This window comes from Salvelinus fontinalis, chromosome 8 (genome assembly GCF_029448725.1).
Source record: "Salvelinus fontinalis isolate EN_2023a chromosome 8, ASM2944872v1, whole genome shotgun sequence".
Taxonomy (NCBI): domain Eukaryota; kingdom Metazoa; phylum Chordata; class Actinopteri; order Salmoniformes; family Salmonidae; genus Salvelinus; species Salvelinus fontinalis.
In genome coordinates, this window is record NC_074672.1 from 37,302,579 (window position 1) to 37,589,722 (window position 287,144).

General features: G+C 43.3%; 12 protein-coding genes and 1 long non-coding RNA gene across 23 annotated transcripts; 6 read left to right on the plus strand and 7 right to left on the minus strand.

Annotated features, from left to right (window-relative positions):
• Positions 1-7,168: 7,168 nt before the first annotated feature.
• On the minus strand, positions 7,169-19,901 carry si:ch211-180f4.1 (uncharacterized protein LOC100144405 homolog). The gene is made up of 2 exons (XM_055932399.1): positions 19,641-19,901; positions 7,169-11,677 (listed from the first exon to the last, which is right to left on the minus strand). Exon 2 carries the CDS (start codon positions 11,587-11,589, stop codon positions 9,361-9,363), a length of 2,229 nt encoding a protein of 742 aa, XP_055788374.1. The 5' UTR covers positions 11,590-11,677; positions 19,641-19,901; the 3' UTR covers positions 7,169-9,360.
• Positions 19,902-31,571: 11,670 nt separating this feature from the next.
• Positions 31,572-56,275, minus strand: elk1 (ETS transcription factor ELK1). Of its 2 annotated transcripts, none has more exons than XM_055932404.1 (9): positions 55,500-56,275; positions 42,967-43,175; positions 42,231-42,644; positions 41,962-42,105; positions 41,471-41,740; positions 41,254-41,389; positions 40,739-40,974; positions 40,367-40,468; positions 31,572-36,838 (listed from the first exon to the last, which is right to left on the minus strand). In XM_055932404.1, the coding sequence occupies exons 1-9, from the start codon at positions 55,522-55,524 to the stop codon at positions 36,740-36,742; spliced, it is 1,635 nt and encodes a 544-aa protein (XP_055788379.1). In that variant the 5' UTR covers positions 55,525-56,275; the 3' UTR covers positions 31,572-36,739. The 2 variants fall into 2 exon arrangements, with proteins under 2 accessions (XP_055788379.1, XP_055788380.1); XM_055932405.1 differs by having other exon boundaries at positions 42,270-42,644; positions 55,500-56,274.
• Positions 56,276-57,856: 1,581 nt separating this feature from the next.
• Positions 57,857-59,783, minus strand: uxt (ubiquitously-expressed, prefoldin-like chaperone). Of its 2 annotated transcripts, XM_055932417.1 has the most exons (7): positions 59,681-59,783; positions 59,392-59,546; positions 59,204-59,285; positions 58,809-58,876; positions 58,611-58,718; positions 58,329-58,392; positions 57,857-58,156 (listed from the first exon to the last, which is right to left on the minus strand). In XM_055932417.1, exons 2-7 carry the CDS (start codon positions 59,475-59,477, stop codon positions 58,094-58,096), a joined length of 471 nt encoding a protein of 156 aa, XP_055788392.1. In that variant the 5' UTR covers positions 59,478-59,546; positions 59,681-59,783; the 3' UTR covers positions 57,857-58,093. The 2 variants fall into 2 exon arrangements, with proteins under 2 accessions (XP_055788392.1, XP_055788393.1); XM_055932418.1 differs by having other exon boundaries at positions 59,392-59,746.
• Positions 59,784-69,627: 9,844 nt separating this feature from the next.
• zgc:86609 (ER membrane protein complex subunit 3-like) lies at positions 69,628-74,939 on the plus strand. 3 transcript variants are annotated; one of them, XM_055932416.1, is made up of 9 exons: positions 69,628-69,825; positions 71,670-71,853; positions 71,980-72,037; positions 72,122-72,215; positions 72,394-72,498; positions 72,706-72,787; positions 73,324-73,403; positions 73,665-73,747; positions 74,012-74,939. In XM_055932416.1, exons 2-9 carry the CDS (start codon positions 71,705-71,707, stop codon positions 74,138-74,140), a joined length of 780 nt encoding a protein of 259 aa, XP_055788391.1. In that variant the 5' UTR covers positions 69,628-69,825; positions 71,670-71,704; the 3' UTR covers positions 74,141-74,939. The 3 variants fall into 3 exon arrangements, with proteins under 3 accessions (XP_055788391.1, XP_055788389.1, XP_055788390.1); XM_055932414.1 differs by lacking the exon at positions 69,628-69,825 and adding an exon at positions 71,196-71,305; XM_055932415.1 differs by lacking the exon at positions 69,628-69,825 and adding an exon at positions 71,312-71,552.
• Positions 74,940-75,092: 153 nt separating this feature from the next.
• On the minus strand, positions 75,093-88,419 carry usp11 (ubiquitin specific peptidase 11). Its single transcript, XM_055932400.1, has 21 exons — positions 88,209-88,419; positions 86,399-86,508; positions 86,182-86,312; positions 85,596-85,713; positions 85,303-85,448; positions 85,094-85,155; positions 84,763-84,862; positions 84,491-84,664; positions 84,208-84,366; positions 83,859-84,083; positions 83,685-83,768; positions 83,462-83,556; positions 83,147-83,353; positions 82,908-83,035; positions 82,295-82,789; positions 80,867-80,937; positions 80,640-80,752; positions 79,448-79,597; positions 78,379-78,494; positions 78,211-78,299; positions 75,093-78,112 (listed from the first exon to the last, which is right to left on the minus strand). Exons 1-21 carry the CDS (start codon positions 88,316-88,318, stop codon positions 77,942-77,944), a joined length of 3,054 nt encoding a protein of 1,017 aa, XP_055788375.1. The 5' UTR covers positions 88,319-88,419; the 3' UTR covers positions 75,093-77,941.
• A 3,487-nt stretch (positions 88,420-91,906) lies between these two features.
• Positions 91,907-137,976, minus strand: grm6a (glutamate receptor, metabotropic 6a). 2 transcript variants are annotated; one of them, XM_055932403.1, is made up of 12 exons: positions 137,491-137,976; positions 131,008-131,619; positions 113,343-113,559; positions 112,462-112,597; positions 107,421-107,575; positions 106,704-106,844; positions 106,376-106,576; positions 103,210-103,349; positions 102,012-102,635; positions 99,928-100,239; positions 97,878-98,119; positions 91,907-94,450 (listed from the first exon to the last, which is right to left on the minus strand). In XM_055932403.1, the coding sequence occupies exons 2-12, from the start codon at positions 131,569-131,571 to the stop codon at positions 94,447-94,449; spliced, it is 2,736 nt and encodes a 911-aa protein (XP_055788378.1). In that variant the 5' UTR covers positions 131,572-131,619; positions 137,491-137,976; the 3' UTR covers positions 91,907-94,446. The 2 variants fall into 2 exon arrangements, with proteins under 2 accessions (XP_055788378.1, XP_055788377.1); XM_055932402.1 differs by having other exon boundaries at positions 131,008-131,622.
• Positions 137,977-157,600: 19,624 nt separating this feature from the next.
• Positions 157,601-159,527, plus strand: abt1 (activator of basal transcription 1). The gene is made up of 4 exons (XM_055932412.1): positions 157,601-157,734; positions 158,003-158,327; positions 158,430-158,605; positions 158,808-159,527. Exons 2-4 carry the CDS (start codon positions 158,030-158,032, stop codon positions 159,186-159,188), a joined length of 855 nt encoding a protein of 284 aa, XP_055788387.1. The 5' UTR covers positions 157,601-157,734; positions 158,003-158,029; the 3' UTR covers positions 159,189-159,527.
• An 8,200-nt stretch (positions 159,528-167,727) lies between these two features.
• Positions 167,728-175,868, minus strand: comta (catechol-O-methyltransferase a). Its single transcript, XM_055932413.1, has 6 exons — positions 175,481-175,868; positions 171,526-171,697; positions 171,198-171,315; positions 170,601-170,794; positions 170,305-170,436; positions 167,728-170,193 (listed from the first exon to the last, which is right to left on the minus strand). Exons 2-6 carry the CDS (start codon positions 171,694-171,696, stop codon positions 170,014-170,016), a joined length of 795 nt encoding a protein of 264 aa, XP_055788388.1. The 5' UTR covers position 171,697; positions 175,481-175,868; the 3' UTR covers positions 167,728-170,013.
• A 5,279-nt stretch (positions 175,869-181,147) lies between these two features.
• On the plus strand, positions 181,148-208,348 carry cdk16 (cyclin dependent kinase 16). 5 transcript variants are annotated; one of them, XM_055932409.1, is made up of 17 exons: positions 181,148-181,626; positions 186,256-186,478; positions 188,810-188,986; positions 191,159-191,292; positions 191,426-191,551; positions 194,829-194,885; positions 195,081-195,195; positions 195,468-195,562; positions 195,731-195,793; positions 196,309-196,432; positions 196,718-196,838; positions 196,954-197,051; positions 197,228-197,333; positions 197,432-197,474; positions 197,616-197,706; positions 197,815-197,892; positions 201,328-208,348. In XM_055932409.1, exons 2-17 carry the CDS (start codon positions 186,358-186,360, stop codon positions 201,363-201,365), a joined length of 1,587 nt encoding a protein of 528 aa, XP_055788384.1. In that variant the 5' UTR covers positions 181,148-181,626; positions 186,256-186,357; the 3' UTR covers positions 201,366-208,348. The 5 variants fall into 5 exon arrangements, with proteins under 5 accessions (XP_055788384.1, XP_055788386.1, XP_055788382.1 ...); XM_055932411.1 differs by lacking the exon at positions 188,810-188,986 and having other exon boundaries at positions 181,150-181,626; XM_055932407.1 differs by lacking the exon at positions 181,148-181,626 and having other exon boundaries at positions 186,461-186,478; positions 187,764-188,986.
• Positions 208,349-211,710: 3,362 nt separating this feature from the next.
• Positions 211,711-213,312, plus strand: tsr2 (TSR2 ribosome maturation factor). The gene is made up of 5 exons (XM_055932420.1): positions 211,711-211,821; positions 212,132-212,222; positions 212,429-212,520; positions 212,660-212,815; positions 212,908-213,312. The coding sequence occupies exons 1-5, from the start codon at positions 211,744-211,746 to the stop codon at positions 213,022-213,024; spliced, it is 534 nt and encodes a 177-aa protein (XP_055788395.1). The 5' UTR covers positions 211,711-211,743; the 3' UTR covers positions 213,025-213,312.
• Positions 213,313-213,692: 380 nt separating this feature from the next.
• srpk3 (SRSF protein kinase 3) lies at positions 213,693-224,654 on the minus strand. 2 transcript variants are annotated; one of them, XM_055932422.1, is made up of 16 exons: positions 224,553-224,654; positions 223,751-223,859; positions 222,568-223,073; positions 222,184-222,292; positions 221,886-221,973; positions 221,517-221,604; positions 220,595-220,701; positions 220,100-220,265; positions 219,380-219,405; positions 217,473-217,671; positions 217,072-217,341; positions 216,815-216,912; positions 216,569-216,676; positions 216,352-216,421; positions 215,061-215,153; positions 213,693-214,463 (listed from the first exon to the last, which is right to left on the minus strand). In XM_055932422.1, exons 1-16 carry the CDS (start codon positions 224,566-224,568, stop codon positions 214,279-214,281), a joined length of 2,238 nt encoding a protein of 745 aa, XP_055788397.1. In that variant the 5' UTR covers positions 224,569-224,654; the 3' UTR covers positions 213,693-214,278. The 2 variants fall into 2 exon arrangements, with proteins under 2 accessions (XP_055788397.1, XP_055788396.1); XM_055932421.1 differs by having other exon boundaries at positions 223,751-223,862; positions 224,553-224,652.
• Positions 215,153-216,267, plus strand: LOC129861209 (uncharacterized). Its single transcript, XR_008760518.1, has 2 exons — positions 215,153-215,683; positions 215,818-216,267. It is a non-coding gene; the product is annotated as an uncharacterized LOC129861209 (long non-coding RNA).
• Positions 224,655-227,656: 3,002 nt separating the features above from the next.
• On the plus strand, positions 227,657-264,365 carry si:dkey-32e6.6 (extracellular matrix protein 2). The gene is made up of 10 exons (XM_055932423.1): positions 227,657-228,891; positions 229,084-229,298; positions 230,097-230,312; positions 230,418-230,610; positions 237,473-237,588; positions 242,716-242,848; positions 243,191-243,348; positions 243,498-243,637; positions 255,011-255,337; positions 263,754-264,365. Exons 1-10 carry the CDS (start codon positions 228,561-228,563, stop codon positions 263,926-263,928), a joined length of 2,004 nt encoding a protein of 667 aa, XP_055788398.1. The 5' UTR covers positions 227,657-228,560; the 3' UTR covers positions 263,929-264,365.
• The last annotated feature ends 22,779 nt before the right edge of the window (positions 264,366-287,144 follow it).

Below are 287,144 nucleotides of genomic sequence, written 5' to 3' on the forward strand. Positions count from 1 at the left end.
AATAGCAGGTCTAATAAAACAAATTAAATACTCACTTTTTGCCAAGATGTTTAGATATGCTCCAAGCCCCACTGCACAAATCTTACTGTATGTAGTATTGTTGATGTTGTGAATGTGCATAGTCTATATTTACTCTATTGGGCCTACAATACATGGTTGAGGTGGGTCATCACATCTCTGATCAACTGTATAGTATACTAAACAACAATATAAATGCAACATGCAACAATTTAAAAGATTTTACTGAGTTACAGTTCATATAAGGAAATCAGTCAAATTAAATAAATAAATTAGGCTCTAATCTATGGATTTCACATGACTGGGTAAGGGTGCAGCCATGTTTGGGCCTTGCAGTGGAGGTTCCTCATAGGAGGAAGGGGAGGACCATCTTCCTCAGTGAATTTCAGAAATACAAAAAATGAAACATTTAAAAAGTTACACGTTTTTGATAAAACTATACTAAAAACGTCACCAAATAATTTATTAAAACACACTGTTTTGCAATGGTCTAGGGTAGCCTTGACGGCACTCTGTAGGGTAGAACCATGGTGTCGCCGTTTGGACAGCTAGTTTCCGTCCTCTTCTGGGTACATTGACTTCAATACAACATTTAAGAGGCTCATGGTTCTCACCCCCTTCCATAGACTTACACAGTAATTATTACATCTTCCGGAGGACGTCCTCTATCAGAACTCTTGCAACATGAACTGACATGTTGTCCACCAATCAAAGGATCAGAGAATGAATCTAGTACTGAAAGCATAAGCTACAGCTAGCTAGCACTGCAGTGTGTAAAATGTGGTGAGTAATTGACTCAAAGAGAGCGAAAGACAGTAGTTTAACAATTTTGAACAAATTAATTTCTTCCAAAATGAAGGAGAAGCAAGAGAGAAGTAGAGAGAGAGAGATATCTTCTTTTTTTTCACTTTCAGTTTCACTTACTTAGCTATCAAATGCAGCGAGTTAGTTCAACCTACTGAAACACCCTGCTCAAACAGAAGGATGATATGTTAGTTAGCTGCCTATGGCTTTCCAACACAACACTGGAACTTTTCCAAGTCAAGGTAAGCTTTTGGTGTTACTAATTTATTGCCACCGGGAGCCAGTGTAACTGCTTACTGTAGCGTTATTATATGATTGTAGCGGGTTTACTAACGCGTTAATTATATTAGCTATGCTGACTATGGTGTTAATTTAGCTAACATGGTGACAACGATGTAGGCTGTGTGTAGCGGTTTGGCTTGGAAAGGTTTTTTCGCCTGGTCACATACAGCTGATGTGTTGTGCATTGAAGTCCACAAGTGAAAGGAAGAGGTGAGAGGAGGAGAGCACGTAGCTGCAAGAAGGAATACAATGTGGCTGCTATGAAAGTGAACTGTGTTTACGTGTGATCAGGGGTGTATTAATTCTGCCGATTCTGTTGAAAAACGTTTCTTAAACGGAAGCAAACGGAACAAAACAGGGAAAAACATACCTGAATTTGTCCAACAGAAACTCTTATTTGCAACTGTTGGACTAATGATTACACCCTTTTTCAGCTAGATGCAGGCAAGAGTGTGCAAGGCTGTATTGAATGTCATTGTCTGTCCACAATCTCATGATGGGTATAGGGCAAATTTGAGTATCATTTAGTAGCCTAAACACATTGCTGTTACATTGAACTGGGTGAATGGAAAATGAATGAGAGTCATCCAATATGCTGTAATAGAAATAAGGCCAACCCCACTTCTTGGAGGGCACAGGCCCACCCACTGGGGAGCCAGGCCCAGCCAATCAGAATTAGTTTTTCCCCACAAAAGGGGAAATATATGTCTGTATATACATATATATATATACAGACATATATACTCCTCAGGACCCCTCAGGATATTGACTATATACCACAAACCTCTGAGGTGCCTTATTGCTAGTATACACTGGTTATCAATGTAATTAGAGCAGTAAAAATAAATGTTTTGTCATACCCGTGGTATACGGTCTGATATACCACGGCTGTCAGCCAATCAGCATTCAGGGCTCGAACCACCCAGTTTATTATAGTAATTATAAACTGAATAGCAATTATAAACTGGGTGGTTCGAGCACTGAATGCTGATTGGCTGACAGCCGTGGCATATCAGACTGTATACCACGGGTATGACAAAACATTTATTTTTACTGTTCTAATTACGTTGGTAACCCGTTTATAATAGCAATAAGGCACCTCAGGGGTTTGTGGTATATGGCCAATATACCACGGCTAAGGGTTGTGTCTATTCACTCTGCGATGCGTCGTGCAAAAGAACAGCCCTTAGCTGTGGAATATTGGCCACATACCACACCTCCTCATGCTTTATTGCTTAATTATTATTTTTTATTTAACCTTTATTTAACTAAGCAAGTCAGTTAAGAACAAATTCTTATTTACAATGACAGCCAAACCTGGACGATGCTGGGCCAATTGTGCGCCTCCCTATGGGACTCCCATTCACGGCCGGATGTGATACACACTAAACTGGGTGGTTCGAACCCTGAATGCTGATTGGCTGACAGCCATGGTATATCAGACCATATACCAGGGTATGACAAAACATTTATTTTTACTGGTCTAATTCCATTGTTAACCAGTTTATATTAGTAATAAGGCACCTCTGGGGTTTGTGGTATATGGCCAAATTACCACGGCTAAGGGCTGTGTCTATTCACTCTGCGATGCGTCGTGCAAAAGAACAGCCCTTAGCTGTGGTATATTGGCCATATACCACACACCCTCGGGCCTTGTTGATTAATTATATCATATCCAAAATAATTAAATGGATTTCTTGGTCTTCATTCTTCCCTTCTCATCTCCACAGGTAGCCATATATACATCATTCTTGTGTTGCAGCCTAATATAAATTGTCACTTTAATAATGTTTACATACTTCTTTACTCATCTCATATGTATATACCGTATTCTATTCTAATGTATTTTAGTCAACGCCACTCTGTAACGATTGTTCTCCTCCTCGTCTGAGGAGGAGCAGGGATCGGACCAAAACGCAGCTTTTGTGGAATACATGAATTTATTGAAACAAGACGAACACGAAGCACACTTGATAAATTACAAAAACAACAAAACGACGTAGACCGACCTGAACATGAGAACTTACAAAAACACGAAGAACGCACGAATAGGAACAGACTAAACAAACGAAACAGTCCCGTGTGGTAACAACACAGACACAGAAGACAATCACCCACAAACAAACGGTGTGAACAGCCTACCTTAATATGGTTCTCAATCAGAGGAAACGTCAAACACCTGCCCCTGATTGAGAACCATATAAGGCTAATTAACAAATGAACCTAAACAAGAAACAAATAACATAGACTGCCCACCCAGCTCACGTCCTGACCAACTAAACAAAGCTAAACAAAGGAAAATAAGGTCAGGAACGTGACAGTACCCCCCCCCCCCCCCCAAGATGCGGAATCCGGCCGCAAAACTGAACCTATAGGGGAGGGTCTGGGTGGGCATCTGTCCACGGTGACGGCTCTGGCTCTGGACGTTGTCCCCACCCCACCATAGTCAATCCCCGCTTCCGTAGCCACCTCCCAATGGCCCCCCTCCAAATTAACCCACCTGGATTAAGGGGCAGCACCGGACTGAGGGGCAGCACTGGACTGAGGGGCAACACCGGACTGAGGGGCAACACCGGACTGAGGGGCAGCACCGGACTGAGGGGCAGCACCGGACTGAGTGGCAGCACCGGACTGAGGGGCAGCTCCGGACTGAGGGGCAGCTCCGGACTGTCTAACGACTCTGAGTGGTCATGGCTGGCTGACGGCTCCGGCTGGTCATGGCTGGCTGACGGCTCTGGCTGCTCCTGTCTGGCGGAAGGCTCTGGCTGCTCCTGTCTGGCGGAAGGCTCTGGCTGCTCCTGTCTGGCGGAAGGCTCTGGCTGCTCCTGTCTGGCGGACGGCTCTGGCTGCTCCTGTCTGGCGGACGGCTCTGGCTGTTCCTGTCTGGCGGAAGGCTCTGGCTGCTCCTGTCTGGCGGATGGCTCTGGTGGCTCCTGTCTGGTGGACGGCTCTGGCGGCTCCTGTCTGGCGGGCGGCTCCTGTCTGGCGGACGGCTCTGGCGGCTCCTGTCTGGCGGACGGCTCTGGCTGCTCCTGTCTGGCGGACGGCTCTGGCTGCTCCTGTCTGGCGGACGGCTCTGGCGGCTCCTGTCTGGCGGACGGCTCTGGCTGCTCCTGTCTGGCGGATGGCTCTGGTGGCTCCTGTCTGGTGGACGGCTCTGGCGGCTCCTGTCTGGCGGACGGCTCTGGCGGCTCCTGTCTGGCGGACGGCTCTAGCGGCTCAGGATAGACGGGCGGCTCTGAAGGCTCAGGACAGACGGGCGGCTCTGAAGGCTCAGGACAGACGGGCAGCGCAGGCAGCGCTCGGCAGACGGACAGCTCAGACGGCGTTGCGCAGACGGGCAGTTCAGGCTCCACTGGGCAGACGGCAGACTCTGGCCGGCTGAGGCGCACTGTAGGCCTGATGCGTAGTGCCGGAACTGGAGGTACCGGGCTAAGGACACGCACCTTAAGGCTAGTGCGGGGAGCAGCAACAGGACGCACAGGACTCTGGAGACGCACAGGAGGCTTGGTGCGTGGTGCCGGAACTGGTGGTACCGGGTTGGAGACACGCACCATAGGGCTAGTGCGTGGAGGAGGAACAGGGCTCTGGAGACGCACAGGAGGCTTGGTGCGTGGTGGCGGAACTGGTGGTACCGGGCTGGAGACACGCACCATAGGGCTAGTGCGTGGAGGAGGAACAGGGCTCTGGAGACGCACAGGAAGCCTGGTGCGTGGGGTAGGCACTGGTGGTACTGAGCTGGGGCGGGGAGGTGGTGCCGGATATACCAGACCGTGCAGGCGTACTGGCTCCCTTGAGCACCGAGCCTGCCCAACCTTACCTGTTTGTATGCTCCCCGTGGCCCGACCAGTGCGGGGAGGTGGAATAACCCGCACTGGGCTGTGTTGGCGAACCGGGGACACCATGCGTAAGGCTGGTGCCATGTATGCCGGCCCGAGGTGACGCACTGGAGACCAGACGCGTTGAGCCGGCTTCATGGCACCTGGCTCAATGCCCAATCTGGCCCTACCAGTTCGGGGAGGTGGAATAACCCGCACCGGGCTATGCACACGTACAGGAGACACCGTGCGCTTTACCGCATAACACGGTGTCGGCCCGTACTCTCGCTCTCCACGGTAAGATCGGGAAGTTGGCGCAGGTCTCCTACCTGACTTCGCCACACTACCTTTTAGCCTCCTCCCCCCCAAGAAATTTTTGGACTTGACTCACAGGCTTCCGTGCTAGCCGCGTACCTTCATAGCGCCGGTTCCTCTCTCCGGTTGCCTCTGCTCTCCTAAGTGCCTCCAGCTGTTCCCATGGGAGGCGATCTTTTCCAGACAGGATCTCCTCCCATGTGTAGCAACCCTTGCCGTCCAAAACGTCCTCCCATGTCCAGAAATCCTGCGATCGCTGCTGCTGCTTTTTCCCACGCTGCTTGGTCCTTTGGTGGTGGGTGATTCTGTAACGATTGTTCTCCTCCTCGTCTGAGGAGGAGCAGGAATCGGACCAAAACGCAGCTTTTGTGGAATACATGAATTTATTGAAACAAGACGAACCCGAAGCACACTTGATAAATTACAAAAACAACAAAACGACGTAGACCGACCTGAACATGAGAACTTACAAAAACACGAAGAACGCACGAACAGGAACAGACTAAACAAACGAAACAGTCCCGTGTGGTAACAACACAGACACGGAAGACAATCACCCACAAACAAACGGTGTGAACAGCCTACCTTAATATGGTTCTCAATCAGAGGAAACGTCAAACACCTGCCCCTGATTGAGAACCATATAAGGCTAATTAACAAGTGAACCTAAACAAGAAACAAATAACATAGACTGCCCACCCAGCTCACGTCCTGACCAACTAAACAAAGCTAAACAAAGGAAAATAAGGTCAGGAACGTGACAGTACCCCCCCCCCCCCCCCCCCCCCCCAGATGCGGAATCCGGCCGCAAAACTGAACCTATAGGGGAGGGTCTGGGTGGGCACATTGCTCGTCCTAATATTTATATATTTCTTAATTTCATTTGTTTACTTTTAGATTTTTTTATTTTTTATTTCACCTTTATTTAACCAGGTAGGCTAGTTGAGAACAAGTTCTCATTTGCAACTGCGACCTGGCCAAGATAAAGCAAAGCAGTTCGACACATACAACAACACAGAGTTACACATGGAATAAACAAACATACAGTCAATAATACAGTAGAGGGAAAAAAAGTATATATACAGTGAGTGCGAATGAGGTAGGATAAGGGAGGTAAGGCAAGAAATAGGCCATGGTGGCGAAGTAATTATAATATAGCAATTAAACACTGGAATGGTAGATGTGCAGAAGATGAATGTGCAAGTAGAGAGACTGGGGTGCAAAGGAGCAAGATAAATAAATACAGTATGGGGATGGGGTAGTTGGTTGGTCTATTTACAGATGGGCTATGTACAGGCGCAGTGATCTGTGAGCTGCTCTGACAGCTGGTGCTTAAAGCTAGTGAGGGAGATATGAGTCTCCAGCTTCCATGATTTTTGTGATTCAGTGAATCAGTGATTTGTGTGTATTGTGTATTGTTGTGAATTGTTAAGATACTACTGAACTGTTGGAGCTAGGAACACAAGCATTTCGCTACACCCGCAATAACATCTGCTAAATATGTGTATGTGACCAATAACATCTGCTAAATATGTGTATGTGACCAATAACATCTGCTAAATATGTGTATGTAAAATAACATTTGATTTGATTTATAGGATTTGCATTTACTAAAATTTGAGAAACAGGAAAGTCTGCACACTTCCATTCAGATTGTTGTTGCTGAGCTCGGTCATTTGACCATCATCAGAGCCTCTGATGAAGGTCAGCTGACCGAAAGCTAAGCCACAATTAAAGAAAATTGCATCTGACTAGAAGGGTGCAGAGACTTTTTCCTGTTTCTTCAGTTTGGCCTTCAACACCTTCACAAATCAGCTGTGGGTGTGCAGTAGATTCTGCCTATCATTTACTAAAATTTGAAATGTTTTCTCTTCCATATTACAAGAGAAGAATGTTCCCGTAACAAAACAAATGGAGACAGGAAATTCAAATAAATGGGATAATGATTTTATTCATGTCAAGAAATACATTTCTTCACAGTCATCTCCCGTTAACTACAGAAGCACAGACCGATACGTCTAAAGTGTTGAGGAATATTAATGGTTTAATTAAAATATAACAATATGCTTTATAATACAAAATACCCTGCATTTCACAGTAAAGTTTAATCAAATTCTAGACTACATCATTTGAAACGTTACACTGTACTTTGATTAATGACCTAATGCCACTAGAGGGCGTGCTTTAGTCAATGACGTTTCATTTTGAGAGTCAGCCTTTTGCTACAGCATTTTGATAGATCAAAAGATATTTTCAGCCTCTTTGTTATGGAACTATACACACAATAAATGTATTGTATCTGACATGGTATTCCTTGGCTTAATGTTTTTGAATAGCTCAATATATATATAAAAAACTGATTTGTGATTAATATGTGTCATATTCATAATCAATCAATCAATATATAAACAAATAAGCACATAAATAAAATGTTTTGATGTTTCATCAGGTTATAAAATTAAATTAAAAATAAGCAGTTTCCTACATGTAATGCAAAACCATGTAATGTGTCTAAATATTGTGTTTCATCTATGAGTTAAAAAGCAGTTATATCCTGGAGACATTTTCCAGATATGCTCAAGCTGTCGAATCTTGGTTGAAATATTTTGGTACAGGGGAGACATTTGGATGAGCATAGTCCAACAACTAAGTGCATTGTATTTTGAGTAAATATTCCATCTTAAATAGGTTCACTTGTACTGTATGGCATGGTTTAAAAAACAGTCAAAAACAGTCCACAAAATAGAGTGCAAACTCATGCAGTAACTGGCCGTTGTGTGCAACCTTAAATTGCTATATTCTAGAAATCAATTTTTAATAGAACATATATAAATCACGTGTATGTGGTAATTAACCACCATGATAGACAGTAGATAGCACTAAATGTTGCATTGTGTGTGAAGGGAAATGCATGGTGTTAATACCACTTAACTGTCCATGCAGTGAATCTTAATAAAGGTTAAACTCTGCATGACTTCATCATGATCTAGGTTTGGTAATGAACAAGGTAAAGAACATGAGAGTAGTGTTAATTTATCCTGCATAGGTTAACTATAATGCACATTTTTCGATTATAAAATGTGAGAAAATAAATATATATGAAACAAGTTAGCAAACAAATAAATAAACATACATTCAAATGCTGTTTTTTTTCTTCATGTGCAGGCTAACAGTAACAAATGGACAATAAATGCAATGCCAGACAAGAATGGCATTTATTTCCTTACTGTATGCTCATGAACTGTTAAAGGTAGACTCAGTGAAATTACGTTGCCACGAGCTGCACGGCAGATATGAGCAAGACTTCGCTCTCACACAGTCACACACAGTATCTGCGCATGTGCACGATTTCGTTTCACGGGGTTGGCGTAATAGCCAGGGCACCAAAAAAAGCGGAGAAATTGAACCTCGCGCTTCAACGCTCTTAGTTGTTGCGGAAAATGACCCACTATGCTGTTTACTTTCTCCATCTACGTCATATCGCTGAGTCCACCTTTAAATCTATGAAACAGGGTCCGTTTTGGTAGGAGTAATCATCTAAAGAGAAAAGAACAACAGGATACGACCCCCAAGTAGAATAAACATTTTAGTTGTCAGCTTTACACCTGTATATTTCAAAGGGAAAGGTGAGAAGGGGTACTTGACTAAATAGTCTGAGCACAGGAAAAACATGCAGGTAGACATGCAAGAAATCCTAAGCAGTGATTTGGAATTAGTAAGCAGCAGTGAACAGGTCTTGACCTAAGTGCTCTGGCAGAAATGTAGTATGGTTTCGTTTCATATTTAGTTAAATATAATCTAGAAAGTGAATTAAATAAACAATAAAATATCTTACATGCTTGATGTTACAGTGTACTTCTGTGGAGGTGTGTTTGGCCATGGACACTTCAAACCTGGCCCACTCACCTTATGTAACATAACTGCATTACAATAGGATCCTTATTCAACAGGACAACTAAGTGTGCTTGAGCTAGAGATCTGCAGTCTAAAAATACCTTATCTTTCACAATGACATCTTACTCTTAAATCTCAAGATTGAGCAGTAACTAAGATTACATACAGTACAGTACAGTACATAAACGTCTTTAAATGTCTCTTTTACATCTACGCACTTTGACCTTTATTACCACATGTATGTCTTTGAGGTGTCAATCTGAGAGTTCTGGGGATCCACTGGACCCTCTTTCTCCTTCTCAGTCTCATTCTCCCACAGGTTGATCAGGGGAGGGTAGAGCTCATTCAGGGGGATGGAGGTGGCATGCTGCACGTATTTCTTCAGGGAGTGATGGCAGGATTTCTGCTTCATACGCCGGCCCATGTAGAAGACAAGCAGGGCCATGATACAGATGGCAAACATGGAGCCCATGACAGCTGCAAGGGCCACATTGGTGGGCTGGGCCACCATCTCCACAGCAAAACTGGCCTCCTTGGTGGTGACGTTGATGCAGGAGTGTTGCGTCTGTTGTTCTGTAGCTGACATGGTCAGACACACTCTGTACTCTGTCGAGGGCAACAGGTGAGTCAGGTTGTATTCCTGCACATCAACCGGAACCTTGGCTGTATAGCTGATCTGAGGGTTGTCAATCTTCATGGTGGCGCTGGACCACTTGGGCTGAGATGCCTCATAGCTGTGGAAGTGAGGAGGGTAGAGTTTCCACTCCAGGACCACTGACTGGGAGTGGATGATCTTAGCCAGGACCACCAGGGCCATTATGGTGTTTACCGTGTGCCCCCCTACATTCAGCCTGCCACCGTGCCAGTCTCCTTTCTCCACGTACACTGACACACTACGCGTGTCCGCCCCCTCTGTGTTCCACGCCACGCACGTGTACAGGCCAGAATCAGCTGGCTCAACCTGGAGGATCTCCAGAGCCCCCTGTTCCTGCAGTCTGTGTTTCTTTGTGCTCCTGCCATCCACCATGACTGCAGAGACAGCCTCTGAGGTCACCTTGTCTCCTGTTGGCGTCACCCAGTAGAACTGAGGTGCAGGGTCAGCAACAGCCCAACAGTCCAGAGTCAGGGGTTGTCCAGCAGTGACATTGAGCAGAGGGGGGAACGTGTGCAAGGAGATGTGAGGGAGGCAGGTGTTGCTGACAACATTCCAGCTGGTGGTGACCACTTCCTGGAGGGCGTGGCCAACCAAATGGGGAGGGGAGGCACAGAGGGTGATTTGGGACTCCAGCAGCTTGAGGGTGGACTGGTTCCCCAGGACTGGGCCCCAGTTAGAGAGGCAGTCACACCTGAGAGGGTTACTGTGGAGACTCACTTCATCCAGGCTAGGGAAAGAGGACAAAACCTCGTGTGACAAGAGGCTGATGTCATTGTTGTGGACTAATAGAGTGCGCAGGCCGCCCATGTCAATGAAAGCAGCACGATCAATATAAGCTAAATGGGGGTTGTTATATATTTCCAGTTTTGCCATCTCTGGGAGGTTGGAGAACGCCCCCCTCTCAATGGCAACCAGTCCCTCCATGTTATTCAGACTCAGCTCCTCCAGATGGGGGAAATCATGGAAGTCTCCCTCCTGAACACGGCCAACAGGATTCTTGTTAAGGTCTAAGAACTTGAGATTTGGTAGGACCCGGAGGGCATCTTTGGGGACTGCTGTCAGCTTGTTGTCAAAGAAGGACAGACTCTCCAGGTATTCCAACCCCTGGAAAGCTCCCGACGGGACCTCCCTGAGGCCCATGCCAGCCAGCACCAGACTGTGCAGCTTTGACAAGGGGTGGAAGTTCATATCCTGTAACCCCAAGATGGGGTTCTCCCCTATCATGAGAATCTCCAGGTTAGGGAGAGACTCAAACCAGTGGCTGTCTATGGCCACCAGCTTGTTGGAGTTGAGATGGAGCCTCAGGAGGTTTCTGAGCCCAGAGAAGGCTTTAGGCCCAATGGAGGAGATTTGGTTGTGGTTGATGTAAAGCTCTTCCAAACTGGCAAGATCCTTCAGACAGAAATCTTGCAGTTCTTTTACTTGGTTTTCCTCAAGGTAGAGAGTGACAAGCTGGGTCAGGTTGTGCAGTCCAATGTCTTGGATCTGTGTGAAGTGGTTTTGGGAGAGGTCCAGCTCTGTGAGGTTGACTAGACTCTGGAGCTCCACAGACACAGAGGAGATGTTGTTACTCTGGAGGAGAAGCACCTGAGTGTCACTTGAAATATTCCACGGGACCCCACTAAGATGGAGCTCATTGCAGTCCACCGTCTTGGCCTGATGGTATACCGATTGAGGTGTGTACCATGGACGTGTTTCACATACACACTGCGCTGGGCAGAGAGAACTAGCTTCTGAACTTTGACATGAGATCACCATTAGAAAGACAATCATCAGCCGAGCACAGATCCCAGATCCTCCCATGTTGCAGTAGAATGAGGTAACCCTGTTAACCTTGGGGCAGGTTAAACTGTGACTTCTTCTGCTATGACGATGGAGCTTTGGTCTTATGCTGTAAGAAAAAATTATAAAACATATTGTAAAAAATATTGCATGACAATAATGTATTTCACATGGTAAATATGGTCAACAATCATTCATTTGTAAGTTATTATTTATTTAAGGTAAAGATACGTCTATCAGGTATTTGTTTATGTTTTACAACACACCTGCAAATAAATCAATAAAACAAATGTTTTTTAATGAGGCAGCCCACTTAAACAGGTGATGAATAGTTATCTCTTTTTAACATTCATGGTAATTGTAGAACACATCGTGGAAAACAAGGTTTCCTTAAAGCTGTGATGTTGTGTTACTCCAGGGGGCCACAACTATAAGAAATAAAAGTCTATGTGAAGACTGGGGCAGTATGAATGATTCAGAGCACCTGTTACTCTGTAAATCACCCTGACCCAGCAGGAAAAAATATTGTCAAGCCAAAGGCATTAAGGTGTCCATCAGCTTATGGAGCCCACGGTAAATTCATCCGAACCTCCACATGACACAGCAGACATTGGGCTGTTTTCTTTTCTTCTAACCCTGAGGAAACTAAATGAAGAAATCAATACTGTAGCCGTGTATATCCATTCTGAATGTAGCTTTTTAATAATGTAATGTGTTTGTGACGATCATTTACATGTTACAATAAATCTAGGATCAGTTTATGTGTGGCGTTGAGACGTGTGCCTCCATGTCTCTCTCCACTAGTTTCTGTGGGTTCTGTGGCAGGCAGTGAGAGGCTGGTGACAGGTAATAGGCATTGTTACACAATGAATCAGTGGGTCGAACAGCATTTACTGCTCAGGAAGCTAAATAATGTTATTCCCTGCTGCCTCCGCACTGGTCAGAAACAACACCAACATGAAAAGGAAACCTGAAACCAGACAAGGGTGAAATGTTGAAAACTGGCACCTAATTCTCTATTACAGACTTTGATTCCACTGCCTGTTTTTAAATACCTCAGTATCGTACTAATGGAACTAAAGCCTCCCCAGCATACCTGCCATATTGAAGTTCATATTGCTATCCAATAAAGCTTCTTTGAAAACTACCAGTCAGCTTCAATAGGGGAATGTCAACACACACTGATTTCTCCAAACATTAGAATGACTCTGTTTACCAATGACCTCACAGTAAAGAGGATTTTAACTTTGGCAGAGTGCGATTGGACAGCCTTAAGATGACAAGCATCAGGCCCCGTTGATGCAATGTCAGGAAATTGCTTCTTCTCCGCTCAACCATCTTGATGTTTCTTCTCCGCTCAACCATCTTGATGTTTCTTCTCCGCTCAACCATCTTGATGTTTCTTCTCCGCTCAACCATCTTGATGTTTCTTCTCCGCTCAACCATCTTGATGTTTCTTCTCCGCTCAACCATCTTGATGTTTCTTCTCCGCTCAACCATCTTGATGTTTCTTCTCTGCTACACCATCTTGATGTTTCTTCTCCGCTCAACCATCTGAATCTTGATGTTTTATGAGAGAAATAGCTCTAAAATGTGAGAGATGCACAGGTAGACTGGGGTATTTTTGGTATTTAGGTCAGACGCCTTTCCTCAAATGTAACTTATTCATCAGCACAAAACATTAGTATCTCATTCAACCCCAGTAACACGTGGACTACTGTAGCCCACATCCAATGTATTAACTATGATTTTTTAAATTATAGCTGTCAAGAGGTCGATTGTCAACCCACTCCAAATCTGTTGTGTTTCTCCACAAACCTCCATAGACACATACCTCATGCTGTCAGTGGCTTACACCAAAGAGACAGCAAACCCACAGTCTCATTCAATTATTCACTAAAGTACAATGTGGGGAGAAAAAGAAGTGGGTAACAAATCAAATCACAAAAACACAGTGTGAGTATTCTGTGGCACTCCCAAGATATATTCTCTTGCTCAGCCTTTGGAAACGTTGGCATGACAAAGCCTTGTTTGAAATCTTCTGAACAAAGCCGGTACATTGACACACTAGAGTTACACCAATAGCACCAGAATGAAAAGACACGAAAATGAAAACAAGATGGGAATAATTACCCAGCTCCTTTCAAGCGCTGCACACAAATTGACTCCCTGGAGAGTTGCATCAGAGAGAGCTAAGCCGCAGAGGGGCAGAGCTGAGCACGGTCAGTGGCTTTCAAATATATCTGATGGAGGAGGCTACAGTGGAGGCAAGCTCCAGTCCTAATATTACATTGGGAGATGTTTCAGAGTGGTATTCGCTGAGCTGGCAGCACTCAGCGATGGGCTGGGGCCCCTGTCTGGCTGGGAAGTGTGACAGTCTCCACCACGCCTGTCTGATCACATTAGAGAACAGGGGCACACTTAGGACGTAACCCCCACAGTTCCTCTAGGCGGCAGGAAATGGGGCCACCTTGCCTGATGCCATGGCAACCTGACAGGAAGTAGCAAAGGCACCAACCCTTGGGCTGCTCTTAATGGCTGGTGCTCCGGGGCTGTTCCTTATCTCTAAAACCTCAACGGGCTCTAACGGGTGGAACACTGGAACGTGCAAATGGAGGACAGGATAGACACAGAGCTGAAAGATCAGTGGGTGTAACTAAAATATAAAAATGTAGGCATATACAAAATAGTGTGCGTGAGAATGCTTTTACAGCAGGATGTACAGTAGGAGGGATGGATCAGTTGAGAGAACACAACAACCAGACCTCTATCTGGATCAGAGGCACATTCAGCAGCCAGTACTCTGACACCAGTATCACTGCACAGTTTCCTTCATTTCCATGTTGATATCACTACCCAGGCAAACATACCTCGCCCCATTATCAACCCCTCTAGCCATGTTTACAGAACCCAACTACAATGGATCCTTGGTCAACAGGATGCTCTGTCCCAATCATTCTCCAATCCTTTGTCAACAGGATGCTCTGTCCCGATCATTCTCCAATCCTTTGTCAACAGGATGCTCTGTCCCAATCATTCTCCAATCCTTTGTCAACAGGATGCTCTGTCCCGATCATTCTCCAATCCTTTGTCAACAGGATGCTCTGTCCCGATCATTCTCCAATCCTTTGTCAACAGGATGCTCTGTCCCGATCATTCTCCAATCCTTTGTCAACAGGATGCTCTGTCCCAATCATTCTCCAATCCTTTGTGAACAGGATGCTCGGTCCCCATCATTCTCCAATCCTTTGTCAACAGGATACTCGGTCCCCATCATTCTCCAATCCTTTGTCAACAGGATGCTCGGTCCCCATCATTCTCCAATCGTTTGTCAACAGAATACTCAGTCCCCATCATTATCCAATCCTTTGTCACTCAGACATGACTTCTTGCCTCCTCTCCTAACCGTGAGTGATGTGTCTGTCCAATCCAGACAGTATATTAATAAATTGTCTAAAGGTCTAGTGTTATTTTTAGGCTGTCAACTGTGCTCCTAGACCTAGGGCATCAGATGCTTGCAGCTGTCTCATTTTGATGGACGCGGGTCTTTGAAATGACAACCTCACAAAACAACAACAAATTAACCACTAATCACTATGTATTACCTCTCACTCCAATTTTTGCTTTACAAGTGTAATTTTATATTTTTAAAAAGCACCGGTAACCATGTAAGCTAATGACATAGGAAGACAACAAAACCCTGTTGTTAATAAATACCAGTCCTCCTCATGAATAAACAATTTGCACCAGACCTGACATTATGCATTTTAGGGAATGCTGGTAACTAAGGTCTGTTATTGTTTTTCTGAATGCGATGAACAACCTTGTTTAGGTGCTCGCATGTTGAAATGAGGGATAATAACTAAGTATCTGAAAAGCCCTTCCTGGCATTAGAAACACAACCCTTAGACAGATGTTAGACTCCATGCTTCCCCTTAATACAAAGTTGAGCCACTCAGGGCCATGACCAGGCAGGGTGCTTTGCATGGCTCACATTTTAATTTAAGAGAGATTACCGCGGCAGATGTTCACACTACCATTGTGAAGTTGAGCTACTACTTCATTACTTTCAGGCAGGGGAGAGTTGTTTTGTTCGTTAAATCAACCCAACATACACTAGTTCTGCTTTCAAGTGACAGTTATTGGCTGAACAGCCTGTGCTTTATGAAAGATCAATCGCAAAAAAATACAGTATACAAATGAACATAATATTGCTGTTGCCCACCACTAAATCACTATAAAATGTAAAATGGCTGTGGCAGTGCCAAGAAATGTGTGACAATGTATCATACAGTATTGGTCATCTACCTTGTCATTCAGAAGCCGCACATATGTGTGATGACTTTACAACCAGGGGCAGTTCTAATTATAACCTCTCTTGTGCTCGCTCCTTCTAAAACATGCTCTTTCCCCTAATCCTGAATGTTATACAACATCTCTGCACATTTGCAAATGTATTGGAGACGATAAAACATTTATGTCTGCTTTATGAATTATTGATAGGGCTGCAGGCATGTCTCTAATTTTCAGCCTTGCCTTTTTTGCACTGAGCAAAAAGGCAACAACGTTGATTCAACCAGTGTGTGCCCAGTGGGATGTCTCATTTAATGATAATGAAATTAATTGCACAGGTTTTTATACTAATTTCATCATAATTTTATTTCAGCTGAGCCAGACTGAATCAACACTAGTTCTGGTGGGAAAATAAATATGTTAATTTCTTACAATGCTTTCTGTGAAAATGACTTTCGCACTATGTAATTCAAAGCAGCGTGAAAATGATCTCTGCCCCTTTTCATATCTAACACATGGTCACTGCAGTTGGTGTTTGGAATATGTGCACATGCCAAAGGAAATGCATAAAATTAGTCTCTGAAAAGAACCACTGGTGTAAGCATTTTTCCAAAATGCTTGAAATTCTAATTCTTAACCGTTTCTTGCAGTCTTCATGCAAATGCACAGTAAATTACCTTACAGTTATTGAACAAACTAATGGATATTCAACCCCCTGGGGATAACTTGAATTTAAGTATTAAGGTTATGAACAATCAAAGAACTGTAACATCTTTAAAATGTGACTGCATTCATTATTCAAATTCACTGTCTTTTTAAATCCAAATTGATCCATTTAATCACTTAAAGATGCACCCCAGGATCTTAAGCACAACAAATTCATAACATATAGTACGAATTGAATTCGTAACATACGTAGTACACAATTTGATGATCTATTACACAAGCATAGCACTCCATTATTTCCAGAGATACCAGAAACAATTTCCTAATTATCCACTTTTTGATCCACTATTTTCCAGAGCACTTCAAGTACAGGAAGTTGTATTCCAGCATAATTAATATGTTATCATCAATTCATGCTATAGGCTTTATGCAAACAACACTCTTAATACCATACTGTACAGGGTTATACTAGTATGCAGCCTAAGATTTTAGTCTGATCCATTTTATTTGCTGCAATGACCTCTCTCTCTCTCTTTCTCCCTCCCTCTTTCTCTCTCTCTCACTCTCCCTGTTGTCTACTGTGAGAGTGTGAATCTGCTAAGACAGAGCTAGTGATACACATCAATAGACATATTACTCTGGCTCGATAGAATGAAAACGCATCCCTCAGGGGAGAAAAGGCTCGCTCAAGGACATGCCTTGGAGCGCTTTCATGTTCATTTGTTCTGGGACATAAAAGCTACCAACGCACTCTCCTCCCACAGTGCACTGTCGACTGTTAATGATTTAGTCTGTGAAGTTAATTTATTATCTCCTCAAAGTGATGCACAGAGCTTCTTCACTGTGTTTCACAGTATTATGTAAAGCTACAGCAACCAACCAACCAACCAACCAACCTGGCCTCACTCCTGTTGCAATGAAGTCTGGGTAAGTACATGAGGAGGCCTCAATCCCATTGAAACTGAGGGGGCATGTGTCTCCTGAATTTCATCCACTTGAAGGATGAAAATACATATTCAGGTAACTGCCAAAATAAAGGAAACACTTGAGTAAATGAGGGATACAAAGTATATTGAAAGCAGGTGCTTCCACAAACAGGTGTGGTTGCTGATTTTATGAAGCAATTAACATCCCATCATGCTTAGGGTCATGTATAAAATGATCTCAACCCAATTGAACACTTACTGTATGGGAGATTCTGGAGAGGAGCCTGAGACAGCGTTTTCCACCACCATCAACAAAACCCCAAATTATGGAATTTCTCATGGAAGAGTGGTGTCGCAGCCCTTCAATAGAGTTCCAGACACTTGTAGAATATATGCCAAGGTGCATTGAAGCTGTTTTGGCTCATGGTGGCCCAATGCCCTATTAAGACACTTTAGGTTGATGTTTCCTTTATTTTGGAAGTTACTTATATATGAGCGTGAATAACGTACTCAACTGTATTTCCAGCACGATGCCTGTAAGTACATGCATGGGTCTCTCACAGCATGCGATTCATTAGATATACTGTATGGGCCTAATTGCAAGATATCAAAGAGCAGTTGATTGCCCTTTCAGTATGTTCATCTCAGAGAAGCTAGCGTGAGCTGCATCAAAGATCTGATGGCATCTGTTCTCTTTGCAGCCCTAACACTGAAAAGTGATGCTGATGATGATAATTTACGTTTTTTTGCAAGATCCTTTATACTGTTCAATGCACATTCTCTGGGTCCAATATGTCTCTCAGCAAGGGTAAGTTAATCAGTCACTTTTAACTTCAGACCAAGTTTCCAAAAACTGAGGGATGGGGATGGGCTTCAATTTGGAAGTTTGTAAATATTTTTTTTTGCAAGGGCCAGATTACTGAACAGGCACGTTGGGGCGCCCAGATAGCATATGATAGCAAAATGTGTAGAATTGCAGGAAATTAGCTTTAAAACGGCAACAATTTCTCCCAGCCTCATGGCAAAATGTGTACAATAACAGGATGGGAAAAAAAGTTTAGAATTGCAAGAAATTAGCTTTAAATTGCAGTAAGTTAGCTGACCCCCCCCCCCCCCCCCCCCCCCCACACACACACACACACACCCATTTAAAAAAAAAATATAATAATAATCTGGTGGGGGACCCCCGGTGGTCGGTGCCCCGGGGCTCCAAATGCGATAGTCCGGCCCTGTTTTTTGCAGATCCTATATTTGTGGAGAACAATTTAGGTGGGGGACATTCAAGAAGTCAAGAAGCAGTAAAACTAATTGTGTTGCAAAAGGAGGTCAAGAGCATGAATTCTTCAAAATAACCATCCATTCCTTTGGGGAATAGCTCCCCCAGTTGAAGCTCTAAACTGTCAAATAAGATACAATTAGACGCTTAATGAGCCCTAGGTACAGACCCTCTGGACTTGTCAGCCAAAGCATATAATATATGTTCAGGTGATGAATATTACATGATCAAGTTGAAGTCTGAGAACACATATTGCCTTTTGAATCAAATGATCGGAAATAAAATAATATTTACATATCATGATACTGTATATCACTTGCAGCTGCCATATTGCCATATTCTTGTCAGTTTAACCTTACCGGAGGCTACTTATTTATGAGATACAGTAAGGGGGATACTTAGTCAGTTGCACAACTGAAAGCATTCATTCAAAATGTGTCTTCCGTATTTTTTTAAAATCTAGCCAGGTAGTTGCTGTTTATTATTTTGGGCACCTGCATAATCCAGAACATGTACAACATCATATCGGAACGATGAGCATGATCTATAAACCTGCAAAGAAAATACATAAATTCCATTATGAGAATATATTTAGGCTACTTTGTGTTGTCCTATAAACACGCATCCAAAGATTATGAATATGGATGATGGTTGATAATCTTAATAAAAAGCATTTCCAAGGTTAAAGACTGACTGTGAGGCAACATTATTGGTAAACTTGAGTATCACCGTAACCTAAACCACACAGTCACAGACAGAGAGGGATGTGATAGATACATAGGCTACTCAGACAAAATGTGATATTATAATCAAATAAAGCATTTTGAAACTTTTTCTAAATTGCCACACTGAGGAGAGGAACAGAGTAGGCTAGTCTACTGTAGTCTACTGTAACTGGATAACGCCCTTACCTCTGTACCAAATGCAGGCGGCTTCCAATTGAACGATGTCTTCCACTCCTTCGTTACAAGAATTTCGCTGTCACCTTGAAAATTAAATTACCAATATTGACATCTTCGGTCGTAATAACCTTGCAGATGTTCAATTTGAACCTTTCTCTCTATCTCGAAGCTCGCATTACAATAGAATAACCGACTTCTGTAAAATCATAACATCAGTGCATTATAACCTGGCCCTACGTTTCTCACTGTATTTGAAGCACTATGCGCGCTCCACAGAATACGTCGCTAAAGTCCGCCTGTTTTTCTATCATTAGCCAATAGAATTATTGGGCCACGAGTATCCTCCAATCACATGGAGGAGGCTATCGTGCTTTCTCTCAAACAATGATGTAATGCTTCAGTTTTCATCCTGCCCTAATGTTTACCGATGCGCCAGAAAGAACGAGACAGAATTGTAAGTCATGTTATGATTCGGTCATCGATTAGGTCATTCACTTTCTGTAAACGAGAAATAATAGTTTCAGTGAGGTCATGTTTTCCAGTATAAAGGTAATGTGCCAAACATGATACAGAGACACAATGTAATTTATTATGTACACAAGCACAGTGCATTTTTGATGGCAGCATTGTTATTGGTGGATTATGATATTGTTATTATATATTGTGTACTTTTCTTACATTATTGTATTTTTTTATTTCATTATTGTATCTAATTATGGATGTTCAAATGATATATCATAGAATGAAATATGAGTTGTAGTTTTGCGTTCTCATCATACTCTCCTCTTTACACAGTCTACATAGCAACCGCTAATCCTTTGTTGACATATAGCAGTGGTTCTTTAAAGGACGAACATGCACTGTCAAAGCGACCCATTTGTTTTCATTTCAGACTGTTTTTCCTCCACTAAGCCACTAAATGACAACCTGCATGTCAGTTTGTGTAGCTGTGGCAACTATCCAATCCCTTCATCACTGGTGATGAAGAACTCCAACTCACAGGCAAGAGAGATACCATGGACAGGCATTCTCCCAGGGGCTGCTATTTGTCTGTACAAAAACATGGCATCTTTACCTTACCTTTACATTTTTTATTAGTACCTACCTACTTAAAATTATAATATTGCTTACTTAGTATGTTTAATATGGGGCTATGTATTGTCATGCATTTAGGTTCCATGTGTTTCATACATCATGCAATAGCCGCAACAATTGATTTATTCACAATCTCTGTATTTCAACATTCCAAAGCAATTCAATTACTATCTGAGGCCAGTAAGTGATATGAAAACTAGACAATAGCAAAGTGGATTGAGAAGAATCCAAAAGGATTAGATATGACATGAAATTAGATATTTGATTCCCAACCCTGTTATCCCCAAAACCCATTTAATATCCCAGACACTCTTAACCTTTATTTAAACCAGGTAGTACCATCGAGGTTAAGGATCCAAGGATTGCATTTACAGAAGACTGTTTGTCATGTACACTACCGTTCAGAAGTTTGGGGTCACTTAGAAATGTACTTGTTTTTGAAAGAAAAGCACATTTTCTGTCCATTAAAATAACATCAAATTGATCAGAAATACAGTGTAGACATTGTTAATGTTGTAAATGACTATTGTAGCTGGAAACGGCAGATTTTTAATGGAATATCTACATAGGCATACAGAGGCCCATTATCAGAAACCATCACTCCTGTGTTCAAATTGCACATTGTGTTAGCTAATCCAAGTCCTCATAGCGCTTGATGGTTTTAGCAACTGCACTTGAAGAAACTTTAAATGTTCTTGACATTTTCCACATTGACTAACTTTGATGTCTTAAAGTAAGGATGTACTGTTTATTTGAGCTGTTCTTGCCATAATATGGACTTGGTTCTGACCTAGAATACGTGGACAACTACAAATACCTAGGTGTCTGGTTAGACTGTAAACTCTCCTTCCAGCATCACATTAAGCATCTCCAATCCAAAATTAAATCTAGAATCGGCTTCCTATTTCACAACAAAGCCTCCTTCACTCATGCCGCCAAACATACCCTCGTAAAACTGACTATCCTACCAATCCTTGACTTCGGCGATGTCATTTACAAAATAGCCCCCAACACTCTACTCAGCAAACTGGATGTAGCCCCATATACTACCCACCCCAGCGACCTGTATGCTCTCGTTGGCTGGCCCTCACTACATATCCGTCGTCAAACCCACTGGCTCAAGGTCATCTATAAGTCTTTTCTAGGTAAAGCCCCGCCTTATCTCAGCTCACTGGTCACCATAGCAACACCCACCCGTAGCACGCGCTCCAGCAGGTGTATTGCACTGGTCATTCCCAAAGCCAACACTTCCTTTGGCCGCCTTTCCTTCCAGTTCTCTGCTGCCAATGACTGGAACAAATTGCAAACATCTCTGAAGCTGGAGTCATATCTCACTCTCTAATGTTAAGCATTAGCTGTCAGAGCAGCTTACCAATCACTGTACCTGTACACAGCCAATCTGTAAATAGCACACCCAACTACCTCATCCCCATATTATTACTTACACTCTTGCTCTTTTGCACCCCAGTATCTCTACTTGCACATCATCATCTGCACATCTATCACTCTAGTATTAATGCTAAATTGCCTACCTCCCTACTCTTCTACATTTGCACACACTGTATATAGATTTTTCCATTTTTCTTTTCTTTTGTGTTATTGACTACGTTTGTTTATGTGTAACTCTGTGTTGCTGTTTTTGTCGCACTGCTTTGCTTTATCTTGGCCAGGTCGCAGTTGTAAATGAGAACTTGTTCTCAACTGGCCTACCTGGTTAAATAAAGGTGAAATTAAAAAAATGTTATTTTACCAAATAGGGCTATCTTCTGTATACCCCCTACCTTTTCACAACACAACTGATTGGCTCAAACGCATTAAGAAGGAAATAAATTACACAAATTAACTTTTAACAAGTTAATTGAAATGTATTCCAGGTGACTACCTCATGAAGCTGGTTGAGAGAATGCTAAGAGTGTGCAAAGCTGTCATCAAGGCAAAGGGTGGCTACTTTGAAGAATCTCATATATAAAATATATTTTGATTTGTTTAACACTTTTTTGGTTACTACATGATCACATATGTGTTATTTCAAAGTTCTGATGTCTTCACTATTATTCTACATTAAATAATCATTGAGATGACTGAACATATCAAATGTATGATAAGGTCATATGTTCAATATGTACATTTCTATCTCGGGTTGATATATCTTTGTTGCATTACCATGATGAAATTACAGACCTCTCTCTGATAATTCAACCTCAGTGTAAACAGTCCTGAGAGCAAATAAGTTGTTTGTGTTTATGGGGCTCCTTCACACACTCTGGTTAATGTGTGAGACCTCAGACCTGTGTGGCTGTCTTTCAGCTCCCCAGCGCTGAATGAAAAACAATCACATCCCTTGAAATCCGGGATTAAGTTGGATTAAGGAAGGCAAATATTAATTCCCCCGGGTCGGGACTTTATTGTGCTTGGTCGGCCTCGGTCTGTCACTCTGGGACAGTCACGTTGCAAGTGACACAGAAACATCCGAATGCCTTAGGACCTCAGAGGCTTTCTGATCCCGAGATGCTCAAAGTGAATTCCAGTATGTCATAGAGAAAGGTATTTAATGCTGTATGCATCTAGTGTTGTGTAGGATAATATCAGTTAGACAATGAAGTGATATCATTTCTGTTTTGAATGCTAGAGTAAACAAACTCACTGGATTTTAAATCAAATATTTTATATAAACAAGAAAATTAACTGAAGATGTTACATTCATGTCTTTTATCTGGATAAACATTTACTTGTAATAATTCAAAACTCATCTTGATAACATTTTTATGATTTCCCCTGTGATGTCATGTATATTTCTGCCTAGTTGACCTAGTTATTGTTGTATTATAATTGTTATTGTTTACTGTAGGTCAGGATATTGATCCAGCATTAGAGCATAGTGCTGACTCATGAAACAGACCAGGGAAAGGTTGACGTGTTTGAATTCTGCCCTCTCTCCTCTCCTCCACCACTGTCTGTTGTCCTCTGGCTTAACCAGGAAAGAAGTATGTAAATTACTATAGCTCTTAGCTTTTCTGTCTGTTTAGTAGTCTAGATTTCTATCATGTGGTCTTTGTCTATTCACCGCCTGAGGAGGACTGTGAGTCAAAACACATTCACTGATGCTGTACTGTAGTTCTGTAGTGGTGCCACAGCATGTTGTGAACTTCCTACTGCACTCACTCTGTGTTACTGTACGTATTCAGCATATCATGCTTAGGACTATGTCTTGACCCACAGCATTTAGTGGTCACCTTACTCATTGGTGAAGGACAAAGTGCTAAAAAATAGGCTAATACAATTCAATATGTTCAAGGAGACAAAATTGCTGAACTGGTTTGAAATACAGTCTGCTTCTGATGGATAAAGGGACTGTTAGGGTACAGAGAGGCTCATTACACTGAATTTTTATGGGACCATTTGAGATTTTAAATAGCCGCCCACCATTATATCTAGGTCAGAGTACGTTCTGTGTCATTTTAGAGGAATAGGTTTTAATGTTAGCAGTTGGCACCAGTCACTTACTAATGTACTGTAGCTTTGGCACAGACCCTCACTCTGCTTTTTAGTTGTGAAACCTATGTAGGTTGCACATTATTTTATGGGTCATATACACTACATTGCCAAAAGTATGTGGACACCTGCTCGTCGAACATCTCATTCCAAAATCATGGGCATTAATCTGGAGTTGGTCCCCCCTTTGCTGCTATGACAGCATCCACTCTTCTGGGAAGGCTTTTCACTAGATGTTGGAACATTGCTGCAGAGATTTGCTTCCATTCAGCCATAAGAGCATGAGCGAGGTCGGGCACTGATTTTGGCGATTAGGCCTGGCTCGTAGTTGGTGTTCCAATTCATCCCAAAGGTGTTTGATGGGGTTGAGGTCAAGGCTCTGTGCAGGCAAGTCAAGTTCTTCCACACCGATCTCAACAAACTATTTCTGTATGGACCTCTCTTTGTGCACGGGGGCATTGTCATGCTGAAACAGGAAAGGGCCTTCCCCAAACTGTTGCTACAAAGTTAGAAGCACAGAATCGTCTAGAATGTAATTGTATGCTGTAGAGTTAAAATCTCCCTTCACTGGAACTAATGGGCCAAGCCCGAACCATGAAAAACAACCCCAGACCATTATTCCTCCTCCACCAAACTTTACAGTTGGCACTATGCATTGGAGCTGGTAGTGTTCTCCTGTCATCCGCCAAACCCAGATTTGTCCGTCGCACTGCTAGATGGTGAAGAGTGATTCATCACTCCAGAGAACGCGTTCCCACTGTTCCAGAGTCTAATCGCGGAGACCTTTACACCCCTCCAGCCGACGCTTGGCATTGCGCATGGTGATGTTAGGCTTGTGTGCGACTGCTCGGCCATGGAAACCCATTTCATGAAGCTCCCAACGAACAGTTCTTGTGCTGAAGTTGCTTCAAGAGGCAGTTTGGAACTCAGTAGTTAGTGTTGCAACCGAGGAGAGACGATTTTTTCGCCGGCTACGCACTTCAGCACTCAGCGGTCCTATTCTGTCAGCTGGTGTGGCCTACGACTTCACTGCTGAGCCGATGTTGCTCCTAGACGTTTCCACTTCACAATAACAGCACTAACAGTTGACCGGGGCAGCTCTAGCAGGGCATACATTTGGCAAACTGACTTGTTGGAAAGGTGGCATCCAATGACTTTGAAATTGAATTCACAGGCCATTCTTCTGCCAATGTTTGTCTATGGAGATTGCATGTCTGTGTGCTCGATTTTATATATCTGTCAGCAATGGGTGTGGGTGAAATAGCCAAATCTGCTAATTTGAAGGTGGGTCCATATACTTTTGTCCATGTAGTGTATTACAAGGTACTGTGTGTACTGACATAAACTGAGTGTACAAAACATTAGGAACACCTGCTCTTTCCATGACATAGACTGATCAGATGAAAACTATGATCCCTTATTGATGTCACCTGTTAATCCACTTTAATCAGCGTAGCTGATGGGAGGAGACAGGTTAAATAATCATTTTTAAGCCTTGAGACATGGGTTGTTTATGTGTGCCATTCAGGGGTGAGTGGGCAAGACAAAATATTTAAGTGCTTTTGAATGGGGTATGGTAGTAGGTGCCAGGCACACCGGTTTGAGTGTGTCAAGAACTGCAATGCTGCTGGGTTTTTCACGCTCAACAGTTTCCTGTGTGTGATCCACCACCCAAAGGACATCCAGCCAACTTGACACAACTGTGGGATGCATTAGAGTCAACATGGGCCAGCATCCCTGTGAAACGCTTTCGAAACCTTGCAGAGTCCATGCCCTTACAAATTGAGGCTGTTCTGAGGGAAAAATGGGGGGGGGGGGGGTATATCTCAAAGTTAGGAAGGTGTTCCTAATATTTGGTATACTCGGTGTATATGGAGTTGTTTAGACCAGGGAGGTTTTCCAATGCCTTGTAAAGAAGGGCACCTATAGGTAGATGGGATTTTTTTTTAAAGCAGACATTGAATATCCCTTTGAGCATGGTGAAGTTATAAATTACACTTTGGATGGTGTATCAATACACCCAGTCACTACAAAGATACAGTCATCCTTCCTAACTCAGTTGCCGGAGGGGAAGGAAACCACTCAGGGATTTCACAATGAGGCCAATGGTGACATTAAAACAGTCACAGAGTTTAATGGCTGTGGTAAGAGGAAACTGAGGATGGATCAACAACATTGTAGTTACTCCTCAATACTAACCTAATTGACAGAGTGAAAAGAAGAAAGCCTGTATAGAATAAAAAATATTCCAAAACATACATCCTTTTTGTAACAAGGCAGTAAAGTCATACTGAAACAAAATTGGCAAAGCAATTCCCCTTTTCTCCTGAATGCAAAGTGTTATGTTTGGGGCAAATCCAATACAACACATTACTTAGTACCAGTCTCCATATTTTCAAGCATAGTGGTGGCTGCACCATGTTATGGGTATGTTTGTAATCGTTAAGGACTGAGGAGTTTTTCAGGATAAAAAATAAACGGAATGGAGCTAAGAACAGTCAAAATCCTAGTGGAAAATATGGTTCAGTCTGCTTTTCAACAGACACTGGGAGATGAATTCACCTTTCAACAGGACAATAACCTGAAACACAAGGCTAAATCTACACTGGAGTTACTTACCAAGAAGACAGTGAATGTTCCTGAGTGGCCGAGTTACAGTGTTGACCTAAATCTACTTGAAAATGTATGGCAAGACTTGAAAATGGTTGTCTAGAGATGATGATCATGAACAAATTTGACAGAGCTTGAAGAATAATGGGAAATGTTGCACAATCCAGGTCTGGAAAGCTCTTAGAAATGTACCCAGAAAGACAGCTGTAATCGCTGCCAAAAGTGCGTCTACAAAGTTTTGACTCAATGGTGTGAATACTTATGTAAATGGGTATTTCCGTATTTCGTTTTAAATACATTTGCTAAAATGTATAAAAACATGTTTTCTCTTTGTCATTATGGGGTACTGTGTGTAGTTGGGCGAGAAAAAGCAAACAATTTAATCCATTTTGAATTCAGGATGTAACACAACAAAATTAGGAATAAGTCAAGGGATGAATACTTTCTGAAGGCACTGTATGTATCTCTAGTGTAGTGTAGGATGATACAAGTTAGAGAGAAGTGATAGCATTGCTATGTTGAAGGCTAGAGGAATCAAACTCGTTGGATTTGAAATAAAATATATGTTATATAAACCAGAAAACTAACTTAAGATGTTACATTCATCTGTTTTTTTATAAACATTTACTTGTAAAAATTCAAAACTCATATTTTTTTTTTCTTCTTTTTATGATTTCATCTGTGATGTCATGTATATTTCTGCCTAGTTGAGCTAGTTATTGTTGTATTATAATTGTTATTGTTTACTGTAGGTCAGGATATTGATCCAGCATTAGAGCATAGTGCTGACTCATCCAACAGACGGTTGACGTATTTGAATTCTGCACTCTCCTCTCCTTTCATCCACCACTCTCTTTTGTCCTCTGGTTTAACATCATTTGAGGAGTCGCCTGAAGCATGAGAGGAATGCAAGATGGAGGCATACAGCAGTGCTGAGGTAGAGGGCTCGTAGTGAGGACGACTGGCTACTATTCTGAACTTTGTGTGGTGATCTTTCTGGCGCTCAGAGCTGCTGAGGCGTCACCTAAGTGGTGTTACACAGAGTGGAGGAGGAGACGTCCAGTGGCTATAAGAGTCAGGATGGTTCCCAGACTTGCCCTCCTACAAGATCATCAGCAGACCCCAACATCATCTACCATCCTCTGTCCAGATCCCTTCACTCAAGCCATGAACTGACCATTTACATTTACATTTAAGTCATTTAGCAGACGCTCTTATCCAGAGCGACTTACAAATTGGTGCATTCACCTTATGATATCCAGTGGAACAACCACTTTACAATAGTGCATCTAACTCTTTTAAGGGGGGGGGGGGGGGGTTAGAAGGATTACTTTATCCTATCCTAGGTATTCCTTAAAGAGGTGGGGTTTCAGGTGTCTCCGGAAGGTGGTGATTGACTCCGCTGACCTGGCGTCGTGAGGGAGTTTGTTCCACCATTGGGGTGCCAGAGCAGCGAACAGTTTTGACTGGGCTGAGCGGGAACTGTACTTCCTCAGAGGTAGGGAGGCGAGCAGGCCAGAGGTGGATGAACGCAGTGCCCTTGTTTGGGTGTAGGGCCTGATCAGAGCCTGAAGGTATGGAGGTGCCGTTCCCCTCACAGCTCCGTAGGCAAGCACCATGGTCTTGTAGCGGATGCGAGCTTCAACTGGAAGCCAGTGGAGAGAGCGGAGGAGCGGGTTGACGTGAGAGAACTTGGGAAAGTTGAACACCAGACGGGCTGCGGCGTTCTGGATGAGTTGTAGGGGTTTAATGGCACAGGCAGGGAGCCCAGCCAACAGCGAGTTGCAGTAATCCAGACGGGAGATGACAAGTGCCTGGATTAGGACCTGCGCCGCTTCCTGCGTGAGGCAGGGTCGTACTCTGCAAATGTTGTAGAGCATGAACCTACAGGAACGGGTCACCGCCTTGATGTTAGTTGAGAACGACAGGGTGTTGTCCAGGATCACGCCAAGGTTCTTAGCACTCTGGGAGGAGGACACAATGGAGTTGTCAACCGTGATGGCGAGATCATGGAACGGGCAGTCCTTCCCCAGGAGGAAGAGCAGCTCCGTCTTGCCGAGGTTCAGCTTGAGGTGGTGATCCGTCATCCACACTGATATGTCTGCCAGACATGCAGAGATGCGATTCACCACCTGGTTATCAGAGGGGGGAAAGGAGAAGATTAATTGTGTGTCGTCTGCATAGCAATGATAGGAGAGACCATGTGAGGATATGACAGAGCCAAGTGACTTGGTGTATAGCGAGAATAGGAGAGGGCCTAGAACAGAGCCCTGGGGGACACCAGTGGTGAGAGCACGTGGTGCGGAGACAGATTCTCGCCACGCCACCTGGTAGGAGCGACCTGTCAGGTAGGACGCAATCCAAGCGTGGGCCGCGCCGGAGATGCCCAGCTCGGAGAGGGTGGAGAGGAGGATCTGATGGTTCACAGTATCAAAGGCAGCCGATAGGTCTAGAAGGATGAGAGCAGAGGAGAGAGAGTTAGCTTTAGCAGTGCGGAGCGCCTCCGTGACACAGAGAAGAGCAGTCTCAGTTGAATGACTAGTCTTGACCCTCTCTATCTTCGGAGGATGCCGCTTTCAAAGACTTGGCCTCTATTGGTTGACCTGTCATGATATATTGGTTGCTTGTTTTTTGCTCTTGAAGCACTTTGAGATTCTATGAAAAGACATATAGAAACGTAATTCATTAATATGAATTATTATTCTCATTAACCAGGAAAGAAGCATGCAAATTACTATAGCTCTTAGCTTTTCTGTCTGTTTAGTAGTCTAGATTTCTATCATGTGGTCTTTGTCTATTCACCGCCTGAGGAGGACTGTGAGTCAAAACACATTCACTGATGCTGTACTGTAGTTCTGTAGTGGTGCCACAGCATGTTGTGAACTTCCTACTGCACTCACTCTGTGTTACTGTACGTATTCAGCATATCATGCTTAGGACTATGTCTTGACCCACAGCATTTAGTGGTCACCTTACTCATTGGTGAAGGACAAAGTGCTAAAAAATAGGCTAATACAATTCAATATGTTCAAGGAGACAGAATTGCTGAACTGGTTTGAAATACAGTCTGCTTCTGATGGATAAAGGGACTGTTAGGGTACAGAGAGGCTCATTTCACTGAATTTTTATGGGACCATTTGAGATTTTAAATAGCCGCCCACCATTATATCTAGGTCAGAGTACGTTCTGTGTCATTTTAGAGGAATAGGTTTTAATGTTAGCAGTTAGCACCAGTCACTTACTAATGTACTGTAGCTTTGGCACAGACCCTCACTGCTTTTCCTTTGTGAAACCTATGTAGGTTGCACATTACTTTATGGTTCACATATTACCAGGTATGTACTGACAAATAAGTCTTGGTAAAACTGTAATTCCACTGTAATGAAGTATGAGTTACTTGTTGGTTACTACCCTTATGAAGGTACAAGCAATATATTGTCATTCTTATGTTTGGAATCTGCAGATAAGTCTCTGGACTGAAGATAAGTCTCTGTATGGAGGATGGACTTTTGGATGAGATTACCCCAAAGGTTTTTTAAGACCCCTAGATCTCTTACAAGAAGAGGGGATGGTAATCTTTTAGTCTTGGCCGAGCTCCAACTACCAGCTCTCTATGGGTTTCCAACCATCAGCGTTTCTTCCCTCACATCTCACACACTTCTTATGCACGTTGATAAAATAATGCCTTTAATAGGTTGCACCTCACATGTCAATAGTCATTTAGTTTGATAATCATCTTGGTTAGGATACGCTTTGAAAAGCCACCTCGTCGAATAAAGGTGACTTTTCTCTCTTTGATCATTAGAGTAATTAAGAGTTAATGAGTGTTGATGACAAGCCAAAGTGTCATTACCAAGAGGTCAGAGGGCGTGTAGCAATAAACATTGAACAGCAGCAGAGCCCAGACAAGGCCATCAGTTTGGTGAAATGAAACGTTTAGCAGCTCTGTGATCCATGACAAGGATCAGCTATCTCACCATCTGCATCAGTCGTCTCTCAACCTGCCTGCAGACGGCCAGGGAGTCTGCCTAATTTTCTTCGCCTAATCAACTCCTCTGTAATAAAGCCTCTCCACCGCCCACCTCTATATAGAGCAGATAGTCGTCCATCATTCCCTCTCAACTTCCAGCCAAGTGTTATCAAAGAACATTTTCTGGGAGTGTTCTGGGGTTTGGTTAATCAGTACATTGTGTGGAAGTCCTGCTGTGCCTCTGCTTCCTTTCCTCTTTAATTAAGACCTAGCCTGGAACCCTGGAGGACCCGCTCTCCCCAGAGGGATGATGACACCAGCGACGGAAGCTCCTTCAGGGAGTGCTTTTGGAATATTTTGAGGGATATAGTAGTGTTTATTAAATCCCTCACAGGTTGCATGTGATGCTATCACAACCAAAAACAGGAAGGATGATTGTGGTTGGTTTTCTAAATTAAGAGGCTGCATTTTGATATTCAGAGAGGTTTATTCATTTTGTTGTAAAGTTTTGGAATCAAGAATATCTCCCGACTGGGACATTATTGGTTTCTGTCCTTTCAGAAAGAAGAAACCTACATGGTGCTGAAAATGATCATATGCTGTTTGGTTGAGGGTAGTTTCAGTGTTGGCATACTAGTATGACTGTCACTCCACACACCTTTCAGCATTGTGCATCATTTAAGATAAACCTTTTGAGATGTACTTCAAACTGCAATACACTTCAGAGAAACAGACAGCATCAACGTGATTTCAAAGAAAGGAAGAACAAAACCTTGTACAGAACAAAATAGGATTTTATTAACTCCTAATATTAGTTCTAGATCTGTTTTTAGAAAACAAGAATAATATCTATAACATTTACACAAACAAATTGAAGTGTGTAGATAAAAAATAGTTTGTCTCTCTCTTCCAGTAAATATAATATATTTGGATATTTCCAAAAAAATAAAAGCAAACCCTCCCCTCTGTAAATAAACCCCCAGAGACAATCACTCCCATGGGGAAGGGAAAAGGCTACACGCATCTGAAACCAAATGCGACAGAAACAAACAATAGCCAATACCTCAAAAGACATTGGTACTTATTTCAGCAAGAGATACAACAATTTTCACAAACATATATACAGTGTTTTAGGTTTCCCCAAACATTCTTGAATAGAAAACTGTACACAATGACAAAGCTCCCACACAATAGTACATGTCAAGGTTGTAGATCCATAATGTTTCAGAAACGTTCAAAAAGAGACAACAAAATGTAGCTCAAATCTCCAATCAGAGTTGAGAGCCACAGAACGTTTGAAAACACAACTGCATTTTTCATACAACCTTAAAAAACACAAAATGTACTGTATGTAGCATTTAAGTTACAATGAGATGATTGACAATGTGTGTCTGTGTGGCATTCAGACTATAGCACTCATGAGCAGAGTAAAATATCCCTCCTTTGAAAAAAGACAATCAATACATCTTTTGCTGGTGAAAGAAGTGGTGAACTCAAATACTGAAGTTTATCGAACTTCTAAGCAACTCAAGATGCTCATAATTTCTCCCACTTCTGGTGGGCGAAAATATGTTCCAATAAATGGCTTTTCTTCACAATATCCATCTCACCCGTTTCAAAAAAATCCCTCACTTGCATAAATGGATACTTAACACCCAAATGTTCCTCATCTCCATTTGTCCGAAAACTTAACTTTAAGGCTTTGGCTAATTCATTTCTTACATCATTTGCATGGTAGTCAAAAAAGAATGATCAAATTCATACATGCTGTATATTATCAACAGTATGAAGAGGGTTCAGAATGGCCTGGTGCATTTATATCCAATTTACATTAGATAGATATCATAGTTTATTAGTTCAGCTAAACTTGCTTTGCAGCATTAATAACTGATTTCTGAACAGTTTTCAGGAGAGTTGAGACAGCAAAATGCTAAAATGTGTAGACTATGGGACTGGGACAAAGCAGGCCAGTATGTTGAAGACAAGCACATGATGAACAACCTCCTCCTCACTGGGCAAAAACTGGTTAAATCAACATTGTTTCCACGTCATTGTGAGGACGTTGAATCAACGTGAAAAACTGATTGAATTTGAAAAAGGTCAAAGTGCATTTAAAAAATATATATCTTTTAACCAACAACATGGTGATTTTTTGTTGTTGTTGAATTCACATCAGTTGACAACTCAACCAAATGTAAATCAAAACTAGACGTTGAACTGACGTCTGTGCCCAGTGGGTCATGTGCCATCTGAAAATTGGGATGACGAAAGGATCAAGTGAGTATTTTCATGTTATCCATATCTGAAAAGAGCTTAAACATGGATGCCTTTAGAACATATTTACAGCACATTACAAGGCTTATGTCCATATATGCAGTAGAATAACCTCTAGCACAAAACAGTCAGATCCTCTTATCATAGAAACGTAGCAGAGCGCTGTATCTACGTGATAAAACTGCAATAACACATTTACAAAAGCAATACATTTCTGTATAGACAATTATTCATATGCAGACAAACATACTGTATTCTTAGGTATATCATTTAGGCTTGTATTTCCAAGAATAGTTTTCATTTGTGTCCAAAGCGGACAACTTCTTTATCAAAAGGCTTTTGCCCCAACACTGAGCAAACATAATCTTTCAGTAGCAGTCTCTCTCTTCTGTAAAATGCTGCCATTTATCCCTCACAAACCTATGACATCACTATCCCACCACTGTTGCTCCCGTCTGCTTTAAACTGTCAGCCCATGGGTCTGGGGAAATCCCCCAGCTGTCAAACTGAGAAATAGGCCAGGTATTTGAGCAATCCATCAACATTCATGTCATAAAAGTGACTGGTCAATAGTAAAACACATTTCATTTAATTGCCTACACAACACAAACATGCTAGGCTAGAGCAGGATGCATCACCAGTACTGTAGCAATACACAGGCAGAAGTATCAACAAGGTACTGGAGCTACACCACGGAGACATAATATTACACACAAACTATCAAAACTATAGTTGAATATAGTTTGAATTAGAAGGGGTTAGTACATTTTAAGTCCCAGGTAATACAATCGAATAATATTAGCACACGACTGTTAAAAGACAGCAATATCATGAACAGAACACAGCCTGAGATGTATAAAGCTACAGACTGGGGCGTAGGATGTTAAAATATACAGAGGCATTTATAACCTTCTTGTTTCCATGATGTTACAATTTTGTTATTAAATACACTCTGCACAAAAAGACAGTCTAGCCAACAAGGCATTGCTAAGCGCATTGTCATAGAATAGATTGCATGTATATTTAGAACTATTGTTTATAACCGTTCAGTTGCAATAGTGTGATCAGCGTTAGAAATGACTTTTGGACCCATGTCATGATGAATAATAAAAAGGCATATTCTTGTGGTAAGTGTACCACCATGACATCGGCGTTAGTGACTGATTACATGTATGAATGACTGATCACGTGTATGAATACCAAACAGTGAAGGGTAACTGATTTGATGAGAGTGGCACACACTGTTCCAATACTAGCTAATTGTTTTGCCAATTGTGACTAGGAATGAAGTAGAAAAAAAGTCAGTCCCTCAAAGAGGGTTTTGACATTGTGATGTTAAGTTCAAGGTAAAGTGCTATGCATGAAATCACTGGCCAACAGTCTTTACTTGACTAGAAGTAGGGTAAGAGAGTGAAGCAGGTACTTAGAATAGCCAAACATCCACTAGGATTATTTTTAAGTGCTTTTGAGTGGGCAGATGTGACATCATTTCTAAAGGTTGCTTAGTAATCGTATGAAGCCTATTTCCTCGGATCTGCTGGGCACCTGTAACTAAAACCAGAGGTTAGACAGGCTCACAGAGAAACATAGTCACAGAGCAGTGATTGAAGAGACACACATTACATTCTGGGAGAGGGTTCAACCAAAACACTAACTGGTTAACAGTTAGGTTCAATTCCATATTCTTGAGGCACTCCTATTTTCTTTTTTAAATTTGTTTTTAGATACACATTACAATTATGATTTAAAATATCCCAATGTAACAATACAAATGAAATACCAAATGCGACTAGTTGTGTTTTGATTGAATCACCTCATTAAATACAATTTCAGATATTGTCCGTAGACATAACACTAAAAAAATAAAAATAAAAGCCTAATTTGTCCTGAATAAGCCCCCGATTAGACAACAATTACAAGCTCTCAAACTACAAAAGATGATTAAATGAATTCAGATATTATTAATGAATTCAGATATACATTATAGACTCCAGTACAGTAACAAACCAAAAGAGCCCTGCCAATAACAAGTTACTGTAGTCTACTGACTCTAGAAGGACAACACTACTTCATTAGATGGTACAGTAAGTATATTTGGAAAGGGGATTTGGTGTGAAGCTGGACTGTTGTTAAGGATACTAATGCATCTCCTTTAACTAGGAGCAAGCTGAGCTAACAATGTCATGAGTCAGAACTTTATAAAATGCACTCTTAAGAGTATAATATGTACTCTTTTAATGTACAAAAATAATTGTTGGACACTAATTGCTAATCAACCAACAAAGCTTTTTAAGCTTTTTGCTATAAGCATTATTTGAATAAATTAAAATAATTGTGTCAACATTTCCAATTGTTTGCAAATGTAAAAATGTAAATGGCCAGTGGACAAATATCTCTATAAATCGACCAAGTTGTTTTCAGTAAAAACTAAATTAAATCAAAGCTGATCAAAAGCTTAACCATTTTATTTTCTATGATAACCTGATCTATTGTAAGTTATACTTGGTCTTCAACCATGTCGCATAATGAGATAGTATACAATTATGTTAGCAAACCTCGTCTTTTCTAAATCCATTTTGAAAGTAAACTGGGTATTCTGTGTGTGATTTTGGTAGCATTATAAGGTGTTATAGCCCTTGCATGAATGAAGGCTACCACTGCATCTCTAAAATTACATAGGATTTAATCAATGCAGCTGGTCTTTGGTGAAGTTTCACATGATACTCCAGAACCAATGTTCCATCTTGGCAACAAAATAATTAACTAGTAATTAAACCTAAAAAAAAACCTGGAATGGACAGTGAACATGACCGACTATCAAATTCACATAACAATAGAACGTGATCACACCTGATTCTCCATCAAAATAAACAATACATTTTAATGTTTTCATCTGAATCGTTAAAAGACATCCACTAGTTCTCTGGTTTTCATGTTAAAAATGTAAAAAGCTCGACTTTTCCAGAATAAAAGTTCCAATCCAGCCATGAGATTATCAATAGTAAGCGCCATTTCTTTACCATGATTATAAAATGTTTCAGATGACTTGGCTTCTTTAAAAAAAACAGCATCAAGCATCAACATGCCTTCCAAGTTCATCTCAAAGTAAAACACTCGGTATGGTACCACTACAGGTACCCATCTCTTCTTCATGTAACTGGTCATTTGAAAAGTACTAGAGAATAAGAAACCAATTACATGTAAAGCAATGGGCAAGCACTACCATAATGCTTTCATGGACAAAGTTTAATCTATAAAGTCAAGTGCCCTGTCATGGGGGAAATTATAAAACAGGAAAATATATCCATTTAAATTTGAGGCAAAAATATGAATCGACAAAGAAAGAGAGACGCACCAAAAATTCCTTATCTGTCAACAACAACAAAAAAAGAAAACAAAAGTAGCCCCTCTAAGTTTCAAAGTTGCCAACACCACCTCTTGGCCTTGATCCAGAACCGCTGGGCTAGCCCGTCATGAGGTTCTTTGAATGCAGATTCCAACTGCTAAAAAAATCATTCATTCAACAGCACTCCGGACAGTAGATCTCCACTCATGAGTGCACTCTGGCTTGGAGTACTTGATTTGGTCATGGAGTGTACCTTCTGTCCCATAGGCTGAACTGGGGAATCAATGTCCACAGGACTGTGGAAGGACTCCAGGACTCTCCTCATGGTTTCTGTGGGCCTGGCGACAGCACTACAGGAGTAGACAGGCCGTCCACACTCAAGGCAGGGATATGGATATGACTGCTTCCATTGGAGGGGAACTAAAACAATCAAGTACAGCTGATTAGTAACATCTAGAGTAGCTACATCCTGTTCCCCATTTGTTATGTGTTAAAAGGCTCAACTATGTAATAAATGAGAAGTTGTGGTCCAGCACTGGGACGGTGTAAGATGTTGTAGTATGATTGTTAACCAGTAGAGGGAGGTTAAAGTATTTTCTATTAACGCAGTAACCATAATGTACCTAAACCTACATACAGTATAGTACCAGTCAAAAGTTTGGACACACCTACTCATTCAAGGGTTTATCTTTGTTTTTTCTATTTTCTACATTGTAGAATAATAGTGAAGACATTAAAACTATGAAATAACATAGTAACCAAAGTAAGTGTTAAATCAAAATATACAGTGGGGCAAAAAAGTATTTAGTCAGCCACCAATTGTGCAAGTTCTCCCACTTAAAAAGATGAGAGAGGCCTGTAATTTTCATCATAGGTACACTTCAACTATGACAGACAAAATGAGAAAAAGAAATCCAGAAAATCACATTGTAGGATTTTTTATGAATTTATTTGCAAATTATGGTGGAAAATAAGTATTTGGTCACCTACAAACAAGCAAGATTTCTGGCTCTCACAGACCTGTAACTTCTTCTTTAAGAGGCTCCTCTGTCCTCCACTCATTGCCTATATTAATGGCACCTGTTTGAACTTGTTATCAGTATAAAAGACACCTGTCCACAACCTCAAACAGTCACACTCCAAACTCCACTATGGCCAAGACCAAAGAGCTGTCAAAGGACACCAGAAACAAAATTGTAGACCTGCACCAGGCTGGGAAGACTGAATCTGCAATAGAATTTGCAATAGAATCTGAATCTGTTTTTCAACAGGACAATGACCCAACACACCTCCAGGCTGTGTAAGGGCTATTTGACCAAGAAGGAGAGTGATGCATCAGATCACCTGGCCTCCACAATCACCCGACCTCAACCCAATTGAGATGGTTTGGGATGAGTTGGCCCACAAAGTGAAGGAAAACCAGCCAACAAGTGCTCAGCATGTGGGAACTCCTTCAAGACTGTTGGAAAAGCATTCCAGGTGAAGCTGGTTGAGAGAATTCCAAGAGTGTGCAAAGCTGTCATCAAGGCAAAGGGTGGCTACTTTGAAGAATCTCAAATATAAAATATATTTTGATTTTGATTTGTTTAACACTTTATTTGGCTACTACATGATTCCATGTGTGTTATTTTATAGTTTTGATGTCGTCACTATTATGCTACAATGTAGAAAATAGTAACAGTAAAGAAAAACCCTTGAATGAGTAGGTGTGTCCAAACTTTAGACTGGTGCTGTACATACGCAAGTAGTAGTGCTGAGCAATTAGTGATTTGTGGTCGGTTTTCGATTTCGACAATTTTCTTTAGGCATTAAAGGTGCAGTATGCAGAAATTGCTCCACCATTTCCTGGTTGCTAAAATGTTACTAGTTTGCTTAATTTCAGTTTGTGACAAAACAAGCGTGTGTAGATAATCATTGTACCTAAGTGTACATACCTCTAAACCGCTGTGAAATATCTTTTCCATGACACAAAATATTGTATTTCCAGCTGGTGTACAAAAACCGAAAGTAAAAGACGCAAAAACGAAACTTAAGAATGGGAAGCATTGAAATAATGCACATAGAACATATCTATCGCTTCTTAGACTTGCTTTCAATGAGAATGACTGATCTATAACTCACATTTCTATGGAAATTTGGTCAGCTCACCCCAAAAGTTTCATATTGCAGCTTTAAAAGCACTATGATTTATATTGAATGCTGTAACACCACAGAATAAAACAATTAATACAAGTCCCATGATGGTAGTGACTGCCCATTACTGCTATTCACTTATTAACCATCATTATTCACATTACTTTAAATCAAATATTTGTTGTATTTTACAACTTAAAAAAAAAAATCTGAGTCATCATCTCATATCTATAGAGCTGCAGCCTATTCGGTCTGACAAAAATCACAATTTGAATAGTTCTTCAAAGTAAATAAGGTATACTTTTATGACTGCTGAATACCAACAACTTAGATCAGAAGTCTCCAACAGGTAGATCCCGAGCTACCAGTAGCTCACCTATGAGTAGCTCACCTATGAGTAGCTCACCTATGAGTAGCTCACCTATCAATTCTGAAAGTACATGCATTTCTTCATTTGTTCCATCGCAAACTGTCAAAAACATAAATCTCCCGGCTACTATCCAATCAAAGCCACATTGACATTATCTCACCCCTGGTTAGCCACTACAAATGTAACAACCTCTGCCAATACATTTCCAGCACGTTTGCCTATGTCTGTCTATTAGGTGCACCGTTTGTTTATCACTTTATATGTAGCCATTGATTGATGCTAATGATAACCTCCATGTGAGTAGACAAAGAATTTCCCAAAAACCTTCTCAATTAAATGTTAACTGCAAATACTTAGGCCTACCTGACAGAACTGTATCATGATGATCTGTATCAATTGGGTGGCCATTGTTTTACAAACTGTGCCATGACGTGCTGGAGCAGTAGTCCTAACAGCAGAAACATCGCTAGACTGACAGATTCCTCTCTTTCTAGATGCGCAATTAAAAAGGGAATTACATATTATTATGTTCTTCTGATGTGATTTAAACATTGACATGAACTCCAAACCTAATTTTAGTTTTTTCCTCTATGAATAATTGTAATATTGAGAGTGAAAAACATTTAAAAAAAATACAAAATAAATCCAGGATCTTTTTTTTTTACAGAGAAAACAGAATTCAGGAAAATACTGTACAAAAGACAATTTTATTGGAGCCTGTCATGACAAATACTGTTTATTAACCATTATTTTACCAGGTATATTGACAGAAAACATGTCTTGCACACCAAGAACATTAGGAACAGTTGCAGGGTAGAGGAGAGGAGAAGAACGTGTCTATTTGAAAGCTATATAAAAAATAAAAATAAAAAAGTAGCTCGTGCTAGAAAAGATCAGAGGCTCTGGACTTAGATCATGTATTTTCAGGCTCGCGAAGCACTGCTTTCTATCCCTCTCGAACACAAGCTCTCTTCTCTCAGTCAGTCCTCCCTGTCTGCGCCACACAGACCGGACAAGTATGCGGATACGCAATGGATTATGGTCATTGTAGTTAATTTACATGTTTTCTGTGCTAAACTATATAGAATATAGGCCTTTTGGAAACTAAAACTCCCTACTATATCGCACAGTTCAGGCTAGATCTGATTTATCTCTACAGAAACTGCACATCGAGCTAACAGAAGAAAAACATTATATATATTTTTTTTAAATAATTTAACAGACGTGTCAATTAGTTGTTTAAAAAACTGAAAATGAACGACATATCGCTCAGCACTAATAAGTTGTGACCAACATAATATGGCATTAAGTAAATCTAAAAATATTTATAATCCAACCCATCTCTCTATACTTCTGTTAGTGATATAGATGAGATCAGGATGGCAGATGGCCTGCTCTAGTGCCCTCTGCCAGGCAGCAGCAGGGACAGGACAGGAAGGACATACCTGAAAGGAGAGCTTGGCCGGGCTCCGGGGAGCAATGGGACTGAGTGTGCTCCAGAAGTGGATGGTGGAGGGGAGAGGACTTGGTGTCAGTAATACCGGAGTCTAAGGGACAGAGCACAAAAATATAGAAAATGTATGATTATTAGCCAGTTTAACACAGAAACTATTTTAATCAATGCATTCATATCATATCAAACTAAATACATTATGGTCTTGATAAATCATGTATAATAATAATTTGGTGAGGTTAGAAAGGCGTTTGGAAAGTTGAAAACACACTAATACACCGACATTTGTTAAATGAGGCCCCAGGAAGTGTGACAGTTTAATTTATTTTTATGTGGCACTGACCAGGCCAGAGATGTCACTTACCAGAGAATGGGAGGTAAACACTGTAGGAGTCAGAGTGTTGGTGGCACTTCCAGGGGCCAGGAGGCTGTTGACGGCAGCATTGACCTGATCCAGTGACAGACCAGGGGGTAGGAGGGTTGAGGAGGAGGGCAGTTCTAGGACTTTGGGCTTCTTGGCTTTCGGGGGTTGTACTTCCTGAGGCGACCAGGCTGGATGAGTAGCCGCTTGAAGAGCAACTGCTGGAGTCATGGAATTTTCTGAGTGGGAGGAAAGACCAAGAATGAGGGAACAGTAGGCATACCTGTCTTTACAGGAATAAAAACCCAGTAATAAGAACAGTGTTGAAATGAGAAGCCAGTGTTTGGAGGATATATTGGCACGGGTGTAACTTCTGGAATAGACACCGGCTGGAATGCGGTTTTAACCAATCAGCACTGAGGATTAGACCTATCTGTTGTATAATACCACACATCTAAAGTATACAGTATAGCTACAAATATATGGACATCATATTGTGTGAGGTATGTATGACTTGCCTGGTAAATGGGCCTCATCTTTGCCTTGTTCCTCCCCTTCCCCAACAGGCTGGCCCACTGGTTCCACGCAGGGTGGGAGGACATCAATGGAGAGGGGGGTTTCAGGTTCCCTTGGTCCTGATGCAGATTCAGGAACCTAGAAGAGGAGAAAGGTCCAAATAAAACCATGGAACAATGGAACATGTCATTTGCTCTTGTGTGTTCTCTTCTTATTCACCTCTACAACATGTTTCTCCTCTAAGGTCATGATCTCAACCAGGTCCTCTTCAGACGTGAGGTTTTGCTCTTTTGAGTGCACCAAAGGTGAGGGCTTGATGACCACAAAGACAGGGTGGCCCTGAGGCTGGTTCACCACACACTCCCCCGGGGCCCCAGGTACAGCAACCGGGGTCAGGGTCAGAGGAGTGAGGGAGCCAGGGTCCGACACACTGGTCAGATAGATCTGAGGAGGGTCGCATAGGTTCTGGGTCTTCTGTGGCTGAGACTTCTGGACGTTCAAAACAGCATTTAAAGAGAAGCATTAGATTTGCACACCATAGCATCCAGAATCAGAATCCGTGAGCAACATTTGAGTCAACAGGGTACTATGGTTCAAACAGGGCATTTGGGTGCACTTTGTATAAAAGAGTTTTAAGCACAAATGTTAACACATGGATCGATAGAATCTTTGACAAAAGGAGGACATATTGTGACTTGCGAGTGTCTTACCGAGCTGCCTGTGGTTGACACTGACAAGGTCTGGGGGCTGAGGGCAGGCGTGGCGCAGGGCGAGGGATGAGTCAGTGTGACCTGCAGGCTACTCTCTACGCTGCCACAGCCCTGCATGGAGGAGCTCTGGCCATCCAGACACACCTGACAGACAGGTAACACTTGTAGTAGTCTGAACCGTTCAATAGTCACTTCAATCACACATTTGACATTTCATCAACACCAATAACATAAATTAAAAAAAAAAAAGGATATTTAGTAGTAATGACCATGGTTAAAATGGAGAGGTCCTCGTCATGGTCCCTCACCTCCCGCAGTGTCCGGTCAGCGCTGTGGGGTCTGGGGGAAGAGTCCTGATTCAGCAGCTCAGTCTTTATAGGCTGTGGAGAGGTCCTGCAGGGGGCTTGGAGGGACTGGATGGTGAAGGTGGAGTAGAGCCCTGACTTCATGTAGTCGTTGCGAGAGCTGCGCTGGACAGAGACTGGAGAGGACCGCTGCATCTGGAGGTTCTTGGAGGGGCAGTTAGAAGACCCCCCTCCTGGGGACTTGGTCTGGCCCGCTGCATCAAGATTCTCCTGTTGCTGAGAATCCTCACCGCCTCTGACACAGTCCACTGATGAAGGGTCAGGGTGGGCCACAAACTTGTAGACAAACTTCTGCCCACTCACCTTCTTGATGATATTCTATAAAGGATTACACTGAATTAACAGACAATTGCAATAAACCATACTGAAAAAACAAAAACAATTACCTCAACAAAATATATAGCTGAAAGAAGTAGGCTTACACCTACTGGGCTGCTACCAGCATACTGCTACACATAAATGATCTGTAACAGCCTTTTCTGCTTTGAGTCGTGAATTTACACCTGAACACAATGCTGAGCTCATTGTTTGTGGACAGAAAATCAACAAATATGATTAATGTTATAGCTTCACTCAGTGCATCAAACATCTCATAAATACTTGAAAAAGTCTCATACCAAACAATAAGCAGCAAGGATACCTTATCATAGTAGTATCGGAGCGCCCTGCTTAGTTTATCGTAGTTCATGTTGGTCTTGTTCTTGCGGAGCCCCCAGAGGCGTGCCACCTCCTCTGCGTCCAGCAGCTTAAACTCCCCGTCCCCAGAGGTCCAGGAGATGAGGTGCCTATGGCTGTCGTCCTCGAGGAGATGCAGCAGGAACTGCCACAACGTGATGGACGGGTCCATGGCTGCAGGGGGGAACAAATCAGAAACATGAGTGAGACTGCCTTGCAGCAACGATCCATAACTGACAACATCTGAATGAGCTCTCACGGCCTCATTTAGATACAGCAGCTAGTCTAGCCACTGAGTTAAGATTAGGGCCACCTCATTTGTGCCATGGCTAGCTACCGAATTTAGGTTGGGGCCTACTCATTTGTGCCAGTGTTTGGGAAACATTGCTAGAAAAGGAAAATATTTTGTCACACTGATTTGTTATTTTTCAGATCTGTGACTAGGGCTGCACATTTTGGGGAATATTCAGGTGGAAACTTTCCATGGGAATTAACGGGAATATATGGGAAATAACAAAAATATATGCAAAATTAATATTAATACCATTTCAAATGTAGATATTTTTTGCATTGGACATATTTACCATATCATATGGAGACAGAAACATAAACCTTTTACCTTATCATAAGTAGACATAATTACAATTGATTAAATCCTTCCAAGAAATAAAAAAAACTATTTAGTTACGAATTCAACTTTAAATGAGTTGATTCTTCACATTGGACAATTTCACTGAACAACAAAAGAAAGGGAATATTGAATGATCCCCAATGATCCATCGCATCTCCCAAAAAGGTTTTCAACATACATCTGTAAAGTTATAGTCTAGAAACTAAAGCTTTGGTTGTCTTCCTCTCAAGCTTCCATGTCTTCTTCCTGGACCTCCTCAATGTCCACCTCTTGAACGTCAGACTCTGAGGCCTCATCTTCACTGTCACTTTCCAACTTTGTTGAGGATGGCTCGTTGTCAGGCTCAAAATTCCTCAAATTTGCCCGGATGGCCACCAATTTTTCAACTCTTGTATTGGTCAGCCTGTTGCGTGCTTTGGTGTGTGTGCTCCCAAAACAAGGACCAGTTGCGCTCTGAGGCGGCTGATGGTGGGATTTGAAGGATGATGGAGGCAACAGGGGAAAGATCCACAAAGTCCCTTCCCCAAGGTATGCTGATGAGATATGTTGGCACGACTGCCATATTGCATCTCCATCCCAAAGTCCTTGCTTGGAAGTGTACTTCGCCAGACTGCCCTCATCCAGGCCAAGGTGGTGAGACACAGTAGTGATGACACCATAGGCCTTGCTGATCTCTGCACCAAACAGGATGCTCTTGCCAGCATACTTGGGGTCCAACATGTACACTGTGGCGTGTATGGGCTACAGGCAGAAGTCATCATGCTTTTTGATGTATTTCAGAACTGCAGTTTCCTCTGCTTGGAGCAACAGTGAAGTGGGCAGGGCAGTACAGATCTCTTCTCTTACATCTGCAAGCAGAGTCTGAACATCAGACAGGATGGCAGTGTCTCCCTCAATCCGTGCAATGGCTACTGCTACAGATTTCAGGAGTTTCAGGCTGCTTACCACTCTCTCCCAAAATACATCATCCAGGAGGATCCTGTTGATGGGGCTGTCCATATCGGCAGATTGTGATATGGCCATTTCTTGGAGAGACTACTTCCCCTCCAGAAGACTGTCAAACATGGTGACAACACCACCCCAACGGGCGTTGCTGGGCAGCTTCAATGTGGTGCTCTTATTCTTCTCACTTTGCTTGGTGAGGTAGATTACTGCTATCACTTGATGACCCTTCACACACCTAACCATTTCCTTGGCTCTCTTGTAGAGTGTATCCATGGTTTTCAGTGCCATGATGTCCTTGAGGAGCAGATTCAATGCATGAGCAGCACAGCCAATGGGTGTGATGTGAGGGCAGGACTCCTCCACTTTAGACCAAGCAGCCTTCATGTTCGCAGCATTGTCTGTCACCATTCCAAATACCTTCTGTGGTCCAAGGTCATTGATGACTGCCTTCAGCTCATCTGCAATGTAGAGACCGGTGTGTCTGTTGTCCCTTGTGTCTGTGCTCTTGTAGAATACTGGTTGAGGGGTGGAGATGATGTAGTTCATTATTCCTTGCCCACGAACATTCGACCACCCATCAGAGATGATTGCAATACAGTCTGCTTTCTCTATGATTTGCTTGACCTTCACTTGAACTCTGTTGAAATCTGCATACAGCAAATTAGTAGATAAAGCATGTCTGGTTGGAGGGGTGTATGCTGGGCGAAGAACATTCAGAAATCTCTTCCAATACACATTGCCTGTGAGCATCAGAGGTGAACCAGTTGCATACACAGCTCCAGCAAGACATTCATCAGCATTTCTCTGACTATGTTCCTCCATTGAGTCAAAAAACTTCTGATTCCAGGAGGACCATGAGCTGTTGCTATCGATAAGGTGTCTAATTCATCATCTTCACCTCGAATAGAAGTAGTGGGACTTGGCTTCCGGTGACGCAACTTAGGAAATGGCTGCCTAGTTTTTCGTACTGCACATCGGTTGGGAATTTCCCCCCCAAATTCAAGTATTTACTCTGAGCATTATAATAACTTATGCAAAATGGAAAAGGGGAAAACAGGAAAAGGTCGTGGAGCTACAACAACAGCCCGTAACAAGACAGCAGAATATATAATCGTCGAAGAACCCGAAATGGCTAATGCTAGCGCAAATAAGATAGCAGCAGCAAAAGAACCCTCATTTCGTGAGGTGATGAAGGAGGAATTGCGCGAGGCGCTCACAGGCTTATGAGAGGAACTTCGAGAAGATGTAAGAAAATAACAAAATGAGTTCAAGAAGGACATTAACCAGAAACTGGAAGAAAACAAATTAGAACTTCACAGCATATCTACAAGAATGGGGGACGCAGAACAGCGCATTGGGGAAACGGACACATGGAACTTCGCAGTCAAGGAAATACTTGAACAGTCACTGAAAAGCCAACATGCACTACAGGCAAAAGTGACAGAACTCGAAGGTTTCTCACGTCGAAACAACATTAGACTTTATAACGTAGTAGAGGGCGCAGAAAAAGACTCTATGCTCAACTTCGTGGAGGGTCTATTCAAGGACATACTTGACGACGACACTGACCTGGGAATCGAGAGAGCACACCGAGCTCTGGCCTCAAAACCCCCCAGCGGCGCCCCACCAAGATCCATAGTAATACGGTTCCTAAAATTCTCAGTCAAAGAGAAAGTTTTACATGCTACCTGGAAAAAACCTGTTAACTTCCAAGGCCAACGAGTGTTCTTTGATCATGACTACGCGGGAGAGATACTGAAAAGAAGGAAAGAATACACCCCCATTAAGAAAGCACTTAAAGAGAAGGGTATTCGCTTCCAAACACCATACCCGGCAAAAATGCGGGTATTTCTGAAAAATGGCCCGGTTACATACGAGCATGCAGACGAGGCGGCTGAGGACCTGAAGTCAAGGGGCTTCCCAGTGGAGTATACCGCCAGGAGAAAGGAGACATCACCAGCGGAAAGACTCGAGCAGGCTCTCCCATGGATCGTTGTCAACAAGCAAGGTCATGGAGAAAGAGGGAAACCATCTCGGCGAGAGGACGTTCACATCCGAGAGAGACTCAGGCATTTCCAATGGGAAGATGAAAGACACTGAATCGGATTTAACAGAATTAATAGTTACCGCTGCTGTTAAGACTTTGGGTTGTTACGGTTGACATTGCAATAGATAAAATATCTCCCCTATTTTCCCCCAATGCTGAACAAGGGGGAGTACCCAAAAGCATGTGTTCTTTATGAACACATTAAGTAGCGTCACGTTAATAACATATATATTAGCTAAGGATTAATGACACATTGACAACGGGGCGACAGAAGGGCATATCAAGGGGAGGATTCATGATATGCACGCATGACCGATATAGTTTTCACTTGTAAATAACCGATGTGTATAAGCGACGAAATAGGCGCCCTTATTATTTTCGCTTCCACCAGGTCTTGTTTGTGACTACGTCACGCATTTTCATATCTGAGCGAGGGGCCCATCCTGCGGACAGGCTCATCCCCTCAAACCCCAGAGGCAAGAGACAGTCCTCTGACATGGGAGTCCAAATACCAAAGTACTTTCCCACTTTGGTTTACTTTATTATCGTTCTTGAATTTTCGTTCATTTTTAGGTTCATGATAAGCAGGCAGATATGGTGCACAGCTTTTTTTATTTATATCGATGCATCATCGGGAATTTAAGGTCATAAGTCTCAACGTAAACGGACTGGGGAGTGCCATCAAGAGAAGTAAGGTAATAGCAAAGTTGAAACGGGAGAGAGTTGACATACTATTCTGGCAGGAAACTCACTTATCCACACCTGTACACAAGAAACTCAAGAAAATGGGATATAGGAACACTTTTTTCTCTTCTTACAAAATGGGTAGAAGGGGAGTTGCAATCTTGATCCCAAATTCAGTTAATTTTGAGTTTGTCAGAAATAAAAGAAAAGGAGGGTAGATTTATACTTGTTAAATGTAAACTGGATAACAAGGAAGTTACATTATTTAATGTATACGCACCCCCAGGGAGTGACATGGTCTTCTATAGGAAGGTGTTTGATTTAATTGTCACAGAAACCACTGGCACTCTTATCTGTGGAGGGGATTTTAACACAATTCTAAACTCAAAATTGGACAGCACAAATCAAAATAGGAAAATGAGCCTAGTTGCCAAAAACATCAATAGGATACTGCAGGATCTAGGACTGCTCAATGTATGGCGTGACACCCACAAGACCGATAAGGAATATACTTTTTACTCAGCCCGCCACACTGAATACTCCAGGTTAGACTACTTTTTTATGTACAGTGCAGATAGACACAGGCTTAAGGATTGTAGGATCCGGCAGAGCAACTTATCAAATCATAATGGAGTTTACCTCACTCTACACCTTGATAGCAAACCAAGAAATACTACATGGAGACTTAATACAAGCATGCTGAATGATCCAGCATTCAAGGAATCAATAAAGACAGAATTGAACATCTATCTGGAGAATAATGATAATGGGGAAGTATCTCCTGCTACATTGTGGGATGCAGCTAAGGCGGTTATTAGAGGAAAAATCATAGCCACATCGTCTCTCAAGAAAAAGATTAAAGCACAGAAACTGCTGAAATTACAGGAAACCCTAAGAAACTTAGAACGATCTCATAGTCAATACAAAGACGCTCTTATATTACGAGAGATTCAAAAGGTAAAACAGGAAATTGACCAGATTTATAGAGAAGTAGAGAAAAAGCTTAGGTTCCTGAAACAACGATATTATGAAGCAGGCTCAAAGGCAACCAAATTACTAGCATGGAGACTCAGGAAACAACAAGCACAGAATACCATTTTTAAAATAAAAGACCCCAAAACAAAAAAGATCACATGCAAATTAGATGAAATACAGAATGCATTTGAATCATATTACACAAATCTGTACAAGCAACCAGAGAAGGCAGATGCACAGACAATAGAGCACTTTTTGAACTCACTTGATCTCCCCTCAATTGGGACAGAGCAAAATGATAGACTAACTTTAGAAATATCCACCGAAGAAATTAATAAAGCAATATCTCAACAAAAAGTCAACAAGTCTCCAGGCACTGATGGCTTCCCTTCAGAATGGTTCAAGACCTTCAGAGAACAACTAACACCTCTACTTAAGGCCTGTTTTAACTGGACTGAGGGAGGGTGGTCTGAGGGAGGGTGGTCTCCCACCGTCATGGAGAGAGGCCATCATATCTGTAATCCCAAAAGAGGGTAAAGATAAGAAAGAATGCAGTTCATATAGACCTATCGCAATTCTTAACACAGATTATAAACTATATGCATCAATAATAGCCAAAGGAATGGAGAACATAATCCCAGAATTGATTGACGGAGAGATCAAACGGGTTTCATACAAAATAGGCAGACACAGGACAATATAAGGAGAACACAACATGTCATGGACCACATTACTCAGAATAAGACAAGTGCAATATTAAATCAGTCTAGATGCAGAAAAAGAAAAAAAAAAGCATTTGATTCAGTGGGATGGGATTACCTATTCCAAGTTATGGAAAGATTTGGTTTCAACAAAGAAGTGATACAGTGCATCAAAACACTGTATTCATGTCCGACCGCTAGAATAAAGATAAATGGACATTTGACACGAACGATAAAATTAGAGCGAGGGGCAAGACAAGGCTGTAATCTTTCACCCACGCTCTTCTCCTTGTACCTCGAACCATTAGCACAGGCAATAAGACAGGACCCAACCTTAGAGGGAATAACAATAAGAGACAGTGAACATTAGATATGCATGTATGCAGATGACGTTCTGTTATTCCTTAAAGACCCAGGCTCAAGCGTACCTAGATTGATGGATGTTCTACAAACATTTGGAACATGTTCAGGGTATGTGCTTAACGTACACAAGACCCAAGCCCTAGTATATAATTATGCCCCACAGCAAGAGCTGAAGAATAGGTAGAACTTCCACTGGACCTCTTCATCCATTAAATATCTTGGAGTATATCTACCAAAAGATACACCCAAACTTTATTGCATGAATTACGATCACATCAACAAGAAAATATATGATGACCTAGACAGGTAGAATTCACTTCCCTTAGATCTTAGTAGTAGAATTGAAACAATCAAAATGAACATCCTGCCGAGGTTATTGTATTTGTTCCAATCACTGCCCATAGAAATCCCACCTAAACAGTTTAGGGAATGGGATAAACGGATATCAAGGTTTATCTGGAACAGTAAGAGACCAAGAACTAGATATACAACATTACAATTACCAAAAAACTGTGGGGGTATGGCCTTGTCAAACCTAAAAGATTATTATGTGTCAGCCCAATTGAGACCGCTGGTTTGTTGGTGCAATTCAGAATACGAATCCAAATGGAAAGACATCGAGACTACTTTGACAGGGATACCCATACAGTCAGTTTTGGGAAATAAGGACATGGTAAAAGAAATATACAATAGACAAAACCAGTGGATTAATTTCTCTCTGAAGACATGGTTTAGGGTAGTTAAGCAAAAATAATTTAGACAGAGAGATCAAACTGCTGAGTTGGCCCGCATACGACCCCAGCTTCATCCCTGCAACTCAGGACAGCAGATTTAAACAATGGACGCAGAAAGGCATCACATCATTCAGTACAATTATAAGGAATGGGAACCTAGATAACTTCCAAGACTTAAGTAAAAAACATGGCTTGGATAAACAAGATTTTTACAGATACCTACAAGTCCGACACTATTTCTTAAGGGAGATAAAAGTGACTGACCCTCGAGCACCTCCAAAATTAATCCAAGTATTCACTAACACATACAACTTGGGGAGTAACAAAAAAACGATTTCAAATCTCTACTTGGGTATTCAATCCTCAAAGAAACATTCTACAAAATATTAAAAAGAAATGGGAGGAACTTAACATTGAAATAACTGATGAAACATGGTTGAACATATTAGAGACTCAACAAAGCTCCACCAACTCAAGGTCATGGAGAGAATTATGTTGGAAGAATGTTATACGTTTCTTCATAACACCTAAACTAAAATCAAAACAGACTGGCTCACCACACCCTTGTTGGAGAGAATGCGGTCTATTGAGGGCGGACCACTCTCATATCTTTTGGTCCTGCCCCGCAATCGAAACTTACTGGGGAGAAATAAGATCTAACATTCGAAAAATAATGGGATTTGACAAAGAACAAACATTCATTTCTTTGTACTTGGGTGAAATACCAGATAACTTACACAACAGAGAAAAGTACCTCTTGAAGGTCCTACTGGCAGCCAGTAAAAAGGCTATCACTAGGAAATGGCTACAAAAAGACCCTCCCACAGTGACACAATAAATAGACATTGTAGAAGAAATACACCACATGGAGCGTATGACCTTTGCTTTAAGAACTCAACAGGAGAGAGGTCAGGAATACTGGGAGAAATGGGTTTCATACTTGGAAAAGGTCTAATTCAAAGATGCTAATGTAACTAATATGGTGATGAAGGTATGAAGTGCACTGTAACTTCCAGATCATTTTTGTTCTTTTATTTTACTTTATTTGTACTTTCTTTGTGTTCCTACAATAAAAACAAAGTATATAAAAAAAAAGAAGTAGAGGGACTTTTGTCAGAGGTTGCTTGATGTGAGTGCTGAGGGAACTTTATGCACATGGCCAGATGATTCTGCACCTTTGTTGCATTCTTCACATATGATTTGGCACAGTATTTGCACATGTACACAGTTTTCCTTCTACATTAGCTGCAGTGAAATGTCTCCACATATCAGATAGTGCCCGTGGCATTTTCCTGTAAAAATGTGAAAAATAAATAGTAAAAAAGTTCAATACAATTCCATGTACAGATAAAAAGTTAAGCAGTTAGATTAAACAAGTCATTTTGTAAGATACGTGTTTTAAAATGAAACATTTTGAAACAGGTGAATTAACACTCCTCAGTTATCAGGCTCAAGCAAGCTAAAACCCAGATGGTAGCAAAAACTAACAAGCAGAAATGAGTTAGAAATGATTTAACACACTTTGCTGTAGGCTACTATTTACTAGTTAAAAAAAAAATATATGTCATATAAAACATATTCACCCCACCCAGTATTGTAATCAAAATTTACCAGAAAGCATGTAATCCTTGGCTCAGACAGTGTAGTAGTGTGGGCTCAATAGCATCTCATTAGTGTGCAGATCTTGAGAATCAGCTGTACATGTGATGGAAGAATGCACTGTGCATGCAGAGGGTTGCAATTCCATTGAATTGGGGATAGTTTAACCAAAATATGCCACAAGACCTAGAATTGCCTTATATATATCCCACAAAAAAGGTTCACTGTTATAAGCTAACTGTGATGAATTAAAGCAAAATTCCCAGGCTTAACTTCCCATGGAAATTTACTGGAAAGTTTCATAACCCTATCTTTGATCATGTACAAAACAGATAATTTTAATTATTGGGTTTAATGTTTCCTACCCATTCCCCTTCTTAGGGTTTAACAACATTCAGTATTTTAAGTTCAACCCCTACTAACATAAAAGAGCATCTTTATTTGGCCTTGCTCATTTCATTACAGTGAAGAGAGTAGTAGTGTAGTACTTCAATACAGTTGTTTCTGGGTAGTGTATTATTTCCATACAGTGGGTAGTGTAGTATGTCAATACAGTGGGTAGTATGTCAATACAGTGAGTAGTTTGTATGTCAATACAGTGAGTAGTGTAGTATGTCAATACAGTGGGTAGTGTAGTATGTCAATACAGTGGGTAGTGTAGTATGTCAATACAGTGAGTAGTGTAGTATGTCAATACAGTGGGTAGTGTAGTATGTCAATACAGTGAGTAGTGTAGTATGTCAATACAGTGAGTAGTGTAGTATGTCAATACAGTGGGTAGTGTAGTATGTCAATACAGTGAGTAGTGTAGTATTTCAATACAGTGGGTAGTGTAGTATGTCAATACAGTGGGTAGTGTAGTATGTCAATACAGTGAGTAGTGTAGTATGTCAATACAGTGGGTAGTGTAGTATGTCAATACAGTGAGTAGTGTAGTATGTCAATACAGTGGGTAGTGTAGTATGTCAATACAGTGAGTAGTGTAGTTGTGTAGCATTTCAATACAGTGGGTAGTGTAGTATGTCAATACAGTGAGTAGTGTAGTATGTCAATACAGTGGGTAGTGTAGTTGTGTAGCATTTCAATACAGTGGGTAGTGTAGTAGTTCAATACACTGGGTAGTGTAGTATTTCAATACACTGGGTAGTGTAGTATTTCAATCCCCACGGTAGTGTAGTATTTCAATCCCCACGGTAGTGTAGTATTTCAATACACTGGGTAGTGTAGTATTTCAATACACTGGGTAGTGTAGTATTTCAATACACTGGGTAGTGTAGTATTTCAATACACTGGGTAGTGTAGTATTTTAATACACTGGGTAGTGTAGTATTTCAATACACTGGGTAGTGTAGTATTTCAATACACTGAGTAGTGTAGTATTTCAATCCCCACGGTAGTGTAGTATTTCAATACACTGGGTAGTGTAGTATTTCAATCCCCACGGTAGTGTAGTATTTCAATACACTGGGTAGTGTAGTATGTCAATACAGTGGGTAGTGTAGTATGTCAATACAGTGGGTAGTGTAGTATTTCAATACACTGGGTAGTGTAGTGTTTCAATCCCCACGGTAGTGTAGTGTTTCAATCCCCATGGTAGTGTAGTATTTCAATCCCCACGGTAGTGTAGTATTTCAATACACTGGGTAGTGTAGTATGTCAATACAGTGGGTAGTGTAGTATGTCAATACAGTGGGTAGTGTAGTATTTCAATACACTGGGTAGTGTAGTGTTTCAATCCCCACGGTAGTGTAGTGTTTCAATCCCCATGGTAGTGTAGTATTCCAATACACTGGGTAGTGTAGTATTTCAATCCACACGGTAGTGTAGTATTTCAATACACTGGATAGTGTAGCATTTCAATACACTGGGTAGTGTAATAGTTGACAGATAGTAGCCAGGTCTAATTCCAGAATAAAAGACAGTAAACGAAGAGCTACTGGCGAACAACAGGCCACAGAAAGAAAGGAAGTGCATTAGTAGTTAAGGAAGGACATGTTGGGCATGCAAATTAACCATATTACCATTTTTTTTTCTTCAATTACATAACTCCTATCAAACACCTTGGAAACTATCACCATGGTAAAAAGCCTTTCATTAATGGTAACTAGGGGAGGGAAACAACAAAGTCTAACATGAACATATGTGAGTGTAGCCTAGTTAGGCAAGTACTAGAGTGTAAGGATGCATCATTACTGTCAACATGATTTTGAATAACAAAGTTACAAGTCCTTTAGCTCATGTGAAGGAGGGAAGAACATAGGCCTAGCTTCAAAGTAACTGTTTCCCAGCTTCCTTAAGGCTCACTCTGAACATGTCACTAGGTTTTTGGGTGAGAGCTGGGATAAAATAATTGAGTAATGTGCACATTTTGTAATGTTCAGCTAAACAGTGTACAAAGCATCATAAATTAAATGGCCAAATAAATATTAGCGGAACTGACAAAGAGTTGTTGTAAATCTGTTTTCACTTACAAACATTATTGCCTCAGAGGTAAACCTATGCATGGAGTGAGCCTCAGCTTCAATAGCCAATAATTATTCACGGACAAAAAGGTCTGAGATGATTTATAAACCTAAATGAATGAACTGCATTGACCTCATCAAGACAAAGCAGCAGCATTGTACATAGAGATTAGACTAAAATCTATCAATCTGAATCTCCATTCATTCAAAACTGACAGAAGAACAATTACCAATGCGATATTTTATAGGCTAACTTTGATATTTGGGGGCTTCATGCCACCCATATGACCATCCTTCAGGGGGACAATGCATCAAAGGGTGTCTCCATTTTGAAAAGTGGTATTAGCCATCTATCAAGGCTTTAGCTTCGGTACAAGCATGAGACGAATAATGCCATTGTAGTAAATTAATGTACTGAAAAACAAAGGCATAAATCACAACACTTAGTACTGAGGTATAATTGTGTAGTCCAGTAAGACACTGGTTTGGATGGTAAGATCTAATGAGAATATGACATTGAGTGTGAGGAGTCCTGGGAACCTGTGTGATGTTGCTTTTGTGGTTGTTAGCAGGTACAGACCTTCAATAAACTGGGGTGGAGGAGGCAGCGGCAATAATTCTGTGAAGTGCACCACAGAGAAACCGTATGGGTGACCTTTAGGCTGTGAGGTAAGGCAAGAGGGGGAGCATGTTTCATGTACTGTACACATACATTTTCTTGGTCAAGTTTACCCCTTCATTTTTGGAGATTACTTATGATTAGTTTAGTACCGCATAATGACCTATATACAAATTAGCCTACAGTTTCAACTCACAACAGTTAGGCCAACGGTATATAGAAATCAAGTTCTACTTGCATGCGAAAATACACCGTGAAATGCACCTTGGAATAATGCACCAATTCTTGCTTACATGATGGTCTACTCTTCATAGTAAACTAATCTTACAGAAAGTGTGGTTTTACATTCTTGTTCTTGGAATGGGGAGCAAGCTGTATCTATTGTGAGTAAATCATCTTTATACTAACGTTACTGCCTGTACTGTAGTTCATGAAGATTGAATAATTGCTTTCAAAATTACCAATGGCTGAACCTACAAATTATTGTGACTATAATAAAATGCTTTAAAACACCTGTTGCGACATTACATTTAGCCAGAGGCTAGTTCAATATCCACATGGCTAGTAGCAATCTAGTCACTGGCAACATCCTAGTCCGATTATCAATTGAAGGCCAAACCTTTCTATTTTTAGCTAGCACAAGATGAACATAAACAAATATACATGACAGTCGAGACTAGTACGGAAATGTTTTTCCCGACTACATTCAATTTACATAAATTCAGGGTAAACACTTACCACTTATTACGGGGTTAGACTCCATCGCGTCTTGAAATTCCTTTTATTTTTATCCGTCAATCAAATTACATCCATTATGTCAGCGCACTGAACGAAGGTGTCAAAAGTCGATTTGCGACACCGTAGAGATGGATGCGATTTACAGATACAACACCGATTTGTTATTATGCAACAGTGATCCGATGGTAACACTTGCATCTCTCCCTCCATGCTACAGTAGCTGGTTATTGACAGTGGTGAGCTAGCTATCTAGAAGCTAACGGGTAGGAATGTTTGTTTGAGGGAAAGTCATGTTGATTTAATTACAGCAAATATGAGAATGGAATTCGCAAAACATTGGCTCGCTCCTTTTAGCTAGATAATCAAAACTTTCAAAATGACGTATGTTATTTTTTAAACAAATGACAACAGATCATGTTGCTAGCAAGCTAACATAATCGCCAAGATTGCGTAGCTGCCCCTTATGAAACCCCCACCGTCTCTCATTTGTGCGTCAATTCGAACGACTCAACGCTCAATGTAGACTTGCTTCCGAGTTCACTGGAGAGCGCCAAAAGTCCTCCATAATGTAAAATGTGTTTGCGATTATAGTCCATGGTATAAAAACATTCAACAAGGTGTGTCTTCTGACGCCCGAACGGCCTGACTTAATCCTTTGCTTTTCCCTCGTTGCTTCCTGTTTCCACAAATGCCTCGACTACTTTCGTGTTTCACCATCACTCATTGCTGTCTGCTGGCTTTTTTCCTTGATCGGTTGCTGCCTGAAAGGCTTCAAACGTCACAAAATCGATGACGTTTCTTGCTCACCAAGGATTTAGACAAGGTGGTAAAGTGAGAATTTCAACTGTGTCCCCTTTCAGTCCAAGTTTTACCCATTATATTTGGAGCAGCAACATTTAGTGAATAATCTGAATCTGTATTAATCTTGAACAATCCACAGGTATACTTCCCCCGTACTTGCCATATTGTTTTATTTTTTCTTACATAGCATAACAAAACATGATGTATGCAATTAGGCATGGGCAGGCATATAACAAAGTACAGGCCTATTTGTGGTAGTAGTCAGTGCCTTACTTAGGCTGAAATAGGTGCCGGTACTGTTCATATTTAAGTGCAGGAGCTCCACAATACTTTTGAGCTAATATTCTATAAGAGAAAGAGGAGCACAAGCAGTAGAACATTTGAGGTGCTGGTACTCAGCTCCAGTGAGCTCCTGCCCAAGTCAAGCACTGGTAGTATAATTTTTAGCTTTATATAAACATTGTTCTCTACAACAAGACCATCATTTTAAGATTCAGAGGCCCAGTGATATTATTTATTGAATATTTAACTATTACATTCTATTACCTTACATCTTTTTAACCTAAGGTCACATTTTCTTCAATTGTAAATCTTTCAAATGTATTTAAAAAAGTGGGCTAAATATCTTAGCAGCATGAATCTTCCTTGTTCCACATCAAACTAACACCGTATCGGGCACATGATCATGCATGTGTCCCTTTTAAGCAATATGTACCCAGAAAAAATGCATCTATTTTGAGTCAGGTCTTAACATCCAGTTGCCATGGAAACTGTTTCTGGTGTGATGGGGTATCAGTCAAACAGAGATCCTATGAAATTACTTTAAAAAAAAATACAATTAATGAGTATTCCTAATTCTATGGTCACAAAAGCCTTACAGGTATATGATTGGAATAAAAAAAAAGACAGAACAATTTATTTCCCTTATAAAATTTATTAATGTGAGTACATGGTAACTTGTCCAAAGGGACAGAATTAAATGAGCGGTTTTGTAAAGTGATGGTGACTTTATGGCTTCAAAAGTCATAATTTAACAAGTGATAGTTTAAAAATACAGAATTACAAAAATAAATTAAGTGAAAAAGAGGATATGGTTCCTGTGGATTTGGTTCCTGTTGCCGTATAAGTTAAGAGTCCAATCTCTCTGATACTTGAAGTATTAACATTGAACAGGCAAATACAGTTTCTCAGCATGAGAAACTAATATAGAGTACTCTGAACGTTCCCTTCACAACAGCACTTCACCATGCTATTTGAAGATGAAAGTGCTGGTGGCTTTGAAGAGGTGACATTTATGTGAGATACCATACTAAGATCAGGCATGTTCATCCGCATTTGCAAGCTTTATTTTCTTCAATATTTAATTGCGTTATTGATGATGACTTCAGGCATTGAAAAGAGAGGTCAGGATACCAAAAATGTGAATTCATTTTTGGATATATTTGAGATATTATTGGAAAGAGTTGTAGGAATATAGTTTGTCAACATAAGGTTTGCTTGATCTAGTAATACAATGCAGAAAAATGCATCGAACATAAGCAAGCCACTGAAACTGGTTAACAGATTTTAAAACTTCTTTCCCACATTTTATTTTAGGCAGAATTACAGCTTTAAAGTAACTTCTAAACAGTACAACCTGTTCAGATGCCAAGTTTGTATCAAAGGTTTGTTTTACACACCATTTATATTACTTCAGATAAACCAAAGAGCAATGGAAATAATACAGCCTTGTCACTATTATGAATGTGATAGAAAACTGATAACGAAAGGTCAGAACAGAAGCACTACTGCAGCTAAAGAGCGTCTCTCGTCCTTTTCTCCGGAACATCCGTAAGATTTTGAAGCTCTCTTAATCCCTGTTAGTTAGAAAAACATTTACATCATTAAAAAAAAATCTGCCATTACATTTATTTGTGAAATATTTCCCACATTGTGTAATATTGTACCATGCTCATAATACCATCATAATAGTTTGCAAGTAGTAAATACTATTGTGCGGGCAGGAATACCATCTTTTCAATCACTCACCTCCAACACCATGCGAATGTTGGCTTTGATTTTAGCTGAGTCTTTGGTCAACACTTCAGTGTGTCTGGAAAAGGAAATATAATTTCTAAGGATTCACTAATTTCTAAGGTTTATCCAAGATTTGAGAGCTTGAAACATGGGCCTAAATACAATGCTGTATCACAGTAATGTAATAACAAAACACATGTGCCCTCTAGAGGCAATCATTTTGACAGATGTTTACAAAATACTGTACTAATGACCTCTGTGTGTGTTTTAATGGATATTGCTGGTGCTACTCACACTGTAAGCTGATTTGTCTTTTTCTCAATGAACTTCAGAGCTTCTGAGTGCGTTAACTCGACAAAAAAGCCATATCCAACAGCAACAAAGATTTTTGACGAGTCCTCCCTAAAACAAAACAACTCAGTCAAGGCCTCAATCAAATCACAATAAAAACTAAAGTAATATGGACAATTTTCAATAAGCCTAATCACTTACACATGTGCTTGGACATAGAAATTACAGCCAAGATCTATCTCTGTTTTGAGTCCCTTCGTCTCAGATTCCTACGAAGACAATTTGTTAGTACGAACAAATATAAAAATGTATGCACTCACTACTGTAAGTCGCTCTGGATAAGAGCATCTGCTTAAATGACCAAAATGTAAATGTTCTCAATAACTGAGGAAAAGCACAACAAAACAACACATTTATATTATACAACATTTCTGTTATACAACATGTATATGCCACAACATAGCTACATTAATATACATGTATAGAAAATGTAGAAATGTTGATGGCCCACTGTTTGATGGTCACATCTGTTCATCATGGTGTTTGTTGGCCCATAGATATCCAATGTAAGTGGGTACCATGGTGGTAACTTATACCTTCAGGCTTTCAATGGTATTTTTCAGTTGTAGATATTGTGCAATTTTTTCATACACTCCATCTCTTTGCTCCAATACCCTCCTGTCAGAACATAAATAAATTAAAATTGTGCACATGCGCGAAAATGTTGCGCACATTTGAGTTAGCGAATAAAATGACAGTGGTCTAAGGAAAATAGACGACTTACTCCAAATCTCGTTTCAACACATCGCTAATAAACGTTTCATACTGCAAGACCTTTTCGTCAATGCTGGGTTTTCCAGCATGTGCCATTATGAGTCGTGAAATCAATCAGTTGTTGATAGTCATTCGTGTTCGAAAACGAGGCAATGATTCTGAATCCTGAAAACAAAATGTTCCAAAGATATTAACCATATGATGTAGTTAACTCTGCATTCGCCTTATTATTGTTAGCTAGCTGACTATCTATGTTTAATAACAACATAGTCCACAATTTTGTTGTAGCTATGGCTTACCTATCTCAACAGCACAATAAAACTGCAGCTGTCTTATGTAACCACTGTCTAGCTAGCAGGCATGAATAACTAAGTACTTCCGGGGTTACGGATTTCTGGAATTCTTCAGAATAAGAGTTGTGTCTTGTATGCTTTGTAAATAAAAAATGAGGGTGAACATTGAACAATTATCGATATATTTTATGCTAGTTATCATACAAATAATAATTTTAAGTTTTTCTATTAGATATGATGTAATTTTTGGAGAAAAAGATTTAAGCCTAAATGGTCAACAATGTTTATTGTGTGTCTATTAATATAATTTATTGCGCCGTACACAATTTTCTGTACGTTGTGTCACAGTAACATGGGGTCAATTCTACTAAGGTGCACTTCTAGTTTCCAAATCCATAGAGTTTACATTAAGAAGAGATTCACTGCTCATTCTGCGGACCTTAAAGAGTCCAATCCAATATGGTTTTCATGTTGGACATACATATTGCACCGTACACAATTATTTTCAGAATTCTTCAAGCTCTGTCAAATTGGTTGTTGATCATTGCTGGACAACCATTTTCAGGTCTTGTCATAGATTTTCAGGCCGATTTAAGTCAGACTGTAACTCGGCCACTCAGGAACAGATTTGGCCTTGTGTTTTAGGTTATTGTCTTGCTGAAAGGTAAATTAATCTCCTAGTGTCTGGTAGAAAGCAGACTGAACCAGGTTTTCCTCTAGGATTTTGCCTGTGTTTAGCTCCATTATGTTTCTTTTTTATACTGAAAAATTCTCCAGTCCTTAATGATTACAAGCATATCTATAATATGATGCAGCCAACACTATAAATGAATATTTGGAGAGTGGTATTCAGTAATGTGTTTTATTGGATTTGCCCCAAACATAACACTTTGTATTCAGGACAAAAAGTTGCAGTCTTTTTTGTTGCAAATAGGATGCATGTGTTGGAATATTTTTTATTCTGCACATGCTCCCTTCTCTGTCAATTAGGTTAGTATTGTGGAGTAACCACTATGTTGTTGATCCATCCTCAGTTCTCCTTTCACAGCCATTAAACTCTAACTGTTTTAAAGTCCCCATTGGACTCATGGTGAAATCCCTGAGCAGTTTCCTTCCTCTCCGGCAACTGAGTTAGGAAGGACGCCTGTATCTTTGTAGTGACTGGGTGTATTGATACACCATCCAAAGTGTAATTCATAACTTCCCCATGCTCAAAGGGATATTCAATTTCTCCTTTTTGAAAACCTTGTGAAGACTTACAGAAAATGTTTAACCTCTGTCATTGCCAACAAAGGGTATATAACAAAGTATTGAGAAACTTTTGTTATTGACCAAATACTTATTTTCCACCATAATTTGCAAATAAATTCATTAAAAATCCTACAATGTGATTTTCTGGATTTTTCCCCCTCATTTTGTCTGTCATAGTTGAAGTGTACCTATGATGAAAATTACAGGCCTCTCTCATCTTTTTAAGTGGGAGAACTTGCACAATTAGTGGCTGACTAAATACTTTTTTGCCCCACTGTAATTGTATGTGTGGGGTACAGAGATGGGGTCGTCATTCAAAAATCATGTTAAACAATATTATTGTACAGATAGTGAGTCCAAGCAATGTATTATATGATTGTATTGCAAGCCTAAATAAGTTCATGAGTAAAAATTTGCTTAACAAGTCATATAATACCATTTTACTCCTGAACGTATTTAGGCTTGCCATAGCAAAGGGGTCGAATACATATTTACTCAAGACATTTCAGCTTTTCATTTTTTATTAATTTGTATACATTTCGAAAGGCATAATTCCACTTTGACTTTATGCGGTATTTTGTGTAGGTCAGTGACAAAACATCTCAATTGAATCTATTTTAAATTCAGGCTGTAACACACCAAAATGTGGAAAAAGTCAAGGGGTGTGAATACTTTCTGAAGGCACTGTATGCCAGTCAGTTAACACTCCATCTTCTGATCACATTATTTCCATTGTTTCTCTTAAGCAGTTAGCTTCTCACCCATTCACAAGCTAATAGTTGGAATTTGTCACCTCCATTAAAAGGCAAGCCAATAGTGAAAGTCTGTTATAGAATGGCATTTTATTTTACACTGGAAGCAAACAAGCTAAAATAGTTATTTTATTGTTTTGTAAATAAAATATTGTTCTAAATTAGTCAGTGGGCAGAGAGTTAACGCGACAGTACAAAGGTGCAGACTGGATCCAAAGCTGTGTTCGAATGCCCATACTAACATACTGTAGCATAACATACTGTAGCATAACATAGCATAATGAATGACTAGCTAGACATCTTACGACTTCAATAACAATGTCCATTTAGAACGCTCAACGACTATACCACATAGCTAAGCTAAGAATGACGTGAATAATAAAGTCAATAGGTTGCGTTCGTAAATTCACTCTGGCTATCTACTCCGATTTCAGCTTTTGGCATACTAACTATATCGATACAATGACCAATAAGCATACTACATACTCAATTTACGTCGCAAATAGTATGAGTATTCGAACACAGCTCTGGTTTTATGGACAAAAACAATCGATAGTTTTTCCTGTAAAGTGCAATATTTGTACCATATAGTGGCCCCATGCAAACCTATTTCACCACAGTAGAAGTCTAGCAATACTTCCTATGACCTAGCTTTTTGTTCAAACTCATCTATTTTATAATCTACGGACTCTAGTATGTAGACTGGACCCTGGTTTCATGGACACACAATCGATTGTTTTTCCTGTAAAGTGCTATATTTGTGTCCATACACCCCACATTAAGCTGTTTGACTACAGAAAAAGTCCAGCAACACTTCCAATGATCTATATTTTTGTCCAACTCATCTGTTTTGTACAGATAAAAACATACTCCATTTCAGCTGATGAGCAGAGGCGCTCCCCTGGGTGTAAACGCTGTGATTTTAGATACTTGAACTGCGTTCTAAACACTTAAAACACACACCCTATCCTCTCAGCCCTCAAAATAAGAGGGCACTTCTAATGACTTATCATGAAATCTAACGATTACACTTGCAGGGTAAGGGGTGAGGGAGGAAGGAATGATTTTTAAATGGACCGTCCTTGCCTGGAAATTCGTCACTCGTTCATCCCTTGATGATTGTGTTTTCAGCCACCGGTAGCTTGGGGGTGCTTTATATGCGCTACAGTCAATTATGATTGCATGTCTACTTATATTAACTATACAATTATTAATATACGCCTACTGTATGATAGCTAGCAACGTTAGCCTGACTTACTTACGTTAGCCTGACTAGTTGGAACTACCACTTTTGCAGCAATTACAGCTGCAAGACTCTTGAGGTATATCTCTACAAGTTTGGCACATCTAGCCACTGGGATTTTTGCCCATTCTTCAAGGCAAAACTGCTCCAGCTCTTTCAAGTTGGATGGGTTCCTCTGGTGTACAGCAATCTTTAAGTCATACCACAGATTCTCAATTGGATTGAGGTCTGGGCTTTGACTAGGTCATTCCAAGACATTTAAATGTTTCCCCTTAAAGTGTTGCTTCAAGTGTTGCTTTAGCAGTATGCTTAGAGTCATTGTCCTGCTGGAAGGTGAACCTCCGTCCCAGTCTCAAATTTCTGGAAGATTGAAACAGGTTTCCATTACATTACATTTACATTTAAGTCATTTAGCAGACGCTCTTATCCAGAGCGACTTACAAATTGGTGCATTCACCTAATGACATCCAGTGGAACAGCCACTTTACAATAGTGCATCTACATCTTTTAAGGGGGGGGGGGGGGGGCAGAAGGATTGCTTTATCCTATCCTAGGTATTCCTTGAAGAGGTGGGGTTTCAGGTGTCTCCGGAAGGTGGTGATTGACTCCGCTGTCCTGGCGTCGTGAGGGAGTTTGTTCCACCATTGGGGTGCCAGAGCAGCGAACAGTTTTGATTGGGCTGAGCGGGAACTGTACTTCCTCAGTGGTAGGGAGGCGAGCAGGCCAGAGGTGGATGAACGCAGTGCCCTTGTTTGGGTGTAGGGCCTGATCAGAGCCTGAAGGTACTGAGGTGCCGTTCCCCTCACAGCTCCGTAGGCAAGCACCATGGTCTTGTAGCGGATGCGAGCTTCAACTGGAAGCCAGTGGAGAGAGCGGAGGAGCGGGGTGACGTGAGAGAACTTGGGAAGGTTGAACACCAGACGGGCTGCGGCGTTCTGGATGAGTTGTAGGGGTTTGATGGCACAGGCAGGGAGCCCAGCCAACAGCGAGTTGCAGTAATCCAGACGGGAGATGACAAGTGCCTGGATTAGGACCTGCGCCGCTTCCTGTGTGAGGCAGGGTCGTACTCTGCGGATGTTGTAGAGCATGAACCTACAGGAACGGGCCACCGCCTTGATGTTAGTTGAGAACGACAGGGTGTTGTCCAGGATCACGCCAAGGTTCTTAGCGCTCTGGGAGGAGGACACAATGGAGTTGTCAACCGTGATGGCGAGATCATGGAACGGGCAGTCCTTCCCCGGGAGGAAGAGCAGCTCCGTCTTGCCGAGGTTCAGCTTGAGGTGGTGATCCGTCATCCACACTGATATGTCTGCCAGACATGCAGAGATGCGATTCGCCACCTGGTCATCAGAAGGGGGAAAGGAGAAGATTAGTTGTGTGTCGTCTGCATAGCAATGATAGGAGAGACCATGTGAGGTTATGACAGAGCCAAGTGACTTGGTGTATAGCGAGAATAGGAGAGGGCCTAGAACAGAGCCCTGGGGGACACCAGTGGTGAGAGCGCGTGGTGAGGAGACAGATTCTCGCCACGCCACCTGGTAGGAGCGACCTGTCAGGTAGGACGCAATCCAAGCGTGGGCCGCGCCGGAGATGCCCAACTCGGAGAGGGTGGAGAGGAGGATCTGATGGTTCACAGTATCGAAGGCAGCCGATAGGTCTAGAAGGATGAGAGCAGAGGAAAGAGAGTTAGCTTTAGCAGTGCGGAGCGCCTCCGTGATACAGAGAAGAGCAGTCTCAGTTGAGTGACTAGTCTTGAAACCTGACTGATTTGGATCAAGAAGGTCATTCTGAGAGAGATAGCAGGAGAGCTGGCCAAGGACGGCACGTTCAAGAGTTTTGGAGAGAAAAGAAAGAAGGGATACTGGTCTGTAGTTGTTGACATCGGAGGGATCGAGTGTAGGTTTTTTCAGAAGGGGTGCAACTCTCGCTCTCTTGAAGACGGAAGGGACGTAGCCAGCGGTCAGGGATGAGTTGATGAGCGAGGTGAGGTAAGGGAGAAGGTCTCCGGAAATGGTCTGGAGAAGAGAGGAGGGGATAGGGTCAAGCGGGCAGGTTGTTGGGCGGCCGGCCGTCACAAGACGCGAGATTTCATCTGGAGAGAGGGGAGAGAAAGAGGTCAAAGCACAGGGTAGGGCAGTGTGAGCAGAACCAGCGGTGTCGTTTGACTTAGCAAACGAGGATCGGATGTCGTCGACCTTCTTTTCAAAATGGTTGACGAAGTCGTCTGCAGAGAGGGAGGAGGGGGGGGGGAGGGGGAGGAGGATTCAGGAGGGAGGAGAAGGTGGCAAAGAGCTTCCTAGGGTTAGAGGCAGATGCTTGGAATTTAGAGTGGTAGAAAGTGGCTTTAGCAGCAGAGACAGAAGAGGAAAATGTAGAGAGGAGGGAGTGAAAGGATGCCAGGTCCGCAGGGAGGCGAGTTTTCCTCCATTTCCGCTCGGCTGCCCGGAGCCCTGTTCTGTGAGCTCGCAATGAGTCGTCGAGCCACGGAGCGGGAGGGGAGGACCGAGCCGGCCTGGAGGATAGGGGACATAGAGAGTCAAAGGATGCAGAAAGGGAGGAGAGGAGGGTTGAGGAGGCAGAATCAGGAGATAGGTTGGAGAAGGTTTGGGCAGAGGGAAGAGATGATAGGATGGAAGAGGAGAGAGTAGCGGGGGAGAGAGAGCGAAGGTTGGGACGGCGCGATACCATCCGAGTAGGGGCAGTGTGGGAAGTGTTGGACGAGAGCGAGAGGGAAAAGGATACAAGGTAGTGGTCGGAGACTTGGAGGGGAGTTGCAATGAGGTTAGTGGAAGAACAGCATCTAGTAAAGATGAGGTCAAGCGTATTGCCTGCCTTGTGAGTAGGGGGGGAAGGTGAGAGGGTGAGGTCAAAAGAGGAGAGGAGTGGAAAGAAGGAGGCAGAGAGGAATGAGTCAAAGGTAGACATGGGGAGGTTAAAGTCACCCAGAACTGTGAGAGGTGAGCCGTCCTCAGGAAAGGAGCTTATCAAGGCATCAAGCTCATTGATGAACTCTCCAAGGGAACCTGGAGGGCGATAAATGATAAGGATGTTAAGCTTGAAAGGGCTGGTAACTGTGACAGCATGGAATTCAAAGGAGGCGATAGACAGATGGGTAAGGGGAGAAAGAGAGAATGACCACTTGGGAGAGATGAGGATCCCGGTGCCACCACCCCGCTGACCAGAAGCTCTCGGGGTGTGCGAGAACACGTGGGCAGACGAAGAGAGAGCAGTAGGAGTAGCAGTGTTATCTGTGGTGAGCCATGTTTCCGTCAGTGCCAAGAAGTCGAGGGACTGGAGGGAGGCATAGGCTGAGATGAGCTCTGCCTTGTTGGCCGCGGATCGGCAGTTCCAGAGGCTACCGGAGACCTGGAACTCCACGTGGGTCGTGCGGGCTGGGACCACCAGGTTAGGGTGGGCGCGGCCACGCGGTGTGAGGCGTTTGTATGGTCTGTGCAGAGAGGAGAGAACAGGGATAGACAGACACATATTTGACAGGCTACAGAAGAGGCTACGCTAAAGCAAAGGAGATTAGAATGACAAGTGGGCTACACGTCTCGAATGTTCAGAAAGTTAAGCTTACGTAGCAAAAAATCAATAAAATTACAAATCTTATTGACTAAAATGATATAGTACTGCTGGCTGGTGAAGTAGCCTGGCTAGCAGTAGCTGCGTTGTTGAAAGTGAAGCTGGCTAGGTGACCTCGACAGTTTCTCTAAATTTCTCTAAACTACACAATTATCATGGATACAAGGACAGCAAAGACAACTAGCTAACACTACGCTAAGTTTCCCTCAAGAATTTCCCTGTATTTAGCGCCATCCATCATTCCGTCAATTCTGACCAGTTTCCCAGTCCGTGCCGATGAAAAACATCCCCACAGCATGATGCTGCCACCACCATACTTCACTGTGGGGATGGTGTTCTCTTGGTGATGAGAGGTGTTGGGTTTGCACCAGACATAGCGTTTTCCTTGATGGCCAAAATGCAACATTTTTGTCTCATCTGACCAGAGTACCTTCTTCCATATGTTTGAAAAGTCTCCCACATGCCTTTTGGCCAACACCAAACGTGTTTGCTCATTTTTTTCTGGCCACTCTTCCGTAAAGCTCAGCTCCGTGGAGTGTACGGCTTAAGGTGGTCCTATGGACAGATACTCCAATCTCTGCTGTGGAGCTTTGCAGCTCCTTCAGGGATATCTTTGGTCTCTTTGTTGCCTCTCTGATTAATGCCCTCCTTGCCTGATCTGTGAGTTTTGGTGGGCGGCCCTCTCTTGGCAGGTTTGTTGTGGTGCCATATTCTTTCCATTTTTTAATAATGGATTCAATGGTGCTCCATGGGATGTTCAAAGTATCAGATATTTTTTTATAACCCAACCCTGATTTGTACTTCTCCACAACTTTGTCTCTGACCTGTTTGGAGCGCTCCTTGGTCTTCATGGTGCCGCTTGCTTGGTGGTGTCCCTTGCTTAGTGGTGTTGCAGACTCTGGGGCCTTTCAGAACAGGTGTATATATACTGAGATCATATGACAGATCATGTGACACTTAGATTGCACACAGGAGACTTTATTTAACTAATTATTTTTATTTTTTATTTCACCTTTATTTAACCAGGTAGGCTAGTTGAGAACAAGTTCTCATTTACAACTGCGACCTGGCCAAGATAATGCAAAGCAGTTCGACACATACAACAACACAGAGTTACACATGAAATAAACAAACATACAGTCAATAATACAGTATAAAAAGTCTATATACAGTGTGTGCAAATGAGGTAGGATAAGGGAGGTAAGGCAAGAAATAGGCCATGGTGCCGAAGTAATTCCAATATAGCAATTAAACACTGGAATAGTAGATGTGCAGAAGATGAATGTGCAAGTAGAGATACTGAGGTGCAAAGGAGCAAGATAAATAAATAAATACAGTATGGGGATGAGGTAGTTGGATGGGCTATTTACAGATGGGCTATGTACAGGTGCAGTGATCTGTGAGCTGCTCTGACAGCTGGTGCTTAAAGCTAGTGAGGGAGATATGAGTCTCCAGCTTCAGTGATTTTTGCAGTTTGTTCCAGTCATTGGCAGCAGAGAACTGGAAGGAAAGGCGGCCAAAGGAAGAATTGGCTTTGGGGGTGACCAGTGAGATATACCTGCTGGAGCGCGTGCTACGGGTGGGTGCTGCTATGGTGACCAGTGAGCTGAAATAAGGCGGGGCTTTACCTAGCAGAGATTTGTAGATGACCTGGAGCCAGTGGGTTTGGCGACGAGTATGAAACGAGGGCCAACCAACGAGAGCGTACAGGTCGCAATGGTGGGTAGTGTATGGGGCTTTGGTGACAAAACGGATGGCACTGTGATAGACTGCATCCAATTTGTTGAGAAGAGTGTTGGAGGCTATTTTGTAAATGACATCACCGAAGTCAAGGATTGGTAGGATAGTCAGTTTTACGAGGGTATGTTTGGCAGCATGAGTGAGGGATGTTTTGTTGCGAAATAGGAAGCCGAGTCTAGATTTCATTTTGGATTGGAGATGCTTAATGTGAGTCTGGAAGGAGAGTTTACAGTCTAACCAGACACCTAGGTATTTGTAGTTGTCCACATATTCTAAGTTAGAACCGTCCAGAGTAGTGATGCTGGACGGGCGGGCAGGTGCAGGCAGCGATCGGTTGAAGAGCATGCATTTAGTTTTACTTGCACTTAAGAGCAGTTGGAGGCCACGGAAGGAGAGTTGTATGGCATTGAAGCTCGTCTGGAGGTTAGTTACCAGTGTCCAAAGAAGGGCCAGATGTATACAGAATGGTGTCGTCTGCGTAGAGGTGGATCAGAGAATCACCAGAAGCGAGAGCAAGAGCAAGTATGTGACTTCTGAAAGTAATTGGTTGCACCAAATCTTTTTTTTGGGGCTTCATAGCAAAGGGGGTGAATACATATGCACGCACCACTTTTCCGTTTACATTTCACTTCACCAATTTGGACTATTTTGTGTATGTTCATTACATTAAATAAAAATCAATTTAAATTACAGGTTGTAATGCAACAAAATAGGAGAAACGCCAAGGGGGTGAATACTTTTGCAAGTCACTGTCTGTCCAATATGAAAAAGCTATTACATTTAAGGTGATTGGCCACTCTTTAAGGAAAGTAAAATGTGCAGTGACACTTTTCTAGGTGTAAACTCTGTGGATTTGGAAACTAAAAGTGCTCTTGAGTAGAATGGACCCCCTTTTACTTCAACACTACTGTAGATTCAGGGAATTATGTATGGTGCAATATGTATGTCCAATATGAAAAACGTAACAAACATTGTGCAGTACGATGGGATAATTAGCAATGTTATTAATATTGTTACTTTAATTTATAATTAATAGTAGCATTATAAATAATGTGTTGTTATTTGTATTATCGTTGTTACTCTGATAACTATCATTACGTGTATTGCTGTTAACAATAATGTTAACGCTATAATATTATTTGTGTTATAAAGGTGATTCACTTTTTGTCATGTTTCATTAGGGAAAAACAATCTAAGTCTGCTAAGATTTCCTCATAAAATGTTACGAATTTCGACCATTTTATTTTTTACAATCTTCATTGTGGGACTTTTATCGCCGAGGTCATGTCCATATTCTTGCTAGGTCTTGCTGGCGGAACGGATTTTCACATGCCCATGCATGTACCGGAAACGGAAGTAGCTAGCTCTTCTGAACGTTTCAGTTTTTCGATGTTTTTTTTTTCGATGATCCGACTTCCTTGGGACGTACCTACCCTAAACCCTAACCATTACCATTTAAAATGTCAACTTCGAGAGAGAGAACAAATCCAATTTTGAAAAACTCCCATTGGGTGAAATACCACAGTGTGCAATCACAGCAGCAAGATTTGTGACCTGTTGCCACAAGAAAAGGGCAAACGGTAAAGAACAAACACCATTGTAAATAGAACCCATATTTATGTTGATTTATTTTCAATGTTTTATTTATTTAACTGTTTGCACATCGTTACAAAACTGTATATAGACATATGACATTTGACATGTCTCTATTATTTTGGAACTTGTGAGTGTAATATTTACTGTTAACTTTGTTGTTTATTTCACTTTTGTTTATCCATTTCACTTGCTTTGGCAATGTAAACACATGTTTCCCATGTCGATAAAGCCCTTTGAATTTAATTGAATTGAGAGCGAGAGGCCCAACTCAGCGGAAAACCTGTCTCCCTCCAGCAGGTGGAGTTTTTACGCACACAAAGCAGGGAGTTCAATGAGAGAGTGTTGAATTTGGTGAACAAAAACATTTATGGCTTATTTGCTATATGAGGTTTATTTAATCGAATAGACGTTTCGTAATGCTTAAGTTGTTACGAGTGTACTGAAATAAGTAGGACACGTGACATCCCGGCATCTTTGAGAAAAAACACTTTTTATCGGAGTGGTCTGGAGATGGATATGCATATTCATGGGATGAGGCTAGTAGCATAGCATCTCTCTCAATTTAATACACAAGGGATAATGAAAGTGGTGGAACTAACCTTCCACGGAGTTGTATTATTTTCCTGAGTATGCATAACACCGATTTGATTATCCATTTTATACCATGGCTATAATATAGCCACATTTGCTGAAAGAAATGTGTTCAACATCCACTGAAGTAGCTAGCATGTTTACTAGATAGCTACAGTTGTTGTCTTGGTAACGAAACAAATTTGCTAGTTTAGCTAACCAAAACATCACTCCTAGTTTGCTTTTATGAAAATCGAATTCAACAGTGCCAATAAGGTTTTCAATTTTACTTTTGCTTTCAAATGCAGTTCAAACAACATGTGGGAATGAACGATAGCCATTGAATTCTACTTTACTGATATAATATACGGAAATAATGCACGTTCTAGAATTCCCTTAAAGCCAATCAGAAACAAGTATTCAACAATGCCATGGTATAAAGGAAGTTGAGGTCAACAACCCTCATCATATATTTCAAAAAGGATTACAGTAATGAGATGTATCCACCAATCCAAAGAAAGCATAAACGGGAGCTAAAAAGCCCTACATACCGCTATGTGGACATCGACTCTCCCATTGCTAGGTCGGAGAGACATGTAATCTTGTCAGTATATCCATAATCTTTTAATACAATGGGGGATAGGGACGTTCCAAGGATCCATAATAGCACGCACCGTTTTTCGACAGCTGAAACTACATTAATTAATTGGTTGAACTAAAATTAATTATTGATGATTTAAATGTGGATGCTTTCTATTTTCAGAAAATACATCATATCATTCCGTATAATGACCGTATTTGATCATACGTCAGGGGTCAAAGCGTTATGGAGTTCAAAGGCCAGAAGAAAGAGCGCTCGGTTCTCTGATGGTCGGAGAATTGTACTTAAAAAAGGTATAAACGCGTTATTTGAGCTTATCATTCAATTAATATATTAACGTATGTGAAAAATACGGTTGTTGTTTGGATGGCTACACTCACTCCTTTCAATAATCTGTGGTTGGAGACGGTCTTGTCTTATTCAATTATTTAAGGAAACCTATTTGGGTAGCATGCTACATGCGAACTAGCAGCTAGCTAAATTAAGTTACAGGAAGCCCCCTAGGGCCGTCGTGTCAACTAAAGATCCGAGCCAAAGATAGTAAGCAACGCTTTCATAACAGCCTAGAACGAGGAAGTTATTTGTCTAGTGACTTGAGCAGCTCACAATCTATTAGGATAACGTTATTTGTTCAACTGTCTTTTTTTCCCTTCACAGAATAGTCCTGTAGGTAAACTAACCAGTTAAAAAACATGGCTGAGTTGCTTCTGGATTCAAGTATCCGAATATGGGTGGTTTTACCAATTGTATTGATTACATTTTGCGTTGGAATTATCCGTCACTATGTCACCCAACTCCTGCAAAGTGACAAAAAAGTTGATCTGGAACAGGTGTCAGACAGGTGAGTTAACTGACGGAAATACTGTTATCCCATGGTTTGAGAAACTTTAGGCAAACTGTTGTAATTATGATTACTAAATATGTTAGCTTATTGCTTACTATAACCTTAAATTGACTTTTTTTGCAGCCAAGTCCTTCTGCGTAGCCGCATATTAAGAGAAAATGGAAAATATATCCCTAAACAAGTAAGAGTTACATAATATTTTTTATATTCTGAAATGTTCTATTCCTAGTGTGTGTTTAGAGATTTATTTTTATTTTTTTTGTAGTCATTTAACATGCGAAAGCAATATTTCAATGATTCGGAAACTGGGTTCTTCAAGAAGGTCAAGCGAAAGGTGACTCCCAAAAACCCAATGACTGGTGAGTCAATCTATTTGTGTTCTTCCCACTTTGACAGTTGTTGCCTCTATTTTAGTTCCATTCTTATAAATGAGATTAGCAGTACATTTTCTCACTCTCAGAGATGCATTAAAATGTGGTAACAATTTTCTTTACTGCTGTGCTAGACACAATTATTCAACAACTCTAACTTTTTCAGATACCAGCATGCTGACTGACATGATGAAGGGAAATCTGACCAATGTGCTTCCCATGATTGTGATTGGAGGATGGATCAACTGGGCATTCTCTGGCTTTGTCATCAGTAAGTTCAGTTTGTTAGGGACATTGACTGCCCTGCATAACCTCATGTTAGATGTTGAACTTGCAAAATTGGTCCAATAATTAGATAGGAAATAATGCCTACATAATATACAGTATCCTGAATTGTTTGCAATATAATTACACCACAGCCACTTACTATTGTATTGAAGTGGTATTGAACACTGTTAATAGTTTTCCCCCCCCACAGCTAAGGTTCCCTTTCCTCTGACATTGAGATTCAAACCAATGCTACAGCGTGGAATTGAACTGCTGTCTCTTGATGCATCCTGGTACAGTATTCCATTCATTCAGTTGTCTGTTTTCAACCAGCCTTTTAATTACACCAGCAAAGCAAAAATAGAAACATACTTGGGTAATTCAAGGGTAATGGAATTACGCAGAAAATGTATACCTAACAAAAACCTTTGAAGTTTAACAAACCATAGAACGGAACTCTATGCACAACTTCTAACAATTTCCACTGAACATTTTACGAAAACACATTTACAGGAGAATTGTGCAGATACAAAGTTTGGCAACAGAATACAACTGAGGGAGATTTTACTGTAATTCTGGTACCAAACTTAGCATCAGCACAGGTAATTATTTTTACTGTGTAAATTGTTAAAATTAGTAATTTTACATAGAGTTGTATGGTAGGAATTATCCAATTGCATTCTTGTCAGGACAATCTTTAGGATGTGATTCAGTATATTCTTATGTTGAGGCTGTGATTCAGTATATTCTTATGTTGAGGCTGTGATTCAGTATATTATCTTGTTGAGGATGTGATTCAGTAGATTATTTTATTTGTAATTGTTTCTAGGGTGAGCTCAGCCTCTTGGTATTTCCTTAATGTTTTTGGACTGAGGAGCATGTACAGCCTGATTCTTGGACAGGACAATGGTAAGCTGATAATGCCAAGTCTTTGCCATTTTCATAGTGTATATGTTTAACAAGAATGCAGAAAGACTTGGTACCTTGGTGTTAATGTAGAAAACATGTTGGAACAACTCGTTTTAGAACTCTGTTAACAGAATACTGTATCTACCTCGTGAATGCATTTCAGAGTTGTTTACTGTACTTGTCCCAGTTGCAACCCAACTGAGGTACGATGTGGCGGGCACATTTTCGTATTACATGATGACTGTTGGTCTTCTGTTCCAGCTGCTGATCAGTCGAGGATCATGCAGGATCAGATGACTGGCGCTGCCATGGCCATGCCGCCTGATCCTAACAAGGCCTTCAAGGTGAGAAACAAGCAGCCTTGATGTCGGTCTCTCAGCATTAGCTAGCTGTACTTGGACGATCACCGTCAATCATTAAGCTTTAATGTCTAATCTGGCTAATATACTTTCATCTAAAGTCATGAGGATATGGTTTTGTTCTATCCTGGGGCAATTAGTTATTGTGTAATGATGTCTTTGATTTAAGTCCAACATGGGGGTTGTTGGAGCCAGTTTTTGTACTAGTAAGGGTTTTATTTTTTTCGCCTGTCTCCCGTGTTCTTTCAGAGTGAATGGGAGGCGTTGGAGATTGTGGAGCACAAATGGGCCCTGGAGAACGTTGAGGAGGAGCTGATGTCTCGAGACCTGAACTTTTGTGGAATCTTCAGTCAAGAGATAAAAGCCACAATGTTCTAATGAGGTTATTGACCTCGCTGTAGTGCCAGACAGTTTCTGTGATACAGTGTATCATCATGGTTCTGAGGCAGTTGTTTAAAAAAAAAAATGTCTTAAATATGATTGTGATACCTAAACAGTATATTTTTGGCTCAAGGCAATAAAAAAACAATAGAAAGGCAAACATATATTTAACCTCTGACATTAACTTAATGACAACTAATGCCTATTTTGTTTCGTTGTGTAAAAATACTGTAAGTTGAATGTAAATTATGCATGTTCTCAGCTTAGTTTTATTGTTGCCTTGCAATTTTTCACTATTACGCCTTACTGTTAACTGATTTCATTCTCCATTCATATATCAGCGCATCACACAGATGTATTATTTGTAGAAAATAGTTTGGTTGTGTTGATTAATTTCAGACATGCTTCTCCTCTGCACATTTCTGAATCGGCTTGTTCTCTTCATGTGTGTGTGAACCAAGGCCTCATCTCTGATATTGTCTGCATTGCTTGTTTATTTTTAAGTTGTTAGTAGTAGTAAAAAAAACACGTTTTTTTCTTCAGCTGTTCTGTGCCCTCGGAGTCTCTTTCAGGTGTTACCTGATTAGCTCCCAATACCATTTAAGCATTTTTAAACATACAAAATCATCCACTTTGGCTGTACTGTATAATTTAATGAGATGTAGCCTGTCCATTGGAGCTGATGTTTTTGTATCTGTGCCAGAAGAGGTGGTGATATGGGGAGACGAGGATGTATTGAATCTATACCATCTGCTTGGCTTTGGAGATTTAGAAATAAATTATCTGCAGATCTGAAGGCTTTTGTAAAAGTGTATGTTTCATCAATCACGTGGAATGCCTGATCTCCGTGTAGAAAAAGCAATGTGTAGCATGTACGGTACATCTGACTGCATAATTAAATGTTTAGCCATGTCATCCTGAGGCAGAAGTATTATACAAATACAATGTATAAGAATGAATCAGACATTTTATTTTACATACTCATCGCAAAGTAGCAACTTCACTGCATTGTGTCAAAGCAATGTTGGAACAGAAGGGAAGATGATGCAGGTGTGAAATGCCCATTTTCATTAATGTATGAATATGAAAACTTCACCTATAAGAAAGGGGGTACAGTATTCAGTGCACTGCAACATCCTAAATGTGGACATTCATGTATCGTACTGGACGTTAAGTAGTTCTGGAGGACCAAGGAATATGTTTGGGATGGCAGCTTGGCCTCTTCCAGATCGCTCAGAAAAGACTAAACTACCTTGGAGAGTGCCTCTGTTCCCACTAAAAGCCCAGACATTTACTGCAGCATCACCAATCGTGTGTTGATACAAGAATATAATCATTGCGGTCACTCCATTGTACAAAATGGCTTCTATGTTTTGAACAGCAATTTCAGACCAAACGGGTGTTGGTGAATAAGATAATTGTGTAGTCAGGCTGGCTGGCATTAACCTTGTGTGTGCTGACCTTTTGTACCAATGTGATTCTGACAAACAAAAATATGAAGATTGACCTTTTACAGGTTTTTAGGCAGTATAATGGCCTTCCGCTCCAGTTTCTATAAACTGCATATTGACAACTACATACTGCATATTGCTTTCTCAGGGAAATAATGAACATCCCAAACTAAGCAGGCCTTGCCATTCAGAGCATGGCCACAGCCCAATCTAAACTACATCTCTAAAGGGCTTGTGTTAACCAGCTCTCACAGCCACCTTAAATCGAATTATAAATCCTGATCATTTACTGGTAAAAAAGATAAGGAAAGCCAGGATGTCATGTAAAAGTGTAAAATCTACCTCATGCCTACTGGCTATAGTCATCATTTATTAATATCAAAAGATGACTATACAATAAAATATTTAATCTATTAACAAAGTAAATTAATTCACCCCGCCCCTGTCTCTGAATCAGATGACCAAAGACAATACATTTATTACAATAGAAAAATACTGTACAGATGCGCTTTAAAAAATCATTTAAGAGCTCTCTATCCATTGCTCGTCATTAAGAAATTGCACAGAATAAAATAAAACTAATATCTAATTTTAAAGATGTAGCCATTTATTTGCTTCTACTAAGAGAGTACAAATTATATTTGAATCCGAAAAATATGCATCTGTTTATGTCCTGCACAAGAGATTCTATCTCAAAATCACTGTTGATAGTGGAAAACTAATCCTAACTAGAAATGAAATATCTCCACGAGCACCAAGATGCCCAATTTATGTGTCTGATAATTCAATGAAAAACAAATAATGGATCGCAAGAGAAAATATACAACGCCACGGCGCCTCCAACTGTATTCAAAGTGTCTGCTTCTAATACTATGGGTTTTCTTTACCTTTATGTTCCATATAAATCACATTGCAGTGTTTTGGTTAATGCAGTTCTTGATATAAAGATAACAGAGAATGTAATCTGATTTTAAAATCAGGAGTTAACTGAAACCAGGTTATCCATGCTGTTAAAGTGTAAATCCACTCCAAAAAAATATATATATTTTGGTGTATTTTTCAATAGTACACTGTTGACACAGTCACAAAATGTTTTCCATGTCAGCAGTCAAGTTTTCAAGATATTGGACATTCAAGAAGCAAAGTGTCACTGACCACATCATCATGATGATGCATTTTGCTGTATCAACAGCGGACTAATGGAAAAATGCCAAAAGATAGCTTTTGAGTGGATTTTCCCTTCAATGCAGCTGTTATGATCTGAATATCAAATCATTTCTGTGTAACAGTTAAGTACCTTACTGTGATTTTCTTTTCTTTTTTTAAATGGAGGGGCGAGGTCAAATCATGATGTCAGTGATCAGACAGTCGGAGTTCTAGAAAGATGCCACAGGTTCCGATTTGGAATTCCGAGGTGGATGACCGTTCAAAACTATTTTTTTACCAGTCAGGGTTTTTCTTCTTCTCAGAGTTCTCAGTTGTCTTGAAGGCACTGAAGTCAGATATTTCCGAGTTGTATTGAACGCGCCATAATTGGAGGGATATGTATCCTGAAAACTAGCCATTATTGGTATGGAGGTTTGAAACTCTGTTATTGGTCTAACTTATAATGCCCGGTGATGTCACCAGGCATGCCAAAACTCCACCCATGCAAAACAAGCTGAAATTCAGGTCTTCTTTTCAAAACAGCTTACACCAAAAGGGCATAATTTTCACAGTATTATTCCAACCTCAATGAGGAAATATATAAAACCCAGGAAATCAAGTTTTTGACTGCACTGGGCCTTTAACCTCATACATTGTGATTTACCTTCTAGAGCAAAATGCATTCAATTCTATTCAAACAGCCTCAAGGAAATCTGCCTCGATTCGAGCTCAATTGAGAAGCACAGCAGTCGATCAAAGTTAGAGGTCATCTTTCCAACAGTGCAGCACAGTACAGATAGATAGTGGTGCACAGATATTCACAATTCATAGGTCTTGAATCACCTAAATTATGATTGACTATATCCAATCACTAAGAGGTCCATTTGGCATCAGCATAGACAAACACTGCATACCTTAGTCTGATTAAGCAATGACAGATTTCATCATTCAATGTTCTACTATATTGGTCTCCCCAGATTTACTCGATAATCTTTTCAAAAAAATTAAATTAAAAAAATAATAAATTGTATTCCTCACTCTTCTCCACCGGCCTGAGAATCTAGCCTCTCACTCCTTGTTCAATGCAGAACAGAGGAAGAAGGTTCAAGTTTTTTTGGAATAGAAAAGAAATAAAACAATACAAAATCAAAAAGCCCCATCAACTCAGGAAAAAGAGAAAAAAAACACTAACAAATCTGCTTCAGTCTGTTTCCATGTTGACACAGGGAGTGGCTCCCTCCATCCCATCGTGTTTAGGGGAAGTGACATCATCAGCAGGCTGGGTGGGAGAGGAGCTGTCCAAGGGTGCGGGTAAGGTGGGCTGGCGAATCTTATCTTGTCGGTGGTAGAACAGGAGGTAGGCAGCATTGGTCTAGAAGTGGAGGGTATAGGCAAAGGAGGGGAGATCATGACATTGCAAGACAACAAAAATTAATAAATAATTCTCAGCTGTCCTTTAGCTAAACTTACCACAATTTGTTCCTCCCTTGCATATGTCACCTTGCTGTCATCGAAGTAATACCATTGTCCGTTGTCTTTGTTCCGGGCATAACTGGTGTCTGTCGAGAGAGGAGAGAAAAGTTACACACTGCCTTGAAGGCATATATCAAAGTATGATATACAAAAGCAGCGTCTCACAATGTCCATCTCTGAGTCCGCCGTAGTGGTTGGATACTGCTATCAGATCATATCGGCTGGGCGGCTCTCCGTTTGTACCGGTCTTCTTCAGCAGACAACCTGAAAAGTCGAGGTGTCTGTAATAAAGAGCAATAGGGTTGGATTAGGATAGCTCCTCTCAACACTAATAACTCTGTAGTGACTTAGAGTTTACACTAGTCACACTGACATCCTCCCCACTTAAAACATGTGGACAGAATGTCTATTATTATACTGAACAAAACTATAAATACAACAATTTCAATGATTTTATTGAGTTAGTTAATATAAGGAAATCAGTCAATTGAAATAAATTCATTAGGCCCTAATCTATGGATTTCATGACATGGTAGGGGCACAGCCAGTGGGCCTGGGAGGGGGAGAGCATAGGCCCACCCACTGGGGAGCCAGGCCCAGCCAATCATAATTCGTTTTTCCCCACAAAAGGGCTTTATTATAGACAGAAATACTCCTCAGTTTCATCAGCTGTCTGGGTGGATGGTCTCAGACGATCCCGCAGGTGAAGAAGCCAGATGTGGAGGTCCTGGGCTGGTGTGGTTACACGTGGTCTGCGGTTGGGAGGTCGGTTGGACGTACTGCCAAATTCTCTAAACGATGTTGGAGGCGGCTTATGGTAGAGAAATTAACATAATTCTCTAGCAACAGCTCTGGTGGACATAACTGCAGTCAGCATGCCAATTGCATGCTCCCTCAAAACCTGAGACATCTGTGGCATTGTGTTGTGCGACAAAACTGCACATTTTAGAGTGGCCTTTTATTGTCACAATGTGCACCTGTGTAATGATCATGCTGTTTAATCAGCTTCTTGATATGCCAAACCTGTCAGGTGGATGGATTATCTTGGCTGGGGAGAAATGCTGATTAACGGGGGTGTAAACAAATTTGTACACAAAATTATAGAGAAATAAACTTACTGTGTGTGTATGAAAAAGTATATTTTATTTCAGCTCATGAAACATGGGACCAACACTTTACATGTTGCATTTACATTTTTGTTCAGTATAGAAGACACAGACAGGATGTAACTAACCTGAGAGGGAAGTCAACGATGATGTCCAGCTTCTCCCTGGAGTACTTGGTGTAAGAGAAGCGCTTCAGGTGGATGATGAGAACCTCCGGCAGTGACCACAGGTCAAGTTTCTTTGTGGCCAGTTGGTGTTTCTTACACATTGGGCAGTACCTGCAGCAAACACATGCAACACATCTTTAGAAGACCATTGCACACAAATGACAACAGTATTTAGCAGTAAGTTGTAATATGTTACTGATGTAAAAATATTAAGTCGACATCTTTTCCCGGGAAAACTGACATTTTAACTCTATTCAGCATCATTCTTGTTAAACAGAGATCGATAGATACTGTAGATGGATAGAGATACTGTAGATGGACAGATTATATTTATTTAACTTGGATCTCTACTGTAGGTAGATAGTATAATTCTATAGTGTCTATTGTAAGTTAAAGTTAAATAAAGGTTAAATAAAATCTACAGTATACAGTAAATACTGTAGATAGATACTGTACATAGATATACATACTGTACATAGATAAATACAGTAAATAGCTAGATAGATACTGTAGATAGATAGATACTGTAAAGCTCTAGGAAGAGTCTTGGTGGTTCCAAACTTCTTCCGTTTAAGAATAATGGAGGCCACTATGTTCTTGGGGACCTTCAATGCTGCAGAAATGTTTTGGTACCCTTCCCCAGATCTATGCCTCGACACAATCCTGTCTCGGATCTCTACGGACAATTCCTTCGACCTCATGGCTTGTTTTTTACTCTGACATGCACTGTCAACTGTGGGACCTTGTATAGACAGGTGTGTGCTTTTCCAAATCAGGTCCAATCAATTGAATATATCACAGGTGGACTCCAATCAAGTTGAAGAAACATCTCAAGGATGATCAAAGGAAACAGGATGCACCTGAGCTTAATTTTGAGTCTCATAGCAAAGGATCTGAAAACTTATGTAAATAAGGTATTTGTTTTTTATGTTTTATAAATTCACAAAAAATTCTAAAAACGAATTTTCACTTTGTCATTATGAGGTATTGTGTGTAGATTGCTGAGAATTTTATTTTGTATTTAATCAATGTTACAATAAGGCTGTAACGTAACAAAATGTGGAAAAAGTCAAGTGGCCTGAATAGTTTCCAATGGCACAGGAGGATACATAGGGTAGGATAGATAGAAATAACAGGTGTGGGGCAGTAGTACCAAGGGTTTTCTTCCTCCAGGGTCTCCACAGTGGTGAAGAGCTCTATGCACTCCTGCAGCTGCACTGTGGTCTGCTGGTGAGGGACCTCCATGCTTTGGTGTTTCACATACTTCTGTGGATGGAAGGAGTTCTGGAGTTAGCTAAATGACCAGCAAGCAGGCCCAAACACATTTAATAGCTTCACACTTTAATACCACATATACTGTAAAGCATTATTCACACATACCTCTGCCTCATTCTCGTTGTAGTATTTCTTCTTCATGTCAGGATCCCAGTCCATGGCTACATATGGTTGAGCTGTGAAAGAGATACAGTAATATTACATCAAATGTCCAGCTACTAAGCTCCAAAACAAAGGAAAAGTACACTACGTGGCCAAATGTATGTGGACACCTGCTTGTCGAACATCTCATTCCAAAATCATGGACATCAATATGGAGTTGGTACTCCCTTCGCTGCTGTAACAGCCTCCACTCTTCTGGGAAGGCTTTCCACTAGATGTTAGAACATTGCTGCGGGGGACTAATGCCACAGGAGCATTAGTGATGTTGGGCGATTAGGCCTGGCTCGCAGTATGTGTTCCAATTAATCCTAAAGGTGTTTGATGGGGTTGAGGTCAGGGCTCTGTGCAGCCAGTCAAGTTCTTCCACACCAATCTCAACAAACATTTCTGTATGGACCTGGCTTTGTGGGGCGGCAGGTAGCCTTGTGGTTAGAGCGTTGGGCCAGTTACCGAAAAGTTGCTGGATTGAATCCCCGAGCTGACAAGGTAAAAATCTGTTGTTCTGCCCCTGAACAAGACGGTTAACCCACTGTTCCACGGTAGGCCGTCAACTCATTTTGTTCTTAACTGAATTGCATAGTTAAATGTAAAAAATTGTCTCCAAAGCTGGAAGCATAGAATGGTCTAGAATGTCATTGTATGCTGTAGCATTAAGATTACCCTTCTCCTGGCATCCACCAAACCCAGATTCGTCCGCCGCACTGCTAGATGGTGAAGAGTGATTCATCACTCCAGACAACACGTTTCCACTGCTCCAGAGTCCAATGGTGGTGAGCATTACACCACTCCAGCCACCGCTTGGAATTGCACATCTTAGGCTTGTGTGTGGCTGTTCGGCCATGGAAACCCATTTCATGAAGCTCCTGACGAACAGTTGTGAGGACGTTGCTTCCAGAGACAGTTTGGAACTCGGTGGTGATGTTGCAACCGAGGACAGACAATTTTTTTACACGATATGCACTTCAGCGGTCCTGTTCTGTGAGCTTGTGTGGCCTACCACTTCGCGGCTGAGCCGTTGTGGCTCCTAGACATTTCCACTACAAAATAACAGCACTTACAGTTGACCGGGGCAGCTCAAGCAGGGCAGAAATTTGACAAACTGACTTGTTGGAAAGGTGGCATTCTATGGCGGTACCACGTTGAAAGTCACTGAGCTCTTCAGTGAGGCAATTCTACTGCTAATGTTTGTCTATGGAGATTGCATGTCCGTGTGCTCGATTTTATACACCCGTCAGCAACGGGTGTGGCTAACATAGCCGAATCCACTAATTTAACGGAGTGTCCACATACTGCTGTATACACAGTGTATATGAGCCTAGCTACAGGAGTGACAAAGCAGTTGACAGTGTGAAAGTGATGTCTGAGACTCACAGCTAAAAGAGAAGGCACTGCCGTCCTCTCCCATGCCTCTCTCTGTGGTGCCGTTGGAGTTGACCGCCTGGATGGAGAAGAGCAGCTTCCTCCGTCTGGCCTCGCAGCCCTTTCTCTTTGCCTGCCTCTCGTTGGCCTGTGGCAGGCAGGGGGGGCACTCACCCTTCTCCTCCTCCTCCTCACATGGCTGCTGCTGCTGGTGGCCTGCGCCCTGCTGGCTGTCTGTTGGGCCTGTAGCACTGGCATCAACACTAGTACCACCACTGGCTCCAGCACCACCACTGGCTCCAGCACTGCAGGATGCCGAGGCACTGTCCTCTGTGCTGCACCCTGCCCTGACCTCACTGCTGGCCCCCTCATCAGCTTGTGCCTCTCCTCCAGACTCCTGGGTCTGGTCTGGCTGAGTCTGGGTCACAGCAGGCCCTTGGCCGACACCATCACAACAGTGATCTCTCTTGGAGGGTTCTGGCCTCTCACAGTCATTCTCGCCGTCATCTGTGGAGACAGACAACATTGTGGAGTGGAGACACTAAGTAAAATCGTGAGTTTGTAGAAATCCATTCTGTCCAGCGTATCAATGATTTGCTAAGTGAGAATTTTAGAGCTCAGTTACCGTAGCTGACACCATTGGTCTGGGTCTTGTACAATTCTTCCTCCTCATCGTCATCATCATCATCTTCACCCTCCTCCTCATCCTCCTCCTCCACCTCCTCTGAGGGATCTGGTGGTCGGACATACCGCCTGTGGAAACATCACCGCACCATCTTTCAGACACAGTACAGTATCTTTACAACCAGTTATTCTAAAGCATTGCCTATTTTAGCTGATGTTTGGGCTGTGACAGTAACTCACGCTAGCCGCTGCAGGAAAAGGTGATAGAGGGCGTCGCGGCTGCACTGGCCTCGAGGCACGGTCATGAGCAGTGGGTGTCCGAAAAGGGACGTCCCGTAGCTGCTGCTCCCTGAGCCGTAGTCCCTGTAGTGGGAGCGCTCCCTCAGGTACAGAGCCAGCACCACCTCATCCCCCTCCTCCTCCACAGAGCCTCTGTTCAGCTCATACCTATCAGGAAAACACACAGACAGGTGTCAGGGGAGATGCTGAAGCTAACAGGAACAGACCCCAAAAGTATGTTTTTGGTGTGGAGGTAAATGCTGTTTTTTTACATACACAAATATGTCATCCCGGTCCAGGATGCAGCTTAGAGACTCATCAGCATGGTACAGCTTATAGAAGCGATGGTTGAACACGTCGGCCACAACCATCTAAAATAGGAAATAAGGAAATGAGAGCGGCACAGGTCAGTATCAACTCAACATTTCATGTGACGAATGACAAAAGAGTTACCAGAGGCTACTGTTTATTTCACAGTGACTTTAAAACTATGTCTTACTTGATTGGCTGGGATTTCGGTCATTTCCGAGAGAACGGAGCACAGGTCAAACACTTTGCCAGCTTTGGGTACAACCAAGCGATGCTGGTGGGATAGTAAACAAATAAATCAATACACATGATCACATATAAAAAGCATGATGTAGGGCCAACTACAGGAAGATGAATCTTGTACCTGAACAGGTTTGGCCACAGGATCCAGAGAGACGAAGAATACCTCCATTACCCGGTCTTTGCTAACAGGCAGGGGAACGCTCAGGTAGCAGAAGGGGTCAAAGGTGACAGACACTTTGCGGCACTCGGGGCAAACCAGGGTGGACTTGAACAAGCCGTGGAAGGTGTCAACAATCACGGAGTTGTTCCGTCTCCGGTGGTTACGCCATGCCTCCTCTGCCACTTCCTGAACGTTGAGGTCAAAGGGTGAGTGTGAAAATACCTTTTAGGTCTACTACAGCTTGCAGAGCCATGGTGGTACAGTATTTTACTATTATTCTCCCTGCCCTCTTTCCACTACAGGTTGTTACCTGGTCAGGCCTGCCAGCGGCATCCCTCAGCTCAATGTACTCCTTGTTCTTGACCCGATTGAGATCCTCATGAAGCCCGTCCAGCAGGAAGGAGAGCAGCTCCTGGGAGTCATGCTGCTGGTAGCCCAGAAACTGGGAGGCAAAGTGACCAACCTTGGTCTGGTATGAAAAACAACACACGAGGTTCTCAAGGTATGCATGGTAACACCTTAGCATGACAGACTGACAAGGTCTTTTAATTGATTATAAAATTGTGGGCAGAGTGTCACACACTGATAACTACCTTGAAGATCCTGGGAACCACAGAGTAGTGCCTCCCCGACCACATCTGTTTGATGACGTCAGCGTAGGCCTCTGCGATCTCCCCCTTCATGCCCAGGGGGTTGGTGAAGTTGAGCTCCTCCAGATAGGCATTCCTCAGGAAGTACTCCGTCAGTGGAGGAGTGTTACTGAGACACTGGACAGAGCAGGGAGAGGAACACAATCCATCCATCATAGACCAGGTCCCTGCATTTAGGTACAGCATTGACACATTATGTAGTAATGATGACTTACCTGCAGTGCAGAGTTCATGAAACATGTGTTTCCCAGATTGGTGAGGCCACAGACTCCTGGCTGGCCCCGGTAAGAGTCCTGCTCCTCCACAGAGTTCCTCCTACAAGACAGGGAAGGAGAAACTATCATCTACTAAATATCATCTACTGAATAATACAATAAGACAAAAGGTAGTGTAGACTCCTACAGATACAACACGTTTTCTTATCCGACATATGGGAATCACCATTACCACAAAACTGTGTTGCTACAATAGCAACGGTACATTCTCTAATGACACACTGATAATATTAGCAAAGAAAGAAAAATGGTTAAAAGAAAGAACCCCCACATGATCTGCGGTCTGGAGCTGGGCCAGGTACCATCTGCATTCCTCATCTCCATGATCACCGTCTGCAATGCAAGCAGGACATGTTACAACACAGTTGCCATTGAAACACACTACCACTGTATCTCAGCGCTGACAGTCAGGGGAGAAGGTAGGTGTGGGGTGATGTGGGATGAGGGGCGGAGCACTGACAGTCAGAGTAACAGACATACCATGCCAGAGCTGAGGCAGGAGTCGAGGACTCTGACGTGGACATTCCTCAGCCTCTCACAGCTGGTGTCTGAGCTCTTCATCCACAGCCGGGTCTCTGCCCCCTCCACCACATCAAACTGCTTCATCATCACCTTCTGAATCGTATCTGAAGGGGAAAACATGAACAAACACACATATATCTATACATATACATATACATATACACACACACACACACACACACACATACATATGAGGTGCACAACGACTCAGCATAGCTACTAACGCATATTTTAAATGCGTTTCTACTTACGGATGTGATCTGCACGGCTAAACTGTGCCGTCACAACATTTTCCATGTTGCTATGGAGGCACAAGAAGATTTCCACAGGGTAGACCTCAACCTTGACTAGGCTGGGCAGATCCACCACCTGAAACAGACCACGCATTAACAGGCAATGTATTGCCTAATACAAATGAAACACTTCAATGGAAGTTGTGTCTTTTCATAGCCACAACATGAGTCAGTACAACATGATATGATTTGACCATAGGTTCTGCAGGTTCTCTGTATCTCTGTGACCATTCTATTTTGGGGCAATTCCACAGTGACAGAGTGACATTTTACAAAAATGAATTTATTTGAAGAACAGTGCGGATGCGAAGTTTGGTAACAAAATGACAGCACACCGTCATTCTGTTACCAAACTTCGCATCTGCACTGTTCTTCAAATAAATGTGTTTTTATCAAATTGTCAGTGGACATTTTTAAAAGTAGTCCTTGTGCATAGAGTTGTATTGTTTGTTTAACTTCGCAATCATTGGTTTTTGTTTGACATACATTTCATAGTGAAAGATCTGAGTCTCAGTGTCACTGTTACTGTGGAATTGCCATTTACCTTCCGCTCCAGGGCAGGCTGGACCTCTACCATGCCATACCAGGCCAGAAGCTTATGCCATGCTTCAGCAGGGATCAACACAAAGTCCTCATTCTCCACCAGACGCTCCTTCAGATGGTAGGAATCCAGTTCTGTGGGTATCATAATCATCATGATTTGTCTCTGATTTAATACTGTCTTCTGTTGTTACAGGACCTATTTGTGATGTGACACTCACCCTCAAACAGCTCTGTGTTGTCAATCTGTCCAGGGAAAGAAGAGGAGTTCTGGTCTCCTGTTTCCACATACTCCTTCCACTGCTCATACCATCGCCTCTCCACCAGGTACCTACATGTGTTAGTTATAGGAACAGCTAAATTGGAGACTTATATTTTGCCTGCTGACATTAATTAACCAACAACTCCACATCACATCCCCCTAGACTAGTATTTTATCATTACAGCAATCTCTTTTCTGATTGGGGTGCATTTGGTTTATTTACTGATACAATTCTAGCTATAATCGAAAATTCCCAATTGCAGGAATGGATATTTCAAAATTAGGGCTGCTAACCTTTGGCAAATCATGGCTACCTAGCTAACGTTAGTTGTCTAATTCCCTTTTTTAAATTGAGTTTGTTAGGACAAAACAGCACTTGAATGGTGTTTCATTCTTTCACACAGATTTCCTGACCTTTATATAACCACAACGGTAGCAGCGATCATTCCTCATCTGGGTGTTATACTGATAAATCCAGTGGTGTAAAGTACTTAAGTAAAAAATACTTTAAGGTACTACTTAAGTAGTTTTGGGGGGTATCTGTACTTCACTACATTCCTAAAGAAAATGTACTTTTTAACTCCATACATTTTCCCTGACACCCAAAAGTACTTCTTACATTTCGAACAGGACAGGAAAATGGTCCGATTCACACACTTGTCAAGAGAACATCCCTGGTCATCCCTACTGCCTCTGATCTGGCAGACTCACTAAACACAAATGCTTTGTTTGTAAATTAGGTCTGAGTGTTGGAGCGTGCCCCTGGTAATCTGTAAATATATTTTTTTTTTTCTCAAGAAAATCGTGCCGTCTGGTTTGGTTAATATAAGGAAAGTGAAATTACTTATACTTTTACTTTTGACACTTAACAATTACATTTACTTTTGATACTTAAGTGCAATTTAAAACCAAATACTTTCACATTCACTCAAGTAGTATTTTACTGGAGGACTTTTACTTGAGTCATTTTCTATTAAGATGTCTTTACTTCAACTCAACTATGACAATTGCGTACTATTCCTACCACCGGATAAAACGAAACTTTGCTGGCAAAAACGAAAGTACCAGCCAGCTAGCTAGCTAGCTAAAGGGTATGAAGGAACGCAAGCGTAGCCAGGGTAGTTAGCTAATTTAGATAGCGCTCACTTGCTCAAAATAATAGGGACAACACAGAATAATCTGTAAACTTTAGAAAACAAACAGAATGCCAATAATTTGACATTAAACCGAAAGGATTGCAAATTGCTAGATAGCTGTCCCTCTCCTAGCTAGCGTAACAGCTAACAGGCGGGCTAGCCTGCTGGCAGTGTAGCTAGCTAATGTTACAGTAGTTAGTAAGCTTGCTCCCTACAGCCAAAACTTTGCCATGATATGTCCCAACAGGCTATGTCAACTGGGAGTCTGGGACGTGATGTTAATCGTAATAATAGCATCACAATCCAACTAACTAGTTGGTTAACCAAACAACTACCGTGAGCTGACATAACCTTAGCTAGCTAGTTTTCCGCATCATGCTCTCCCTAAAATGCTAACGCAGTGATCAAACGTCATTCCAAACACCAGCGCATATATTTCAGGCAAGAGTAATAACACACATTTGCCAATTAAAAAATGCCATTATCTAAAGATAATGCTAAATTATGCTGATTACGATATATGCCATCTAAGCAACAGCAAAGTCATCACTGTCATTATTTGTTGTCGGTACATCAGTGTAGGGTTTAAATTCAGAGCAGAGGGCGGGTTAGTTTAAGTATCTTTAGTCTTACCAAGTATCCCCTGCACGGAGTTCATGTTCCTGAAGTAAAGACTCGATTTCTTTGCGTTGAGTCTCTAATCCAGGAGGTTCTGTAACCGCAGCTGAAGTAGTAGTAGCCATGATAACTCATAAATATCAGAATCTGCAAGAAAAACACTGAAGTCAACCACCGCATAGATTATGTGGAGAAACCCTTGGTGAGATGATTCAGGAAGCAGGAAGTATTTTGATGGTGACAACATCCTTGAATGCAGAAGTTTTTTTTTTTTGACTTGTGAGTGTTTTCCTTCCAAGCAGGTGATATTGTATCCAGAGGTCACACGTTCAATATGTCAAGAATTATGAATCCAATCGTCTCTTCATTCTTTAATGTTAGTGTTTCCCATATCTCTCCTTGTGGACGACCAGAATGGTTTATGCTGATCAGTTGAATTAGTTTTATCAGTTTAGGGCAAGAACAAAAACGAGGACCACCTATTGGGCCCATGGGGTTGAGAAACTGTATACCTGTACTAGTGTATCACTGATGTGTATAAACCCCACACGTTTATATACATCATTGGTATTACCTGATAAGGGAACAGTTGTAATGCAGGGTGCCATGTGGCTCAGTTGGTTGAGCATGGCACTTGCAACGCCAGGGTTGTGTTCGATTCTCACGGGAGTCCAGTATGAAAATGAATGCACCAACTACTGTAAGTCGCTCTGTATAAGAGCGTTTGCGTAATGACTAAAATGCAAAATATAGTGCAGCTTGAACCAGTCACTCTGTGGTTATGGCGCTCCAGGCCTCTTGATTGTCCGTAATATGCGTTCCTACAGGGCGGCTATCATAAGCTGTTCTGGTGTAAGATACGTTTTTATAAATTACACATGATTTGTGAAGTGTGGTCAATGGATGATGATATTGGAGAGAATATCATGGAGGAATGCCATTTTCATAATAGGCACAAGATGGCACTATACACTCATTTGGTAAAAACATTTGTAAGTAAAAACATTACCTATTTCCTCTGTGGTTGAAATATAAGTAACAAGGCTGTTTTTGTATATTCCTAGCTTTCCTTCTTTTAGGGTTCATTCTATGGGCATGGTGAAGATATCCCTCTAGTGGTGCGGGGGCTGTGCTTTGGCAAAGTGGGTGGGGTTATATCCTTCCTGTTTGGCCCTGTCCGGGGGTGTCATCGGATGGGGCCACAGTGTCTCCTGACCCCTCCTGTCTCAGCCTCCAGTATTTATGCTGCAGTAGTTTGTGTCGGGGGGCTAGGGTCAGTTGGTTATATCTGGAGTACTTCTCCTGTCTTATCCAGTGTCCTGTGTGAATTTAAGTATGCTCTCTTTAATTCTCTCCTTCTCTCTTTCTTTCTCTCTCTCGGAGAACCTGAGCCCTAGGACCATACGTCAGGACTACCGGGCATGATGACTCCTTGCTGTCCCCAGTCCACCTGGCCTTGCTGCTGTTCCAGTTTCAACTGTTCTGTCTGCGGTTATGGAACCCCTACCTGTCCCAGACCTGCTGTTTTCAACTCTTAATGATCGGCTATGAAAAGCCAACTGACATTTATTCCTGATTATTATTTGACCATGCTTGTCATTTATGAACATTTTGAACATCTTGGCCATGTTCTGTTATAATCTCCACCCGGCACAGCCAGAAGAGGACTGGCCACCCCTCATAGCCTGGTTCCTCTCTAGGTTTCTTACTAGGTTCTGGCCTTTCTAGGGAGTTTTTCCTAGCCACCGTGCTTCTACACCTGCATTGCTTGCTGTTTGGGGTTTTAGGCTGGGTTTCTGTACAGCACTTCGAGATATTAGCTGATGTACGAAGGGCTATATAAAATAAACTTGATTTGATTTGATTTGTACTTATGATTGTAAGTTGTAAGTGTAAGTGCTGCTTCAGAGTCTGGTCAGACTTATCTAAAGGTGTTATTTGATTGCATTTGACACAATGAACCCAAACATATGACTATCGTAGTTACATTAATCTCTAATACCTGCATCCATAATTACACAGTTACCTAGTGAGGAATAAGTCTCAGTTTCCCCACTGTAGCACGCTGCAGAAATTGACTACCAATTGCAATCACAATGGATGTCCAAAGCCTCAGGTAGTATTGGGGCTGAGGGTGCTACAGCACCCCGTAAAAAAATCAGAATAAATTAAACATTTGAAAACGATGATTTTCTCAAAAGTGGGCCTTTACTAGTCCTGTATTAGCAGATCGATATAGCCACCTGTAGTGTGGGAATAATTTTTCAGCAATTTGGTCTCATGTCTGTCTGCCCTTATTTGTTAAATATGCAAACAAGCTTTGGTGTTGGTCTGAGAGTGTTAGGCTTGCAGAACCCCATGTGTATCTTTTGCAGTGTTAGAACCCTGGGGATATTAGAATTCACTGACACCTCATGGCCATGCTGCCTTTTTGTATCCATAAATAGTTCACATCCTCAAGAGAATCTGCACACGTTTATGGCAAATTGATATACTATCATTTCCTGTATGTCAATAGTCTTCATTGCAGAGGAAGGCATAACTAAGATGTTGGTCACACCTGCGTTTCCAGGTAAAGATGGTGGTCACACCTCTGTTTCCAGGTAAAGATGTTGGTCACCTGTTTCCAGGTAAAGATGTTGGTCACCTGTTTCCAGGTAAAGATGTTGGTCACCTGTTTCCAGGTAAAGATGTTGGTCACGCCCCTGTTTCCAGGTAAAGATGTTGGTCACACCTCTGTTTCCAGGTAAAGATGTTGGTCACCTGTTTCCAGGTAAAGATGTTGGTCACGCTCTGTTTCCAGGTGAAGATGTTGGTCACCTGTTTCCAGGTGAAGATGTTGGTCACACCTCTGTTTCCAGGTAAAGATGTTGGTCACCTGTTTCCAGGTAAAGATGTTGGTCACGCTCTGTTTCCAGGTGAAGATGTTGGTCACCTGTTTCCAGGTAAAGATGTTGGTCACGCCTCTGTTTCCAGGTAAAGATGTTGGTCACGCCCCTGTTTCCAGGTAAAGATGTTGGTCACGCCCCTGTTTCCAGGTAAAGATGTTGGTCACGCCCCTGTTTCCAGGTAAAGATGTTGGTCACCTGTTTCCAGGTAAAGATGGTGGTCACGCCCCTGTTTCCAGGTAAAGATGTTGGTCACCTGTTTCCAGGTAAAGATGTTGGTCACGCCCCTGTTTCCAGGTAAAGATGTTGGTCACGCCCCTGTTTCCAGGTAAAGATGTTGGTCACGCCCCTGTTTCCAGGTAAAGATGTTGGTCACGCCCCTGTTTCCAGGTAAAGATGTTGGTCACGCCCCTGTTTCCAGGTAAAGATGTTGGTCACCTGTTTCCAGGTGAAGATGTTGGTCACACCTCTGTTTCCAGGTAAAGATGTTGGTCACCTGTTTCCAGGTAAAGATGTTGGTCACGCTCCTGTTTCCAGGTAAAGATGTTGGTCACCTGTTTCCAGGTAAAGATGTTGGTCACCTGTTTCCAGGTAAAGATGTTGGTCACGCTCTGTTTCCAGGTGAAGATGTTGGTCACACCTGCGTTTCTTTTACTAGTAGACATTGGATGAATGTCATAAATATGAATCTGATGGAGCAGAACAGTTATTTATGCAGTTATGTTCCTTACCTTTCAGGGTAAAACATTGATTAACTGTACATCATTTAAAAGGCATACCGTACTGGTGTCTGCAATGTGCACAAATTAAATTCAAGCTGAATCATTTCATTGCAAAACATTTATTCCAACATGCATCATCATAGGCATTTTTTATTAGATTTTTTTATTTAACCTTTATTTAACTAGGCAAGTCATAGGCGTACATTGAACATAATACCTTTATGCCTAAATCTTGCATCTGTCCTAAGGAAACATCTTTCTTTACAAATAGGAACTATCCATACAGTGACATTTACAATGAGAGATTGTCCTTTATCCAAATGCAAAATAAAACACCTGAGTTTCGTGTAGAGGAGGACATTGCAGTCTTTGCATGTATAAACAACTAAGTGGTTCTTCCTAATGCCTTATTTAGAATCACTAATGGTATTGTAGCATATTTATAACCTAATTGAAACGTATTGATAAATAATAGGTGATAGCACCATACATAAAGCATGACATTAATAATGAAACTTGTCACAATCAAGATGGTTTCTACTTGTATTCTACTTTTATGCCATACTTGGCACTGTATGTAGAGAGCAGAACACCTTTTAATGTATAGAACATTTCCTTGTTGTTTGTTTTAATGCACTGATTGTATGAGCTATTAAAGGCTTAAACCAAAATATAATTGAAGCTGCTTCTCCACACATTATGAACCTGGTTTATTTTTTGTTATCGGTTTTTGTGCTTTAATTTAAGTTCCGTCTGTAGACCTTCTGCCAATCATAGAAGTAGCCGCCATGATAATGTATCAATGTCATGGAATGTCATCACCACATGGGTATAGTGAACTATTCTGTCGGGTAAAGTATTGTGAATATGCACCCAGATATTCAGTGTGCCTCATGTCTAAAGTGTATGTGCCAAAATTACATGTACAGTACTTTGTTCCTTTTGGTAATGGGAGAGAACCCTTTTTCTGAAAAGTAGATGTCCTGTCATCAACAATGCCCATTGCTTCCTTGTCAATTATGTTGAGATTAAATTGAGATGCCATTATTCAAGCAATACTTTTGTCATCTGTGATCACCATATATGCAAAGACACAATGTTCCAAAACAAATCATTTATGACAACTTTAACTGATAATGAAGCTGTGCTGTGCTCTATATCAGTGCTGATATGATTTGACAATACATGGGGACCCACCGGATATTAGGAATGGCTGCTCTTCCTTCATTCGCTTTCTGTGATGCGGATTTTGTAGGACTCTGAGTCTTTGTGCTTAAAGACATGAAGATCATATGCATGCGCTCATCTGCATCACACATACAGTACATTTAATTCAGACATAAGTCAGACATGTTTTTGCCATGACCTTTATACACACCCTATTTACATCATTATTTGAATCAAGTCTATAATGTGTATACTTTATCATATAAAAATTTCATATTTTCTTCTGTGCACATGCAAAAATGCCCAAGGAACCATGAGATGTGTACAAATGAAAAAGTAATTTTAGGATTTCCCTTTAAAAAATAACACTGTAGTTATGGTCTGGATGAGGTACAAAATGAAAATCCATTCTGTACTTTAAATTGAACAGTATGAATACAAATTGGTTACTCTGTAGATATGACCTTATAATAGATCATCCTGCGAACAACATTTGGGCCTTTTGTGAGAAAACATCAGTAAATCTTTGGATAAGGTGGTAAAAAGTGCAAACGTGAAGAAGAAAAGCATCTAAATTAAAGTAAATCCGGGGAAATAAGGATGAATAAAAATCAACACGGTTTATTGAATGAGTTGATAAATAACTATGTTGATCCAGGTACAGTCTACACTACAGCTTTGTACATTACTTCCACATACATAGAGTAAGGAGACAAAATAACAGGGGCAAAATATTGTTGGGGCATCTCAAACAACATATAACCTAAGTTAAGTTTGAAATTAAGCAAACAAAGCCAAATAGTATCACTGCATTTTGTTCACTACAAAAGAGTTCACTGTCATTTAGGTCAGTTTCTAACTGGGGCATCTGTGTCATTTATTGCAGTGTCTGAGCATCTCTGCAGAGCTCCACTGTAGATTCCTATGGACACAAATATTCACACAAAAACAACTCATGCTGATATGTTGATGAAATAAGCATACAAATGATCCAATGGAGACAACATGTCCTCTGGAGCAAGTTTGAATGTTAAGGTAATAGAACAGAGATCAAAGAGATTAAAACATCACAATATTTAGAAAAGTACATTATCAGTCTCACATTGTGGTGGCCTTGGTCCATCCCTCTTGCTGTGTCTCAGTATCCAGATGTGTTTCAATGTGATGATCTTTGTGATGCTGTAAATCTAACTGGTTGATAACGGATGGGTCCAGTTTGACTCCACCCCCCATTTTTAATGTGGGCTTTTGGAAGGCTTTAACATTTTGACACCAGTTTAAGTTCATTTTAGTTCTTGTTGAAGGGGTGTAACACTTCCTTGTTGCAGCTTCATTCCATTGACATCCAGTGGACCAGTGAGGTACCTAGTTACTGTTAAAGACAGGCCTCCTCTCCCTACTGCATGGCCTTCAATAACATCTCCTGCTCCTTAGTGAAATGTAGGTCCTCTGGATAAATTATTGGCCACACTTCAGTTACCTGTTATGATAAAAGGATAACGAGTAAGTCAGAATGATGCATAATCAAAACCTCATCATAAACAACGTCACATGCATGATTAACAAAATGCGTAGAATGTACATTAAAAACATACAGTATTTCAAAGTAACAGTCAAATAGTTCACTAGAGAAACAATGAAATAGCTCTGCTATTTCCACAGTCGTGATGACCATGTTGTTCTTAGTTAGTCCAACCACATGACACTTTTCACAATGAGTCTGGACAACAGAGTTAACGCAGCAGTGAATATGCTGTGTGACTGAATGAGGCTAAAACATGGTGTGTTCCTATAGTCCTCTCAGATGATGGGCTTGGGAGATAATATTCAGTGTTTGGTCTCTGGTCTCAGTCAAAGTAGATTTTCTTAAGTCTGTAGAGAGGGATGCAAATGAACTAAGACTGTCAAGAGGAAGGAAGAAACTGAATGAATTGCTGTTTCTAATTAGTGGAAAATAGATTACAAGACCTGTCAGACCTTAATGTTCAAGAGTCACTGGTACTCTACAGCTATCCTGTTTTGTTGGAACAGATATTTAATTAAGCTGGCCCATTATGTGCATGAAGGGCAATCCATTTTGGAATTTCCTGCCTTGACTAAATTCGATATGTGCGCCAACTTGTTTCATGGAACCGGCCCGTTGTTTCATGGAACCGGCCCGTTGTTTCATGGAACCGGCCCGTTGTTTCATGGAACCGGCCCGTTGTTTCATGGAACCGGCCCGTTGTTTCATGGAACCGGCCCGTTGTTTCATGGAAACGGCCCGTTGTTTCATGGAACCGGCCCGTTGTTTCATGGAACCGGCCCGTTGTTTCATGGAAACGGCACGTTGTTTCATGGAACCGGCCCGTTGTTTCATGGAACCGGCCCGTTGTTTCATGGAAACGGCACATTGTTTCATGGGCATAGCAATGTGTTTGACTGATTAATATGATCTGTTGTTGAAATAGTGAAATAATTACTGCAGTTCCAATGAACATGACCAAGAGCAGTTGAGCAAAAAAGGCCAATAGCTTTGATATACACTCATACTTGAAAAGATGAGTTAAAAATAGGCGATTCATATGCTATCCAGTATTTCAATATCCTGTTCCAAGATTAAAGTGATATGATTCATAATCTCAATAAAAGCTATACTGACTCATCATGCCAAAACTCCATGAAAGCAATTATAGTGTATGATAAGGATTATACTGGCTGAAAGATTCACCACCTAAATATGGACAGAAATGTAATTTCCTTTTTCTAAAATTCCATTCTTGATGGGACACTTGAAATGATTATTGACTATACAGTGTATGATAAACAAAAAGCAGAGAGCATTGGAGACTGGTCTGTGCAATATGTTTAAATCTGATTAAAATAACCATTGTTGGGGAAGCTACTCTGAAGACATAATTAGCTAAACTACAAGCTATTCCTCAATGGACTTGCTACTTCACAACAAATACTGTTAGAAACACCTTCATGAATCTATGTCATGCACCAATGTAGTGATTTTATTTTATTTTAACCTTTATTTAACTTGGCAAGTCAGTTAAGAACAAATTCTTATTTACAATGACGGCCTACACCAGCCAAACCCGGACGATGCTGGGCCAATTGTGCGCCGCTGTATGGGACTCCCAATCACGGCCGATTGTGATACAGCCTGGATTCAAACCAGGGTGTCTGTAGTGACACCTCTAGCACTGAGATGCAGTGCCTTAGACCTCTGCACCACTCGGCAGTGATGTGACTCTCAGAAGCACGTCAACCAAGAGCTAAAATACTCTGTTTTAAATACACATTGTTAATTTATAGAGAAATCATGACAATTGTCCCAACAGCAGTCTGGAATTTCAATAAAGTATTATATGTTTACTTAAGAGAGTTAATGAAATGAGATACCCCACTAAATGGTGATAAAATTAGTTAAATACTGAAGTAGCTAGGTTTAGCTGCAGTAATGCCAGTAAACTAGTAGTGAGCCTTGTACTCCCAGTTTCTGTGCATCCAAGAAATCAAGTCTTTGAGTAGGTTATACCTTGAACAGACTGAAATGTATGCAGCTCTATACAAAGATGTGATGTCAACTGAAAACTGGAGGGGAAGCTGAAATAAATATGAAGCTTCACTGGAGGAGAAACAAAAGTAACTCGATTCACGGAAAGGAGCATTATTAATTCGTAGTCTTTATAAAACATCAACCTACTCTCTGTATATACTATAGTATAGCCTCAATAACATCAAACATTTTTTGTAATGTAGGGGGAAAGATATATTCTTATTAATTAAGAAATTCAGAGGTGAAGGGAGGGATAGATTAATTGCTGAATCAGTTCTTAAATTTACCTCCAGGTATTTTTTTGTAATGTAGGGGGAAAGATATATTCTTATTAATTAAGAAATTCAAAGGTGAAGGGAGGGATAGATTAATCAGTTCTTAAATTTACCTCCATGTATTTTTCTTTCCTTTTCATAATTAGTCTTTAATAAAGTTTCTTGCATGTGCATCCAAATGTTCACTATGGGAATATCCATATCAATAATTATCATTTTGGAAATGTCATGCTAACTTAGCAATATTTTTGCTCCAAAGACCCGATAATAGGGTTGTAATGAGATGAACAGCCTGAAAATGCCTGACTTTTCCTTTGGTAATGGAAGGGAGTGTGTTCGGTGGAGATAGAGGACCGGTGGAAATAAACCCACAAGGCTTTACAGAGATTTAGGAAGGAGAGAAAGGACAGAAGGGAAAGAGAGAGAAAGAGAGAGAAGTGGAGTTGGATATTGCACAGATAAAGCTTCAGAGCAATGTGTGGATGAAAAGACTGGCAATGGGGCATTTATAACAGGCAACTTAAAAGAATTCAAGTCACATTCTAAATGTTGATTCTATACATACATTAGGATCAGCTCAAGAGGTCATCCTTTAGATTCGCTCTGCTATGAGGCAAAAGGATTCTGGCTTTTTATGGTACTACGGCGTGGTACTGGTAAGTCATGAATTCAATTAGCTCTGTTTGTTACTTTAGCTGTGATGGCCAATACATGAGAAATATATTGTATGTGGATGCTTAGCAAATGTACAGAGTTTAGTGTAGTTACAGAAGTGATGTCACAGTGCAGGAGACCAATGTGTGCCAATGAGAGACCTACTGTGTTCTGTCTGGCTCGTCAGCCAATGAAAGACCTACTGTGTTCTGTCTGGCTCGTCAGCCAATGAGAGACCTACTGTGTTCTGTCTGGCTCGTCAGCCAATGAGAGACCTACTGTGTTCTGTCTGGCTGAACTGCCAATGAGAGACCTACTGTGTTCTGTCTGGCTCGTCAGCCAATGAGAGACCTACTGTGTTCTGTCTGGCTCGTCAGCCAATGAGAGACCTACTGTGTTCTGTCTGGCTCGTCAGCCAATGAGAGACCTACTGTGTTCTGTCTGGCTCGATCTTGTTCTGCGTCTCTCCGTTCTGCTTGTCGTTGGACTTCTGGGAGAGCCGAGTAGACATGGTGGCCGCCTGCACCACGGCTTTGAAGCTGCGCTTTCTTTTCTGTACGTTCTGCTCTGGGTGGAAGATGATGACATAGACCTTGGGTATGTAGAGCATCCCCAGAGACACAGAGGCACTCAGGCTCATGGAGACTGTCAATGTGGTGGTTTGGATGAACATCTAGATACGAAGAGAAACACAGGGAAGGGTCAGAGACACAGATACAGAGACTCCATATTCATATGGTAACTCATTCAACCTGGACACATTGTAGACTAAGGACAAACGAGACCATGGAATGTGATCCTAGCTGTTCTATTTCAGGGAACCTGAGACCATGAAATGTGATCCTAGCTGTTCTATTTCAGGGAACCTGAGACCATGGAATGTGATCCTAGCTGTTCTATTTCAGGGAACCTGAGACCATGGAATGTGATCCTAGCTGTTCTATTTCAGGGAACCTGAGACCATGGAATATGATCCTAGCTGTTCTATTTCAGGGAACCTGAGACCATGGAATGTGATCCTAGCTGTTCTATTTCAGGGAACCTGAGACCATGGAATGTGATCCTAGCTGTTCTATTTCAGGGAACCTGAGACCATGAAATGTGATCCTAGCTGTTCTATTTCAGGGAACCTGAGACCATGGAATGTGATCCTAGCTGTTCTATTTCAGGGAACCTGAGACCATGGAATGTGATCCTAGCTGTTCTATTTCAGGGAACCTGAGACCATGGAATGTGATCCTAGCTGTTCTATTTCAGGGAACCTGAGACCATGGAATGTGATCCTAGCTGTTCTATTTCAGGGAACCTGAGACCATGGAATGTGATCCTAGCTGTTCTATTTCAGGGAACCTGAGACCATGGAATGTGATCCTAGCTGTTCTATTTCAGGGAACCTGAGACCATGGAATGTGATCCTAGCTGTTCTATTTCAGGGAACCTGAGACCATGGAATGTGATCCTAGCTGTTCTATTTCAGGGAACCTGAGACCATGGAATGTGATCCTAGCTGTTCTATTTCAGGGAACCTGAGACCATGGAATGTGATCCTAGCTGTTCTATTTCAGGGAACCTGAGACCATGGAATGTGATCCTAGCTGTTCTATTTCAGGGAACCTGAGACCATGGAATGTGATCCTAGCTGTTCTATTTCAGGGAACCTGAGACCATGGAATGTGATCCTAGCTGTTCTATTTCAGGGAACCTGAGACCATGGAATGTGATCCTAGCTGTTCTATTTCAGGGTAGGTTTTATGTACGGTATCTTCCCCAGGGGAATCATATATTTGTTTCTGAGTAATTCCTGATTTTCACACATTTACATTTACATTTAAGTCATTTAGCAGACGCTCTTATCCAGAGCGACACACATATGAACAAAATAATACTTCTCCCCTGCCCCTTTCTTGTAATCAATAGTCATTTGTGGGAGGGCACCTGGCCACTAGGTGGTAATACATGCTAATGCAATAATTCCATATTCCCATCACACAGATTTATTAAGAGGGTTAAAACATTGTTCCCCGGTCTCCCACACACTTCCCTTATCTTCCTGCTACCACAATAAAATTCCCCCAAAGCATGCGGTTGGTTAGAGCAGCCTTTGTCTGTGTGTCATGGTGTGTCGTCGTATGATAAAAAGGAACAAAGCATTCCTGGCGTTTCATCCCTCTCCGTGTCTCTCCTCATGCCCATATCAAAGGCTGGCTATAAAGAAATACTGTCTGCTTTGGAACTTCAAAATGTTATCAAGAGCCGGGCAGGTTGTTTCCCAATTTAATGCTCTCATTTAGACAATGGTTAATTTGCATAATTTCAGAGTAAAGAACAGGGTAAGAAAGTCAGCGTGAGCAAGTGAGCGTGGGAAATACTTCCTGCTAAATACTTTTTTTACAGAGCAACTTCTATCATATTAAATAATGCAAAACAGCCCATTTAAAAAAGTTACAGTTACATCAGTATCATGTCACGGTAGAATCTCACCTTCTCTGTGGACTGTGCCGTGCCAAAAAAGATGGGCACGAAAGCTAACCAGACAATGCATGTGGTGTACATGGTGAAGCCGATGGGCTTGGCCTCGTTAAAGGTCTCCGGCACCCCTCTGCTCTTGACTGCGTAGACAGTGCAGGTCACCATGAGGACAATGCTGTAGCTCAGGCAGCAGATTAGCGACAGGTCGGACATGTCACACTTGAGGACGCCCCGGGCCATCTCTGGGTTGGGAGGCCTCTGCTCCTCGTAGTCTATGATGGTATGGGGTGGTATCACAGCGAACCAGACAAACACCCCTAGCAGCTTCATAAACACACACACACATAAACACATAGAGACCCACACTATGAATCAGGCCTCTCAAATGAATATAAATTTTTTTTTAAAATGTTTATCTGTTCTGCATGTCTATAATTTTATGTATAATTTAATTGCAATTACACAAAACAATATACTTTTACATTCAAATCTCAACAACATATATTCTTCTTCTATAAAAGTTGTTTTGAGGTGTGAGTGGGGGACAGAGGAGATAGAGAGAGAGAGAGAGAGAGAGAGACAGAGACAGAGACAGAGACAGAGAGAGAGAGGGAGAGAGAGAGACAGCGAGAGAGAGAGAGAGAGAGAGACAGCGAGAGAGAGAGAGAGAGAGAGAGAGTGAGAAAGGGAGGGAGGGAGAGAGAGAGAGAGAGAGAGAGAGAGAGGGAGAGAGGGGGAGAGAGCAAGAGAGAGCAGATGTGACCTGTCAGACTGAGTGGTTAAGTGGCTACTCATTCATCTGTTATGTTACTCTGCTGAGAGAGAGAGACACCAAGGCCTTGCTGCTGAGAGTGAAAGAGAGAGAGAAGCCAAGGCATTGCTGCTGAGAGGGAGAGAAAAGCCAAGGCCTTGCTGCTGATAGAGAGAGAAGCCAAGGCCTTGCTGCTGAGAGAGAGATAGAGAGAACTTCTGTGAGTGTAATGTTTACTGTTCATTTTTATTGTTTGTTTCACTTTTGTATATTATCTACTTCACTTGCTTTGGCAATGTTAACATATGTTTCCCATGCCAATAAAGCCCCTTGAATTGAATTGAGAGAGAGAGAGAGAGAGAAGCCAAGGCCTTGCTGCTGAGAGAGAGAGAAGCCAAGGCCTTGCTGCTGAGAGAGAGAGAGAGAAGCCAAGGCCTTGCTGCTGAGAGAGAGAGAAGCCAAGGCCTATCTGCTGAGAGAGAGAGAGAAGCCAAGGCCTTTCTGCTGTCAATCCCAGGCAGGCAAGCAGACAACTTTCATAATCTGGCCTTGCTCAACCTGACGTTCCCACTGACTAATTCACTATATGTTGGCACTAAACTCAAACAACAAATTCTTTAGGAGGCTCCTCTATGCGATGAATAATATCAGACATGCTGAAGTGTGTAAAGCAGTGACCATAGATTATGTACTGTTTTCAATTAGATCAATTACATTTTACCTGCAGGCCACCTGCAGAACATCCATGCAGCAACCTGCTCTTCTTGGTACTATATTTATTTAGAGTCATTTTCTAAATACCCCTGGCCGACATCTATGATGAACAAGCTGAGTTGATAAGCACTCACATTGATGAGGTTTATCAGTTTGCATTCAAATCAATCACTATGTCGGCATAAAATCATAATCTTTTCACAGTATTGCCTTAAATCAAAAATACATGTATTTAATATATCTCACAGAGTTTATCTTGATGGACAAGATAATTACTGAACTTTTCAAGTTCTGGATATGACATTTTATTATGTTTTCTTCTTTATAATGAATTTACTACTACAGTTAACAAATAAATCAATATCTATCCTAAAGAGACCTTGATGTTGTAACTTAAAAAGCATTGGAGGATATACGTATGTAACATTACCATATACGAAACACACTACCACTACATACTAATCAACACCAGTAGATGAAAGACCTTGATGTTGAGGCTTGATGAGCACATAGAGCGAGGGCTAGCTACAGTGAGAGCAAGTAGACGCCCAACACATCAGACCTGATGCAAATCAATACACCAGGGGAACCAACTAGCGTTGCCTCACTCTGAGGGTGCCCTGAAACTCACCTGTACAGACATGAGGATGAACGTGATGGCCAGCTGAGAGGTGGGGCTGATGAACTTAGGTGGCGACACAGACTTCTTGCCCTGCTCAAAGATGCGGTAGATGCGGTTGGTCTTGGTGAGCATGGCGGAGTAGGTGATGGCCATGCCCAGGCCCAGCAGCAGCCGACGGAACGCACACACCACTGCGCCTGGCTCTGCGATCATGAGGAAAGTGATGAGGTAGATGAGAAAGATGCCCGTGAGGAGGACGTAGCTGAGCTCCCGGCCTGAGGCGCGGACGATGGGCGTGTCGTTGAAGCGGATGAAAGTGATGACCACAAAGGAGGTGGCCAGGATACCCAGGATGGCCAGGAACACAGGGATGATGGCCCAGGGGGAGTGCCACTCCAGCTTGATGATGGGCGTGGACCGGCAGCTCGTCCGGTTAGGCGTAGGGCGCATGTTGAAGGGGCAGGTCTCACAGTTCATCTCATTCAGCTGGTATTGGTAGCCGTCACACAACTCACAGTGCCAGCAGCAGGGCACACCCTTCACCATCTTCTTCCTCTCTCCAGGGTTACAGGGGAAACTGCACACTGAGTCAGGGATCTGACGGTCCCCACCTGACCACTGCATCTCCTCCATCTACAGTACAGAGAGAAAAATAGAGAGGGAGAGAGAGGGAGGGAGTGAGAGAGAAAGAGGGAGAGAGAGGGAGAGAGATTGAGAGAGAGAGAGATTGAGCGAGAGAGAGAGAGAAAGAAAGAGGGAGAGAGAGAGAGATTGAGAGAAAGAGTGAAAGAGAGAAAGAGGGAGAGAGAGGGAGAGAGAGAGATTGAGAGAGAGATTGAGAGAGAGAGAGAGAGAAAGAAAGAAAGAAAGAAAGAGAGAGAGGGAGAGAGAGAGATTGAGAGAGAGAGAGAGAGAGAGAGAGAAAGAAAGAGAGAGAGGGAGAGAGAGAGATTGAGAGAGAGAGAGAGAGAGATTGAGAGAGAGAGAGAGAGAGAGAGAGAGAAAGAAAGAGGGAGAGAGAGGGAGAGAGAGGGAGAGAAAGAGAGAAAGAGAGAGAGAAAGAGAGAAAGAGAGAGAGAAAGAGGGAGAGAGAGGACAGTATGAGTGCTGTAAATGTAGTTAAAAATATATCTTTCTTCTCACAAATCATCAACAATGTAGCAAAATGTTCAGACAGACAATGTAATTGTCCTTAAATATGAGTTACATTGAGTCGCAGATTGTTGGTCCATTGACCTATGACTCTGTATCCAGGAATGGTAGTGTTTGACATCTGATACTGGAAGATGTCATATCGTCCTGGTGCATCTCCATTCTCATTGAATAGAACTCCTGTCCCTGCACTGCCTGTATGAAAACACAAGAGAAGACTAGTGAGACAAACCAGCAACATCAATCATATTGAGGGAAATAGCAGATTTACTGTTAGTAATGCTGAAATCGCTTACGAGTAAGTAAGATAAATTCATTCTATGAAACATAAATGCATAATGCACGTGAAAATCGGTGTCAATGGGAAGATCCAGTATTATCTGATCACTGATACATGACAACATTGCCTCCAAACAAGTCCACCTGTCATAAATAGTAAGTAGGGAACACACTATCATCATCCTTTCAAGAAGATTGTATTGTCTTTTACTGTGAAACAGCTAAACACACCGTTTTGGTCCATAAAGAGATGACTGGAGAAGAGTCTTACAAAGAGATGACTGGAGAAGAGTCTTACAAAGAGATGACTGGAGAAGAGTCTTACAAAGAGATGACTGGAGAAGAGTCTTACAAAGAGATGACTGGAGAAGAGTCTTACAAAGAGATGACTGGAGAAGAGTCTTACAAAGAGATGACTGGAGAAGAGTCTTACAAAGAGATGACTGGAGAAGAGTCTTACAAAGAGATGACTGGAGAAGAGTCTTACAAAGAGATGACTGGAGAAGAGTCTTACAAAGAGATGACTGGAGAAGAGTCTTACAAAGAGATGACTGGAGAGGAGTCTTACAAAGAGATGACTGGAGAAGAGTCTTAAAAAGAGATGACTGAAGAAGAGTCGAGGGAATATAGTTCTTAGTGGATATACAGCAGGCGGGTATGATGTAAAAATGTGACTTGAGTGATTGTGAAGCATGCCAATTTGATTTTAATGCTTTAGTTAAACCAAGGTTTGAATGATTGGTCCTTTCAACGTATTGAGGATAGACCAAAACCAAAGTAGAAGACAGGCTTTATGCAACAGAACTCCTCAACCAAGGTAGAAGACAGGCTTTATGCAACAGAAATCGTAAATACTCCTAACCACTTTGTGCATATTCCTCTGAGCTTTTTACAGTCCTGTACTTCAACCCAACCAGCTGTTACATATGTATTATTCATTCACACACTTTCCTTCCCTCAAATACCACACAGAGACACATTTCCTTTCATTTTCTAAACAAGGACAAAATAAAAACAGATGGATTTTGAATTGCATAAAGGACAATCACTGATTTTTGTAAATCAAAGGACAGAAAATTAAAAAACGTGATTGGCAAATACAATTGTTGCATTAGGCAAGGTCTTTTATCTTCAATGGATGAGCAGCTGTTTCATTTGCATTAGTGAGCTGAACTGTATAGCACCCTCTGACCGTTAGTTAGCTGAACTGTATAGCACCCTCTGACTGTTAGTTAGCTGAACTGTACAGCGCCCTCTGACCGTTAGTTAGCTGAACTGTACAGCTCCCTCTGACCGTTAGTTATCTGAACTGTACAGCGCCCTCTGACCGTTAGTTAGCTGAACTATATAGCGCCCTCTGACAGTTAGTTAGTTGAACTGTATAGCACCCTCTGACCGTTAGTTAGCTGAACTGTACAGCGCCCTCTGACCGTTAGTGAGCTGAACTGTATAGCACCCTCTGACCGTTAGTTAGCTGAACTGTATAGCACCCTCTGACCGTTAGTTAGCTGAACTGTATAGCACCCTCTGACCGTTAGTTAGCTGAACTGTACAGCGCCCTCTGACCGTTAGTTAGCTGAACTGTATAGCACCCTCTGACCGTTAGTTAGCTGAACTGTACAGCGCCCTCTGACCGTTAGTTAGCTGAACTGTACAGCGCCCTCTGACCGTTAGTTAGCTGAACTGTACAGCGACCTCTGACCGTTAGTTAGCTGAACTGTACAGCGACCTCTGACCGTTAGTTAGCTGAACTGTACAGCGACCTCTGACCGTTAGTTAGCTGAACTGTACAGCGACCTCTGACCGTTAGTTAGCTGAACTGTACAGCAACCTCTGACCGTTAGTTAGCTGAACTGTACAGCAACCTCTGACCGTTAGTTAGCTGAACTGTACAGCTCCCTCTGACCGTTAGTTAGCTGAACTGTACAGCGCCCTCTGACCGTTAGTTAGCTGAACTGTACAGCGACCTCTGACCGTTAGTTAGCTGAACTGTACAGCTCCCTCTGACCGTTAGTTAGCTGAACTGTACAGCTCCCTCTGACCGTTAGTTATCTGAACTGTACAGCGCCCTCTGACCGTTAGTTAGCTGAACTGTACAGCGACCTCTGACCGTTAGTTAGCTGAACTGTACAGCTCCCTCTGACCGTTAGTTAGCTGAACTGTACAGCTCCCTCTGACCGTTAGTTATCTGAACTGTACAGCTCCCTCTGACCGTTAGTTAGCTGAACTGTACAGCTCCCTCTGACCGTTAGTTATCTGAACTGTACAGCGACCTCTGACCGTTAGTTATCTGAACTGTACAGCTCCCTCTGACCGTTAGTTAGCTGAACTGTACAGCGACCTCTGACCGTTAGTTAGCTGAACTGTACAGCTCCCTCTGACCATTAGTGAACCATTTTCAGTAAATACAGATGCGGTTCTCCTCCTCCTTAAAGATAAAGGAAGCCTCAATTGAAATGCCTGCATGGAAATAAGGACTTAGCAGGTTCTCTGCAGTAATGCATATAGCTTGTTCGGTAGGTCCCTTCAGGCATTCCCTTCAGAGTGTTTTCAGATGACAGAGACACTGGCACAGAGGGGCAGTCTAAATGGGAATGTTTTTCATAGAAAGATTTCGTCCCACCAAAGCAACACAGAACAGAAATGGTCTGTTATGAGATGAGAAGCCCAGGGAGGGACAGCGGGGAGGAGAAGGGGATTTTGTGCCTGGACAATGGTGGTGGGATTGGGGACTGACAGTGGCTTAAAGAGATGTATTCTCAGAACCACAGCACAGCACGCTAGCATGGAGGAGAAGGATGGCCACAGTGTATCACCATCAGACAACTCTACCAGCCAGCCAGCCAGCTCTTCCTGAGTAGATGCAGTAGTTAGGTGAGCTAAATCCCTCACAAGTTCAAAATAAACATCTGCTGTGTCAGTAAGGCACAATAATAACCCACCGTTAAAGTTCACAGAACGAATATAGTTGAGCAGCAACTGGCCCTCCACGGGATCCATCTTGTCACAGACGCCCATTGCGCCGGGGCACAGGTCCAGGTGCATGCTGTGTAAGGCATGGGCCATTGCGTAGACCGCATCGATTACAAACTGCACCTTCCCCTCCTGCTCATATGCAGTGTCACGATTTATCCTCTCCTCTCCTGTCACATGGAGAGAGAGAGGGGGGAGGGGTAGAGAGCAAGAGAAAGATACACTATTGCCAGTGTCCTCTTATCACTACAAAATTGAGTAACCAACTTTGATGTTTAATCAATGCTAGCTTCTGACCTGTACACTTTTTCTTTTCACTGTCTATTTTGATGCCTGGTCTTGTCAGTTTACACCTGAAATCGTCCTCCCAGAACTCAGCGAACCAAATGTTTCTACGGTTGTTCTCTAATGATCTGGAGGTGAAGTACTGGTCGAAGCCTGAGCCATGGAAACAAAACTTCCAGTCAGAGGATTAGTGAAGTGGCAAACAGTGGCATCTTATCCCAGTGATCAACCACCATGGCAATGATACATAGGCATTGTTGGTTTGGGATGTAGGGTTGTTGGATTGTGATGTATAGTTGTTGGTTTGGGATGTAGGGTTGTTGGTTTGGGATGTAGGGTTGTTGGATTGTAATGTAGGGTTGTTGAAGTGTGATGTATAGTTGTTGGTTTGGGATGTAGGTTTGTTGGCTTGGAATGTAGGATTGTTGAATTTGGTCGTAGGGTTGTTGGATTGGGATGTAGGTTTGTTGGCTTGGGATGTAGGATTGTTGAATTTGGTCGTAGGGTTGTTGGATTGGGATGTAGGTTTGTTGGCTTGGAATGTAGGATTGTTGAATTTGGTCGTAGGGTTGTTGGATTGGGATGTAGGTTTGTTGGATTGGGATGTAGGACTGTTGAATTTGGTCGTAGGGTTGTTGGATTGGGATGTTAGGTGGTTGAATTGGAATGTAGGGTTGTTGGATTGGGATGTAGGATTGTTGAATTTGGTCGTAGGGTTGTTGGGGATACCTTCAATAGAGGCTCTCTTGGGTAGAATGGTGACAGCTCCCTCAGCCACGTCCTCCTGGTCTAGAATAGGGGAGCTCTTGGCACCCCAGCTGTCAGAACCTACAAACAGGAAGTGACCCGTGAGGTTGGCCTTCTTCGCTGCCTCCAGAACCCGTCTACACACACACACAAGGGAGGAAATGGAGTGGATTAAACTCTAGTCTAGGGCACAGTGGCCTAGACTATAGCAATCAGAGACAGGCTTTCCTGTTTTTCACATTCAAATTTCATACAAGACATATGCCAAAGGTGCTTTGTGTGTTAGAATAATAAGCAACCAAGTCTCTGAGGTGAGAATAGAATCAACAGTAGGGGAGGCTTAATCTTATCGTACAGAAGGAAATTAAATATATTCACACAAATCTTTAGGCAATTTACATAATGCCACCTGACAACTCCATATTCCATATGGTGTTTTGATATACGTTTAACAACTGACAGGGAGACATGACTGCTTCCAGGCAAGTAGAGGGAATCAATCAGATGGATTGGCTGCCAACACATCATATAGAGATGTCAGACCACAACATATACTGTAGTACTGTAACAGTCCTGACCTATTTATGTTAGTTTTTATGTGTTTTTGGTCAGGGCATGTGTTATGGGTGGGCAGTCTATGTTATCTGTTTCTATGTTGGTTTCGGTTTGCCTGGTATGGCTCTTGATTAGAGGCAGGTGGTTTGCATTTTCCTCTAATCAAGAGTCATATTTAGGTAGGGCATTATCACTGTGTGTTTGTGGGTGATTGTCTCCTGTGATGTCTTTGTTATGTTAGATGTATTCACTTTTGGAGCTGTTTGGCTGTTCGTTCGTTTCGATGTCCGTTCCTGTTCGTGAGTTTACGTTTGTCCATGTAAGTTTATGTTCAGGTTGCGTGTACGTCGTTTTCTTATTTTGTAGTTTGTTGAAAGTGTTTTGTTTGTTTTCGTGTCATCAGTTATCGTTGTAAATAAATAAAGATGGCATATTTCCCTGACTCCGCATTTTGGTCAGAAGATCCTTCTCTCCTCACCTCATCCGAGGATGAGGAGAGCGACAGCTATTACAGAATCACCCACCAAAATACAGAGACCAAGCGGTATGGGAAAAATCGACGGAGCAATAAAGACTTTTGGACTTGGGAGGAGATCCTGTCTGGTAGAGGACCCTGGGCGCAAACTGGAGGAAATCGCTGCTCTCGTGAGAAGAGTGAGGCAGCCACAGCCCAGGAGCGCTGGTATGAGGAGGCAGCTAGGAGACGTGGATGGAAGCCGGAGATTCAAGCTCGTAACCGGAATTATGAGGGGACACGTCTTGCACGGAAGCCCGAAAAGCCCGTGAGTAACTCCCAAAAATTTCTTGGGGGGGGGCTAAGGGGTTGTGGGCCAAGGGCAGGTAGGAGACCTGCGCCCACTTCCCAGGCTAACCGTGGAGAGCGGGAGTACGGGCAGACACCGTGTTACGCAGTAGAGCGCACGGTGTCTCCTGTACGTGTGCATAGCCCAGTGCGGGTTATTCCACCTCCCCGCACTGGTAGGGCTAGATTGGGCATTGAGCCAGGTGTCATGAGGCCGGCTCAACGCGTCTGGTCTCCAGTGCGTCTCCTCGGGCCGGCATACATGGCACCTGCCTTACGCATGGTTTCCCCGGTTCGCCTGCATAGCCCAGTGCGGGCTATTCCACCTCGCCGCACTGGCAGGGCGACCGGGAGCATTCAACCAGGTAAGGTTGGGCAGGCTCAATGCTCAAGAGAGCCAGTACGCCTGCACGGTCCGGTATTTCCGGCGCCACCTCCCCGCCCCAGCCTAGTACCTACAGTGCCTATATTACGCACTAAGCTACCAGTGCGTCTCCAGAGCCCTGAACCCACTGTATCTTCTCCCCCTACTAATCCTGATGTGCTTGTCCTCAGCCCGGCGTCACCAGTGCCGGTACCACGCATCAGGGATAGAGTAGGCTTTGAGAATACAGTGTGCCCTGTCCCTGCTCCCCGCACTAGTAGGAAGGTGCTTGTCATTAGCACGGTGCCTCCAGTTCCGGCACCACGCACCAGGTCTACAGTGCGCCGTATCCGGCCAGAGCCATCCGTCTCCCCAGCGCCATCTGAGCCATCCGTCTCCCCAGCGCCATCTGAGCCATCCGTCTCCCCAGCGCCATCTGAGCCATCCGTCTCCCCAGCGCCATCCGTCTGCCAGGAGCCTGCAAAGCCGCCCGTCTGCCATGAGCCTGCAAAGCCGCCCGTCTGCCATGAGCCTACAGAGCCATCCGCCAGACAGGAGCCGCTAGAGCCGTCAGCCAGACAGGAGCCGCTAGAGCCGCCCGCCAGACAGGATCTGCCAGAGCCGCCAACCAGACAGGATCTGCCAGAGCCGCCAACCAGACAGGATCTGCCAGAGCCGCCAACCAGACAGGATCTGCCAGAGCCGCCAGCGAGCCATGAGCAGCCAGAGCCGTCAGAGAGCCATGAGCAGCCAGAGCCGTCAGAGAGCCATGAGCAGCCAGAGCCGTCAGAGAGCCATGAGCAGCCAGAGCCGTCAGAGAGCCATGAGCAGCCAGAGCCGTCAGAGAGCCATGAGCAGCCAGAGCCGTCAGAGAGCCATGAGCAGCCAGAGCAGTCAGTCTGCCATGAGCAGCGAGAGCCGTCAGTCTGCCATGAGCGTCGAGAGCCGTCAGCCTGCCATGAGCGTCGAGAGCCGTCAGCCTGCCATGAGCGTCGAGAGCCGTCAGCCTGCCATGAGCGTCGAGAGCCGTCAGCCTGCCATGAGCGTCGAGAGCCGTCAGCCTGCCATGAGCGTAGAGAGCCGTCAGCCTGCATGGACCTGCCAGAGCCGTCCAAACAGGACCTGCCAGAGTCCTTCAGCCGGGATCTGCCCCTTGTCCCGGTGCTGCCCCTTGTCCCGGTGCTGCCCCTTGTCCCGGTGCTGCCCCTTGTCCCGGTGCTGCCCCTTGTCCCGGTGCTGCCCCTTGTCCCGGTGCTGCCCCTTGTCCCGGTGCTGCCCCTTGTCCCGGTGCTGCCCCTTGTCCCGGTGCTGCCCCTTGTCCCGGTGCTGCCCCTTGTCCCGGTGCTGCCCCTTGTCCCGGTGCTGCCCCTTGTCCCGGTGCTGCCCCTTGTCCCGGTGCTGCCCCTTGTCCCGGTGCTGCCCCTTGTCCCGGTGCTGCCCCTTGTCCCGGTGCTGCCCCTTGTCCCGGTGCTGCCCCTTGTCCCGGTGCTGCCCCTTGTCCCGGTGCTGCCCCTTGTCCCGGTGCTGCCCCTTGTCCCGGTGCTGCCCCTTGTCCCGGTGCTGCCCCTTGTCCCGGTGCTGCCCCTTGTCCCGGTGCTGCCCCTTGTCCCGGTGCTGCCCCTTGTTTTTGTGCTGCCCCTTGTTTTTGTGCTGCCCCTTGTCCCGGTGCTACCCCTTGTCCCGGTGCTGCCCCTTGTTCCGGTGCTAGCTGATTATTTAGGGGAAGGTAATGTTTGGGTGGTCAGTGGTAGGGGTAGACAGAAGAGGGGAGTGACTATGGTGGTATGGGGACAGCGTCCGGAACCGGAACCACCACCGTGGTCAACTGCCCACCCGGACCCTCCCCTGGACTTTGTGCTGGTGCGCCCGGCGTTCGCACCTTGGGGGGGGGGGTACTGTAACAGTCCTGACCTATTTATGTTAGTTTTTATGTGTTTTTGGTCAGGGCATGTGTTATGGGTGGGCAGTCTATGTTATCTGTTTCTATGTTGGTTTCGGTTTGCCTGGTATGGCTCTTGATTAGAGGCAGGTGGTTTGCATTTTCCTCTAATCAAGAGTCATATTTAGGTAGGGCATTATCACTGTGTGTTTGTGGGTGATTGTCTCCTGTGATGTCTTTGTTATGTTAGATGTATTCACTTTTGGAGCTGTTTGGCTGTTCGTTCGTTTCGATGTCCGTTCCTGTTCGTGAGTTTACGTTTGTCCATGTAAGTTTATGTTCAGGTTGCGTGTACGTCGTTTTCTTATTTTGTAGTTTGTTGAAAGTGTTTTGTTTGTTTTCGTGTCATCAGTTATCGTTGTAAATAAATAAAGATGGCATATTTCCCTGACTCCGCATTTTGGTCAGAAGATCCTTCTCTCCTCACCTCATCCGAGGATGAGGAGAGCGACAGCTATTACAAGTACATGTCTTGTTTGTCCTTCCTGCAGCACACACGCACACGCACACGCACGCACACGCACACACACACACACGGCGCAATGAAATTAGATAAAACATGTGACCTACAGTATCGTGCAATCTGAATGAAATAGGCAGGTCTTGCGTTAAAAACGTTCCACATGGAAATCCTACAGAAACATGGTTGAAAAAGAGGCTAACATGAGTGCTTTCCAAGAGAGTCTAATTCTGTTATACTGTATGTGGCAAGAGCAGAGCAGCAGCAAAAAGACATGAGTCATTGAGTACATTAACTCATGCAATTGTGTCCTTGTAAAACCATGGTAATTTAAAAGAAAGCGACGACTGATCCTGTATGACATCTATTCCATCATTTTTGAATATCCTTTTTCTGGTTCAATGGTAACCTACATTTACCTTATATTTAAATCAGATAATACAATCTATGTTTCTATTTATGTGTCACGCGACAGGACAGTGGTCGTTTTTCATCCTTTAAGATGTATGGTTCAATTAGAACACACAAGGGTACTACACATATTTTTAAATTAAGTTCATCTCCCTTTCCACCCAAGCTTGAATCAACTGAACCCATAGTTCGGATCAGTCCAGGCATGAAACAGATATGTCTCTCACTCAATCAATACAGATTCCATTTGAGCTCCACAGACATTTAATCCTCAGGTACCACATAGATTCATTCACTTGGGGGCCAGTTGGGTTTTCCTTTTTGTTTTAACTCCCCTCCTTAAATACCTAATAGAACACTTCTAGACAGTATTCCATTCATACTTCTGAGCCTCATTAATATGGAGACCGCATTCTAATTACAGTGAACCATCACTGAAGAGAGGAGAATCTAACATGCAGTTCTCTACGGCGTAACTTATCTATCACTTACTTGATGTCATCCTCATTTGCAAAGATGATGACCCCCCGGGCATTGGACGTTTCCATCAGCCTTCTAATGATCTTGTCAAACTCTCCCGGCTTGGGCTCTCGTGGGATCTTAAGAGACTGTGCGATGCACAGACCTCCTTCAGAGAGAGAGAAGACATGGACATTGATGTTGATACGGAACAAATAAACAGAGAGAGAAGACATGGACATTGATGTTGATACGGAACAAATAAACAGAGAGAGAGGAGAGAAGACATGGACATTGATGTTGATACGGAACAAATAAACAGAGAGAGAGAAGACATGGACATTGATGTTGATACGGAACAAATAAACAGAGAGAGAGAGAAGACATGGACATTGATGTTGATACGGAACAAATAAACAGAGAGAGAGAGAAGACATGGACATTGATGTTGATACGGAACAAATAAACAGAGAGAGAGAGAAGACATGGACATTGATGTTGATACGGAACAAATAAACAGAGAGAGAGAGAAGACATGGACATTGATGTTGATACGGAACAAATAAACAGAGAGAGAGAAGACATGGACATTGATGTTGATACGGAACAAATAAACAGAGAGAGAGAAGACATGGACATTGATGTTGATACTGAACAAATAAAAATGAAATATGAATGAGAATAAAACATGACGGCTACCAGCAATAATCCATATTTGTGCTCTCAGAGATCTCATTATGAATTGATGATGGCCACAGGAAGAACGTGTTGACCACAGAGAGGAGACGATAGACTTCAGAATGGCTGTTTTCGGGCAACAGCAGCCAATACATGTATTATGATGGACAGCTGATTAACGTAACAGATTATATATATGGTACCAGGAAGAGAGGAGAGGAGCTTGTTGACTGTACCTGCCTCTCTCGAGATCTGCTGGAAGGAATCAACTCCGCTCTCCCCGTAGCTTCCCTCTGATGCCAGTGTAGACACATAGTTCCAGCCCATTGCCTTGACTATGTCCACCATAGCCTGGGCCTGGTACGAGTCAGGAGGGACCACACGCGAGAAGAAGTCGTAGCGATTATTGTCACTCAACTCTGGGGCTGTGGAGGCATAGCTGATCTGGGGAATCTGAACAGAGAACATGGTAAACCAGTAAACTTTCTCTTTATAATTCTTCTGTACAGCTGTTTATCTACACTGCCAATAAAAGCACATTTTATCTGCGTCAACTCTTTATGTGCCCTGAGGTTCATAAATGTCTAATTAGATATACTGTATATACTGCATACATGCATATCTGGAAGGCATTTCCCGGTTTTATTGCAAACATACGACATTCCCAAGCCAATGCTTTATATTAGGATATCAACCTGACAGAACGGTGGCTGTCAATGCATAAACTGACTCTGTGCTTATTTCCCAAGGCGCTCTGCTTGTATAAGGGTCTTAATGTCATGGCCACTTATTCCAGTGTTGTCTAGGCATTTTGAAATTTAATTTTTTTCAGAGTCAGGTTTAGACAGATACAGAGGGATGTAAATAGAAAAGGAGAGAAAACATTGGACAGATTATCTGGTTTGGATTAGAAGGTTTTTTAGTATAATTAAGTTAAGCACAGAGGGAGAGAGACAGAGATCAAGAGGCAGTGGTGTTGTTTCTCAGCTTTACACCACACAATACATTTAATACTGACCATGTGCCACTTAGCATTCAAAGTCTGACCATGTGCCGCTTAACCTGTATTCAAAGTCTGACCATGTGCCACTTAGCATTCAAAGTCTGACCATGTGCCACTTAGCATTCAAAGTCTGACCATGTGACGCTTAACCTGCATTCAAAGTCTGACCATGTGCCACTTAGCATTCAAAGTCTGACCATGTGCCACTTAGCATTCAAAGTCTGACCATGTGACGCTTAGCATTCAAAGTCTGACCATGTGACGCTTAACCTGCATTCAAAGTCTGACCATGTGTCGCTTGGCATTCAAAGTCTGACCATGTGCCACTTAGCATTCAAAGTCTGACCATGTGCCACTTAGCATTCAAAGTCTGACCATGTGACGCTTAACCTGCATTCAAAGTCTGACCATGTGCCACTTAGCATTCAAAGTCTGACCATGTGTCGCTTAGCATTCAAAGTCTGACCATGTGCTGCTTAACCTGCATTCGAAGTCTCAACTCATTCTACACATTTACACACAATATGTGTGTGTGTGTGTGTGTGTGTGCCATGTCCTATCTGAATCAAAGTAAATATATATTAGCACTAGGAGAAATGCAAGTGTATTTTGTTTAACAATTAATGGATATGTTGGTAAGAACCAATCATATTAATTAATTAATTCCTTAATGATTTCACATGGGATCAGCCCAGCCCATGGATGAAATACTGGCGGACTAACCAGACAGAGAATTTAATTCTCGTTTAGCTGAGGGGACCCCAATCCAAATCCAATATTTTAATCACCATAATGGTTTCTATCTCTTTCATACTGTTGTTGCTTCGTGACTGTGAAAGCAGACTATCTGTATCTATACTGAACAAAAATATAAACGCAACATGTAAAGTGTTGGTCCCATGTTTCATGAGCTGAAATAAATTATCTCCGAAATTGTCCATACACACAAAAAGCTTTTTTCTCTCAAATGTACATCCCTGTTAGTGAGCATTTCTCCATGTCACCCATTGAGCAGGTTTGGGATACTCTGGATCGACGTGTACGACAGCGTCTTCCAGTTCCCACCAATATCCAGCAACTTCACACAGCCATTGAAGAGGAGTGAGACAACATTCCACAGGCCACAATGAAAGGTGTCAATCAACTCAAATGAGATGTGTCACGCAGTATGAGGCAAATGGTGATCACACCGGATACTGACTGGTTTTCTGATCCATGCCCCTACATTTTTTAAAGGTTTCTGTGACCAACAGATGCATATCTGTATTTTTAGTCATGTGGAATCCATAGATTAGAGCCTAGTCATTTTTTTTCAATTGACTGATTTCCTTATATGAACTGTAACTCAGTAAAATATTAGAAACTGTTGCATATTGCATTTATATTTTGGCTCAGTATATATATCTACAGTACAATGTCTGTCTGTCTGTCTGTCTGTCTGTCTGTCTGTCTGTCTGTCTGTCTGTCTGTCTGTCTGTGTATAGTATCTATCTATCTCTCTCTCTGTCTGTCACCTGTCTGTCTGTCTGTCTGTTTGTCTCTCTATCTCTCTCTGTCTGTCTGTCCGTCCCTTGTCTGTCTGTCCCCCGTCTGTCTGTCTGTCCCCCGTCTGTCTGTCACCCGTCTGTTTGTCTGTCCGTCCCCCGTCTGTCTGTCTGTCTGTCTGTCTGTCTGTCTGTCTGTCTGTCTGTCTGTCTGTCAGTGAGACAGTTAAATGAACAAAACAAACATGTGTGCTTCCAACAAAGGTAATGTGGAGTTCAGGTGATGCTCCCAACCTAAAGTATTATCATGAGGAAAATAATGTTATGATAATCATTTACACTGAACAACCTATTACTGCTTCAGCAGACAACTCAAATAGTCCCCTATGTGCAGACTACAGACAATGGTTATGCTTATGATTCAATAGAAAGAACATAATTATTAAGTCATGATACGTTTTCTGAGGGAAGTATCACATTATTTAGCTTTTTACCATATCGTTCTGCAGAAAATATCAGGACTGAATAGAATAGACAGGACCTTAGCACAGAATGGGCTGGATTATGGTAATCAGTGTTCTAAAACAATGTTAGTGACCCTACATTATGAGGTAATTTCACAGTAGGGATGAACAGCTCCTACTGGGCACAGCTGGATCTCACTGTTCTGTCTGTATCTGGGTCTGTCTGGGGAAATGAGTCTATTCCCTTTTTACCTGCTGGCATCGGCTTTCACCTAGGGGCAGCGAAGCAGTAGACATGTCCACCCTGATGTCCACCCCTCTACACAACCCTCCCCTCCATCAACATTTGACATCTAGCTGGAATTAAATTGCTCTCTGGATATTAAATAGTTGGGGTTTTCTGAACTTACATTCCTATCTGAAGATAAAATCCAGCTGCTCATGATTTTTACATTGGAATAAAGCTCTATTTAAGGAAGAGGAACCGAGTCAGAAGTCATGTATGATTTAGTGTTTTTTCTCTGAGGAAGAGGTTGAGTGGCCCAAAGCGTGAGGAGTCACCACAGATGGGGGAAAGTCTACTGTAGACTACCTTTTAACTCAAACCACCACCCTGGAGACCGGCCAACTGGGCCAGGCCTGATAGACAACGACACTATTCCTAAACACACTGAACAGGTATGCATAAGAGCATCTGAACTCCCGAGACCGACTCCTGCATGGGTATTGCGTGACATTTGTTCATGGTTATGTGTGTGCTAGGCATACTGTGTGTGTGCTAGGCATGTCTGCTAGGCATACTGATCATCCTGAAGGAAATGCTAATGTTTATTGAAGAGAAGAGTGAGCCATTGTACAGTGAAGACAAAACACAACTTGATTGCAGCTAGGATTGCACATTTTGGGGAATATTCATAGGTGGAAACTTTTCGTGGGAATTAACGGGAATATATTGGAATTAACAGGAATATATGGGAATTAATGGACATATATGCAAATTAATATTAACACCATTTAAATGTAGATGTTTTTTGCAATGGGTATATTTACCAAATCATATGGAGACAGAAACATAAACCTTTTACCTTATCATAAGTAGACATAATTGCAAACGATTAAATCCTTCCAATAGAAATTTTAAAAAAACGATTTAGTTACGAATTGAACTTTAATTAAATGAGATGACTCTTCACATGGAATGATTTCACTGAACAACAAAATAAAGGGAATTGTCACACACTGATCTGTTTCACCTGTCCTTGTGATTGTATCCAGCCCCCTCCGGGTGTCGCTCATCTTCTCCATTATCCTGTGTATTTATACCTGTTCTCGGTTTGTCCATTGCCAGTACGTCTTGTTTGTCAAGTCAACCATAGTTTTTGTTCTCAGCTCCTGCTTTTCCAACTCTCCCATTTTTCTCGCCCTTCTGTTTTTGACCCTTGCCTGTCCTGACTCTGAGCCCGCCTGCCTGACTGCTCTGCCTGCCCCTGACCCTGTGCTTGTTTGCCGATCTGTACCTTTGCCCCACCTCTGGATTGTTGACCTCTGCCTACCCTGACCCTGCCTACCGTCCGATACCGTTGCCCCACCTCTGTCTTACTGACCCCTGCCCGCTTTAACCTGTCTATTGCCCGCTCCTGTTGGACTATTAAACCACTGTCAATTCGACATGTCTGCATCTGGGTCTTACCTTGATTCCTGATAGAAATATTGAATGATCCCAATGATCCATCGCATCTCCCAAAAACGTTTTCAACATACATCTGTAAAATGATAGTCTAGAAACTAAAGCTTTGGCTGTCTTCCGCTCAGGCTTCCATGTCTTCTCCCTGGACCTCCTCAATGTCCACCTCTTGAACATCAGACTCCGAGGCCTCATCTTAACTGTCACTTTCCAACCTTGTTGAGGATGGCTCGTTGACAGGCTCAAAAGACGAAAATATGCCCGGATGGCCACCAATTTTTCACTCCCTGTATTGGTCAGCTTGTTGCGTGCTTTGGTGTGTGTGTTCCCAAACAAGGACCAGCTGTGCTCCGAGGCAGCTGATATTGGTGGGATTTGAAGGATGATGGAGGCAACTGGGAAAAGAGCCTCAGATCCACAAAGTCCCTTCCACCAGGTGGCTGATGAGACATGTTGGCACAACTACCATATTGCATCTCCATCCCAAAGCCCTTGCTTGGAAGAGTACTTTGCCAGACTGCCAAGAACCTTGCCCTCATCCAGGCCAAGGTGGGGAGACATGGTAGTGATGATACCATAGGCCTTGTTGATCTCTGCACCAGACAGGATGCTCCTGCCAGCAAACTTGGGGTCCAACATGTATGCTGTGGCGTGTATGGGCTTCAGGCAGAAGTCTTTGCGCTTTTTGATGTATTTCAGAACTGCAGTTTCCTCTGCTTGGAGCAACAGTGAAGTGGGCAGGGCAGAACGGATTTCTTCTCTTACATCTGCAAGCAGAGTCTGAACATCAGACAGGATGGCATTGTCTCCCTCAATCCGTGCAATGGCTACTGCTATAGGTTTCAGGAGTTTCAGGCTTCTTACCACTCTCTCCCAAAATACATCATCCAGGAGGATCCTGTTGATGGGGCTGTCCATATTGGCAGACTGTGATATGGCCTTTTCTTGGAGAGACTCCTTCCCCTCCAGGAGACTGTCAAACATGATGACAACACCACCCCAACAGGTGTTGCTGGGCAGCTTCAATGTGGTACTGTTATTCTTCTCACTTTGCTTGGTGAGGTAGATTGCTGCTATCACTTGATGACCCTTCACATACCTAACTATTTACTTGGCTCTCTTGTAGAGTGTATCCATTGTTTTCAGTGCCATGATGTCCTTGATAAGCAGATTCAATGCATGAGCAGCATAGCCAATGGGTGTGATGTGAGGGTAGGACTCCTCCACTTTAGACCAAGCAGCCTTCATCTTGGCAGTATTGTCTATCACCAGTGCAAATAGCTTCTGAGGTCCAAGGTCATTGATGACTGCCCAGCTCATTTGCAGCTCATTTGCAATGTAGAGACCGGTGTGTCTGTTGTCCCTTGTGTCTGTGCTCTTATAGAATACTGGTTGAGGGGTGGAGATGATGTAGTTCATTATTCCTTGCCCACGAACATTCGACCACCCATCAGAGATGATTGCAATACAGTCTGCTTTCTCTATGATTTGCTTGACCTTCACTTAAACTCTGTTGAACTCGGCATCCAGCAAATTAGTAGATAAAGCATGTCTGGTTGGAGGGGTGTATGCTGGGCAAAGAACATTCAGAATTCAATACACATTGCCTGTGAACATCAGATGTGAACCAGTTGCATACACAGCTCGAGCAAAACATTCATCAGCATTTCTCTGACTACGTTCCTCCATTGAGTCAAAAAAAAACTTCTGATTCCAGGAGGACCATGAGCTGTTGCTATCGATAAGGTGTCTGATTTATAATTTTCACCTCGAATAGAAGTAGAGGGACTTTTGTCAGAGGTTGCTTGACGTGAGTGCTGAGGGAACTTTATGCACATGGCCAGATGATTCTGAATCCTTATTGCATTCTTCACATATGATTTGGCACAGTATTTGCAAATGTACACAGCTTTTCCTTCTACATTAGCTGCAGTGAAATGTCTCCACACATCAGATAGTGCCTGTGGCATTTTCCTGTAAAGATTAGAAATAAAATGAGTTAAAAAAACAACAAATACAATTCCATGTACAGATAAATAGTTAAGCAGTTAGATTAAACAACTCATTTTGTAAGGTAAATGTTTTAAAATGAAACATGTATGGAAACAGGTGAATGAACACTCCTCAGTTAGCAAGCTAAAACCCAGATGGTAGCAAAAACTAATTAGGAGAAATTGGTAACAAGTTATACATGATTTAAACACACTTTGCTGTAGGCTACTATTTACTAGTTAACCAAATATCATGTATGTCATATAAAATACACTGCTCAAAAAAATAAAGGGAACACTTAAACAACACAATGTAACTCCAAGTCAATCACACTTCTGTGAAATCAAACTGTCCACTTAGGAAGCAACACTGATTGACAATAAATTTCACATGCTGTTGTGCAAATGGAATAGACAACAGGTGGAAATTATAGGCAATTAGCAAGACACCCCCAATAAAGGAGTGGTTCTGCAGGTGGTGACCACAGACCACTTCTCAGTTCCTATGCTTCCTGGCTGATGTTTTGGTCATTTTTGATTCTGGCGGTGCTTTCACTCTAGTGGTAGCCTAAGACGGAGTCTACAACCCACACAAGTGGCTCAGGTAGTGCAGCTCATCCAGGATGGCACATCAATGCGAGCTGTAGCAAGAAGGTTTGTTGTGTCTGTCAGCGTTGTGTCCAGAGCATGGAGGCGCTACTAGGAGACAGGCCAGTACATCAGGAGACGTGGATGAGGCCGTAGGAGGGCAACAACCCAGCAGCAGGACCGCTACCTCCGCCTTTGTGCAAGGAGGAGCACTGCCAGAGCCTTGCAAAATGACCTCCAGCAGGCCACAAATGTGCATGTGTCTGCTCAAACGGTCAGAAACAGACTCCATGAGGGTGGTATGAGGGCCCGACGTCCACAGGTGGGGGTTGTGCTTACAGCCCAACACCGTGCAGGACGTTTGGCATTTGCCAGAGAACACGAAGATTGGCAAATTCGCCACTGGCGCCCTGTGCTCTTCACAGATGAAAGCAGGTTCACACGCACATGTGACAGACGTGACAGAGTCTGGAGACGCCGTGGAGAACGTTCTGCTGCCTGCAACATCCTCCAGCATGACCGGTTTGGCGGTGGGTCAGTCATGGTGTGGGGTGGCATTTCTTTGGGGGGCCGCACAGCCGTCCATGTGCTCGCCAGAGGTAGCCTGACTGCCATTAGGTACCTAGATGAGATCCTCAGACCCCTTGTGAGACCATATGCTGGTGTGGTTGGCCCTGGGTTCCTCCTAATGCAAGACAATTGTAGACCTCATGTGGCTGGAGTGTGTCAGCAGTTCCTGCAAGAGGAAGGCATTGATGCTATGGACTGGCCCGCCCGTTCCCCAGACCTGAATCCAATTGAGCACATCTGGGACATCATGTCTCGCTCCATCCACCAACGCCACGTTGCACCACAGACTGTCCAGGAGTTGGCGGATGCTTTAGTCCAGTTCTGGGAGGAGATCCCTCAGGAGACCATCCGCCACCTCATCAGGAGAATGCCCAGGCGTTGTAGGGAGGTCATACAGGCACGTGGAGGCCACACACACTACTGAGCCTCATTTTGACTTGTTTTAAGGACATTACATCAAAGTTGGATCAGCCTGTAGTGTGGTTTTCCACTTTAATTTTGAGTGTGACTCCAAATCCAGACCTCCATGGGTTGATAAATTTGATTTCCATTGATAATTTTTGTGTGATTTTGTTGTCAGCACATTCAACTATGTAAAGAAAAAAGTATTTAATAAGAATATTTCATTCATTCAGATCTAGGCTGTGTTATTTTAGTGTTCCCTTTATTTTTTTGAGCAGTGTATATTCACCCAACCCAGTATTGTAATCAAAACTTACCAGAAAGCATGTAGTCCTTGGCTCAGACAGTGTAGTAGTGTAGGCTCAATAGCATCTCATTAGTGTGCAACATCTTGAGAATCAGCTGTACATATGATGGAAGAATGCACTGTGCATGCAGAGTGTTGCAATTCCATTGAATTGGGGATAGTTTAACCAAAATATGCCATAAGACCTAGAATTGCCTTATGTGTATCCCACAAAAAAGGTTCACTGTTATAAGCTAACTTTTTTAATGAATTTAAGCAAAATTCCCCAAATTCCAGGGCTTAACTTCCCATGGAAAATTTCCGGGAAAATGCTGGAAATTTATCGGAAAGTTTCTGACCCTTTGCAACCGTAATTGCAGCACTCATAACCATAAATGAAGCTTATTTGCTGCAATTCGTTGGCATTCTGAATCTGTTTAACATGCTAAACTTTATCCCAAGTAGCGATGGCTTACTCTCCACAATATCTTCGCTCGTCACGGGCCTTTTATAGTTGAGTAAATTGCACAGTTAAAACGCTTCCCACAGTTCTTCCCAATTTGCTTAATTCCCTAAATGTATTTTCTATATCAAACATTTGCTATGGTTGGTTAGAGAAGTGTATCCTGGAGCTGAACGTTTTTCTTCTCATTTTTTGTCTCTTCTCTTCCCTGCTAATGCTCTATATATAGCCAGGGGTCTGAGCGGTGGCCAGGGGCTTATTGTCCCGGAAGGCTTGCCTAATTCTCTGGCTAACAGCTGCATTGTATGTTATCTGGTTCCTCAGCTACTGTTAAATGGCTTATTGTGAAGGAAGTGTCATTAAGAATGTGTGACAAGCAGTCAGTGAGGAGATGGCCAGGCACGGGAGTTCTGTTAACTCACGAGGAGTGGGTAATTAGAACTGGCAATTTACTGGAGGCAAATAAAGAAAGGATCAGATACTTAGAGGGGGATACTTTTCACTAAAAGATCCTGTGACAAGTTCTAGACAAAGACATTATGAACTGTATGTAGAGGCAGGCATACATACTGTCCAGTAGACGTCAGTGATGGATACATGTTCAGTCCAGGGAAGGAAACTGTAAATCATTATTTTATTTTAGAGTTGCTTCTATTTAATTGCAATATCTAATACATTCTGAGGCGAACTAACATATTTAGATTTTTTTTTTAAGAAGAAAAAAAATCAGTCTGAGGCAAAAAGCTGGGTCCAGAAGGACTATTAGCATGGCCATGCCACAGCGCTGAATGCTAAAAAATTGAGTACCTAAAGATGTTCCTTGAACCAAAATGCAATGTCTCTTCATTAAATAAACATACGCTTCAAAAGCACATCTCCACATCTCCAGAAGAGTCCACGGCGTAGCATTCTGCAATTATGCAGCTGGCAGGTCGCTGAAGTGCTGTAGCCGCTGTTTGAGTGGAATTGACAGCGCTGTTCGGTGCTTTTTTGTCACTTCATGACCTGTTTGTAATCAAAATAAGTGCGGATGACAGTGATTATGAGTGTGGCTGTCTACCTCTCTTTAGCTGGCTCTTTGATAGATTAGAGACAGGGGACTGAGACAGTGCATCTGTGGACCGTGGCCATACATTGCTGTAAATACAGTGTGTGAATGTGTCTCTTGTTTTGAGGGAGGAAGAACATTGGCAACTAAGGCTACTCAGACAGTCACTGAACTGACATAGGGCTGAGTGACAATAGCCTCACCAATCACAATATCCCATCCTGACATGTTTGATTGTTAAGAGGCTTTACTGGAGCAAAAAACTGCTGGAGGATAGACCGGCAGACAGGGCTAATGCTCAATTTACTGTGCTGGGCTGACAATTTGGACGTAACTTACCACCACTCAAATCTGACTTAAATCTTCCACAACTAATTTAAACTGGCCCTGTTTTTTAATCAAAAGTACCTCTATCTGAATATAAATAAGAATTACAACATTTTTTGCCTACCTTTTAACAGCAATTCAGACAAAGCTGCCACTGGGCAAAAACTGGTTGAATCAATAGTGTTTCCACTTCATTTCAACCCCCAAAATCTATGTGATGACAATGAATCAAGGTGGAAAACGCTTGGATTGGCAAAAAGTCATCAACATAAGGGCATTTCATATATTTTTCAACCAAATTTTTACCTAAGTCCAATGACTTGGTGACATTTGATGTTGTTTTCACGTTGAATTCACGTTAGTTGACAACAACCAAATGTAAATCCAAACTAGACACACAAAACTAGACACAACTGACATCTGTGTCCAGTACATTTAAAAAAATGGCTGTAACTTCAAATAAACTCAAAAACAATAGATCACAGTAAACCTTTGTTTGCCCTCCACTGAACAATGCTCAGGCCTAAATCATAACAAGTTGTGTGGTTCAATGGTTTTCATCTCTCCAATGCAAAATGTGCTTTTAATGAAGGTGCACCGGCTGCGTTGTACAGTGTTCCTCTTTGTCCTCGTATCGTCTGAATGTGGAAGGTTTAATTAGTGTTTTGTCTTCAGACAGCTGTCCCACTGCATGCCCATTGCCCAGTGCCTCTTTACAAATCTATTTTCTATTTGAAGGGATTGCTTCCTTTCATAACGAAAACAATCTACAGCGTATTTTGTCAGTTGAGTGTGAGTTGATATTTTGCACCATGTAGAAAACAGTTCTCGGCTGAATATATGGATTAGGCTAACAGAAGCCAGTGGCCTTTTAGAGCTTAAACAGCAATGTTGTTGTTTCACTGTACGTTTGTTTTTGCTTTGAAATTGATACCCAACAGAGAGCAAGTCAGGAAAAGCCACTGAGAGAATGGACACACAAAATGTACACCATTGACAAATAGCTTGTCTAACAAAACATTTGAAAAAAGAAATGGTCTTTGCCAACATATGATGGATGTACAGTTGAAGACGGAAGTTTACATACACCTTAGCCAAATACATTTAAACTCAGTTTTTCACAATTCCTGACATTTAATCAGAGTAAAAATTGCCTGTCTTAGGTCAGTTAGGATCACCACTTTATTTTAAGAATGTGAAACATCAGAATAATAGTAGAGAGTTTTATTTCTTTCATCACATTCCCAGTGGGTCAGAAGTTTATATACACTCAATTAGTATTTGGTAGCATTGCCTTTAAATTGTTTAACTTGGGTCAAACATTTCAGGTAGCCTTCCACAAGCTTCCCACAATAAGTTGGGTGAATTTTGGCCCATTCCTCCTGACAGAGCTGGTGTAACTGAGTCAGTTTTGTAGGCCTCCTTGCTCGCACACGCTTTTTCAGTTCTGCCCACACATTTTCTATGGGATTGAGGTCAGGGCTTTGTGATGGCCACTCCAATAACTTGACTTTGTTGTCCTTAAGCCATTTTGCTACAGCTTTGGAAGTATGCTTGGGGTCATTGTACATTTGGAAGACCCATTTGCGACCAGCGCTTTAACTTCCTGACTGATGTCTTGAGATGTTGCTTCAATATATCCACATAATTTTCCTACCTCATGATGGCATCTATTTTGTGAAGTGCACCAGTCCCTCCGGCAGCAAAGCACCCCCACAAAATGATGCTGCCACCCCCGTGCTTCACGGTTGGGATGGTGTTCTTCAGCTTGCAAGCCTCCCCCTTTTTCCTCCAAACATAATGATGGTCATTATGGCCAAACAGTTCTGTTTTTGTTTCATCAGAGCAGAGGACATTTCTCCAAAAAGTACGATCTTTGTCCCTATGTGAAGTTGCAAACCGTAGTCTGGCTTTTTCATGGCGGTTTTGGAGCAGTGGCTTCTTCCTTGCTGAGCATGTCGATATAGAACTCGGTTTACTGTGGATATAGATACTTTTGTACCTGTTTCCTCCAGCATCTTCACAAAGTCCTTTACTGTTGTTTTGGGATTGATTTGCACTTTTCACACCAAAGTACGTTCATCTCTAGGTGTCACGTTCTCTGGAATAATTATCGGACCAAACTGCAGCGTGATATGGTTTCCACATAATATTTATTTGAAAATACACAAAACAACAAAGAAAGAACAAAACAAATAAACGAACCGTGACTACAGAGGTGCAAAACAATATCCGATAAAACACAGGTGGAAAAAATGCTACTTAAATATGATCCCCAATTAGAGACAACGATAGCCAGCTGCCTCTAACTAATTGGGAATCATACCAAACACCAACATAGAAAAACTAAACTAGAACCCCACATAGAAAATAATAACTAGAAAATCCCCCAGTCTGCAAAACCTGAAACAAATGGGGAGAGTAGGGGGGGGGGGGGGGTGATTCGTGTCGGTGGCGGCTCTGGTGCAGGCCGTAGCCCCCACTCAGCTCGCGGATCCGCCAGCATCGGTGGCGGCTCTGGTGCGGGACGAAGAACCCGCTCATCCCGCGGATCCACCAGCATTGGGGGCGGCTCTGGTGCCGGACGAAGAACCCGCTCAGCTCGCGGATCCACCATCTTTGGTCATCTTTGGTGGCGGCTCTGGTGCGGGCCGAAGAACCTGCTCTTCCCGTGGATCCAGCCATGGACCCGGGCTGAACACTGTGCCTGGACCTCGGTATCAAGGAAGGCTCCTGCCATGGAGCGGGACTGGACACCAGATCTGGACTGGACATCAGTGCAGAGGAAGGCTCCAGCCATGGAGCAGGACTGGACGCCGTATCTGGACTGAGCAGCGGCGCAAGGGAAGGCTCCCGCCATGGAGCGGGACTGGATGCTGTTCCTGGACTGAGCACCAACGCAGAAGAAGACTCTGGCCTTGGAGCTGGACTGGACGCCGTGCTTAGACTGGGCATCGGCGCAGGGGAAGGCTCCAGCCATGGAGCTGGAGATTCCGGACCGTGGACCGTCGCAGGAGGTTCCGGACCGTGGACCGTCGCAGGAGGTTCCGGACCGTGGACCGTCTCAGGAGGTTCCGGACCGTGGACCGTCTCAGGAGGTTCCGGACCGTGGACCGTCTCAGGAGGTTCCGGACCGTGGACCGTCTCAGGAGGTTCCGGACCGTGGACCGTCTCAGGAGGTTCCGGACCGTGGACCGTCGCCGGAAGCTCTGGACTGGGGACCGTCGCCTGAAGCTCTGGACTGGGGACCGTCGCCGGAAGCTCTGGACTGGGGACCGTCGCCGGAAGCTCTGGACTGGGGACCGTCGCCGGAAGCTCTGGACTGGGAACCGTCGCCAGAAGCTCTGGACTGGGGAGGCGCACTGGAGGCCTGATGCATGGGGCCGGCACAGGTAGGACCGGACTGGTGACACGCACCTCAGGGCGAGTGCGGGGAGCAGGCACAGGACGTACCTGACTGGGAAGGCGCACTTCAGGGAGAGTACGAGGAGAAGACACATGACGTACCGGACTTGAGAGGCGCACTTGAGGCCAGAAGCGTGGAACCGGCACAGGTTGCACCAGACTGCTAACCGGATCCTCAGGTCGAATGTTAAGCAGAACACACTTGCACAACATCTCTCTCATCTCACTCTCTCCCAACTTCACCATTGCCTCCCTGACAGTCTCTGGCTCTTCCTTCTGCTCAGCCGCCAGCTCCATGTGCCCCCCCTCAAAAACACTTGGGGTTGTCCTTGGGCTTTCTGTAGCCGCGAACCCTGTCGTCGTCGCTGTCATCCATAATCTCCTTCCGTCTGTCGCCAAGGAGGGGTTTTGCATCTCCCCCTCACTTCTTCCCATGTCCAGAAATTCTCTCCTCTTTGGGCACGCTGCTTGGTCCTGGTTTGATGGGACATTCTGTCACGTTCGCTGGAATAATTATCGGACCAAACTGCAGTGCGATATGGTTTCCACATAACATTTATTTGAAAACGCACAAAACAACAAAGAAAGAACAAAACAAACAACAAACCGTGACTACAGAGGTGCTACGTGCACTAACTCAAAACAATATCCCATAAAACACAGGTGGAAAAAATGATACTTAAATATGATCCCCAATTAGAGACAACGATAGCCAGCTGCCTCTAATTGAGAATCATACCAAACACCAACATAGAAAAACTAAACTAGAACCCCACATAGAAAATAATAACTAGAAAACCCCCCAGTCACGCCCTGACCTACTATACCATAGAAAAACAAAGGCTCTCTATGGTCAGGGCGTGACACTAGGAGACAGAACACGTCTCCTTCCTGAGCGGTATGACGGCTGCGTGGTCCCATGGTGTTTATACTTGCGTACTATTGTTTGTACAGATGAACGTGGTACCTTCAGGCATTTGAAATTGCTCCCAAGGATGAACCAGACTTGTGGAGGTCTACAATTATTTTTCTGAGGTCTTGGCTGATTTCTTTTGATTTTCCCATGATGTCAAGCACTGAGTTTGAAGGTAGGCCTTGAAATACAGGTACACCTCCTATTGACTCAAATTATGTCAATTAGCCTATCAGAAGCTTCTAAAGCCATGACATCATTTTCTGGAATTTTCCAAGTTGTTTAAAGGCACAGTCAACTTAGTGTATGTAAACTTCTGACCCACTGGAATTGTGATACAGTGAATTATAAGTGAAATAATCCGTCTGTAAACAATTGTTGGAAAAATGACTTGTCATGCACAAAGTAGATGTCCTAACCGACTTGCCAAAACTATAGTTTGATAACAAGAAAATTGTGGAGATGTTGAAAAATGAGTTTTAATGACTCCAACCTAAGTGTATGTAAACTTCCGACTTCAACTGTATTACTATGCAGCCGGACAAATAGGTGTCCCTCCAGTTTCCCTCTTCCTACATTCAAAGCACATAAACACGAACAAGGATCCCTAACACTGCTGTTCCGTTTCACAATTCACTTTCTTACATAAGACCCATGTAGGATGGGATTTTATTTTCGTGGAGGGCCAAGAAGAAGAGGGAAATACTCAGTAAGCTTACAGTATGGTGCAAATCTGACAATTAGTTACAGAGATTCCACATTTTCTGTTCTCTGGCACACTATCTAAACGGAGTAAAGAGCTCTTGAGCCTAACTGCCAACAAGGCCCAGTGAAGCGGAGGAGACATGATAGAGCATGCATTGCAAACGATACTGGGGTACACTGTCATTAATACTACTGTACAACAACACCTATTGACCTGAAGACTCTTGTTTAACAAACCTTTTTCAGTGATCGTTTTGCAGTTTTTCTCCGATTTTGCGTTCCATTTGTTCAGCTTTTTAGATGACCACATGTCCATATGCCTGCTGACTTCAGATGAAAAGCCCTGGCAGCAGCAACAGAGAGGGTGTTCTGTGTTCTGTTTACCTGGGGCTTTTGACTTCCCCTCCAATACATTTACATGTTCCATCTCACGCATGATTTGTGTCGTTATTCTTTGTCGTAATAAAGCATAATCCATTGGCTGCATTACCTTACGCTACAAAGGACACGTTTTGAGCTTTAATCATACATTCATTAATTCAGTTTAACCATACATATACATACATACATATTCATCATTTTAATGTTCGCTAAATGGCAGTGTGAACACAAGGTTGTTTTGTTCCCTAATCAGAGCCATAACTTTCATTCTGTTTCATAGTGTAGTGTGTACTACACACCCTGGTTTCCTAGTGTAGTGTATAATATACACCCTGGTTTCATAGTGTAGTGTATACTACACACCCTGGTTTCATAGTGTAGTGTATACTACACACCCTGGTTTCATAGTGTAGTGTACACTACACACCCTGGTTTCATAGTGTAGTGTACACTACACACCCTGGTTTCATATTGTAGTGTACACCACACACCCTGGTTTCATAGTGTAGTGTGTACTACACACCCTGGTTTCCTAGTGTAGTGTATACTACACACCCTGGTTTCATAGTGTAGTGTATACTACACACCCTGGTTTCATAGTGTAGTGTACACTACACACCCTGGTTTCATAGTGTAGTGTATACTACACACCCTGGTTTCATAGTGTAGTGTACACTACACACCCTGGTTTCATAGTGTAGTGTATACTACACACCCTGGTTTCATAGTGTAGTGTATAATACACACCCTGGTTTCATAGTGTAGTGTACACTACACACCCTGGTTTCATAGTGTAGTGTACACTACACACCCTGGTTTCATAGTGTAGTGTATAATATACACCCTGGTTTCATAGTGTAGTGTACACTACACACCCTGGTTTCATAGTGTAGTGTACACTACACACCCTGGTTTCATAGTGTAGTGTATAATACACACCCTGGTTTCATAGTGTAGTGTACACTACACACCCTGGTTTCATAGTGTAGTGTACACTACACACCCTGGTTTCATAGTGTAGTGTATAATATACACCCTGGTTTCATAGTGTAGTGTACACTACACACCCTGGTTTCATAGTGTAGTGTATACTACAGACCCTGGTTTCATAGTGTAGTGTATACTACAGACCCTGGTTTCATAGTGTAGTGTATACTACAGACCCTGGACCTAATGAGTTACCATGGTGATAACTGTATCATTCTGATTATGGCAGAAGCATACCGTTACATTTGATATTTTAGTCAATAAACTGACACTTTTATCCAGAGCCTTGTACAGAAACTGCATTCGTCTTAAGATAGCTAGGTGGGACAACCACATATCACAGTCATGGTAAGTACATTCATCTTAAGATAGCTAGGTGGGACAACCACATATCACAGTCATGGTAAGTACATTCGTCTTAAGATAGCTAGGTGGGACAACCACATATCACAGTCATGGTAAGTACATTTTTCCTTAATAAAGTAGCGATCAGCAAAGTCAGAGCTTATTAGGGGGAAAAGTAAATTGTGAGTGTTAGTTCACAAAAGGCTTTATTTTTTATTTTTACTACCAATCTTATTGTACAGTCTGTAGCCTAATAAAACATAGATCATATCTGACCAATTCACTAGAAAGTAGATGATTGAGTCCCATAATGAATCAAACTCAGTATATTTCCATTCCATTCCATTCACAATTCAATTTGTGAGTAGATTATTGGCCTTCATAACTTTTCCCTTGACACCAAATGTGATGAAGTAGAGATAAAGTAGAAAAACTGTCATGGAAAGTTTGTTGTTACTCAACTCCTACCCGAACTCTATCCAGCAGGCTCAATCTAGCCCAGAGAATACAATACCGGAACCTTTAGGCTGATCAAAGCCATAAACATGATTAGCTCCACTGTCTAAATCCTTATTGTCAATTAACTGTAGCTCTAAGTCAGCTGAATGGACTGTCCCAGAGCAGCCCCATGTGACTGCCCCCTCTCAGAGGGGATTGTGGGAGAGCGATGGCATTCCACAGCCACAGCGCCAGGGTCACCCTGACCCCATGTATCGCCAAGAACAGCCATACACATTGTCTAACATGATAACACACTGGTCCAACATCAAAACACTGTAACAAATGAATTACAACCACAAACAAACTGGCCAATGGCAACTCCCACCACATATAGGACATTCACATTGATCTCACCTCAAATAGACGTAGCACGTTGGCAACCATGATGGACACAGAGCTGGCTGAGGCCCCGATCACCCCTATCACACGCTCAGGCTTGCGGATGATAGGCGGCTCTCCGTTGGAGCAGCGTATGTCCGAGGTATCCTTCTGGATGAGGGCCTGGACGAAGGTGAGCGACTGTTCCAGGGCGTAGGTGTCTCTAGAACAGGTGTCCAGGATCCTGGCCCCCAGAGTGATGTTGGGGAGTAGCTCAGGGTCACTGTTGATCTGGTCCAGGGCGTAGAGCATGGCCTCCATGCGGTGAATGCCTTTCTCCTTCTTGATCTCCCCACAGGGCAGGCCATGAGGCCCCCTGGCGTGGATGGGGAACAGGCCTCCAAGGGTGATGTCTCCAGGGATCTTGATGGAGTGGGGATGGAAGTGCTGATGGGAGGCCCAGGACCCAGGGCTCATCCCCAAACACAGCATCCATAGGAGGCGAGGCCACGTGGTGGAATGACAGCCACCCCATCCAAACGGCCAAACCATGCCATACTGGTGGTGGTAGTGTAGAGATGGGGGGGATTTAGATGTCATGATGCTATGACTTTATTGGCACGAGTCTTTACCCTCTACTTGAAGCACCTGCTAACAGATAAGATAAGGAGAAGGGAGTAATTGGGAGGCCTTGATTCAAGGCTTTACATTTCCAAGAGAGCAGGAATCATCAGATTTATACCTTATTTCTTATGAGAGTACAAAAACTGATATAATTGAGAAGGAGATAGCACAGACCAATCAGGGAGCTCAGAACATATAAGGATGGAGGACAGTCACACAAGCCAGGATTGACTGTTGAATACAAATATGGGAGATGCCAGTAATGGCCAAACAATATTTATGATTCTCAAGGTAATTTTGTATTCTTTTCAGCTATAAATGGTTACATCTTCCATTCAGTCAATTGCTCAGGGCACACTCCTGTTGCAAAATTGTACAGTAATCCCCTCACTCTATAGGAATGAAATGTGTAATGAGATGATACAGTATGTAGCTTGTTTTCATTGCAGAAAGTGGATTTCACTGGTTCTTAAACTCCCAGAAAAAAAAGGTTCCAAAAGGGTTCTTCAGCTGTTCCCATTGGATAACCCCTTTTTGTTCCAGTTAGAACCATTTTGGGTTCCATGTAGAACCCTCTGTGGGAAGGGTTCTACATGGAACCCAAAACAGTTTATACTTGGAACAAAAAGGGTTCTACCTGGAACTAACAAGGATTCTTCAAAGGGTTCTCCTATTGGTACAGCTGAAGAACCATTTTAGGTTCTAGATAACACATTTTTTTCTAAGTGTAGTGATGGTGTGACTGTGACCATCCGTGGCCCAATAGGGTTAAAGCTTTTTATAAAGATCACAGAAGTTGGGGCATCAGAATGGATGCGCGATTGACAGCATTGACTGCATTGCGGCATAAGCCAAGGCATTTGTACACAAGTGGATGGTCAACTGATCATAAAAGGTTGTCTCCATGTAGGCAAACTCTTATACATGTAGGCCTACTATATATACCGTTACGTTCCCCAGGAAGAAACCAACAATTGTCACTCAAACAGAAGGCGGAACTAACAATGAGTCACTGACAACAAGCAAAACAAAACAGGTGGGGTTTTAGGAGAGGTTCTGAAAGACACTTATGGGGGTGTCCACTGAAAGTTGATCAGCAACACCAACTATAACCTAAAAGACACCCACCATGAGCGCCCATTAATTTGCACAAGAAGAGGCAAAGAAAAGAAGAACACACATCAAACCAAAAAGTGGAGCTAAACACAAACAGGAAAGATTAGATAAAGTATTGTTTTTCTAGAACTCAATTAGGGAGAGTCATTTAAACATGTTAACCCTCCACATCTCTCAAGACCACTGGAGCACTGGGCCAGCCACTCTTAAATAGCACCTGGGCCAGCACAGGTGAAACAATTCCCCACTTACAAGATGGCAACCAGCACAGGTGTAACACATACTGACTAACGAGGTGACACCAATCGGTGCGCCCCATGTCAGATCAAATCTAATCTAATCTAATTTTATTTGTCACATGCACAGGTATAGACCTTACAATGAAAATGTTAACTTACAAGCCCTTAACCAACAATGCAGTTTTAAGAAACATACCACAAAAAAATAAGAAAAGAAGTGCTATGGTGTTAACCTCCAACCTCAAAATATAAATGCAAAAAAAACAAAGCCTGTATCAGTAGGAACAGAACTATATGTCCCTAAATTGCAATTATGTGTGATTACATGGAAATTGAGTGATAAAGCTGCCCGTCGTACATATACAATTCATTGCTGCTTTGTAATGCAGGGGTTCCTTGTAGAAGATACGTTAGTCTCAATGGGACTATCCCCTGCTTAAATAAAGGTTAAAAATAGCCCTTATCTACAATATGTGATATTTCAGTAACTTTGCATTTCTGGGAAAATTAGCACTACTGACTTTCCACTGCCAGATTGGTGAAATCAGAACGGATGCCTAAAGGGTTCTCTGCCACGGCTTCTTCTCTGAGTAGCTGATAACAAGCCAAGATCAGACTTACTATCAAATAGGCTTGAAATATGTCACCCCAATTATCTATGTGTAATGAAAAGGCCTTCACTTGAAGCATGACTTTTCTCTAACTCTGTGATTAAATTGCTGGCTCGAGCTGACAACTTTCCTTAGTCAAATTCAAAATGTGTACCCTAATTACGTTTTAAAGCAGGCTCTTCATTACATAATTTGATTTGGAGCATGCTGTAAAATGGCAGTGGTGCAACTTTGGATGTTAAACACGAGAGACAAGCACTCTCTGGGTTACACTCCAGTAGATCTTGGAAATGTCATTCTGATGGTTATAAACACCACTTAAACCTGTGAGCCTAATGGTCAGTATCAATAACATATAGAAACACTCTTGACTGGCCATCCCTCATAGCCTGGTTCCTCTCTAGGTTTCTTCCTAGGTTTTGGCCTTTCTAGGGAGTTTTTCCTAGCTACCGTGCTTCTATACCTGCATTTTGGGGTGTTTAGGCTGGGTTTCTGTACAGCACTTTGAGATATCAGCTGATCTAAGAAGGGCTATATAAATACATTTGATTTGATTTGATTTGTATTGCTCTAATTACAGTGTAAATGAGAGAGCTCTAATTAAAGTGTAAATGAGAGAGCTCTATTTACAGTGTAAATGAGAGAGAGTCTTGTCAGAGTTATAATGGCTACATTTTATAGCGTCAGGATTGCAGGCATGCAGGGAGTTTCATGTTCAAACCAATGATGTTGTTAATTAACGGTCTATTTCAGGTCAACCATCATAAATGTGCAGAATTGACAGCAGTAGGCTCAAGCCCAGCAGGCAAAACTGATTACAATGACATGACGCTGACATTTTTTGTGATGTCAGGGTATATACTCATTTTTGGCGACCAGAAAAAAGGCGTCACTACCTGGTTGTAATCCGCTTACCTGTTATCACCTCAACCAGATTTCAACCAAACGTGACGTCATTATGACGTCTGATGCAAAAAATGTCCTCCTGCCGCGAGCTGCTGTGTGTTTGTGACCTGTGATGTAACTTTTCAAAGAGAGAGTAACTGTTGTTTTGCACTAGAAAGAAAATCATGATTCAAATGCTGCTCATGACATCCACAGGCAGCACTGACTCATCAGTCAAACAAGTAAACAAGTAGTCTGAATGTATCTGAATGCATGATTACACAGAGGTAAATGATTCAAGGTTAAACTAATTATCAAGTTTAGTCTGACTACAACCACCGCTTGCTATATTTGAATCTACTTCTATCATTTGTTGATGTATACTTTAATCTTCCCTACGTTTGGATTATCCTCATCCCTAAACTATTTTGGGAATATTTCATTGAAATATGTCAACAGACACATTGAGGATGATCCTACGTTGACACACATGTATGAGTGAGTTTCTCACTGGCTTCAAATGATGGACAGTCACCTCCACAGATAAACAAAGGCATGATAGTTCTAGACAGACTAGTTCCAGAAATAATCATCCTATATTCTCATCCTATAAGACAACGCCTCTGGATATGGGACACTGCTGTTGTCTGATCATGGATTGTGATGTACTCTCATCAAGGCTTGTCCAGGAGGGAAAAAGGGCCCCAAACCTGGAAATCTGAAGATTACTGAACATGAAAGTGTCCGAGTGAGGAATAGAATACACCAGCACTCACAAACACCATGGTGGTTGGTTATTGAATGGCTACTGGCATGCACGCCGAGAGCCATTTGGAACACGGCAGTAGTAGTAGTGTGGGCCCCAATGGCCCCAAGAGGGCTGATAATGTTTCATTCTTTCAAAATCGCCCCCTGTAGTTCACATGGTACACAACAGGGACCAAAGCTGATACCAGATCAAACTGATCGATAGTCAGGTTCATCTCATCTCAAAATACTTACTATTTGTGTTACTATTTTTTTTTTTAACTGTTTTACTACATTTGAATACTTAATGGTAAATTTTTTCATCATATAGTAACAACATAAGTACACACCTAATGGCCTAATCAAGACCCAGGTTCGAGTCCCAGTCCGGCCACCCCCACAGTTTGCTGTCAGCAGTGGGATCAAAATTTCGGTGATGCATAAACAAGAGACCACTTATTCATCACCAAAATTTAGCGTGATGCAAAAATAGGCAACGTGCGCATCAATTAGCTTGCTCGGTGCTGCAGGAGGGAGATTTTTGTGTGAGTGCATGTGTGGCTGTTTAATGAAAATCTGAGAATATTTGGCCAATGAAACATTTCTGGTTGGTCTCTGGGAATGTACACAGTTAGGAAGGGAGATTTGTTTTGAGTGAAGTAGCAGAACATATGTTGAATGTGCAACTAATGAGCATGAAGAGCCCCACAAGTTTGATGAAATTACCTTATATCTTTCAGTCTAATACGGCTATTTGCTTACTTTTGTAGCTCTTCATTAGACTCGCGCTTTTTGTAAATAGTTAACTGCCCTCTCCAAGTTTAGCTAGAATTTAGCCAGAAAGGATTTGACAAATGTGATTGGTTGACGATATGCCATTGGCCTACGTCTCTTCTTGCACTGCACAGAATATCAGATCTTAACAGCGATTGAAGAAGTGTTTAACATCACCAGCACCACATCCTTGATATAACATCTTGTCATAAGCACAACTTGACTGCAAAAGAGACATGTTGGAATGTCAATTCTCCTCAAATGAATAGGAAGTCTGACTGAATATGGGACAAATCAACCTTTTTTGTAAATTAGTGGTGTTTTAATGTGTTGATAAAATGTGGGACATGATTGTTTGGTTGCAGGAAGCAGGACAAAGGACAAAAAGGGGTGACTATCTTGCACAATGTGATCACCCTACTTTGGATAGCCTGTCTCCAGGATTAGTTAGGGACCGTCAATAAATTACACAATGTAAATGAGACAATATTTCCATGTTGCACACTTTTTAGTTTTCTCATTAAATTATTTTAATATTTGTATATGTATTTCTACAATTTATAGTTGGTTTGAGGTTTTTAAGTCATTGAAATTTGGAGCTATTGGAATTTTAACATATTATCCCATGTACATTGTGCAATTTACAGATGGTCCCTAACTAGCCCCAATAGGGATATCCAAAGTCAACCCAAATTTACAACTGGCATTAATATTGGGTCACCTGCAGCTGCCCCCCTGAATTGATGATTACATGTGTGCTGCAAACCCAACTTTAATTTACATTGTGACGCAGACATGACCTCAAGTCTCACAAAACTCCGTTTTGGAGGAGACCGACTTTATGACCAAAATTCTTTGTTTTCAATTTTGACATTAAAATAAATGTTTATAACTCATACCGATGCCACACAGGTTGTTTTCTAAATGAGAAGTTGTTTTTTTGGGGCAGTTTCGCTTAAATGGCTGGAAGAAGTATAGTGTAGTTTAGGCTACCATGAATCCAGAACCATTGCAAATACGCGCCAACGCAGTGCGTGAGAGATGAGGTCCAGTTGCATACAGATGAATGGACAGACAGAGGGTCGAGGTAAACCTCGTCATACTTTTCGGTTTAAATAAGAAAACTGCTAACTGGCAAACTGAAACAACAATGTGTGAGCAAGTATGAAACGCGAATTGAAGAACTTTGCGCATCACGCGCCAAATTTCAGCTGTGTACCCATGTAATTAATTGGAGCAGTTTAACATGCAACCATTTGTAAGCTAGAACTTTTGGTGTATTACTGAAAAATCTACATATTTGTATTGTACATTAGCTATAATTACAGTTAGGCTACTGTGGCGGATGCTGATAGAAAAGGTGACTGACAGCAGAAAATCACCATCACATAATTACATCTCAGTACTAAAATAGCTGGACAGTGGTCTACTATAATATTTAGCATAGTTATAACATTTACACGATTAAACATACAATATTTGCTTGATGTTTACATAAAACAGTGAGATGTGCAATCACTTACCTGGAAATTCCATCTTGATGTTTCTTGAACTTGCTCCTAAAAATACGCAGTCATTGAAACATTCCAAAACGCAGATCAGCCTCAACAAAATATTTCACATTTTCACACTCTCCGAAAGCAATTTGCTGTTGTCATCGAGTAAACTATATCAAACATTTTGCAAAAAACAAAAATCAGGAACGATACTTGCTTGTGACGAATAGCTCTGAATTTTTTTGTCATTAATTGGATTAAAGTCTTTTTAACTTGCTTTCGAGGCTTTTGGAATTGCATCACACTAAAATGTGCAGTATTCCCCACAACTGTGACGCTTCAAATCACTATCAAATCTCTTAAAAGGCTGGTCTCTCTCTCTTTCGCTCTTTCTTTCTCTCTCTCTCTCGCTCTATCTCTTTCTCTCTCCCAGCTACACACTAATGGTTTCAGATGTGGATAAAATGTTTGTGTGTCAAATATGATTATATGACATCAGACTGCTCATACTGGTCATCTCAAGGCTTCCCTTTACTTGGCCTTTACTGGTGCATCACCATTACATCACCATAACAGTGAAACATGGCGTAGCATCTGGAAGCCATTAGAAGGATGATATACTGTACCTGAGGGGAGATTTATTTGAGGTTATATGTGGTTATTAAGGCAAACCTAACTCCTTTTTGGGTGACAAATAAGAGAGACATCGAAATTTACTGTGGTCATAAAAACTATGCACCCCCCAAGGTAAACATTTTTCACATGACCCTTCCCTTGTACAGTAAGACAAATTGAACACCCTTCCCGTCATAGAATTAACTCAAAATAATGTTTACGACCAGAAATGACAATAACTGTAGAGAGCCTGTATTAATAAACGTGGATATCTACTTCGCTTTTGTGGCACAGTGGATTCCACGCAGGGCTATGGGCCAGAAGGCTGAGGGTTTTCCAACTACCACAGAGGAGCTCACTCTCCCTACCTGTTACATTACTTCAAATCAAATCTAATTTTATTTGTCACATACACGTGTTTAACAGATGTTATTGCGGGTGTAGCAAAATGCTTGTGGTTTTAGCTCTAACAGTATAGTAATATCTAACAAGTAATATCTAACAATACACACACATCTAAAGTAAAGGAATGGAATTAAGAATATATACATATTTGGGCAAGCAATGTCAGAGCAGCATAGACTAAGATACAGTAGAATAGGATAGAATACACTATATACAGTTGAAGCATGAAGTTTACATACACTTAGGTTGTTATTACAACTCGTTTTTCAACCACTCCACAAATTTCTTGTTAACAAACTATAGTTTTGGCAAGTCGGTTAGGACATCTACTTTGTATGACACAAGTCATTTTTCCAACAATTGTTTACAGACAGATTATTTCACTTATAATTCACTGTATCACAATTCCAGCGGGTCAGAAGTTAACATACACAAAGTTGACTGTGCCTTTAAACAGCTTGGGAAATTCCAGAAAATGATGTCATGGCTTTAGAAGCTTCTGATAGGCTAATTGACATCATTTGAGTCAATTGGAGGTGTACCTGTGGATGTATTTCAATGTCTACCTTCAAACTCACTGCTTCTTTGCTTGACATCATGGGAAAATCAAAGGAAATCAGCCAAGACCTCAGAAAAAAAATTGTTGACCTCCACAAGTCTGGTTCATCCTTTGGAGCAATTTCCAAACGCCTGAAGGTACCACGTTCATATGAACAAACAATAGTACGCAAATATAAACACCATGGGACCACGCAGCTGTCATACCGTTCTGTCTCCTAGAGATGAACATACTTTGGTGCGAAAAGTGCAAATCAGTGCAAACCCAGTACAAACCCAGAACAACAGCAAAGGACCTTGTGAAGATGCTGGAGGAAACAGGTACAAACAAGTCCTATATCGACATAACCTGAAAGGCCACTCAGCAAGGAAGAAGCCACTGTTCCAAAACCGCCATGAAAAAGCCAGACTACAGTTTGCAACTGCACATGGTGACAAAGATTGTACTTTTTTGGAGAAATGTCCTCTGGTCTGATGAAACAAAAATAGAACTGTTTGACCATAATGACCATCGTTATGTTTGGAGGATAAAGGGGGAGGCTTGCAAGATGAAGAACACCATCCCAACCGTGAAGCACGGGGGTGGCAGCATCATGTTGTGGGGGTGCTTTGCTGCAGGAGGGACTGGTGCACTTCACAAAATAGATGGCATCATGAGGTAGGAAAATTATGTGGATATATTGAAGCAACATCTCAAGACATCAGTCAGGAAATTAAAGTTTGGTCGCAAATGGGTCTTCCAAATGGACAATGACCCCAAGCATACTTCCAAAGTTGTAGCAAAATGGCTTAAGGACAACAAAGTCAAGGTATTGGAGTGGCCATCACAAAGCCCAGACCTCAATCCGATAGAAAATGTGTGGGCAAACCTGACTCAGTTACACCAGCTCTGTCGGGAGGAATGGGCCAAAATTCACCCAACTCATTGTGGGAAGCTTGTGGAAGGCTACCCGAAACGTTTGACCCAAGTTAAACAATTTAAAGGCAATGCTACCAGATACTAATTGAGTGTATGTAAACTTCTGACCCACTGGGAATGTGATGAAAGAAATAAAAGCTGGAATAAATAATTTTCTCTACTATTATTCTGACATTTCACATTCTTAAAATAAAGTGGTGATCTAACTGACCTAAGACAGGGAATTTTTACTAGAATTAAATGTCAGGAATTGTGAAAACTACGTTTAAATGTATTTGGCTAAGTTGTATGTAAACTTCCGACTTCAAGTGTACATATGAGATGAGCAATGCAAAATATGTAAACATTATTAAAGTGACTAGTGTGCCATTTTTAAAGTGGCCAGTGATTACAAGTCTATGTATATAGGGCAGCAGTCTCTAATGTGGTAGTGATGGCTATTTAAAAGTCTGATGACCTTGAGATAGAAGCTGTTTTTCAGTCTCTCAGTCACAGCTTTGATGCACCTGTACTGACCTTGTCTTCTGGATGATAGGGAGGTGAACAAGCAGTGGATTGGGTGGTTGTTGTCCTTGATGATGTTTTTGGCCTTCCTGTGACATCGGGTGATGTAGGTGACCTGGAGGGCAGGTAGTTTGCCCCCGGTGATGCGTTGGGCAGTACAGTTGCCACATCAGGCGGTGATACAGCCCAACAGGATGCTCTCAATTGGGCATCTGTAAAAGTTTGTGAGGGTTTTAGTTGACAAGCCAAATTTCTTTAGCCTCCTGAGGTTGAAGAGGCGCTGTTGAGCCTTCTTCACCACACTGTCTGTGTGGGTGGACCATTTCAGTTTGTCCGTGATGTGTACGCCGAGGAACTTGACATTTTCCACCTCCTCCACCGTCCCGTCGATGTTGATATGGGGATGCTCCCTCGGCTGTGTCCTGAAGTCCACGATCAACTCCTTTGTTTTGTTGACGTTGGGTGAGAGGTTATTTTTTTGGCACCACACTTCCAGGGCCCTCTCCTCCTCCCTGTAGGCTGTCTCGTCATGGTTGGTAATCAGGCCTAGTACTGTTGTGTTGGAGGCGTGCGTGATCACACAGTCATGGGTGAACAGGGAGTAAAGGAGTGGGCTGAGCACGCATCCTTGTGGGGCCCCAATGTTGAGGATCAGCAAAGTGGAGGTGTTTTTTCCTACCTTCACCACCTGGGGGGCGGCCCGTCGGGAAGTCCAGGACCCAGTTGCACAGGGCGGGGTTCAGACCCAGGGCCTCAAGTTTAATGATGAGCTTGGAGGGTACAGTACTATGGTGTTGAATGCTGAGCTATAGTCAATGAACAGCATTCTTACATAGGTATTCCTCTTGTCCAGATGAGATAGGGCAGTATGCAGTGCGATGGCGATTGCATCGTTTGTGGATCTATTGGGGCGGTAAGCAAATTGATGTGGGTCTAGGGTGTCAGGTAAGTACAGGTGATATAATCCCTGACTAGTCACTCAAAGCACTTCATGATAACAGAAGTGAGTGCTACAGGGCGATAGTCATTTATTTCAGTTACCTTTGCTTTATTGGGTACAGGAACAATGGTGGACATCTTGAAGCATGTAGGGACAGCATACTGGGATAGGGAGAGATTGAATATGTCCGTAAACACACCACCCTCAGCAACTCCTACTGCCCACAGCTATGGACTCAGACTTGAATTTTCATGCAGATTTAAGCTATAATCAAATTTAGAAATATTAATATGCTTGATATACTTTAGAATGACGCTTCCTGTTTGGGCGGGAAATACCGGGTTAACCGGGACAAACGGGATTATTCTCGGGATGGGACATTTGTAAAATACCGGGAAAATATTGAATCCTTGCTTATTCTTTAGATGTTTGAGGCTGCTGGTGAACCCTGATGTGCAGGCATAATCAAAGTAACACTAGATTAGCGCACTTGCCAGAGTCTTTAGGGTGTATATTGGTTTCCATCCAATTGGTGACAGATTTTCATGCGAATATTCTAAAATCTGCATTAAAAACAATATGCAGATTTCAGGGTTTCCTGCAGGAAAATTTGCCGGCGGACAACGTGAACGGGAAGATTTTAATTTACCGGATATCCATATGCATTCAGATCCAACTTAGCGCAGGCAGTGCCATCAATAAAGGGTGAATATTGGCCGAATGAGCCACATTTACATGTCTATAACAAATTACAAAACTCTATTCCTTGTGTTTCGATGTGTAGCATATGCAAAACTTTATAGACAATTTTCTTTTATAGTTTTTTAGGCTACTCTCCTAAAACAATAATTGTCCACCTCAAGTTCAGCTGTCGGAGATTTGAGCACTAAACACACCAGGGCATTGCATGCATAGTCCTATAGGCTCATGTGTCTACTGTATAATGTTAATATTTGCTCAAATATATAGCCTATATAAAGGAAGAGAAGCTTAGGCCTAGAAATAGAGAGATAGAGATAGAGATATGCGACGGCATGCTACGACACCGACATGCATTTCTTTACGTCAGATGGCTACTGCGTCTGCTAAACAGATATAGACGTACAGAAGGAGGCTAATTCGTACATTTTATAAGATAAGCATTATAATGTTAGTTTGTAGGAGTAACTCTAGTACTGTAGGTCTGAAACATTCTTCTTCACCTCACGTTCAACTGTCGGAGTAAGTTGGAGCGCCGTTGCACTCTGCCTTCATGTCATAGGCTTGCAGTAGCTACAGCTTAGGAAAAGCCACACCACACCATACCTTTACAAAAGCATATACACTTTATTAGGGTAACATGAAAAGTAAGTCAAGCTCTTGTTTATAGGGTTAAAATAAGAGCAAGCTATTACATTGCGGAAAACACAGCATGACAGTTGGAACTTAATTTGGCCAAAGAAAATGGCTCAACAGAAGAAAACAAAACACATGCAAACTGCTTTAAACCTACCAACAAAGGCAAGTACCTACGATACCCAACAAATGACAGACATAGGCTATTGTTGTTTATTTTACAACAGACCTACGTATAACCTGTAGTGTTGTAAGCTAGTCTAGGCAGGATCATTGTAGTGTTGTAAGCTAGTCTAGGCAGGATCATTGTAGTGTTGTAAGCCTGTCTAGGCAGGATCATTGTATTGCCACTAAACCAGATCAATAGAGGAGATTTTTGAGCTGTGTGGCTAATGTCTTCACTGTTGTTTCAGTCCAATAGGGCGGCGCACAATTAGCCCAGAGTCGTCTGGGTTAGGGGAGGGTTTGGCCTGGGTAGGCCGTCATTGTAAATAAGAATTTGTTCTTAACTGACTTGCCTAGTTAAATAAAGGTTAAAAAAAAAAAAAAAAAAAGCGCAATGATGCACCTGGCCTCTCCACTACCTATCAGCTAATGCTATTTGTTGTTGTCGATTCATATAAAAAATTGATGAGCTTTCAATGTTTTTATGTTATGTATGATTACTAGTTAGCTTATGGCAGATCTGGACAAACGATCCACCTACAGTACTGTTATTGTCACTATGAATGGTGGATAGAGGGCAGGATATACTTTTAGACTGGTAGACTATACTGACCTGTGGTACAGTACACGTTAGCACATGGAAAAGCGTAGTGCATAAGGGAAGTACCAAAACACCTTGATATAGGGGAGGCCCATGCAAGCACATGAGGAAATTTGTCTAGGATGAAATACATTATATAGTAAAACCTGCAAAAGAGTGAATGTTAACCAGGGGAAAAAAACACACTACCCTCCCCCGTGACCAATAAAAAACACACTACCCTCCCAAACCCCCAAAATACGTTTGACAACCCTCCCCTATTTTGGACCCCCCCCCTCCTCCGCCCCCAGTAAATTGTGATCTGTCCTTAATTTTAATGGTTTTAAACACATACACATGTCCTATTTCCAGTAATGACCATCTGCCCATAATGTATTGAACTGGTATCCTCAAGAGATATGAAAGGAGGGAGGATTTCTCTCCTGAACTAAAACTTTGCAGTATGCCTATGTGTGATAACAGTAGATTAATGTATAGCACCTCACAGTATAAATACAGAAGTGTTTAAGGATAATCTCATTTTTAAATCAGATGTACAGTACCAGTCAAAAGTTTGAACACACCTACTCATTCAAGAGTTTTTCTTTATTTTTACTATTTTCTACATTGTAGCATAATAGTGAAGACATAAAACCTATGAAATAACACATATGGGATCATGTACAAACCAAAAAAGTGAGCAACAAATCAAAATATATTTTAGATTTTAGATTCTTCAAAGTAGCTATCCTTTGCCTTGATGACAGCTTTGCACACTCTTGGCATTCTCTCAACCAGTTTCACCTGGAATGCTTTTCCAACAGTCTGGAAGGAGTTCCCACATATGCTGAGCACTTGTATGCTGCTTTTCCTTCACTAACTCTAACTCAGTTGGGTTGAGGTGTCACGTCCTGACCATAGAGAGCCTTTATTTTCTATGGTGGAGTAGGTCAGGGCGTGACTGGGGGGTGTTCTAGTTTATTATTTCTATGTGGGGTTCTAGGTTTAATTTTCTATGTTGGTGATTTTGGTATGATTCCCAATTAGAGGCAGCTGGTAATCGTTGTCTCAAATTGGGGATCATATTTAGGTAGTGTTTGTTCCCACCTGTGCGTGTGGGATAGTGAATTTTGTGTTTTGAGTTTGTGCACGTAGCATCCCGTTAGTCACGGTTTATTGTTTTTGTTTGCTAAGTTTCACTTTATAATAAATATGTGAAACTCTACATCCACTGCGCCTTGGTCCGTCTCAACACACGACCGTGACATGAGGTCAGGTTATTGTGGAGGCCAGGTCATCTGATACAGCACTCCATCACTCTCCTTCTTGATCAAACAGCCTTTACACAGCCTGGAGATGTGTTGGGTCATTGTCCTATTGAAAAACAAATTATAGTCCCACTAAGCGCAACCCAGATGGAATGGCACATTGCTGCAAAATGCTGTGGTAGCCATACTGGTTAAGTGTGCCTTGAATTCTAAATAAATCACAGACAATGTCAACAGCAAAGCACCCCCACACCATCACACCTCCTCCTCCATGCTTCACGGTGGGAACCACACATGCGGAGATCATCCTTTCACCTACTCTGCGTTTCACAAAGACACAGCGGTTGGAACCAAAAATCTCACATTTGGACTCATCAGACCAAAGGACAGATTTCCATCGGTCTAATCTCCATTGTCTGTTCTTCTTATTTGTGTCCTTAAGTAGTGGTTTCTTTGCAGCAATTCGAACATGAAGTCCTGATTCACACAGTCTCCTCAACAGTTGATGTTGAGATGTGTCTGTTACTTGAACCCTGTGAAACATTTATTTGGGATGTAATTTCTGAGGCTGGTAACTCTAGTGAAGTTATCCTCTGCAGCAGAGGTAACTCTAGGTCTTCCTTTCCTGTGGCGGTCCTCATGAGAGCCAGTTTCATCATAGCGCTTGATAGTTTTTGCAACTGCACTTGAAGAAACCTTCAAAGTTCTTGACATTTTCCACATTGACTGACCTGCATGTCTTAAAGTAATGATGGACTGTTGTTTCTCTTTGCTTATTTGAGCTGTTCTTGCCATAATATGGATTTGGTATTTTACCAAATAGGGATATCTTCTGTATTCCACCCCTACATTGTCACAACACAACTGATTGGCTCAAACGCATATAGAAGGAAAGAAATTCCACAAATTAACTATTAACAATGCACACCTGTTTATTGAAACACATTCCAGGTGACTACCTCATGATGCTGGTTGAGAGATTGCCAAGCTGTCATAATTTTACAATGTAGAAAATAGCAAAAATAAAGAAAAACACAGTGTGTCTTAACTTTTGACTGGTACTGTATATTGATAAAGCTGGGTATGCATGCAAAGGCTCATACATAAGTAATGGAAGCATTGTATTTTTAAAGCCACAGAGAAAGTTTGAAGGGGCTGATGCCATTAAAGTTGTATGTGCTCTGGAGACTGCATTTATACTAAAAACAGTCTGGTGCTCAAGATGATTTTCACAAGTGTCTTCAGGATAAGTTCCCTCCCCAAATGCAGAATTTCCCAACCATGGTGCACAGCATGTACAGTTGAAGTCGGAAGTTTACATACACTTAGGGTGGAGTCATTAAAACTAGTTTTTCAACCACTCCACAAATTTCTTGTTAACAAACTATATTTCTGGCAAGTTGGTTAGGACATCTACTTTGTGCATGACACAAGTAATTTTTCCAACAATTGTTTACAGATAGATTATTTCACTTATAATTCACTGTATCACAATTCCAGTGGGTCAGAAGTTTACGTACACTGTTGACAGTGCCTTTAAACAGCTTGGAAAATTCCAGAAAATTATGTCATGGCTTTAGAAGCATCTGATAGGCTAATTGACATAATTTGAGTCAATAAGAGGTGTACCTGTGGATGTATTTCAAGGCCTACCTTCAAACTCAGTGCCTCTTTGCTTGACATCATGGGAAAATCAAAAGAAATCAGCCAAGACCTCAGAAAAAAATTGTAGACCTCCACAAGTCTGGTTCATCCTTGGGAGCAATTTCCAAACGCCTGAATGTTCCACGTTCATCTGTACAAACAATAGTACGCAAGTATAAACACCATGGGACCACGCAGCCGTCATACCGCTCAGGAAGGAGACGCGTTCTGTCTCCCTCCTAGAGATGAACGTACTTTGGTGCGAAAAGTGCAAATCAATCCCAGAACAACAGCAAAGGACCTTGTGAAGATGCTGGAGGCAACAGGTAAAAAAGTATCTATATCCACAGTAAAACGAGTCCTATATCGACATAACCTGAAAGGCCGCTCAGCAAGGAAGAAGCCACTGCTCCAAAACCGCCATAAAAAAGCCAGACTGTGCACATGGAGACAAAGATCATACTTTTTGGAGAAATGTCCTCTGGTCTGATGAAACAAAAACAGAACTGTTTGGCCATAGTGACCATCGTTATGCTTGGAGGAAAAAGGAGGCTTGCAAGCCGAAGAACAACATCCCAACCGTGAAGCACAGGGGTGGCAGCATCATGTTGTGGGGGTGCTTTGCTGCAGGAGGGACTGATGCACTTCACAAAATAGATGGCATCATGAGGTAGGAAAAATATGTGGATATATTGAAGCAACATCTCAAGACATCAGTCAGGAAGTTAAAGCTTGGTCGCAAATGGGTCTTCCAAATGGACAATGACCCCAAGCATACTTCCAAAGTTGTGGCAAAATGGCTTCAGGACAACAAAGTCAAGGTATTGGAGTGGCCATCACAGAGCCCAGACCTCAAACCTATAGAACATTTGTGGGCAGAACTGAAAAGGCGTGTGCGAGCAAGGAGGCCTACAAACCTGACTCAGTTACACCAGCTCTGTCAGGAGGAATGGGCCAAAATTCACCCAACTTATTGTGGGAAGCTTGTGGAAGGCTACCTGAAACGTTTGACCCAAGTTAAATAATTTAAAGGCAATGCTACCAAATACTAATTGAGTGTATGTAAACTTCTGACCCACTGGGAATGTGATGAAAGCTGAAAGAAATCATTCTCTCTACTCTTATTCTGACATTTCACATTCTTAAAATAAAGTGGTGATCCTAACTGACCTAAAACAGGGAATTTTCGCTAGGATTAAATCTCAGGAATTGTGAAAAACTGAGTTTAAATGTATTTGGCTAAGGTGTATGTAAACTGCTGCCTTACACTGTGTATACTTTTTAACCTGCTTCTGTGCATTGGGCTACAGTACAAGTGATGTTTTAAAGGTCTCACCAGATTGTGCCCTTGAGTCCTCCTTAACATGTTCATTCTGCAATGACTCTTTGTTCGTGTTTGTGTTCATAGCAACACCTTAGCCTTTGAAAGTGTTTATGGATTTTTTATGGTATCCCGTTGCTATGCAACTGGGTTTGATATTAGTATAAGTATACTGACAGACATACTGATAGGGATCCTAATACTCCCATTGGCATAGAAGAAATCCATAGCTTAGGTTGTTGCGTCATAAAATTGCATTTTTCATGAAATTAGGTACATTTGGGTGAAGTATTGTCATTGTATAGCCCACACTGAGTGTACAAAACATGAACAATACCTGGTATTTCCATGACATAGACTTATCAGGTCAAAGTTATGACCCCTTATTGATGTCACTTGTTAAATCCACTTCAATCAGTGTAGAAGAAGGGGAGGAGTCAGGTTCATTAAATAGTCATTTTTAACCCTTGAGACAATTGAGACATGGATTGTGAATGTGTGCCATTCAGAGGGTGAATGGGCAAGACAAAACATTTAACTGCCTTTGAACAGGGTTTGGTAGTAGGTGCCAGGCGCATCAGTTTGTGTCAAGAACTGCAATGCTGCTGGGTTTTTCACACTCAACATTTTCCGCGTGTATAAAGAATGGTCCACCCCCCAAGGGACATCCAGCCAATTTGACACAACTGTGGGAAGCATTGGAGTCAACATTGGCCAGCATTACTGTGGAACGCTTTCGACACCTTGTAGAATCCATGCCCTGTCGAATTGAGGCTATTCTGAGGGCAACCCAATATTAGGAAGCTGTTTCTAATGTTTGGAATACTCAGTGTATATAACCAATATTCAACAGATATTGTAATCCTCATACCAATAATATATTTAACTTCCTGTATTGCATGACAGTGAGACAGGGATTCCTAGAACCATTCAATATTGACATCCAGACATAGACCTAATTAGTCTGTCTCATGTGATATTACATTGTAGCTCTTTGACAGAACTCTTATCCAGAGCAATTTTGGCGTAAGTGCCTTACTCAAGGGCACATCGACATATTTTTCAACTAGTTGGCTTGAGGATTCAAACCAGCAACCTTTTGGTTACTGGCCCAACGCTCTTAACCGGTAGGCTACCTGCCAGTCTACATACAGTTCCCTTTTCCCAAATCGGCTGCATTAATTAGTAATTTAAGAATTATCAACTTGCATGATCATCTGCAAAATATGGGAAAGCCTTGCACTGAATGTAATGTATGAGAACACTTCCTGGTCACACTTCCTGGCCACACTTCCTGGCCATCTCCATTCATACTGTGACCACTAGTCTGCATACAGAAAAAGTGAGAGATTTAGTGGTTTTGACCAAAGTGTATTGACCAAGGTGTTATGACCAAAGTGTTTTGACCAAAGTGGTCTTCATTTATTCGATCTAGCCATAATGTAGCTTCAGCCATATAACACAGTAACTCAGCTCATAATGAATGATGATCAGTTCTAGTGCGTGCCTCGCGTCTGCCTTCATCCCATCTCAAGCAGTGAAATAACTCCCAACACAGAGTTTCCGTGCAGCATATCCTCCCTCCTGCAACTCACCGCGCTGCTGAACTCTTGAATGAGTGGGCGACCGACAGGACATGCTATGTGATGTGCTTTAAGATCAATGACTTGGCTCTATCCACACACAGCGGCTGGTCCCAGTGGATGGCAACGTCTGTAGAGTAGAGTGAGTCCGCCAGGCTTGCTGTGGTGTGCAGTGTACAGCCCTGGCTCAGGGGCTACCTCTTGGCCAGGAGTATAGATCCTTTCCTCTCACCTCACAGACAGGCCTGGCTGCCTGCCTCAGAACAGGGTGTGCATGGTGCCAGGAATAGGCTAAGCCCTGAAGTGTCGGGGCATGACATCACATCACTGCCTTCACACTGTGCCCAATGGAGGTTAATGAACAAAGCCATCCTGGAACAGGATTCCACTTGTATTTCTGTTAGATATCTGGACATTTTTCTTATTTTCATTAAACAGGTTTGAACAGCAGGAGGAAAATATAAAGTATCAGTTTGATTCCTGGGTTTATGATTTGTTGCACTGCACACTGTATGTATTGGTGGCAGCATACAAACAGGGGTTTCTTTCTCATGACATTGACATTGCAGTCTATTTACTTCCATGCAAAACCAATATGCCAGCACTTTCATATATCCTTAGGACAGGATATTTATATAACTAGGTGCTTTCAGTTTTATTTAACTTGGGTATGATTCCATACAGTTCACTTTTAAAAGCAGTGTTCATGTGGAGATGAAAACCCTGGCTGACACACATTATGCATATATCTCAGGGAGAACAGCACTGCCTGCTGCTCATTAGCACATCTGTTTTCCCCCTCGATCAATATTTAAAAACAGTAAATAAATCATTAGTGCCAGGAGCCTCTGGGCACCTTTGCATTTTCACTGTAAATGAGAAGGGTGGTGCTCCCTCCCTCCCTCCCTCCCTCCCTCCCTCCCTCCCTCCCTCCCTCCCTCCCTCCCTCCCTCCCTCCCTCCCTCCCTCCCTCCCTCCCTCCCTCCCTCCCTCCCTCCCTCCCTCCCTCACTGTCTTTTCTCCCTCACTGTCTTTTCTCCCTCACTGTCTTTACCTCCCTCACTGTCTTTTCTCCCTCCTTGTCTTTCTCCCTCTCCTGCTATTGTTGATCTCAGCAGTGTGTGTCACCTTTGAAATGAGGGCTCCTCAGACACACCTAATGGGTTGTGAGAGGCGCTGGCTGTGGTGTACTGAGGGTGTGTGTGTGTGTGTGTGTGTGTGTGTGTGTGTGTGTGTGTGTGTGTGTGTGTGTGTGTGTGTGTGTGTGTGTGTGTGTGTGTGTGTGTGTGTGTGTGTGTGACTCTAACTGGTGCTGCCACAAGGATCCAGACAGATGGCTCAGTGTTTATCTCCTGTTGTTGGATCTCCCGTCAGAGATGCACTTTGATGTTTACACCATCATGGTCACAGCTTTCAGTCCTGTTTCACCCAGGGTTTGAAGAGTACACTTCAACTCTCTCCAGTTTACTCTGGGCTTTGTTCTCTGTGAGAACAAAACATATCAACCACTACTCAGGAACCTCCACACTACTTCTTGTTGTAAATATTTGCTTTTTAAAGAATAAACAATTTGCTGTGATACAGGCTTTTCATATTAAACTAGTGCCGCTGCCGCATGGCCCTCTCAAATGAATATTAGCACGCGAGTGGAACAAACTGGTGCATGTCTTTTTACTTTGTTATTGAGACAATGCTTTTCTGAGCCATCCATCTATTTTTTTAGGGCTCCAACTAAACGAATGTCAAATATAGCAGTGAGTTTGTTGTTTTGTTATAACAGCTATCATCTGTGATTCACCATTAATGTTAGTGAACTACAATATCTACAAATACACCTTTCCTGTCTTAGAATTTGTTATGCTTTGTATCCCTCTCCTCCCACACATAATCTGATCTCCTTTATTTCCTCCTCGTAATTCCATAATTCTTCAAACCCTCATGTGATATACATTCTTGTTTGAAATTGTGCCCTGAAATAATGTCTGGCAGCGATAATCCACCATGCCTCCTCTCTGTTCTTCCCCCTGTTTCTCTCTATCTGCTTGTCACAAGTGATTCATAGCATGCTAATTTTAACGCTGTTTTGTTTGTGTACAAATTTGGTGGACAGTGCCCTGTCAAATACATGTTTGAAGCTGTCATTCATCCAGCAAATCAAACAGACAAAAAAAAAACATACTCTGCGAGGCATTTCCGATCTGTCACACAGCACTTCACTTCATATTTCTCTGTCTAATTACGAATTACGAAGTCTTTGAACACTTGAATCATTGAGTATATTGTGCAATGTCAATTTTCTAATTTAGTCCAGGCAATATTTGACAAATTTTGTTCCCTTTTTCATAAAAACATGAAACTTGGTATACTTGTACAGTTTGAGACCGTGAATATTTTCAAATATGGAGGCATTGCAAGAATACCTGCCCCATAACCAAATCATGTATTTTGCATCATATCGTCTATAACAAACATTAAATCACAGAAAACGTGATGTCTACCCTTATATTTTGATGTTCAATGATTACAATGACATGCACAACATCAAAATGGCCCCTAGCAGCAGTGGCGGCCATTTTGCTATTCCGACATAAACTAATTATGTATTTTCCATTATATCTGCTGAACCATGATAACCTTGAAGCATGATAACACAGAAAAGGTATCCCTTTTATATAAAACTATACTAAATATCATCACATGTCACCAAATAATTGATTGAAACAAACTATTTTTTAATGAAAGTCTACAGTAGTCTCAACAGCACAACTAGCTTCCGTTTAACTCTGGGTACATTGACTTCAATAGAAATCCTAGAAAGCTCATGGTTCTCACCCCCTTCCATAGACTACATGCTGACCAGACCACTCAGGTCGCAAAATACATTTACACATACATGTTATTCAATCATTGCACCCACACTGCTCGCGCGAGCGTCTGCGTTGCCAAGCGCGATAATAGAAGTCCGTTCTATTTGTGACGCTGAACGCGGTTATACCCACGTGTGTGATTGAAAGATGAACTGAGGTCAATCGGTCGGTTGTGGTAATACACCATATTATGAAAGTTAGATGCCAATCGCCATATAAAGTCCAAAGAAGAAAAAGCCTGGAGGAGGAGAGATGACTAGAAACGATTTGGTTGATCGTTTTAGGTGTGGATTAATTGTGCATTTCAGGTAAAATAACAACTCAACGTTTAAATCCCAGGACAAATTAGGCTAGCAACGGCAAGCTAGCTAAATAGGACAAATTAGCTAACAACTGCAAGCTAGCTATCTAAATTGCCATAAATGTTTAATGCTTTTCGACCTTTCCCCTATTTAATATAATGGGTTCAGAGTTTGTTTTGATATTTCAACCTGTGTGTTTGATATTTCAACACGGGCGTCCGGTTTGGGCATGGTGTTACACAGTAATTATGACAACTTCCGGAGGACGTCCTCCGACCTATCAGAGCTCTTGCAGCATGAACTGACATGTTGTCCACCCAATCAAAGGATCAGAGAATGAATCTAATGTAATACTGAAAGCATAGCTACAGCCAACTAGCACTACAGTGCATAAAATGTAGTTAGTTGACTCAAAGAGAGAGAAATACAATAGTTGAACAGTTTTGAGCAAATACATTTCTTCCAAAATGAAGGAGAAGCAAGAGAGAGATAGAGAAATGTCATTGTTTTATTCACTTTATTTACTCAGTTTCACTTACTTAGCTAGCAAATGCAGCTGATATGGTTTGGCTTGGATTATTATTTTTTGCCTGGTCACAGACAGCTGATGTGTTGTGCATTGAAGCGGGCCAAATTGAGCAATCCGGGGAGAAGGGCCTTGGTCAGGGAGGTGACCAAGAACCCGATGGTCACTCTGACAGAGCTCCAGAGTTCCTCTGTGGAAATGGGAGAACCTTCCAGAAGGACAACCATCGCTGCAGCACTCCATCAATCAGACGGAAGCCACTCCTCAGTAAAAGGCACCTGACAGCTCACTTGGAGTTTGCTAAAAGGCACCTAAAGGACTCTCAGACCATGAGAAACAAGATTCTCCTGTCTGCTGAAACCAAGATTGAACTCTTTGGACTGAATGCCAAGGGTCACGTCTGGAGGAAACCTGGCACCAACCTTACGGTGAAGCGTGGTGGTGGATGCATCATGCTGTGGGAATGTATTTCAGTGGCAGGGACTGGGAGACTAGTCAGTATTGAGGCAAAGATGAACGGAGCAAAGTACAGAGAGATCCTTGATGAAAACCTCCGACTGGGGCAAAGGTTCACCTTCCAAAAGGACGACCCTAAGCACACAGCCAAGACAACGCATGAGTGGCTTCGGGACAAGTCTCTGAATGTCCGTGAGTTGCCCAGTCAGAGCCTGAAATTGAACCCGATCAAACATCTCTGGAGAGACCGGAAAATAGCTGTGCAGCGGCGCTCCCCATCCAACCTGACAGAGCTTGAGAGGATCTGCAGAAAATAATGGAAGAAACTCCCCAAATACAGGTGTGCCAAGCTTGTAGCATCATACCCAGGAAGACTTGAGGCTGTAATCGCTGCCAAAAGCGCTTCAACAAAGTACTGAGTAAAGGGTCTGTAAAATGCAAATGTGATATTTAAGTTTTTTATTTGTAATAACTATGCAAACATTTCTAAAAAACAGTTTTTGCTTTGTCATTATGGGGTATTGTGTGTAGATTGATGAGAAACATTTTTTTTTAAATCGATTTTAGAATACGGCTCTAATGCAACAAAATGTGGAAAAGGTCAAGGGGTCTGAATACTTAGCGAATGCACTGTATGTCTTGATGGTCAAGGATTACAATAGTTCAGTTGATTATATAATGGTTGACTGCCATGGTAAGCCATGGGAAGTATTCCAAAGACATTGTGGTTTCTGACAAACTACGTCATAGAATATTATTTCTATGGCATACTGAGCCATACATCTGTCTGCTGCTGTCTTCTTGCCGCTGATTGTAAACGTAGATACTGTGTGACACTGTGTAAATTCATGGAAAACAAGAAGTGCCTTTGACTTGTCTGGATGCAGGGACTTGGTGATTTCATGGGCACGTATGTACCTTCAGTGTTTGTCGGTCCCAAAGGCCACCCACCAATACTCAAATTATATCTCAGAAGATAAGATTTCAATTTTTTTGCCCTTTACAGTTCTCCTTAATGATCGCACTAACAGTCAAGATATCATCCATCAAGCTCATTCTGAGATGTTCATGAAGAAAGGAACAGAAAAGAAGCAAATCCTCCCACAACATGTGCTTTGGTTCACCAAATCAAAATCTATTTATATATAGCCCTTTTCACAACAAGGATTGTCCAGAAACATATTCTGCAGGAGAAATCCCAATCAGGCCTGGAGGCGTTGTCATAGCTATCTTCATTTATTTAACTAGGCAAGTCAGTTCAGAACAAGTTCTTATTTACAATGACGGCCTACCCCAGCCAAACCTGGACAACACTAAACCAATTGTGCACAGCCCTATGGGACTCCCAATCACAGCCAGATGTGATTTAGCCTGGTTTTGAACCAGGGACTGTAGTGTTGCCTTTTTCACTGAAATGCAGTGTCTTAGGCCGCTGTGCCACTTGGGAGCACGAGTGCACAGAAACACTTAACCGGGTCTACCGGTCATGTCCCGCAGGATTGTGAAAGTGCAAAGACACTCCATTGACATAAAGGTGTTTTTGTAAAAAATGATAACATTTTGTTGTGTGCAACAGGGTGTCCATTGAATGCAAGCTTTACAAATTGTTGTATTGTTAGAACATGTATAGCCTGTCTATCTATGGGTAACCGGGGTGATGTGTTACGCTCCACCTGCTCAGTTTCCCACCACAAAACACCAGAAAATGTCCAAAAAGAGTAGAACCAGCTCACCTGATTTTACTATGATTTCACTATTAGATGTTCAATGTTTCTTTTGAAAAACAATATTTTAAAAGGAATAGTTTCACCATTTTACCATATTTACCATATTAATATTAAAAGTTCAGTTCACGTACAGGCTTGACCTTAAAATGAGGAACAAACATCTAATCACATGAAATAAATAATAGTATTCAGAAATGACAAGGGCTTTACAATGATGGTGAAATCTTCCTAGAAGTCCCAGAAGTTGCAGAGGGACATGTCAAAATGCAGAATTTTGGCTTTTTAGCAAGTCTTTATTCAAAAAAAAATTGGATTTATTGAATTATTCATGTGGCCTATATTAAAGGGCACTTTATTTAATATTACAGGCTTTTAAATGTAATATTGGTGCACAATTTCTACTTCAAATATCAAAGAGATGCAAAAGGTACTCATTTGTTGGAACTATCATTGAAGTAGTTGAAAAATGTCCATGATTGTAACAATCTAAATAAGTATACCATAGAATCTCAGAATATTCCAGAGTGACACAATGCAAACTACCAAAGCCTTCTTGAAGTCTATAAAATTAGAAGTTAATGTGTGGGGGACCAGACATCCATCCTTGTCCCTGCTCCTCCCTTAGTGGCTGACTCCAAGCATACATTTTCAGTAAAGTAGAATAAAAAAGATTTATTTTGCAATCATTGTAATCATTGACCATCAAGACATAGGTGTAAACATCACATTTTCTGTGTTATCATGCTTGGTTCAGCAGATATGACGGAAAATACATAGTCCGGTTATGGCGTAATAGCAAAATTATCTCCACTGTCGCCATTGTTTAAAAAAATGTTGTGCATGGTATCATTGTAATCTTTGTCCATCACAACATAGGGGTAGACATCACCTTTTCTGTGATTTAATGTTTGCTTCAGTAGATATAATGCAAAATAAAAAAAATTGGCTATGGCAGAATGGAAAATAGCTGCCACGCCCGTCAGGAGGTGTTTTTCCAATGCCTCCATATATGAAAATATTCAGGGCCCCAAACTGTACAAGTGTACCAAGTTTAATTTTTTTATGAAAAAGTTAACATAATTTTCACGTATCCCTGGACTATTTAGATAAATTATCCAAATGAATAATCTGTTTTCTGGCATGGTAATGTGGAATGACTTCAATCAATAGATAACAGCCTAAGCCGAGCAACGACATTTGGTTAGGATACCGCAAATGCAGTAGCTCACCGGTTTACACAGATGTTGATACACTTACCAGCAGAACAACAGCAAACGTTATGTGACAATATGTAGGCCTAAGTAGCAATCCCACAATCTACTTGACTGATGTTGTTGTTCGCAGAGGCAAGCACTAAGGAACATTTATATTTCAATTTAACAAACGGTGAGAAACTCATTAAATAAGGGGAGAAAACAGAACATCCAATTCAACACTTCCATCTTCCATCTTTATGTAACAGCATTCAATATGAAACATGCCATCTCTCCTTCCTCCCTGGAGAATGCAGCTTTAGTGTTCATGGTTATATTTAAAGATAGACAGACCACTGACAGGGTTGCAGAGCAGCACTTAGTAAACCCAAGTCATCCTATTTAATAATGCAGGAACACACATGCAACAGGCACATGGCCATGCATATTAAAGCACCAGTGCAGCCCTGCAAGAAAGAACACCAGAGAGGATGGGAGAGGGTGGTCTGGGCTATGAGACATGTCTCCCTGTGAACATTTCTTTACGTCATGTCTCAAATGTAGTCTTCTCCTGAGGCTTCCATCTGCAAGCTAGACTGTAGACTGCAAGTTCTGCAGACAGTGCACTCTTTCGCTCTGACTTTGAGACTGGCCTCAGTGAAGAAGACATCAACTTTGCATGTTATAGCGAATGAAGTCCCAGATCAAGTTGCCTAAAAAGGTGATAGGATACATTTTTTTGTACACTTTTACATGGCTATAGTAGATGTTGTTGTAACAACAAGATCAAGTTGTATACTACTCTGCCCTACCAAGCAAAAAGGCAATAACTGCTCATTTGGTCGAAAATGAGTTAATGTCATTTTTGCTACATTAAATATATGCTTAAACATGTGGACAAGTATCCTGCCTCTATTGTACTGTGTTTTGGAGAAAATGGGTATCATGTTAGCAGTAACTGCTTCAAGTTACTGTGAAACCAAGGCAAATAAAAGCCATTTTTCTCAGTTCCACGCTGTGAGCAGTTATTGCGTTTTTGCATGGTAGGGCAGTACTGTCATCACTTTGAGCGTCATCATCACAGCGGGTGCATGAAGTGAGACCCAACATTTTACTATCCCTTACACCAACCAGTGCGTTCTAAATTCATTCTAAGTGTAATGTTGCCACCTTTTGTTCTAAAAGTGTAAAGCACCGGAAGTATTGATCTTCTTTCTGCCATACGTCATCACACTTCCTGCGCACGTGCGGTCCACATTAACTTGCGTTGTGTTCCTAGGTAGCTTTGACTTTGAAAAGCGTATTGTTATTTACTAATTAATGTATTGATTTTCGTATTGGAACGTCGACGCGAGGCTGCACGGTAAGTTGAGATCAACAACTTTGACGTAAATGTAAGAGACGCTTGTGCAAAGCGTTATTAACCCACATGATAGCCACTTAGCTAGCTAACGTTACCCAGTGTCAGCGTGTAGTGCCTATCATACGGCTAGCTAGCCTCTATGTTGGGATCACCAAACGTCAGGCTAACGGCTAGCTAGCTGCTATGTTTGTTTTTTTGCTACAAATCTCTGCAAAAGGACCACGTGATAATACAAATGTCCTGAATCCATTTGTCAACATAAATCTAGGCCATCTGATCTGTCTGGACACGTGAGATGGAGAGGATGAACATCGAGGAGAATAAAGTGAATGAGGATATGACCGATGATGATGAAGAATCTGGAGAAATGCCCAAGATTGAAGCAGATGAGGATGACGATGAAGAACTACATGATGAGGAACTTAAAGAACAGGCTGAAGGTGATCCCAAAGAGAAAAAGGTGTCAGTAGGCAAGACGTGTCTGCCTGGAATAGTGTATTTAGGTCATATACCACCAAGACTGAGACCCAAGAATATGCGCAACATGCTGAGTCTGTATGGGGAGATTGGAAGGATATTCCTACAGCCTGAAGGTAAGACTGCACTCACTCTGCATGTTAAAATCAACCCTGACACTGTCTGACAGGATTTCCGTGTTGTGTCTCAATCATTACAATGATACCTGTTGTCCTCAGACCGGTCTGTGAAGAGGAAGAAAAAGAAAGCTGGCACCAAGGCATGCAGTTTCACTGAGGGCTGGGTGGAGTTCAGGGACAAGAGAGTGGCCAAGAGAGTGGCAGCTAGCCTCCACAACACACCGATGGGCGCCCGGAAAAGGAGCCGCTTTGTCAGTGACCTTTGGAACATCAAGGTATCTCAATTTTCTCTTCAATGATCTTTGTGTGGACATTTTAGTGTGACTACATTTAACTTTGGAAGTGTAAAGCACTGTCATAACCCACATGCCTCAGATCCCTTATTAATAGAAACCTTAATACCAACATTTGATTTTGTTGACATTTTTACTGTCTAAATAACTATTCTGACTCTTAATTGTCAAGGTTATTGTTCAGTACCTCCACAGGTTCCAGTGGTGTCACCTGAGTGAGCGACTGGCCTATGAGATGACTGTGCTCCAGCAGCGCCTCAGAACTGAGATCTCTCAGGCCAAACGAGAGACCAACTTCTACCTGGCCAATGTGGAGAAGAGCCAGAACATGGACAAACTGAGGAAGAAGAGGGAGAGGAAGGGCGAGAAGATAGAGGAGAAGACTTGGAACTTCACCCAGCGACATACAGAGGATGAGATCCAGATGAGTCGCCTGCGTAAACAGACCATGTCCAAGAAGAACCTGCTGAAGGCCCAGGACAAGGCTAGGGACATACAACAGAAGTCCCAGTCCAACGTCTCTCTGCTGGCCAAGATCTTCAACAGCAGCAAAGCCAGGGACTGAACCTAGCCCGGCAGTTCTGGTCAAACACAGTATCCCAGGACTGGTCTCGTTCAGTATCACAATTAGAGCAACCTTTTGCCCCTGACACTTGCTGGTGTTGTGAGCGACACTGAGAGGATGGGCTCTGTCCAGACACACACAGACTCGAGGGAAAAATACGGTGTTCTCCATCAGTATAATTTGATTATAAATGTAGGAGAGACTTGGACAGATCCTCTTTTTGGTTTAATGTGTTGTAAACTATAAGCTATGATGCAGTAACAATGTGTTCAACACCATGGAAAACATCTGCTCATACTGTATGTGCTATTTGGAAACATTAAACGGAAATACCTCTTATTTTATTTAATTATTGTAAAGATAAGCACAAACCATACATTGATGATCTATGCTGAACAAAAATATAAACGCAACATGTGAAGTGTTTTCCATATGCGCAAAAAGTGTTCCTTTCAAATTTTGTTCACAAATTTGTTTATATCCCTGTCAGTGAGCATTTCTCCTTTGCCACGATAATCCATCCATCTGGCAGGTGTGACAGCATGATCATTACACTGGTGTACCTTGTGCTGGGGATAATGAAAGGCCACTTTAAAATATGCCAGATGTCTCAAGTTTTGAGGGAGCATGCAATTGGCATGCTGACTGCAGGAATGTCCACCACAGATGTTGCCAGAAAATTGATTGTTAATTTCTCTACCATAAGGTAACTCCAATGTTGTTTGGCTGGGCCTGGCTCCCCAGCACCATGGAAAACACCTGCTCATACTGTATGTGCTATTTGGAAACATTAAATTATCTGTTCTTGTTAATATTACCAGGAGTCTGAAAGTATTGAAATACATATTGTATACTGAACAAAACCATAAAATGCAACAAATCCAAAGATTTTACTGAGTTACAGTTCATATAAGGAAATAAGTCAATTGAAATGAAATTCATAGATTAAGGCCTAACTTATTTCCTTATATGACCTGTAACTCAGTAAAATCTTTGGAATTGTTGCATTTTATGGTTTTGTTCGGTATACAATATGTATTTCAATACTTTCATACTCCTGGTAATATTAACAAGAACAGATCATTTGGTTAATGACAAAAATAAGACCAAGTCAGGATCAAAATCACTCATTACTGATTTGTTTCAACTACAGTCGTGGCCAAAAGTTTAGAGAATGACAAATTAATTTTCACAAAGTCTGCTGCCTCAGTGTCTTTAGATATTTTTGTCAGATGTTACCATGGAATACTGAAGTATAATTACAAGCACAACATAAGTGTCAAAGGCTTTTATTGACAATTACATGAAGTTGATGCAAAGAGTCAATATTTTCAGTGTTGACCCTTCTTTTTCAAGACCTCTGCAATCCGCCCTGGGATGCTGTCAATTAACTTCTGGGCCACATCCTGACTGATGGCAGCCCATTCTTGCATAATCAATCCTTGGAGTTTGTCAGAATTTGTGGGTTTTTGTTTGTCCACCTGCCTCTTGAGGATTGACCACAAGTTCTCAATGGGATTAGGGTTTGGGGAGTTTCCTGGCCATGGACCCAAAATATTGATGTTTAGTTCCCCGAGCCACTTAGTTATCACTTTTGTCTTATGGCAAGGTGCTCCATCGTGCTAGAAAAGGCATTGTTCGTCACCAAACTGTTCCTGGATGGTTGGGAGAAGTTGCTCTTGGAGGATGTGTTGGTACCATTCTTTATTCATGGCTGTGTTCTTAGGCAAAATTGTGAGTGAGCCCACTCCCTGGGCTGAGAAGCAACCCCACACATTAATGGTCTCAGGATGCTTTACTGTTGGCATGACACAGGACTGATGGTAGCGCTCACCATGTCTTCTCCGAACAAGCTTTTTTTCCAGATGCTCCAAACAATCGGAAAGGGGATTCATCAGAGAAAATGACTTTACCCCAGTCCTCAGCAGTCCAATCCCTGTACCTTTTGCAGAATATCAGTCTGTCCCTGATGTTTTTCCTGGAGAGAAGTGGCTTCTTTGCTGCCCTTCTTGACACCAGGCCATCCTCCAAAAGTCTTTGCCTCACTGTGTGTGTAGATGCACTCAGACCTGCCTGCTGCCATTCCTGAGCAGGCTCTGTACTGGTGGTGCCCCAATCCTGCAGCTGAATCAACTTTAGGAGACGGTCCTGGCGCTTGCTGGACTTTCTTGGGCGCCCTGAAGCCTTCTTCACAATTGATCCGCTCTCCTTGAAGTTCTTGATGATCCGATAAATTATTGATTTAGGTGCAATCTTACTGGCAGCAATATCCTTGCCTGTGAAGCCCTTTTTGTGCAAAGTAATGATGACGGCACGTATTTTCTTGCAGATAACCATGGATGACAGAGGAAGAACAATGATTCCAAGCACCACCCTCCTTTTGAAGCTTCCAGTCTGTTATTCGAACTCAATCAGTATGACAGAGTGATTTCCAGCCTTGTCCTCGTCAACACTCACTCACACCTGTGTTAACGAGAGAATCACTGACATGATGTCAGCTGGTCCTTTTGTGGCAGGGCTGAAATGCAGTGGAAATGTTTTTGGGGGATTCAGTTCATTTGCACGGCAAAGACGGACTTTGCAATTTAATTGCAATTCATCTGATCACTCTTCATAACGTTCTGGAGTATATGCAAATTGCCATCATACAAACTGAGGCAGCAGACTTTGTGAAAATGTATATTTGCGTCATTCTCAAAACTTTTGGCCATGACTACACTGAACAAAAATATCAACGCAACATGCAACAATTTCAACGATTTTACTGAGTTACAGTTCATATAAGAAAATCACTCCATTTAAATGAATTCATTATAAACATTTCTGGGATCTTTTATTTCAGCTCATGAAACCAAAACTTTACATGTTGCGTTTATATATTTTTGTTCAGTATATACAGTTGAAGTCAGAAGTTTACATACACCTTAGCCAAATACATTTAAACTCAGTTTTTCACCATTCCTCATATTTAATCCTAGTAAAAATTCCCTGTCAGTTAGGATCACCACTAAATTTTAAGAATGTTAAATGTCAGAATAATAGTAGAGAGAATGATTTATTCCAGCTTTTGTTTCTTTCATCACATTCCCAGTGGGTCAGAAGTTTACATACACTCAATTAGTATTTGGTAGCATTGCCTTTAAATTGTTTAACTTGGGTGAAACGTGTCAGGTAGCCTTCCACAAGGTTCCCACAATACGTTGGGTGAATTTTTTCTATAGGATTGAGGTCAGGGCTTTGTGATGGCCACTCCAATACCTTGACTTTGTTGTCTTTAAGACATTTTGCCACAACTTTGGAAGTATGCTTGGGGTCATTGTCCATTTAGAAGACCCAATTGCGACCCAGCTTTAACTTCCTGACTGATGTCTTGAGATGTTGCTTCAATATACCCACATAATTGTTCTACCTCATGATGCCATCTATTTTGTGAAGTGCACCAGTCCCTCCTGCAGCAAAGCACCCCCACAACATGATGCTGCCACCCCCATGCTTCACGGTTGGGATGGTGTTCTTCGGATTGCAAGCATCCCCCTTTTTCCTCCAAACATAACAATGGTCACTATGGCCAAACAGTTCTTTAAAAAAAAATTAGACCAGAGGACATTTCTCCAAAAAGTACGATCGTTGTCCCCATGTTGCAGTTGCAAACCGTAGTCGGTCATTTTTTTAAATGGCGGTTTTGGAGCAGTGGCTTCTTCCTTGCTGAGCGGCCTTTCAGGTTATGTCGATATAGGACTCGTTTTACTGTGGATATAGATAGTTTTTTACCTGTTGCCTCCAGCATCTTCACAAGTTCCTTTGCTGTTGTTCTGGGATTGATTTGCACTTTTCGCACCAAAGTACGTTCATCTCTAGGAGACAGAACACATCTCCTTCCTGAGCGGTATGACGGCTGTGTGGTCCCATGGTGTTTATACTTGTGTACTATTGTTTGTACAGATGAACGTGGCACCTTCAGGCATTTGTAAATTGCTCCCAAGGATGAACCAGACTTGTGGAGGTCTACATTTTATTTTCTGAGGTCTTGGCTGATTTCTTTTGATTTTCCCATGATGTCAAGCAAAGAGGCACTGAGTTTGAAGGTAGGCCTTGAAATACATCCACAGGTACACCTCAAATTGACTCAAATTATGTCAATTAGCCTATCAGAAGCTTCTAAAGCCATGAAATAATTTTCTAGAATTTTCCAAGCTGTTTAAAGGCACAGTCAACTTAGTCTATGTAAACTTCTGACCCACTGGAATTGTGATACAGTGAATTATAAGTGAAATAATCTGTCTGTAAACAATTGCTGGAAAAATGACTTGTGTCATGCACAAAGTAGATGTCCTAACCAACATGCCAAAACTATAGTTTGTTAACAAGAAATTTGTGGAGTGGTTGAAAAACGAGTTTTAATGACTCCAACCTAAGGGTATGTAAACCTCTGACTTCAACTGTATGTGTCTCTGTTAACGTTGAAAACCATGCTTCTCCCTCTAATAGCATCCTGACTGGTTGCATCACTGCCTGGTATGGCAATTGCTCGGCCTCTGACCGCAAGGCACTACAGAGGGTAGTGCGTACGTACTGGGGCTAAGCGGCCTGCCATCCAGGACCTCTACACCAGGCGGTGTTAGAGGAAGGCCCTAAAAATGCTCAAAGACCCCAGCCACCCCAGTCATAGACTGTTCTCTCTACTACCGCATGGCAAGCGGTACCGGAGTGCCAAGTCTAGGACAAAAAGGCTTCTCAACAGTTTTTACCGCCAAGCCATAAGACTCCTGAACAGGTAATCAAATGGCTACCCGGACTATTTGCATTGTGTTCCCCCCCCCCCCCCCCCTCCCAACCCCTCTTTTTACACTGCTGCTACTCTCTGTTTAGCATATATGCATAGTCACTTTAACTATACATTCATGTACATACTACCTCAATTGGCCCGACCAACCAGTGCTCCGTTAGCTAACCGGGCTATCTGCATTGTGTCCCACCACCATCCGCCAACCTTTCTTTTACGCTACTGCTACTCTCTGTTCATCATATATGCATAATCACTTTAACCATATCTACATGTACATACGACCTCAATCAGCCTGACTAACCGGTGTCTGTATGTAGCCTCGCTACTTTTATAGCCTCGTCACTGTATATAGCCTGTCTTTTTACTGTTGTTTTATTTCTTTACCTACCTATTGTTCAGCTAATACCTTTTTTGCACTATTGGTTAGAGCCTGTAAGTAAGCATTTCACTGTAAGGTCTACACCTGTAGACCTGTAGACAACTTGTATTCGGCGCACTTGACAAATAAACTTTGATTTGATTTTAATATTTTCTTGGACACGTCACATTGCGTGTGTTATGTTCATTGCGTGTTTGTTAGGTAACTTTTCTCAGAAAGGTATTTGTATTTATTAAGGATCCCCATTAGTTCCTGCCAAGGCAGTAGCTATTCTTCCTGGGGTTTATTATGGATCCCCATTAGTTCCTGCCAAGGCAGCAGCTACTCTTCCTGGGGTCCAGCAAAATGTAGGCAGTTATATACAATTTAAAAAACACTGCAATACATTTCATAACAGATTTCACAACACATTACGTGTGTGCCCTCAGGCCACTACTCTACTACCACTTATCTAGAACACAAAATCCATGTGTACCTGTGTGTTTAGTGCTATGTTGTCATGTGTCTGTGCCTGTGTGTGTCTTTTCACAGTCTGCCCTGTTCCATAAAGTATTTTTTTAATCTTTTAATTTAAAAAAAAATCTGATGTTACTGCTTGCATGAGTTACTTGATGTGGAATAGAGTTCCATGTAGTCATGGCTCTATCTAGTACTGTGTGCCACCCATAGTCTGTTCTGGACTTGGGGACTGTGAAGAGACCACTGGTGGTCTTGTGGGGTATGCATGGGTGTCTGAGCTGTGTGCTAGTAGTTAAACATATGCATTCAACATTTCAATACTTCTCACAAAACAAGGGTTGATGAAGTCAATCTCTCCTCTACTAATGTTAGTGCTCCATGTACATTTAAGGGCCAGCCGTGCTGCCCTGTTCTGGGCCAATTGTCATTTTCTAAAGTCCCTCTTTGTGACACCTGACCACACGACTGGACAGTAGTCCAGCCTGTAGGACCTGCCTTGTTGATAAAATTGTTAAGATGGCAGAGCAGTGCTTTATTATGGACAGACCTCTCCCCATCTTAGCTACTGTTGCATCAATATGTTTTGAGCATGACAGTTTACAATCCAGGGTTACTCCAAGCAGTTTCGTTTCCTCAACTTGCTCAATTTCCACATTATTCATTACAGGATTTAGATGAGGTTTAGTGAATGGTTTGTCCCAAATACAATGCTTTTAGTTTTAGAAACATTTAGGACTATCTTATTTCTTACCACCCATTCTAAAACTGATTGCAGCTCTTTGTTAAGTGCTGCAGTGATTTCACTTGCTGTGGTAGCTGATGTGTATAATGTTGAGTCATCAGCATCCAGGCTGTGTCACAATCGGCTGTGATTGGGAGTCTCATTTGGCGCACAATTGGCCCAGCGTCGTCCGGGTTTGGCCGGTGTAGGCCATCATTGTAAATAAGAATTTGTTCTTAACTGACTTGCCTAGTTAAATAAAGGTTAAAAAAAACAATATTTTAAAAAGCATACATAGACACACAGGCTTTACTCAGAGCCAGTGGCAGGTCATTAGTAAAGATTGAAAAAAGGGGCATAGACAGCTGGCCTGGGGAATGCCTGACTCTAACTGGTTTATGTTGGAGAGGCTTCCATTAAAGAACACCCTCTGTGTTCTGTTAGACAAGTAACTCTCAATCCACAATATAGCAGGGGGTGTAAAGCCATAACACACAATTTTCCAGCAGCAGATTATGATTGATAATGTCAAAAGTTGCACTGAAGTCTAACAAAACAGCTCCCACAACTGTTTTATCAATTTCTCTCAGCCAATCATCAGTCATTTGTGTAAGTGCCGAAACATCCCTTCCCTATAAGCGTGCTGAAACTTTTCCCAGATATGGCTGCTATATTATGATCACTACATCCGATGGATTTGGATACTGCTTGAAAGCAGATTTCTGCAACATTAGTAAAGATGTGATCAATACATGTGAATGATTTCATTCCTGTGCTGTTTGTAAATACCCTGGCAGGTTGACTAATAACCTGAAACAGGTTGCAGGCACTGATTACAGTTTGAAGCTTTTTCTTGAGTGGGCAGCTTAATGAAAGCCAGTCTATTTAGGTCACCGAGAAAATATACCTCTCTGTTGATATCACATACATTATCAAGCATTTCACACATATTATCCAGTGGTCTATATAAGCTTCCCACCAGAATGGGCTTTATGTGAGGCAGCTGAACCTGTAGCCATATGACTTCAACAGCATTTGATATGAGATCCTTTCCAATCCCTACGGGAATATGATTCTGAACATACACAGGAACACCTCCACCATCGGCATCTGAAGATGTTGAAACCGTGTATTGGTACCACTGTATTATCTACGTGAGTTCAGAGATAGTCAGTATATGAATGTTTTCTGTTACTAGCAAGTTATCAATTTCATGAACCTTGTTTCTTAGGCTACATACAGTACGTTAACGTGAGCTATTTTACTGAACCTTTATTTAACCTGGCAAGTCAGTTAAGAAAAATATCTTATTTTCAATGACGGCCTAGGAACAGTGGGTTAACTGCCTTGTTCAGGAGCAGAACGACAGATTTTTACCTTGTCAGCTCGGGGATTCAATCTTGCAACCTTTCGGTTACTAGTCCAACACTAACCACTAGGCTACCTGGCGCCCTTTGTATGGCTATGGGCCTCTTGGTGCTACTCATGGAACACAATACCAATAAATACATTACCTTCAAGCTATGGTGACCAAAGTGAATATGTACAATGCCTTCAGAAAGTATTCACAACCCCTGACTTGTTCCACATTTTGTTGTGTTACATCCTTAATTTAAAATCGATCAAATGTAGTTTTTTTGTCACTGGCCTCTGCACAATACCCCATAATGTCAAAGTGGAATTATGATTTTAGAAGTTTTTACAAATGTATTAAAAATGAAAAGCTGAAATGTCTTGCGTCAATAAGTATTCAACCCCTTTGTTATGGTAAGCCTAAATAAGTTCAGGAGTAAAAATTTGCTTAACAAGTCAGGTTTCATGGACTCACTTTGTGTGCAATAATAGTGTTTACCATGATTTCTGAAGGACTACCTCATCTCTGTACCCCACACATACAATTATCTGTAAGGTTCCTCAGTCGAGCAGTGAATTTAAAACACAGATTCAACCACAAAGACCAGGGAGGTTTTCCAATGCCTCGCAAAGGGCACCTATTGGTAAATGGGTATCAATACACCCAGTAACTACAAAGTTGTTCCTAACTCAGTTGCCGGAGAGGAATGAAACCGCTCAGGGATTTCACCATGTGTCCAATGGTGACTTTAAAACAGTTACAGAGTTTAATGGCTGTGATAGGAGAAAACTGAGGATGGAACAACAACATTGTAGAAAAGAAGGAAGCCAGTACAGAATAAAAGAGACAAGGCAGTAAGTCTTTAATTTGGGGAAAATACAACACATTACTGAGTATCACTCTACATATGCACAACATAGTGGTGGCTGCATCATGTTATGGGTATGCTTGTAATCATTAAGGACCGGTGAGTTTTTCAGGATAAAAAATAAATGGAATGGAGCTAAGCACAGGCAAAATCATAGATGTGGTCTAATTGCCCCTACCCTGACTGACAGTCTCCTCACCCTATCACCAACCACCATCCCCTGTCCAATCCCCCTCCAGCAGAGGCGGGACTCCAGCTCCTTCACAACCTTAAAATACCCACACCTGTCACTAATCAGTGTGGCAGATCTTACCATTTCGGTTTGAAAGTGGTTTGCTACAAGACACCTTTTCTCTTGTAACCCTTTCCTTTGTGTATTTGGATGTTTATGACCAAGTATCCATCCCATCCTTACATCCTCAACCATTTTATCATCTGTCATCATTATCTTCAACAATTTAACTGAAATAATAAACCACAATCTCTAATGGGAACTGCACCACGCCCTAACTCAAACCAACAGTTACAGCAAGATACAGTCCTTTTACCACCACAACTCAGATCAGTTTTTACACTAGAGAAAAACCTGGTTCAGTCTGCTTTCCACCAGATACTGGTAGATGAATTCACCTTCCAGCAGGACAATAACCTGAAACACAAAACCAGATCTACACTGGGGTTGATTACCAAGAAGACAGTGAATGTTCCTGAATGGCCGAGTTACAGTTTTGACTTAAATCTACTTGAAAATCTCTGGCAAGATATGAAAATAGTTGTCTAGCAATGATTAACGACCAATTTGACAGCGCTTGAAGAATTCTGAAAAGAATACTAGGAAAATGTCCAGATGTGGAACACTCTTAGAGACCCAGAAAGACTCACAGCTGTAATCGCTGCCAAAGGTGCTTCTACAAAGTATTGACTCAGGGGTGTGAATACTTATATAAATTAGATATTTCTGTATTTCATTTTCAATATATTTGCAAGCATTTCTAAAAACATATTTTCACTTTGTTATTATGGAGTTTTGTGTGTATATGGGTGAGAAAATCAATCCATTTTATTTATTTTGAATTCAGGCTGTAAAACAACATGTGGAATAAGTAAAGCGGTATGAATACTTTTTGAAGGCATTGTAACTGACCCAATGTTTCTGTAATGATAAATTCTGTAATGATCCTAGGATGTACATGTTGTTTAAGTTAGAGAGATGTAAAATGTAGGTTTGGCAAGGTATTCGTCTGAGCACGACCCATCCTTTGTGATGTTAATAAAGACATGAATTGGATTTAAGCATTTGTCCTTTGTTCTCAATATCTTCATTACCATCACAACTCCAAACCCTTCATTACAAAGATGGGTTCAAAATAATCTGAGTAAAATCCATCATTAAAAATATGAATGTTCAGCAAATCTTGCAAGTATTAAACAATTGATGCCTGACAAGCAAAGTTTACAATTGATAAATTCAATTATGGGCCAGTAACCAAACGGTTGCTGGTTTGAATCCCCGAACCAACTTGGTGAAAAATTGACCGATGTGCCCTTGAGCAAGACACTTAACCCTAATTGCTCCTGTAAGTTGCTCTGTATAAGTGTCTGCTAAATGACTAACATGTAATATACAACAATTTTACAAAATGTGAAGCATAAAGAATATAATGTAAAGCACTGCATTTTACTGTCATCACATCAGAAATATGGTAATAAGATGACTTCCTGATTTTGTTCATCTTGGTTTGACTCCTATTACACAACACTAAGTAGTTTTAAATCGTCAAATAAAGGCTTTGTGAATAGGGACAATACACCCGCCCTTCCTTTTGTGCTCCACTCTGGCAGACGGAAGGATACAGAGAGCTCCATTCAATTAAACCCACATTGCAGTATTTACGCAGTAGTGTCAAAATGGTGCTGGGTCCTCTAAAAGTAGCAGGTAGGCCTTCCTTACAGATAGGTCAGTGCTATCCGGAATCATTGGGATGTCCCTCCCATAAAATGTAACTCTAACATTAACATTTACCATAACCCTTACCCAACCTTAACACTTACCTTAACCATAACCATTTTAAATGTCAACTTCAATGGAGCAGGGACTTCCCAAGGATCCTAATTGCACAGACCCTTTCAGATAGATGTTTTGTTTTCACAGTGCCACTCCTTAGTGTGTACATGGGCAATAGGTAAGTAAATAAAGATACTGGATGAACATAGGTGCGGTAGGTGTTATTGAATGTGTACCAAGGCCTGTCACGTCTTTATCCCAAGAACACAGATTTCTCCAGGCCATCCTCCACTTTAGTGTACTCCAGGTGGGATTTGAAATATTTGCTCTCGTACCGAGGGCTGTTTCTGACATACTCCAAGTAGTCAGGGGTTCCAGGACAGATCACATTGTCTGCTAGCAGTATGGATCCTTTCCTCAGCAGCTGACACTCCTGACGAAAGACGCAAAGGAACAAGGGAAGAATTGGCTGCTGTTCATTTTCATGCAAAGTAATACAGTACATGTACAGGGTAATTGCAGACATATACAGCTGTTTTTTTACCTCTAGAAGTTTGATGTCAGGCAGGTAGCGGTCTTTCCAGTGGTCCAAGAAGACAAAATCAAACGTTTTAATCCCAAATAGTTCCTGCATCTTGGGGATTAGATCTCCTGAGGCTCCTTCCACCAGACAAATCTGACAAAACATCATGGGAGTTTTAAGAAAATAAATATGATTGACTCTGTCTACTGTATACCTGTTTGGAATTCAGTAAACACACCAGAGCAATGTTTAAGCATACATAAAGACCACAATGTGTGTTCTATTGAATTCAGCCCATCTGTCCATAGCACCCTCACCTTGTCCTGGAGCCCAGAATACTCAATGATCTGACGAGCCACAGCGGCATAGTCTGGGTTGAACTCCAGGGTAATGAGCTTGGTACCAGGGGGCAGCAGGCGGGCAATACGAACAGTGGAATAACCACAGTACGTACCCAGCTCCAGGGCAGTGGATGGACTAACCTCGCACACCACAGAGTCCAAGATGGCCCCTAAATACACAGACAGGACAATAATGTGACTAATATAACTTCACAGTTCTTAATGTAGTTTCCTAGGTAATATACAGAATATTACCACATACCAGTATATATTCAAAAGTAACCTGTTATTTGACTGACTGTGCTTGTGGCATGTGCTTCTGGCACGTGTGTGTGTGTGTCAAGTACCCATCTATGCATGTGCAGTCATGCAGATGTCTTATTGACCCAGACAAACTGTACATTCATGACTGAGCTGGGATAAGTCTTAAGGCTATTCTCTCATGAAACAATATAGACTTGTAGAGGGAGGGAAGAATCCACAGGTCAACATTCAAGAGAGTGTGTAAGAACACACTGAGAGAGGAGGCAACCAGGAAATACATGTGAAAGCAGAACACAAGGTGTACAATACCTTTCTCATCTCCCACATTCATGGCCCATTCAGAATGCCTGCAGAAGTAATCGATAGTAGAGATGACACTCTGAGGGTCTCCTTTGATTGCCTTCTTCTGAACTGCTCTCAGAAGACGCTGGGCATCAGAGGGAGAACGAGGGTTTTAGTGAGAAGAAACAAAGAACCAGACCAGAAGAAACTTCTGATATTAATACAGGGGAAAGATAAAACTTAAAAAAAAAGAAGCTATGATATCTTCATCTTCTATCACTTTTCTGCATTAAAAAACGAGTGAATGTAACTCAGTAAACATGAGTTCCAAAGGGTGAAAGGTTTGAGAGGTCACCTGGGGTCGGGTGGATCGGGTGAGGATATTTAGTGCCCTCTCTACAATGGTGTCGTGCCAGAGCAGGGCCCACCATGCATTGTACTGCACAGCTGCAGGGATCAGCCAGGAGTACAGGACATACAGAACAGCTGCTCCGCCACAGCACAAAGCCAGGAAAGACAGCAACATGCTGGGGAGGAAAAGACCAGACACACTGTTATAAGAGAGCACACTAGGGTACTGTTTCCCTATGTTTGTCCTCAGCAGGCCTCTGTAGCGACAACACTATAATAATATGTTGATTCAACCTACATTTGTAAGGCAACTAGCTGCAATAGGATTGTGAGTTTGCTCAACATTTGAGAATATAGCAGAACATTACATTACATTTACATTACATTTAAGTCATTTAGCAGACGCTCTTATCCAGAGCGACTTACAAATTGGAAAGTTCATACATATTCATCCTGGTCCCCCCGTGGGAATTGAACCCACAACCCTGGCGTTGCAAGCGCCATGCTCTACCAACTGAGCCACACGGGACCACGAACCAACATACAGCATACAGTGTGTGCAAACATGTCATCCATGCAAAGGGTGGCTATTTGAAGAATCTCAAATATAAAATATATTTTGATTTGTTTAACACTTTTTTGGTTACTTCATGATTCCATATGTGTTATTTCAGAGTTTTGATGTCTTCACTATTATTCTACAACATAGAAAATAGTCAAAATAAAGAAAAACCCTTGTATGAGTAGGTGTTCTAAAACTTTTGACCAGTAGTGTATATCATAAGGCCTTTCTTTGAAGGCCTAGTTACACCCTAACGCAGTGGTCTGAAACTCCTGGTTTACAGGCCACCAAGCCTGCAAGTCACATTATGCTGGCTTGCAAAGTGATGTGTAACTCCTATTGGAATCCAACCAGAGTGAAGATATACCACAATTGAACATTTTAAATCACCCGCAACCCGCATTGAGAATGACTGCCAGGGTAGGGCTGATTGATTATGATTATTGAGACTACCTAAATCATATAAACTGGAACAGCCATCTCAGTAACACATGGAAAAAGTCAAACTACTAATAGATTGGATTATTTTAGAAAAATGTATGTTATTTATGTTCCATAAGATTAATCAACCAATGCAAAAACATGCAAAAACACAGGTATTGAAACAAACAATTATAAAAATCAACCTGCAATAGAGCATGCTCTGGGAAATATGATAATGTTGGGCGTTGTTTTGAGCAAACATACATTTGCAATTTTACTCAACAAGCAGAGTTTGTTGATTTAACGTACAATTGTAAGGCAACCAGCTTCAATAGGATTGTGAGTTTGCTCAGCATTTGGCCATGTAGCTGAACCACATACAGTGTTGCCTAACCTTCCAAAGGCAAACATGAATTTGTCATTTTACGCAACAAGCTTTTTCAAATTCAGCTCACTTCGAGCGGGGTTTGTTGAGTAAACAACACATTAGTTCAAATTCTTGTCCATTTGAAGTAAACTCAACTCCCAGAATAGCGCTGATTAAGCAATTGGTTAAGTTGGCTTTTTGTTTCTTTTCTACAGATACAACCTCAAAATGGGTGAAAGACAAACAAAAAAAGGGTAAATTCATGACTTTTTGAAAAGGGCACTGGCCTTTGTAGCAGAGTGAATCCAACTTCATGGTGGTGCAACATGTATAGTCAAGATGAACAACATGCTAATAAAGATTACTACAGTACTGTGCATGAAGATAATAGACAGCCTCATGAATTATGCATATCATAAATAAAACCCTATTGGCATTGAATAGTGCTTCACTGGTGTTTGGTTAATATTTTGTAACTCCTCCTATTAATCCCGACAGTACACGACCCATATCAAATCATAAATAATTTCTAATAACCCTCTGTAGACCCAATTAAATTGGGTCGACAGGTAGCCTAGTGGTTAGAGTGTTGGGCCAGTAACCGAAAGGTTGCTAGATCGAATCGTCGAGCTGACAAGGTAAAAATCTGTTGTTCTGCCCCTGGACTAGGCAGTTAACCCACTGTTCCTAGGCTGTCATTGTAAATAAGAATTTGTTCTTAACTGATTTGCCTAGTTAAATAAAGGTAAATATGAAATAGAACTAAAATATCAATTTCAAATGAAACTGCAGTGGGAAGAGCTGCTGGAAAGTTAGAAAAATGTGTAATGCACCACAGTCAGCTCTTTCCTTGCACGTGAAGGAAATTGTGCAATTGTTTTGCTTGGGACTAGATGTGCTGTTTCTGCACGTATTGTGAGAAAACTGGCTTAAAGGCCAGGGTTAAGAACTGTGTCACAGTAAAGTCACAATAGGGTTATTTAAAACATATGTCAGTCCTTTTTACTGCAACACATCTATTTGTATGCATTGTAAAAAACTACTGGGGGCTAGCAGGTTGGTTTGTCCCACTGGTGATGTGAAGAGGTGTGGTGACATATTTTGGGGATATATATATATATATATATATATATATATATATATACACTATTTTGAAGGCTAGACAGTGAGGAAACATATTTAATATATTGTATATATATCAATAAAAACAAAGGCTATTAAAATACTGTTTTACTAGTATGATGTGTCCCTCGGTTTTATGTCATTAGTGTTACAACCTTAAAAATCACTGGATACAAAGATATGTAAGGACCTTGAGCATTCTCTCCGGTGGCAAACTGTTATCCGAGGAGGGGTCTACAAAGAAAATGATTAGCTAATCACACCCTTTTAGTATGTCATAAATGTGAGGATTCCATTGATAAGTGGTGAGTCTAGTGTCTCTTGGTGTTAGCCAATTTAAATGAAGGGAAATAACATTGTGACCAAAATTATTAATCATATCACTTTAGTAAATTATTTTGAAAAGATTGATGACCTTAGATTTGAGCATTTGTTGCATCCGTTTCAGAAAATCCTAATTTTCCTAAAATGTGTTAAAGGTATTGCAATCATTTGTGTTATTACTCCAAAATTGAACAGATGTAAATCGAACTAGTAAGGAAATCAAATTGTGCTCCTATTGCAATATCAGGGTTTGGCCAATATAGAACAACAACGCAACATGTTGACAAATTAGTCCCACTACAACCCTCCCTAATTAGTAGGCAGCAATACACTTTGGACCGGAGTTTCCTTTCAGTTGTTGTTGAGGACTTAAGAGCCCACGACTTCAAAAGAACAATAGAGGTGCCTGAGAAATGTTCACACGGTGAATTAAAGACGCTATCACCCACTGGGCAAAAAAACATGTTGAATCAATGTTGTATTCATGTAATTTCAACGACAAAGAAATCTATCAACATAAGGACATTTCGTATTTTTTCACCCAACTTTTAACCTAAATCCAATGACATGGGGACATTTGTTGTTGATTTCACAACTCAAACAAATATTAATTGAAAATAGACATTAAACTGAGCAGGTAGATGAGATAGCAACAATAGCATAAGCAGTAGCAGACAGACGGCTAGGAATCTGTCAGCTGAGACAATATTAGTTTACACACGGATAATAAAGCATGTGATGATTTTATCCTAATCTCTTTGGCGGAGGTTGAAGTCATGTTCAAGCTTCATTACATGGCCAAGTAAAAATATTTAGCTCTGCAAATTACCAAGAAAAAATATATATTTCATGCAATATCAAATATATCTATATTTATTATATACATATGAATTTAAGTAAATCTACACTAACATATTATACATGTTCTCAGATGTCAGTAAGCCCTCTTATTTCAGGTCATGGCAAAGCACCACAAACAATACTGTTATTGTGGTGGGGGGGGTTTCAAGTTAACATTTTTCACATTTTCTAAACAGCAACACACACACACAGAAAGCAATCTCACCATGGCTTTTCATGGAATTTAACACAACAAAGAAAGGACAGACAAACTGTTGCACATAATTCTGAAACATAATTTCCAATAGAGCCATATCTTACGTCCTGCTGATGTCTCCACGCTCAGAGCTGCTTCTCCACAACCTCTTATCCTTTGTTGCCTATTTCCCCTTTAAGTCCCTCACCACACTACGGGGCACGCTCCTCTCTCACTCTCTCTCTTCCTCTCGCTCTGTACTCTCTCGCTATTACTCTCCCAGGCAGCTTTGACGTGAGCTGAAAGGAATGTGCAGCTTTAGGTCAAACTGCAGAGCTTGGCTCAGTTGCACACACACAGTGACATAGCATAAGCCCCAAAACACACCCACACAAAGAGAGAAAGGCTAATCAACAGCCAACTGGGCAGAGTTTTAAATCCCTCTTTAGCCAATCATGCAATAATTCTATCTCTCTCTTTCTTCCTCTTGCCATGCTCCTCTCTCTCTCTGTCATCCTATCCTATCTTTCTCTTTCTTCCTCTTGCCATGCTCCTCTCTTTCTCATCCTATCTCTCTTTTTCTTCCTCTTGCCAAGCTCCTGTCTCTCTCTTCCTATCCTATCTCTGGCTTTCTGCCCCTCCCCCTCTCCACCCTCCCCTTACTACAGTAATTCACACATTCTGTAAAATAGATCAAGAGAGAGCAGCAGGAGAACTACACCCTGCATGGACGGCATTTTGTCACACTCAGGATATGCCTGAATGGAAAAAGCTTGAATAACACTTCATTATTACAACAAAATGAGAAGAAAAGAAAAACAGTCTCGAAACATAAAATATGAAAACATGGTTAAAATAGAATCAATAATGGCAGTTGGGCAGTGGGAATGGCAGTGAGTAAGTAAGTGTCCCTGGATGCTGTTTTGCAGACCACCATACCCTGCCTGACCTTATGGGCCTCTACCAGGAGGGCCAGAGGGTGGAGAGGCACAGCCTCATTCTCTCTCTGTACCTGCCATCCGCAATCTCCATCACACTTGAACACAGATGCTCCCTCCCAGCTAGCGCATCCCCACACACTGGAAAAACACACTCTGTTATGTGAGATTTCCTCTAAAACATGATAGCACAACACATCCTACACTTTTGATAATAATCTCTATTTAACTAATATGCTGCATTGTAGTGCATTTCCACCTGTAATAAATAATAATACTGTACTGTCATAATCTGCAGCATAGAGAGATAAATCCAGGTTTTTCCAGTGTGTATTTCATAAAGCTGCCGCATTACACATATCGGTAGGAAGAGAGGTAGCCTTATTGCTTGTGTGATATTGACACACACACACACACACACACACACACACACACACACACACACACACGGCTATTGATATTTTATTCTGAGCCTAGTCCAGACTAAACAGTGACCTCTTGTGGCCAGTGGATGAATTATCCTATGATACAGCACTCCAGGTTGACATTTGCATGTTTACTTTGCTACTCGGTGCCAGTGTTTTTCATTATTCCATTATTCCGATTAATAAACCATCTATAGCACTGTATTTTGCTGTTGTTCAGTCCATTGAATATGTCAGTTGGAATGAGTTCTCAGCAACAACAAAAAATAAACCTAAACCATAAAGCTATGTGCTCTATATAACTACAGCCCATTGCAGAGTACAGAACTTGCAAGTATTATAAGTAATACTGGGCTGCTGAGCTCAACAGTCATGGTTGGTATGTTAGCCCTAGTCTTCCAGGGTCAAGGGGTTTCCACGTTTACGGTTTTCTGTCAAGTCTCTGTGGCATGTTTAGAGAGAAGTGCTGCAGGGATGTCTCTGCCTGGACAAGAACACAGGAGTGACTGACTGGACGTCACCATGGTTATTGAGCTAACTTTTAGGTCTGTTTTCAAATCATAGGTTATTTCAGATTGAATGAGTACAGTCAGGAGTTTATTTTCTGTTCAAACTTGTTTGAAACTGTCCCAGAGAATTTTTGGTCTGTGCTATCCGGGATCCTTGGGACATACCTACCCCCATTGAAGTTGAAATTATAAGGCCATAAGCAAACAAGAAAATGCTAATCTGGTGACCTGGGACTTAAATGCAAAAAAACTGAAATCCGTTTTACCTCATTTCTATATGTCACATGTGCAACTGGAGGGAAAAAGCTCTCGATCACCTTTACTCCCCAAACAGAGACATGTACAAACCTCTCCCTCGTCCTCCATTTGGAAATTATGAGTATAACTCTATCCTTCAAATTCCTGTTTACAAGCAAAAACTAAAACAGGAATTACCAGTGACACGCTCAATACGGAAGTGGTCCAATGAAGCGGATGCTAAGCTACAGGGATGTTTCGCTAGCACAGACTGAAATATGGTCCGGGATTCATCTGACAGCATTGAGAAATATACCACATCAATCACCGGCTTCATTAATAAGTGTATCGATGACTTCGTCCCCACAGTGATCGTACGTACATATTCCAACCAGAAGCCATGGATTACAGGCAACATCAGTGTAACGGATGTGAAATGGCTAGCTAGTTAGCGGGTACGCGCTAGTAGCATTTCAATCAGTTACGTCACTTGCTCTGAGACTTTAAGTAGGGTTTCCCCTTGCTCTGCAAGGGCCGTGGCCTTTGTGGAGCGATGGGTAACGATGCTTCGTGGGCGACTGTTGTTGATGTGTGCAGAGGGTCCCTGGTTCGCGCCCGGGTCGGGGCGAGGGGACGTACTAAAGTTATACTGTTACATTGATGCTGTTGACCCGGATCACTGGTTGCTGCGGAAAAGGAGGAGGTTGAAAAGGGGGGTGAGTGTAACGGATGTGAAATGGCTAGCTAGTTAGCGGGTACGCACTAGTAGCATTTCAATCAGTTACGTCACTTGCTCTGAGACTTTAAGTAGGGTTTCCCCTTGCTCTGCAAGGGCCGCGGTTTTTGTGGAGCGATGGGTAACGACGCTTCGTGGGTGTCAGTTGCTGATGTGTGCAGAGGGTCCCTGGTTCGCGCCCGTGTCGGGGCGAGGGGACGACGTAAAGTTCTACTGTTACATCCGCACTGAGCTAAAGGTTAGAGCTGCCGCTATCAGGGAGTGGGACACTAATCCGGATGCTTATAAAAAATCCTGCTACGCCCTCCGACGAACTATCAAACAGGCAAAGTGTCAATACAGGACTAAGATCAAATCCTACTACACCGGCTCTGACGATCGTCGGATGTGGCAGGGCTTGCAAACTATAACGGATTACAAAGGGAAACCCAGCCATGAGCTGCCCAGTGACGCGAGCCTACCAGACCAGCTAAATGCTTTCTATGCTCGCTTCGAGGCAAGCAACACTGAACCATGCATATGTGCACCAGCTGTTCCTGACAACTGTGTGATCACGCCATCCATAGCCGATGCGAGTAAGACCTTTTAAACAGGTTAACATTCACAAGGCATCAGGGCCAGACGGATTACCAGGATGCATACTCGGCGCATGAGCTGACCAGCTGGTAAGTTTCTTCACTGACATTTTCAATGTCTCCATGACCCAGTCTGTAATACCTACATGTTTAAAGCAGACCAACATAGTCTGTGTGCCCAAGAACGCCAAGGGAACCTGTCGCCCTGTAACTATCGCCCTGTAGCACTCACATCTGTAGCCATGAAAGGCTTTGAAAGGCTGTTCATGGCTCACATCAACACCCTCATCCCAGACAACATGGACCCACTCCAATTCGCATACCGCCCCAATAGATCCACAGATGAAGCTATCTCTATTGCACTTCACACTGCAATTTCCCACCTGGACAAAAGGAACACCTACGTGAGAATGCTTAACTACAGCTTAGCGTTCAACACACCAGTGCCCTCCAAGCTTATCACTATGCTAAGGACCCTGGGACTGAACACCTCCCTCTGCAACTGGATCCTGAACTTCCTGATGGGCCGCCCCAGGTGCTGAGGGTAGGCAACAACACATCTGCCACACAAGACTCCAACCCCATCATTAAGTTTGCCAACGACGCAACGATTGTAGGCCTGATCACCGAGGTCAGAGACCTGGCAGTGTGGTGCCAGGACAACCTCTCCCTCAACGTGAGCAAGACCAAGGAGCTAATCGTGGACTTCAGGAAACGGAGGGCCGAGCACACCCCCATTCAGATCGACAGGGCTGTAGTGGAGCGGGTCGAGAACTTCAAGTTCCTTGGTGTCCACATCACTAAGAACCTATCATGGTCCAAACACACCAATACAGTTGTGAAGAGCCTCCCCCTCTGGAGGCTGAAAATATTTAGCAATGGACCTCAGATCCTCAAAAAGTTCTAAACCTGCACCATCGAGAGCATCCTGACTAGTTGCATCACCGCTTGGTATGGCAACTGCTCGGCATCCAGGCGCTATAGGAAAAAGGCGCTATAGAGGGTAGACCTCTATACCAGGCGGTGTTAGAGGAAGGCCCTAAAAATTGTCAAAGACTCCAGCCACCGAAGTCATAGGCTCCTTAACAGCTTCTACTCCCAAGCCATAAGACTGCTGAACAGTTAATCAAATGGCTACCCGGACTTTTTGCATTGAACCCTTATTTTATTATAATAATTTTTTGCACTGACTCTCTTGCACAGGCTCAATGTATACTCACTGGACTCTAACCACACACATACCACACTGACACTCCAACACACACACCCTGCTGCTACTCTCTGTTTATTATCTATGCCAAGTCACTTTACCCATACCGACATGCACATATTACCTCAATTACCTTGTAGTCCTGCACATTGACTCTGGAACCAGTACCTCTTGTATACAGCCTCCTTATTGTTTTTACATAAAAAATTAAACAGGCAAGTCAGTTAAGAACAAATTCTTATTTAAAATGACAGCCTGTCCCGGCCAAACACAGACGATGCTGGGCCAATTGTGTGCCGCCCTATTGGACTCCCAATCACAGCCGGATACAATACAGCCCGGAATCGAACCAGGGACTGTAGTGATGCCTCTTGCACTGAGATGCAGTGCCTTAGACCGCTGCACCACTCGGGCACTCATTGTGTTACTGTTTTTCCTTTAGTTCATTTAGCAAATGTTTCTTAATAACTTTTTAAAAACTCTGCATTGTTAGCATTTCATGGTATTCGGCTCATGTGACAAATACAATTGAATTTGACATTTAAAATGGTTACGTTAAGGTTAGGTAAGGGTTAAGGTTAGGTAAGGGTAATGGTTAGGCTAGGGGTTAAGGTTTGTGTTTAGGGCAGGCATGCCAAGAATCCTGGATAGCACTGACCGGGAATTTTTGCAATCAATCACCCAAGTTCTTCCATATTGAGATCATTATAATGAATTGATCAGTTATCCCCAGTGTTTGTTTATTTACAACATTGAAATTGTGCATGCTACAATCCAATCCAGTTGTATCTGCAATATATACCTATACCTACCATGTAAAATGTCTTCGGAGGTTTAACGCTCATTTGAAACCCTATTTCCTGCGTCTTTTAGCGTTTTTACAGGTCAACACATAGAAGTTCAGCAGATGTAAACATTTACGTCAATCCCCTATTCACAAAGGACGGTTTTTGCTCGTTCTTACCGGGGCCACATTCAGTTGCCAAACGTTGTCGAACGTTGCAGACAGAAATTAAATTAATAGAGCCGACATGAGTCCTTGTTTACCAAGCCAGAGAAGCACGTTTCTTCTATATATCACATGTCTACCTGAATGTTCCAAAACGCTGTGTTCCGATGAACGCGCCCCTGCACTCAATATCTCCTGAGTGGGCCAAGGCGATGGTACAGTCCACAGTCTTAGCTTGTTGAATGGAATTTGGGTCATTCCACTGTAAGCTTTTCCTATTCGGGTAATATGAGGAATGTCTATACATTTTGAATAGCTTCCATTGATAGACTTAGTTAAAAATACCCAGACAAAACGGAAAGAATAAAAAACACTGTGGAATGTCACACGACCTGACTTGGGGCTGGTAAGCGAATGCGTAATTAACGGATCTCCACCTCTCCAATCAGCCGGAGTGAGTGACTCCAGAATCTATTCGCAGCTGCTCTACTACCCTCCGCATTTGGAACTGAACAGCTGCTAAAACGTTTGAACAATTTTTCAGAATGCGAACAGGGCATGCTGTCAGACAGGGGCGAACCGGTGCTGTATCTCAACCAGCAGAATAATGGCTGAGGACTATTGGGAGAGCACACTGGCTTTGGGATATTTTTGCTAAGATTACAAGGGCATACGGGATCTCGCGTCCTCGGGTAAGCGACAAAGCAGTCTGTCCTTGTTGCGCAAAACGGTATTTACACCGGGTTGGTTAGCTAGAATACGATTTAAAAAATGTTTTTGTCAATAGCTACGTTCAGCCGAAAATACTTGATAGCTTGTTGCAGCAACCACTGTTGATGTCAAAAGATCGGTTTACTGTACCTCCCACTTTTAAAGCTCTTCAATCACACGCATTCCAATAATTCAACATTGTCTTTGTTGAAGAATAAAACATGTCCAATGGCATGTCTGTGATCACCGCATTCTAATCATTCATAGACTTTGAATCGCTTTCATTCCAATGCATAATCATGCGTAAATGAAACATGTTGCAAGCTAGCTGTAGTTTAGCTAGGAAGGGCCGAGCTGTGCGCAGCCACTGAAGCTAGCTTGATAGCTATAGCTAACTAACTAGATCATTATTAACTTGTTAACGGCGATTACTTTTCTGTCGTGTACCATTGGTTTCTATTGCACACATTAGCTGAATGATTCTTGCATTATAGCTACGAAACCTCATAAAGCTAAACAGCTTAACCAGATAAACCTAGGTCACAAATCCTTATTTAGGATATCCCTTCAAAATGAATCGTGCGTACATAATGTGATGGACATAACGCTACCGGGTATTTTCCTATCCTGGTCAGCTAGCTACAGTCAGTTTGTTTAGTTTTTGTCAGATGGGAACCCAGAAAACTTAAGGGTCTTTTGGGATGCCATTGGGGAGACCCTCTACACTGTGTGAATAGCTAATTTGCCTGCTTGCATGCAATTTCTAGTTTCTTGCTTGTTTTTGTCATGATTACCCCGGTTACATATGAGCTAAGGATGCACGACTAGCTGTTATGTTGTTGATTAACTGCAGTCACAAACCTCCAGGGTGCTAGTCACCTGCTGTTGACAACCTGGGCATTGCCTTCAAAACGTCATCTTGATGTTGAGCTGTCCCATCAGTACCAGGCGGGCAGGCAGCACTGTCTGATTCTCATGGTCACACTGCTCCATGTCAACAAGGTTCATGATGCACCAGTTTTAAAAGCATGTGAACACAGACACATAGGGACAACTAGACCTAGCTGAGAGGATGCCAGTGCACCCGGCCAGTTTCTGTGCTCCTGCAGTGTTTTTGTATTTTTGTTTTATTTCTACAATTGTAAAGCGACTTTGGGTCCTTGAAAAGCCCTAGATCCCATTTATTATTATCATTATTATTAAGGCAAGGCACTTTGTTTTATTTTACATTTAGCCTAACTGCACAGGTCAAGTTAAGTTTAATGTTTCAAACAAATCAAATCATGTTTATTTTATATAGCCCTTCCTACATCAGCTAATATCTCGAAGTGCTGTACAGAAACCCAGCCTAAAACCCCAAACAGCAAGCAATGCAGGTGTAGAAGCACGGTGGCTAGGAAAAACTCCCTAGAAAGGCCAAAACCTAGGAAGAAACCTAGAGAGGAACCAGGCTATGAGGGGTGTCCAAACACAAAGTAAATAGCCTCTTAAAATCAAATACCTCTTTGGAGTGTCTTCATCTAAGATTTCTCTTCTAGATTTCCCTGCAATGGATGCCAGAGGAGGAGAAAACCTTAATCCACTCTCACCATCCAAAGTATTCCAACTATTTCAAATGTTTTCTCTGAGAATCCTTTGTGAAAAATATGATTTAGGTTAGCTAATGGTCAGTCAGTGACATACCCAATAGCCTTTCCAACAACAGTAGAACCACTTTAGATTGTTGAGATAATGATGACATTCCAAAAGAGAGGACATTCTCAACATACCTCAGGGTCTTAGTATAAACAAAGAAATTCTTACACCAGGGCTATGTAAGCCCCATAAGATGACCCTGTCCGCCCTCCTGCTCACCCCATGCCTCCAAAGTCTTCAGCACTAACACAACTGTCACCAGATAGCCTAGAAGTGCCCATTTTCTTTGGATGGTCAGCGTTCAGAGTGCATACAGAAGAAGTCCCTTTTTAGGCCAATATGCAATTTTATGGGTCACCAAGCGTCTAGCCTTCAAAAGAGCAGCTTTGGAGCTGAAACTATTGGGCATCGTCGTGCCAAATTGAGTCATTAGTCACAAGGCAAAAACATGGGCTTCTGGAGGTTTGGCACAACTTTAGTAGTCGGCCCAGTCCTGAATATCTCACAGATGCTCAAGAGACTAACTGCTATTTTTTCCCACTGGTATTTAGTATTTGCTTTTTCAGTACTATTTGAAAGATAAGTTGAGATGTAGTTTTCAAGGTCATTGAACATGTCTGTTTTCTAGTGGTTTGCTTTATATTGCAATGCAGAGTGAAATCAATACACGTGCTGTGATGCCAGGGGAGAACGACTGCCCCTTCTTATTGAAGCCACGGAAGTTCAAGTCTGACCACGGTTCTGCAGGCATTGTTAGCAGAAAACAAGATTCTCCATTATAGTGAATGAAAAAATGCCAGTCGTTGGTCAGTCTTTGTTTAAATATACAGTACCATTCAAAAGTTTGGACACACCTTCTCATTCAAGGGTTTTTCTTTATTTTTACTATTTTCTACATTGTAGTATAATAGTCGACACATCACAACTATGAAAGAACACATATGGAATCATGTAGTAACCAAATAAGTGTTAAACAAATCAACATTTATTTTATATTTGAGATTCTTCAAAGTAGCCACCCTTTGCCTTGCTGACAGCTTTGCACACTCTTGACATTCTCTCAACCAGCTTCATGAGGTAGTCACCTGGAATGCATTTCAATGAACAGGTGTGCCTTGTTAAATGTTAATTTGTGGAATTTCTTTCTTAATGCGTTTGAGCCAGTCAGTTGTGTTGTGACAAGGTAGAGGTGGTATAAAGAAGACAGCCCTATCCGGTAAAAGACCAAGTTCATATTATGGCAAGAACAGCTCAAATAAGCAAAGAGAAACAACCGTCCATCAGAACTTTGAAAGTTTCTTAAAGTGCTGTTGCAAAAACCATCAAGCGCTATGATGAAACTCGCTCTCATGAGGACCGCCACAGGAAAGGAAGACCCAGAATTATCTGCTGCAGAGGATAAGTTAGAGTTAACTGCACCTCAGATTGCAATCCAAATAAATGCTAACAGACACACCTCAATATCAACTGTTCATTGAGACTGTGTGAATCAGGTCTTCCTTTCCTGTGACGGTCGAATTGCTGCAAAGAAACCACTACTAAAGGACACCAATAAGAAGAGACTTGCTTGGACCAAGAAAGACAATTAATGGACATTAGATCTGTGGCAATCTGTCCTTTCGTCTGATGATTCCAAATTTTAGATTTTTGGTTCCAACCGCCGTGTCTTTGTGAGGCGCAGAGTAGGTTAACGGATGATCTCTGCATACGTGGTTCCCACCGTGAAGCATGAAGGAGAAGGTGTGGGGGTGCTTGCTGGTGATACTGTCTGTGATTTGTTTACATTTCAAGGCACACTTAACCAGCATGGCTACCACAGCATTCTGCAGTGATACCATCCCTTCTGGTTTGCACTTAGTGGGACTATCATTTGCTTTTCAACAGGACAATGACCCAACACACATCCAGGCTGTGTAAGGGCTATTTGACCAAGAAGAAGAGTGATGTTGTGCTGCGTCAGAGATCTGGCCTCCACAATCACCCAACCTTAACCCAATTGAGATGGTTTGGGATGAGTGGGATCGCAGAGTAAAGGAAAAGCTGCAAACAAGTGCTCAGCATATGTGGGAAATCCTTCAAGGCTGTTGGAAAAGCATTCCAGGTGAAGCTGGTTGAGAGAATGCCAAGAGTGTGCATCAGGGCAAAGGGTGGCTACTTTGAAGATTTTCAAATGCAAAATATTTTTGGGGTTAAACACTTTTTTTTGGTAAAGACATGATTCCATGTGTTATTTCATAGTTTGGATGTTTTCACTATTTCCAATGTAAAAATAAAGAAAAACCCTTGAATGAGTAGGTGTGTCCAAACTTTTGACTGGTACTGTATATATATTTTTGAGACAATCATGGTACCAGTAATTGCTTCTGAAACACCAGATGTATGTCCTTCTTCTGTCACACACAGAAGAAGTTATAAGGATAATTTAGTTGCTAATGGAAGCCTGCAGTACCCTGGTCAGCCTTCAACTTGAGTTACTCAATGAGAGGGGTCAGCATTGAGCTAACCTCAACGTCATTTCCAGGAGTAGCTCAAGCTGCGCATGTTATGTCTCAATGAAACGTTATCTTAACCGATTTCATTTGGCTTCAATGCGCTATTGAATCTTCACATAGGAAAGAATGGTGTCACGTGATCAATGGCTTTGTCCATTCATATATACAGTCTTTGTGTGACGCCCAGTATAGGCAAAGTCTGAATGATGAGCGCTCTCTTAATAGCAAAAGACTATCATTAGTGTCAAATCCAACCACTGAGTTCTCTCATCAGTTTGTAATCCAAATGAAGCAGCTTCTCTTCTCATCTCGAGGTGTAATCATTTCTCTTAATTGACTACTGAGGAGTGAGTGACCTGTCATCCTTTGACTGTTGTAGAGGATAATGATTATGATGTGTCAATCTTTGTTAGTAGTTCCCCCTACAGGACAGTTTGACAACTGTTTAACAATGTGTTTGTTTGTGTCTGTCTGTGCCCTCAGAGAGCTTGAATTGTGGCTACCCCTCCGCCCTCTGCGTCTCGTCCCCCGCCCTCCGCGTCTCGCCCCCCACCCTCCGCATCTCGCCCCCCGCTGCCCCCTCTGATGGACCGCATGAGGAAGATCAAGCGGCAGCTGTCCCTCACCCTGAGAGGGGGCAACAGTGGGGATAAGACCAGCGAGACCATCAGCCCTCAGGACACAGCGCACAGTCACAGTGACTCCGGTACAGTGGCTGATACAAACCAACACACACAATGACTCTGGTACAGTGACTGATACAAACCAACACACACAATGACTCTGGTACAGGCTGACCCATACCAAGTTACCTATACAATGACTCCAGTACAGGCTGACCCATACCAAGTTACCTATACAATACAATGACTCCAGTACAGGCTGACCCATACCAAGTTACCTATACAATGACTCCAGTACAGGCTGACCCATACCAAGTTACCTATACAATGACTCCAGTACAGGCTGACCCATACCAAGTTACCTATACAACACAATGACTCGAGTACAGGCTGACCCATACCAAGTTACCTATACAACACAATGACTCGAGTATAGGCTGACCCATACCAAGTTACCTATACAATGACTCCAGTACAGGCTGACCCATACCAAGTTACCTATACAATACAACTGTAGGATACTTCATCCCTTACACTGCAACAACCAATATGGCGGTATCTTTGACGAATTAGGCCTAATTGGTCAAAGAAGTAATAAGTAGTGAAACTGCAGACAGCTTTGTAGTTGAATGTGCAGAATATTTAGATTAGTTTGGACCATATTTATGCTGAAGGCGGGAGTTATTTTATCCTTCTTTTCATACTGGTGATATGAAAAACAAAATGGTGTGATGAAAAGCTCTCAAATTTAGTGATTCAACTGTTTTCTTACAGAGACATAATGTGTCATCTCTAAATGTTTACAACTGTACTCATAAATATTTCAAATAGGTCTGCTGTAAAAGGTTACATTTCTTTCTTCTTATACAAGCATGCCACACATGACTGGGTGACCTGAAACCAATGATGACTCAGTATCATTTGTGGGAGTACTGTACATGCCACAGAGTAGTGTCACTCTTGTGCAAAGCTCTGCAGTGCAAACATTACACCCTTTTATGGCTTCTCTGCTACAGGGGATACATGGTTTAGGGTAGTGGTAGGGGTACGTCTTACCTTACCATCACTCAACAGTGTGTGTTCCTAAATTCAATCTGGAGTGCTTAGAGTGCGCTCGTAAATTCATCCGTTATTCTGCGCTCTGGCACACTCAGGCGAGAGTGCTCTGAAATTGGAGTAGATAGCCAGAGTGAATTTACGAACGCACCCACAGATTCACACACAAAATAGGCCTAGCTACACTTTTCCAAATCCTATATGGCTCCACCCTGAAGGATCTGGTGATGATGGGATGGGTGTTTGTGTAATAACGGTGCTTCTGGTTCCTGCTTGCTATTCTTAATTTAATCCGATGCATGTCTCTTCCAGCATGGCTTCCTGTGCTCTAATACTGTCTGTATTGATGCTGTCTCAGGAGGTTTCAATGAAACAACCTCAGTCTACTCAACTTGACTACCTGGTGGAAAAAAACAAAGAATTTGTGCAATAAAACCAATCAACATTTGATTTAAAAAAAACATTGAAAAACTGTTTAGAATGAAAATTAATTTGGCTTTGTGAAGTAATGAATAAAGTGCTGTTGCGTAATATAATTTACCATCAACTGTGTCCATAAGAGATTATTAGAGGCAGTAAGCATCGGCCACATCTGGCCTGTACAATGCAATGAAACCAGTTCATGCAGCTCAGAAACTTCTCAGTAACCCTGTTACTAATACTGAAGGTTTTCCTTGTCAATTGACCCCATATTTTTTGTCTTCCAGTGTGTATTAACCTCTTTTGGAAAGTGAATCGCATGCTCTGAAAGATGGACATTTGTACGTGTTTCCCCTGTTCGTTTGGTTGATCCTTTAATTTCAAGTTACCGGCTCTTTTCTTTCCTTTCCTTCCCTGTTTCTTCTCATCTTAACCACCATTACTCTGTTCCTCTCTACCAAATGTTACTGCCTACTTCTGTAACATTTTTTCTTACTTTCTGTAAAAAAAAATCTTACTTTCTGTAACATTTTTTTCTTACTTTCTGTAACATTTTTTCTTACTTTCTGTAAAAAAAAATCTTATTTTCTGTAACATTTTTTCTTACTTTCTGTAACATTTCCACTTTTTTCCCCAATACTACATCTTCATCCATGACTTTAATTTGTTTTTCTGTTTTATTTTTCTCTTCTTTCTTTCTACACCCCTTCCCCCTTTTTTGTTGTCCTGTCTTCATCCCAATCATGATCTGTTTCCTCTTTCATTTGCTTTGTACCCCTGTCACCGATCATACCATGCCATGCCGTGCCCTGTGTTCCCCGTCCACCTCACAACCACCTCCACCTGCATTGTCCTTCGTGACTCCCACCCGTACCCCATTCCTCCCTCCTGTGTGTGTCTCCCCTGTGTCTCTGCCTCCCCACCCTTCTCTCTCCCAGAGACCATGTCAGTGCGGGGCAGTGGCACTGGCAGTTTGCGGGGTTCAGTGCGAGGCAGTGGTGGTGGAGGCTCGTTCAGCATGCACTCCCTGCTCCAGTCGTACGGCTCCGCCCTGCGCCGACCACGCAGCCTGGGCCGCAGCCTCAGCTCCTATCTCAACCACACCACACGCCTGGGTACAAAACACTTGGCCAACACAGGGAAGGGGAATGTGTGTGTGTCTGCTCTGGGAGTGTGTATGTGACCTCTGGCCACAAGTGTGTGAGTGTGTATGTTAAGGGTGTGTCATGTTATGACTGGTCATGTTATAGACTTACAGTGTCTTCAGAAAGTATTCACACCCCTTTGACTTATTCCACATTTTTTTGTTTCAGCCTGATTTCAAAATTGACTAAATATTTATTTTTTTCTCTCACCCATCTACACACAATACCCCATAATGATATAGTGAAAACATGTTTTCAGAATTCTTTTCAAATGTGTTGAAAAGGAAATACTGAAATATCACATTAACATAAGTATTCACACCCGTGTCAATACTTTATTGAATCACCTTTGGCGTCGATTACAGCTTTCAGTCGTCTTCGGTATGTCTGTATCAGCTTTGCACATCTGGATTCTGGGATTTTCTCCCATTCTTCTTTGCAGATTTTCTCAAGTTCTGTTAAGTTAGGTGGGGAGCGGCAGTGAACAGCAATCTTCAAGTCTTTCTCCAGATTTTCAATGGGATTCAAGTCTGGGCCACTCAAGGACTTTCACATTCTTGTTTTGAAGCCATTCCAGCGTTGCTTTGGCTGTATGCTTGAGGTCATTGTTCTGTTGGAACGTAAAATCTTCACCCCCAGTCTAAGGTCGTTTATACTCGGAAGCAGGTTCTCATCAAGGATTTGGCTGTATTTGGCTTCTTCTATCCTTACCAGTCTCCTAGTCCCTGCCTCTGAAAAGCATCCCCATAGCATGATGCTGCCACCACCATGCTTCACGGTAGGGATGGTGTTAGATGGGTGATGAGCTGTGCCTGGTTTTCTCCAGACATAGCACTTTGCTTTCAGGCCAGAGTTAAATTTTTGTCTCAGCAGACCACAGCATCTTTTGCCGTATGATCTGTCTTTCACGTGCCTTTTTGCAAACTCCAGGCGTGCTGTCATGTGCCTTTTTCTCAGGAGTGGCTGCCGTCTGGTCACTCTCCCATAAAGCCCAGATTGCTAAAGTGCTGTAGAGACTTGTTCTTCTGGCAGGTTCTCCCGTCTCAGCCAAGTAACTCTGTAGTTCTGTCCGAGTGGTCATTGGATTCTTGGTCATCTCCCTGACCAAGGCCCTTCTTGCCCGATGTCTCAGTTTGGTCAGACAGCCAACTCTAGGCAGTCTGGGTAGTTACATCTTTTCCTAATGATGGAGACCACTGTGCTCTTGGAAACTTTCAACACTCTAGAAATTGTTTTCTACCCTTCCCCAGATATATGCCTCATCACAATACTATCTTGGAGATCTATGGACCATTCCTTGGACTTCATGGTATAGTTTCTGCTTTGACATGCACTGTCAACTGTGGGACCTTATATAGACAGGTGTGTTCCTTTCCAAATCAGGTCCAATAAATTGAATTTACCACAGGTGGACTCCAATCAAGTTGAAGAAACATCTCAAGGATGATCAATAGAAACAGGATGCACCTGAGCTCGATTTGAATTGTCATAGCAAAGGGGTGTGGCTACTTACAGTATGTAAATTAAATATTTCTGTATTTCATTTTTCAATATATTTGCAAACATTTCACTTTGTCATTATGGGGTATTGTGTGTAGATGGGTAAAACATTTAATATTTAATCCATGTTGAATTCAGGCTGTAACTCAGCAAAATGTGCAATAAGTCAAGGGGTATGACTAGGTTCTGAAGACACTATATATACCTGTTTTTTTTGTTTTGTCCTTGTATGGGATTAAGTTAATTACATAATTGAATACTGTTTGGAGAGTAGGTTTAAAAGCTGATAAGCACATCACACCAGTGCTGTATAACAAGTTAACAACAGTGAGCGAAAACCTCTAATAGTTGTAGTGGGAGACAACAGTGAGGAAACAAAATAAGACATTAGCGAAGAATTGCTTTACCTCTCAAATCTTACGGTGATGATACCGCATGCTCCCCTCCAGGTGCCTTTGAACCAGAACGTTTCCCAGAAAGCAAACGTATAATGAAAGTTAACAGACACAGGGCGAGTAAAACATTATTGTCAATAGTAGTAAGATTATGATCGTTAGATTGCGATAGGACATTGAGAGCTGGTAACCCTAGAACTCTTCCATGTGGACCAGGAGTTGAGAGTGTTGCTGTGTGTTTGTACAGAGATAGTCCATGAAGATGTGAAGATCGGCTCTGATGGGGAGAGTGACCAGGTCTCGGCCACCTCTTCTGATGAAGTACACAGTCCTGTCAGGGTCCGCCTCAGGAACAACTCTGTACGCAAGATATCCACCGAGGTACACACACTCTCACGCACACACACGCACTCACACTCTCTCATAAACACTAGTAACACATGAGGTGTTTTATCCTAACTTCTAACCTTTAACCTCTAATCTTCAACCTCTAACCTTGTATCTTTTCTGTTAGGATATAAACAAGCGGTTGTCCTTGCCTGCGGACATCCGTCTCCCAGATGGCTACCTAGAGAAGTTCTGTCTGAACAGTCCTCTTTTTGACAAGCCTCTGAGCCGGAGGCTAAGGAGAGTCTCCCTGGTAGGTTACTGCCCCCTCCCTCTCTGTCCTCCTCTATGTCTCCCTGGTAGGTTACTGCTCCCTCCCTCTCTGTCCTCCTCTATGTCTCCCTGGTAGGTTACTGCTCCCTCCCTCTCTGTCCTCCTCTATGTCTCCCTGGTAGGTTACTGCCCCCTCCCTCTCTGTCCTCCTCTATGTCTCCCTGGTAGGTTACTGCTCCCTCCCTCTCTGTCCTCCTCTATGTCTCCCTGGTAGGTTACTGCTCCCTCCCTCTCTGTCCTCCTCTATGTCTCCCTGGTAGGTTACTGCCCCCTCCCTCTCTGTCCTCCTCTATGTCTCCCTGGTAGGTTACTGCCCCCTCCCTCTCTGTCCTCCTCTATGTCTCCCTGGTAGGTTACTGCTCCCTCCCTCTCTGTCCTCCTCTATGTCTCCCTGGTAGGTTACTGCTCCCTCCCTCTCTGTCCTCCTCTATGTCTCCCTGGTAGGTTACTGCTCCCTCCCTCTCTGTCCTCCTCTATGTCTCCCTGGTAGGTTACTGCTCCCTCCCTCTCTGTCCTCCTCTATGTCTCCCTGGTAGGATACTGCCCCCTCCCTCTCTGTCCTCCTCTATGTCTCCCTGGTAGGTTACTGCCCCCTCCCTCTCTGTCCTCCTCTATGTCTCCCTGGTAGGATACTGCCCCCTCCCTCTCTGTCCTCCTCTATGTCTCCCTGGTAGGTTACTGCCCCCTCCCTCTCTGTCCTCCTCGTCCTCCTCTATATCCTCATCCTCACTCTGTCTGGCTCATGCTTTTTTCATGAGCTGTCTTGTCCCTGTGTGTGTTGAGCTCTTAAGACTCTCCCTCTTGCATTTTAGTTCTTGTATTTTCATGTGCACTACAATTTTGTTCTCCCTTGCGGTTATGCCTTGCTATACTGTTCCTCCACCATTTTCTTTCATTGATATTTATTCAAGGTCAGGGCTTATACATTCACTGCCAGACATCTCAACAGAAGTGGTTGCACGTGTCCTGATGAGATTGACCTTCTTTGTATCATCTTCCTGGATAAAGCCAGTCTCGTAGGTCATCTTCCTGGATAAAGCCAGTCTCGTAGTTCATCTTCCTGGATAAAGCCAGTCTCGTAGTTCATCTTCCTGGATAAAGCCAGTCTCGTAGTTCATCTTCCTGGATAAAGCCAGTTTCGTAGGTCATCTTCCTGGATAAAGCCAGTCTCGTAGTTCATCTTCCTGGATAAAGCCAGTCTCGTAGTTCATCTTCCTGGATAAAGCCAGTCTCGTAGTTCATCTTCCTGGATAAAGCCAGTCTCGTAGGTCATCTTCCTGGATAAAGCCAGTCTCGTAGGTCATCTTCCTGGATAAAGCCAGTCTCGTAGGTCATCTTCCTGGATAAAGCCAGTCTCGTAGGTCATCTTCCTGGATAAAGCCAGTCTCGTAGGTCATCTTCCTGGATAAAGCCAGTCTCGTAGGTCATCTTCCTGGATAAAGCCAGTCTCGTAGGTCATCTTCCTGGATAAAGCCAGTCTCGTAGGTCATCTTCCTGGATAAAGCCAGTCTCGTAGGTCATCTTCCTGGATAAAGCCAGTCTCGTAGGTCATCTTCCTGGATAAAGCCAGTCTCGTAGGTCATCTTCCTGGATAAAGCCAGTCTCGTAGGTCATCTTCCTGGATAAAGCCAGTCTCGTAGGTCATCTTCCTGGATAAAGCCAGTCTCGTAGGTCATCTTCCTGGATAAAGCCAGTCTCGTAGGTCATCTTCCTGGATAAAGCCAGTCTCGTAGGTCATCTTCCTGGATAAAGCCAGTCTCGTAGGTCATCTTCCTGGATAAAGCCAGTCTCGTAGGTCATCTTCCTGGATAAAGCCAGTCTCGTAGGTCATCTTCCTGGATAAAGCCAGTCTCGTAGGTCATCTTCCTGGATAAAGCCTGTCTCGTAGGTCATCTTCCTGGATAAAGCCTGTCTCGTAGGTCATCTTCCTGGATAAAGCCTGTCTCGTAGGTCATCTTCCTGGATAAAGCCAGTCTCGTAGGTCATCTTCCTGGATAAAGCCAGTCTCGTAGTTCATCTTCCTGGATAAAGCCAGTCTCGTAGTTCATCTTCCTGGATAAAGCCAGTCTCGTAGTTCATCTTCCTGGATAAAGCCAGTCTCGTAGTTCATCTTCCTGGATAAAGCCAGTCTCGTAGGTCATCTTCCTGGATAAAGCCAGTCTCGTAGGTCATCTTCCTGGATAAAGCCAGTCTCGTAGGTCATCTTCCTGGATAAAGCCAGTCTCGTAGGTCATCTTCCTGGATAAAGCCAGTCTCGTAGGTCATCTTCCTGGATAAAGCCAGTCTCGTAGGTCATCTTCCTGGATAAAGCCAGTCTCGTAGGTCATCTTCCTGGATAAAGCCAGTCTCGTAGGTCATCTTCCTGGATAAAGCCTGTCTCGTAGGTCATCTTCCTGGATAAAGCCAGTCTCGTAGGTCATCTTCCTGGATAAAGCCAGTCTCGTAGGTCATCTTCCTGGATAAAGCCAGTCTCGTAGGTCATCTTCCTGGATAAAGCCAGTCTCGTAGGTCATCTTCCTGGATAAAGCCAGTCTCGTAGGTCATCTTCCTGGATAAAGCCAGTCTCGTAGGTCATCTTCCTGGATAAAGCCAGTCTCGTAGGTCATCTTCCTGGATAAAGCCAGTCTCGTAGGTCATCTTCCTGGATAAAGCCAGTCTCGTAGGTCATCTTCCTGGATAAAGCCAGTCTCGTAGGTCATCTTCCTGGATAAAGCCAGTCTCGTAGGTCATCTTCCTGGATAAAGCCAGTCTCGTAGGTCATCTTCCTGGATAAAGCCAGTCTCGTAGGTCATCTTCCTGGATAAAGCCTGTCTCGTAGGTCATCTTCCTGGATAAAGCCAGTCTCGTAGGTCATCTTCCTGGATAAAGCCAGTCTCGTAGGTCATCTTCCTGGATAAAGCCAGTCTCGTAGGTCATCTTCCTGGATAAAGCCAGTCTCGTAGGTCATCTTCCTGGATAAAGCCAGTCTCGGAGGTCATCTTCCTGGATAAAGCCAGTCTCGGAGGTCATCTTCCTGGATAAAGCCAGTCTCGTAGTTCATCTTCCTGGATAAAGCCAGTCTCGTAGGTCATCTTCCTGGATAAAGCCAGTCTCGTAGGTCATCTTCCTGGATATAGCCAGTCTCGTAGTTTGTAACAATGTTCTGGAGTCTGTCTGTCTCATATTTGTGAATAAACAAGCATGTTCTCATTCTGTGATTTTTACATGTGGTAAGACTTCTAGAATCATCTAAAGATACAATGTGTTTTTTCTGTCAGTCAGAGATTGGCTTTGGGAAGCTGGAGACCTATGTGAAGCTGGATAAGCTAGGAGAGGTATGCTGTTACAAACATATACATTGATATTACCCTACCCCATAGTCATTGTTTATTTGCTCTTAACCTCTGCTACCAAACATTTGTCCTGGCAGTGTTGAGGTTTGCTTCTGCTACTGTTCACATGTAGTGTATGTACTGCTTATATGATGTTCTCCTACTGTAGTCTGTATGTAAATATTGTCTCTCTCCCAGGGAACCTATGCCACGGTATACAAAGGGCGCAGCAAGCTGACTGACAACCTGGTGGCTCTGAAAGAGATCCGATTGGAGCATGAGGAGGGGGCTCCCTGCACTGCCATCAGAGAGGGTGAGACACCACGCCACCACAGGGTGGGCACTGGGCATAGTGCCCTAACACCTTTGTGTCGGGTGGGCCTGAGCCTGGGCCGCCAGCTAAAAATAAAACCCAACAGGTTGGAAAGTGGAAACCAGAGCAAGCCAAGGGAGCACTGGCTATTTACAGGATTGACCTCAGTCAACCACAGTCGCTGCTGCAACTGACCTCTGATATGGAAAGAGTTGAGGCATGCTTTATAAGTATTTTTTTTAAATCATGCGTTGGTTATCTCTCTCCCCCAGTGTCTCTGCTGAAGGATCTGAAACATGCCAACATAGTGACCCTCCACGACATCATCCACACGCAGAAGTCTCTCACGCTGGTCTTTGAGTACCTGGTGAGTCATCGTCCACACAGAAAGGAGGAGAAGCATAATAGCATCTGACAGCGCGTCACACACGCTGTTCATCTGTCGACTCCTTACATTTTGAATGAAAACAAATCCAAATGTATTTGTTTGTGCCAGTGTCAAAGTTGTGTAAATGATTTGTGATTTGTCACGCAGGATAAAGACCTTAAGCAGTATCTGGAGGATTGTGGCAACTCTATCCACATGCACAATGTGAAGGTGTGGCACTCATCAGCCTACAATACCTTGATACATGATTTACATTACATTCTTTAGCATGTATCATAAAACGGAATTCTATCATTCCAGTCCGATGTATACATTTCCTTAACAATAGATGAAATGGCACGGTGCCAATAGTTTTTAAATGTGTAGTTAGTGATTAGTAGGGTCTTTATTGGTGTCTTTTGTGCACATTGTCTCCCTCACCTACAGTACACCTCATGTCTCAGTGTGTCCCTGTGTCTCCGGGTGTTCTGTGGTATTGTCATATCTTTGCAGACTTCTTATCTTATGTCTGTTACTGTGTCTCTGGGTGGTCTGTGGTATTGTCATGTCTTTGCAGACTTCTTATCTTATGTCTGTTACTGTGTCTCTGGGTGGTCTGTGGTATTGTCATGTCTTTGCAGACTTCTTATCTTATGTCTGTTACTGTGTCTCTGGGTGGTCTGTGGTATTGTCATGTCTTTGCAGACTTCTTATCTTATGTCTGTTACTGTGCCTCTCCTCCTCAGCTCTTCCTGTTCCAGCTGCTGCGTGGCCTCAACTACTGCCACCGCCGCAAAGTCCTCCACAGAGACCTCAAACCCCAGAACCTGCTCATCAACGACCGCGGAGAGCTCAAACTGGCTGACTTTGGTCAGTACCTCTAACTGTACAGACAGTCTTATCACCACACCCCAGAAGTCTCTGTAGAACCAGAGTGTTATCTGTAGTGCCTCAGTTTAACGTTCTCAACAATCTGTTGAGAGTAACGACAAAACAATGTGTTCAGAAAAAAGGACATCCATTTTTTTGTTGGTAGCACGACATACGCAAAAAGAGTTTTGCCGGTGTAATGAGCCTCTCCCACAAACTGTCCTGTTAAAATGTTACGCTTCTTTCAAACATTTTGTTGAATAGTGAATCATGCTTTTGTCTCAGGCCTGGCCCGGGCTAAGTCCATTCCCACCAAGACCTACTCCAACGAGGTGGTGACGCTATGGTACCGTCCCCCAGACATCCTCCTAGGAAGCACTGACTACTCAACGCAGATAGATATGTGGTAAGAATAAACTATTGGTCATAGCCAATCGGGCTGATATTGAAGTTTCGTTAAAACATTCTATTCTGAAATGTCAGTAAAGTTGTTATAGTAACGTTATATTTTGACTCTGTAGGGGAGTAGGTTGTATCTTCTATGAGATGTCTACAGGCCGCCCCCTGTTTCCTGGCTCCACAGTGGAGGAGGAGCTGCACTTCATCTTTAAACTGCTAGGTGAGACTGTACCCCCGTCACTGCCCAACTTGGTCCATGGTGTGGCCCTGCCCTTTGAAGGAAGTGAGACGGGGAGAAATGCCATTTGGCACCATTGAGGACATAAACGGACATAAAACATCCCTTCCTTTTCAATGTCTTGAGAGTTGAAGCACTTGTGTTTGTGTCTGCTCCAGGTACACCCAATGAGACATCCTGGCCTGGAATCACCTCCAATGAGGAATTCATCTCGTACAACTACCCCCGGTACAGAGCCGACTCTCTACGGAATCACACACCAAGGTGATGCAGTGCTCGGCACTGACTGTTTATGACACGTTAGACCTGCTCGTTCATTGAGTGTTACTTTAATTTGTTGCGTATTTGTTGTTTATTCCTAGACTGGACAATGAAGGAGTGGAACTGCTGTCCAAACTGCTGCAGGTGAGACCACCCCTGTGGCAACATTGTCGTCATTGACAAACTCCCATCTCACCTTTTTTAGATAATCTTTATGATCGTCCTGGAGGTGTTCGTTGCCATTAGCAACAGTAGAGTGAAGCTGTGTGTCCGTCTGTGTTTCAGTTTGAGGGAAAGAAGCGCATCTCAGCAGAGGAGGCCATGAGGCATCCATACTTCCACAGTCTGGGAGACAGAGTGATCACACTGCCTGACAGTGAGTCGGCCTTCACTCCTCCACACATGACTCACACACATTATTAACAGCAGTGTAGTCTCATGTCATTGGTAAATACTTGTATAATATGAACGTATCCTCTCCTAGCTACATCAATATTTTCACTTCAAGACATTCAGCTGGAGAAGGAGCCCGGAGGTAGAAGCAGCTCCTTGTCTGATTCAGGTAAGTTCCTCTCTTTACAGTTGTATTTCATCCCATAAACTAAATGTCTTATTTTAATGTCCCAACTTCCTTGTACAAAATGTAAACTTAATGGCTACATCACTGTGTTCCAGAGCTCGTACAGGGATGCCTAAGGTTCCGGCACACCTTAGGTATATTCAGTTCACTTCCTTCTCTCATGAGGAGGCCGCGAACCATCCCCTCCTTTCCCTTCTGATGCACTTCAATGTGTCAGTCTATCATCCCATGGCTTTTAACAATGAATATGTAACCATTCTCAAAACACCTCCTTAGAATTTGAGGCTAGAAGAATATTGTATGTCAAGAGTACTTTACATTATATTGAGAACTTTACATTGTCAAGACTACTTTACATTATGTCAAGACTACTTTACACGATATTTGACATTTATTTACATGTGTACATCCATACAGAGCACATTAGGTGGTCTTCACTTTCAATGGAAATTCCTACTGTTCATCGTAATACACACTCATACACAATAATTTAAAGAAAGGAGTAGCAAGAGCAGTGCACTCAGATATTTAAGTATGCTAGGCTAGCTTTTTTATGCCAATTTTTTTTGGCTCATGAACATAGCCTCAGACGTTTGTTAGAAATGAACACAAACAACATGAATCACTGAACAGCACCTTGAATACAAGACTATCCTCGAACAAACACCAAGTCACATCACATCAACAGGGCTAGTGCACACTACTACACCTCTGAATGGTTATAGGTTTTATTTGCTAAAATAGCTGTTTCTGGTTGGTCCCCTGTTCTTCCTGGTTGTGTTTGATTTGTTGAAAACATGCCTGCCCTCAGCTCTGACTCAGGAGCATTCAGTCCCCTGGTCATTATGCGTTGTAGTTAGTCCACCTCAGACCTGGTCATTATGCGTTGTAGTCAGCCCACCTCAGACCTGGTCATTATGCGTTGTAGTCAGTCCACCTCAGACCTGGTCATTATGCGTTGTAGTCAGCCCACCTCAGACCTGGTCATTATGCGTTGTAGTCAGCCCACCTCAGACCTGGTCATTATGCGTTGTAGTCAGCCCACCTCAGACCTGGTCATTATGCGTTGTAGTCAGCCCACCTCAGACCTGGTCATTATGCGTTGTAGTTAGCCCACCTCAGACCTGGTCATTATGCGTTGTAGTCGGCCCACCTCAGACCTGGTCATTATGCGTTGTAGTCAGCCCACCTCAGACCTGGTCATTATGCGTTGTAGTCAGCCCACCTCAGACCTGGTCATTATGCGTTGTAGTTAGTCCACCTCAGACCTGGTCATTATGCGTTGTAGTCAGCCCACCTCAGACCTGGTCATTATGCGTTGTAGTTAGTCCACCTCAGACCTGTCATTATGCGTTGTAGTCAGCCCACCTCAGACCTGGTCATTATGCGTTGTAGTCGGCCCAGCTCAGACCTGGTCATTATGCGTTGTAGTCGGCCCACCTCAGACCTGGTCATTATGCGTTGTAGTCAGCCCAGCTCAGACCTGTCATTATGCGTTGTAGTCAGCCCACCTCAGACCTGGTCATTATGCGTTGTAGTCAGCCCACCTCAGACCTGGTCATTATGCGTTGTAGTCGGCCCACCTCAGACCTGGTCATTATGCGTTGTAGTCGGCCCACCTCAGACCTGGTCATTATGCGTTGTAGTCAGTAGTGATGGAGAATGAGCTTCTCATAAGAGTCTGCTTCCCTTAACCTCCCGCCTGAGGAGCTCTCACTGGACCCAGCCAATCAGAGAATTATTATTTGTGTTCTCTTGGCTGCATTGTTTTCTGGACTTTTACCACTTTTCTCCCCTATTTCATGATATCTAATTGGTAGTTAGTCTTCTCCCATCGCTGCAACTCCCCTATGGACTCGGGAGAGACGAAATGTCGAGAGCCGTGCGTCCTCCGAAACACGACCCTGCCAAGCCGCACTGCTTCTTGACACACTGCTCTCTTAATCCGGAAGCCAGCCTCACCAATGTGTCGGAGGAAACACCGTCCAGCTGGCGACTGAAATCAGCTTGCAGGCACCTGGCTCGCCACAAGGGGTCGCTAGAGCGCGATGGGACAAGGAAATCCTGGCCAGCAAAACCATCCCCTAACCTGGACGATACTGGGTCAATTGTGCGCCGGCTGTGACACAGCCTGGGATTGAACCCGGGTCTGTAGTGACGCCTCAAGCTCTGCGATGCAGTGCCTTAGACCGCTGAGCCACTCGGGAGGCCATGCTGTCTTTTACTGAGGAAAACAATTCCTTTTTACCAAATGTATTAAAACACAGACTACTAAACCCCTGCTCAACAATGAAAATCAATAACCAAATTATGCCCAACACACACATGCAGTAAAAAATGTGAAGAGAAATCAATTGGCCTGTTGCTTACATAATCCAAATATCAGCTATGGATAAAATGTGTGTTGTTTTGTAACATGGCTATAATGAGAAATTCATGATTACATAATTTCCTGCATTAATTATTCATACGTCTTTCTGAGGGGTGTTCTGCTCTCTCACCCTAAACTCGTTCCTGTTATATCACAGAGGAAGGGTTAACCGTCCTGTAGTCTAACTCTTGATTTAGCCTGAGGAGTCAGGAGTGGGGTGATAATGAGAGGGTGGATCTCTGACTCATTCTCATTTACAACACTGCTGCTATTCTATCTACTTGAAGCTTATCAACAATGCGGAAGGGAAAAGTACAGTTTACTTCAACTATGTTTGACGTTAATACTGTGCAATACTCTGTATATTTTTATAGTTTTTTTTTACATGCAAAAAATGTACCCCTTTTGGTCTCCCAGGACTTGGTGTATTTGAGATGAGTTCAGAGTAATTTACATTTCTCCCCTTCCTGACACACCAAAGGGGAATGCTGATGTGACATATTGCCTGTAGGGACCTTACCCACTGAGTTGTCCTGTATGAAAACCCTATGTTTGTTCCTGCTCCTCTCTCTCTCCCTCTCTCTTTGGGCCAACGCCCTGATAGATCATTCAGCATGGTTACCAAACACATTCATCTGTTTCAACACTGAATTTGTATTGTGGGCCCTGTTTTGACAATGCAAAGTGAAAATACGGCACTAGTGTCAAATAATACCGTAATGCTCCCAATATCTGTACTTGAATTTATTTCAAATATTTCTGTGACGTCCATGGAGGGCAGCGGTAATTAATGATGGTTTGGAATGTAATGATGCGGATACAAAACACACATTTGTGTTGAATTTTGACACAAGTGCTACTTATTTCCGTTGTCAACGTATCACTGTGTGTGCTGTATGTCTTCATACGGTATCTCCTTTGTCAGCAGCTCTCTTACCCTGATGGAACCTTCTCCCTCTGGTCTCTGTTCAAGTACCTGTGATGATGTTGAGTGTTCCTCCTGGGATCTGTCTGTCAGTCCTCTCACTGTCTCTCTCTTCTCACAGTGAACAGCATATCTCGACGACAGAGCCTGCTTTTCTGAGTGGAGTGAGAGAAAGACTGACGAACGAGAGGACGGGAAGCTGATACATTTCCGTGTGCGATGAAGGGATACATATTCATCTTTATACCTTTTGAATTGTCATTGTTGGTCCATTTAGTGTTGAGAGGTTCACTAGCTGTTTACATGTAAGACGAGGCTGAGGAGGATACCTGTTTTTCTTCTTTGTTTGCTCTCAATATGCACTCTCTCCTCTATATAGAAACGTTTACTGTCAGACACACTTTTACCATCACGTATACTGTAAATGCTGACGGGCAAAGAAAGCCTTACCATTTTTCCTTGTATAGCTAACTACTGTGATCTTTAGTTTACAGGCTGACATAATTGCAGTCCTGTATAATTAAATTTAGACATGTCAGGACATTCTTTGAATGCAATAATCATCACCCGTACATTTTAATGGATTTGGACCAAAGTTTTCGACTCACTTAAATTATGCACAATGCTATTGTAATACCCCTAGCTAGAACCTTTCAAATTTGTATTGTATAATACCACAATGAAGGAATAATTTGAAAAATGACAAGGCTTGAATAAGTGTTGATTAGAGTTGTCTTTTAACTTAGGGAGGAATAATACAGTGAGGCTGTAGTGTCTCACCTTGGTCTTCCACACTCCCATTTCCACCACAGCAAGGTATTAGTCTATCCCTCCCATTTCCACCACAGCAAGGTATTACAGTCTATCCCTCCCATTTCCACCACAGCAAGGTATTAGTCTGTCCCTCCCATTTCCACCACAGCAAGGTATTAGTCTGTCCCTCCCATTTCCACCACAGCAAGGTATTAGTCTGTCCCTCCCATTTCCACCACAGCAAGGTATTAGTCTATCCCTCCCATTTCCACCACAGCAAGGTATTACAGTCTATCCCTCCCATTTCCACCACAGCAAGGTATTAGTCTATCCCTCCCATTTCCACCACAGCAAGGTATTAGTCTGTCCCTCCCAGCTCCACCACAGCAAGGTATTAGTCTATCCCTCCCATTTCCACCACAGCAAGGTATTACAGTCTATCCCTCCCAGCTCCACCACAGCAAGGTATTAGTCTGTCCCTCCCAGCTCCACCACAGCAAGGTATTAGTCTGTCCCTCCCAGCTCCACCACAGCAAGGTATTAGTCTGTCCCTCCCAGCTCCACCACAGCAAGGTATTAGTCTGTCCCTCCCATTTCCACCACAGCAAGGTATTACAGTCTATCCCTCCCATTTCCACCACAGCAAGGTATTAGTCTGTCCCTCCCATTTCCACCACAGCAAGGTATTAGTCTATCCCTCCCATTTCCACCACAGCAAGGTATTAGTCTGTCCCTCCCATTTCCACCACAGCAAGGTATTACAGTCTATCCCTCCCATTTCCACCACAGCAAGGTATTACAGTCTGTCCCTCCCATTTCCACCACAGCAAGGTATTAGTCTGTCCCTCCCATTTCCACCACAGCAAGGTATTAGTCTATCCCTCCCATTTCCACCACAGCAAGGTATTAGTCTATCCCTCCCATTTCCACCACAGCAAGGTATTAGTCTATCCCTCCCATTTCCACCACAGCAAGGTATTACAGTCTATCCCTCCCATTTCCACCACAGCAAGGTATTACAGTCTGTCCCTCCCATTTCCACCACAGCAAGGTATTAGTCTATCCCTCCCATTTCCACCACAGCAAGGTATTACAGTCTATCCCTCCCATTTCCACCACAGCAAGGTATTACAGTCTATCCCTCCCATTTCCACCACAGCAAGGTATTAGTCTGTCCCTCCCATTTCCACCACAGCAAGGTATTAGTCTATCCCTCCCATTTCCACCACAGCAAGGTATTAGTCTATCCCTCCCAGCTCCGTAATCATTGAAGGGGGATATTAGTTTAGTACCAGGTAGATTAATCCCAACAGTGTCACGGTGGCATTTTGGGGGAAATCGTCATGTTGTATTTATTTATTTATTTTCATCCTGCTGTGCTTGGCTGATACGGTACAATGGTTTGAAAGAAAAATGCAGCACTTCTGTTCTATTTTCACACCACGTTTTGCAGCTCTCCGAGGAATCCATAGCACTTACAGGAATTCTCCTCATTCTTGCAGGAATTCTGGAATTTGGGGAACCGTTGTACCAAAAACCTGGAGATGGACTTATCTTTATTGATTATATAGACATGCATCCAATACAAATTGAGCTTCCACAGTGAAACATCACAACCCTGATAGGTTTAATGACTCTTTAGGGCACAGGGTACAGTATTGTTGGGTGTAATGTAATTGTGTTTACACATCTACCTGTTTGGAGTGAAAGAGACAGTCTGAAAATTGCCCCACTGTGTACAGAGTGATATGTGGTCTTCATTCTGAGGAGAGTGAGAGAGTGCACCAGACACAGTGGTACTACTTTTACATCGCCTGTAGTTAGCCCACCTATTAACCATGGCTGTTGTTCTAAAGCAGTGGTTCCCAACCTTTTATCGTTTACCTTACCACCAACTGAAATTTTTCTCTGCCGAAGTACCCCGTGTACATTTTACCAGTAGGCCTATGGTCTCATGAGTCTTCTCAAGTACCCCCTGTGGATAGGCCAAGTTCCCCTGGTTGGGAACCACTGTTCTAAAGCACTTCAGTATGTGGAATCTGTGAAAACCAAAGTGAACATGCATAAAACTCATCTGAAATTTCTGGCTCGTCATTTTGAATGGGGATAGATGATGTGTTTCAAACCTCAAATAACCAAAGTATACATTTTTGGATTGAGGCGGTAACTTGGAGAGAAATGCAGTTGGTTATGAATTCTCACCATCTCAACCATTGGGTTAGTTTGGTGGGTTGGGGTGTGATCCTAGCAGCGAGATGTTGTGAACTTAGTACGTGTGAATGAGTGAGCGTGTGCTGTCTGGGTGCGTGTGTGTGTATGAGAGAGCCAGAGTGAGAGAGTCAGACGGTCAGAGGATATGTGTCGTGAAGCACGGCAATGTTATATTGTGGAAAAAGAATATGGTATGTTGTAAATAACCTTTGATTATTTTACGGAAATGAGCAGAGGACTGTGCAATGAGCTGAGGATACTCTTCTCATTGTCATTTTGAAGATAAGAATATAGTTTTCTTACGATGATCATTGATTATATTGTTATTGTGTTCTTATTCTTTTAATGAGAAAAGGTTTTATTTGTTCATAGAATACATAATCAGTGTAGATATTTGGATTTTATGTTTATAATTAGTTTTCTCTGATGGTGAAAGGGGCTCTTCCATATACATTGTCATAAGAAGCATGGATATGTTGCCATGGAAGGGCTAATAGGTTGTGGTCCTGAAGTCGCCTCTTGTCCCATTTTATATTTCGCAATAACTGTTGTACTACGCAATAACAAGTTGTACAGTACGTGATCCCTGTCCAAATTTACCAGAGGATTGAATACTTTATATCTAACACAAAAACAATGAAGTCACAACTTTAAGTAGAACAAAAAAATACTGGAGACTGTTTTATTGCCCATTGTCACTTTTACATTTGGATTCAAATAGTGAGATTTTGATATAGTTTTTTTTATTGAGCCAAGAAACAAGAAACTTCTTGTAGTTTTCAGTATTGATAAAACTGTTTGACATTTCTTTATAAAGCAAAACAAGTTCAATTCTAAGGTGTAGTGTAAGACGGTGGTTAAGACGGTGTTCTCCAGTTGTCAAGGAGAGTTGAATTACAGATTGGACAATGCAATGAGACTTGGTTTTGAAGCAACTTTACCATACAGCCCAGCATATCTAATGGGCATGTGAGGTGTTGATGAGGTTGAAAAGGTATGAACATGTACTGTAAACTTGTGTGTGTGTGTATACATATGTAGGTACTGTACTGTAAAACATACAATTTGAAAAGGAATTTAAACAAACACAAGCAATACATTTGGCAAATGTCTGATGCAGAAGCCTGCCAAACAAGTTGGTGCTCTGATAGCATTTAGGAATGGCATGTTATGGGGAGGCTACAGTACACAGCATTGTGATAGGATGTTCTTCCTATAGTTGGGTGAGAAAACTGGGCCATATTCAGTAGGTATAACACGACAGGAAGTTGCAGATATAAATAGAATGTAACCTATGGAGCAACCAACACATTAGACTGACATTTTTCTCTGACACGTTCTTCATGGCTGCACCTCTGAATATGTTTTAGATCTGTGTGTATATTGTATGAATATGTATATGCTCAAGATGTTTTGTGAAGAGAATGTTTTGGTTGATAGGCTCCGTCCACTGTGTGTCAACTGGATTTGAATATTCAAAAGCTCTTTGGATTGCGGCAATAGTTATTATTTTTCCCATCTGAGCAGCGGTTTGGAAAGGACTACAGTGTAAATTGTCAAGTGAAATACCACACCATCATGAACCTGTGGTTATTATATCGGTGACACACTGAAATACCACACCATCATGAACCTGTGGTTATTATATCGGTGATACACTGAAATACCACACCATCATGAACCTGTGGTTATTATATCGGTGACACACTGAAATACCACACCATCATGAACCTGTGGTTATTATATCGGTGATACACTGAAATACCACACCATCATGAACCTGTGGTTATTATATCGGTGACACACTGAAATACCACACCATCATGAACCTGTGGTTATTATATCGGTGATACACTGAAATACCACACCATCATGAACCTGTGGTTATTATATCGGTGACACACTGAAATACCACACCATCATGAACCTGTGGTTATTATATCGGTGATACACTGAAATACCACACCATCATGAACCTGTGGTTATTATATCGGTGACACACTGAAATACCACACCATCATGAACCTGTGGTTATTATATCGGTGACACACTGAAATACCACACCATCATGAACCTGTGGTTATATCGGTGACACTGAAATACCACACCATCATGAACCTGTGGTTATATCGGTGACACTGAAATACCACACCATCATGAACCTGTGGTTATATCGGTGACACTGAAATACCACACCATCATGAACCTGTGGTTATTATATCGGTGACACTGAAATACCACACTATCATGAACCTGTGGTTATTATATCGGTGACACACTGAAATACCACACCATCATGAACCTGTGGTTATATCGGTGATACACTGAAATACCACACCATCATGAACCTGTGGTTATTATATCGGTGATACACTGAAATACCACACCATCATGAACCTGTGGTTATTATATCGGTGACACTGAAATACCACACCATCATGAACCTGTGGTTATTATATCGGTGACACTGAAATACCACACCATCATGAACCTGTGGTTATATCGGTGATACACTGAAATACCACACCATCATGAACCTGTGGTTATTATATCGGTGACACTGAAATACCACACCATCATGAACTTGTGGTTATTATATCGGTGACACACTGAAATACCACACCATCATGAACCTGTGGTTATTATATCGGTGACACACTGAAATACCACACCATCATGAACCTGTGGTTATATCGGTGACACACTGAAATACCACAGATATATGGCTGACTGTTGAGAGCACCCTTCTGGGTAGCGATACACAATCTTCCAGATGGACTAGATACAGCGAAAAACAGAGCTTGGCACATTTGCTTTATGGAAGCAAAATAATTCCCGCAAATGCTTTATTTCTTCACAACTACATACATTTAGTCAGACAATATAAGAAAATATTTAGTCACTGGCCAATGTAATGTTTGCTCCTGATTATCCACTCTTTTGAGTGTCTGAATCTTTTAATGTAACTGTACTACAAACACTTATCCACAAATAATGCCATTCGGAATAGTATTTTATGAATGTAATTGTCCTCCTGAGGTTTGATTTAGCCAAAGTTTCACTTCAATTAAATGGGCGTGTATCAATGTTCTTCAGCACATCACGATTCTAGCTCACCCCAGTGAATTGGGAGGATTAATTATACTATAGACAGATTATTTTGATTCATTTAACACGACCTGAGGAACTTGGTAATATGAGCTGTTAGTATATTCCCCATTAAAACAAAACATTTACAAACCACAATTTTGAACAGATGATTACAGCATTGGTTGTGTAATTCTCCTTTTATAAAAAAATATTTTGGTGATATAACGCTATGCTATATTGTCCGCATCTGTACATTTCTAATTTTATTACCTTTTGACTGGATTTATTAAGATATTTCATAGTCTCTACCGGTTGATATACTGTTAATCAACAAAAAATGTGTACCACACAGCTATAAATGCACGCCTCAATGTGTATTGTAAAAGAGCTTTGCTTTTGGCTGCCATCAGCTTTTGCCTCAGTCCAATACCAAAGTTATCTGCAATATTGCATGATATGATTCTTCCGAACTTTGCTCAGAAGCTGTCAAATTGCTCTGTGTGTCTTTAAGTCAGCCATTTCCTTCCAAGTAACTGCAAACTATAAATTGCTTTATTGAGTCCACATACAGTGCTGTGAAAGTCTTTGCCCCTTTCTGATTTTCTCTATTTTTGACATTGAATGTTACCGGATCTTTTATCTGGTAACATTCACATTTTATGTTGCTGAGTTAAAGCAGTTCTGCATGGAAGAGTGGGCCAAAATTGCCCCACAGCGATGTGAGAGACTGATCAACAACTGCATGAAGCGATTTGTTGCAGTCATTGCAGCTTAAGGTGGCACAACCAGTTGTTGACTGTAAGGTGGCAATTACTTTTTTACACAGAGGCATTGAGTGTTTCATAACTTTATTGAATAAGTATAAAATTGTTATTTGTGTACACAGGTTTTGGTTGAAGATCTGATAACATTCAATATCAAAAATATGCAAAAATGTAAAGAAATCAGAAAAGGGGCAAATACTTTTTCACTGCACTGTACTTGTTACAATTTAAGTATGGAAAAGTATCTTGAATATATAAATGTTGTAAGATGTTAATTCTATGTATTCAAAAATATATAGCTCAATAAAGTTGTACATTTCTCAAGATTGTTAACTGGTTTGTGGTGTTATTCAATATTGTATATCACATTTAAATAAATTATCTGGGCTCCCGAAAGGACTGAACTTATCTAATATATAAACAACTTTTGGAAAGCTCATATTCTGAGCTAGCCATTAAAAAAGTTCACAGATCGAATTAAATCTAAACAACTCTTCAACTGAAATAGAATATTTAAAAATATGACCTTGGAATCCTGTAATCCGAACCATCAATTTAAACATGTTTATTTTCTTCACAGACTGTATTTAACACCAAGGAAACTTTTTTTACGATGAAATTGGCCCCAACTCCCAACTGTTCAGTGTCCCCTAAATCAGACACATTCCTTCATTTGATGTGGGAGTGCCCTGCAGTTAAATGCTTCTGGGGAAAAGTTACAAAATTCAGTTCGAAGTGCATACATTTAAATATTCAATGCTTTGCATCTATAGTTGCTTAACGATGATAACTCATTGAATCTCTCAATCAGAGAAGATTACTGCTGGCACCACCTCACTTTCTCCCATTTAACCAGTGGATACAGTTACTATTAGAAGTTATAACAGGATTATCAATAGCGAGAATTAATGGTGCTATGAAGGAACAATTGAGCCCTGGACAAATATACTTGACTCTGTAAAGAACAATTTCAGCTAAAGCCCAACACAAACAAACTTTAGACTTTTGTTATTTTATTTGCTTTCAGGCCCACGGGAATGGGGTGGTACTGATCATGGTGGGGGAGGGCCGGGGTATTGGGGGGAATGTAAGGGGAGACTTGGGATGGATTGGTGGGCGCGGGACTGATATGCAACTTCAGTTGCTGGGTTGGATGGGAAGGGGTGGGAGGCATGCTTTCTTCGGGTCGGGGAAGTGTGTGGGTGGGTATATTTGTGTGCATTTCTTTCATTGTTTTTTGTACATGTAACCCTCTGGAAAAATGTTTTAAACTCAATAAAAAGTTGGTACATTTTTTTTTGTATATCAGATCAATCATGAGTGGGCTGGGAATCTTCACAGACCGGTTCACCTGGTGAACTTCTTTTTAGATACAATTAAACAATTTTACAGATACAGTTGATATATTCAAGATTAAGAGATTTTATGTTATAATAATATGTCCCAATCAATGATTTATAGTGAACAAAAATATAAACGCAACATGTAAAGTGTTGGTCCCATGTTTCATGAGCTGAAATAAAAGATCTCAGAAATGTTCCATGCTCACAAAAATCTTATTTCTCACAAATTTTGTGCACACATTTGTTTACATCCCTGTTAGTGAGCATTTCTCCTTTGCCAAAATAATCCACCTGACAGGTGTAAAAAATCAAGAAGCTGATTAAACAGCATGATCCTTACACAAGTGCACTTTGTGCTGGGGACATTAAAAGGCCACTCTAAAATGTGCAGTTTTGTCAGACAACACAATGCTCAAGTTTTGAGGGAGTGTGCAATTGGCATACTGACTGCAGGAATGTCCACCAGAGCTGTTGCCAGAAAATGTAATGTTAATTTGTCTACCATAAGCCGCCTCCAACTTCATTTTAGAGAATTTGGGATTAAGTCCAACCAGCCTCACAACCGCAGACCACGTGTAACCACGCCAGCCCAGGACCTCCACATTCGGCTTCTTCAACTGCGTTATCGTCTGAGGCCAGCCACCCGGACAGCTGATGAAACTGTGGTGTTGCACAACCAAATAATTTTTGTCAGAAACCATCTCACTGAAGCTCATCTGCATGTTTGTCATCCTCATCAGGGTCTTGACCTGACTGCAGTTTGGCGTTGTAACTGACTTCAGTGGGCAAATGCTCAGCTTCGATGGCCACTGGCACGTCGGCGAAGTGTGCTCTTCACGGATGAATCACGGTTTCTACTGTACTGGGCAGATGGCAGATAGTGTGTATGGTGTTGTGTGGGCAAGCGGTTTGCTGATGTCAACTATTTGACCTAGATAGTTTGTGTGTATGCATTGATATGTAGGCTACGTGTGCCTTTTTAAAAATGCATGTAGTTCTGTCCTTGAGCTGTTCTTGTCTAATGATGTTCTGTATTATGTCATTCTGTATTATGTTTCATGTTTTGTGTGGACCCCAGGAAGAGTAGCTGCTGCTTTTGCAACAGCTAATGGGGATCCTAATAAAATACCAAACATACCAAAAAACTGATGCCACTATGGTGACGGTGGGGTTATGGTATGGGCAGGCATTAAGCTACGGACAACAAAAACAATTGCATTTTATCGATGGCAATTTGAATGCACATTGTCGTGCCATTCATCCGCCGCCATCAGCTCATGTTTCAGCATGATAATGCACAGCTCCAAGAAGCAAGGATTTGTACACATATCATAGAAGCTGAAAATGGCCCAGTTTTCCTATGGCCTGCATACATACTCAGCAGACTTTATTTTTATTTTTATAATCAGCAGACATGTCACCCATTGAGCATGTTTGGGATGATCTGGATCGACGTGTATGACAGCGCGTTCCAGTTCCCGCCAATATCCAGCAACTTCGCACAGTCATTGAAGATGAGTGGGACAACATTCTACAGGGCACAATCAACAGCCTGATCAACTGTATGTGAAAGAGATGTGTTGCGCTGCACACCAGATACTGACTGGGGGGAGGGGAGGGGGAGGTTCGTGAGCAATAGATGCATATTTGTATTCCCAGTCATGTGAAATCCATATATTAGGACCTAATTCATTTATTACGAACTGTAGCTTTATATGAACTGTAACTCAGTAAAATCTTTGAAATTGTTGCAGGTTGCGTTTATATTTTTGTTCAGTATACTGTATACTGAATTTTTGTTCAGTATACAGTATACACTAGATGACTGACAGAGGGCGCTGTGTTGAAGGCACCGAGCCTCCATCTTGGCTCTATTGTACATTTACATTACATTTAAGTCATTTAGCAGACGCTCTTATCCAGAGCGACTTACAAATTGGTGCATTCACCTAATGACATCCAGTGGAACAGCCACTTTACAATAGTAAAACATATTTTGGAAGTTATATACAAATGCATTTATTAATCTCTACAAACTTTTTTGTCCACGTTTATTATATTACAGGCCTCTTAATTCATACACTTAAATTATATTTATGTGAGCAAAAAAAACTAAAAAAAAACTTTTCCCTTAAAGTATACTTTTTTGAGATGACTAATGTTATTTTCCCCACTACAACAAAAAACTATGTAAATACATATCATTTTGTCCAGGGTTTATATGCATAATTTGTCCCAAAACAAATTTTGCCTCACATCTATTCTGATGGTGGGGAATGATGGTCGATGACATCTGGGATCAACTTCGTTACCTTGCTTGAGCAAATTCGAATCAATCACTGGTCACTCGTCATGTAATGCCTGATTATTTTCAAAATGGAAGCGCAGAAGACTGCACGTGAACTTTTCTCTGAAGCAGTGAAAGCAGTCCTAGAAACTTGGCCTGTTTTACAGGTAGGTGAATATTTCATATATCAAACACTGTATATTCGAGCACAGGCTCTAATGGTGTAATTATTCAGTCCTAAATAGCAATAAGGACATTCATGGGCCGTGCTGATAGCTGGCTACTAAATGTAACAGCGTTAGCTAGCTGTAGTTGTTGGACTGTGCTGTATTTTCCTTCGTGCACTGTTTGGTTAGCTAGCTCTATAGCGACAACGTTATAAGCGTGTCAGCTTCCTAGAGATCTAATTAAGCAGTATGTTGATGTTTGTAGTTACATGTGTGTAACAAATAGTGTACAAACGTTGTTGTTTTGCAGATCGCAGTTGATAATGGATTTGGAGGCGTGTACGGCCAACAGAAGGCAGATTGGATGGTGGATGTGGTCCAACAATATTTTCATGACAACGGTAACCTGACCCATGATTTCCGTACATAGCCTATCGTTACCCAAATATATGTTGTATTATTATATACGTCGCATCTTCCTCTTTGCGTTACCGCAAACTGCTAGTATGAAGCACCCGTGTCTGCTCTGGTTAGATTACTTGTTGACATGCTGAACAGTCCCAGGCAGACTTTCAGTTCAAGTTAATTGAAACTTCTTTGTTTACAGCAAACCTGCAGCCAGATGAAGTGGAGGACTACATAGCAGACCTTATGAACAATGAGTTTGATACAGTGGTGGATGATGGCAGTTTACCTCAGGTGCACATTTTGTTTTCAATTCAGACATTTAAAATGTCAACACACAATATTGGAGCTACCTGAAGGTCTGTTTCATTTTCAACCAACCGCATTCTTAATGTCAAAATGTCTCTAAATCAATGCTTTCTTCATTGATCAGGTGGCACAGAAGGTTAGCCAGATCTTTACACAGTGTCAACAAGGAAAGCTTGCAGAGGTCAAAGATCAGATAGTCAAACTTAACAAGAGTGCAGAACGAGCCAAGGTCACACCTCAACCAAACGCTGCTGAAGACTGTAATGGAGATGAAACAGAGGTACGGGTTTTATTGGTATAAGATGTCAAATTGACTTGTCAATTCTGAAAAGGTTGTGATTGTGACATTGTAATCTTGTCATTGTAATCCAGTTCATGGAGTGTGAAGCAGCAACGTCAACAACCCCCCCGCGTAGTGCAGCACCCAAACAGACAGATCAACCCCAAGAGGAAAACGATGGTTGGACGACAGTGGTGCGCAAGAAGTGACGCTACTGTAGAAGTGCTGAGTGAATTGGGATTTTACTGCCGCCTAACACTGTTGCTGTTTTGTACTCGCCGATGGTTCTGTCATATTGGGAGGATGGACATATGTTCTGATGAAAACCTGGACACAACCTATACCTCGAGTTCATTAGCTCACATTTATGCAGGTGTCAAGAGGTCACTTATCAGGGCATCTGAGGAACTGTCACTGTTAACAGGAATTTCAGTGTTTTTGGTACATGGAAATCCAGTTCAGTAGCGATTAAATAACCATCTATAGTGTGTGTATATATATATTATATATATATATATATATATACACACACACTATAGATGGTTATTTAATCGCTACTGAACTGGATTTCCATGTACCAAAAACACTGAAATTCCTGTTAACAGTGACAGTTCCTCAGATGCCCTGATAAGTGACCTCTTGACATATATATATACACACCACTCACCTACAATGCAGATTAAGGCAGCCCCCAAGGGGTTGGGTTAAATGCGGAAGACATTTCGGTTGAACAACTGACTAGGTATCCCCCTTTCCAATAGTATGTATTACTGAGTAAGGGATAGAAAATGTTCAATTTTCATATCAAATTGATAGAAGTCTATTTATAGTAGTAAAAGTTGTCAGCAGTGTTAAATATAAAACTTAAACAGCCAACTTAAGAATGGTGAGTTTATTTAATACACCATCTCTTGGCCACATGACAGTGGCATACAGTACTCTAAAACTGCCTGAATCTGGTTTCCAAAAAAGATTTATTCTGAAGAATACAGGTTGTAAGATATCTGGTCTTTCATGTTTAAACACATTTTATGTTCACAAAATAAGCATTCCACATACAGTTTGGCGACATGTATAAAAAAAGTGAAGGATTTTTTTTGTAGACTTTTTGTTTTGCATATCAAGGCACTATTTTAACAAATGTGACTCAGCACAATGAGAAGTAGATCATCCATTTTAAAACAAACTACAGATATCATATTCATCCCAACCATTTATAGAACCTGTAATACTGCTTTAATAAATACAAAGAATCTGTAGATTTAGGTTACTGCTACTTATGTGCTCAGAGTAATGGTAACGTCAGTTTATATTAACTTTAGATAAATACTCAACGTTTCATTTAGAAAAGATCTCCATCTAGGCTGAGAATAACCACACTGACTTAGTGGTACAGTATGGACTCAGTGGTATACAGTAAAGGTTAGAAGCATGGTAGTTGTGTTGTGGTGGTGGACAGTAGTCTACAAGTTGAGCCAGGGGTGCTGCAAACACTGAGCGGCGGTGGCTCTCTTCTCTGGTGTGACGTCCAGCATGGTTAGGAGGAAGTCACTGAACTGGGCCGCCTGCTCCAGTGGCCACTCATACTTCTCCAACAGCACCTCAAACAGACCCCATGGCTTCAGGTTGGCTATGTGCCTCAGCTCACCTTCAGGAGGGAAAACAATACATTGTTACAGTGAGCTAAACATTAAACCACAAAAATAGGGCCATAGTCTCTCAGATCATCATTTTGGGGGCTGCCGAGTGGCGTAGCAGTCTAAGGCACTGCATCTCAGTGCTAGAGGCGTCAGTACAGACCAGGCTGTATCACAACCGGATGTGATTGGGAGTCCCATAGGGCGGCGCACAATTGGCCCAGCGTCGTCCCGGGTTTAGTGTCATTGTAGATAAGAATTTGTTCTTAACGGACTTGCCTAGTTAAATAATAAATCCTATTAGGCACCATACAGGTATGTCATTTTGAAGATATTTCTGTAGACATCTGTTCTACGAACACTGAAGAAAAACATTGTAGTGGTACATTCTAAGCAGATGAGCACTTGAGTAATACGAGACAGGATACGTGAATTGTACTACTGTAACATTATCTAAATCGGTCTGACCTTTCTTGTTCTTGACGCGTTGCTCAACAAGGCATTGTTCCCTTGAACCAGACTATTCTGTGACATAGCTTTTACATACAGTACAAAACCATTACGGATACATTTGACTTTTTTTGCACCTAATTTACTGTAAGACTTACCTCGCCTGTCAAAGTATTCTCGTGAATATCTCCCAGATAGAGCAAAAGGGGGCGGAATGGCTCCCATTAACTCAATGATGTGTGCAATGTGATCTGAGAGAACAAAAGAGAGCATTTACATCCCTGTTAAATTCTCATTAGACTAACAACTCACTATGTAACAATTTACAAATGAATGGCTTCCTGTTCTGTGTGGAATCAGAAATTGTCTGGCTTGAACAGCTTATTTACATACAAGCATGAAACATACATAGCCTAGACAAAACCTCTCCTTGGGGACCCCCAGATCAGGTATTTCACAATTTTGTTGTAGTCCTAAACAAGCTCACCTGATTCACATAGTAAGGGCTTTTTGATAAGTTGCCTATTGGAATCAGGTGTGCTAGCCTTGGAATAGATAAAATACCTGGAATGGCTGGCGTCCCCGGTAAAGAGGTTTGAGAACCACAGGCCTAGACAATACAAGGAGAGTACAGATCCCTCAAACTCAACTCTGGACCTCGAAGCCAGTTCCACTGCATTGTTCCCCTCTTAATAAGGGATTGATTTAGACCTGGTGGGTGCAGCTAGTTATCAGAGATAGAGATGCTCACTTAGAAATTCTTGTTTTGAAGGGGGAAAAAGTGCTTTTGTCCATTAAAATAACATCAAATTGATCAGAAAGTTTAATTAAAATAGTACCCTCAAAACACCAGTCTCAATGTCAACAGTGAAGAGGCGACTCCGGGATGCTGGCCTTCTAGGCAGAGTTGCAAAGAAAAAAACATATCTCAGACTGGTCAATAAAAAGAAAAGATGAAGATGGGCAAAAGAACAGACACTGGACAGATGAACTCTGCCTAGAAGGCCAGCATCCCAGAATCGCCTCTTCACTGTTGACGTTGAGACTGGTGTTCTGCAGGTACTATTTAATGAAGCTGCCAGTTGGACTTGTGAGGCATCTGTTTCTCAAACTAGACACGAATGTACTGGCCCTCTTGCTCAGTTGTGCACCGGGGCCTCCCACTCCTCTTTCTATTCTGGTTACAGCCAACATTAATAATGTCTACATTGTATTTCTGATCAATTTGATGTTATTTTAAATGGACAAAAAAATTGCTTTTCTTTAAAAGAAAAGGACATTAAGTGACCCCAAACTTTAACTGTATGTGTGACATATATATCCTAAAAATATATGGGGGATTGGAAATGTAGACAATTACATTGATGGAAGCAACAAATCGGCAATATTAAAGCTGATCCACCCTTTATTTTTTTTTAAAGAAAAGAGTTGAATACCCCTGGTACAGACCTTCATCTCTAGTGTAGTCCTCTCCTGAGTGGGGCTCGAACAGGTAGTCCCCTGTAGCCAACTCAAACGCCTGCAACAAAAATGGCACGTTGGTCAAAATACAATCCACAGAAGGGCAACGCTACAGTGGGAGATCTCAGACGAAACAGGACACATACATAGGATGATGTGAAGAAGGTGGTGGTTTGAGTGGTCCCGTCACGGTTTCGTAGCTTACCATGCAGGCTACGCTCCAGATGTCTGCTGGAGTGCCGTATTCTGCCCCTATCAACACCTCCAGGGCACGGTACTGACGTGTCTGGATGTCTTCTGTGAAGTGTTTGTGCTGGGGAAGTAGAGGGCTAATTAACACCATACTGTTCTTTACCATCTCCACACATCACAAGAGAACAGCTCCAAGTCCAGGTTATCATGAGAACCGAACATACAGAGCTTGTTCTTCCTGTTGAAAACAGTCACTTACCACCCAACAGGCATTGCCCAGGTCTGCTATCTTGATGCGTATTTTGTCAGCATTCTGTGGTTCCAGGGGATTGACCAGGAAATCTGCAGCACTGAACACTAGAGTGACAGACATACAATTTAGCTCATAATCACAACAACCTCACCATCTAAATACAGAGAACAGTAAAGCAACTGCATGCTGGTGCCAGATATACACAGGGCAACAGAAGTGACAGACAGGATCACAGACAGAGAGATGCCTAGTGAGATACTAACTGCTGGGGGACAGTCCGGAGCGTTGGCTGTCTCTCCCGGTGGAGTAGCCTGACAGGGTAGACAGTGCTGACTCAGACGTGGCTGACAGTATGGAGCCAGCAGACATCCCTGACATCCCAGAGCCAGGGCTGCAGAAACGCATGGGGTTGTGGCCGTTCCAACCCTCCTCGATCCACAACGAGCCAGACTCCGGGCTGGCCTTGGTGTTAGCCGTGGACGAGACGTGGGTGTAGCAGTTCCCGTTTTCATTCCCCTTCACCACAGAGGAGTCTGGCAGAAGAAATGGTATCAACAACATATGGATTTAATACAGAAACTCAACCAGGAAATACAGCTGCTACCAAATCACCATTATGAAGGGATTGGCATTGCAGTGTCACTAGTAGAGGTGAACCACTCACTGTTGGCGTTCCTCTCTGGGTCCCCAGCGTCGTCGTCCTGTCCCCAGGGGGTGCGTAGAGGGTTGGAAGGGTCTGGTGGAGAGGTCCCGTCCAGATCCTCCATCTTCTGAAGGTCCACCAGTCTCTCCTCCAGCAGACGCTGCTGCCGCTTGGCCTTCCTCTTCAGCTTCTTCTTCTTGTTCTTGGTCACCTTGCCGCTCTAGACACACAGATGGACATAGAGACAGATACAGGGTCAGGCCAGGACGTCTGGAGCTTTCCCAATCATGATGCCAGCCTGACTGACCATGTGATGCTCCCTGACAACACTACCAATACTGTAGATTCTGATGACTCCAGTGCACAGTACCAGAGGGTCCAACACAGAGAGTACATGCCAGGCAGAAAAATAGGAGTGTGCAGAAAGGAAGTACCAAACTGAGAAATATTCAGTGTTAGCCCGTCTTCAGTCTCTCTCACACCACAAGTCTTCCTCAGACAGGTGAGCTTTAATACGTTGTAGTAATATTACGGAGTTCAGATGGCGTTGCCTGTATCTATATACAATGGGGCTCAATTACATTTCACATGATTACTTTTGATTCTAATCCTCATTTCCATGGCAGAACCACTGCCCTACAACAAACAGTTTTGATTGCAAGTAAAACTTGTGGGCACTTAGGAAGCAGACTAAACATGATCCCACCGCAACCTGTATATATCCTGCTAGCTAGATGACAACGCTATTCTGAGCTGCAGCATGTTACCGTCGACAGTTCTCCAGTAGGTCTCTTACAGAAAGTCCATCCCATCTGACAGTATCCCTCAAAGCTGACTTGGTGAACTCACGTGCCCACGGCTGTCGGAACAGGCTTTGGCTCAGTGGGTTAGCGTGCTTAGCGGTGATCTGCTGAGGCAGCTAACGTGAGCCACGCCTGGAATTTGAGGAAGGGCCAATTGTATTACAAGGGACCAGATGGCATTCTGTTTTCCAACTGAATAACAGTGCTACGGCTTTAAACTTGCAACAGCACACGCTCCAGCTCAAAAGTCCTTTAGGTTGTTTATTCCACTGCATATACTTTAGTCTACTTCTTAATGGATTTGGTATGAAATGCTGTCTACGCTTCAGTAATACATTAAAGTATGGTGCTCTTTAAGTGCCAATTATGTGATCATTCATGAGGTTTAATGAATTGTTCAAAACAAAGAACTGCATACAGTGGGCTAGAAGCCTTCTTGGTCCTGGAGGAACATTACAGAGAAACGTGATAGGAAATGTTCATCACGGCAGATGAAAACAACCTATTTCAAATACGAATAAAAAAAAGTACTCAAATTAGATCTATATGAAAGGAGGGCAGCTGTAAAGAGCCTATCGGATAAAACTGTATCAAGTCAAAGAGCTGACACTTTCTCACATCACAAAATTGTTGTGAAAAACCCTACAAACCCAATAAAGAAACCGGTTAAATGATTATGTTCTTTGTTGGACAGCAACAGGAGGCTGGAACGATGCTTACATAGAAACCACAAGTCAGCCATGGGGCAAAGCATTGTCCACTGAGAATGTATTACTTGTGATAAGGTATTACTGTGAAGTGTCTGACGGTGACGATTCGGTCACCAAGACCTCATTCCCTCTCCTCGATTTTTTACATGCCGTTTAGAAAACCAACTACTTTTTTGACATGCGGAGACAGATGATACACTACCTGAGTAGGAGACAAACCACTAAAGACACACACACACCAACCATCACAACGTCAGAAAATAATCGTTAGGCAACATGATCACATCACACAAAAGCTGAGGTGAGTTATGATCAACGTTAAAGCACTGTTCACCAAAAGTGATGTTTCTTTCTATTTTTTTTTGCAAGACTATCCCTTCTGTGGCAGGCAGGCAGGACTTCAGTCTGAACATACCTGGTTCTCCCTTGGGGCGGTGCTAACTGCCATCAGAAAACGAGGTAAAAAAGGAAGGGAGGGACAGTAAACCGTAATGACCACAAAAACAAACACACAAGAAAAACAGGACAAAGTTAGAAACCAAATAGAGACAGAAGAAATGACGATGAGCAGATTTGATAGCAGAAAGTATGCAAAAGAGAGAAGAGACAGACGCATAGGAAACATCTAAACATGCAAGTAACAAATCACCACAGATTTACATCTAGACAGTTTTGACTAAATTTGAGAGAGCAAAGGCTTTTGATGGAGTCAAAGTGAATATAGATAGTTGTCTGTATGTGTACAGCAGGGGTTTCAAACATCAACAGTGTTTTCAGCGAGGTCCGGAAGGCCACACTGACATTTTGTAAATTTCCTTGCCATCAAAATTCAAAAGAAAAAATTCCTCTGTGCATCACGACGAGACTATATGTAGACCCATTATCATTTCTACAGTTTTAACCAGTAAAATGGTCATCCACACCCCTGGTGTACAGTATAACACATTACTGTGAAGCCAGTAATTTGTCAAGTCCAATTAAAATTTTAACAATTACAGCACACATACAGACACACATGAAGCACTCACAAGATGACCCTATGCTATATCCCCTCAGAACAAGTCTGACTAATAACAAAACGTATGTTTAAGTTGAAAGTCTAGATGTTTTCATCATAATGAACCAACCAGCTCACCTGAGGAGCCCGAGGGAGGAGGGGCTCCTGACTGCTGCCACATAGTGGCCTCTGCAGCCAGCCGTCTGATGTACACATCATCTACATCCAGCAGGATGTTCTCCGGCTTGATGTCGGTGTGGATGATCTTACATTTGGTGTGCAGGTAGTCCAGGCCCTGCAGAACCTGTGAAGGGCAAGACATGGAGTATGTATAAGGGTGGTTGAAATGGATACGTGGAACTTGCCAGTTTCTAGTAAAGTGTTACTGACTACTGTATCATTAACATACATGCTAGCAATGGTAATATCTAATACGTTGATCATATTTTCCAGGTTCCCTGGCTATTTTCTAAACGCTGCACCTGTGAAACCGACTTGATATGCTATAAACACAGGAGAAAGTGCTGTGGTATTCCTTACCAGTCGGAGAATGCTCTTCACAGAATAGCGCTGTGTGAAACCTGCTTGATGTGCTATAAACAGAGGGGAAAGAGCTGTGGTATACCACTGTACCTGTCGGAGAATGCTCTTCACACAGACTAGAGGAAGGCCCATGTAGTTGGACTTGATGATCCACTTCAGCAGCTGGTGACCCAGAACCTCCAGCACCATACACACATCTGACACACCAGTTAAGGAGAAGCGGATTCACTCACACTTACACATGAAAGATCCCTTTAATACACAGACCAAAATCATATTTATTTACCATGCCTGCATTTTTATATACATCTGAAAGTAGTGTGTAAAAAAACATGGACAAATTAAAAGCCACCTAATGACCTAGTCATGATTCCTGCATTTTCACAGACCCTGTGACCAAAACACAGGTATTGTGTCCGTGTGAATGGTTCTGCTTTTTCATAAATTCAACACTTCCATTGTTTAACACCTACTTAATTTGAACTGCAAACAGCCCACATGGTTTAAACCCCCCCACCCCTACCAATTGCCCAGTTCCCTACTAATAAGTATAAAAGGGGTCTACCTGCAAAATAAGAGGTAAATTAGGGGCTGTTTGAAAGGGGGTCATAAACATTACCTTATATTCTTTTTTACAGGTAACATACCACATCTTCTGTCTGAAATGGGTGAAAGAAAACAGGGAAAAATAGTAGTACAGGCAAGTAGGAGGAGAGGAACAAGATGTGTGCAGGGTCCACCAAACCCAGTCGCTTACAGGGTCCACCAAACCCAGTCGCTTACAGGGTCCACCAAACCCAGTCGCTTACAGGGTCCACCAAACCCAGTCGCTTACAGGGTCCACCAAACCCAGTCGCTTACAGGGTCCACCAAACCCAGTCGCTTACAGGGTCCACCAAACCCAGTCGCTTACAGGGTCCACCAAACCCAGTCGCTTACAGGGTCCACCAAACCCAGTCGCTTACAGGGTCCACCAAACCCAGTTGCAGCCGGTAAGCAGCAGAAAGGATACGCACGCCATTGACCCCGGATATCTTAAAGTCATCAATAAGCTGTACAATGGTCTCTCGTTTGGGGTCTGTAGGGTCACTGTCTCGCACCTTGGGCCACAAAATAAGCGTAGAAAAGTTACTTAAATTCAGAAACAGAATGATCTATCCGTATATGCTAGAGATGTTTGTTAGAATGTACTAGACTACAACTCCCCAGAGTGTTGGGCTAGCTAGCCATCTACACAGTACAATGATTATGACATCAATCAATTTCACCAAACAACTATGTCATTTGCTTTGGAGGATGCCCTTGGGCTTGTAGCCATTAATGAATGATGTCTGTGGGTGTGCTGTCTGTCTGAGGGTGAAATAAATAGGAAGGCACTCACACATCTGAGCAGTTTAATCTCATCCAGCGCCGTCTCTGTGTAATGCAGAGCACTCTTCACCACTTTCAGTGCCACAAAGCGCTTCCTCCTACACACAAACATAATCATGTCATGACTCAAACTGAAGAGAGAGAAAAAAGAAAAAAAAATAGCCAATAATGAAAACTTAACCATTCAGCACGGAATGAAACAAAATGATGGGAATGAAAAACATTAAAAAAGGATAAATATCATTAGGCTTCTCGTTTGTGTATTACTGGTATAGTTTAACAGATGCACTCGAAAATCAGTCACTTACTGCAGGTCCCAGCATAGCCATACAGTAGAGAAGTGACCCCAACCAAGCTTTCTGACTACGTGATATCGGCCATTGAACAAGTCTCCAATCTTCACTGGGTAGTACCCACCTGAAATATACATAGACTTTCACTCACACAGGCTTATTGGCATTATTGCATCATCCTAGTAGATAAATGATATTGTGAGGTTGACATACTGTATCTACAAGGGCATCATATCATAAGTATTATTTCAAAATCCATGTGGTGACTACATTCATTACATAACCACCAACACAAGTAATTCCACTCCCTGCTGATTTTTCAAATAGAATGACCTTGACTGTCACTTTCCTAATCTGCCACACTATTGCATCGATCCATTAGACAATTATATAGCCTACCTTTGCAGTAATCCGATGGGTCCTCCTGCTCCTCATCATCTGATCCGAGCAGCTCTGTTGGTGGAGGGGTGAAGTCAGGTGGGGGTGGGCTGAGAGCCTGCGGAGAGGTGGTCTGAGATGAGGTCAGTGGTTTAGGTGGAGTAGAGGACAGAATTGGAGGGATCCCTAGTGAAGGTGCTATGGGAGAGGACAGTACGGGGGTGGACAGAGTGTCAGAGGAGGGAGTTAGTGGTATAGGAAGTGGCTGGGTGGTTAAAGGAGGACGTAAGAGATGGGGAGGGCTCTGGGACAGGTTGAGTGGGGCAGGGGGTTGGAGGTCCGGGGGTTGGAGGTCCGGGGGCCTCTGGGACAGGTTGAGTGGGGCAGGGGGTTGGAGGTCCGGGGGTTGGAGGTCCGGGGGCCTCTGGGACAGGTTGAGGGGAGGGGTGGGAGAGGTTTTTGGTGGAGTCGCAGGCCTGTGTATTGTGAGGATGCGACACAACTCATCTGCGGTGGGAATCTGGGACCTGAAACAAAAACACAGAACAGCCTGATGAAACAACCGTCTCAATATGGTTTCTGTTTGCCTGTAGGAAGGTGGTGACAATGTCTTTGCCTAAACAATAACAACCAGCAAAATATCCCTTTACCAGAAAAAAATAGACTAATTACATCAGTTATATTTAACTAGTCATCTAAAAGATTGACGTGACATTCAGCAATGTAAATACTGTGATTCTCTTGTAAACAAGAAGCATGCGTGCGCTTCAACAGACAATGAGGGGTTTGTGTTTTATTATGAGTGAGACGTGCGTCACATTAAATTAGAGTGCTGACTGTGGCCCGTCTCCAAAATTCATTGGGGGGGGGGGGGATTATGCAATTACCAACAGATAATGATAGTCCAAGTAGTGCACCCCCCATATCTACATTTGCATGGTCCCCACACGTATTTGTAACAGCAGTGAAATGGGTATTGTTAAGGTTTGCCAGGGTTAAACTGAAATAGGCACAGAGCAGGAAAGGGGGGAGGCATGAGTCAATGTGCTTATCTGGAGAGGTGAGTCGCTCCACCGCCCCCGTGTATTTATAGCACAGACATAACTACTAGCTAGACAGAACCAGCTGCAAGAACTGATACATGCTGGTAGCCGACGCATAGGCAGGGAATGGGAATAACGTTAGAGTAGCCAACGTTGCTCACCCAATATCCAAACTGGGGAGGTTGTCACCGGATCCTTTTCGATGTTTCTTTCCTTTCTTCTTATGCTTCTTACTGTGGGTGCTATGCGGGTTGTTATTACCGCTGGACACTGCTGGCGATCAGGGAATATATCATTAACTACCATATTTCCACAAGGCTAACGTTACGGCTATATGCCTTGTAGTATCTGCAGTACTCACTCGCATGGACAATCCGCTAGGGTTAGTTTAATACGGGATCCTTGGGACGTCCCTAACCGTAACCCCCTACCACAACCCTTACATAACCCTAACCCTTGATTTCACCATTTTTTAAATGTCAACTTCAATGGGGTGACTTAGGTACGTCCCAAGGATCCAGGGTTGCAAGAAGCAATCAGCTAGCGCTAACTGGAAATATTACATTTCCATTTGCAAATTGGACTAACGTTACTTGCCAGCTGCGGATTTATTTTTGTGTGAAATCTGAATACATATCGTTGACGTGTAAAACTTAGAACAAGACGGACAAATATTGGAAAGAAAACACATTGCCACTGGAAATATTTTTAACACATTAGCTAGCTCGTTAGCTGGCTAGTTTAGCTAGCAAGGAGTGTCTGTGCTAGCTGGTTAGCTTGCGTGCGCCAGACAGCTGGCTGGCTAACGTTAAGCTAGGCTTTTTTTATACAATGACAGAAACATACAAATCAATTCAAACTCAACGATGAGATAAATTAGTAGTCATGCGACCATCTTTATCATTTACATTGTGTTAAACGGTAGATACAAACATAATATTTGGCATGTTTTAAAACTCTCACCGTTCATCGATATCATCAGTGCAGCTGCCACCGCACACACTGCTGGCAGGCTGTATTTAGGTTCGCGCCTGCGCTGTAGTTATGAGCACAAGCGCTTTGGGAACAGTGGTGGGGTCAGCTGAGCAGTGGTAGGGCCGTGGAACAGTGGTCACTGGTCAGGGGGATATGGGTATGGCAAGTCATTTAAACATAATCTGTTAAATTTACCCTGGTCAATTGTCATTTCGATTAACCTGGCATGTATCTACCATCCAGGCTGTATCACAGTGCAGCAGGTAGCCTAGTGGTTAGAGCGTTGGGCCAGTAACCGAAAGGTTGCTGGATCAAATCAAAAATCTGTTGTTCTACCCCTGAACAAGCAGTTAACCCACTGTTCACTGGTAGGCCATTAATGCAAATACGAATTTGTTCTTAACTGACGTGCCTAGTTAAATAAAGGTTCCATATAAAATCACAACTGGCTGTAATTGGGCCAGGTTTGGCCGGTGTAGGCCATTGTAAATAAGAATTTGTTCTTAACTGAAAGAATGTTATTGAAGAATATAACTTAAATATAATATAAATAAATCCCTAATGAGATTTAGTATAAAATCAGTGGCCTACTCCATTGTTTTTGTTTTTGTTGGTAACAAAACAATGTATAGTATAGTGATTTTGCCTATCTCATGGACTGTAAATCCTTGTATTCATAGCTCCATCAATGAATTTAAAATGCAATGATGGTGGTTACATTTCCCCAGTCCCACCCCTCAGCTTTGGCTATACCAAACCAAATGGATGGGCTGTGGGGTGGAAGACCAGTATAGTTACCAATGGATTGAGGCTTCCTGGTCGCTTGTGCCAACTCATGGCTTGTTTGTCATGGTTATGCTGAAATAATAGCTTGGCCCAACGTTGTTTGTTTTTCGATGTAGGATTGTACTGAGTAATGGTGATGTTTGGCTGGACAGAGGTTTAACATAAGAACGTTGAATGTGATACATTGGGGGTAAATGTAATATAAATGTCATATACTGGAAGGGGTTGGCACGGGTCAGATTGTCTGTCTCTGCCACACTGACTCCTGTCTGTGTCTACCACCCTGTTGTGGTAAGAACAGGAGTATGAGGAGCTACAGCAAGAGGGGAATGTGGGAGGAGGGACACATTTTAATAGACATTGGAAAGGAAGGAGAAATAGACAAAAATAAGAGACGGAAGAACATGGTGAACTTTCTTGCTGGGGTGTCTGGGATTGGGCGCAATTAGGTGGTTGACTCATCAAATACAAATGGAGGCAAGGAAACAAGAGAGGAAAGGAGGAAAGTAGACAGTGAGGGGAGGGAGGGTTGAGAAGAGGGAGAGAGGGTTGAAGGGAGGGAGGGAGGGTTGAGAAGAGGGAGGGAGGGGGGGTTGAGAAGAGTGAGGAAGGGAGGGGGGATTGAGAAGAGGGAGGGAGGGAGGGAGGGAGGGAGGGGGGGGGTTGAGAAGAGGGAGGGAGGGGGGGGTTGAGAAGAGGGAGGGAGATGAGGTGAGAGGAAAGATTGGGAAGACTAGAGTTGTGGTTTACTGCATGTTCTTGTCAGACAGTCAAATTTAGGTTTGTTGTCTCGTGTCTCTCCAATGTTTACTCTGGTAAGTCACCTCAGGACAAGCATCTGTCTGTTTGAGTGTTTACTGTAAAAAGAACAACACCTCTGTCTGCTCCCAAATGGACCTTTTGGACTGGAGGTCTGGATGGGCTGGGATTGTCACCCTCTCTGACGTTATAGGACTAGTCGTTAATGCACGCACACACATACACACGCACAAACACATGCACACACAAACAAAAATCACACAAATGCACTCTTGTGCACACACACTCAGTCACTCACTCAATCAGTCAGTCAATCTGTCAGTCAGTCATTCAATCAGTCAGTCATTCACTCAGTCAGTCACTCACTCACACTAAATATGGGCATGTAGTGGCTGGGTTGGTTTTTGACCTGGGACTCCTCTAGAATATCATATAGGCTTTATATTCACATCATTTGATATTTCTGTAAATTCACACCTTGTAACCCTGCATAGCTGTTGTCTGTGATATACAGTGTGGGATGAATATACACACATTGTAAAGATGCTTGTGTATGTTGCTGAGGTTGTAACAGATGACGTCTGAGCAAGCGCCTGGCAATGACATATACACATAGCTAATATATATACAGTGTGTGTGTGTGTGTGTGTATTTACTATGCAAACAGAGAGTGGCAGTCAGCAAGTTTCACTCTGCAGTGTGAGGTTAGTCAACAGAAGTGGCACCTGCTTGGTTCAGTCAGTGTGTGTGTGTGTGTGTGTGTGTGTGTGTGTGTGTGTGTGTGTGTGTGTGTGTGTGTGTGTGTGTGTGTGTGTGTGTGTGTGTGTGTGTGTGTCTATCTATGCAGAGATTGTATAATATGTGTGTTTGAGGGAGATGGGGTTTGTTAGCAATTGTATGTGTGTTACAGCCTTGACAAGGCCATTTTTCATTTTTAAAGTGGTCTTACCTCTCTTCGTAGATACTGTAGATGCCAATGGAAGGAGGCCAGACATGGGTGACTCCAACGAGAGCAGATACTGTCTGCTTTCTCTTATGTAGGCACAGATCCAGAATCAGTTTGCTCAAAGAACGCAAAACGGACACAGGAGGTTGGTGGAACCTTAATTGGGGAGAATGGGCTTGTGCTAATGACTGGAATGGAATTAGTGAAATGGTGCCAAATACATTGAACACATGGTTTCCATGTGGTTAATGCCATTCCATCTGCTCCGTTCTGGACCTTATTATGAGCCGTTCTCCCCTCAGAAGCCTCCTGTAAATACTGACCATAGAGTCTGAGGGCAGCTTCATCCTTACTCCATATGTCGACCAGGAACACCCCACCAAACCCATTTGTCTATGACAGACAAAACAGCATGACAGACCACTGTCTCCTGCAAACATAAATGATGTCATCACCATTGTGTGCTAGATCATTTCTTACTATTTTCCTCCCTACTTCTCTTTCTAGTTGCCGCCTTCCTGTCTCTCCCCAACTGTTTCTTTCTCTCTCTCTCCACACCTCTCTCAATCTCCACATCTCTCTCTTTAATGTATACCCCTACCTCTCTCACCCCCCACCCACCTCTCTCTTGCTCTCTCTATCTCCCCACCTCTCTCTCTCTCCACCCAGGTGTTTGTTAGTTTAAGGCAATGAGGACAGGACTAGAGGGCAGGAGAGGAGGGGTGATCTGTGTTTTCTGGAGAGATGAACGAAGGCCTTTGTTTAGAATATGAGAACACACTTTTTCCCCCTCTCTCTCACTCTCCCCACCTCTCACTCTCCTGTCTGTGCACTCCTCCTTCTCCTCTTCCATCCCCTCTTTTCTCACTCTCTATCCATTCTCACCTCTCACTTTTAGTTCTGCTGGTACAGTATCCTCTGGGGAGTGTGCTTAAAGAGTTGGGAGTCTCTTGGGAGTTCTGTCGTCTACGTCTCCTCTTCTGCTTCGCAGGTTTATTCTTTGCCTGATTTTTGCTTCTGGAGGTGCTGCCATACTCAGGAGGATCTTTGTTACTTCTCTTTACTCCAAGACTGGACAGGAGGTGGTTTCAGAAACACAGCCCAGGTCTCAAAGTTTTTCCTTGTCTGTAGTCATTTTTTTCTTGGACTATCCCAGTTAGTTTGTCTTGGACTATCCCAGTTAGTTTGTCTTGAACTATCCCAGTTAGTTTGTCTTGGACTATCCCAGTTAGTTTGTCTTGGACTATCCCAGTTAGTTTGTCTTGGACTATCCCAGTTAGTTTGTCTTGAACTAGAACAGTTAGTTTGTCTTGAACTAGAACAGTTAGTTTGTCTTGAACTATCCCAGTTAGTTTGCCTTGAACTAGTACAGTTAGTTTGCCTTGAACTAGTACAGTTAGTTTGTCTTGAACTAGTACAGTTAGTTTGTCTTGAACTAGTAGTCTCCAATCCTGGGTTTTGGATTTGACCAGCCGTGGGCTCAGATCCAGAAACCTGACGTGGCGATGCTGAGATTTTGGGTTCTGTGTCTGTCTGTGAGTGTTCTCAGTGTAGGCGTTCTAACTCTGATACCCCAAAAACACGAGATAGAAAATAAGGTACAACACGACGTGGAACATGTGCGTGGAACACGGACCGTGGAACATGAAGCGAGGGAACCCGATAAAATCAATGCAGAGACTCTAGCAACCCACCAACCTGCCACATACACTCCTAAAATGGACACACATGCCACAGTCTCAACTCTGACAGACATACCTCTTACAGAAACAACTGTGATAGGTACAGCTATTACGGAGTCAGACGTACCTGTGGTCGCCACATTTCTTTCATCAGGTGAGTCATTCTCTGTATGCCTCTTCTATGCATTCTCTGAGTACACTCTATAGTTGACATAGCTGTCCGTAAAAAGCCCATTGCAATCCACTAAAACAGTGAGGATTTTAAGAGTCTAAATCCTTGAAATGTCCTTTATAAAATATATTTTAACCTTAATCTCTAATTCTAAAATCTAAGTGTCTCTCTCAGCCCTACCCCTCACCTCATTACCGTATGATGAAGAAGGCAGGGTTCAGGAAAAAGGCAGAGAGGACGAGAATCCAAGAATTGAAGAGGAGGAGGAGAAGGGGAGAGTGAGGGATGAGCAGATGAGAAAGGACAGAGAGATGGAGGCGAGCAGAGGGAGGAGAGGAGTGACGGGAAGGAGACATGCAGCAACTGTAGAGTCCACTGCATACAGAGTGGTAGGTATACAGACCTCTTCAATTCTCCTTTATTGACGCACCGATTTTTTGCATTGGATGCTTCTTAATCCACCGCATCCGCCAATGTAACATTTCCACATCTGCGGTGAAAGGTGGCATAGCTAGAGCGGTGTTTGTCAGACCATGAGACATCCCGAAAATCGGTCTTCTCACGAATACGTCTGTAGCGTCCGAACGGTTTGACCTACAAACTATTCTGACCACTCCATGGAAAGAGGACACCCACAAGTGTCAGGGGACTCATCTGAAGTCGGTACAGTTGACGTGAAAACTTCTGTTTGTAGCGTCCAAACCATTTGGTCTACACTATGGAAAGGGGAGATTCTCACGAACACGATGGTGTTCTCCATTTTGCTCTATGAGCCCCACACGTGTCACAGGACTTTTCTGAAGGTAACCGGTACTGGTTAAAAAAAGTATGAAGGTAGTTTTGTGCCAACCCCAAAAAGGGGTTAAATATGTGTGTAAAAAAACTAAATATATTTCCTGAGCTTTCTTATCTCTCCTAGATGTAGGACAGACACTTTAAAACCTTGTTTCTTATGATATATTTTGTCGACTGTCTTTATGGCCATTTATGAATGTGTTATTCAATGCGTTTCTCTGGGCTATAGTAGCAAAGGCCAAATTCAATATTTTATCAAATAGTAAAAAAAAACTAAAAAAAAACGATTCATAGTATGACCATCTTAAAACAATTTCATATGTCAGCTTAGAACCTTTTAAGAATAATTCATCCTTTTCTATTGGTTCTTCCTTTTCCCTCCCCTCATGCAGGCAGGTCTGGGGCGCCCCCTACCTGGCTGGAAGAAGCGAGGCACAAATGGGGGAGCTGAACAGGAAGGTATTCTCAGGACCATACTAAAGGAACTACACAGTGATAAGGACAGACTGATGGACACAGAGAAGGCAGAGGAAGAGGAAGATGAGGAAGAAGAAGAAGAAGACGACGATGAAGATGAAGATGATTCTGAAGAGGAGGAAGAGGAGGAGGTACGGTATCGTAATGAACAGGATCCTTTCATCAGGCAAAGCATGATGATGACAATAATAATGATGATGATGATGATTATGATCATTTTTATTTTTTATTACTAGGAGGAAGAGGAAGAGGAGGAGGAAGAAGAGGGGACAGAGTCTCCCACCAATCAGACAGTAGCAAGGACCAGCTTCACAGAGTCTCTCCCAGGGACGTGTCAAACGTCTAAAGGACAAATAAGTTGCAGGGGTGTTGGCATGAATCACCTCCCAATCATCACCGACCTTGGGGTCACGACCCTGGACCTGGCAGGTGAGGGGGTGGGTGGGAGTAATATGAAATGAGTGTTGTAAAAGGTAATATGTACTGTATAAAATCATGTATTGTGTATCTGACATTAGTGAGTGTGTATATCAGTGTGTATATTAGTGAGTATATTAGTATATATCAGTGAGTATATTAGTAAATATATTAGTGTGTATATTAGTGAGTATATTAGTATGTACAGTTGAAGTCAGAAGTTTACATACACTTCGTTTGGAATCATTAAAACTCGTTTTTCAACCATTCCACAAATTTCTTGTTAAAAATTCTTATGGCTGAAGGGGCAGTATTGAGTAGCTTGGATGAAAGGTGCCCATATCAAACGGCCTGCTCCTCAGTCATAGTTGCTAATATTTGCATATTATTATTAGTATTGGATAGAAAACACTCTAAAGTTTCTAAAACTGTTTGAATTATGTCTGTGAGATTAACAGAACTCATATTGGCAGGCAAAATCCTGAGTTGAAATCAAAACAGGAAGTCAGAAATCTGAGCTTGTATATATTCACCAGAGTCCCTAATGAAATCCCCTTGAGATATGAATGATTGTGCACTGCCTATGGGTTCCACTAGATGTCAACCATCAATATAAAATATAATGAGACTTCTATGATGTTGTGGGAGAGAATGATAGCAGAATCAGTCAGGTGTCCATCAAGCAGCCATTTTCTGATCATGCTTTTTCCTCATGGTACTCACTTGCTTCCATTGCTCACGAAGACAAGAAAGAATACTCCGGTTGGAACTTTATTGAAGCTATATGTTAAAAACATCCTAATGATTGATTCTGTACTTAGTTTGAAATGTTTCTTCGACCGGTAATATCACTTTTTGAAGTTTTTGTCCAATATAACGCTGACCAGAATTAGCGTTTGGATATGTAAACCAGACGCGCTAACAAAAGAAGGTATTTGGACATAATTAATGGATTTTTTCGAACAAAACAAACATTTATTGTGGACCTGGGATTCCTGGTGTGCTTTCTGATGTAGATCATCAAAGGTAAGGGAATATTTATCATATATTTTCTTGTTTATGTTGACGCCATCTTTGCGGCTGTGGTGTTTTACTTTTGAGCGCCGTCTCAGATTATAGCGTGGGTTTCTTTTTCCGTAAAGTTTTTTTGTAATCTGACACAGCGGTTGCATTAAGGAGAGGTATATCTATAATTCCATGTGTATAACTTACATTTACATTACATTTTACTCATTTAGCAGACACTCTTATCCAGAGCGACTTACAGTAGAGTGCATACATTTTATTACATTTTACATACTGAGACAAGGATATCCCTACCGGCCAAACCCTCCCTAACCCGGACGACGCTATGCCAATTGTGCGTCGCCCCACGGACCTCCCGGTTGCGACAGAGCCTGGGCGCGAACCCAGCCCAGCCTGGGCGCGAACCCAGAGACTCTGGTGGCGCAGCTAGCACTGCGATGCAGTGCCCTAGACCACTGCGCCACCCAGGAGACTTGTATTATCATCTATATTTATGAGTATTTCTGTTGAAACGATGTGGCTATGCAAAGTCACTTGATGTTTTTGCCACTAGTGAATCTGGTCGCCTCAATGTAAACTCAGATTTATTTATATAAATATGAATTTAATCAAACAAAACATGCATGTATTGTGTAACATGAAGTCCTATGAGTGTCATCTGATGAAAATAATCGAAGGTTAGTGATTCATTTTATCTCTATTCTGGTTTTTGTGAAGCTATCTTTAGCTGGAAAAAATGGCTGTGATTATTGTGGTTTTGTGGTGACCTAACATAATCGTTTGTAGTGCTTTCGCTGAAAAGCCTATTTGAAATCGGACACTTTGGTGGGATTAACAACAAGATTACCTTTAAAATGATATAAGACACATGAATGTCTGAGGAATTTTAATTATGAGATTTTTGTTTTTTGAATTTGGCGCCCTGCACTTCGACCGGCTGTTGTCATATCGATCCCGTTAACGGGACTGCAGCCATAAGAAGTTTTAACAAACTATAGTTTTGGCAAGTCGGTTAGGACATCTACTTTGTGCATGACACAAGTCATTTTTCCAACAATTGTTTACAGACAGATAATTTTTTTATTTCATTTTTATTTCACCTTTATTTAACCAGGTAGGCTAGTTGAGAACAAGTTCTCAATTACAACTGCGACCTGGCCAAGATAAATAAAAGCAGTGCGACACAAACAACACAGGTAACAGATGGAATAAACAAACGTACAGTCAATAACACAATATAAAAATCCATACACACTGTGTGCAAATATAGTCAAATTAGGGAGGTAAGGCAATAAATAAGCCATAGTGGCGAAATAATTACAATTTAGCAACAGTGATAGATGTGCAAGTAGAGATACTAGGGTGCAAAGGAGCAAAAAAATAAATAACATGGGAATGAGGTAGTTGGGTGGGCTATTTACAGATGGGCTGTGTACAGGTGCAATGATCGGTAAGCTGCTCTGACAGCTGACGCTTAAAGCTAGTGAGGGAGATTTAAGACTCCAGCTTCAGTGATTTCTGCAATTTGTTCCAGTCATTGGCAGCAGAGAACTGGAAGGAAAGGTGGCCAAAGGAGGAGTTGGCTATGGGGATGACCAGTGAAATTATCTGCTGGAGTGCGTGCTACGGGTGGGTGCTGCTATGGTGACCAGTGAGCTGAGATAAGGCGGGGCTTTACCTAACAAAGACTTATAGATGACCTGGAGCCAGTGGGTTTGGCAACGAATATGAAACGAGGGCCAGCCAACGAGAGCATACTGGTCGCAGTGGTGGGTAGTATATGGGGCTTTGGTGATAAAACGGATGGCACTGTGATAGCCTACATCCAGTTTGCTGAGTAGAGTGTTGGAAGCTATTTTGTAAATGACATCGCCGAAGTCAAGGATCGGTAGGATAGTAAGTTTTACGAGGGTATATTTGGCAGCATGAGTGAAGGATGCTTTGTTGTGAAATAGGAAGCCGATTATAGATTTCATTTTGGATTGGAGATGCTTAATGTGAGTCTGGAAGGAAATTTTACAGTTGTCGTGTCTTTGGCATCATTAAAATGAAGACTTATTTTTATCAAATAAATTCTCTGTAATTATTATTACGTGATTAAACTAACTTAATCATGTAAATGTAATTAACTAGGAAGTCGGGGCACCAAGGAAAATATTCAGATAACAAAGTTATAATTTTCCTAATATAACTTTCACATATTTTAATATCTGATCAATTCGTTTTCTAATTAATGAATTGTTCTTTACCTCATGTTAGTCTCATTCCAAACGTCGTAAATTGTTGGTTATCTGTATGAACCCAGTCTTCACTATGAATCATCCAAACATCAATTGTCTTAAATCATTTATTTACTAACTAAATAATCGCAGAAATGCATAAACAAACAGTATATATGGTTACAAGGAAATGATAGTGGAGTTTCCCTAGTGGGATAAACCGGTATGGTGGCTTGGTGGACAAAAGGGAAGTGGGGGTTGACTGAGAAAGGCAGGAATTATGCAAATGAGTCACTACACACTTGATAACTATATTAATTAAAATGCTAATCCTTTGCACATGAACGCTCACTCATTCGGGAATAACTGCAATCAATATATATTTACGCTCAGTGTGTCGTCGTGATCTCTGTTGGAATCGTCTTGTCTTTCTGTTGGAGAGTTCGTCTGATCGTCTCTCGTGGTTAGAATGGTTACTTTAGAGTCCCATTTCAGAAACATTCTTGTAGAATAGATGTTTCGGCGGTTGTCGGTCTTCGCATTCAATGGTATAGAATTCCTAGCTGCAGCCTAGTAATTAGCATCAAAGATTTGTTCTTATTCTGTCAGTATCGATAGTCTCGTGGTATGGTTAAGAATTCAGCAATCTTCTCAAACTTTAGCCCTCTCGGTTATTGAGGTAAGCTGGTCTGAAGATGATTCTCCAGGTGGTGGTTATATTCGGAGAGCAGAAAAAGGCTGTCCCATGACGCCAGATCAATATCTGTGCTCATGGGGCGGGCCAATGACTTAGTTAACTTTAAAGGGAATTGGGTTCCCTTTCATGAAACAGTTTATAATCATATTACATCATTTCACAAATAGTTTCATCTTTACTCATTCATTTTATACAACATTTAGATGCAAGCCTCATAACCGAGACTCTTGTAGAAACAGAGTTATGGTAATGTGGCTATATTGTCTCTCATGAGTTTCACAAACATTAAACGAAATGGCCCGGTCGTAGCTGGATTCTTCCCCGACCGTGTACACCTTCTACAAAACATGTACATTGTTCAGTTCTCAAGTTCTATGCTGGAGAAGAAGTTACTTTGTTCTCCTGTGAAACCTTCTCTCTCTCTATACTGTCTGGCCATGAGGAAGAGAGTCTCCTCCAGGAATTTACGACCTGAGATAACAGTAGCCTGGGTGTAGGCGAGAGAGAGAGGGGTAGTCACGCTATACCCAAAGAGGGCAACGTCATGACACAGTCTAACCAGACACCTAGGTATTTGTAGTTGACCACATATTCTAAGTCAGAACCATCCAGAGTAGTGATGCTAGATGGGCGGGTGGGTGCGGGCAGCGATCGGTTGAAGAGCATGCATTTAGTTTTACTTGCATTTAAGAGCAGTTGGAGGCCACGGAAGGAGTGTGTATTTCACTTACAACTCACTGTATCACAATTCCAGTGGGTCAGAAGTTTACATACACTAAGTTGACTGTGCCTTTAAACAGCTTGGAAAATTCCAGAAAATTATTTAATGGCTTTAGAAGCTTCTGATAGGCTAATTGACATAATTTGAGTCAATTGGAGGTGTACCTGTGGATGTATTTCAAGGCCTACCTTCAAACTCAGTCCCTCTTTGCTTGACATCATGGGAAAATCAAGAGAAATCAGCCAAGACCTCAGAAAATGAATTGTAGACCTCCACAAGTCTGGTTCATCCTTGGGGGCAATTTCCAAACGCCTGAAGGTGCCACGTTCATCTGTACAAACAATAGTACACAAGTATAAACACCATGGGACCACGCAGCTGTCATACCGCGCAGTTCTGTTTCCTAGAGATGAACGTACTTTGGTGTGAAAAGTGCAAATCAATCCCAGAACAACAGCAAAGGACCTTGTGAAGATGCTGGAGGAAACAGGTACAAAAGTATCTATATCCACAGTAAAACGAGTCCTATGTCGACATAACCTGAAAGGCCGCTCAGCAAGGAAGAAGCCACTGCTCCAAAACCGCCATTAAAAAGCCAGACTACGGTTTGTAACTGCACATGGGGACAAAGATTGTACTTTTTGGAGAAATGTCCTCTGGTCTGATGAAGCAAAAATAGAACTGTTTGGCCATAATGACCATTGTTATGTTTGGAGGAAAAAAGGGGAGGCTAGCAAGCCGAAGAACACCATCCCAACCCTGAAGCACGGGGCTGTCAGCATCATGTTGTGGGGGTGCTTTGCTGCAGGAGGGACTGGTGCACCTCACAAAATAGATGGCTTCATGAGGAAGGAAAATGATGTGGATATATTGAAGAAACATCTGAAGAAATCAGTCAGGAAGTTAAAGCTTGGTCGCAAATTGGTCTTCCAAATGGACAATGACCCCAAGCATACTTCCAAAGTTGTGGCAAAATGGCTTAAGGACAACAAAGTCAAGGTATCGGAGTGGCCATCACAAAGCCCAGACCTCAATCCTATAGGAAACTTTTGGGCAGAACTGAAAAAGCGTGTGCGAGCAAGGAGGCCTACAAACAATGACTCAGTTACACCAGCCCAAGTTAAACAATTTAAAGGCAATGCTACCAAATACTATTTGAGTGTATGTAAACTTCTGACCCACTTGGAATGTGATGAAAGAAATAAAAGCTGAAATAAACCATTCACTCTACTATTTTTAAAAGGTAAAGCTCCGCCTTATCTCAGCTCACTGGTGACGATAACGACACCCACCAATAGCACGTGCTCCAGCAGGTATATCTCACTGGTCATCCCCAAAGCCAACACCTCCTTTGGCTGCCTTTCCTTCCAGTTTTCTGCTGCCAATGATTGGAACGAATTGCAAAAATCGCTGAAGCTGGAGACTTATATTTCCCTCACTAACTTTAAACATCAGCTATCCGAGCGGCTAACCAATCGCTGCAGCTGTACATAGCCCATCTGTAAATTGGCCATCCAATCTACCTACCTCATCCCCACATTGTTTTATTTACTTTTCTGCTCTTTTGCACACCAGTATTTCTACTTGCACATCTATCACTCCAGTGTTAATTTGCTAAATTGTAATTACTTGCTACTATGGCCTATTTATGGCCTTACCTCCTCACGCCATTTGCACACACTGTATATAAACATTCTTTTTTTTCTATTGTGTTATTGACTGTACGCTTGTTTATTCCATGTGTAACTCTGTGTTGTTGTTTGTGTCGCACTGCTTTGCTTTATCTTGGCCAGGTCGCAGTTGTAAATGAGAACTTGTTCTCAACTGGCCTACCTTAAATAAAGGTGATATAAAAAATTAAATCAGTAAATTATTCTGAAATTTAACATTCTTAAAATAAAGTGGTGATCCTAACTAACCTAAAACAGGGGATTTTTGCTAGGATTAAATGTCAGGAATTGTGAAAAACTGAGTTTAAATGTATTTGGCTAAGTTGTATGTAAACTTCTGACTTCAACTGTATATTAGTGTATATATTAGTGAGTATATTAATGTATATGTCAGTGTGTATATTAGTGTATATGTCAGTGTATATATTAGTATGTACAGTATATTAGAGTGTATATGTCAGTGTGTATATACGTGTATATATTAGTGAGTATATTATTGTAAATGTTAGTGTGATTGTACCTCTATATGTGTGTCTGACAGAGAACAACATCAGTCTTATTGCCTCGCGGGGTTTCTCTGGTCTTCCCAACCTGGAGAGTATAGATCTGAGCAAAAACCGACTGGATGACGACTCACTCAGCCACCACCTCTTCTCTGTAAGTCTCACCAACTTTTCACCCCTACCATGTTGTATGATAGACGTGCTGGAGAGTAAGAGTTGGGAGTTCGAGATCTCTAGATGCATCTGCTAAATGACCAGGGCAGTCCTGCATGAGTCAGCATATTCCTATAACAGTAGCTGGTGACTGGCTGACAGTAACTGAGTCAGTATTTTATAATAGCAGCTGGTAACTGGCTGACAGTAGCTGAGTCAGTATACTCTATAATAGCAGCTGGTAACTGGCTGACAGTAGCTGAGTCAGTATACTCTATAATAACAGCTGGTAACTGTCTGACAGTAACTGAGTCAATATACTCTATAATAGCAGCTGGTGACTGGCTGACAGTAGCTGAGTCTGTATTTTATAATAGCAGCTGGTAACTGGCTGACAGTAGCTGAGTCAGTATACTCTATAATAGCAGCTGGTAACTGGCTGAGTAGCTGAGTCAGTATACTCTATAATAACAGCTGGTAACTGGCTGACAGTAGCTGAGTCAGTATACTCTATAATAGCAGCTGGTAACTGGCTGAGAGTAGCTGAGTCAGTATACTCTATAATAGCAGCTGGTAACTGGCTGACAGTAGCTGAGTCAGTATACTCTATAATAACAGCTGGTAACTGGCTGACAGTAGCTGAGTCAGTATACTCTATAATAGCAGCTGGTAACTGGCTGAGAGTAGCTGAGTCAGTATACTCTATAATAGCAGCTGGTAACTGGCTGACAGTAGCTGAGTCAGTATACTCTATAATAGCAGCTGGTAACTGGCTGACAGTAGCTGAGTCAGTATACTCTATAATAGCAGCTGGTAACTGGCTGACAGTAGCTGAGTCAGTATACTCTATAATAACAGCTGGTAACTGGCTGAGAGTAGCTGAGTCAGTATACTCTATAATAGCAGCTGGTAACTGGCTGACAGTAGCTGAGTCAATATACTCTATAATAGCAGCTGGTAACTGGCTGAGAGTAGCTGAGTCAGTATACTCTATAATAACAGCTGGTAACTGGCTGACAGTAGCTGAGTCAGTATACTCTATAATAGCAGCTGGTAACTGGCTGAGAGTAGCTGAGTCTGTATTTTATAATAGCAGCTGGTAACTGGCTGACAGTAGCTGAGTCAGTATACTCTATAATAACAGCTGGTAACTGGCTGACAGTAGCTGAGTCAATATACTCTATAATAGCAGGTGGTAACTGGTTGACAGTAGCTGAGTCAGTATACTCTATAATAGCAGTTGGTAACTGGTTGACAGTAGCTGAGTCAGTATACTCTATAATAGCAGTTGGTAACTGGCTGACAGTAACTGAGTCAGTATACTCTATAATAACAGCTGGTAACTGTCTGACAGTAACTGAGTCAATATACTCTATAATAGCAGTTGGTAACTGGCTGACAGTAGCTGAGTCAGTATACTCTATAATAGCAGCTGGTAACTGGCTGAGAGTAGCTGAGTCAGTATACTCTATAATAGCAGCTGGTAACTGGCTGAGAGTAGCTGAGTCAGTATACTCTATAATAGCATCTGGTAACTGGCTGACAGTAGCTGAGTCAGTATTTTATAATAGCAGTTGGTAACTGGCTGAGAGTAGCTGAGTCAGTATACTCTATAATAGCAGCTGGTAACTGGCTGACAGTAGCTGAGTCTGTATTTTATAATAGCAGTTGGTAACTGGCTGAGAGTAGCTGAGTCAGTATACTCTATAATAGCAGCTGGTAACTGGCTGACAGTAGCTGAGTCAGTATTTTATAATAGCAGCTGGTAACTGGCTGAAAGTAGCTGAGTCAGTATACTCTATAATAGCAGCTGGTAACTGGCTGACAGTAGCTGAGTCTGTATTTTATAATAGCAGCTGGTAACTGGCTGAGAGTAGCTGAGTCAGTATACTCTATAATAGCAGCTGGTAACTGGCTGACAGTAGCTGAGTCTGTATTTTATAATAGCAGCTGGTAACTGGCTGACAGTAGCTGAGTCTGTATTTTATAATAGCAGCTGGTAACTGGCTGACAGTAGCTGAGTCAGTATTTTATAATAGCAGCTGGTAACTGGTTGACAGTAGCTGAGTCAGTATACTCTATAATAACAGCTGGTAACTGGCTGAGAGTAGCTGAGTCAGTATACTCTATAATAGCAGCTGGTAACTGGCTGACAGTAGCTGAGTCAGTATACTCTATAATAGCAGCTGGTAACTGGCTGAGAGTAGCTGAGTCAGTATACTCTATAATAACAGCTGGTAACTGGCTGACAGTAGCTGAGTCAGTATACTCTATAATAGCAGCTGGTAACTGGCTGACAGTAGCTGAGTCAGTATACTCTATAATAGCAGCTGGTAACTGGCTGACAGAGTACAGCAGGAGCACACTCTGGTGTACTGGCTCCTCTTATAGCTTTTCACAATCTCTTACACACTTAAAAGTGGTACTGGAGGCACTCTCAGTGAAACCATTAACTCATGTACCTAATCTTCATACCAAGTCTGCAAAACTGCAAGCACATTATCTACTTTACACTCCGTTTGTAAAACACACTTATCGCAAAACACTAAACACACTTCTCTACATTAGACACATCATTCAAAACTAACAGGTCTTGTGTTTCGTTTGGAAAACACTGCCATTCAAAATGTCACACTCATTTACCGATTACCTACACCCAGTGCTCACATATGAAAACACTTATAGCTAATTTCTTCACTTAGAAATCAGAGCTGGAGCACTATAAATAGGCTTCAGGTTAGGTTTCTTGGTTTGGACAACAATGGAGGCCAATTTTGGAGAGAGAGTTAGAGGAAGAGGAGTGAGAGTAAGAGGAGGACGAGGAGGAGGACACGGACAAGGACGAGGAGGGGGATGAGGACGAGGAGTTGGACAAGGAAGAGGAGGAAGGAAAACAATCACAGATGAGATCTGGGCCACTTTGGTTGATTAGGTAGTCAACCATGGTTTGAGTTTCAGGGAGGCTGGGCAGAGGGTCCAGCCTAACTTGAGCTACTACACTGCAGCTAGTATCATCCGGACATTTTGAAATGAGAACAGGTAAGTAAACCTACCCTCTATACCATGTTACTGTACTTACAGCACTGCAGCACTTAGAGCACTACAGTAACATTTCATTATATACTGAAAGAAATCTTGGACCCTAACCATTCACATCCTGTTTTTGCAGAATTGCTAGACGATCTTTCAATGGAGGAAGACACTGGCTGTTCACAGCAAAGCCAGAACAACACATAGTGAATATGGTCATTTCAAACAACACCATACGTTTACGAAAACTGCAACACCACATCATGACTGACAACACAACATTCAGTAACATAAATAGGGTGAGTATTCACACTTGTCCGTCTCCTGAAACGCCATCAGATTCGTATGAAGCAGCTCTACAGAGTTCCATTTGAGCCTAATTCTGACAGAGAGAAACAACTGCGCTATGAATACGTACAAGTAAGGTATACTATCCTGTCATTGGTACTGTATTTCAGTGTATTGTGCTACATATTGACTGCTCTATGTCTATTCATACTGTCGTACAATAATGTTTTGTCTGGTCTGTTTCAGAGAGTTATGGAACTAGTTGCTGCTGCAGAGCATCATGAGCTCATCTACGTTGATGTGGTCGGCTTTAACAAGAAACCTCAAACTGCAGGGGAAGAAACACCGCGCCATCGTCAATGTCCCTGGACAGCGTGGTGGCAACAACACAATGTGTGTAGCCATTAGTCAGAACAGTGTCCTTCATCATCATGCCACTCTTGGTCCTTACGATACTGCCCACATTATCACCTTCCTCGACACCCTGCATAATATCCTCATTCCCAATGACCAGAGGAATGGGCCAGAGTAGTCCAGGTTTGTTGTCATCTGGGACAACGTAAGTTTCCACTGGGCTGCCCTGGTCTGCAATTGGTTAATTGACCATCCGCAAGCTGATGCTCAACCTGCCACCATATTCTCCATTTCTAAACCCAATAGAAGAGTTATTTTCAGCGTGGCGTTGGAAGGTAAAAGATCGGAAACCTCATCAACGCATACCCCTTTTCCAGGCGACGGAGGAGGCCTGTGGGGACATAGACAAGGGGACATGCCAGGGCTGGATACGCCACTCCAGACGCTACTTCCCCCGCTGTTTAGCCAGAGAGATCACTTGTGATGTTGAGGTGCTGTGGCCAGACCCAAATAGGAGACAGGATGCACCCTCATTGTTGTGTTCATTATAGTAACAAGCCTACTTGTTTATCTTCCACTGTATTTGTTTTGTCTGTTACTGTTCATCCTGAAATCTGGATGAAAATACAGTGTTTTGAGAAATAAATTCATGTTATTTCCCCCCCTTGCATTTCTGTTTCTAGGGTAAATATATAATGAATATGCATACATACTGTATATATTTGTGCACATACATGTACGTGTGAGTGCTATGACAAACTGTGGACTCCAACTGCACACTGAACCTGCAAAAGACAAGAGTAATGTTTTACATTTGTCACATCTGTGTGTAGTTGGCGTGTGTAAGAGCTAATCAATTGGTTTGTGTGTAGAGTTTTGATGCAAAAACATTTTGGTAAGTGTTTGGTTTTACACGAGATGTGTGATGTTTTTCATGTGTGTGTGTGTGTGTGTTTTGGGGTTGTGTGTGTGTTTTGGGGTTGTGGGTAGAGTCTAGAGAAAAGGAACCGTAGTTTCAGAAATCGCGTAAGCAATTGTCAAAAACTGTAAGAGATCAGCTAAGTGTGTGTGTGTGTGTGTGTGTGTGTGTGTGTGTGTGTGTGTGTGTGTGTGTGTGTGTGTGTGTGTGTGTGTGTGTGTGGTGTGTGCGCACATGTTCAAGTGAAATACAGTACATGACTACAGCCAATTGGATTGAGATGAAGAGATTATTTTAAGAATGAATGATTTCATGATATCCGTTCATCCAGTAATGACAGAGGCGGGAGGAACAGGGCAGAGTTACTGGGAGAGTGACACAGCTCACTGCTTTCACTGGGTACAGATCAACCAGACCAGACCAATACATGCGCTAAATATAGATCAGGGTCAAGCTAGATTTCCAGAAAAGGACCATTTTTAACAGTAATCTAAACCGTGTGTTTTTCTCCTCTTCTTTTTCTCTACTCCCTGGTAGAATCTGACCCGGCTGAGGAGGCTTAACCTAGATGATAACCAGCTGACACGAATCCCACTGCTGCCACCGTCACTGGAGGAGCTCAAGATGAATGACAACAAGATCACCAGACTCACCCCTTACAGCTTCAAAGGTGTGTGTTTGAGAGAGGTCGATGGTTGATTTAATCCTCTGTATATCACACACACACACACACACACACACACACACACACACACACACACACACATACACACACACACACACACACACACACACACACACACACACACACACACTTCTTTGTGACACTCATAAGTATCAGTTTGTGTATGTGTGTATGTCTGTGTGTGTGTTTGTGTGTGCGTGTTTGTGTGTGTGTGTATGTGTGTGTGTGTTTATCTGTATGTGTGTGTGTGTTGTGTGTGTGCGTGTGTGTGTTTTTGTGTGGGTGTTTATGTGTGTGTGTGTGTGTGTGTGTGTGTGTGTGTCCCAGGTCTGTTCCATCTGTTGTCTCTGGAGCTAGAGGGGAACCTTTTCCATGACGGCAACATGTCCCCTTTGACCTTCAAGCCACTGAGGAGCGTCCAGTACCTGCGCTTGGACACGAACAGCTTCCGCTCCCTCCCCCTCGGCCTGCCCCGCTCCCTACAGGTCAGAGTCTCCTCATCACCATCCAGAACATTCTTACAATACATTCTTGTGTGTTTCTATATTATGTGCGTCTAAATATGTGTGTGTGTGTGTGTGTGTGTGTGTGTGTGTGTGTGTGTGTGTGTGTGTGTGTGTGTGTGCGCACGTAGGAGCTGAGGATGCGTGATAACCAGTTACAGGAGGTACCAGAGGGGGTTCTGAGTGAATTGGCCAAACTGAGAGTTTTAGACCTTAGTCACAACCTGCTGCATGAGGGCAGCATCTCAAACCGGGCCTGGGTCAAACTAACGTGAGTTCAATTAAGAAATTAATTAAGAAAAGAATCAATCAATCAATTCACCTACCCATCCAAAAATGAATTGATGCCGGATCATATGACACGAAAAGCATCATACACGGCTGTATTTCTGAATTTTGAAAGTTATATATCTTGAAAACTTGATTGCTGACATGCAAAACACTTTGGGACTATATCAACAATTGATTAATGAAACAAACACCATTTGTTCTAGAATGCTTTGTAGTACCTACATCATCCACCGGAGGGTGTACTGTGCTTGAGAATCAGCACAGATTTTCCTGATTCGTTCTGTTTGATGTAAAATCATTACTCTCCTGCTTGTGCTCATGTACACACACGTATGTGTGTGAATTCCTGCTGTTTAGTCAGATAAGCATCTATACAGTACACAGGGTTCAAACCTGTCATTATTCTCTTGACAGCTACACACACACACACGCACGCGCATGTGAGTCCGATAGACTGTGACAACTGACCCTGTGTACTCAGGAGAACAAATATGTGATGGAGGGAAGAAGGGAAGGAGGGAAGGAGGAAGGAAAGGGTGTTGTGTGTGAGAGTCTTGTTTAAATATAGTGAATTCCAGTGGGTTTATCCCTTGCTCCGTGGGATCCTTGCGAACCACAGCAAGAGCTTCGGGAGAAAAAATACACACAGAGAGGAGAGAGAGAAAGAAAGGGTGTGTGAGAGTGGTGTTGAGGAAAAGAAGGTAGAAAGGGAAAAGGCAGCAAGAAAATGGATGAGAAGAGAACAGAACAGAAGGGAGGAGGATGAAGAGAGCAGAAGGGAGGAGGATGAAGAGAGCAGAAGGGAGGAGGATGAAGAGAGCAGAAGGGAGGAGGAGGAAGAGAGCAGAAGGGAGGAGGATGAAGAGAGCAGAAGGGAGGAGGATGAAGAGAGCAGAAGGGAGGAGGATGAAGAGAGCAGAAGGGAGGAGGATGAAGAGAGCAGAAGGGAGGAGGAGGAAGAGAGCAGAAGGTAGGAGGATGAAGAGAGCAGAAGGGAGGAGGATGAAGAGAGCAGAAGGGAGGAGGATGAAGAGAGCAGAAGGGAGGAGGAGGAAGAGAGCAGAAGGGAGGAGGATGAAGAGAGCAGAAGGGAGGAGGATGAAGAGAGCAGAAGGGAGGAGGATGAAGAGAGCAGAAGGGAGGAGGAGGAAGAGAGCAGAAGGGAGGAGGAGGAAGAGAGCAGAAGGGAGGAGGATGAAGAAAGGCAGAGAGAAACTGTGTTTGCATAATGTTGCCAAAGTACCCGTAATGTAAAACAGATAAACCTATCAGGTACTTCCTGGATGCCTGTTGACTGTGTTTAGCATCAGGGCCCATGGGTTAATAAGGTCAGGGGTTAATTGGGTAGGGCACCTACTGTAGGTAGGGGTTAGTAGAGGTCAGAGGTTAGATACATGGTTAGAGTTCTGGCCATCTGACAGGTTTATGAACGTAAATGAAGGACAGGCCCGACTAATACAACTCGCATCAGTGTGGCAAGCAGGGCTCTGTTGAGAGAGCGAGAGACTTGTGTGTCTGGCGATAATTAGTGCACAATATCCTAAGAAAGAGGACTTTTCTCACACCTTGTAATGTAGTAATACTGACAGAATGCTTGGAGACTGATTTTCCCACTTTGGTCCACAATGTTTTCATTGAGTGGAGTCAGTATTTCACCCAAGCCAGGGTTGGGGTCAATTCCATTTCAATTACAGTCAATTCAGAAAGTAAACCAAATTCCAATTCCAAATGTTTCTTATTGAAAAGCATTGAAAAGAATTGTAATTGTAATTTCCGTGTGCTTCCTGAATTTAAATGGAATTGACCCCAATCCTGGTTTGCTCCTGAGACTGCCTGGGCTTCAGGTCGTTCTGTTCTCCCACATAAACTGAGCTTTGTGTCTGTCAGGGGATGTGTTTGTGTGTGTATGTGCATGTGCATGTGCATACTCGTGTGTCATTGTGTGTGTGTGTGTGTGTGTGTGTGTGTGTGTGTGTGTGTGTGTGTGTGTGTGTGTGTGTGTGTGTGTGTGTGTGTGTGTGTGTGTGTGTTTTGTGTGTGTGCGTGTATGTGTGTTAAATATTACTTTTCTTGGCAACCTTTTTCTAATTTCCCCTCCTGAGCTTAGTGGATAAAGAAGAGTATTTCTGTATTAAAGCTTCTCTTTCATTCACCACAGTTCTTTCACCTCTGTCTGGGTCTCAGTCTGTCTTTTGTTTCACTCTTCCTCTCTCTTTCTCTTCTCTCTTCCTTTCCATGTCTCTGTCTCGCTCCATGTCTCTGTCTCTCTCCATGTCTCTGTCTCTCTCCATGTCTCTGTCTCTCTCAATGTCTCTGTCTCTCTCCATGTCTCTGTCTCTCTCCATGTCCCTGTCTCTCTCCATGTCCCTGTCTCTCTCCATGTCTCTGTCTTTCTCCATGTCTCTGTCTCTCTCCATGTCTCTGTCTCTCTCCATGTCTCTGTCTCGCTCCATGTCTCTGTCTCGCTCCATGTCTCTGTCTCTCTCCATGTCTCTGTCTCTCTCCATGTCTCTGTCTCTCTCCATGTCTCTGTCTCTCTCCATGTCTCTGTCTCTCTCCATGTCTTTGTCTCTCTCCATGTCTCTGTTTCGCTCCATGTCTCTGTCTCGCTCCATGTCTCTGTCTCGCTCCATGTCTCTGTCTCGCTCCATGTCTCTGTCTCGCTCCATGTCTCTGTCTCGTTCCATGTCTCTGTCTCTCTCCATGTCTCTGTCTCGCTCCATGTCTCTGTCTCGCTCCATGTCTCTGTCTCTCTCCATGTCTCTGTCTCTCTCCATGTCTCTGTCTCGCTCCATGTCTCTGTCTCTCTCCATGTCTCTGTCTCTCTCCATGTCTCTGTCTCTCTCCATGTCTCTGTCTCTCTCCATGTCTCTGTCTCTCTCCATGTCTCTGTCTCTCTCTATGTCTCTGTCTCGCTCCATGTCTCTGTCTCGCTCCATGTCTCTGTCTCTGTATCTCTCTACGTCTCTCTGTCACACTGTATCTCTCTCAATTACATTCAAGGGGCTTTATTGGCATGGGAAACAACTGTTAACATTGTCAAAGCAAATGCAGTTGATAATAAGAAAAGTGAAATACATTTTTTAAATGAACAGCAAACATTACACTCACAGAAGTTCCAAAATAATAAAGACATTACAAGTGTCATATTATGCATATATACAGTGTTGTAACGATGTACAAATGGTTAAAGTACAACATGGAAAATAAATTAACATAAATATGGGTTGTATTTACAATGGTATTTGTTCTTCACTGGTTGCCCTTTTCTTGTGGCAACAAGTCACAAATCTTGCTGCTGTGATGGCAGACTGTGGTATTTCACCCAGTAGATATGGGAGTTGATCAAAATTGGGTTTGTTTTAAAATTCTTTATGGATCTATGTATTCTGAGGGAAATACGTGTCTCTAATATGGTCATACATTTGGCAGGAGGTTACGAAGTGCAATTCAGTTTCCACCTCATTTTGTGGGCAGTGTGCACATAGCCTGTCTTCTCTTGAGAGCCAGGTCTGCCTACGGCGACCTTTCTCAATAGCAAGGCTATGCTCACTGAGTCTGTACATAGTCAAAGCTTTCCTTAAGTTTGGGTCTGTCACAGTGGTCAGGTATTCTGCTGCTGTGTTCTCTCTGTTTAGGGCCAAATAGCATTCTAGTTTGCTCAGTTTTTTGTATTTTTTCCCCAATGTGTCCAATGTAAAAAATGTTGTGTATCTTTTTGTTTTCTCATGATTTGTTTGAGTCTAATTGTGTTGCTGTCCTGGGGCTCTGTGGGGTCTGTTTGTGTTGCTGTCCTGGGGCTCTGTGGGGTCTGTTTGTGTTGCTGTCCTGGGGCTCTGTGGGGTCTGTTTGTGTTGCTGTCCTGGGGCTTTGTGGGGTCTGTTTGTGTTTGTGAACAGAGCCCCAGGACCAGCTTGCTTAGAGGACTCTTCTCCAGGTTCATTTCTCTGTAGGTGATGGCTTTGTAATGGAAGGTTTGGGAATCGCTTCCTTTTAGATAGTTGTAGAATGTAACCTCTCTTTTCTGGATTTTGATAATTAGCGCGTTTCGGCCTGATTCTGCTCTGCGTGCATTATTTGGTGTTTTACGTTGTACAGAGAGGATATTTTTGCAGAATTCTGCATGCAGTCTCAATTTGATGTTTGTCCCATTTTATGATTTTTTGGTTGGTGAGCGGACCCCAGACCTCACAACCATAAAGGGCAATGGGTTGTATAACTGATTCAAGTATTTTTAGCCAGCTCCTAATTGGTATGTCAAATTTTATGTTCCTTTTGATGGCATAAGAAGGCCCTTCTTGCCTTGTCTCTCATCTCGTTCACAGCCTTGGGGAAGTTACCTGATGGTGATGTTTAGGCCAAGGTATGTATAGTTTTTTGTGTGCTCTATGGCAATGGTGTCTAGATGGAATTTGTATTTTTGGTCCTGGCGAATGGACCTTTTTTGCAACACATTATTTTAGAATTTCTTTCTTTCTCGCTCTCTCTCTCTTTCTTTTTCACTCTTTTTTTCTCTTTCCCTTTCTCGCTCTATCTCTCTTTCTTTCTATCTGTATCTGTCTTTCACTCTCTCCCTCTGTTTCTCTCTCTCGGTCTCTGCTAACACCTCCATTATAACTACCATCCACTACCATTGTTTATTTGTGTTTTCTGTGTGAGTGTGTGTGTGAGTGTGTGTGTGGGTGTGTGTGTGTGTGTGTGTGTGTGTGTGTGTGTGTGTGTGTGTGTGTGTGTGTGTGTGTGTGTGTGTGTGTGTGTGTGTGTGTGTGTGTGTGTGTGTGTGTGTGTGTGTGAAGCTCCTAAGTTTGCCTGTGGGCCTGTGTTAATATGTGTGTATATACAGTAGGTGTGTCATGTAACCAGGCCCCTGCAGTAGCGCACTATTATCTAGGCATAAATCCTGTTGCTGTGAAATTAGCCATTCCTCCTCTAGGGCACAACTCCCTCTGCTCGCTTTCATCTTAACACACGCACGCACGCACACACACACACACACACACACACACACACACACACACACACACACACACACACACACACACACACACACACACACACACACACACACACACACACACACACACACACACACACACACACACACACACACACACACATTTTAATATTTCTCTCTCCTTTGGAACCTGTCAGTCTAAATCACCAACCATCTAAATGACCCTGCAATCTCTAATGTTTAACGTTCTATGATGTACTGTTGTATCGTATGTTTTATGTGTAATGTAAGTGCCTTAATGTGTTTGGACCCCAGGAAGATTAGCTGCTGCCTAATACATACAAATAAATACAAATCTCTGTCATATCCGCACCACCTACCCCCTTAAATACCTCCATGAACTACAGCTACAGACGTTACTGAGGCTATAGAAGCTCTTAGCAGTTATCATAGTCGTAGGCTGAGCCAGGTTGGATGAAGAGTCTGGTTAAAATACTAAGAGCACTGATCAGAGGAATCCATCCACTCTGTGTGTGTTAGGTATTGTACACCTACTAAAAGGTGAGCCATGGTTATCCCCTAAGGGTTGCTGTCTTCACATAACATAACTCATTCTGTGAGAGTGTGTGTTTTGGCTACTGTGTTTTACATTGTGCACAGTTCATGAGTGTGTATGTTTGTTTGTGTGATTGTGTGTTTATGTAAGTTATTATGAAATGTAATCTCTGTCGCTGTCTTGCTTCAAAGGACTAATATCAAGTTTTGCGATGACGATACATTTGCTTGGATGTTTTTGATTAGTAATGGCTATCTGGTTACAGTGTTTAATTGAATAGGCATGTGGTAATCCCTGGCACATCCTGATGATGCTTCCTGTTTTTAATGAAATCCTTATCACAGTTAGTGGCTAGATACTGTGGTTATCCTGGTTATACTGGTTAGTGTGGTTATCCTGGTTAGTGTGGTTATCCTGGTTATCCTGGTTAGTGTGGTTATCCTGGTTAGTGTGGTTATCCTGGTTATCCTGGTTAGTGTGGTTATCCTGGGTAGTGTGGTTATCCTGGTTATCCTGGTTAGTGTGGTTATCCTGGTTATCCTGGTTAGTGTGGTTATCCTGGTTATCCTGGTTAGTGTGGTTATCCTGGTTAGTGTGGTTATCCTGGTTATCCTGGTTATTGTGGTTATCCTGGCTAGCCTGGTTATCCTGGTTAGTGTGGTTATCCTGGCTAGCCTGGTTAGTGTGGTTATTGTGGTTATCCTGGCTAGCCTGGTTAGTGTGGTTATTGTGGTTATCCTGACTAGCCTGGTTAGTGTGGTTTTTATTTTATTTTATTTTACCGTTATTTTACCAGGTAAGTTGACTGAGAACACGTTCTCATTTGCAGCAACGACCTGGGGAATAGTTACAGGGGAGAGGAGGGGGATGAATGAGCCAATTGTAAACTGGGGATTATTAGGTGACCATGATGGTTTGAGGGCAAGATTGGGAATTTAGCCAGGACACCGGGGTTAACACCCCTACTCTTACGATAAGTGCCATGGGATCTTTAATGACCTCAGAGAGTCAGGACACCCGTTATTGTGGTTATTGTGGTTATCCTGGCTAGCCTGGTTAGTGTGGTTATTGTGGTTATCCTGGCTAGCCTGGTTATTGTGGTTATCCTGGCTAGCCTGGTTAGTGTGGTTATTGTGGTTATCCTGGCTAGCCTGGTTAGTGTGGTTATTGTGGTTATCCTGGCTAGCCTGGTTAGTGTGGTTATTGTGGTTATCCTGGCTAGCCTGGTTAGTGTGGTTGTTGTGGTTATCCTGACTAGCCTGGTTAGTGTGGTTATTGTGGTTATCCTGGCTAGCCTGGTTAGTGTGGTTATTGTGGTTATCCTGGCTAGCCTGGTTAGTGTGGTTATTCCAGTTGACTACCTCATAAAGCTGGTTGAGAGAATTGCAAGAGTGTGCAAAACTGTCAAGACAAAGGGTGGCTACTTTGAAGAATCTCAAATCTCAAATATAAACAAATCAATATAACAATTTTGGTTACTACATGATTCCATATGTGTTATTTCATAGTGTTGATGTCTTCACTATTACTCTACAATGTAGAAAGTAATAAAAATAAAGAAAAACCCTGGAATGAGAAGGTGTGTGCAAACTTTTGACCGGTACTGTATGGATCTGTGCCATTTACTTTGAACTGGACTGTGTTTACAGCATGAGCAGTCGTGAGTAGATATGCTTGTTTTGAGATCAAAGTGAGAGCTGCATGTAGCTACGTGTGCACATTTTGTTCATATCCTTTAATAGTTAGTGAGTTAGTAGCCCAGTTATAGATCATTTGTAGACAGCGATAGGGGAGTGATTGCTTCCTCTAAGAGCACAAAACATGTACATTTCTAGACATCTTTGAAAAGCAAGTCAGGAGCTTTTTTTGTCTTAAAAGGGGCAGTGTTGTATTTTGAGACAGGTTTGAATAAGCTAAGTAGCCAATAGGCAGAGGGTAGTACAATTTGTCTGATTCTCTGTGTTAATGGTATGGGAATAATGATGCATTTATTTTGTAAAGTGGTTTCTTGCATCAAACAAGACAACATTTCCAGTCACCTCCTTGTCTGAAGGACAAGTGGATAAACAGGTTGATGCGAAGTCCTGCATGTTTTTTCAAAGGTTGCATGGAACATAGGCCTACATTGAAAACCACATATTAGCTGCTACTGTAGGCTGACTAGGATAGAGTGAGTTTATGGCAGCTTACTAAACTCTGTTCTGAAATATAGCCAGGCAGCTGCAGCCTGGCTGGCTATCTCCGTATGCTATTAATGAGAGGAGAGGAGAGGAGAGGAGAGGAGAGGAGAGGAGAGGAGAGGAGAGGAGAGGAGAGGAGAGGAGAGGAGAGGAGAGGAGAGGAGAGGAGAGGAGAGGAGAGGAGAAATACCCAGTCCCACACACTTGTGCTGCTTTTTGACTGGTGTATACACCCTGATGTTGTTCTGGAGACATTGTGTTTCCATATCTAGGGCTGACAATGAAGAGCAGAATCAACAGCCTCTGCATAATCAAAAACAGTTGCTTTGTGAAAAGGTGTTAAAGTTCACAGATATGTAAATGCCATCTCAAAAGTACCAGTGGCCTGTCTTTGGCCCCAAGTCAGAGGAGGTCCGTTGTAGCCATGACCCCAGGGAGACACAGGTGACGGCCCGCGTAGATGGTGGATTTTTGGGTAAAACATTGTGGTGAATCCTGTATGGAAATGCACCATTGGAATCCTCTTATCAACTTCATTGTCTTCTGATTATGTTAAACAGGTTAGAGTGAGTAGGAGAGATTACTGTTGAATCAATACTATTTTTGTTGATTGTTTTAGATAAGTGTTCTTTCCATCTTCCCATTGACTTCAAGCCAGGCATGTTTACTGACTATCAAAGGGACCTAGCTAAGGCTCTGTGTGTGCTTTGACACGGACAAGAGTAATCAATCTGATGGTCCGTTCCTCCTCAGGGAGCTGAGATCTAATGAGAACCAGGCGAGGGAGCTGGTGGCGGACACACACACGCCCTGTCTCCTCTGTTTCATCTGCCTGGGGCTGAGACGTACCATGCCAGTGTTATACAACCAGGCTTATGCAAGCTGCTCGCTAGCCAGACTAACCACACTGCTCCCGAGGGGATCAGCGTCTCCCGAGTGGCGCAGAGGTCTAAGGCACTGCATCTCAGTGCTAGAGGTGTCACTACAGACACCCTGGTTTGAATCCAGGCTGTATCACGACCGGCTGTGATTGGGAGGCGCACCATTGGCCCAGTGTCGACCGGGTTTGGCCGGTGTAGGCCGTCATTGTAAATAAGAACTGACTTGCCTAGTTAAATAAAGATGAAATAAAAAATAACCAGGCTAACCAGGATTAACTACACTAAACAGGTTAACCACACTAACAATGTTCCCTCAAATGTTGGGGACTGAGCAAATGTCAGGTCTGCTGAGCACAAACTTGAACGTTGTGAAAATTCTGTGCAACTTCCAGCGTGCATTTACTATGAACACTGAGGCTGTACCCGCTTTAATGTACAGTTTTACTGTAAACACTGAGGCTGTAGCCACTTTAATGTACAGTTTTACTATGAACACTGAGGCTGTAGCCACTTTAATGTACAGTTTTACTATGAACACTGAGGCTGTAGCCACTTTAATGTACAGTTTTACTATGAACACTGAGGCTGTAGCCACTTTAATGTACAGTTTTACTATGAACACTGAGGCTGTAGCCACTTTAATGTACAGTTTTACTGTAAACACTGAGGCTGTAGCCACTTTAATGTACAGTTTTACTATGAACACTAAGGCTGTACCCACTTAATGTACAGTTTTACTGTAAACACTGAGGCTGTAGCCACTTTAATGTACAGTTTTACTATGAACACTGAGGCTGTACCCACTTAATGTACAGTTTTACTGTAAACACTGAGGCTGTAGCCACTTTAATGTACAGTTTTACTATGAACACTGAGGCTGTACCCACTTAATGTACAGTTTTACTGTAAACACTGAGGCTGTACCCACTTTAATGTACAGTTTTACTGTAAACACTGAGGCTGTACCTGCTTTAATGTACAGTTTCAACAGTGGTCAAGTAGGCTACTAGGGCTATTTGATCATAATGCACGCCTACCAGAGTGGCCTACCAGAGTGGCCTACCAGAGTGGCCTACCAGAGTGGCCTACCAGAGTGGCCTACCAGAGTGGCCTACCATCAAAATAAATGGAGAAAATGCATCTATAACATTTTAACATGGAAATAGCTTTTCTATCATTCATCCGAGCTCCATTCAATCAATCCTGGTCACAGAGTTTCTAGTGTACATTAAAAAAAACATTATTCTACATATAATGTTCTTAATTTTTTGGAGAATACAGTCTATCTGCAATGTGTTTTTTTTTAACACATAGTGTGTGTACTTTGTGTGTATACTGTGTGTGTGTTTGCATTTCTGCAAATGTTTTGGTGTGTTTTTGGTTAAATCTGTCATTGTGTTGAGTCCCCTGTGGTGCTGTACTGTTTTCAGTAAAACCTTTACGGCTGTATTAATGTAGGATTTTACAACACCCCTGTTGACTTAATACCCCTAATACTCAGCAAAGAATTCCTGAAATCATTTTTGGACCTCGCTGAGACTCTGCTATATGAACAACAGCTTGAACAAGAGAACAAACTTTTGTTAATATAAACAGTAATAATCAAATCCCAGATTTCCCTGCACAACAACAATTAGGATTTATTTAAATAAAAAACAGATTTATGTGGAGAAACATGAACGTTTTGTTGCTTGTCCCAAAGAGTACAAAGATGGTCATGATGAGCAGGAGGGTTGAGGTACCGTATATGTATTGACATTATAATGTGAGTCACACATACGCCTCTCTTATCATCCTCACCAGGGGCCCCTGCTCATCTCTCTTCTCATTGGCTATACACCCTACTCTGCTTTGAGCCTGTTGGTTGTTCAGCCTCCAGTGTGTTGTGCTCATTGGCTGTTCACCCTGCTGTGCGTTAATGGCAGTAAGGTAACAGGAAATGAGATATCTGTCCTGCTTTGACCTGCCCTGTAAACTCACACCAGCTGCTTGGTGTTCTCTTACCCGCTAACCACCCTCTCCCCCCTGTCTTCCTGTGTTATGTTACCCCACTACTACCCCCCCAAACACAGCATCCCGTTCCTCACCCCCTGTCTTCCTGTGTTATGTTACCCCACTACTACCCCCCCAAACACAGCATCCCGTTCCTCTACCCCCTGTCTTCCTGTGTTATGTTACCCCACTACTACCTCCCCAAACACAGCATCCCGTTCCTCACCCCCTGTCTTCCTGTGTTATGTTACCCCACTACTACCCCCCAAACACAGCATCCCGTTCCTCTACCCCCTGTCTTCCTGTGTTATGTTACCCCACTACTACCCCCCCAAACACAGCATCCCGTTCCTCACCCCCTGGCTTCCCACAATCCTCTTTAATGGTCTATGTTCTGTTACTCCACTTGGCCACATAGCCCTAACTACCCCATTTTCATGTCCTATGGACCCTCACTACCCCCCACATGGCTCCGTGTTAATGATGGAGCAAGGGGCCCTCTCCTGCCAAATCATTGAGGAGAGAGTACACCCTTCCACTCCTAGCGTGCATGTGTTTCTGTAGAGAACAACACCTCTCCACTGCTCAATCTAACAGCCAAAACACTGGAAACTCCCAAGTCTACAGCTTCTCAGTAAACTCTACTTTCAGCATTATATCTGACCCAAGAGCTCTGTAAAACTTAGTTAGAGTAGCCATTAGACTGGTCCCATAGCTTTTACTCCGCTTTATAAAACTTTGTATATTGAATAACCAAATATGTTTCTGTTTCTGTTTCTCTCTCTCTTAGTTCTCTTGAAGCCTTGGACCTCTCTCATAACAGCCTCACCTCAGTCCCCCTCTACTTACCCCGCCCTCTGCGTCAGCTGACCCTGCAACACAACTCAATTGGTCGAATCCCTGCGTATGTCTTTGGCCACCTGCGCCCCGGCCTAGAGTCCCTCCGTCTATCCCACAATGCACTAGGGGACGAAGGAGTGCAAGGAGTTTCTTTTGTGGGCATGTACCGATCGCTTGTTGAGCTCCTATTGGACAATAACCGTCTGGGGGCGGTGCCTCGCAGCGTGTGGCAGTTTAGGAACCTGCAGGTGCTGAGGCTCGACTACAACCAAATCAGGTATGACTCCAGTGCTACCAACCTTCTCTACCTCTGCAGGTACTGTGCTCAACAAGGGTAAATGCGGCCAAACTGAACCACCACCAGTACCAAGTTTGGAAACACCTACTCTTCAAGGGTTTTTCTTTATTTGAACTATTTTCTACATTGTAGAATAATAGTGAAGACATCAAAACTATGAAATAAGACATATGGAATCATGTAGTAACCAAAAAAGTGTTAAACAAATAATTTATTTGAGATTCTTCAAAGTAGCTACCCTTTGCCTTGATGACAGCTTTGTACACTCTTGCAATCTCTTCACCAGCTTCATGTAGAATGCTTTTCCAACAGTCTTGAAGGAGTTCCCACATATGCTGAGCACTTGATGGCTGCTTTTCCTTCACTCTGCGGTCCAACTCATCACAAACCATCTCAATATATCCAAGATGGCGCAGCAGTAAGACGTGTTTGTTTTCGTCCCATGTAAATATTGTATATATATATATTTTTTTCAATCTCTTTCCATTTTTGAAATAAATATACATTCCTGCAACCCGCCTCACCCAATGTGGTATGGATCAGCAATTTTTTTTGACCTTATAACTGGAACCCCAAATCAGGTAAACATGGGCACCCTCAGTAGCTAGCCAGCTAATTAGCTACTAGCTATTTAGTAATTGTTAGCCTCTGCTAGCGGTCTTTACCTTTAGCTCGGACTCCTGCCACTTTAGCCTGGATAGCCCGGATAATACCTGCCAGTCTGCACAGCACGATACAAGCCATGAGCATATCGGACTGTTTTTTCCACTACATCACCGGACTCCTGCCGCAAGCTCTGGACCATTACACCAGATCTTCGCAGCTAGCTAGTTGCTATTGTTGCTAACGCCCTTGTCCAGAAGCATGCAGCAGTTTGCCCCGAGCTAGGCCCACCTCCCGGCTAGCAAACAAAGTACACAAACTACAACACTTCTCTTGCCAATTGGCCTGGACCCTTTGTCGACACGGAGCCCCGCCGATCCATCACGACTGGTCTGCTGGTCTGCTGACGTAACTCGGCCGATGTGCTCACAACCGGCCTCTGCGTCGAGGATGTTTGATGATGATCCATCTGCTAGCCCCAAACGCCATGTCTCCCATGCTCAACGTAGTAATCGACTACCGAACTGTTCCCTGTTTCATCTAGTGCTGCTCAATGGACCCTATGATCACTCGGCTACACAGCCGATGCCTGCTGGACTGTCTATTAACACGAACCGGAACCCCTAACAGAAGCTAGCCAGCTAACTAGCTACTAGCTGGTAGTCAGTTAGCCACTGCTAGCGGTCATCAGCTAACCTAAGCCCGGTCAACTCATGCCAGTCTCCACAGTGCGATTCAACCCAGAGCATACCGGACTGCTTTTTCTCCACCAAATCTCCGGATTCCTACCGCAAGCTCTGAACCTTTTCACCTGGATCAGCGCAGCTAGCTAGCTGCTATCCGAGTGGCTACTCCTGGCTAACGTCTCTATCCCGAAGCAAGCACCAGTTAGCCGGGAACTAGCCTGGTGCTAGGCCATCTCCCGGCTAGCTGAAGAGGTCCATCAGCCACTTCTTGGGCTACAATACCTATTTTGCCAATTGGCCTGGACCCCTTTTACTGCCGACACGGAGCCCCGCCATTCCATCACGACTGGTCTACCGATGTAATCTGTCCGAGGGGGTTTCAACAGGCTCCTCTGTCATGACGTCCCCTGAAGAACCTGCTAGCCACAGCCCGCTAGCTGTCTAGAGCATATCGGAGTGTTAGCTGAAGAGGTCCATCAGCCAATTTCTTGGGCTACAATACCTATTTTGCCAATTGGCCTGGACCCTTTTACTGCCTACACAGAGCCCTGCCAATCCATCACGACTGGTTTGCCGACGTAACCGTCCGAGGGGGCTACAAGACCCCTAAGACCCTTCTGCTAGTCTGCTATCCCTGGCCCGCTAGCTGTCTGAATCGCCGCGTCTCCAGCACGCCTAGCTAGTCACTGGTCCCTATGATCACTCGGCTATGCATGCCTCTCCCTAATGTCAATATGCCTTGTCCATTGTTGTTTTGGTTAGTGATTATTTTCTTATTTCACTGTAGAGCCTCCAGCCCTGCTCAATATGCCTTAGCTAGCCCTTTTGTTCCACCCCCCCCCCCCCCCACACACATGCGGTGACCTCACCTGGTTTAAATGGTGTCTCTAGAGACAAAACCTCTCTCATCATCACTCAATGCCTAGGTTTACCTCCACTGTATTCCTACCATACCCTTGTCTGTACATTATGCCTTGAATCTATTCTTCCGTGCCCAGAAATCTGCTCCTTTTACTCTCTGTTCCGAGCGCACTAGACGGCCAGTTCTTATAGCCTTTAGCCGTACCCTTATCCTTCTCCTACTCTGTTCCTCTGGTGACGTAGAGGTTAATCCAGACCCTGCAGGCACCTAGCTCCACACCCATTCCCCAGGCGCTCTCATTTGTTGACTTCTGTAACCATAAAAGCCTTGCTTTCATGCATGTTAACATTAGAAGCGTCCTCCCTAAGTTTGTTTTATTCACTGCTTTAGCACACTCTGCCAACCCGGATGTCCTAGCCGTGTCTGAATCCTGGCTTAGGAAGGCCACCAAAAATCAACCCTAACTATAACATTTTCCGACAAGATAGAACTGCCAAAGGCGGCGGAGTTGCAATCTACTGTAGAGATAGCCTGCAGAGTTCTGTCATACTATCCAGGTCTGTGCCCAAACAATTCGAGCTTCTACTTCTAAAAATCCACCTTTCCAGAAACAATTCTCTCACCGATGCCGCTTGTTATAGACCACCTTCAGCCCCCAGCTGTGCCCTGGACACCATATGTGAATTGATTGTCCCCCATCTATCTTCTGAGCTCGTGCTGCTAGGTGACCTAAACTGGGTCATGCTTAACACCCCAGCCATCCTACAATCTAAGATAGATGCCCTCAATCTCACACAAATTATCAATGAACCTACCAGGTACAACCCCAAATCAGGTAAACACGGGCACCCTCATAGATATCATCCTGTCCAACCTGCCCTCTAAATACACCTCTGCTGTCTTCAACCAGGATCTCAGCGATCACTGCCTCATTGCCTGCGTCCGTAATGGGTCTGCAGTCAAACGACCACACCTCATCACTGTCAAACGCTTCCTAAAACACTTCAGCGAGCAGTCCTTTCTAATCGACCTGGCCCGGGTATCCTGGAAGGATATTGACCTCATTCCGTCAGTAGAGGATCCCTGGTTATTCTTAAAAGTGCTTTCCTCACCATCTTAAAAAAGCATGCCCCATTCAAAAAAAATAGAACCACGAACAGATATAGCCCTTGGTTCACTCCAGACCTGACTGCCCTTGACCAGCACAAAAACATCCTGTGGCGTGCCGCATTAGCATCGAATAGCCCCCGCAATATGCAACTTTTCAGAGAAGTTAGGAACCAATATACACAGGCAGTTAGGAAAGCAAAGGCTGACTATTTCAAACATAAATTTGTATCCTGTAGCACAAACTCCAAAAAGTTTTGGGACACTAAAGTCCATTGAGAATAAGAGCACCTCCTCCCAGCTGCCCACTGCACTGAGACTAGGAAACACTGTCCCGACCGATAAATCCACGATAATTGAGAATTTCAATAAACATTTTTCTACGGCTGGCCATGCTTTCCACCTGGCTACCAATACCCCAGGCAACAGCCCTGCACCCCCCACAACAACTTGCCCAAGCCTCCTTCATTTCTCCTTCACCCAAATCCAGATAACTGATGTTCTGAAAGAGTTGCAAAATCTGGACCCCTACAAGTCAGCAGAGCTAGACAATCTGGACCCTTGCTTTCTAATATTATCCGCCGCAATTGTTGCAAACCCTATTACTAGCCTGTTCAACCTCTCTTTCTTATCGTCTGAGATCCCCAAAGATTGGAAAGCTGGGGGGGTTGTCCCCCTCTTCAAAGGTGGAGATACTCTAGACCAAAACTGCTACAGACCTATATCTATCCTACCCTGCCTTTCTAAGGTCTTCGAAATCCAAGTTAAGCCCCACCCTCTTCAACATATTTATCAATGAATTGGCGAGGGCACTAGAACAGTCTGCAGCACCCGGCCTCACCCTACTAGAATCTGAAGTCAAATGTCTACTGTTTACTGATGATCTGGTGCTTCTGTCACCAACTGCTTACAGCAGCACCTAGATATTCTGCACAGATTCTGACAGACCTGGGCCCTGACAGTAAATCGCAGTAAAACCATAATAATGGTGTTCCAAAGAAGGTCCAGTCGCCAGGACCACAAATAGAAATTCCATCTAGACACCGTTGCCGTAAAGCTCACAAAATCTATACATACCTTGATATGCATCTGTGCCACGCGTAACTTCCACAAAGCTGTGAACGATCTGAGAGACAAGGCAAGAAGGTCCTTCTATGCGATCAAAAGGAACATAAAATTCAACATACCAATTAGGAACTGGCTAAAAATACTTGAATCAGTTATAGAACCCATTGCCCTGTCACGTTCTGACCTTAGTTATTTTGTTATTTCTTTGTTTTTAGTATGATCAGGGCGTGAGTTGGGTGGGTTATCTATGTTCGTTTTTCTATGTTGGTTTTTTCGTTTGGCCTGGTATGATTCTCAATCAGAGGCAGGTGTCGTTAGTTGTCTCTGATTGAGAATCATACTTAGGTAGCCTTTTTCCACCTGGGTTTCGTGGGTGGTTGTCTTCCGTGTCTGTGTGTTCCACACGGAACTGTTTCGGTTTGTTATTTCACGTGGCGTTTATTGTTTTGTTTCTGTGTTCGTTTGTTTCATTAAAATATATTATGGACACATACCACGCTGCGCATTGGTCCGACATTTCTTACTCCTCATCAGAGAAGGACGAAGAAAACCATTACATACCCTTTATGGTTGTAAGGGAAGAACCCCCTGAAATGGACAAAAATGAATGGGAACTTATTGGTACCGTACGAAACATATACACAATGTCCAATACCACTCAAATGGACGGCATTTCATTCAAAGCTTATGACAAATGTCATATGGCAAATGCCAAGTGTCACACAGCAAAAATCAAATAGATGGAGAGCGTGCTCGAAAGGTAAATTTTCATATTGCAAATGCACATCAAGTCAAGACCCATAGGGTCAAATTTAGAAAATGTGAAAACATTTTCAAAAACTTATCAACCCCTTATTAACAAACAGAAAAAAAAACGAAAAAAAAAAAACTGATCACCGACCATTTCAAATCCCACTGTACTCTGCTATGCAATCTGGTTTCCGAGCTGGTCATGGGTGCACCTCAGCCATGCTCAAGGTCCTAAATGATATCATAACCACCATCGATAAAAGACGATACTGTGCAGCCGTATTGATCGACTTGGCAAAGGCTTTCGACTCTGTCAATCACCACATTCTTATCGGCAGACTCAACAGCCTTGGCTTCTCAAATGACTGCCTCGCTTGGTTCACCAACTACTTCTCAGAAAGAGGTCAGTGTGTCAAATCGGAGGGCCTGCTGTCTGGATGTCTGGCAGTCTCTGGGGGTGCCACAGGGTTAAGTTCTTGGGCTGACTCTTTTCTCTGTATGCATCAATGATGTTGCTCTTGCTGCTGGTGATTCTCTGATCCACCTCTATGCAGACGACACCATTCTGTATACTTCTGGCCCTTCTTTGGACACTGTGTTAACTAACCTCCAGACGAGCTTCAATGCCATACAACTCTCCTTCCGTGGCCTCCAACTGCTCTTAAATGCAAGTTAAACTAAATGCATGCTCTTCAACCGATCGCTGCCCACACCTGCCCGCCCGTCCAGCATCACTACTCTGTACGGTTCTGACTTAGAATATGTGGACAACTACAAATACCTAGGTGTCTGGCTAGACTGTAAACTCTCCTTCCAGACTCACATTAAGCATCTCCAATTCAAAATTAAATCTAAAATCGGCGTCCTATTTCACAACAAAGCATCCTTCACTCATGCCGCCAAACATACCCTCGTAAAACTGACTATCCTACCGATCCTTGACTTCAGCGATGTAATTTACAAAATAGCCTCCAACACTCTACTCAGCAAATTGGATGCAGTCTATCACAGTTCCATCTGTTTTGTCACCAAAGCTCCATATACTACCCAACACTGCGACCTGTATGCTCTCGTTGGCTGGCCCTCGCTTCATATTCGTCGCCAAACCCACTGGCTCCAGGTCATCTATAAGTCTTTGCTAAGTAAAGCCCCGCCTTATCTCAGCTCACTGGTCACCATAGCAGCACCCACCCGTAGCACGCGCTCAAGCAGGTATTATTCACTGGTCACCAATTCCTACTTTGGCCGCATTTCCTTCCAGTTCTCTGCTGCCAATGACTGCAAAAATCACTGAAGCTGGAGACTCATATCTCCCTCACAAACTTTAAGCATCAGTTGTCAGAGCAGCTCACAGATCATTGCACCTGTACATAGCCCTTCTGTAAATAGCCCATCCAACTACCTCATCCCCATATTGTTTTGTTTTTTTCTCCTTTGCAGCCCTGTACCTCTACTTGCACACTCATCTTCAGCACATCTATCACTCCAGTGTTTAATTGCTAAATTGTAATCACTTCGCCACTACGGCCTATTTATTGCCTTACCTCCCTAATCTTAACTCATTTGCACACACTGTATATAGATTTTTTTCCTATTGTGTTATTGACTGTACATTTGTTTATTCCATGTGTAACCCTGTGTTGTAGTTTGTGTCGCACTGCTTTGCTTTATCTTGACCAGGTTGCAGTTGTAAATGAGAACTTGTTCTCAACTGGCCTACCTGGTTAAATAAAGGTGAAGTAAAAAAATATTGGGTTGAGGTCGGGTGATTGTGGAGACCAGGTCATCTGATGCAGCACTCCATCACTCTCCTTTTTGGTCAAATAGCCCTTATATAGCTTGGGGGTGTGTTGGGTCATTGTCCTGTTGAAAAACAAATGACAGTCCCACAAAGCTCAAACCAGATGGGTTGGCGTATCGCTGCAGAAGGCTGTGGTAGCCATGCTGGTTAAGTGTGCCTTGAATTCTGAATAAATCACGACAGTGAAGCACTATCACACCTCCTCCTCCATGCTTCACGGTGAGAACTACACATGCAGAGATCATCCATTCACCTACTCTGCGTCTCACAAAGACACGGTGGTTGGAACCAAAAATCTCAAATTTGTACTCATCAGACCAGATTTCCTCCAGTCTAATGTCCATTGCTCGTGTTTCTTGGCCCAAGCAAGTCTCCTCTTCTTATTGGTGTCCTTTAGTAGTGGTTTCTTTGCAGCAATTGGACCATGAGAAGGCCTGATTCACACAGTCTCCTCTGAACAGTTGATGTTGAGATGTGTCTGTTACTTGAACTCTGTGAAGCATTTATTTGTGCTGCAATTTCCAAGGCTGGTAACTAATGAACTTATCCTCTGCAGAAGAGGTAACTCTGGGTCTTCCTTTCCTGTGGCGGTCCTCATGAGAGCCAGTTTCATCATAGCGCTTGATGGTTTTTGCGACTGCACTTGAAGAAACTTTCAAAGTTCTTGACATTTTACGTATTGACTGACCTTCATGTCTTAAGTAATGATGGACTGTCGTTTCTCTTTGCTTATTTGAGCTGTTCTTGCCATAATATGGACTTGGTCTTTTACCAAATAGGGCTATATTCTGTATACCACCCCTAATTGTCACAACACAACTGATTGGCTCAAATGCATTAAAAACACAAATTAACTTTTAACAAGGCACACCTGTTAATTGAAATGCATTCCAGGTGACTACCTCATGAAGCTGGTTGAGAGAATGCCAAGAGTGTGCAAAGCTTTCATCAAGGCAAAGGGTGGCTACTTTGAAGAATCTGAAATACAAAATATATTTTGATTTGTTTAACACTTTTTTAGTTACTACATGATTCCATATGTGTTATTTCATAGTTTTGATGTATTCACTATTATTATACAATGTAGAAAGTAGTAGAAATATATAAATGAGTAGGGGTGTCCAAATTTTTGACTGGTACTGTATAAATGTAAAATCAGGTTTGAGTATATTAAGACCATGACGGCTTTAGCTATTACCACAACTCATCAAAGGAAAACCTTAGACTGAAGCGACCACAGCGTCAGGATCAGTTGAGTTTGTCTGGCACTGCCCTCTCCCTGAGGCTATGTAAGAACCAATCATAGAGTCTATATGTAAGAACCAATCACAGAGCCCAGTATCGGTGAGTGAACTCACGTCGCCGTCCTGTTAGAGCACAGAACTAATCTCAGGCTAATTATCCAATCAGAATGATTGTTTTGGCAGGGCGCCCAGAGGGGCCGTCAGACAAGGACAGACACGTATTCACAAGAGTACACATTAAATAACGTTATTACACTGTGTGTGTTGCTCGCAGGTCTGTGGCGGTGGGGTCGGTGTGTCACTCTCGTGTGGCGGTGCGTTCGGCCCTGGCCTCTCTCCACCTGGAGAACAACCTTATAGAGGAAGAGATTCCCTCCACTACCTTCAACTGTATTCAACACCCTAGTGGTGTGGTCACACAGCCCCAGGAACACATACACGAGGTGTAGACCAGCGTCTCCGTTTACAGATGTTCCACTGAACCATCGTTAAACCTCCCTATTTCCTCACCTCCTTTTCTTCACTAGTCACCTATGTCGTCTAGTCATGTATGTAAACTCGTGTTTGTGATGTCGATGATGATGATGGTGATGATGATAAAGATAGTAATTCAGGTAACACAACAGTTGTGTTACCTTACTCTAACAGAAATGAAACTACTGATGTCTGTGTATGATAATGCTCTAGCGGTTGAGAAAGAATATTAAATAACAGCTATTCCAACCTGTGTATTTAAAGGTCTGGGGGAGGTTAGTCTTGGGGCAGGTTAGACGTATACCAGGGGTAACAGGGTAACAGTGTCAGTGGGAGATCTGAGGGAACATTGGGAAAGAATATAAACATCATACATGTTCTCCACCCTGAGTCCAGCCATATAAACATCTCCAGCAGCATCTGACGCGTCCTGTCATGTGAAAACATAGAGGATCAGGTCAGCCTGAGTGGCAGTCTTTCTCTGTGTGTCTGAGCTGACAGGGATGGCATCATAGACTGTGGCACGAGGTGGAAGGGAGAGGGGAGTGTGTATGTGTTGGAGGAAGGGCGGAAGACAGGTTGTGTGTGTGTGTGTGTGTGTGTGTGCACCTTTTTGTCTGTGTGTATGTGTGCGTGTGTGTTTGTGCACGTCAGAGAGGGTTAGAGGCAGGGAGTGTGTGAGCAGGATTCATTATTTGTGTTAGCAGCTGGAGAGAAAGAGGGAAAAGGGGAAAGAGAGAGATGAACATAGGAAGAAAAGAAAGAGGGAGCTGTTCAGACTAGCTGCCCTGTTGAGAGAATACAAATACACTGTATAGAGGAAGAGAGGAGAGGAGGGCAGAGGAGGAGGAGAGAGGAGGGCAGAGGAGGAGAGGAGAGGAGTAGAGGAGGGCAGAGGAGGAGGAGAGAGGAGGGCAGAGGAGGAGAGGAGGGCAGAGGAGAAGAGGAGGGCAGAGGAGAAGAGGAGGGCAGAGGAGGAGGAGGAGAGAGGAGGGCAGAGGAGGAGAGGGCAAAGGAGGAGAGGGCAAAGGAGGAGGAGAGAGGAGGGCAGAGGAGGAGAGGAGAGGAGGGCAGAGGAGGAGATGGCAGAGGAGGAGATGAGGGCAGAGGAGGAGAGGAGGGCAGAGGAGGAGAAGAGGAGAGGAGAGGAGGGCAGAGGAGGAGAGGAGGAGAGGAGAGAAGGGCAGATGAGGAGAGGGCAAAGGAGGAGGAGAGGTGGGCAGAGGAGGAGAGGAAGAGAGCAGGGCAGATGAGGAGAGGAGGGCAGAGGATGAGAGGAGGGAACGAGGGTAGAAGAGGAGAGGAGGGCATAGGATGAGAGGAGGAAACGAGGGCAGAAGAGAAGAGGAGGTCAGAGGAGGAGAGGAGGGCAGAGGAGGAGAGGAGGGCAGAAGAGGAGAGGGCAAAGGAGGAGGGGAGTTGGGCAGAGGAGGAGAGGAGGGCAGAGGATGAGAGGAGGAAAGGAGGGCAGAAGAGGAAAGGAGAGCAGAGGAGGAGAGGAGGGCAGAGGAGGAGACGGAAAAGGAGGAGGAGAGGTGGGCAGAGCAGGAGAGGAAGAGAGCAGGGCAGATGAGGAGAGGAGGGCAGAGGATGAGAGGAGGAAACGAGGGCAGAAGAGAAGAGGAGGTCAGAGGAGGAGAGGAGGAAACGAGGGCAGAAGAGAAGAGGAGGTCAGAGGAGGAGAGGAGGAGAAGAGGGCAGAGGAGAAGAGGAGGGCAGAGGATGAGAGGAGGAAAGGAGGGCAGAAGAAGAGAGAAGGGCAGAGGAGAAGAGGAGGAGAGGAGGGCAGAGGAGAGGAGGAAAAGAGGGCAGAGGAGAGGAGTAAAAGAGGAGAGGAGGGCAAAGGAGAGAAGGGTAGAGGAGAGAAGGAGAAGAGGGCAGAGGAGAGAGGAGAGAAGGAGCGGAGGGCAGAGGAGAGGAGTAGAGGAGAGAAGGAGAGGATGGCAGAGGAGAGGAGTAGAGGAGAGAAGGAGAGGATGGCAGAAGAGAGGAGTAGAGGAGATAAGGAGAGGAGGGCAGAGGAGAGAAGGATAGGAGGGCAGAGGAGAGGAGGGCAGAGGGGGGCAGAGGAGGGCAGAGGAGGAGAGGAGGGCAGAGGACAGGAGGAGGAGAGGGGAGCAGAGGACAGGTGGAGGAGAGGGGGGCAGAGGACGGGAGGAGGAGAGGAGGGCAGAGGACAGGAGGAGGAGAGGAGAGGAGAGGAGGAGAGGAGGAAAGGAGGGTAGAGGAGAGGAGGAGAGACGGAGAAAAGGGCAGAGGAGAGGAGGGCAGAGGGGGGCAGAGGAGAGGAGTAGAGGAGGGCAGAGGAGAGAAGGAGAGGAGGGTAGATGAGAGGAGGGCAGGGGAGGAGAGGAGAGGAGAGAAGGAGAGGAGGGTAGATGAGAGGAGGGCAGAGGAGGAGAGGAGAGCACGGCAGAGGAGAGAAGGAGGAGAGGAGGGCAGAGGAGAGAAGGAGAAGAGGGCAGAGGAGAGAAGGAGAGGAGTAGAGGAGATAAGGAGAGGAGGGCAGAGGAGAGAAGGAGAAGAGGGCAGAGGAGAGAAGGAGAGGATGGCAGAGGAGAGGAGTAGAGGAGATAAGGAGAAGAGGAGGGCAGAGGAGAGAAGGAGAGGAGGGCAGAGGAGAGAAGGACAGGAGGAGAGGGCAGAGGACAGGAGGAGGAGAGGAGGAGAGGAGGGCAGAGGAGAGGAGGAAAAGAGGGCAGAGGAGAGGAGTAAAAGAGGAGAGGAGGGCAAAGGAGAGGAGGGCAGAGGAGAGAAGGAGAAGAGGGCAGAGGAGAGAGGAGAGAAGGAGCGGAGGGCAGAGGAGAGGAGTAGAGGAGAGAAGGAGAGGATGGCAGAGGAGAGGAGTAGAGGAGAGAAGGAGAGGATGGCAGAAGAGAGGAGTAGAGGAGATAAGGAGAGGAGGGCAGAGGAGAGAAGGATAGGAGGGCAGAGGAGAGGAGGGCAGAGGGGGGCAGAGGAGGGCAGAGGAGGAGAGGAGGGCAGAGGACAGGAGGAGGAGAGGGGAGCAGAGGACAGGTGGAGGAGAGGGGGGCAGAGGACGGGAGGAGGAGAGGAGGGCAGAGGACAGGAGGAGGAGAGGAGAGGAGAGGAGAGGAGGAGAGGAGGAAAGGAGGGTATAGGAGAGGAGGAGAGGAGGAGAGACGGAGAAAAGGGCAGAGGAGAGGAGGGCAGAGGGGGGCAGAGGAGAGGAGTAGAGGAGGGCAGAGGAGAGAAGGAGAGGAGGGTAGATGAGAGGAGGGCAGAGGAGGAGAGGAGAGCAGGGCAGGGGAGGAGAGGAGAGGAGAGAAGGAGAGGAGGGTAGATGAGAGGAGGGCAGAGGAGGAGAGGAGAGCAGGGCAGAGGAGAGAAGGAGGAGAGGAGGGCAGAGGAGAGAAGGAGAAGAGGTTAGAGGAGAGAAGGAGAAGAGGGCAGAGGAGAGAAGGAGAGGATGGCAGAGGAGAGGAGTAGAGGAGATAAGGAGAGGAGGGCAGAGGAGAGAAGGAGAGGAGGGCAGAGGAGAGAAGGAGAGGAGGAGAGGGCAGAGGACAGGAGGAGGAGAGGAGGAGAGGAGGGCAGAGGAGAGGAGGAAAAGAGGGCAGAGGAGAGGAGTAAAAGAGGAGAGGAGGGCAAAGGAGAGGAGGCCAGAGGAGAGAAGGAGAAGAGGGCAGAGGAGAGAGGAGAGAAGGAGCGGAGGGCAGAGGAGAGGAGTAGAGGAGAGAAGGAGAGGATGGCAGAGGAGAGAAGGAGAGGATGGCAGAGGAGAGGAGTAGAGGAGATAAGGAGAGGAGGGCAGAGGAGAGAAGGATAGGAGGGCAGAGGAGAGGAGGGCAGAGGGGGGCAGAGGAGGGCAGAGGAGGAGAGGAGGGCAGAGGACAGGAGGAGGAGAGGGGGGCAGAGGACGGGAGGAGGAGAGGAGGGCAGAGGACAGGAGGAGGAGAGGAGGAGAGGAGGAAAGGAGGGTAGAGGAGAGGAGGAGAGACGGAGAAAAGGGCAGAGGAGAGGAGGGCAGAGGGGGGCAGATGAGAGGAGTAGAGGAGGGTAGAGGAGAGAAGGAGAGGAGGGTAGATGAGAGGGGGGCAGAGGAGGAGAGGAGAGCAGGGCAGGGGAGGAGAGGAGAGGAGAGAAGGAGAGGAGGGTAGATGAGAGGAGGGCAGAGGAGGAGAGGAGAGCAGGGCAGAGGAGAGAAGGAGGACAGGAGGGCAGAGGAGAGAAGGAGAAGAGGGCAGAGGAGAGAAGGAGATGAGTAGAGGAGAGAAGGAGAAGAGGGCAGAGGAGAGAAGGAGAAGAGGGCAGAGGAGAGAAGGAGAGGATGGCAGAGGAGAGGAGTAGAGGAGATAAGGAGAGGAGGGCAGAGGAGAGAAGGAGAGGATGGCAGAGGAGAGGAGTAGAGGAGATAAGGAGAGGAGGGCAGAGGACAGAAGGAGAGGAGGAGAGGGCAGAGGACAGGAGGAGGAGAGGAGGGCAGAGGACAGGAGGAGAGGAGAGGAGGAAAGGAGGGCAGAGGAGAGGAGTAGAGGAGGGCAGAGGAGAGAAGAAGAGGAGGGCAGAGGAGAGAAGGAGAGAATGGGAGAGGAGGGCAGAGGGGGGCAGAGGAGAGGAGTAGAGGAGGGTAGATGAGAGGAGGGCAGAGGAGAGCAGGAGGTGAGGGTAGATGAGAGGAGGGCAGAGGAGGAGAGGAGGGCAGAGGAGAGAAGGAGAAGAGGAGAGAAGGAGAGGATGGCAGAGGAGAGGAGTAGAAGAAGGAGAGGAGGGTAGAAGAGAGAAGGAGAAGAGGGCAGAGGAGAGAAGGAGAGGATGGCAGAGGAGAGGAGTAGAGGAGATAAGGAGAGGAGGGCAGAGGAGAGAAGGAGAGGAGGGTAGAGGAGGAGAGGGCAGAGGACAGGAGGGGGGCAGAGGACAGGAGGAGGAGATGAGGGCAGAGGACAGGAGGAGAGGAGGAAAGGAGGGCAGAGGATAGAAGGAGAGGAGGGTAGAGGACAGGAGGAAAGGAGGAAAGGAGGGCAGAGGAGAGAAGGAGAGGAGGGCAGAGGAGAGAAGGAGAGGAGGGCAGAGGAGAGAAGGAGAGGAGGGCAGAGGAGAGAAGGAGAGGAGGGCAGAGGAGAGAAGGAGAGGAGGGCAGAGGAGAGGAGGGGAGAGGAGAGGAGTAGAGGAGGGTAGATGAGAGGAGGGCAGGGGAGAGAAGGAGATGAGGGTAGATGAGAGGAGGGCAGAGGAGGAGAGGGGGGCAGAGGACAGGAGGAGGAGAGGAGGGCAGAGGACAGGAGGAGGAGAGAACGAGAGAAGTGCAGAGGAGGAGGAGAGGAGGGGAGAGGAGAGGAGAGGAGAGGAGAGGAGAGGAGGAAAGGAAGGTAGAGGAGAGGAGTAGAGTAGGGCAGAGGAGAGATGGAGAGGAGGGCAGAGGAGAGAAGGAGAAGAGGGCAGAGGAGAGGAGGGCAGAGGAGGAGAGGGGGGCAGAGGACAGGAGGAGGAGAGGAGGGCAGAGGAGAGGAGGGCAGAGGAGGAGAGGAGGGCAGAGGAGAGGAGGAGAGGATGAGAGGAGGGCAGAGGATGAGAGGAGGGCAGAGGAGGAGAGGAGGGCAGAGGACAGGAGGAGGAGAGGAGGGCAGAGGAGGAGAGGAGGGCAGAGGAGGAGAGGAGGGCAGAGGAGAGGAGGAGAGGATGAGAGGAGGGCAGAGGAGGAGAGGAGGGAAGAGGAGAGGAGGCAGATGCGAGAAGGAGAGAAGGGCAGAGGAGGAGGAGAGGAGAGGGGAGGAGGAAAGGAGGGTAGAGGAGAGGAGTAGAGTAGGGCAGAGGAGAGACGGAGAGGAGGGCAGAGGAGAGAAGGAGAAGAGGGCAGAGGAGAGGAGGGCAGAGGAGGAGAGGAGGGCAGAGGACAGGAGGAGGAGAGGAGAGGAGAGGAGGAGAGCAGAGGACAGGAGGAGGAGAGGAGGGCAGAGGAGAGAAGGAGAGGAGAGCGGAGGGGGCAGAGAAGGAGAGGAGGGCAGAGGAGAGTAGGGCAGAGGACAGGAGGAGGAGAGGAGGGCAGAGGACAGGAGGAGGAGAGGAGGGCAGAGGACAGGAGGAGGAGAGGAGGGCAGAGGAGGAGAGGAGGGCAGAGGAGAGGATGAGAGGAGGGCAGAGGAGGAGAGGAGGGCAGAGGAGAGGAGGCAGAGGAGAGCAAAGATATGAGGGAGGAGAGGAGATGTGTTCTGAGCTCAGAACTGGAGCAGTATTCTCTCACAGAGAGTTAAGTGGGCAGTAAAGGAGAGTGAGAAGGGAGGAGAGCGACAGACAGACACAGACAGACAGTGGGAGAGCGAGACAGACAGACAGGGAGAGAGCGACAGTGGGAGAGGGATAGAGGGAGAGAGAGACAGACAGACAGGGAGAGAGAGACAGAGGGATAGAGAGACAGACAGACAGACAGGGAGAGAGAGACAGAGGGATAGAGAGACAGACAGACAGGGAGAGAGAGACAGAGGGAGAGAGAGACAGACAGACAGACAGGGAGAGAGAGACAGAGGGATAGAGAGAGAGACAGAGGGAGAGAGAGACAGACAGACAGTGGGAGAGGGACAGAGGGAGAGAGAGACAGACAGACAGGGAGAGAGAGACAGAGGGAGAGAGAGACAGACAGACAGTGGGAGAGGGACAGCTGGAGTGGGTTCTGAGCTGCTCTCCTATTTGGGAACTGAAGCCGCAGGAGCCCTGGTGTCCTGACAACCTTATTGACAAAGTGACTTCACGAATCTCAATGTTCTTTCGGTTGTTCTCCCTCCCCTCCCCCCTCTCTCTCTCTCTCTCTGTTACATGTATTCAACAGCTATAAGAAAAGTTCACAATGACCCATTCTTCTGCCAGTGCTCCCCAGTTGTAGGACATCCTAGCTGAGCTGTGTGTGTTTTCGTGCATGTGCGTGCATGTGTGAGTGTGTGCATAAATTATATAATTTACATAACAAATTATCAGAATCCACATATACTGTTGTGGACATGAAATAAATGTGCATTGCTTTACAGGCTACTGAGTGGCGCAGCTGTCTAAGGCACTGCATCTCAGCGCAAGATGCATCACTACAGTCCCTGGTTTGAATCCAGGCTGTGTCACATCCGGTTTTGATTGGAAGTCCCATAAGGCGGCGCACAATTGGCCCAGCGTCGTCCGGGTTTGGCCGGGGTAGGCCATCATTGTAAATAAGTATTTGTTCTTAACTGACTTGCCTAGTTAAATAAAGGTTAAATAGAAAAATACAGGCGGTGCAATTGCTCTGGCAAAGTCGAGGCATTGCGTTTCATAAGCAGTTCTCTGTCAGGGTTTAAATGAAGAACAGAAGGACCTCCACGGACACTACTGTTACATACACACCACCCTTACCAGAGAGAGAGGTGGGAGGTAAAGAGGAGGTGAGTATAGAATGTGAAAGGGAGAGGGGGGAGGTGAGTATAGTATGTGGGAGAGAGAGGGGGTGGAAGGTAGAGAGGAGGTGAGTATATTATGTGAGAGGGGAGAGGCAGGGGGAGAGATTGAGGAGGTGAGTATAGTATGTGAGAGGGGAGAGGCAGGGGAGAGAGAGGAGGTGAGTATAGTATGTGAGAGGGGAGAGGCAGGGGGAGAGAGGGAGGAGGTGAGTATAGTATGTGAGGTTTGAGAGGCAGGGGAGAGAGAGAGGAGGTGAGCATAGTATGTGAGAGGGGAGAGGCAGGGGGAGAGAGGGGTGGTGAGTATAGTATGTGAGAGGGGAGAGGCAGGGGAGAAAGAGAGGAGGTGAGTATAGTATGTGAGAGGGGAGAGGCAGGGGAGAGAGGGAGGAGGTGAGTATAGTATGTGAGAGGGGAGAGGCAGGGGAGAGAGAGAGGAGGTGAGTATAGTATGTGAGAGGGGAGAGGCAGGGGGAGAGAGAGGAGGTGAGTATAGTATGAGAGGGGAGAGACAGGGGGAGAGAGGGAGGAGGTGAGTATAGTATGTGAGAGGGGAGAGGCAGGGGAGAGAGAGAGAGGAGGTGAGAATAGTATGTGAGAGGGGAGAGGCAGGGAGAGAGAGAGGAGGTGAGTATAGTATGTGAGAGGGGAGAGGCAGGGGGGAGAGAGAGAGAGGAGGTGAGAATAGTATGTGAGAGGGGAGAGGCAGGGAGAGAGAGAGGAGGTGAGTATAGCATGTGAGAGGGGAGAGGCAGGGGAGAGAGGGAGGAGGTGAGTATAGTATGTGAGAGGGGAGAGGCAGGGGGAGAGAGAGGAGGTGAGTATAGTATGAGAGGGGAGAGGCAGGGGGAGAGAGGGAGGAGGTGAGTATAGTATGTGAGAGGGGAGAGGCATGGGGAGAGAGAAAGGAGGTGAGTATAGTATGTGAGAGGGGAGAGGCAGGGGAGAGAGAGAGGAGGTGAGTATAGTATGTGAGAGGGGAGAGGCAGGGGAGAGTGAGAGGAGGTGAGTATAGTATGTGAGAGGGTAGAGGCAGGGGGAGAGAGAGAGAGGAGGTGAGTATAGTATGTGAGAGGGGAGAGGCAGGGGAGAGAGAGGAGGTGAATATAGTATGTGAGAGGGGAGAGGCAGGGGAGAGAGAGAGAGGAGGTGAGTATAGTATGTGAGAGGGGAGAGGCAGGGGAGAGAGAGAGGAGGTGAGTATAGTATGTGAGAGGGGAGAGGCAGGGGGAGAGATTGAGGAGGTGAGTATAGTATGTGAGAGGGGAGAGGCAGGGGGAGAGAGGGGAGGTGAGTATAGTATGAGAGGGGAGAGGCAGGGGGAGAGAGGGAGGAGGTGAGTATAGTATGTGAGAGGGTAGAGGCAGGGAGAGAGAGAGAGGAGGTGAGTATAGTATGTGAGAGGGGAGAGGCAGGGGAGAGAGAGGAGGTGAGTATAGTATGTGAGGTTTGAGAGGCAGGGGAGAGAGAGGAGGTGAGTATAGTATGTGAGAGGGGAGAGGCAGGGGGAGAGAGAGAGAGAGGAGGTGAGTATAGTATGTGAGAGGGGAGAGGCAGGGGGAGAGGGAGGGGAGGTGAGTATAGTATGTGAGAGGGGAGAGGCAGGGGGAGAGAGGGAGGATGTGAGTATAGTATGTGAGAGGGGAGAGGCAGGGGAGAGAGGAGGTGAGTTTAGTATGTGAGAGGGGAGAGGCAGGGGGAGAGAGGAGGTGAGTATAGTATGTGAGAGGGGAGAGGCAGGGGGAGAGAGAGGAGGTGAGTATAGTATGTGAGAGGGGAGAGGCAGGGGGGAGAGAGAGAGGATGTGAGTATAGTATGTGAGAGGGGAGAGGCAGGGGGAGAGAGAGGATGTGAGTATAGTATGTGAGAGGGGAGAGGCAGGGGGGAGAGAGAGAGGATGTGAGTATAGTATGTGAGAGGGGAGAGGCAGGGGGAGAGAGAGGAGGTGAGTATAGTATGTGAGAGGGGAGAGGCAGGGGAGAGAGAGGGGGTGAGTATAGTATGTGTGAGGGGAGAGGCAGGGGGAGAGAGAGGAGGTGAGTATAGTATGTGAGAGGGGAGAGGCAGGGGGAGAGAGATAAGGTGAGTATAGTATGTGAGGTTTGAGAGGCAGTGGGAGAGAGAGGAGGTGAGTATAGTATGTGAGAGGGGAGAGGCAGGGGAGAGAGAGAGGAGGTGAGTATAGTATGTGAGAGGGGAGAGGCAGGGGGAGAGAGAGGAGGTGAGTATAGTATGTGAGAGGGGAGAGGCAGGGGGAGAGAGAGGAGGTGAGTATAGTATGTGAGAGGGGAGAGGCAGGGGAGAGAGAGAGGAGGTGAGTATAGTATGTGAGAGGGGAGAGGCAGGGGGAGAGAGAGGAGGTGAGTATAGTATGTGAGAGGGGAGTATAGTATGTGAGAGGGGAGAGGCAGGGGGAGAGAGAGAGGAGGTGAGTATAGTATGTGAGAGGGGAGAGGCAGGGGGAGAGAGAGAGGAGGCGAGTATAGTATGTGAGAGGGGAGAGGCAGGGGGAGAGAGGAGGTGAGTATAGTATGTGAGAGGGGAGAGGCAGGGGGAGAGAGAGGAGGTGAGTATAGTATGTGAGAGGGGAGAGGCAGGGGAGAGAGAGAGGAGGTGAGTATAGTATGTGTGAGGGGAGAGGCAGGGGGAGAGAGAGGAGGTGAGTATAGTATGTGAGAGGGGAAAGGCCTGGGGAGAGAGAGGAGGTGAGTATAGTATGTGAGAGGGGAGAGGCAGGTGGAGAGAGAGGAGGTGAGTATAGTATGTGAGAGGGGAGAGGCAGGGGGAGAGAGAGGAGGTGAGTATAGTATGTGAGAGGGGAGAGGCAGGGGAGAGAGAGAGGAGGTGAGTATAGTATGTGAGAGGGGAGAGGCAGAGGAGAGAGAGGAGTTGAGTATAGTAAGTGAAAGGGAGAGGGGGGAGAGGCAGGCAGGGAGAGAGAGGAGGTGAGTATAGTATGTGAAAGGGAGAGAGGGAAAGAGAGGGGGGAGGTGAGTAATGTATGAGAGGGGGAGAAGCAGGGAGAGAGAGGAGGTGAGTACAGTATGTGAAAGGTAGAGGGGGGAGAGGCAGGCAGGGAGAGAGAGGAGGTGAGTACAACATGAGAGGGGGGAGAGGCAGGGGGAGAAAGGAGAAAGAGGAGGCGAGTACAGTATGTGAAAGGGAGAGAGGGAGAGAGGTGAGTACAGTATATGAAAGGGAGAGGGGGAGAGAGGTGAGTACAGTATGTGAAAGGGAGAGAGGGAGAGAGGTGAGTACAGTATATGAAAGGGAGAGAGGGAGAGAGGTGAGTACAGTATGTGAAAAGGAGAGAGGTGAGTATAGTATGTGAAAGGGAGAGGGGGAGAGAGGTTAGTACAGTATATGAACGGGAGACAGGTGAGTACAGTATGTGAAAGGGAGAGAGGGAGAGAGGTGAGTACAGTATGTGAAAGGGAGAGAGGGAGAGAGGTGAGTACAGTATGTGAAAAGGAGAGAGGGAGAGAGGTGAGTACAGTATGTGAAAAGGAGAGAGGGAGAGAGGTGAGTACAGTATGTGAAAGGGAGAGAGGGAGAGAGGTGAGTACAGTATGTGAAAGGGAGAGGGGGAGAGAGGTGAGTACAGTATGTGAAAGGGAGAGAGGGAGAGAGGTGAGTACAGTATGTGAAAGGGAGAGAGGTGAGTACAGTATGTGAAAGGGAGAGAGGTGAGTACAGTATGTGAAAGGGAGAGGGGGAGAGAGGTGAGTACAGTATGTGAAAGGGAGAGGGGGAGAGAGGTGAGTACAGTATGTGAAAGGGAGAGGGGGAGAGAGGTGAGTACAGTATGTGAAAGGGAGAGAGGGAGAGAGGTGAGTACAGTATGTGAAAGGGAGAGGGGGAGAGAGGTGAGTACAGTATGTGAAAGGGAGAGAGGTGAGTACAGTATGTGAAAGGGAGAGGGGGAGAGAGGTGAGTACAGTATGTGAAAGGGAGAGGGGTAGAGAGGTGAGTACAGTATGTGAAAAGGAGAGAGGGAGAGAGGTGAGTACAGTATGTGAAAGGGAGAGAGGTGAGTACAGTATGTGAAAGGGAGAGAGGTGAGTACAGTATGTGAAAGGGAGAGAGGGGAGAGAGGTGAGTACAGTATGTGAAAGGGAGAGGGGGAGAGAGGTGAGTACACTATGTGAAAGGGAGAGGGGGAGAGAGGTGAGTACAGTATGTGAAAGGGAGAGAGGGAGAGAGGTGAGTACAGTATGTGAAAGGGAGAGGGGGAGAGAGGTGAGTACAGTATGTGAAAGGGAGAGAGGGAGAGAGGTGAGTACAGTATGTGAAAGGGAGAGAGGCGAGTACAGTATGTGAAAGGGAGAGGGGGAGAGAGGTGAGTACAGTATGTGAAAGGGAGAGGGGGAGAGAGGTGAGTGCAGTATGTGAAAGGGAGAGAGATGAGTACAGTATGTGAAAGGGAGAGGGGGAGAGAGGTGAGTACAGTATGTGAAAGGGAGAGAGGAAGAGAGGTGAGTACAGTATGTGAAAGGGAGAGAGGTGAGTACAGTATGTGAAAGGGAGAGGGGGAGAGAGGTGAGTACAGTATGTGAAAGGGAGAGAGGTGAGTACAGTATGTGAAAGGGAGAGGGGGAGAGAGGTGAGTACAGTATGTGAAAGGGAGAGGGGGAGAGAGGTGAGTACAGTATGTGAAAAGGAGAGAGGGAGAGAGGTGAGTACAGTATTTGAAAGGGAGAGAGGTGAGTACAGTATGTGAAAGGGAGAGAGGTGAGTACAGTATGTGAAAGGGAGAGGGGGAGAGAGGTGAGTACAGTATGTGAAAGGGAGAGGGGGAGAGAGGTGAGTACAGTATGTGAAAGGGAGAGAGGGAGAGAGGTGAGTACAGTATGTAAAAGGGAGAGAGGGAGAGAGGTGAGTATAGTATGTGAGAGAGGAGAGGCAGGGGGGAGAGAGAGGAGGTGAGTATAGTATATGAACGGGAGAGGGGGAGAGAGGTGAGTACAGTATGTGAAAGGGAGAGGGGGAGAGAGGTGAGTGCAGTATGTGAAAGGGAGAGAGGGAGAGAGATGAGTACAGTATGTGAAAGGGAGAGGGGGAGAGAGGTGAGTACAGTATGTGAAAGGGAGAGAGGGAGAGAGGTGAGTACAGTATGTGAAAGGGAGAGAGGTGAGTACAGTATGTGAAAGGGAGAGGGGGAGAGAGGTGAGTACAGTATGTGAAAGGGAGAGGGGGAGAGAGGTGAGTACAGTATGTGAAAGGGAGAGGGGGAGAGAGGTGAGTACAGTATGTGAAAGGGAGAGGGGGAGAGAGGTGAGTCCAGTATGTGAAAGGGAGAGAGGGACAGAGGTGAGTACAGTATGTGAAAGGGAGAGGGGGAGAGAGGTGAGTACAGTATGTGAAAGGGAGAGGGGGAGAGAGGTGAGTACAGTATGTGAAAGGGAGAGAGGGAGAGAGGTGAGTACAGTATGTGAAAGGGAGAGAGGGAGAGAGGTGAGTACAGTATGTGAAAGGGAGAGGGGGAGAGAGGTTAGTATAGTATGTGAAAGGGAGAGAGGGAGAGAGGTGAGTATAGTATGTGAAAGGGAGAGGGGGAGAGAGGTGAGTACAGTATGTGAAAGGGAGAGAGGTGAGTACAGTATGTGAAAGGGAGAGAGGTGAGTACAGTATGTGAAAGGGAGAGGGGGAGAGAGGTGAGTACAGTATGTGAAAGGGAGAGGGGGAGAGAGGTGAGTACAGTATGTGAAAGGGAGAGAGGGAGAGAGGTGAGTACAGTATGTGAAAGGGAGAGAGGGAGAGAGGTGAGTATAGTATGTGAGAGGGGAGAGGCAGGTGGAGAGAGAGGAGGTGAGTATAGTATGTGAGAGGGGAGAGGCAGGGGGAGAGAGAGGAGGTGAGTATAGTATGTGAGAGGGGAGAGGCAGGGGAGAGAGAGAGGAGGTGAGTATAGTATGTGAGAGGGGAGAGGCAGAGGAGAGAGAGGAGTTGAGTATAGTAAGTGAAAGGGAGAGGGGGGAGAGGCAGGCAGGGAGAGAGAGGAGGTGAGTATAGTATGTGAAAGGGAGAGAGGGAAAGAGAGGGGGGAGGTGAGTAATGTATGAGAGGGGGAGAGGCAGGGGAGAGAGAGGAGGTGAGTATAGTATGTGAGGTTTGAGAGGCAGGGGAGAGAGAGGAGGTGAGTATAGTATGTGAGAGGGGAGAGGCAGGGGGAGAGAGAGAGAGAGGAGGTGAGTATAGTATGTGAGAGGGGAGAGGCAGGGGGAGAGGGAGAGGAGGTGAGTATAGTATGTGAGAGGGGAGAGGCAGGGGGAGAGAGGGAGGATGTGAGTATAGTATGTGAGAGGGGAGAGGCAGGGGAGAGAGGAGGTGAGTTTAGTATGTGAGAGGGGAGAGGCAGGGGGAGAGAGGAGGTGAGTATAGTATGTGAGAGGGGAGAGGCAGGGGGAGAGAGAGGAGGTGAGTATAGTATGTGAGAGGGGAGAGGCAGGGGGGAGAGAGAGAGGATGTGAGTATAGTATGTGAGAGGGGAGAGGCAGGGGGAGAGAGAGGATGTGAGTATAGTATGTGAGAGGGGAGAGGCAGGGGGGAGAGAGAGAGGATGTGAGTATAGTATGTGAGAAGGGAGAGGCAGGGGGAGAGAGAGGAGGTGAGTATAGTATGTGAGAGGGGAGAGGCAGGGGAGAGAGAGGGGGTGAGTATAGTATGTGTGAGGGGAGAGGCAGGGGGAGAGAGAGGAGGTGAGTATAGTATGTGAGAGGGGAGAGGCAGGGGGAGAGAGATAAGGTGAGTATAGTATGTGAGGTTTGAGAGGCAGTGGGAGAGAGAGGAGGTGAGTATTGTATGTGAGAGGGGAGAGGCAGGGGAGAGAGAGAGGAGGTGAGTATAGTATGTGAGAGGGGAGAGGCAGGGGGAGAGAGAGGAGGTGAGTATAGTATGTGAGAGGGGAGAGGCAGGGGGAGAGAGAGGAGGTGAGTATAGTATGTGAGAGGGGAGAGGCAGGGGAGAGAGAGAGGAGGTGAGTATAGTATGTGAAAGGGGAGAGGCAGGGGGAGAGAGAGGAGGTGAGTATAGTATGTGAGAGGGGAGTATAGTATGTGAGAGGGGAGAGGCAGGGGGAGAGAGAGAGGAGGTGAGTATAGTATGTGAGAGGGGAGAGGCAGGGGGAGAGAGAGAGGAGGCGAGTATAGTATGTGAGAGGGGAGAGGCAGGGGGAGAGAGGAGGTGAGTATAGTATGTGAGAGGGGAGAGGCAGGGGGAGAGAGAGGAGGTGAGTATAGTATGTGAGAGGGGAGAGGCAGGGGAGAGAGAGAGGAGGTGAGTATAGTATGTGTGAGGGGAGAGGCAGGGGGAGAGAGAGGAGGTGAGTATAGTATGTGAGAGGGGAAAGGCAGGGGGAGAGAGAGGAGGTGAGTATAGTATGTGAGAGGGGAGAGGCAGGTGGAGAGAGAGGAGGTGAGTATAGTATGTGAGAGCGGAGAGGCAGGGGGAGAGAGAGGAGGTGAGTATAGTATGTGAGAGGGGAGAGGCAGGGGAGAGAGAGAGGAGGTGAGTATAGTATGTGAGAGGGGAGAGGCAGAGGAGAGAGAGGAGTTGAGTATAGTAAGTGAAAGGGAGAGGGGGGAGAGGCAGGCAGGGAGAGAGAGGAGGTGAGTATAGTATGTGAAAGGGAGAGAGGGAAAGAGAGGGGGGAGGTGAGTAATGTATGAGAGGGGGAGAAGCAGGGAGAGAGAGGAGGTGAGTACAGTATGTGAAAGGTAGAGGGGGGAGAGGCAGGCAGGGAGAGAGAGGAGGTGAGTACAACATGAGAGGGGGGAGAGGCAGGGGGAGAAAGGAGAAAGAGGAGGCGAGTACAGTATGTGAAAGGGAGAGAGGGAGAGAGGTGAGTACAGTATATGAAAGGGAGAGGGGGAGAGAGGTGAGTACAGTATGTGAAAGGGAGAGAGGGAGAGAGGTGAGTACAGTATATGAAAGGGAGAGAGGGAGAGAGGTGAGTACAGTATGTGAAAAGGAGAGAGGTGAGTATAGTATGTGAAAGGGAGAGGGGGAGAGAGGTTAGTACAGTATATGAACGGGAGACAGGTGAGTACAGTATGTGAAAGGGAGAGAGGGAGAGAGGTGAGTACAGTATGTGAAAGGGAGAGAGGGAGAGAGGTGAGTACAGTATGTGAAAAGGAGAGAGGGAGAGAGGTGAGTACAGTATGTGAAAAGGAGAGAGGGAGAGAGGTGAGTACAGTATGTGAAAGGGAGAGAGGGAGAGAGGTGAGTACAGTATGTGAAAGGGAGAGGGGGAGAGAGGTGAGTACAGTATGTGAAAGGGAGAGAGGGAGAGAGGTGAGTACAGTATGTGAAAGGGAGAGAGGTGAGTACAGTATGTGAAAGGGAGAGAGGTGAGTACAGTATGTGAAAGGGAGAGGGGGAGAGAGGTGAGTACAGTATGTGAAAGGGAGAGGGGGAGAGAGGTGAGTACAGTATGTGAAAGGGAGAGAGGGAGAGAGGTGAGTACAGTATGTGAAAGGGAGAGGGGGAGAGAGGTGAGTACAGTATGTGAAAGGGAGAGAGGGAGAGAGGTGAGTACAGTATGTGAAAGGGAGAGGGGGAGAGAGGTGAGTACAGTATGTGAAAGGGAGAGAGGTGAGTACAGTATGTGAAAGGGAGAGGGGGAGAGAGGTGAGTACAGTATGTGAAAGGGAGAGGGGTAGAGAGGTGAGTACAGTATGTGAAAAGGAGAGAGGGAGAGAGGTGAGTACAGTATGTGAAAGGGAGAGAGGTGAGTACAGTATGTGAAAGGGAGAGAGGTGAGTACAGTATGTGAAAGGGAGAGAGGGGAGAGAGGTGAGTACAGTATGTGAAAGGGAGAGGGGGAGAGAGGTGAGTACACTATGTGAAAGGGAGAGGGGGAGAGAGGTGAGTACAGTATGTGAAAGGGAGAGAGGGAGAGAGGTGAGTACAGTATGTGAAAGGGAGAGGGGGAGAGAGGTGAGTACAGTATGTGAAAGGGAGAGAGGGAGAGAGGTGAGTACAGTATGTGAAAGGGAGAGAGGCGAGTACAGTATGTGAAAGGGAGAGGGGGAGAGAGGTGAGTACAGTATGTGAAAGGGAGAGGGGGAGAGAGGTGAGTGCAGTATGTGAAAGGGAGAGAGATGAGTACAGTATGTGAAAGGGAGAGGGGGAGAGAGGTGAGTACAGTATGTGAAAGGGAGAGAGGAAGAGAGGTGAGTACAGTATGTGAAAGGGAGAGAGGTGAGTACAGTATGTGAAAGGGAGAGGGGGAGAGAGGTGAGTACAGTATGTGAAAGGGAGAGAGGTGAGTACAGTATGTGAAAGGGAGAGGGGGAGAGAGGTGAGTACAGTATGTGAAAGGGAGAGGGGGAGAGAGGTGAGTACAGTATGTGAAAAGGAGAGAGGGAGAGAGGTGAGTACAGTATTTGAAAGGGAGAGAGGTGAGTACAGTATGTGAAAGGGAGAGAGGTGAGTACAGTATGTGAAAGGGAGAGGGGGAGAGAGGTGAGTACAGTATGTGAAAGGGAGAGGGGGAGAGAGGTGAGTACAGTATGTGAAAGGGAGAGAGGGAGAGAGGTGAGTACAGTATGTAAAAGGGAGAGAGGGAGAGAGGTGAGTATAGTATGTGAGAGAGGAGAGGCAGGGGGGAGAGAGAGGAGGTGAGTATAGTATATGAACGGGAGAGGGGGAGAGAGGTGAGTACAGTATGTGAAAGGGAGAGGGGGAGAGAGGTGAGTGCAGTATGTGAAAGGGAGAGAGGGAGAGAGATGAGTACAGTATGTGAAAGGGAGAGGGGGAGAGAGGTGAGTACAGTATGTGAAAGGGAGAGAGGGAGAGAGGTGAGTACAGTATGTGAAAGGGAGAGAGGTGAGTACAGTATGTGAAAGGGAGAGGGGGAGAGAGGTGAGTACAGTATGTGAAAGGGAGAGGGGGAGAGAGGTGAGTACAGTATGTGAAAGGGAGAGGGGGAGAGAGGTGAGTACAGTATGTGAAAGGGAGAGGGGGAGAGAGGTGAGTCCAGTATGTGAAAGGGAGAGAGGGACAGAGGTGAGTACAGTATGTGAAAGGGAGAGGGGGAGAGAGGTGAGTACAGTATGTGAAAGGGAGAGGGGGAGAGAGGTGAGTACAGTATGTGAAAGGGAGAGAGGGAGAGAGGTGAGTACAGTATGTGAAAGGGAGAGAGGGAGAGAGGTGAGTACAGTATGTGAAAGGGAGAGGGGGAGAGAGGTTAGTATAGTATGTGAAAGGGAGAGAGGGAGAGAGGTGAGTATAGTATGTGAAAGGGAGAGGGGGAGAGAGGTGAGTACAGTATGTGAAAGGGAGAGAGGTGAGTACAGTATGTGAAAGGGAGAGAGGTGAGTACAGTATGTGAAAGGGAGAGGGGGAGAGAGGTGAGTACAGTATGTGAAAGGGAGAGGGGGAGAGAGGTGAGTACAGTATGTGAAAGGGAGAGAGGGAGAGAGGTGAGTACAGTATGTGAAAGGGAGAGAGGGAGAGAGGTGAGTATAGTATGTGAGAGGGGAGAGGCAGGTGGAGAGAGAGGAGGTGAGTACAGTATGTGAGAGGGGAGAGGCAGGGGGAGAGAGAGGAGGTGAGTATAGTATGTGAGAGGGGAGAGGCAGGGGAGAGAGAGAGGAGGTGAGTATAGTATGTGAGAGGGGAGAGGCAGAGGAGAGAGAGGAGTTGAGTATAGTAAGTGAAAGGGAGAGGGGGGAGAGGCAGGCAGGGAGAGAGAGGAGGTGAGTATAGTATGTGAAAGGGAGAGAGGGAAAGAGAGGGGGGAGGTGAGTAATGTATGAGAGGGGGAGAAGCAGGGAGAGAGAGGAGGTGAGTACAGTATGTGAAAGGTAGAGGGGGGAGAGGCAGGGGGAGAAAGGAGAAAGAGGAGGCGAGTACAGTATGTGAAAGGGAGAGAGGGAGAGAGGTGAGTACAGTATATGAAAGGGAGAGGGGGAGAGAGGTCAGTACAGTATGTGAAAGGGAGAGGGGGAGAGAGGTGAGTACAGTATGTGAAAGGGAGAGGGGGAGACAGGTGAGTACAGTATGTGAAAGGGAGAGAGGGAGAGAGGTGAGTACAGTATGTGAAAGGGAGAGGGGGAGAGAGGTGAGTACAGTATGTGAAAGGGAGAGGGGGAGAGAGGTGAGTACAGTATGTGAAAAGGAGAGAGGGAGAGAGGTGAGTACAGTATGTGAAAGGGAGAGAGGTGAGTACAGTATGTGAAAGGGAGAGAGGTGAATACAGTATGTGAAAGGGAGAGAGGGAGAGAGGTGAGTACAGTATATGAAAGGGAGAGAGGGAGAGAGGTGAGTACAGTATGTGAAAAGGAGAGAGGTGAGTATAGTATGTGAAAGGGAGAGAGGGAGAGAGGTGAGTACAGTATGTGAAATGGACAGGGAGAGAGGTGAGTACAGTATATAAACGGGAGACAGGTGAGTACAGTATGTGAAAGGGAGAGAGGGAGAGAGGTGAGTACAGTATGTGAAATGGAGAAGGAGAGAGAGGTGAGTACAGTATATGAAAGGGAGAGGGGGAGAGAGTTGAGTACACTATGTGAAAGGGAGAGAGGGAGAGAGGTGAGTACAGTATGTGAAAAGGAGAGAGGGAGAGAGGTGAGTACAGTATGTGAAAAGGAGAGAGGGAGAGAGGTGAGTACAGTATGTGAAAGGGAGAGAGGGAGAGAGGTGAGTACAGTATGTGAAAGGGAGAGGGGGAGAGAGGTGAGTACAGTATGTGAAAGGGAGAGAGGGAGAGAGGTGAGTACAGTATGTGAAAGGGAGAGAGGTGAGTGCAGTATATGAAAGGGAGAGAGGTGAGTACAGTATGTGAAAGGGAGAGGGGGAGAGAGGTGAGTACAGTATGTGAAAGGGAGAGGGGGAGAGAGGTGAGTACAGTATGTGAAAGGGAGAGGGGGAGAGAGGTGAGTACAGTATGTGAAAGGGAGAGAGGGAGAGAGGTGAGTACAGTATGTGAAAGGGAGAGAGGGAGAGAGGTGAGTACAGTATGTGAAAGGGAGAGAGGTGAGTACAGTATGTGAAAGGGAGAGGGGGAGAGAGGTGAGTACAGTATGTGAAAGGGAGAGGGGGAGAGAGGTGAGTACAGTATGTGAAAGGGAGAGGGGGAGAGAGGTGAGTACAGTATGTGAAAGGGAGAGGGGGAAAGAGGTGAGTACAGTATGTGAAAGGGAGAGGGGGAGAGAGGTGAGTACAGTATGTGAAAGGGAGAGAGGGAGAGAGGTGAGTACAGTATGTGAAAGGGAGAGGGGGAGACAGGTGAGTACAGTATGTGAAAGGGAGAGGGGGAGAGAGGTGAGTACAGTATGTGAAAGGGAGAGAGGGAGAGAGGTGAGTACAGTATGTGAAAGGGAGAGAGGGAGAGAGGTGAGTACAGTATGTGAAAGGGAGAGAGTTGAGTACAGTATGTGAAAGGGAGAGAGGTGAGTACAGTATGTGAAAGGGAGAGGGGGAGAGAGGTGAGTACAGTATGTGAAAAGGAGAGAGGGAGAGAGGTGAGTACAGTATGTGAAAGGGAGAGAGGTGAGTACAGTATGTGCAAGGGAGAGAGGTGAGTACAGTATGTGAAAGGGAGAGGGGGAGAGAGGTGAGTACAGTATGTGAAAGGGAGAGGGGGAGAGAGGTGAGTACAGTATGTGAAAGGGAGAGGGGGAGAGAGGTGAGTACAGTATGTGAAAGGGAGAGAGGGAGAGAGGTGAGTACAGTATGTGAAAGGGAGAGGGGGAGAGAGGTGAGTACAGTATGTGAAAGGGAGAGAGGGAGAGAGGTGAGTACAGTATGTGAGAGGGAGAGAGGCGAGTACAGTATGTGAAAGGGAGAGGGGGAGAGAGGTGAGTACAGTATGTGAAAGGGAGAGGGGGAGAGAGGTGAGTGCAGTATGTGAAAGGGAGAGAGGGAGAGAGATGAGTACAGTATGTGAAAGGGAGAGGGGGAGAGAGGTGAGTACAGTATGTGAAAGGGAGAGAGGGAGAGAGGTGAGTACAGTATGTGAAAGGGAGAGAGGTGAGTACAGTATGTGAAAGGGAGAGGGGGAGAGAGGTGAGTACAGTCTGTGAAAGGGAGAGAGGTGAGTACAGTATGTGAAAGGGAGAGGGGGAGAGAGGTGAGTACAGTATGTGAAAAGGAGAGAGGGAGAGAGGTGAGTACAGTATTTGAAAGGGAGAGAGGTGAGTACAGTATGTGAAAGGGAGAGAGGTGAGTACAGTATGTGAAAGGGAGAGGGGGAGAGAGGTGAGTACAGTATGTGAAAGGGAGAGGGGGAGAGAGGTGAGTACAGTATGTGAAAGGGAGAGGGGGAGAGAGGTGAGTACAGTATGTGAAAGGGAGAGAGGGAGAGAGGTGAGTACAGTATGTGAAAGGGAGAGGGGGAGAGAGGTGAGTACAGTATGTGAAAGGGAGAGAGGGAGAGAGGTGAGTACAGTATGTGAAAGGGAGAGAGGGAGAGAGGTGAGTATAGTATGTGAGAGAGGAGAGGCAGGGGGGAGAGAGAGGAGGTGAGTATAGTATATGAAAGGGAGAGGGGGAGAGAGGTGAGTACAGTATGTGAAAGGGAGAGGGGGAGAGAGGTGAGTGCAGTATGTGAAAGGGAGAGAGGGAGAGAGATGAGTACAGTATGTGAAAGGGAGAGGGGGAGAGAGGTGAGTACAGTATGTGAAAGGGAGAGAGGGAGAGAGGTGAGTACAGTATGTGAAAGGGAGAGAGGTGAGTACAGTATGTGAAAGGGAGAGGGGGAGAGAGGTGAGTACAGTATGTGAAAGGGAGAGGGGGAGAGAGGTGAGTACAGTATATGAAATGGAGAGGGGGAGAGAGTTGAGTACACTATGTGAAAGGGAGAGAGGGAGAGAGGTGAGTACAGTATGTGAAAAGGAGAGAGGGAGAGAGGTGAGTACAGTATGTGAAAAGGAGAGAGGGAGAGAGGTGAGTACAGTATGTGAAAGGGAGAGAGGGAGAGAGGTGAGTACAGTATGTGAAAGGGAGAGGGGGAGAGAGGTGAGTACAGTATGTGAAAGGGAGAGAGGGAGAGAGGTGAGTACAGTATGTGAAAGGGAGAGAGGTGAGTGCAGTATGTGAAAGGGAGAGAGGTGAGTACAGTATGTGAAAGGGAGAGGGGGAGAGAGGTGAGTACAGTATGTGAAAGGGAGAGGGGGAGAGAGGTGAGTACAGTATGTGAAAGGGAGAGGGGGAGAGAGGTGAGTACAGTATGTGAAAGGGAGAGAGGGAGAGAGGTGAGTACAGTATGTGAAAGGGAGAGAGGGAGAGAGGTGAGTACAGTATGTGAAAGGGAGAGAGGTGAGTACAGTATGTGAAAGGGAGAGGGGGAGAGAGGTGAGTACAGTATGTGAAAGGGAGAGGGGGAGAGAGGTGAGTACAGTATGTGAAAGGGAGAGGGGGAGAGAGGTGAGTACAGTATGTGAAAGGGAGAGGGGGAAAGAGGTGAGTACAGTATGTGAAAGGGAGAGGGGGAGAGAGGTGAGTACAGTATGTGAAAGGGAGAGAGGGAGAGAGGTGAGTACAGTATGTGAAAGGGAGAGGGGGAGACAGGTGAGTACAGTATGTGAAAGGGAGAGGGGGAGAGAGGTGAGTACAGTATGTGAAAGGGAGAGAGGGAGAGAGGTGAGTACAGTATGTGAAAGGGAGAGAGGGAGAGAGGTGAGTACAGTATGTGAAAGGGAGAGGTGAGTACAGTATGTGAAAGGGAGAGAGGTGAGTACAGTATGTGAAAGGGAGAGGGGGAGAGAGGTGAGTACAGTATGTGAAAAGGAGAGAGGGAGAGAGGTGAGTACAGTATGTGAAAGGGAGAGAGGTGAGTACAGTATGTGAAAGGGAGAGAGGTGAGTACAGTATGTGAAAGGGAGAGGGGGAGAGAGGTGAGTACAGTATGTGAAAGGGAGAGGGGGAGAGAGGTGAGTACAGTATGTGAAAGGGAGAGGGGGAGAGAGGTGAGTACAGTATGTGAAAGGGAGAGAGGGAGAGAGGTGAGTACAGTATGTGAAAGGGAGAGGGGGAGAGAGGTGAGTACAGTATGTGAAAGGGAGAGAGGGAGAGAGGTGAGTACAGTATGTGAGAGGGAGAGAGGCGAGTACAGTATGTGAAAGGGAGAGGGGGAGAGAGGTGAGTACAGTATGTGAAAGGGAGAGGGGGAGAGAGGTGAGTGCAGTATGTGAAAGGGAGAGAGGGAGAGAGATGAGTACAGTATGTGAAAGGGAGAGGGGGAGAGAGGTGAGTACAGTATGTGAAAGGGAGAGAGGGAGAGAGGTGAGTACAGTATGTGAAAGGGAGAGAGGTGAGTACAGTATGTGAAAGGGAGAGGGGGAGAGAGGTGAGTACAGTCTGTGAAAGGGAGAGAGGTGAGTACAGTATGTGAAAGGGAGAGGGGGAGAGAGGTGAGTACAGTATGTGAAAAGGAGAGAGGGAGAGAGGTGAGTACAGTATTTGAAAGGGAGAGAGGTGAGTACAGTATGTGAAAGGGAGAGAGGTGAGTACAGTATGTGAAAGGGAGAGGGGGAGAGAGGTGAGTACAGTATGTGAAAGGGAGAGGGGGAGAGAGGTGAGTACAGTATGTGAAAGGGAGAGGGGGAGAGAGGTGAGTACAGTATGTGAAAGGGAGAGAGGGAGAGAGGTGAGTACAGTATGTGAAAGGGAGAGGGGGAGAGAGGTGAGTACAGTATGTGAAAGGGAGAGAGGGAGAGAGGTGAGTACAGTATGTGAAAGGGAGAGAGGGAGAGAGGTGAGTATAGTATGTGAGAGAGGAGAGGCAGGGGGGAGAGAGAGGAGGTGAGTATAGTATATGAAAGGGAGAGGGGGAGAGAGGTGAGTACAGTATGTGAAAGGGAGAGGGG

Excerpts from the sequence above, each read along its gene's own strand:
- si:ch211-180f4.1 (XM_055932399.1), bottom strand. The coding sequence starts at position 11,589 with ATGGGAGGATCTGGGATCTGTGCTCGGCTGATGATTGTCTTTCTAATG.
- elk1 (XM_055932404.1), bottom strand. The coding sequence starts at position 55,524 with ATGGAGTCTAACCCCGTAATAAGTG. Across the intron at positions 42,645-42,966 it reads TCCGATACTACTATGATAAG|AATATCATCAAGAAGGTGAG; the intron begins GTATCCTTGCTG and ends AATCCTTTATAG. Across the intron at positions 41,390-41,470 it reads AGGAGAAACATGTTGTAGAG|GTTCCTGAATCTGCATCAGG; the intron begins GTGAATAAGAAG and ends CTCCTCTTCTAG.
- uxt (XM_055932417.1), bottom strand. The coding sequence starts at position 59,477 with ATGGCACATGCTGGAAAACCCAGCATTGACGAAAAGGTCTTGCAGTAT. Across the intron at positions 59,286-59,391 it reads GTGTTGAAACGAGATTTGGA|GAGGGTATTGGAGCAAAGAG; the intron begins GTAAGTCGTCTA and ends ATGTTCTGACAG. Across the intron at positions 58,157-58,328 it reads ACATTCGCATGGTGTTGGAG|GGATTAAGAGAGCTTCAAAA; the intron begins GTGAGTGATTGA and ends TCTAACTAACAG.
- zgc:86609 (XM_055932416.1), top strand. The coding sequence starts at position 71,705 with ATGGCTGAGTTGCTTCTGGATTCAAGTATCCGAATATGGGTGGTTTTA. Across the intron at positions 72,216-72,393 it reads TCCCAAAAACCCAATGACTG|ATACCAGCATGCTGACTGAC; the intron begins GTGAGTCAATCT and ends TAACTTTTTCAG. Across the intron at positions 73,748-74,011 it reads ATCCTAACAAGGCCTTCAAG|AGTGAATGGGAGGCGTTGGA; the intron begins GTGAGAAACAAG and ends GTGTTCTTTCAG.
- usp11 (XM_055932400.1), bottom strand. The coding sequence starts at position 88,318 with ATGGCTACTACTACTTCAGCTGCGGTTACAGAACCTCCTGGATTAGAG. Across the intron at positions 86,313-86,398 it reads CAACACAGAGCTGTTTGAGG|AACTGGATTCCTACCATCTG; the intron begins GTGAGTGTCACA and ends TGATACCCACAG. Across the intron at positions 78,300-78,378 it reads CGGACTCAGAGATGGACATT|ACACCAGTTATGCCCGGAAC; the intron begins GTGAGACGCTGC and ends CTCTCTCGACAG.
- grm6a (XM_055932403.1), bottom strand. The coding sequence starts at position 131,571 with ATGACATCTAAATCCCCCCCATCTCTACACTACCACCACCAGTATGGC. Across the intron at positions 100,240-102,011 it reads TCATCCTCATGTCTGTACAG|CTGCTAGGGGTGTTTGTCTG; the intron begins GTGAGTTTCAGG and ends GTGTTTATGAAG. Across the intron at positions 98,120-99,927 it reads CGGCACAGTCCACAGAGAAG|ATGTTCATCCAAACCACCAC; the intron begins GTGAGATTCTAC and ends CTTCGTATCTAG.
- abt1 (XM_055932412.1), top strand. The coding sequence starts at position 158,030 with ATGGAGAGGATGAACATCGAGGAGAATAAAGTGAATGAGGATATGACC. Across the intron at positions 158,328-158,429 it reads GATATTCCTACAGCCTGAAG|ACCGGTCTGTGAAGAGGAAG; the intron begins GTAAGACTGCAC and ends TGTTGTCCTCAG. Across the intron at positions 158,606-158,807 it reads GTGACCTTTGGAACATCAAG|TACCTCCACAGGTTCCAGTG; the intron begins GTATCTCAATTT and ends GTTATTGTTCAG.
- comta (XM_055932413.1), bottom strand. The coding sequence starts at position 171,696 with ATGTTGCTGTCTTTCCTGGCTTTGTGCTGTGGCGGAGCAGCTGTTCTG. Across the intron at positions 170,437-170,600 it reads ATTCTGGGCTCCAGGACAAG|ATTTGTCTGGTGGAAGGAGC; the intron begins GTGAGGGTGCTA and ends ATGTTTTGTCAG. Across the intron at positions 170,194-170,304 it reads CTGACATCAAACTTCTAGAG|GAGTGTCAGCTGCTGAGGAA; the intron begins GTAAAAAAACAG and ends GTCTTTCGTCAG.
- cdk16 (XM_055932407.1), top strand. The coding sequence starts at position 188,671 with ATGCCGTGCCCTGTGTTCCCCGTCCACCTCACAACCACCTCCACCTGC. Across the intron at positions 197,334-197,431 it reads CTACGGAATCACACACCAAG|ACTGGACAATGAAGGAGTGG; the intron begins GTGATGCAGTGC and ends GTTTATTCCTAG. Across the intron at positions 197,475-197,615 it reads TGCTGTCCAAACTGCTGCAG|TTTGAGGGAAAGAAGCGCAT; the intron begins GTGAGACCACCC and ends TCTGTGTTTCAG.
- tsr2 (XM_055932420.1), top strand. The coding sequence starts at position 211,744 with ATGGAAGCGCAGAAGACTGCACGTGAACTTTTCTCTGAAGCAGTGAAA. Across the intron at positions 212,223-212,428 it reads ACAATATTTTCATGACAACG|CAAACCTGCAGCCAGATGAA; the intron begins GTAACCTGACCC and ends CTTTGTTTACAG. Across the intron at positions 212,816-212,907 it reads GTAATGGAGATGAAACAGAG|TTCATGGAGTGTGAAGCAGC; the intron begins GTACGGGTTTTA and ends ATTGTAATCCAG.
- srpk3 (XM_055932421.1), bottom strand. Across the intron at positions 217,672-219,379 it reads CCGCCCCAAGGGAGAACCAG|AGCGGCAAGGTGACCAAGAA; the intron begins GTATGTTCAGAC and ends CTGTGTGTCTAG. Across the intron at positions 216,677-216,814 it reads TGGGCAATGCCTGTTGGGTG|CACAAACACTTCACAGAAGA; the intron begins GTAAGTGACTGT and ends CTACTTCCCCAG.
- si:dkey-32e6.6 (XM_055932423.1), top strand. The coding sequence starts at position 228,561 with ATGCTGAGATTTTGGGTTCTGTGTCTGTCTGTGAGTGTTCTCAGTGTA. Across the intron at positions 228,892-229,083 it reads CGCCACATTTCTTTCATCAG|CCCTACCCCTCACCTCATTA; the intron begins GTGAGTCATTCT and ends TGTCTCTCTCAG. Across the intron at positions 230,313-230,417 it reads AAGAGGAGGAAGAGGAGGAG|GAGGAAGAGGAAGAGGAGGA; the intron begins GTACGGTATCGT and ends TTTTATTACTAG.